Below are 235,554 nucleotides of genomic sequence, written 5' to 3'. Positions count from 1 at the left end.
GTATTAATTTGATAATTTCAATTATAGCCAAAGAAAATAATGTTAGATGTACAAAATTATATTATTATAATAAAAAAATTTAATTTTAGCCAACAGCTGAAATCCAAATAATTTTAAAAATTTTTATTTAGAATAATTTTTTCTTTTGACGTGACAACGTCTTAAATTAGGTTGTGGCTCGGAGTCATTCATGAAAAAGTGTAACGCCCGCTCACGTCTGTTACAGTGAGTCACCGAACGAGAGAGAGGCCCGCCGGACCGGCGAATGCTTTGCGTCTCTCTCCCACTCAAACATGATCGGTCCGCTGCGCGCGCAGCACTAGAGAATTAGGCTTGTTGAATCGGTGCGTGCTTCCGTGCTTGTGTCTCTGTCTTTCTCGAGCGTTCTTGGCGTTCAAGACACATTACAGCAGAAACACTTCCTTTCATTTCATATTTCTCCTATCATCGTCCTATCCTCAACAAAATCACTCAAATAGAAATTAGTTAAGTTTAAGTTTACATGTACAATGTTTTAGTAAACAAAATATATTTCTATAGTTAAAATTTGTGCAATTCTTATTTTCATTCAATTCCTTGTTCCTATTGTGCAATTTAATAATATTCATATCAATAAATATTCTACCGAGAAAAAGACGTTGTCACGTAAAATATTCGCCCGTAAAACCGACTTTACATGCAACCGATTTTTTTTTCAATAAAAAACAAGATGCTTTTCAGTTCTGAATTCAATTAAAAGGTCTCCACATTCGTTACGTTCACGTAGCACAAAGGGGTCCTACAGAACCTCTACTTTATCCTTGGCCAATTTTGGCATTGAAATAGCTTATTATTAATATTACTTCTTTGCTCCTAATCCTTTTCGCAATATTAGTGAAGTCATTATATTCCTTAATGTTGTTGGTTCTTATGGGAGTTGTGTTTATCTGAACTAGATGTGTCTTTTTAAAATTTCTTAACTAACAAATTCTAGTATTATCTACCTATGTAGATTTGTCTATACAGAAGACACGACCACTTAGTTACTTGTCATTTACCCTCTTTCTTTCTTATTCGATTTATGATAGCAATGGCCAAGTTAAAAATTAATGTATAGGGAAGCACAAACCATTTCAAATAGCTAATAACTTGCCACCTACTTATTTAAAAAAAATGTAAAATGGCGCCCTTGGATAAAACGATAAGCTTGTTATGTAATTTTTGTATAAGAATTTGTCATATTTACAAAGAGACCTGATAAGCTTAATGTTTTTTAGGCAGGATTTTTCTATTTTGCTAGAAGAATCGTTACCGTATACATTTTAAGAAAGATTCAAATCTACACTTACACGTGGTACAAAATGAGCAACATTCCGGCAAACCTATCTCGCCAGCCGACCAACCGAACATCAAGCCCGGTACTTAACGGTGCACTACCTCAATGTTCAGGAATCGTAGTTGCTCACTCTAAGGTACCTGCGGAAAAATTTATATTCTCCTTTGGTTAACCTTAATCTCAGAAAAAGTTGACTAAATTCAGTTAACTTTAAAGTGGTTAACCTAGGGGATGGGGCATGCATTTTCAGGTTTTTAATGCCTTCACATGCCTGATGCTTGTCTGATGCATTTGAGGGCACTAAAGGGCATGTTTTTGAATGTTTTTTCCTTTCCTAAACCTATCTATCCTATTTTATTTCCTAACCTACTCTAAGTACTTCACTTTTAAGGTCCACTGCCATGTCAACCCGTTGAGTCCCGTTTTGAACTATATGACTACCTTTTTATATTCCTTCCTCCACTCTTCGGGTTGATACCCTACTAATTGGTGTCTGGACCTTCTGTGTCTTGTTAGTCTGTTTTCATCGTAGTCTAAGTTCCTTAGACTTTTATTTGAACGGTTTATAAGTTCGTTGAAGATTCCATACGCTTTTTCATTTATTAAGTATATCTAGGATCCTTACTTCTTTAGTTTTTCTGTATACGAACCTTTCGGATACGTATTTGCGCATATTCACAGCGTCTCTTATAAAACGGTTTTGGGCCATTTGAATTTCTTCTTGTTGGTTTGACCTTAACCTTTTGATCCATATATTATGGCTGGTATGGTGATGCCTTTTGCCATTATTCACTTCGTCTTCAAGTTCAACTTGCCCTTTCTTCCAATTAGAAGTTTTAGCTTCTTGCATCTTGATCTTGCTCTTAATGATAGCGCTATTGATATATAGTGTGTATGCCACTATTTTGTCGATTAGCACTCCTCAGTATTTTGTCTAGGTGCACCATTCTATCTCTGTTTTTAACATCCTTGCTTGACTTTCGAATCTTTTTTGGAATGAATGCTTTTTTTGCATTGGCATATAATCTGAGCATTATTCGGGGGTATTTGGTTTGTCCGCAGTGTAGATGGTTAACAGAAAGTCTAACAGTAATAGTTCCTGCAGCCCTAATCTTTCCATCCTCAGACAGTACGTGTCCTATGTGAACACAAATAGGCTTATTTTGTGGATGAGGCCTTCTTGCCATACTTTGTCAAATGCCTTACTGACGTCTAAATGCAGTAGCAATATATTTTTTCTGGTTGGATCTCTATGTGTTATATTCGGTCAACTTTAGCACTTATAGCTCGCTAGAGTGTTTAGTACTTAAACAAAATTGTGCTTCTGCTATCGTAACTATTGTTTCAGACTCTTTTTTTAATTTAGCTAGTATTACCCCCTCTATATCCTTGCATATTCATAATAGTAGGCTGATTGGTCTGCAGTTGTAAAGGACCATTTTTTCTGCTTTTCAAAGCATTATCACTTGTACTTCTTTCCATTTATTAGGAAATTTTGTTAGTCTGAGGATCGCATTTATGATATGGGTAATGTATACGGTCAGTTTCCGGGGTAGATTTTTTTGTACCCTGTTTTGTGACCTCATCTGGTCCCGGTACCGACTTTTTACTTTTAGTTATTTGATTATTTTTTTGACTTCTTGTGGGTTTCTTGATAATCTGGCAACAAAAACAAAGATTTACTAAATACTGTCAAATGTATGAAAATACCTTATTTCGAGCATATATTGAGAGGACGGAAATATGAATTGCAGCAGCTGATTCTCCAGGGAAAAATAGAAATTCGAAGAAGTACCTATAGAAAGGGAGTAAGCCTCATGTTTGAGAAACATTTGAGATGAACCGAAATACGCAACGCAGGTTTACTTTTTTTTAGGGAAGCAAAAAACTTCGAAGCATTTTTCAAGCACAAAAAAGCAAAAAAAAAATCGGTTGCCTGTAAAGTCGGTTTTACGGGCGAAGATTTTACGTGACAACGTCTTTTTCTCGGTAGAATATTTATTGATATGAATATTATTAAATTGCACAATAGGAACAAGGAATTGAATGAAAATAAGAATTGCACAAATTTTAACTATAGAAATATATTTTGTTTACTAAAACATTGTACATGTAAACTTAAACTTAACTAATTTCTATTTGAGTGATTTTGTTGAGGATAGGACGATGATAGGAGAAATATGAAATGAAAGGAAGTGTTTCTGCTGTAATGTGTCTTGAACGCCAAGAACGCTCGAGAAAGACAGAGACACAAGCACGGAAGCACGCACCGATTCAACACGCCTAATTCTCTAGTGCTGCGCGCGCAGCGGACCGATCATGTTTGAGTGGGAGAGAGACGCAAAGCATTCGCCGGTCCAGCGGGCCTCTCTCTCGTTCGGTGACTCACTGTAACAGACGTGAGCGGGCGTTACACTTTTTCATGAATGACTCCGAGCCACAACCTAATTTAAGACGTTGTCACGTCAAAAATGTCGCATCCACCAAAACGTTTAATAACAAAGTTAAACACCTACAGATTGTACAAAATGTTTATGGATCTGAGATAATTCACTATATTGTCACAGGAACTGTCTTTGTTGGTCATATTTACTACAAATTGTTAAAAAGTGTTCGACTGTTAATCGGACATAAGACTGATCACATATAAGTGGATTTTTCTTTGTGAAAAGGTAGGAGTGCGTTAATCTGGTATGTCCTAGAAGTAAACGCGCAACCTCAATTTGTTCTCGTCTATTGCGCGACGATGGAAACCACTGAGACACATTATTTTTGATTTTATTTAGATTGGAATTAATTTGAGACCACTCATTTCGCCACAAACACAACACTTTATTTTTAAAATACGCTTTTAAGTCACTGGAAACACACTTGTCTATCGGCTCCGACAAATCACTTAAAATTGCCTCTCGTGCAGTCCTTTCAGCTTCCTTATTTTCTGTTATTCCGACGTGTGAGGGAACCCATAAAAATTGGACGCTTCTTCCATGTTGATGAGCTTGGGAAAGATGGTATTTTAGCAACTTTTCAAAAGGATGTTTTGGAAAAATGTGTTTTAATGTGTTTTAATTAATTAATGTGTTTTAATGAGAGCTAAGGGAATCTATTATGATCAGGGCTTCTGTGATTGTAAGCTCGTTAAGAAGTTTCACAGCATGGTATATGGCGTAGAGTTCAGCTGAATATGTGCTACAAGCTGGAGGTAAACGGAAAAGAAGATTGTTTTCTGAAGAACCGATTGATGACCCACTCTTCGTCTTCGGATTTAGATGCATTTGTGTAGATTTTATGGTAGTCGGGGTACTTATTTATGAGGGCCTCAAACTTGGACCGATTCAGAGAATGGTGTGTATTAGATTAATCTAAATACTCTATAGATGCATCACAAGTTGGTATATCGATCAGCCAAGGCTCGGGTTATGGCTCGGTGATGTAGCGATGGTTCTCCGAAGAGAGCATAACTGCTGGATACAGGTGTAGTTGGGAAAGCCCCTAAGATTAATCTAAGACTTTATAAATAATATTTAAGGATTTCAGTAGAGATTTATTAGCAGTGGAATAGGCAATTGCTCCATAATCTAGCTTAGAGCGTATTAAAGATTTATACAGGAGGAGTAGAGTGGATTGGTCTGAGCCCCAGTTTTTCTTACAGAGAGATCTTGAAGAGAAAAGAGCTTGAAGGGAGCTTGAAGAGAATACGACTCCTATTGATTTTTCTATTGAAAATTGAAAACCTGTAAAGTTGCACCAATTTTCGAAAGTATCTAAAAAGTTTTGAAGAACTGACGACATTGAGGAAATATTTTTACTTTAAATAGATACCACTAGGTAATCAGCGTATAAACGAGCCTGTAAGGGTGCTTGAATGTTTTTGATGATGTCATTTATTGCTACCAGAAATAGTGTTGAACTGAGTATGGATCCTTGGGGTGTACCATTTTCCAAACTATAAATATTTGAAAAGATATTATTTATTTTTACTTGAAAAGATCTGTTATTTAAAAAGTTTTGGATGAAAGCAAGGCAGTAACCTTGAATATTTCATTTATCAAGCTGTCTCAAAATGTTGTACTTCCAAGCTTTATTAAATGCATGGTCTAAGTAAAAAAATATAGCAACACATTTTTGGTTTGAAGCAAGAGCTTCATGTATTTTACTTTCCAAATCTAAAATGTTGTCTGTGGTTGACCGATCTTTTCTAAAGCCATTTTGCTCGGAGATTAAGAAATTAGAATTTTCTAAAACCCATGAGAGTCTGGAGTTAACAATATTTTAATAGTATACTTTGATCTTCCTTTTTGATCCTTTTTTAGTGAAGGTACACAAAACAGTTATAAATATAAACTTATTTATTTATTTATTAACGAATAAACCATTCTACAAAATACAAAGTTTATATAATGAAAAGTTAAAAAATAAAACATTTTAAAAACTTACACAATACGTAAAAAGAGCTACACAAGAAAGAAAATTATCATTGAAGAAATATAACATAAAAAAGATTGCTGAAGTAAGACTTAAGAATCTGTTGTTTTCTTATGTATTTTAAATAACTGAAGATATCTGTTCCTGATTGGAAAATTAGCTCAATCAAGCAGACGAATTATAGCCTCATTGTTTCCATATTATTTTTCCATATTAAATATATTTTAAAGATGCCAGAACTACTGATTCGGCTGTATATGATTATTAGGTCTTATCTATATTTCGGTTTTTGGGCGTACACGCTCTTTCGGTAGGGATCTATGGAGTGACTTACACCGAGCCACAAGCCCTATCTCTTGCCGTACTGCTTGTCAACACCACAATACGATACACCGGCGTATTCCAGTCTAAATAGCAGATCCATTTAGAAGTTTTACAACTACGTTACCCTTTTTATTTTTTGGCTAGGCCTGAATCAACGACTACTAGATTATTCACAGTGAAGTGATCTTGCCATCTGACCGACATCAAGGATGGCAAGATCAAAGTCGAATCTACTATTTTGGAGAATGTTAAGGTTCAGCGCTCTGAGATCATCAGAATAATCATGATAAACCCTGACCAAAACTACCAAAAACCTCTTAGGTATTTTGCATCTCAAAATGTTTTAACACGGTCTATATGATCAATGTCGCTAGTTTAATGTGGAGTTTATACAACAATTATACTATAAAACACTTCGTAATAAGGAACAAAATAAACGGTTGCACGATTGTACTCAAAAGTCTGTTGATGATCTTGTTGATGGTTGGTGATATGTCAAAGAATTTGAAAAGATCCAATTAAATATCATTACATTAAAAAACCTTAATAGCATTTATTTTTTGGTTTATTGAAATTTGAAGACTATTACAACCTAAATAAAATTATCTTAACCATTTTCATAGCTACGGATGTAAGGGGAGTCTGTGGGGGTGATTGACCCCCCTCTCAAACCAAGTAATTTCATTATTTTTAATTATATACAAATGTTATAAAAACATTTAGTTTTCAGTCATATTTCATTTGGAGGGAAGGTCGATGGCCCCTCTCCAAAAATAGAGATCCAGAATGGATAGAATCCAGATGGCCCAGAAATAGAAAAAGCTAGTTTAAGAAATCTCAACAAACAAATAAAACGAAGATGCACTTAAAAAACTCTAAGTGGTATACAGTTTAAAAGGTTATTTCAGATTTTACATGATAAAATACATACGAAAATGTGTTTTTCAAACACAAGTGTTATTAAAACTGAAAGTTAAAACCATTCTTCTTATCTAGGGGTTTTATATCCCTTATGAATTTAGTTATTAAAAGTACAATACACAATATACAAACGCGCATATCCAATACATGGTTAATCATCCTTCACATTATTGGTGATAGTTGACACACCTCATAGATTGTGACGAATCGTAAAATATAAAGGAAGTACTGAAAAGTCAATTAGTACAAAAAAAAGTTCGGCCTTCGTTAGTTTAACTAATTAGAATGAGTACAAGTCTAATGCGGCGGGATGACACCTGTAGTTCCGCCTCTCTAATAGATTTCTGTTGTTACTGGAAAGTTAGCAATGTATGTAAAACGGTAGTAAAACAAAGTAAAATAACATTGCTTAGTTTGTTATTAGTATCTACTATTATGGTTAATATAAATGGGGCCTTCTAATATCAAATTTTTTCGTTTAACGGAATAATACAAACCATGTGCGGTGAATAAACGAATTCAACAAAAAAATAAATTCTTCTTCGTGTAATTGTTTGTAGTTTATCCATTTTTTCTAGTGTTTTAGTGCCCTCATTTGTTCGATAATATGTTCTATTTTTTGTACAATTTTGTTTATTGTAGCTATCCACTGTTCCTTGGTCTATCTTTTTCTTTGTTTTCTGTGTATCTTTGATTCATTATCCTTTTAGGTAAATTATTTTGGTTTTTCTAGTAGGTTTTCTGCTGTCTAATTTCTTTATTTCTGTATCTTTTCATTTTGTCTTATCAACAAACAAATCTAGATAATTTATTTCTTCTTCCAGCCGCTTTAGCTATTTCTGGTTTAATTCTATCAGCATTTCATCATCATCATCAACATCCCATCAGCATGTATCAGTTTGTTTTAAACCATTGGCCAGAGTTGAGAGAAATTGTGCAATACTGTTCTAACGATACGTGCTAACTATTGACGCCGTAGGTATTATAGTCCAAGATCCCAGAGCGATCAGACATAACTTATTTTCACACAGATGAAACCTTAGAGTCTGAGTAGCGTCTCGTGTACTTTGAATACCTGCGTATTTAGGAAATTTGCTGAGTGACACCTGGGCAGGTACCAGGTGAGAAAGGTAACTAAAAATAAGAGCTATTTAACTTAAATTTACGTAACTGATTTTTATACATATTTTGTAGAATATTATTTTGAAAATACTGTAATAAGTGTCAGACACTTGTCATGGGCCAGAACTTTTGTCAGACGCTTTAAAGCTCCACCAAAATTAAATGAACTTTACTTACTTTTACATGTCTGATTTTTAAATATGTTATTAATGGAAATATAATAAACTTATATTTAATCAGTCAGACAAATTAAAATGACCAAACATCCCTCAAACACAAAAATTAGTTAACCAGAAGTATGAGCGCGAGAGTGCTGTGCGCATGAGCCTCAGAGTAAAAAATTCAAATCCATTAAGAATACTTACTGTTTTCGATTCGATTAAATATGTTTGCATCTCTATTTAAAAATTAGACATGTAAAAGTAAGTAAAGTTCATTTAATTTTAGTGGAGCTTTAAAGCGTCTGACAAAAGTTCTGGTCCATGACAAGTGTCTGACATTTATTACAGTATTTTCAAAATAATATTCTACAAAATATGTATAAAAATCAGTTATGTAAATTTAAGTTAAATAGCTCTTATTTTTAATTACCTTTCTCACCTGGTACCTGCCCAGGTGTCACTCAGCAAGTTTCATAAATACGCAGGTATTCAAAGCACACGAGACGCTACTCAGACTCTAAGGTTTCATCTGTGTGAAAATAAGTTATATCTGATCGCTCTGGGATCTTACTCTATTACTAGTTTTTGTCAGATCCAAATTATTTTATCACTATTCACATCTGATTTTCTGTTAAATTATGCTGATTTTTATTTTAAACATTTTAAGTAAAAAATGCTCATTAGAGTGATGAGTGCCACTGTGGCCTCCATTACACCAATGTGACCTCTATTACCCAGTCGATCTATTTTTAAATTTATTTCATATGCCCAGGACATAGAAAACGAAACCGATTAAGGTTCGTACACATCAGAAGACCTTCAAACGGGTGCTAGGTTGGTAGCTAATGAAATGAGTATAAGAAACGCAATGTAATATTCCCTACCAAACATTCCAGAGAAGATTAAAGAAGGGGAACTTGCAATGCTTGGTACAATAATTGTAAATTATTGGGCAGACGTCCTTGTTTTACAATCGAACAAGAAAAAGAAATGGCTGCGCATCTAATTAAGCTTTCCAACATGTTGTATGGTTTGTCGAGGTTCAAAAATTTTAAGATAAACTGTCGTTTTAACACTTGCAAACAGTTAGCTGGAAGAGAATTGCTGAAGGATTTCTCGAAACGAAGTACTACCATTAGTGTCTGTAACCCCAAGGCACGGCTATTAATCGTATCAAAGATATCAACAAATCAGAAGTTACACGGTTTTTTGAAATTCTTAAAGCTGTTATCTATATAGTATGGATGAGACCGGCATAACACCAATTCAAGAACCGGAAACTATTTTAGAAAAAAAAAGACAAAAAAGAATAGGTTTAGCAACTAGTTACGCAGATATAAACATCTCCATTCATAACACTCATATTACAATGACTGGTGGCTTCCATTATTCGCATAGTGGGGTAATGAGAGTCAAATCCTTTTTAATTTTTTTTTTATAATCATAGTCATAGTCATAGTCATCTTTATTGATCCTTTAAGACATTCAAAATAAATGTATAGGATACGTCAATACAGAATTTGGTATAAAAAACATTAATGTGTATAATACAATATTCACAGTGTAAAAAAAATTAACAAAACATAAAATATATAAAATAACATTTTTACAAGTGAATATGAAGCTATTGCAGTTTGTCCTCAAGATATTCATTTATAGAATAATATGCTTTTCTTAAGAGTAAATCTTTAACATTTTTTTTTTAATTTAGAGATAAGTGGTATTTCTTTCACAGTTTTTGGCAAATGATTGTATAAGGTCAGTCCCATATATCTGAAGCAATTTTAAAATTTGGATGTTCTGTGTTTAGGAACTCGTAAAGATTCAGCACTTCTTGTAGTGATTGTCTGAATTTACTGGAAATGTATTGATTTCCTCTTTGACATAAAGTAAACATTTATAGATATATAGGCAGTAGAAAGTTAAAATTTGCTGTTTAATAAAAACTGGTTTACAAGACTGTTGATAATCCAAATTAAAAATTTTACGGATAATTTTTTTTTGGTTAATGAACACCTTGTTACTATCTACTGAGTTCCCCCACAAAATTACATTGTAGCACATGTGGCTGTAAGCAAGGCTATAATAAACGTTCATTAATGCCGAGATGGGTAGTGTGTTTTTAATTCTAGATATAGCATAAAAAGCTTTATTCAATTTCATGTTCACTGAATTCACTTGCTCTGACCATTTGAGATTACAATCAATGAATACACCCAAAAACTTTGTAGAGTGAGTGGAAGATAACATATTGTTTCTATCGTGGATGGTTAAGATATAGTCATATTTAGATGAGTTGTATGAATGAAAATAAATAATTTGCGTCTTGTCAATGTTTAATATTAGTCTGTTGGTATTACACCAGCGTATAAAGCAGTCAACAACAGTCTTCATTGTCATTTTTAATTCCTCTAGTGTGCGTGCAGAGACTATTAACGAGGTATCATCAGCAAACATTGATATTATAAGTGCCCTTATGTGATCTGGTAGGTCATTAATAAAAATTAGGAATAATAATGGTCCCAGCACGGATCCCTGTGGTACTCCTTTATTTGTCGTGTATGGTTCTAAGCTTGATTCTTTCATCTTAACAACACTCTTCCTGTCACTTAAGAAATTGATTATCCATTCTAGAAATATCCCTCCAAAACCAACGTTATATAATTTATTGCGAATAAATGTTATGTTTAAGCAGTCAAAAGCCCGTGATAGATCAAAAAATAGTCCTGCCACGTGGTTTCTACTATCTAATTCATCATAAATACGCTCAAACAAGCTGCATGCAGCCGTGAGTGTTGACTTTTTTGATCTAAAGCCGTGTTGGCTTGGAGTTAATAAATTGTATTCTTCTATAAAATTTAACATTCTGTTGTATACAACCTTCTCTATTACTTTTGAAATTATGCTAAGGACAGATACTGGTCTATAATTTGAAATATCATGAGGGTCATTCTTTTTGAAGATTGGAATAACTTTTGCCATTTTAAATATGGATGGAAATTGGCTGGTTGTTATTGAGAGATTAACTAAATGGGTTAAAGGAATCGATATATGATCACTTATCAGTTTTATTATTTTTACAGATATGTTATCAATACCAGTACTAGGCTTATTTTTTAGTTGATCGATTGTATTTTTTATTTCAACTGGAGTTACGGGTAAAAAAAAATGTTATGTTACACATTTTTGAGGTAGTACAAGAAGAAGGTAACGATGTGCCAAAATGAGTTTGAAGATTGTATTCTGTAATTGTAGCAAAATATATATGGGTATATTTGTTTAAATAAAAAAAAAATATAAATATATATAAATTTTATTATAATAATTAGATTTGTTTAATAAATGCCACATACAACAAAATATGCCAAAAACCTTCCTAGATCAATATTTATATTTGTTTGTTGGCTAATAGTATTCTTCTTCTTCTTCTTTCTTGTATGTAGGCTTTAAAACCTGTTCTGATTTGTTTAATAAATGCCACATACAACAAAATATGCCAAAAACCTTCTTAGATCAATATTTATATTTGTTTGTTGGCTTATAGTATTCTTCTTCTTCTTCTTTCTTGTATGTAGGCTGTAAATCCTGTTTCTTCTTCAATATTAGCCTCCTAAATTGTTTAAATTATCGCACCATCTTTTTCTTGGTCTGCCAATACTTCTTCGTCCATTTGGTGACTTATCTCGTGCTATTCGTACTATCCTATCCTCTGCCATTCTATTAATGTGTTCATTCCACTCCTGTTTCCATTTTGACACCCATCCCATCCCATTTTGATATCACTGCAACGTTCATGACATTAATAAACTTTTTAATGTTTATAGGAGTTTTTACAATTATCTAGTTTCAATGGAATAACTGCAGAAGAAATTTATGCTACTTAGCAAAGGAGTTGGTGACAAGGCAATGGCCATGGAAAAATTGGTTGGTATCAAAACCGACGGAGAAACGGGAGTGATAAAAACGGAGTCCTTGTGGGTAGAATAAAAACTAAAAGAGATTGAAGTACATTGCTTTGTCATTGCATTGTCCAACAACAAGCATTCTGAAGCATTATCCAATACAGCTAAATTTAAAAAAATATGTTTACACGTCGTCAATTTCTAGAGTTTCTGTTACAAATATGGAAGTGGATCACCGAGATCTCCTGTATTATTCTAAAATGAGATAGTTAATTAGAGGAGCAATATTGAAGAGATTCCTTGTACTTTGTTAATCCCAATAATCTGCTGGTTTGCTTCAAAACTATTTTATAAGTTTTGTAAACTGAGTGTTAAATTTACAAATTATTCTATGTCGAATATAAGGTTAATATTATACAATAATTATCGGTTTAACCTTCATAGTTAACCGTTATATTTTGATAAATTACTTTTAAAACACTTCAAGAATTTAGTAATTAATAAATTTTTACTTTTTCTTATCTTTTTGTGTTTATTATGTAGTTTCAAAAACGTTTTAAAGAAAAATTTGAAGAAGTTCGTTATTTGCAAGTTAACATACTAATAGATAAAATAATACTCTTATGAAATCATATTATCATAAGACATATAACAACATCCATGTAACAAGTATAATAACCCCATTTTTTCTACTAATTTTGATCTAAATAAATATTTTTCTCATCTTTTAATATCCACCGTTTTATTTTTTGTGATCTCTTCGATATTTTGGTTTCATTACGCTTCATATACCAATATTCACCATAAGTAATTCTGTTGCCTCACGGGCTAATTATTATCTTATATACCTTACATCCAACATTATTTCTATTTCCAAAACCTGGTCCTCCTCTATATTGCTTGATATCCTTTTTGGTTTGACCCATATACTCAAAATCACATCCTATTATGACTCTTCGGATGGAATATCTCTCAGGATATCTCCTAATTGATCTTGGAAAGTTTTCTTTTCATTCTCACCTTTTTTTTGTCTTTATAGAGGGGGGTCTGGAATCTTCAAAAGACATCTCAGTCCAGGACGCCGCCTGACTAACTTTAGTGCAGGATTCGTTCTTCGTACTTCCGGTGATAGTTCCCGAGGTACTTTAAAATGCCCTCTCGTCGCCGAGTCTACGCCGAAAGCCTACCTGCTAAACCAGACCCTCCTCTGTCATCCAGCGATCCGGAAGCGGAATGGCCTCTGTAAGGCCGGCATCACTTCCGAATCACTACCTTTATTCATTCATTCTCCATTCATACACATCCACACTCTATTCATCAGCAAGGAGGCTCCCTGTCTCGTTTCAGGAAGCGCGTAGAAGACACTCATCGCTCCTAGTTCGGCATCATTCCCAGATGGGTATTTCCTCCTTCCCCACAGTCTGACTCACGCATTCTAACTCATACAGTGTGACCCACTTTTCTAGCTTCACCTTTCAGCATCATTCACTCTTACCTTTAGCGTTGGTCCAGCAGTCTTTCTTCCTCTTCCTTTTTCTTGATCACTGCACGGATAAAGGTGTGTATGTTAGTCCAAACTAATTTATTATCAATCATTCTCTCGATCATTTCTCTCACTGTAACAAAATTCACACCTGTATCTCTCGCCATTCTGTTCCTTTCCACTATCCATTTGCTGCAATCTAACATCGTATGTGTCACAGTGTCCGAGTATCCACAGTATAGGCATTTATCTGTATCAGCCTTTCCGATCCTATAGAGGTAGGTCCTAAAACACCCCTGTCCTGTGAGCACCTGCGTCAGGAAAAAATCCAGTCGCCTGTAGCCACAGTCCACCCCTTTCAACTGACCTTTCCCTTTCCTGTCTTCTCTCGGCGACAGTAAGGTTTGGACCTCTTCTCTCATAAAGCTCTTTTCTTTCCACCGCCAAAACATGCAACGGAACACATCCAGTGATGGTCCATAAGGCTGCCGCAGACACAGTCCTGTAGGCGCATGCCACTCGCAACAGACTTGTTCTGTCTACTCGTGTCATAAGACTCCTTTAGGCCGTTATATCTACCGCCTTGCTCCAGACTGGTACCGCGTAGAGAACGATCGACTGTACAACACCGTGTAAGACCCTCCTCCTTTCGGATTTGGGTCCTCCAATGTTCGGCATCACCCTCCCCAACGCAGCCGCACTATTCGTAGCCTTCTGGACCACCTCCCGCACGTGCTCCCCACATTTTCCATTTTGGTGCAATGTCACTTCTAGATACTTTACTTGTTTCTTGGGTGTTAGACATGCTCCTGCACATTTTAATTCAATATTTTGCCTGTTCCTTGTCCCCTTCAGAATGATGGCTTCGGTTTTCTCTATCGCAAGTTTCAGTCCGTGCTGCGTTATCCATTTCTTTACGACGTTTCTGTAGTATCCTTGTAATAATACGACAATTACGGTAAATAGTTTTATTTTACTAAAATACCCGCTAAAAGGGTGAACACAAATGTTTATAGTTTTACAGCAATTTTACAAGTCCTTTTTTTAGGTTGACAGCTGACGGTTGCCAGACAGCCGTCAGCTAACACCCTAAGGTCGGGTTCACACTGTCTAAGCTTACGACACTACAATACCTCCCCTCACAAATTCAAGCGCTGGAGTGGTTTAATATTACGCTTTGGTCGTTCACTTATATTAACCTGACCCTTTTCAGTTGTAACTTCAGATGCAGTCTGAGGATAAGGCTGATCAGCTAAACTTTCATTGATTTTAATTTCTTCCTGTCCCAGAGTCTCATTCGTTTGAGAATAGGGCTCGTTTATTGACTCGTTTAATAACAATTTTGGTTGGACATTCAAATGTATAGCACTAGGCCCCTGTTCGCCACTTGAACACTTATTTTCAAGACCTTCCCTATAAACTTTTTCAACCTGATCCTCCACTACATCCGATTGATTCCGCCGAATTTGATTCAAATGCCTCTTCCAAATCAAATTCTCATGAATCAGTTTACACAAATAAATCCTATCATTTAAAACTTCATCTATTACACTCTCTACCCATATTTTTCTATTTGGATTTCGATAGTCCCTGCACCAAACTCTATCCCCCTCTACAAAACTATCTTCTCTTTTTCCTTTATAATTTAAAATTTGATTTTCAGCTTTTTCTTTTGATGAAACCCCTTTTAGAGACAATAAATCTAAACGTGTACGTACCTTAGTTTTAAACATCATACTGCTAGGTGACATACCAGTAGTAGCATGTATCGAATTTCTATATGAAAATAAATATCTGTAAATCAAAGTTTCCAGTTGCACATTTTTATTTTTTTCATCTGAAAGAGCTTTTTTTAATCCTAATTTAACCGATTTAACACAGTTTTCTGCAAACCCGTTAGTTGAGGGATGAGAGGGTGGAGATGTTACAAACTTAACTCCGTTATTACTCAAAAAATCAATAAAGTTTTCGGATGTAAATTGGGTCCCATTATCCGTTTCTACTATACGCGGTATACCAAAACGTGAAAAACATTCCCTAAATCTACTAATAGTATTTTCTGAATCAGGTGTGTTCATCACGAATACCTCTGGCCATTTAGTGTATGTGTCCACAATAATTAAAATTGTCTTTGTCCTAATGGGCCCTAGAAAATCAGCATGTATTTTTTCATAAATGTAGTGAGACTCCAGTGACTTCATCAGCTTAGCCTTAGGCGGATCTGGCCGCAATTGGCAACAAACTTTACAGTTATTGACCTGCTGCTCAATCTCGTTATCTAGCGATGGCCACCAGAAATAGGAACGGGCGCTGGACTTTATCTTCGTCATACCTTCATGATTACTGTGTAATTCTTTAAGTAACTGCCCTCTCAGTGCAACAGGAATTACCGCGCGATACCCCCACATTATAATTCCTTGCTCAATAAAAAGCTCCTGCCTCCTAGCTATAAATGGTTTCAATAGTTCATTTTCTGTATGCTTCGGAAATCCATATCTAATAAAATTGAACACTTTGCCCAAAATTGGATCTTTTCTTGATTCTGATCTCAGTTTTATTGAATCTATAGGTATTAAACTCTCAACCATGTTTAAATAATCATATTCAGGCTCATCATTTTCATAATCATCCTGTAAAGGCAATCGTGACAACGCAACTGCTCTTGAGTTATCCACTCCTCTGATAAACCTAAAAGTGTAATCAAAACCAGCTAGAAATAAAGACCATCTTTGAATTCGACCCGCCGCCATTTTCGGTAGGCTTTTATATTCACCAAAGATCGATTTCAATGGTTTGTGATCACTTAATATTTCGAACTTCCGTCCCGCCAAATATTGGTACAATTTAGATACCGATCAGTAAACAGCCAGAGCCTCCTTCATAATTTGAGAATAATTTCGCTCTGCTTTGTTTAATACCCTCGAGATATAGCATATAGGCCTCTCACTCCCATCTGGTAAAACATGAGACAGAACTCCTCCGATTCCATAATCACTCGCATCACACGCTAAACGAATTGGTTTATCTGGGTCATAATGTACTAAAATCTTTTGTGAAGCTAACTCAGTCTTTGCATATTGAAAAGCATTTTCACATTGTTTTATCCATTTAAATTTTTTCATTTTCCCTACTAACTCATATAAGGGTTTTAATTTCCCTTGTAAATTTTCACAAAAACGAGAATAATAATTTATCATTCCCGCGAAAGCCCTAACCTCTGTAATATTTTTGGGTCTAGGAGCACTTATGATTGCCCTTACCTTTTCTTCGTCTTTTTCCAACCCATTTTGTGATATTTTGTGTCCCAAATAATAAATGTTTTCTTTGAAAAATTCGCATTTTTTTTCGTTTAATCTAAACCCTGCTCTTTCTAGTCGCTTTAACACCTCCTCCAAGTTTTTTAAATGCTCTCTATCGTCTTTCCCTGTTACTACTACATCGTCCAGAAAATTTACTGTACCCCGACACCCCTGCAAAACCTTTTCAATTACATTTTGAAAAATAGAACAGGCTGGCTTCGTGCCATAAGGTAACCGCTTTATTCTATATATACCTAGAGGTGTGCTCCAAGATAATAACTCACTAGTTGTATCATCTAGTACTAACTGGTTATAAGCATTGAGAAAATCGAGTTTTGAATATTTTTGTCCTCCTTGTAACGCGGCGAAAATGTCCTCAATACGGGGCAATGGATGGTTGAAATCTTTTAAATATTTATTTACTGTGATTTTATAGTTAGCGCAAACACGAATATCTTTGCCATTAGGTTTCATAACTGGTACTAATGGTGTTCCCCACAGAGAATTATCTGCCCGTTCAATAGCACCCTCTGACTCTAACCGCTTTAGTTCCACCTCCACCTTTTCCCGAAAAGCAAATGGTAAGGGATGAGGTTTGTGGAAAACTGGTTTTACATTTTCATCTATTTCTAAAATAACTTTTTCCCCATTGTACCTACCCAACTTCCTTTGAAACAGCTGTGAATATTTTGACAATATTTTATCCAATTCATTGTTTTTATTTTGAATAGCTAGGTCATTAATTGTTATTTTGGAATTTTTTAAAGACATGTTAAATTTACTAATTATATCGCGACCTAACACATTTTAGTAGCTTTCTTGACTATTGTAAAATTACAAATTTTTGAAACATTCTGTATAGAAATTTTTACAGTAATTTTCCCTTCTGGATTCACAATTTCTCCAGAGTAGGTTTTTAATTTAATACCTGTTTTATTCAAAGGAATGTAGCTTAAATTATCTAAATAAAACTTATGAGGCATGCAAGAAATACCTGCTCCAGTATCCAATTCCATCTGTGTGGACACCTTATCATCTACTACAACTGGAATATACAGTGGCTTTATAAAATTAACTTGTTGAATGTCTGTAAAGTTGTACAATGAAAGTATATTCTCATTTTCTTCCTCTTCCACCAAATGATTCTGCTCTAATTTGCATGCTGCCATAATATGACCCTTTTTGCCACATTTTTTACAAATAAATGTTCGGTACTTACATTTACTAAAATTATGCTTGGTTTTGTTACAGAAATTACACCTTAAGTCTTCTGGATCACTATGTCTCTCTTTATCACTATGTCTCTCCACTATTTTCTCACTATTTCTGGAAATATTACTACTAGAAGTACTACTTGCTTTTTGTCTAACTTCTTGTAGCTTATTCACTTCAGCATTATTTCTGGACTGTTCTCTCAAGGCTGCTTCTTTGTTCAAAGCTATCTCTAACAGTTCTTGAAAACTTTTGGACGGACTCTCCTCACACAAACGGTCCAATATATGACCTGGCCTCATGCCTGTTACAAATTTATCTTGGACTCTATACATCAGTTTGTCCATAAAATCACATTGTGTAGCTGCATTTTTAACCCTTAAATACCAATCATTAATAGACTCTTGGCCCTGTCTTAATGAATCGAAAACAATCCTTCTGCGATAGACAGACACTCTTGGTTTAAAATGTAGTCTTAATAACTGTATTAAAGTATCAAAGTCTTTACCATTCGGCTTCTCAGGGCTACATAGGTCTCTCAAAATCTTGTATACCTCTTTACTTAACAAGGTAAGTAAAACAGCAACCTTTCGTGTACCCTCTATTATATTTGCCATAAACAATTGGTCTAGCCGTTCTTCAAATACTTCAAAATCATCACCTTGCTTGAAAACTGCTAATGCCGAAATGTTCCCAGTATTAACCACTGTAACAGTCGGTTGGATTGGCAAAACCACGTTTTCTGAATTACCCTGGTTCAAGGACATGACTTGCAAATTCCAAATTCAACTTTCCGTAAAAAAAATACAATATTTTGTGCTTCACCCAAACTTCCACAACTTTTCTCGTCGCCAAATAATTGTAGTATCCTTGTAATAATACGACAATTACGGTAAATAGTTTTATTTTACTAAAATACCCGCTAAAAGGGTGAACACAAATGTTTATAGTTTTACAGCAATTTTACAAGTCCTTTTTTTAGGTTGACAGCTGACGGTTGCCAGACAGCCGTCAGCTAACACCCTAAGGTCGGGTTCACACTGTCTAAGCTTACGACACTACAGTTTCGAACTCGGGATTTGGGATCTGGCTCATCCCGGGCCACTCTTCGTATTCACATAACCTCGTCATATGCCAGATTCCATAGCGTCGTGCCCAAGACAGATCGCTGGGGTACCCCGGCCGTCATGTCCATGATCTTGCCCTTTTCTTTCATTCTCACCTGTACTGACTTAAGGAGCATACACATACAACATTTAGCACTTCGAGGCCTTATGCATTTTTCCAGCTTGATGTAAGGTTTTCACATATTGACGACCAGGAAGGACTTGCATTCTTGTAATTTTCCTCCTCTGCCGGATCTTGTTTTCAGAGCTTCATTATCAGTATAGTGTTTGATTATATTTTTATTATTTGTTAGTCATGACGATTAACTAGGGGTACTCTTTGAGCCTTTAATGCATTGGTTTCCCGCTACCTTATGCATCCCCATGCCGTTGACCATTTCTGGTTCGTCCGCTTTTGGAAATGATTATCATTTCTAGCAAAAAAAGTGCCCTTTCACTTTCCGACTCTTCCACCCAAGCTGCTGGTCAGTTCGTGGGGGATTGCACCGGCAATCACTCGGATATCATAGCCTCTTTGTTCTAGTAGAATATACCGGATGATCAGGATCAAGATCATCTCTTTGGCAGGTGAGGTTGATATTTGGATAGGAGAGGCTATACGTTGCTCATCACTGTTGCTTATATCCCATCAGCCTTTAAACAATAACAACTTAGACATTTAAAAAAAGCGATGGACTCCAAAACATGTTTTATAGAAACTGTTAACAAAATAAAGTAAACCCACGCTTTTCATCTCTCTCTCAAAAATACAAAATTGTATTTTCGAATACTGCAAATTACACTGTGGAATATATAGATACAGAATATATAGATATAGAACTAGTTATCAAATCTAGTGAATATTGTTATTTTTTAATAAAAATTATTGAAAAGAATAAAGTACCGTCAAAATTATTCAAAAGAAAAACAAAAAAGTATAAACACTAAAAAGTGATAGAAACATTAATATTCAGTACTTGCTCTTCAAGTCACACAGAATTGAATATTCTGATACTTATTATTACAGAATTGACGTAATTCCAATTTGAGTAGCTCAGAAGCAGAGTGGCTCAACTGATTTTTTTGGATAATTCAGATAGGTACAACAGTGCAATAATAATAATAATAGTACAATATTTTATCATATATTTTATTTCAAAGTGGCTTAACTAACATTTCACTGTATACCAAGAGATGGCGCGAGTTGTACAGTTAGGCTACGTTAACATTTCATATGATTTATTTATGGAAATGTGGCCCAAGTGACAGTTGGGCCAGTGTGCAGTATGATATTTTAGACATTCTCACTCTTGTCTTGTGTGTTTGTATCACTCTTATCTAGCGTTCATTCGTTTTAACAGTACTATCACCTTTTATATGGTTTATGTTTGTGCAATCTTTATGTAACGCTGAGATTATTATTATATTTTATATTAATAGTGACTGTAAATATCTCGGTTGAAAATTTAAATTAGAATTCTAATTTTTTTTTAAATTATAACCATAAAATGAAGAAAGCAGGCTCATTTTCTAAGTGATGTTGCAAAAAGTATAGGTTAATCTTTAACTTCAAGACAATTAATTACTTGAATTAATTCATAGAGACTATTTTTGTCATAGTTTGGAAATATCGTTGATCATCACCCTCTGATGATGAGTTTTTTACAACTAGAGAAAGCTTCGAAGAAGATGGACTTGTGGAACCTGGATTAAGTAGGGGTAAAAAAAGTAAGAAAAATAAGTCAGTTTGGAAAAGATCTAAGTCTAAGTTGGAAAGAAATTCAGGAAAATCATATTTCAATTTTCGTGGTAGAATTGCGTCTGAGAAACAACTTTTTCATGTTTGTAGCTGTCCACAAAAGTGTCATTTGTTGTTACCTTTTAAAAAAAGAAAAAATATTTGCCAAAGTTTCTAAAGCGTATCTGATTTTAATTTACAGACACTGCTTACAATAATAAACAAGTAAATGTTGTTAATAAAAGACGACATGTAGCAGCAAATCATAATAAACGTTCTAAGACACGAATTTATACATTATCGAAAGAATCAGGTGATATGGTAACTGTTTGCAAATCGTTTTTCAAAAAAGCTATACAAGATTCAGATGGAAGGCTCACCGGAGCTTTAATGAACAAATCAGGAGGTAACAAATGAATCACTCTCCCACTGGATAAAAAAGGCAATCACCCCATAAGAATAAGACAAGGGAAATGGATATTCAAAATATAAAAGATTTCATTAACAAATTTGCCAAATATACAACCCACTATAGCCGCAACAAAAATCTTAATCAAGAGTATTTGTCACCTGATTTAAATATCTCAAAGTTTTTTAATCTGTATGTCCAAAGTGAAGAACCAGAAGTGCAGATATTCAAATTCGTCTTTTCGAAAATATTTTAATGAAGATTTGAATCCTCATTTTCGTTATCCTCTTACTGACACTTGCCAACCATATGACGCATATAACATGAAAATAAAAAGCTGTGTAAGTGTAGAAAAAAACAGAATGAAAATAGGAAAAGAGTTACATCTACGGAAGGCAAAATAGCTCGAAGTGGAATGAAGATGCAGCCAAGGATAAAGGTACCACAACAGTAATTACGTTTGATTTGATGAAAACTTTAGCTACTATTAGTATTTCTACAGAAGTGGCTTATTATAAAAGACAGCTGTGAACGTATTGTTTTGGCAACCACATTTAACGACAAGTCACATACACACGTATGTATAGCATGAAGGCATAGCCACACGTGGCCCAGAAGAAATTGGTTCTTGCATTTTAGGTTCTTCTTCTTCTTCTTCCTATGCCGTCCCCATTAACGGAGGTTGGCGACCACATTTTTAAAAGCTTCTCTGTCTTTTGCAACGTGGAATAATTCGTCTACAGTCATGTTTGTCCAGTCTCGAATATTTCGCAGCCATGACTTCCTCTTTCTACCTATTCCCATTTTGCCATCGACTCTACCCTGCATGATGACCTGCAGAAGACTATATTTATTATTTCTCAGTATGTGTCCAAGGTATGCAGTCTTGCGTACTTTTAGCGCATTTTAGGTTAGAATCGAAATATTAAAAAGACATCTATTTTCACAATTTCAACATCACAAGTTTCTAGTTTCTGGTCACTCATATTTGCCATGTGACAGAGACTTTGGAGAGATCGAAAAACAAAAACGATATTTTAAAGACATTTTTCTACCAGACGATTGGGTGAAAGTTATTTTCAGTTCCAAGAAGAGTAATAAATTTCAGGTATTTCAAATGACCTCTGAAAATTTTAAGTGTACTAAAAAACTAGGGAAGTCACAAACCGGAAAAAAGGAGAGCAAGATATAAAAGAAGAATGGCTTAAAATACGGTGGCTAATGTTCAAAGCAGAAGAGCCCTTCAAAATTTATTTTAAATATTCTAATAACGAGCGTGTATTATTTAATTGTGTTGACGTCTTAAAAAAAAAGAGCAGACGTCTTTCAGATAAAAAGAGAAGTTCTTTAGAGACATCATCTATCCCGTTGGCAGATCCATAGAGCAACTAAAATATAAAGACCATCAGAGTCTTCTTCCTTACATTCCGCCGGTATATCATTAATTCTACACAAACCTGAAGACAAACGTGGAGGTAATAGATAATGATATTAAGTCGGAAATAGATGAATAGGTGACCCAATAGAATAATACTGGTTAATAACTGATTTCATTTTTAGATTAATTCTTTAGTTGCCGATATCTCAAAACATCAATTTTCACTTAGGCCATTGTGCTTCTGAGCGACTCATTAATTGTATTTCATTCTTCAGTTGCCGCTGCTCTAAGCTCTTCGTAAAGATGCTAATCTGTTCTTAATTTTCATTTTACATATCGCCCCATACAATTCTCCACTTCTCCTTGACCCACGTTAGCATTTAAATCATAGTGGCCATAGTATACCTAATTGCCAGTCAGCACGTGTTTCTATGAACTTTCAGAAAAATCGATAGGGGTAAGATCTAAGCCTTCAAAATGTAGGTCTATAGAATAATTCTACGCGTGTTCTGGATAGAATTCTCAATTCTGGAAGAGCTTCATATAAAAGACAGACTATTAAAAAAAGTAACCGGAGCATACCTAATTTACTTTGGCCACGTAGCTATAAGAACGGGGACCATGGAACTATTGGTAGTAGAAAGAAGAAGAGAGGTCAAGAGGAAGATCTCGAACACGATGGGCAGACCAAATGAAGTCTCTGGTGGGAAAATCCCTACATGAAGCCGTCCATATGACACAGAATCGCAGCCAATGGAGATAGCAAGCTACTAATATTTAGAGTGTCACCACGCCCTGATAAGGAATTAAGGAATGAGGAGGAGGCACCTATGCCAGATTTTATTTATTAACCTATGCATGTATTTTAATACTAAGTCACCGCCATTTTTAAAGAGTTCGGCAGGAAGATTGTCCGTTCCAGGGCTTTTAATGTTGAAATGGCGTCCCTTTTAAGAATTTGCGTTTCTGATTATATTGCAATATTAATTGTAAACGTCTCGTCAATTTACATAATTGTTGCAAAATATTCTCTACATTCATTTTCTATTATGAATATTTATGTTTAGAAATTCTATTAATTTTGATAAATAAATTCTATTCTGAAAATGTCTTCCATTTTCCTGATAATTACTTATTGCGTCAACTTTATTCTGTATAAATACACTTAAATACACATACACAAGTACTTTTCTTTAGTGAACATGGCCATGAATCGTTTTTATTTGGTGCTGCTGTTGACCCTCGTTGGCAGCGCTCTTCTAAGCGGCACATGTTTAAAAGATGGTAAGTATTCGACATTTATTCTTCAAAAAGTGATATTTTCCTGTCTTCCTACTGTCTGCACCAATATTTCTCTTCGTTTTAAACCTTAGTATTTCTGCGACACTCTGGAGATTATTTCACATTCTTCTATTCATTACTTTCTGTTTTCTGCTTAATATACAGCCATTTGGGCAGTGTTGTTTACAGTTTTTAGTGGAGCCTTTTAGAGTACCTTATTCTAATTTCTTCTGACCTACAATTTTGAATCTTCTATAGGTGTACGGCATAGCCGCGGTTGTCCGTCGAAGGACGCAAAATGATAAAGTAGAAAGCAAGAACAAACACGTGAAGCGAATTCTCTATGCATCACTAAAACATCACATGTCTTAACTAGGTTGCTATGGCCAAGGCAAGGCTCTGCTCTTTTGGGATGCCTTAATTGAAGCAAAATACCAGATCACGTCAAATTGTTCTTTATGAAATTTAATTATTTTTTTAGGAGATTGTTATAAAGGTATTAAAATAAGAATAGTCTAAATCCTACTTTTTGTGAATATCTCTTTCCTCGGCGTAAGACGAGAGCCAAGATTCTATAGTGGCTGACTATGAAAGACTCAGATTTTTCAACACTTTTATTTTTACAAAACCTTACAAACCAAAATTCTTCCTAAAATTAGTTTACGGATTTCAAAATTCTTCCGTTTGCCCGAAGCGGCAAAATTGGCAGTAGAGGTGTTAAATTACTATACAGGAACGAAACAATTGAAGTTGTTAACAAATTTATATACCTAGGAGTTACCTTAACTACAACATTACTTTTTAAAAGCAATAGCCGCTACAACAGTGGAAACACAAAACAGGCAATTAGCAATATAATAGGTTTAATGCTATCCTATCTATCTACAGTCCATCTAATTTACAAACCATTGCACGTCATCGGCGTCATAGCCCGTGACGTCACATGATACCAACACGAAATATTTAGGCAGTAGGTGTGCTCTTTTTTAGAATCACTTTGCCGAGTACACTGGCATTACAGCCACTAGATATATTTTATTATATACGCGTATAAATATTATTTAAAGATTTCTATTAATATTAACTTAAAGAAATACACAATAATATGTTTCATTTAATTTGTATAAATGCATTATAAAGCGTTTTTATGAAGAACATTTGTTCTTTCAAATCATCAGTGAAAATTCTCTCATTGGAATGAAAAATTCCTGACTTAAGGAAGCCAAATAAGATGTTGTTTGGAGTGAAAGCTTTTGTGTAATCAGTACCTAAAACTTCAGCTACACTGTAAATATCAAAAGTTTTTTCTTTGTTGCTCAAAAGTCACCCTTCAACAGCTTGATTGTAATATGTCTTCAACTTACCATAGACTAATGGGTCCAAAAGTTGTAGCCTGTGTAATATATAAGGAGGGAAAGCCACAATGACAATACCTCGATCAGATGCTTTATAAATAATGGTTGGTAGTGAGATGTGTCTTATAATTATCAAGTAATAATAGTAAAAACTCGTCCTTTAAACTTATGACGGCATTCATAACAGCTTATGACATCTTAAAGCAATTATTATTTTAATGGGAATAAGCCACAATTAAAGTTTTAAATAAGTTTATTAACGTTTCAATTTTCACTTCAGAATTTTTTATCAAAATACAAACATTAAATAAATTAAACAAATTTTGTTTTTTGATACTTGGTGAAAAATTTTTCTAATAATTTAATTTTATCTGACTCATTTATATTGACAATTCAGACATATATTATACATTTTAAAGTAGACGAATTTAAAACGATATTGCCAATATTGCTGAGTTGCATTCCTGGGATGAGATAGTTCATTTGATTACATGAAATCAACTTTAACTTAAGAATATCCTTCAGAAAAAATAAAAGCATGTGATTCGCCTTTGAAAAGACAACCACATGCCATGATAACAGTAAAATTCTCCTGTTAGTGATTCCATAGTAAATCATGAGGAAAAAAAACATAACATGGTCCAAAAACTTCAAGAAAGACTCTCCGTTGGACCAACCCGATTGAATGGCTGTGCAAATGCATCCTACCGGTCCACCAAACAGCATTCTTTCTTTAAAACGAAACCGTGGAAACGTCATTATGGAAGATAATAAATAACCAATTGCATTTAATGCATTTAACCGTGACTAAGCCTCCTCGTTCTGCTGATGTAGCACTTCCTATTTGTTTAACATCCTTAAACGCATTTATTCTGGATTTTCCTTGAAATGTGCTTAAGCCTGTTTCATCAAGATTCCAAATTATATCTGGTGGAATTGGACCATATTTTTTGTGTAACTCTTTTAAATTACTCAATATTCGTTCTTTTGAAACTGGTCATGCGAGCTCATAGCCCCTGGCTTGCGGATTAATAATTCTTGTGCGTGCCTTTTTATTGAGCATCTCATCCATTCTTCTCCTGCAGTTTCTTCCTCATTCCAAGTGTCGGGTATTTTCTTCTCATTAGCTTTTGCATATTTGAAAGATAACATTCTCACGCATTTTTTTAATCGATACTACATTTTTGCAGTATTTGTTATATAAGTAACAAGGTTTAAATCTTCTTCCTTGGTATATATTTGTTTTACAGCATAATTTGTCAAATACAGGTTGACAATATTGTTTTTAAAATTCTTTGAGTGTCTGCTTAACGCAGACCTACTAATATTAAATACCTTTGCTACTTCACAATAATTCATTCTTTTCTCAGGATCATCGACATTTACGCCCTTAAAGGCTTGTTTCAACGACAGTTCAACTGTCCACTGCCTTCCCTTTAACTCCTTCTTTACTTACTTATACAAATTATAATAAATAAAACATGAAATGTTGCAAAATCGTGTACCATGAGCCATCGGCTCAAGGTACACGATGACCGTTAGCGTCAAGGCACATCATAGTCTTGTTTCAGCCAAATTTGGCTGCCAAGATCAAAGCATTTAACTAATTAACGAATTCACAAAATCAATTACGCATTCGAATCATCAAATAGCGTGGTATTTAAGTATTAAGGTAGAGAAAATCCTATAATTCAAAATAATCAACTCTCCTCTTGAAAATTTACTTTAAGTGCCTAAAACACTTTTTAACCGTTAAAATGCTAATACACAGTGAATGTCGTTCGAATTCGTTATAACGACTGATTACAGTTGTGTAATGGACGAGATTTGCGGAAAGCCCGTTAGGTAGCAGCATTGTCTAGATATAAGACATGGTTCAAGGACTACTGTCGTACCTCAGCCACTCCTAAATCCGAACTAAAGGTTCGATTCCGACAACGACTGCAGGTGGCAGTTGCAGTTGCCGCCACAGAAATTTGCAGAATTATTTTGTATGAGACTGATTCCGACATCTGACTGCAACTGCTGTCATGGTAGACGGTACGAAGTATTGACAAACGAAGAAAGTGATTATTTTATTGATCAAATGTCTAAATATCCCTGTTTATTCGATTGCAAAAATGCGAATTCTAAAAATTCACATCTCAAAGAAAATGTTTGAAACCAATAGGACAGCAACTGTTGCCCGACGGCAACTTCAAATTGCCGTCTGCAGTTGCTGTCTGCCGTCAGTATTTTCGGAATAGTACCTTAAGTATTGTTAATGCTGTCTTTTAATATCCTGTTTATTCTACTACGTATTCAGGCTTGGACACCCCTGTCATGCAGCCTTCCGATTCGACTAAAATAATATAGCCAGACTAGCCTTTCTTTTTAAGGCGCCATCTTTTTTCGTAGCGATCATCCTGATTATTTGAACTATGTTTCTTTTTATTATAAAATAATGGTTAGAGGAGCAATTACATTATTCCCTGAGATTACGGAGTCATGACATTCACCTCCTTCCAATACTACACTCTCCTAAATTATTTCCCTTTATGATATTCTGCATAAAGTGGTATTTTATTCCATTCATCACGTGGCTAAGGGATTGCAATGTTTTGTATCTTTATTGTAATATTCAGTTCTGTTTCTTTTGAAAGTCTTCGCAAGCCTTCTCTTATGTTTTTTTTTTCTGTTGAAAAATTGTCATTTTATATTTTTGATATTTACTTATTATAATAATAAGATAATATAAGTATGTATCTATTTATTTAGATTTAACAGCACATATGTATTAACCATTTTATTTTTTTTTACAGTATCACAATGGGAAAACATTTTTAGAAATTCTAAATCCTCAGTTATTCCACTCAAGCATTGGGGAAATAAAAGCTATTGGATAGGCGACGCTTTTCAGGTACTTGAATGTTTTTTAAATATTGGACCATTGCTCTCCCTGACTCTAATAAAAACCTACCTGTAATCAAGAAATGTGACACATCAGCCAAAATTTTCAAAAAAAAAGTACCAGGGATATTAAATGGTTTTATTGATTACATCCTTATTTTGACCGACGAATCCAGATCGGCAAACGGAGTAGGAGCGGCTTTTACAATAGATAACTATAACAATTTCTAACAGCTCTCTCCTCAAACCTCTAAATTCTTCGCTGAACACTTTTCTATCCTCCAGACATTAACGTTTGTCAAAATACATGACATCAAATACTCTCTTATCATTAGCGATTATAGTCTAAGTGTAAGTAACAGCCCTAAAACAATTGTACCCCAAACATCCCGTCCTGTTTTTAATTAAGGAGGAACTCTTAACATGCCAACAAAATCAAAGATAAGTTCAATTCCTATAAGTACGTTCACATTGCAAGATAAAACTGACATATTAGCAAAAAATGCAAGTGAGAATATGTTAATAGTCATCATAACCACCTGTGTTCATACCAATTTAAAGCAATATTTTAAGAACAAAATCATGACAAAATGGCAAATAAATTTAAATAATTTAGACTCTACATTAAAAACTATCAAAGTGTGCTGCCGTGGAAACTCTGCTAAGAGAAATGACTAAGTAGTGGTCATACTCAGATGAACCTCCTCCGAAGTGATGTATGTGTGATAGTCAACAAACATTGCTACATAAATATATTAATAGACTGTCCTCTCTATGTACTAGAACGACAACAACAACAGTTACCTATTTCCGTTTTAAATATTTAAGTGAAAATAATACAACTAAAATTCTCAATTTTTTACGTGCCATAGGACTGAGTAACCAAATTTGATATTAACGTTTGTTTCTCTTTCATATTTTATGTAAATACAGTTCAATGCTAATAACCCTTTGTGGTTGAAGCAAATTGTAAATATAAAAAAAAAGTAATACAAACAATGAATACACAACTAGATTATTCTCAAAATTCTTTTTTGATTGGTTTTTAATGAAAATAACTTAAATACTTAGGAATAAAAAATGATACAAAAATCTATGGGTTACGTATACTCTCTGGGAAGCAAAATAGAACAGAATAGCTACAACAGAAAATTGAATATTTTTCTTTTTTCTTGCATTTTCGTGCAAAGTAAATTTAAGATTAATTTCATTAAAATGAAAACGTTTAATTTTTGTTTTAGCTTCCTTGGTATGAAGCTCTAAGTTTTTGCCACCAAATGCATATGCAATTGCTTACCATTACTTGTGATGAAGAAAATGACATTCTTTTTAACTACATAAAAGATGCTGGTAAGTGTATTTTAATTTGAGCCTTACAACTTCCATTAACATAATTAAATAGCCTAAAGCGGTGTTTTTTAACCTGTAGTCTGCACGAATGTATTAGGGGGTCCGTAGTTTTATCTATCGACATTTGAATTAATAAATAAATGTAAGTCTCTTAATCGTAACCGAGACTGTCCGAGAGATAACCGAGTAGTGATTAAAACAAGTGCCGCTACTAACCTTTCCCCCTGCCACATCGCCAGGGCCCATGCAAAATACTTTCACGGGACTTACACTTGTCTTGGGCTAATTCTTTATTCGTGTGTTAAAATTTAATTAGGCGTATTCGCATTTTTTTGCGTATTGCTTTATTACGTTTTTAATGTGATTTAGACAATGAAACGCTGGTTAAAGCCAAATGATTCCGCTTTAGATGAAGCAAATGAAAGACCGTCGACTTCAAAGTTTAATAATCATCGTAATTTTTGTGACGAATACTTAGCTTTTGGTTTTACATGTATTAGTTTTTTTTAGTTTGATGGCCTTGGCGGAGCCAATTAGCCAGACAAATTTAAAGACAAACAATTTTTGCAATTCAGAGGAATTTTTTTACAATCAGAGGAATAAACATACAATCATCCGTACATGTATGTATTAGTTTAAAAGGTGATAAATACTGCGTCATATGCTACGAAGTTTTGTCGAACTTCGACGTCATTTAGAAACAAAACATCAAGACTTTCGTGGGAAATTTTAATCATTTTTCAAAATAAAGGCCTCAGAATTAGAACGAAGCAAAAAAAAACAATAATTAAGACTGCTACTGGGGCCAATAACGAAAATACTGAATTGACGTCGTACCAAATCTCCTTATTAGTTGTCGTCCTTTATTATCATCCTTTCTGCTATGTTGAGAGAAAAGCTTCAAAAGAATTGGACGTTATATGGTTATCCAACAGTCCAATGAAGAATAGAATTGTTGATATGTCAGTAAATGTTAAAGAGTAATTGAGTTTGAATGATAAAGCGAGATTTTATGCTTTACGATTAGATAAGAGCACAGATATTAGCAATGACGCCAATTTGCTTGCATTTGTTCGTTATGAATACAACGACGGCATTATTGAGAATTTTCTGTTCTGTAGGTCTCTGCCTTCGCATACTACAAGTGAAGCAATATTTAAAATATCTAAAATAGTGCGGATGGTGCTCAGGCTATGACCGGTACATGAACAGGAATTCAGATGATCGGGAAGAAAATGAATTCATCTATGATCTGGCATAATTGTTGCATTTATAGAGGAGTATTAGCTACTGAAAATATGCGTGGCAAATTAAAAAAAGTGTTAGGCGAGATAATGAAGTTCGTGAATTTCATTGATGCCAGGCCTCAAATTCCCGAATTTTCGGTATAATTTCTGAAGACATATGCGTTCAGTGGAAATAAACATGCTAATAATTTCAATAACTTTGAATGACTTACAATGGTGGCATATTTGGCTGATATCTTCAGTGCCCTTAACGATCTGAACTTAAGTGTACAAGGAAGCAATAACAACATCTTCCAAGTTCAAGATAAAATAAAAACTATAATAAAAAACTTGACCTTTGGTCTAATCGTACAATTAAAAAAACTATAATCATTTTCCTACACTGCACTAGTAGCGTTTTTGGAATCTTCTGGTGGGGAAATCAAGCCGAATCTTCATATTGCAGGCACATGAAGAAGAAAAAGGTCCAGGTAAAATTTGTTGAAGAAGATATATTATACATAATATTAAAAAAATATCACTTTTTGTACAAAATTGTTCTGGTTAATTAGCTCAGTCAAAGGCAAGAAAAAATGCAAAGAAACGTTAATGATTAAGAAAAGCAGCAGATAAATCTGAAAAACATACAATATCAAAGGAGTAAATAAAACAATTTAAATATTTGAATAAATGATAAAAAAGATAGTAAGTAGTAACATTCCCGTCCGATCGTTGAAAACACATTTGTATTAAACTGTAAGTTGTCTAATTACATTATTCAGGAATTTACCATCGCTAGTAGTGCATGCATTCCTGACATTTGAAATTCTTTTGCTTATCAGTACATGTTTGATATTATTTTGTCGGAACACACTATTTCGTTCCCGAGGTCAAAAAACCCTTTTAATTATATAAGCCTTTCAATTATACAATGATAGTCAAAAGTCGGTTCCCCCCCTCGTACCTTTTGTACGGTTATTGTTATAATAGCGAAATTTGGAGGGAGGTTATAAACAGACTTAGGCTTCTCAACTAAACATAACAGGTGACGTAATAGTGACAGATGAAGGGTACAGCGCCACTGTGACAGATAATTTTAAATGGGACCACATGGCAAGTGATACTTCGTTTGAAAGGTATTGAAAATACCTATTCCGTCATAATAATTTTGTTTGAGTTTAAGCTCATTTTGTGTCGGGGGAAATTACCCTACATTTTTTAACAAATTTGTTATTTCAAAATGTCAATATTGTCGGATGCTGTAGCGTAAACTTTAGATTTCAAGTATCCTCACAGAAAAAAATCTAATGGTGTGAGGTCCGGTGACCGAGCTGGCCATTTTATCGTACCACGTCGTCCAATTTATCTACCACAATATTCCTCATTTAGGTAACGTCTTATTGCACGATAATGGTGTGCAGGAGCACCATCTTGTTGAAACGTTATTTCCAAGTTGCCAAATTCATCTGGATTGTCCTCCAGAATTTGAAGTATTAACGAATCAATTGCATTTTCATAATTCTGTTTTCAAAAATTACTAAAATAATTTGTGTCAAGTGTAAAAACATCCGGGATATTCTCTACCTTTACAAAATTAAACAAATATACTTAAATTAAAACAAGGCATTTATTTTGCTATAAATCTAAATGAAATACATTTGATAAAATCAAATCTACTAAGTTTATTTTGCTTTAATTACACTATTTTGTGATCAACAACTTTTTGACGCTGTTGAAATACTTTTCGGTACTTCGTGTTTTTATATAAGTATCAATTTGAATATCTTTTGGCGCGGATTGTAAAATAACGAAATAAATTTAAAAGAGAAACTTTCACAGGCGTTGGTTGTACACTCAAGTGATGAAATGTTTACCGTCCACATCTTAGGAGGAAATCTGCCTCTTCAGAAATATCGTTCACCCTCCACCAAGTAGTCAGCAAATTGTTGTGCGGCTTGGTGTTGTGCTGGTAATATCTCACTAAAGTCTAAAGCAAAACAGTCACCTACGTCGAATAGATCTAGGAAAGGTAGACCAAACATATATCTAAGGTATTGCCCGACGTCATTGGCCTTTAAATACTCAGTAGCCAGTCCAACTTTTCAAATTTTTCTCCACTATGATTGACCAATCACACATCCCTTTATTTTCGCAGATAGAAACACTTCGCTTACAGCTACATGGATCGCTTTTTCGATATCGGCATACACAATGTTGGGACTAAAATTTAGGTTAAATTTTTGATACTTCGTCTTTAAACAATTTAAGGCAGGCACATATCAATTTGCTAACTTATTTGAAATTAAAAAGAAGGCCAACAGCACATAGTGCCCATTTTCGAGTCCTTGAAGTGTAAATAGTTGAATAAAAAATTTTGTGCAGGATTTGAAAGTTCCGTCAACATAAATTACTTTCAATTTACTTAAAACTTTACTTCTTTCTGATTGGTTGTCACTTCCACGGAGTTCAATGAGTCATGTACTTTCTGGACGCACTTCGGAATTTTGGAAATAACTTGTTTTCTGTCAATATAAATATGATATTTTTTATATCAAATGTAGGTGAAATCGTGGTTTGTTGACTTATTTTTTCAATAATTAATTTTTGTTTTGAATAGAATTAATGTCAGCTAATTCTATACTCTTTCTGGTATTATACATACATTTTCAATTTATTCGAGTGCTCCGTAGAAAAAAGTTTTAAGCAAATTTTTACTGCCTTTAAAAATAAGTCAAGTAGCCCCGGATGCGGGTTTAGTTGACTAACGGCCTGGGGTTAGTTGACTCAATATTTTCTTAGTTATATCATAAGGGTAATAATACGAACACAATCCAAAAACAAATGCAGATTCAATTTTTCATGTTTATTTTGAACATTGGCATTAAGAAAATCTAACAATTAAAAACGAAACTCACTAATCATCATCTGAATGGATATTTCAATAGGGTGCTTCACATACTAAGCACTCAATTTCGCCCTCAGATTCCAAGGATGTAGGGTCATGATGAGCTGCAGACGTAGATGGAATCGGACTTTCTTCCCAGAAAAGAAATTTTTTAGCGTGTCCTTCTTCATTTGTTGATGTAGGCCTGTCTGTTACATATGATGGCAAGAAGTCACTCTCTGAGAAGAACTCTAATTCAGATGACTTATACCTGCTTTACTTAACTCATCCATTATACTGCTTGGAGTAGAAACTGGAGGCAGACTCAATTTTATAATGCCAGTAACATCATATACGGAAAATGCCTTACCTGGATTGCATCTGGACGACACAAAACACAAGCGACATAACAGCGATATTGTAAACTGGAGACGCAAGAATTTGCAGTTTAGATATTGTGTCTACAGGCGATATTTGTTATACATTAGAGGAACTCGAGGCAATTAGTCAACTAACCCTTTTAGTCAACTAACCCCTATCTCCCCTACATCTTCTACAGTAAGAGTTTCAGTGCCAATTGGTTAAATTTGCTGTGTATCAACTTCAATGGTTTTCCACACAAATAGTGCATTGCCTTCCACTTCCACACCATAATGGTTATCACTGCATTCAACTACACTGTTACAAATATTTAGAGTTTTAACAAATGCTTTTCAACTTTCTACATACGGCCATCGTTTAATATTATTAGTAAGCATATTATGGAAGTTGTTCTTGTAATAAAAAAAAACCTGCTTTATGATGACAACATTCTCTATTCACGCTGATCCTGGCTATTCATTATTATTTATTGTGTACCTACTAACAAATTATCTTTTCTAAGAAATATTAGGGCGGAGCGAATTTACCTGTTCTAACCTTCTGTAGAGTATTAAAATCTGACCACCGGACCGAACTATAGTTTATTTTTATGAACGAGAGAGTAATTAGCATAATTTTAACTGGTAGCTCCGACCACTCCATGGGCGTGCTCAAGATTAATTGAAAAATTACTTTGAATAATTGTAAAAAATAAATGAATTATTTCAGTGTTATAAAGTGTTATGTGTATGTAAACAAAAGTGACCTCTTTTATCACACACTATATTAGAACTGACTGGCCTACATTAAAAAGGGTTTTAAAAAATTCACATTTTTTTTTAATTTTTAAAAATTACAAAAGAGAAAAAGAGTTTTTAAAACCGTCTAAGGTATGTTAAATAGATGAATAAAAATATTAATATAAAACTTACAGCTACTTGTTACAAATCCAAATCAGATTCAGAAGATGAACTTTCAGAACCAAGATTTATATTAACTGGCTCGATCATTTTATCAGTAATATTGTCCAGCTTCCACATTTTTTCCTCTTCTTTAATAGTGTGATTTACTGCCTTTTCCCAGTTTTTAGGTTTTACATTATTTACGGCCTCCAAAAACAACTGTTTAACATCATGAATTTTAAAAGTGGTATTTTTTCTTGAAACTTCACTCTTTATCTGTGCCCATACCAGTTCAATCGGGTTTAATTCACAATGATATGGTGGGGATCTAAGTACTGTCATTCCACGATTTTTGGCAATTTCATCAATTTCGTATTTTTTTAATTTTTCTTTATGAAGGGCACACAACGAATAAAGTTCCTTTCTTATAGATCCGGGATGGAACGTAATATTTTTTGAACTCAGCCAATTCTGCAAGTCTTTTTTTAACCACTTGGTTGTGGGCAGTCCTTCTATAAGTCTGGAGTGATAACTTGCATTATCCATTACTATTACACAGTTCTTAGGAAGAAGATCTATCATTTGTTCGAACCATTCTTGAAAGACATCAGCGTTCATGTCTTCATGGTAGTCACCGGTACGAGTTGATTCAAAAGTTAATAAACCACCTTCAACAAAACCGTCTGAACAGCCAATGTGTACTATTATCAGCCTGCGTCCCTTTCCTGATGGTGGGTTTAAACCAGTAGATAAGTTATTTACAAAAGCGTGCCTTTGACTTGTAACAGTTTCATCCTGCCAAAATTTATTTGGTGTATGACCCTCGTTGATCCATGTTTCATCAAGATAAAATATTTTTCTTTTTTGGTTTCTCATTTCCTTTATGGTTCTTAGAAAATGTCTTCTCCATATGACAATATCGCTTCTTTCTAATAAAATAGACTTTCTGGGATTCTTTTTCCAGCGGAAGCCTATTTCTTTTAAAAGTTTCCATAACGTACTTCGACTCATTTCTGGGTAATCCTTATCATCTTGAACTGAGACAAGAACTTTATCCAATGTTGGAAATTCTTGTCTAAAGAAGAATTCATGCACTTTCCGTCGAAGTCCTTCTTTAAAATGATATTCTATTTGAAATTTTGGTTTCCCTGGAGCATTACGTGGCATTTGAAAACTACCACATTTCTCTTCTTTAATAACTCTGTAAATCGTAGATTTCCCAACACCAAGTGTACTGCTAACTAACTCAACGGTCTCATCAACACTTGCACATAAACGTTTGTCTGTAAATGATTTAAAACAATTAAATATTAATGTTTTTTCATTAACTGTTAGAGGACCAATTTTTCGGCGTTTACACGGCACTTCCAAATTTTCCATAACACTAGTATACACAATAAACTGCACCTTGCAACTGAAGTACCTACTTTTAGTGAACTGTTAAGAATTTTGAATACGCCACTTGGACCTTCCTATATACAAAATGGAAAAACCCACTATCACATTTTCTGTGGAATAAGTTTAGAAGGTAATTATCTAGTCAATTACTGTCCTAGATTCCTGGAATTAAAGAATTAAATGTTTGATTGTTGAAACCCTTACTTCGTGGAATGCACTCATTTCAGATAAAATAAAACGTTTTATTTTATCTAAAGAATTAAACTTTATTTTGCAAATAGGCAAAGAATTAAACTTTATTTTGCAAATAGATAAAATAAAACGTTTTATTTTATCTAAAGAATTAAACTTTATTTTGCAAATAGGTAGGTACTTATTAAACTTTTATTGGTTATATATTATATAACCAATAAAATAAACATCTTAGATTTCTTGCAAATTCATTAGTACCTGTTAACCTCCATCACTCCGACACTGGCAACCTTATTTAGGGATTAGTAACCCCCACAACTATTGTATTCTATTCTGCTCCAACCTTTATACCTGGTGGTCATACTCAATTTAAAATTGTTTTCCTATATACTTCTGTAAACTTGTTGACAAATATCTGTTTTTCATTGAGTCACCCGTATCAACAGTTTAGGGATTTGCATACATAATTTATTGTTTTATTACTCTCTCATACATAAAAATACACTAGTAAATGCCCTATTTTGTAGATAATAGAATCAAAACTTTTAATTTGTCATTGAGTGGTTGTTAAACGCTTATTTTGTTATTTCAGGTAAAGGTTTTGAATATTGGACATCAGGTACGAGAGCAATTGACCAAAGTAAATGGATATGGCTTCCTTACGGTAAAACTGTGGAGTACACAAAATGGTCCGCAGGTCAACCTAGTGATCCAGCTGGAGAAAAATGTTTACAGGTTTGGAATATTGGAGGAAAATTAGAATGGAACGATAGACCTTGCTGGGTTCCCTTTTATTTTATTTGTGAAAGGTATAATTATCAAAATGTAGACTCAGATAAACCATGTAAATCATGAAATGAAAGAGACTCGAGATTGTAATGATTTAGAAAATATTAAACACAATTATTAACTAAGACATTGTATTATTTTTAATCGTAATTAGTTAACTCCAAATCCTTTAATATCAAATTTTTGTTTTGGGCAGTACAATTTCCTGGTTAGTTATAAATTTTTTAACATCACGTTCTCTATTTATAACTGTAAAAATAGAATCAACGATGTTGGGTGCTTTTCGACCAGCCATTCCCTTATGCCAAACTATGCAGTAGATATTTAACCCAGATACCTTATAGATATGAGCAAATGTTTTGTTGTAACCTACTAATATTCTGGCAAAAAAAAATGTCTATTTAATGCCTAGTTTGTAATGGTGTAGGCGTTCCGACCATCAGACCATAATCTTTTACGAGGACGTTTCAAACTCCACATGAAAAAAGTCCATAAAAGAAAAGCACAAAAACGTCCGGACATCCAGAAGTTGAAAGATAAAACCACAAGAGAAGAAGTCAAAGAGGAGATCAACAACAAAACAGACAGCATGGTAATCTCAGATATTAATCAAGAAAACATAAGTGTGGATGATATGTGGAATAAAATCAAAAATATCTGTAATTCAGTGGTAGATAATAAACTTAAACCAAAAAACAATATAAAGAAACAGCCATGGATGAGACAAGAAATATTAGAGCTAATGGAAGAACAAAGAAAACACAGAAATAAGAATAAGGAAAGGTACAAAGAAATGAACAAAATCATTAAGAAAAAGAAAAAGAAGCAAACGAATCATGGCTACAAGATCAATGAATAGAAATAGAAGCATGACACTTTTAACCTACATAAAAAGATCAAAAACTTAACGGGAGGAAACGGATCACGAAGTCATAACTTAATACTAGACGAGCACAACAATCTCCTGTACGAAAATGAGTGAATAGAGACAAGAGACAGAAGTCAGTGTTTCTGGATGTTCAGGGCCAGAAATAACGCTCAGTAAAGTAACATATGTAATAAAAAGACTAAAAACCAACAAAGCACCTGAACCTGATAACATACAAGCTGAAATATTGAAACTATTTGAAAACAACCAACTCAAACTCCTAACGAGTCTACTGAACAAAATCTATGAAACTGCAGAATTTCCTACAGATTGTCTAGTTTCCACATTCATCCCTCTCCCAAAAAGGCAAATGCCACCAGATGCACTGATTACAGAATTATAAGCATAATGAGCCATGTACTCAAAATCCTTCTTTCTGTTATTCACTCTCGCATATATAGAAAACTTGAAGAAAATATTAGCAGTGTTCAGTTTGGGTTCATCGGTGCACCGACGTTGTTCAATGATTACTCGGAAATGCTGTTTATGGAAGCTATTGATGGTTTAAGAGAAGGTATAAAAATCAATGGTGAAATCATAAACAATTTAAGATATGCGGACGACACGGGTTTGATTGCTGATAATGCGGAGGATCTGCAAACATTAATAGACCGTGATGTAGAAGCCTGTGACAGATACGGCATAAAATTAAACTGTAAGACCAAAATTCTTGTAGTAAGTAAAAACGACGTAATACAGCACCAATTTACAGCTAATAATGAATCCTTGAAAATAATCGACAAAATTACATACCTTGGATGCAGCCTAAATAAGGAATGGGACCACTCTCAGGAAATAAGATGTCATATAGAAAAGACGAGAGAGCTGTCTTCAATCGCCTCAGGAAGATTTTATGTAATATGCACCTGAACATTGATATAAGAGCACGAGTCTTGAGATGCTATGTATTTTCTACCCTTTTATATGAAGTCGAAGCCTGGACCTTGACGGAGGCAACATCCGAACGATTAGAAGCCTTTGAAATGTGGTGCTACCGCCGCATGCTCAGAATTTCCTATATTCATCATGTTACAAACAACACCGTGATCCAACGTATGAATAAAGATCTGGAAATTATGCGTATCGTGAAAATCAAAAAGATGACATACTTAGGGCATGTGATGCGCAATGAGAAGTATCAACTAATTCAACTAATTTTACAAGGCAAGACAGAAGGCAAAAGATCTCAAGGGCGCAGATGGACATCGTGGTTGAAGAACATCAGACAGTGGGCAGGAATGACTACCATACATCTATTTAGAGCAGCTGTCAACACAGTTGTATGGACCAACGTGATTGCGAACATCCACAGAGGATAGGCACCAAAAGAAGAAGAAGACTTTCCGGGGCTATATTTTTTTTCGATCTTCATCGGAAAGGTCTTTATATTGAATATCTTTACATTTCTGTGAACAAGGAGATAACATTGGATGTTTCTTTGTATCTCGCATAAATTTATCTTCGTCTGTTAAACTAGGTCTCTTTATTTTTTCATAAATTCATAAATTAAAAATATGAAAATATTATTGGTAGACTAATTATAGCAAGCGACGAATATGGCTCTAACAGACGCACAGTCACCTCTACAGAAAATATACAACAAATAATTAACACGCTAGTATTATTTGCCAAAAGTCGATAAAAACAGTGTAAAAGATTATAGTAATTTTTTATTACATACTTTGGATATACAAATGATTCAATTATTACCGTATTGTGCAATGTAATGGAACGAGCTGCTTTGGGTGCAGCAGTAAAATAAAATAGAGGCAAGTACCAAAAAAAGATATTAGACCGAGATCTAATTAAAGCATACACTGAAAGCTTCCATCCAATTGTAGGTCATTAAAGACGACATAATGCACCGAACATAAGGTATTTACGCAGAGAATTATCAATTATTGTAATGTTTTCAAACGTTTCAGAAAAACTTTCTGGCTATTATGCGATTGAAGAATATTACCATTAAGAATATGCGCATTTTTGTTAATGTCAAAATAGGACAAATGTCTAGAGTATGAAGTTTTCAAAAACTTAGAAAATGAAGCAGACAAGAAAAATAAAGAAATAGCCCCGGAAAGTCTTCTTCTTCTTTTGGTGCCTATCCTCTGTGGATGTTCGCAATCACGTTGGTCCATACAAATGTGTTGACAGCTGCTCTAAATAGATGTATGGTAGTCATTCCTGCCCACTGTCTGATGTTCTTCAACCACGATGTCCATCTGCGCCCTTGAGATCTTTTGCCTTCTGTCTTGCCTTGTAAAATTAGTTGAATTAGTTGATACTTCTCATTGCGCATCACATGCCCTAAGTATGTCACCTGTTTGATTTTCACGATACGCATAATTTCCAGATCTTCATTCATACGTTGGATCACGGTGTTGTTTGTAACATGATGAATATAGGAAATTCTGAGCATGCGGCGGTAGCACCACATTTCAAAGGCTTCTAATCGTTCGGATGTTGCCTCCGTCAAGGTCCAGGCCTCGACTCAATATAAAAGAGTAGAAAATACATAGCATCTCAAGACTCGTGTTCTTATATCAATGTTCAGGTGCATATTACATAAAATCTTCCTGAGGCGATTAAAGACAGCTCTCTCGTCTTTTCTATATGACATCTTATTTCCTGAGAGTGGTCCCATTCCTTATTTAGGCTGCATCCAAGGTATGTAATTTTGTCGATTATTTTCAAGGATTCATTATTAGCTGTAAATTGGTGCTGTATTACGTCGTTTTTACTTACTACAAGAATTTTGGTCTTACAGTTTAATTTTATGCCGTATCTGTCACAGGCTTCTACATCACGGTCTATTAATGTTTGCAGATCCTCCGCATTATCAGCAATCAAACCCGTGTCGTCCGCATATCTTAAATTGTTTTTGATTTCACCATTGATTTTTATACCTTCTCTTAAACCATCATTAGCTTCCATAAACAGCATTTCCGAGTAATCATTGAACAACGTCGGTGCACCGATGAACCCAAACTGAACACTGCTAATATTTTCTTCAAGTTTTCTATATATGCGAGAGTGAATAACAGAAAAAAGGATTTTGAGTACATGGCTCATTATGCTTATAATTCTGTAATCAGTGCATCTGGTGGCATTTGCCTTTTTGGGGAGAGGGATGAATGTGAAAACTAGACAATCTGTAGGAAATTCTGCAGTTTCATAGATTTTGTTCAGTAGACTCGTTAGGAGTTTCAGTTGGTTGTTTTCAAATAGTTTCAATATTTCAGCTTGTATGTTATCAGGTTCAGGTGCTTTGTTGGTTTTTAGTCTTTTTATTGCATATGTTACTTCACTGAGCGTTATTTTTGGCCCTGAACATCCAGAAATACTGACTTCTGTCTCTTGCTCTTCCTTGAGTAATTCTTCCATGTATTGCCTCCATCTCTCAAGTATTCTCTCATTTTCGTAGAGCAGATTGTTGTGCTCGTCTAGTATTAAGTTATGACTTCCGTGATCCGTTTCCTCACGTTAAGTTTTTGATCTTTTTATGTAGGTTAAAAGTGTCATGCTTCTATTTCTATGCATTGATATTGTAGCCATGATTCTTTTGCTTCTTTAATCTTTTTTTAAATGATTTTGTTTATTTCTTTGTACCTTTCCTCATTCTTAGTTCTGTGTTTTCTTCGTTCTTTCATGAGCTCTAATATTTCTTGTCTTATCCATGGCTGTTTCTTTATATTATTTTCTGGTTTAAGTTTATTATCTACCACTGAATTACAGATATTTTTGATTTTATTCCACATATCATCCACACATGTTTTCTTGATAGTGATCTGTGATTACTACGCGGTTTATTTTGTTGTTGATCTCATCTTTGACTTCTTCTCTTGTGGTTTTATCTTTCAACTTCTGGATTTCCGGACGTTTTTGTGCTTTTCTTTTATGGACTTTTTTCATGTGGAGTTTGAAACGTCGTAGTAAAAGACTATGGTCTGATGGTTGGAAAGTTTAGACCATTACAAAAGTCACGTTGATAAACCAAAAAAGACTAACGAATTCTATAAATTCGATGTTGTTATTGCAAAAGCCTCACCAGCACATGTAAATTTTTTCTCAATGGACTTACAAAGCATATTTTGCTTTCCATAATGCTAGGCATTAAATAGACATTTTTTTTTCCAGAATATTAGTATGTTACAACAACACATTTGCTCCTATCTATAAGGAATCTGGGTTAAATATCTACTGCGTAGTTTGGCATGAGGGAATGGCTGGTCGAAAAGCACCCAACATCGTTGATTCTATTTTTACAGTTATAAATAGAGAACGTGATGTTAAAAAATTTATAACTGACCAGGAAATTGTACTGCCCAAAACAAAAATTTGATATTAAAGAATTTGAAGTTAACTAATTACGATTAAAAATAATACAATGTCTTAGTTAATAATTGTGTTTATTATTTTCTAAATCATTACGATCTCGTGTCTCTTTCATTTGATGATTTACATGGTTTATCTGAGTCTACATTTTGATAATTATACCTTTCACAAATAAAATAAAAGGGAACCCAGCAAGGTCTATCGTTCCATTCTAATTTTCCTCCAATATTCCAAACCTGTAAACATTTTTCTCCAGCTGGATCACTAGGTTGACCTGCGGACCATTTTGTGTACTCCACAGTTTTACCGTAAGGAAGCCATATCCATTTACTTTGGTCAATTGCTCTCGTACCTGATGTCCAATATTCAAAACCTTTACCTGAAATATCAAAATAAGCGTTTAACAATCACGCAATGACAAATTAAAAGTTTTGATTCTATTATCTACAAAATAGGGCATTTACTAATTCGGTCTTGCGGTCAGATTTTAATACTCTACAGAAGGTTAGAACAGGTAAATTCGCTCCGGCCATATATTTCTTAGAAAAGATAATTTCTTAGTAGGTACACAATAAATAATAATGAATAGCCAGGATCAGCGTGAATAGAGAATGTTGTCTTCATAAAGCAGGTATTTTGATACATTTTATTAATAAAATTTTTAATAAATATTTCTCTAACTTTTTAGTTACCTAAATATACAACTACTTCTTAGCTAAAATTTTATAACGATATTATCACTAAAGAATTATAATGTTAGAGCTCATATGCCCTTGTTCAATATTTGATTGGGTTTTTCCGTGTCCGAGATTCAAAATGATATATTTTTTAAAAAAGATTGGTAATTATTATTCTACCTGAAATTTTATGATAAGAAATAGGGGTGGTGCGTATCTCAATTATTACTTTAGTTACGGGTTTAAATCTCTTTAGTCCATCATGGAGAAAATTTAAATAAGTGAAATGTTAAGCGAAAAGGGTAACTAATTGACTAATTGCTTCGAGTTCCTCTAATGTGTAACAAATGTTGCTTGTAGGCACAATATCTGAACTGCAAACTCTTTCTCCTCCATTTTACAATATCGCTGTTATGTCGCTCGTGTTTTGTGTCGGTGAGAACAAGAAATCTAAAATCATCATTGGTAAGTAATTACTTTGGTTCTCAACATTTTCGTATTATTATCTATAAAATCGTTTTTCACAAATTTCACTGAATATATTTGAGAAGTAACATACATTGACTATGATTTGACGTGATTTATTCGTATCCATGTTAACGCATGTGTATCATACGGCTCTCGGAATGACAGGTTGACGCTTGGGGCTTGTCGACTAAGCCATACCGGGGTCTATTGACTTAGTCGACAAACCCCATCACGTACTTAAATTTCAAAATTTGTGAACTAAGTTAATAGGTTAATAGTGATATCGTATATTTCTCTAAACGTAAATCTATCTCAAGCGTTAATCGTCTTTATTTTGCAATCGTGTGAATTTGCAAGCATCGAATATTTGAAACGTTGACGAGACGGATATCATAACTGTTTAGAAGCTGGATAGAATAGTGGCACGACGTGGCTTCAAGCAAATAGACATACTTACGTCCGCAGGAAGAGAAACCCTTGTAACACTCACGGTTGCAGTTTCAGCAAGTGGTACTACTTTCCTCCGTTATTTATTTCCCGAAAGTAAACCAGAGGGACCACTTTAATACAGATGCACCTGTCAGACACAGTTGAAAATCCATCAGGATGGATGAAAGAACAACATTTTATGAAATTTGTCAAGCATTTTTTGTTTCACACAAGATGTTCTAACGTTTGCCCTATCCTTTGGCTGCTCGAAAACCTTGAATCTCATCTTTCTGTCGAGGCGTTAGATATTTGTAAGAAAAACGAAGTAACGGTTTTATCTTTTCCTCCGCACTGCTTGCATAAATTGCAGCCTTTAGATAGGAGTGTGTACGAACTCCTAAAAAAATACTACAATTATCAGAAAGAAAATTTTTTATAAAAACATAGTCCGGTACAAAAATTTGTTACATTTTCTTGTGTATCCAACTTAACATTTTAGAGTAAATTGAAAGCAATTTATGTTGACGGAACTTTCAAATACTGCACAAAATTTTTTATTCAACTATTTACACTTCAAGGACTCGAAAATGGGCACTATGTGCCGTTGGCCTTCTTTTTAATTTCAAATAAGTTAGCAAATTGATATGTTAACCTAAATTTTAGTCCCAACATTGTGTATGCCGATATCGAAAAAGCGATCCATGTAGCTGTAAGCGAAGTGTTTCTATCTGCGAAAATAAAGAGATGTGTGATTGGTCAATCATAGTGGAGAAAAATTTAAAAAGTTGGACTGGCTACTGAGTATTGAAAGGACAATGACGTAGGGCAATACCTTAGATATATGTTTGGTCTACCTTTCCTAGATCTATTCGACGTAGGTGACTGTTTTGCTTTAGACTTTAGTGAGATATTATCAGCACAACACCAAGCCACACAACAATTTGCTGACTACTTGGTGGAGGGTGAACGATATTTCTGAAGAGACAGATTTCCTCCTAAGATGTGGACGGTAAACATTTCATCACTTGAGTGTACAACCAACGCCTGTGAAAGTTTCTCTTTTAAATTTATTTCGTTATTTTACAATCCGCGCCAAAAGATATTCAAATTGATACTTATATAAAAACACGAAGTACCGAAAAGTATTTCAACAGCGTCAAAAAGTTGTTGATCACAAAATAGTGTAATTAAAGCAAAATAAACTTAGTAGATTTGATTTTGTCAAATGTATTTCATTTAGATTTATAGCAAAATAAATGCCTTGTTTTAATTTAAGTATATTTGTTTAATTTTGTAAAGGTAGAGAATATCCCGGATGTTTTTACACTTGACACAAATTATTTTAGTAATTGTTGAAAACAGAATTATGAAAATGCAATTGAACCGTTAATACTTCAAATTCTGGAGGACAATCCAGATGAATTCGGCAACTTGGAAATAACGTTTCAACAAGATGGTGCTGTTGCACACCATTATCGTGCAATAAGACGTTACCTAAATGAGGAATATTGTGGTAGATAGATTGGACGACGTGGTACGATAAAATGGCCAGCGCGGTTACCGGACCTTACACCATTAGATTTTTTTCTGTGAGGATACTTGAAATCTAAAGTTTACGCTACAGCATCCGACAATATTGACATTTTGAAATAACAAATTGTTAAAGAATGTAGGGTAATTTCCCCCGACACGTTTAAACAAGTACGGCAAGAGTTTAGAAATAGGATGCATTACTGTCAGGAACTAGATAGAGCACATTTTGAACATTAATTTAATGAGAAGCTACAATTTTAGTATTTATTTAATTTATTCATCAAAATGAGCTTAAACTCAAACAAAATTATTATGACGGAATAGGTATTTTCAATACCTTTCAAACGAGGTATCACTTGCCATGATGTCCCATTTAAAATTATCTGTCACAGTGGCGCTGTAACGTCATCTGTCACTATTACGTCACCTGTTCTATTTAGTTGAGAAGCCTAAGTCTGTTTATCACCTCCCTCCAAATTTCGCTATTATAACAATAACCGTTCAAAAGGTACGAGGGGGGGAACCGACTTTTGACTATCATTATATAATTAAAAGGGTTTTTTGACCTCGGGAACGAAATAGTGTGTTCCGACAAAATAATATCAAACATGTACCTACCGATAAGCAAAAGAATTTCAAATGTCAGGAATGCATGCACTACTAGCGATGGTAAATTCCTGAATAATGTAATTAGACAACCTACAGTTTAATATAAATGTGTTTTCAACGATCAGACGGGAATGTTATTACTTACTATCTTTTTTATCATTTATTCAAATATTTAAATTGTTTTATTTACTCCTTTTATATTGTATGTGTTTCAGATTTATGTTTATCTATCAGAAGATTTCAAAAACGCTACTAGTACAGTGTAGGAAAATGATTATAGTTTTTTTTAGTTGTACGATTAGTCCAAAGGTCAAGTTTTTTATTATAGTTTTTATTTTATCTTGAACTTGGAAGATGTTGTTATTGCTTCCTTGTACACTTAAGTTCAGCTCGTTAAGGGCACTGAAGATATCAGCCTAATATGCCACCATTGTAAGTCATTCAAAGTTATTGAAATTATCAGCATGTTTATTTCCACTGAACGCATATGTCTTCACATATTATACCGAAAATTGGGGAATTTATAGGCCTGGCTTCAATGAAATTCACGAACTTCATTATCTCGCCTAACACTTTTTTTAATTTGTCACGCATATTTTCAGTAGCTAATGCTTCTCTATAAATGCAACAATGATGCCAGATCATAAATGAATTCATTTTCTTCACGCGCATCTGAAGTCCTGTTCGTGTACAATACTGTACTGTACTGGTTCGTGTACTGGTTAATACCAGTCATAGCCTGAGCACCATCCGCAATAACTGCCACGCATTTATCCCACGGTATTTTATGAGTGGACATAAAGTGGTTTAATATTTCAAATATTGCTTCAGTAGTATGCGAAGGCAGAGACCTACCTACAGAACAGAAAATTCTCAATAATGCCGTCGTTGTACTCATAACGAACAAATGCAAGCAAATTTTCGTCGTTGCTAATATTTGTGCTCTCATCTAATTGTAAAGTACTTAAGAGCAATTACTCTTTAACATTTCCTGACATATCAACAATTCTAGTCTTCACTGTACTGTTGGATAACCATATAACGTTAAATTCTTTTGAAGCTTTTCTCTCAACATAGCGGAAAGGATGATAATAAAGGACGACAACTAATAAAGAGATTTGGTACGACGCCAATTCAGTATTTTCGTTATTGGCCCCAGTAGCAGTCTTAATTATTGTTTTTTTGCTTCGTTCTAATTCTGAGGCCTTTATTTTGAAAAATGATTAAGATTTCCCACGAAAGTCTTGATGTTTTGTTTCTAAATGACGTCGAAGTTCGACAAAACTTCGTAGTATATGACGCACTATTTATCACCGTTTAAACTAATAGATGTAGAACTAAAAGCTAAGTATTCGTCACAAAATTTACGATGTTTATTAAACTTTGAAGTCGACGGTCCTTCATTTGTCTAAAGCGGAACCATTTGGTTTTAACCAGCGTTTCATTGTTACAATCACATTAAAAACGTAATATCTATAAAGTTACCTACACTGTAAAGCAATACAGAACAAAAAAATGCGAATACGCGTAATTAAATTTTAACACACGAATAAACAATCAGCCCTAGTGTAAGTCAGGGGCAAATGTGCATGGACACAGGCGGTGTGGCAGGGGAAAGGTTAATAGCTAATAGCGGCACTTGTTTTAATCACTTTACTCGGTCATCTCGGTCGTCATCTCTCGGTCAGTCTCGGTTACGATTACGAGACTTACATTTATTTATTAATTCAAATGTCGATAGATAAAACTACGGACCCCCTAATACATTCGTGCAGACTACAGGTTAAAAAACACCGCTTTAGGCTATTTAATTATGTTAATGGAAGTTGTAAGGGTTAAGGGTCAAATTAAAATACACTTACCAGCATCTCTTATGTAGTTGAAAATTATTTCATTTTCTTCATCACAAGTAATGGTAAGCAATTGCATATGCATTTGGTGGCAAAAACTTAGAGCTTCATACCAAGGGAGCTAAAACAAAAATTAAACGTTTTCATTTTAATGAAATTAATCTTAAATTTACTTTGCACAAAAATAAAGAAAAAAGAAAGATATTCAATTTTCTGTTGTAGCTATTCTGTTCTATTTTGCTCTTCAGAGAGTACCTATACGCAACACAGAAATTTTTATATTGTTTTTTAGTCCTAAGTATTTAAGTTATTTTCATTAAAAACCAATGAAAAAAGAATTTTGAGAATAATCTAGTTGTGTATTCATTGTTTGTATTACTTTTTTTATATTTATAACTTGCTTCAACCACAAAGGGTTATTAGCATTGAACTATATTTACATAAAATATGAAAGAGAAACAAAAGTTAATATCAAATTTGGTTACTCAGTCCTATGGCACGTAAAAAATTGAGAATTTTAGTAGTATTATTTTCACTTAAATATTTAAAATGGAAATAGGTAACTGTTGTTGTTGTCGTTCTAGTACATAGAGAGGACAGTCTATTAATATATTTATGTAGCAATCTTAGTTGACTATCACACATACGTCACTTCGAAGTTCGTCTTCGTCTTTTCTCTTAGCAGAGTTTCCACGGCAGCACACTTTGATAGTTTTTAATCTAGAGTCTAAATTATTTAAATTTATTTGCCATTTTGTCATGATTTTGTTCTTAAAATATTGCTTTAAATTAGTATGAACACAGGTGGTTATGATGACTATTAACAGATTCTCACTTGCATTTTTTGCTAATATGTCAGCTTTACCACTTCCACTTATCTCGCAATGTGAACGTACCCATAGGAACTGAACTTATCTTTGATTTTGTTGGCATGTTAAGAGTTCCTCCTTAATTAAAAACAGGACGGGATGTTTGGGGTACAATTGTTTTAGGGCTGTTACTTACTTACACTTAGACTATAATCGCTAATGATAAGGGAGTATTTGATGTCATGTATTTTCAAAAACGTTAATGCCTGGAGGATAGAAAAGTGTTCAGCGAAGAATTTAGAGGTTTGTGGAGAGAGGTGTTAGGAATTGTTATAGTTCTCTATTGTGAAAGCCGCTCCTACTCCGTTTGCCGATCTGGATTCGTCGGTCAAAATAAGGATGTAATCAATAAAACCATTTAATATCCCTAGTACTTTTGTTTGAAAATTTTGGATGTGTCACATTTCTTGATTACAGGAGCAATGGTCCATTATTTAAAGAACATTCAAGTACCTGAAAAGCGTCGCCTATCCAATAGCTTTTATTTCCCCAATGCCTGAGTGGAATAACTAAGGATCTAGAATTTCTAAAAATGTTTTCCCATTGTGATACTGTAAAAAAAATAAAATGGTTAATAGATATGTGCTGTTAAATCTAAATAAATAGATACATACTTATATTATTTCATTATTATAATAATTAAATCAAAAATATAAAATGACAATTTTTCAACAGAAAAAAAAAATAAGAGAAGGCTTGCGAAGACTTTCAAAAGAAACAGAACTGAATATTACAATAAAGATACAAAACATTGCAATCCCTTAGCCACGTGATGAATGGAATAAAATACCACTTTATGCAGAATATCATAAAGGGAAATAATTTAGGAGAGTGTAGTATTGGAAGGAGGTGAATGTCATGACTCCGTAATCTCAGGGAATAATGTAATTGCTCCTTTAACCAGTTTTTTATAATAAAAAGAAACATAGTTCAAATAATCAGGATGATGGCTACGAAAATAGATGGCGCCTTAAAAAGAAAGGCTAGTCTGGCTATATTATTTTAGTCGAATCGGAAGGCTGCATGACAGGGGTGTCCAAGCCTGAATACGTAGTAGAATAAACAGGATATTAAAAGACAGCATTAACAATACTTAAGGTACTATTCCGAAAATACTGACGGCAGACAGCAACTGCAGACGGCAATTTGAAGTTGCCGTCGGGCAAAGTTGCTGTCCTATTGGTTCCAAACATTTTCTTTGAGATGTGAATTTTTAGAATTCGCATTTTTGCAATCGAATAAACAGGGATATTTAGACATTTGATCAATAAAATAATCACTTTCTTCTTTTGTCAATACTTCGTGCCGTCTACCATGACAGCAGTTGCAGTCAGATGTCGGAATCAGTCTCATACAAATTAATTCTGCAAATTTCTGCGGCGGCAACTGCAACTGCCGCATGCAGTCGTTGTCAGAATCGAACCTTTAGATCGGATTTAGGAGTGGCTGAGGTACGACAGTAGTCCTGCTAAGTATCCATATAGGGGAGACTGTTGTACCTAGACCATGGTGTACCTTAAACCATGTCTTATATCTAGACAATGCTGCTACCTAACGGGCTTTCCGCAAATCTCGTCCATTACACAACTGTAATCAGTCGTTATAACGAATTCGAACGATATTCAGTGTGTATTAGCATGTTAACGGTTAAAAAGTGTTTTATACGCCTAAAGTAAATTTTCAAGAGGAGAGTTGATTTTGAATTATAGGATTTTCTCTACCTTAATACTTAAATGCCACGCTATTTGACGATTAGAATGCGTAATTGATTTTGAGAATTCGTTAATTCGTTAAATGCTTTGATCTTGGCAGCCAAATTTGGCTGAAACAAGACTATGATGTGCCTTGAAGCTAACGCTCATCGTGTACCTTGAGCCGATGGCTCATGATACACGATTTTGCAACATTTTATGTTTTATTTATTATAATTTGTATAAGTAAGTAAAGAAGGAGTAAAAGGGAAGGCAGTGGACAAACTGTCGTTGAAACAAGCCCTTAAGGGCGTAAATGTCGATGATCCTGAGAAAAGAATGAATTATCGTGAAGTAGCAAAGGTATGTAATATTAGTAGGTCTGCGTTAAGCAGACACTCAAAGAATTTTAAAAACAATATTGTCAACCTCTATTTGACAAATTATGCTATAAAACAAGTATATACCAAGGAAGAAGATTTAAACCTTGTTACTTATATAACAAATACTGCAAAAATGTAGTATCGATTAAAAAAATGCGTGAGAATGTTATATTTCAAATATGCAAAAGCTAATGAGAAGAAAATACCCGACACTTGGAATGAGGAAGAGACTGCAGGAGAAGAATGGATGAGATGCTCAATAAAAAGGCACGCACAAGAACTATTAATCCGCAAGCCAGGGGCTATGAGCTTAACTCGCGTGACCAGTTTCAACAGAACGAATATTGAGTAATTTAAAAGAGTTACACAAAAAATATGGTCCAATTCCACCAGATATAATTTGGAATCTTGATGAAACAGGCTTAAGCACATTTCAAGGAAAATCCAGAATAAATGCGTTTAAGGATGTTAAACAAATAGGAAGTGCTACATCAGCAGAACGAGGAGGCTTAGTCACGGTTAAATGCATTAAATGCAATTGGTTATTTATTATCTTCCATAATGACGTTTCCACGGTTTCGTTTTAAAGAAAGAATGCTGTTTGGTGGACCGGTAGGATGCATTTGCACAGCCATTCAATCGGGTTGGTCCAACGGAGAGTCTTTCTTGAAGTTTTTGGATCATGTTATGCTTTTTTTATTTATCAGATCATTATGATGGATCTTGAGAAACATGGGGAGACGATAGTTATAATAGGAGTATATGCTCCTAGTGACGATTCTGATACAAAAGTTAAGGATGAATTCTATGACAAATTGCTTGACGTGTTGACCCATGTAAACCGATCCAAAGAAATATGCCTATTAGGAGATTTCAATGCTCGGGTAGGCAAAAAATTACAAGACAATGTGGTAGGAAGATATGGTGAAGACAAAATAAACAACAACGGAGAGCGACTCATTGATCTTTGTGAAACATTACAGCTTAAAATAATGAATGGATTTTATCAGCACAAAGATATACATAAATTTACCTGGGAACAACCAAAGAAAAAGTTAAAATCTATAATCGACTATCTCATCCAACCAGAAAACAAAAGGCTCCAAACAAATGACGTAAGGGTGTATCGTGGTGTCGAATGCGGATCTGACCACTATATGGTGGTCGCAAAAATAACCATACACTACAGGAAAGTAAACAAGAACAAAATTGAACAGGAGAAGGTAGCAGCTTCCACAAAGATAAGATATAATATTGATAGCCTCAAAGAAGAATCAGTACAATTCCTCTACAAACTTAGACTAGCCTCAAAACTAACTCACTTAACTCGAAGAGAAACAGCCGAAAAAGAATATCAAGATATAAAAAATTGCATTCATCAGGCGGCCAAAGAGGCATTGGGGTACAAAGAAGCTGACAAAAGAAAAAATCCTGAGTGGTGGAACGAAGAAGTAGGAAAATTAATTAAAGACAAAAAAAAAGCTTATCAAACATGGCTATCCACGAAAGACTCAGAAGACCGCAGAATTTACAGCAGACTCAACAGGGAAGCAAAGAAGGAAGTCACTAAAAGAAAAAACGAAATGTGGGAAGAGAAATGCGAAGAGATGGACCGATGCTTAGGAGGAACCAAAGTGACACAAGCTTGGAAATTCATAAAAAGTATTAGAAAAGAAAGAAAAGATGAGGGAAATATAAACCTGATTCAAAATAAAAAGTGGGAAAAATATTACGAAACGCTATTAACAGAAAGTAGGCACGAATTTATGGAAAGACCTGACCATATCTCAATGACAGAAAACTCAGAGGTGCATAAGATAAACAAAGAAGAACTGAAAAAAGAATTGAAACAAATGAAAAATGGAAAAGCACCCGGGCCTGGAGACATTCCCATCGAGTTGGTGAAACATGGACCGGATGCTCTTTTGGAAAGCATAGTGAATATTTTTAATAAATGCTTAATTGAAGGCCAAACGATTCCAGACGATTGGAATTTGGCCCACATTAGCCCCATTTATAAAAAGGGAGACAGAAAAGAATGCGGAAATTATAGAGGCATTAGCGTAACTAGCTCGCTGGGAAGGTTATATGGTCGTATATTGAAAAGAAGAATAGAAGAGGAGTATAAAGAAATTGAAGAACAAAGCAGCTTCAGAGCAGGAAGATCGTGCGTGGACAACACATTTACCCTTCAACAAGTAATTGAAAAACGAACAGCTCGAAACCTCCCTACGCATCTGGTATTTATAGATCTGGAGAAGGCGTATGATACAGTTCCTTTAAAACTCTTATTTAGTGTCTTGACGAAAACGGACCTTAGTAAAACATATCTAAAAGCAATACTGAACATCTATAAATGTCCTCAAAGCACTGTAAAAACAGGAAATACTTTCTCAAGGGTATTTACAGTAACGAAAGGCTTGAGACAAGGATGTTGTCTTTCCCCCACCCTATTCAAAATATATATCCAAGAAGCACTGCACCAGTGGAGACAAAAATGTGCGGGAATGGGGTTGAAGCTTAACAACCATTATCTGACAACGCTGTTCTTTGCAGATGATCAAGTACTAATTGCAAGCTGTGAAGAAGATGCAGATTATATGCTTAGAAAGCTCAAAGATGAATACGAAAAATGGGGGATGAGTATGAATATGTCTAAAACAGAATATATGCGAATAGGCAATGAAGACGAAGACCCGGATTTGGAAATTAGACAAATGAAAAGGTGCTACGAATACAAATATTTGGGAAGTATTATCTGCAGTAAAGGAACAACGGAACGAGATATAGACTATAGAGTGCAACAAGGCAGGAAGAGTGTTCAAATTCTGAATTCGATACTTTGGTCCAACAAAGCTACTATGAGAACTAAAATGACTATCTACAAAGTAATTGTAGAGGCCATTCTTACATATGGAGCAGAATGTTGGCAAATGACAGTAAAAGGAAAGAAAAAAGTTGACACGGTTGAAATGGACTACCTAAGAAGAGCTTGCCGTATATCAAGAGTAGAACGTATACCTAATTCTGAAATTAGAAGAAAAACAGATAGAGTACATACAACTTCTGAAAGAATAGAAACTAGACAGTTAATATGGTATGGACACGTACAGAGGATGGACGACAACAGATGGCCAAAAAGAGCTATGGAATACAATCCAAGTAATAGAAGGAAACGAGGAAGACCAGCCAAGTCTTGGATACAAGGTGTTATGGAAACCATGAAAGATAGAGCCATTGATGAAGACACCTGGAGAAAAAGAAAAAGATGGCGATCGAAATGCGGGAAGCGGCAGAAGCTGTAGGATCCCCGCTTATATATATATATATATATATATATATATATATATATATATATATATATATATATATATGTTTTTTTTCCTCATGATTTACTATGGAATCACTAACAGGAGAATTTTCCTGTCATCATGGCATGTGGTTGTCTTTTCAAAGGCGAATCACATGCTTTTATTTATTCTGAAGGATATTCTTAAGTTAAAGTTGATTTCATGTAATCAAATAAACTATCTCATCCCAGGAATGCAACTCAGAAATATTGGCAATATCGTTTTAAATTTGTCTACTTTAAAATGTATAATATATGTCTGAATTGTCAATATAAATGAGTCAGATAAAATTAAATTAGAAGAATTTTTCACCAAGTAACAAAAAACAAAATTTTATTTAAATTGCGTTAGGCTTTCACGGCCATCGTCTAACTTATTAAACTGTTTATTCGGGCTGTTGGGCCGTTGTCTTCTGTTGAGATTTGTTCTCGACGTTTCGCCAACACTAGGGGTTGGCATCTTCTGGAGATGTTGATGCTTCGCTTGTAAGCAGAAACTGACGACGCGTTGTACTACGGAGGCAATATTTATAATTCCCACTCGCCTCCCCTCCACTGGTTTCGGCTTGAGGGGGCGTGTCGTTGTTTATAGTAGCTTTTCTATCTCCGTGTTTGGCGGGAAGGGCGTTTGTGGATTTTAATACTGGTATCCATGTTTTGTTGATTTTTAGTCCTTCTTCTATCCTATTGAAATTGTTTGGGTGCTTGTATATTTCCACCGCTTCCCGATATAACCGTGGGTAGTACTGTGAAGTTTTGTCCAGCATCTGTGTTTCTTCAAATAGTATTCGATGTTCTCCGCTTCCCAAAGCGTGTTCGGCAACGGCAGATTTGTCGATATGTCCTAAACGACAATGGCTTTTATGTTCATTTATCCTGGTGTTGGTGTGTCTTTTTGTGGTTCCCACATATACCATTCCACATGTGCATGGTATTCGGTATACTCCGGCCGTTGCTAATGGGTCGCGTTTGTCTTTTACCGATCTTAAACAATCCTTGATCTTCTTTGTAGGTCTGAAGATGGTCTTTATGTTGGCTTTCTTGAGTATTCGCCCAATTCTGTCCGTTACCCCCGATATATAGGGCAAGAACGCTTTCCCTTTACATTCTGTTTCTTCGTCCCTTCTTCTAGATACGTTGTTCATCGCCTTGTGTATTTCTCTTCTGGTGTACCCATTAGAGGTGAGCGCTTTTTCAATATAAAGAAGTTCACTTTGGAGATGTTGTGGTTCACAAATTCTCTTCGCCCTCTCTGCCAAAGTTTTGATGACACCTTGTTTTTGGCTAGGATGATGATTTGAGTTCCTGTTTAGGTATCTGTCTGTGTGTGTAGGTTTTCGATACACTTTATGTCCTAAGTGACCTTCCTTTCGATTTACTAATACATCCAGGAACGCTAGTTGTTGAGCTTTTTCTGTTTCCATCGTAAATTGAATATTTGGATGTAGTGTATTTATATAAGCCAGGAAATCGTTTAGTTTTTCTGCTCCGTGACCCCAAATCACAAAGGTGTCATCAACGTATCTGAACCATACCCTAGGCTTGTATGCTGAGTCCATTATCTTCTTCTCTAAATGCTCCATGAAAAGGTTGGCTACGACCGGGCTTAGTGGGCTTCCCATTGCTACTCCATCCATCTGTTCATAAATTTGGTCTTCCCATGAAAAGTATGTGGTAGTTAGGCAAATACGGTATAATTCCACCATATCCTTGGAAACTAGTCCCTCAATTAAATTCAGAACGTCTTCTAGGGGGACTCTTGTAAATAGGGAAACCACATCAAAACTAACAAGAATGTCAGATTCCTGCAAAGTTATTCCTTTGATCTTCTCAATAAAATGGGCGGAGTCTTTTACAAAGGCATCGTTTTTTCCTATATGTGGTTGTAAAATATCGGCCAGATGTTTTGCAAGGCTGTAAGACGGAGATCCTATGGAGCTCACAATAGGGCGGAGAGGTACATCGTCTTTGTGTATTTTCGGCAAGCCATACAAGCGTGGTGGGACTGCTTCGCTGTTGCATATTCTTGGCTTTATCTCCTCTGGTATGGACGAAGATTTAATAAGTCTGTTGATTTTCCGTAGGGTGACTGCTGTGGGATCTTTTTTAAGTTTCTTATAAACCGCAGGATCTAGAAGATTTTGTATTTTCGTTTTGTAGTCGGCTGTCTTCATTACGATCGTGGCGTTTCCCTTGTCTGCTGGTAAAATTACAACATCTTTGTCTGCGTTTAACGATTTTATGGCACGTATTTCTTGGTGGCTCAAATTATTTTTCGGTGTCTTAGCTTTATGCAAAATTCTTGCTGATTCTGTCCTTATTTCTTCAGCTGCTTCGATTGGTAAGTTGCGGATCGCAGACTCTATATTAGCGATGATGTCTTCTTTGGGTATAACTTTAGGCACAATCGCAAAATTTCCCCCTTTGGCTAACAATGATGTCGAAACGTCGAGAACAAATCTCAACAGAAGACAACGGCCCAACAGCCCGAATAAACAGTTTAATAAGTTAGACGATGGCCGTGAAAGCCTAACGCAATTTATCAGTCGCCTCTACGGGGAGGAGGTAACTACATACTACAGAAGACTAGATTGTCTACGGAAGAAGAAAGCTCAACTTCTTGCGTCGTTAGCTTTTCTATCACGATGTCGAGACAACGGGGTACTACCGAACTTCTTACGAACGAATCGATCCATCAGAACAAGTCAAGCCAATAGAATATATACACGCATGGAAAAAGCACTATTACGAGAACGAATACATGACACCAGACGAAATTTGGCGAAGGTTGACAAGGAGCTTCTAGATTTGTTTTACGTTTTGAGCAGCAGGTTGAAATATGAAGATTGGAATAAAATTGAATCCATTTGTTACAGAAAAATGGAAAATGAACTAGAAAGGAACACTGAACGCCAGAAAAACAAATACGAACGCTTAACCAAACATAAGGAGGTAGAATCAAAACAAAACACAGAAAGAACAGTGGTCAATCTTTCAGATAAAGTTTTAACTTCAGCTGAAACATCATTGTTAGCCAAAGGGGGAAATTTTGCGATTGTGCCTAAAGTTATACCCAAAGAAGACATCATCGCTAATATAGAGTCTGCGATCCGCAACTTACCAATCGAAGCAGCTGAAGAAATAAGGACCGAATCAGCAAGAATTTTGCATAAAGCTAAGACACCGAAAAATAATTTGAGCCACCAAGAAATACGTGCCATAAAATCGTTAAACGCAGACAAAGATGTTGTAATTTTACCAGCAGACAAGGGAAACGCCACGATCGTAATGAAGACAGCCGACTACAAAACGAAAATACAAAATCTTCTAGATCCTGCGGTTTATAAGAAACTTAAAAAAGATCCCACAGCAGTCACCCTACGGAAAATCAACAGACTTATTAAATCTTCGTCCATACCAGAGGAGATAAAGCCAAGAATATGCAACAGCGAAGCAGTCCCACCACGCTTGTATGGCTTGCCGAAAATACACAAAGACGATGTACCTCTCCGCCCTATTGTGAGCTCCATAGGATCTCCGTCTTACAGCCTTGCAAAACATCTGGCCGATATTTTACAACCACATATAGGAAAAAACGATGCCTTTGTAAAAGACTCCGCCCATTTTATTGAGAAGATCAAAGGAATAACTTTGCAGGAATCTGACATTCTTGTTAGTTTTGATGTGGTTTCCCTATTTACAAGAGTCCCCCTAGAAGACGTTCTGAATTTAATTGAGGGACTAGTTTCCAAGGATATGGTGGAATTATACCGTATTTGCCTAACTACCACATACTTTTCATGGGAAGACCAAATTTATGAACAGATGGATGGAGTAGCAATGGGAAGCCCACTAAGCCCGGTCGTAGCCAACCTTTTCATGGAGCATTTAGAGAAGAAGATAATGGACTCAGCATACAAGCCTAGGGTATGGTTCAGATACGTTGATGACACCTTTGTGATTTGGGGTCACGGAGCAGAAAAACTAAACGATTTCCTGGCTTATATAAATACACTACATCCAAATATTCAATTTACGATGGAAACAGAAAAAGCTCAACAACTAGCGTTCCTGGATGTATTAGTAAATCGAAAGGAAGGTCACTTAGGACATAAAGTGTATCGAAAACCTACACACACAGACAGATACCTAAACAGGAACTCAAATCATCATCCTAGCCAAAAACAAGGTGTCATCAAAACTTTGGCAGAGAGGGCGAAGAGAATTTGTGAACCACAACATCTCCAAAGTGAACTTCTTTATATTGAAAAAAGCGCTCACCTCTAATGGGTACACCAGAAGAGAAATACACAAGGCGATGAACAACGTATCTAGAAGAAGGGACGAAGAAACAGAATGTAAAGGGAAAGCGTTCTTGCCCTATATATCGGGGGTAACGGACAGAATTGGGCGAATACTCAAGAAAGCCAACATAAAGACCATCTTCAGACCTACAAAGAAGATCAAGGATTGTTTAAGATCGGTAAAAGACAAACGCGACCCATTAGCAACGGCCGGAGTATACCGAATACCATGCACATGTGGAATGGTATATGTGGGAACCACAAAAAGACACACCAACACCAGGATAAATGAACATAAAAGCCATTGTCGTTTAGGACATATCGACAAATCTGCCGTTGCCGAACACGCTTTGGGAAGCGGAGAACATCGAATACTATTTGAAGAAACACAGATGCTGGACAAAACTTCACAGTACTACCCACGGTTATATCGGGAAGCGGTGGAAATATACAAGCACCCAAACAATTTCAATAGGATAGAAGAAGGACTAAAAATCAACAAAACATGGATACCAGTATTAAAATCCACAAACGCCCTTCCCGCCAAACACGGAGATAGAAAAGCTACTATAAACAACGACACGCCCCCTCAAGCCGAAACCAGTGGAGGGGAGGCGAGTGGGAATTATAAATATTGCCTCCGTAGTACAACGCGTCGTCAGTTTCTGCTTACAAGCGAAGCATCAACATCTCCAGAAGATGCCAACCCCTAGTGTTGGCGAAACGTCGAGAACAAATCTCAACAGAAGACAACGGCCCAACAGCCCGAATAAACAGTTTAATAAGTTAAAATTTTATTTAATTTATTAATGTTTGTATTTTGATAAAGATTTCTGAAGTGAAAATTGAAACGTTAATAAACTTATTTGAAAATTTAATTGTGGCTTAGTCCCATTAAAATAATAATTGCTTTAAGATGTCATAAGATGTTATGAATGCCGTCATAAGTTTAAAAGACGAGTTTTTACTATTATTACTTGATAATCATAAGACACATCTCACTCCAACCATTCTTGATAAAGCATCTGATCGAGGTATTGTCATTGTGGCTTTCCCTACTTATATATCACACAGGCTACAACCTTTGGACCTATTAGTCTATGGTCAGTTGAAGACATATTACAATCAAGCTGTTGAAGGGTGACTTTTGAGCAACAAAGGAAAAACTTTTGATATTTACAGTGTAGCTGAAGTTTTCGGTACTGCTTACACAAAAGCTTTCACTTCAAACAACATCTTATCTGGCTTCCTTAAGTCAGGAATTTTTCGTTTCAATATGAGAATTTTCACTGATGATAATTATTTATGTTCTTACGTGAGTGATAGGCCCTCAGACGCTTTTAGCCCTGTCATTTCTATTTCGTTAGATCCTGATCCTTCAACTTCCTCAGAAGATATGACTTCATTACAACCTCTACCTTTAACTTCTTCAGAGCTTGCGTCATGTTCTTTAATTCCTGAGACATCAACAGTTCTTGAACGTAATACGTCCTCAGCTTCAAAACCTTTTGCAATACCAATGGCTAACAAGAAAAAATGAAAACATTCCAAAGCCCCAAAGAAATATAACTATATAACTTTAGTACAAATAAGTATTCCTAACCTATAAAAAGTATAATTATCTAAAGACCGAGGAGCGTAAGAGAAAGAGGTAAGGTAGAAAACCGGGAAGAACCATAATTGCTACTAAAACACCAAAGAAGAATGCAATCAAAGAACAAAAATTAAAGAAAGAAAAGTCAAAGAAGGATATAAATCAATCAAGGAGTTACTCTACTGAGAAAAGAGAGCATAGCCAGAAAACAAAACGAAAAAGAAACAAAAAAAGTAAAATGGTTTATAGAAGCGTCCAGTGACTCATCTGATTCTGAAAAGTGATCCTTGGTATCAACAGATAATGATTACAGTATTGGCGAAGAAAAAAAATGCTTATATCGTTGTTCTTTAAAATTTAGTGAAAAGATCGGTAAATAGTGGTGCGCAAGTGCACTTGTTGTGGTCGTTGGGTACATTTTTTATGTGCGGGTGTAGCAGAAAAAGAATGGAAATGCTACATCTGTGATATTTGTATCAATCGGTAAAATGAAAAACCTTTATGTTAATAAAAGTTTGTAATAAAAACATGCTTTAAATAATTAAAATATTCTTGAAACTGCGTGCATTTTTTATAAGTCACCTTTGTTTTGTACTGGGCTCAAGATAGAAGATGCCTGTCCCAAGGTACATAAGCATCGTGTGACAAGGTATCACATAGCAAAATGGTAGAAATATTGAAATTGGCTGAATTGAACAATAAATTCTCAACTCCTTCTTCAACTTATATTCATAGAAAAGATTCAACATAAAAGTGTCTGTCAATCTTCATTTAATTCAACTTTGATCTGTAAGTTAAGTTAGAGTAACAACTCTTTTTTATTAAACTTTAACATTGCTTGTCGCTTCATAATTTTTCACCAAAACCATGAAAACGAATTTATATAAGTCTGAGTGCGCCAATGCTCATAAAGGTAGCTGGCAATTTAATTGCCTAAAGCTACCAACAGATAAAAAACAAGCAATATTCAAACTTTGTTATTGTCGTCAATAAAAAAGTAAAAATATAAAAATTGTTTGAGCATGTAAATTTTAAAAGATTCATAATATTCCGGTTTATTAGAAAATGCAATTACACATTTTAAAGATTAATCTATTAATCAAGATATAAAAATTTAGATGCAGTAGAATCTGCAGTCCAACAGCGTTAATAAAACATATATTTTGCTAAAATAGAATGAATCAGCAAACATGCTACAACAGTAAAAGAAATATCGTATTCGTAATAAAACTGGCTTTACATTAAGCAAAACAGAGAAACCGATGAATGGAAGAAAGTGCAGTAGTAGTAGACTGGACTTCAAAATTTTAGCAAGGTCAATAAGCAATTTTAGTCATAGATAAAATTATCTCCAAAGAATCACAGAAGTAGTAAGATTTAAAAAAGACAACAATAATGGTGCAGATATTCACAATCACGACATACAAGATACCACTTAATTTTCTCAAAAAAAAAAATGTAGAATACTTACCATCGTTCAAAAAAGTGGCGCTTAAAATAGCGCTGCCAACAATGGTCAATAGCAGCACCGAATAAAAACGAAACATGACCATGTTTACTAAAGAACTACACCGATCTATTAGCATTTAAGTGTATTTATACATAATAGCATTCACGCATTTAGTGATTGTCAGGAAAATAGAAAATATTTTCGGAGAAGAATTTATTTATCAGTATTAAAAGAATTTCTAAATATAAATCTTCATAACAGAAAATAAATATAGAAAGTATTTCGCAATGTTTATATATATTTACGGAAGCTTTTACAATTATAAGTGCAATATAGCCAGAATGATAAGAAATTCAAATTCTGAAAACCCAAAAGCATATTTATATTTAAAATATTTCTTTATATTGAATATCTTTAAATTTCTGTGAACAAGGAGATAACATTGGATGTTTCTTTGTATCTCGCATAAATTTATCTTCGTCTGTTAAACTAGGTCTCTTTATTTTTTCTTTTAACTACTGGTTCATGATCTGCTTCAGGATGTGCCAAGACTATTTCAGTGTCTGCGTTCACATGATGTATGGCTCCGTCGTCTGTTTCCATCCCCCACTCGTTAATATTTTCATTAGTCACGTCAGGTTCTTGAGTTTTTATTTCCCAGATGTCAATATCAGTATTTTCATTGGCTACGTCAAGTTCTTGAAAAGTAGGTAAGTAAAACTCTTCTCTGCAGCTGTCATCCACTTCCTACTCGTTAGTTTTAATATTTTCATTGGTCACGTTAGGTTCTGTAAAAGTTTCCCTTAAAAGTTTAGTTTCATCAGGCAGAAAATCGGGATCAGCAATGCTGTCATCCTCATCACTTTCAGATTCATAATTGAATTCTTGTATTAAATTCTTTTGGATTCTAAAACAAAAATACTTGTACGTAGTTTGTTTTATAAATGTGAAAGTTTTCGTGCAATTATAATGTACAAAAAGTAATTGCGGAAAAAGTACCAATATTTGCATTCAAATCGGTTCTAATTACGTAGGTACATGATTCTGTTTTTGACTCGAGTTCATGGCTTGAAGTTGGTGGAAAAATGTAATTTTTATATAATTTTTAACTATGAGTTACCAAAAGGTTTGAGGTTTTTTAATATATTCTAGTAAAAGTAGATAAAATTACAGCAGGGTATTCATTTTTAACTAACTTTTAGTCAGGTTACTGTTAACAGGAGTAATAACTGCAAAATATATGACAATAAAACTAAGGGTGAAAGTACATAATGTGAAATAAAAACTATTTGATCATGCACAAAAAACTAACCGTGCATAGCTTGGCTTCTTTTCACCGTCGTTAACACCAGTATTACTGCTTATCATTGACAGTATGAGACGGGTACGCCGACTTGGATAACTACGCGACATGTTTTAATACTTTTGAAGCAAATTTTTGTCACAACACGACTGTACACAAACAACTTTTTTGGAGGTTATTCGTTGGTTTCTTGAACTGAAAACCCCAGTATCTACCCAGTGTTTGTAAAAGCATTTTTAAGTGAAGATGTTATTTAAAAACACAGTATCTGGCATATACTTCTATACAAGAGATAATGTATTTTTTATTTTAAAATTAGAAAATTACTGTGTTTACTTTTAAAAAACTTCAAAATTAAGTGATTTAAGGGGATTTCAAACCTAAAACATAATAGAGAAAAATTAAGTTACACTCTATACTAAAAAGAAATTGTTGGATACCGCGTTTTTGATTGGGACAGCCGCAGGAAGGTGAAACTTTTTTCAAAATAAAAGAAAATATATTTTGTAATAATGGTGTTTTGTATTACAATGAAAAATGATTATTTTAAGGTCGTTAAGAAAATCAATCATGGCCAAAGTCAACAACAGTGCTCATCTTGGTATTGAGAAAAAAAAGGCAAGGGCACAGGCTCTATTATTGGCCAGATTTGAGTTCTGATGTTGAACATAAACATATTTTGTTGAAAAGTGTAAAATATGCCTAAAATCAGTCTAAGGAAACCTCAGAGAGAACCTCTTATTCAGCATGATTAATCAGATATCCCTTACTATAAAATAGGTGCAGATATTTTAAATTTTGAGGGGTCTAATTATCTAGTAGTGGTTGATTACTTTAGTTATTTTTGTCGGCATTGACTGTGATTTTCAACTGTCCAGATTCATTAGAAAACGAAATAACTATAAAATATTTAACAAAAGGACACACATATGTCAGCGGATGGGGTCCGTGGAAATATTGAAAGAAATGAAAATATATAAAGTTGAGAACGTGTACGATTTTAATTATTATTATTATTATTATTACATATTAATAAGGGCTGGGATCATGAAGACCCATAAGCCCATTTACAAGAAAAATGAAATAGTACATTACAAAATAATTAGTTACGCAAATAAACTATGAACTAGTAAATTGTATACAGTATTGTTCAGTTTACAAACATGTAACAGTCTAGTTGGTTTTTAAAAGAATTTATAACTGGGGAATTTATAATTTCCGTTGGGAGACTGTTCCATATACTAAAAATACACAGAAAATGTTGGCGCCTTGTGCATGAAAAGGATTCCTTCTTCAGTTTCAAACTGTGTCCACGTAATAAACAAATGCTACAGCTTTCCATATTCAAAGTTTAAAATTCGGAAGGTGATCCTTTATGGGTAATCTGGCCTTCGTCTGAGCCTAATTCTGGGCACCAAACTGTTCCAAAGTACTCTAGTAGGGGTCGGACATAAGTTTTATATAAACGAATAGAACCCGAAAAGGATATTTTTGTCAAAGTTTTATTAAGTAGGTATAATTTACTATTCTCTTTTTTAGTGATGTTTGAAATATGCTCCGACTAACTCAAATTTTCAGTAATTGTCAAATAACACCAAGGTTACAATATCCAGTACGTGCCCGTCTATCTAATAAGACAAACGCGGGTTATTTTTTCCCAAATGTAAAACTACACACTTATCTCTATCTAGACTTCCCAGTAGTAACGGCAAATTAACATCACGCAATTGGAGAGAGAGGATTTCAAAATGTGTTATTTCATGTATAACTGTATTTTCACCAAGATGATTATATTCAGTAATAAACTGTATGTTTGTTGTGATAACTACATGATCGGAATTGCCCACAGGAGTGCATATCACCGGTTCTGTAAACAATTGGTTATCATTTGTAAAAACCAAATCTAACGTTGATTGCAAATTGTTTATTCTGAAACGAGTTGGATTCATAATCAATTGGTGTAGTTATAACTTTGAACAAAGTTTATAAAAATGTTTCTCGCATTTGTTAGGTCATTGCTTACAACTGGCAAAGGTCAAGAGATATCAGTAAAATTGAAGACACCAAATAAGACAAGGTTTTTAAGGTTTGAAAGGAGTTCCATTTTTTCGATCAAGATTTGGTCATCTTCTAGGACAGTACTACCTGGACGATATAGGCACGCCAAATGAATAACAAGTGAATTAAGAGAAATTTTTAAACATAAAAATTCAATGTTAGGAACAACAATATCCAGATGAGAAACAGAAAAAGTTTCAGAAATTTCTAAAGACACAATGCACACTCCTCCCCCTCTTCGACTGCTGCGATCATATCTGTAAAGAGAGTATCCATCTATAGTATGTAAATTGTCAGAATCATTGTGTGTTAACCAAGTCTCGGTTATTAGTATTACTTTAGGTTTTAAATCCTGGATGTAACATAAAAGTTCATTAAATTTAGAATGTAGTGTAGCCAAATTGGTATAAAAGCAGAGCCAGTCGCAAAAGCCAGTTTTTTAAATATTACTGTCGAAAATGAGTAATTTTTAGTATACTACTTATGTATTTTATTGTTAAATTTTGTTCGCCGTTTTCTTTTCTAATCTCTAACTTAGATCACAAATCTTTTAAAAAGTTAACTTGCATTGGTGTCTTATCATCAACAATAGATCCATTTTTTGTTTTTGCTTTTCCTAAGAGTTTCTTTTTATTTCGCAGAATTTGTTTAGCTTCATACTCATTAATGATTTGAAAGATGTAATCAAATTCTCAAGAAAAGCTTTAAGAAGTTTTAAAGGTCGAAAAATCATAATGGGAGAAAAAAAAGAAGAGCCACTAGAAAAAACGATGATGCCTTGAAAAATTTTCAGATAAATTCAGTTGTAAAAGTGAAATTTAAAAAAGGATCAAAAACACTATGTTTCGAAACAAACTTTGACGCCGAACTTGACTTTTTGCAAAAAAAATTATGCGAATTCCAGAGAGGAATTCCAGAAGAAAAAAAAAGCTATTCTTAAGGCTTTAGTCCCTGTAATGCCGATAAGTAGAAGATACTTTTAGGAAAATATATTTGTAAATAATAATTCAGTGCTGCTTAATAGCTTCGTGCTGCTTTCAAGGATGTTGCAGACGGCTCTTCATTTAGGGGTGCGGCTAAAAAATATGATATACCGGAAAAAACGCTACGATTCCGACTCAAAGCAAAGAACAGCATTAAAAGTAAGCTAGAACAACCTCCTGCCCTTGGCCTGGACGCAGAACAAAAATTAGTGCTTCATGTCAAGAGATTGCAGGCTGCAGGGTACGCGCCAACAAGGGATGCCCTTTGCCGAATGGCTTTCAACCTGGCTGAACAAATGAGCCGAGTTTCCTACGGCCACTTCAATGTAGAGAAACGCAAAGCAGAAAGGGGTTGGCTTAAAGCATTTCTCAAACGGAAGCCATCATTAGCGATTCGAAAGGCCCTAGGAATGTCTATGGCCCGCGCGGATGGCATGGTAAAGGAAGAAGTGAATGATTATTTTAATTTGTTAAAAAAGACGTTAGAATCGTTAAACCTCTTGAACAAACCCGGAAATATTTACAATGTAGATGAGTCAGGTTTGCAATTGAACAACAGTCCGCAAGAAGTTATAGCGGCCAAAGGCAGTAAGGCAGCAAGTGCGGCAATCAAAAGAACAAGGAGAGACAGTGACAGTTGTTGCCTTTTGTAATGCAGAGGGAAGTTTTTACCTCCCTACGTAGTGTTCTAAGGTGTATACAAACAACAAGTGTGGCTCGATAATATGCCTAATGGTTCTGAAGTTCAATAGAATTTATGATACTGGTTATACTTTTTCCATTGTCAATTTGCCAAGCGTCGGCTTTTGAGGTTCTTTGATGTCGATGCCGACCATTGGCGTGGAAATTAAGAAAAGGGATCAGTTATCAAACGCATATTTCAAGAAAAATCATATAATTTTTATTAATTTTTACATAATTATATTCAGGAAAATTTCTCAATTTTTGGGCAGAAATTGTTTAAACAATTTTTTAAACAAATTCAAAATATCACCTTTTGTGCTCCAAAAAATATTTTTTAGGTTTTTGGGTGACTCTAAATAAGATCTATGTCATTTTTCTCAAAAGTTAATAGTTTTGGAGATATAAGCGATTTAAAATCCGAAAAATGCGATACCTAATATGCATTTTCGAGGCTTGAAAAATATGTAAATGAGTATTTTTGAGATTCAAGAGTATCTAAACTAAAGTATCAACATTGATTTTGGTGAGAAATCGGAGCAATATTTTCCGTAGCAGAAAAAGGTGATCTTTTGAATTTGAATTGTTTCCGGCAAAAATGTCCGGCACCCTTTAACCTTCGATTTGTTTAAACGGGGCATTTTTGAATAGGACTCTTCAAAGGACGGAATCAGTTTTTTTTTCAAATGGGAGCGGGCTCACAACACCGAATAAATAACAAATTAATTCTTTCAAATTAAAGCTTGTTAATTTTAGTGATTTATAAGAATATTGGACTTATTATTTAGTTTTTACATAAACCATAATATTTTTTACAATTATCTGTAAATAATGGCTCATTCTGTCAGAAAATTTTAAAACATTGTCTATCCAGCAATTAAGATTGTCAACTGAAATTTAATTTTTAAACACGGCCTACTGTTAATGCACAAACAGGGTGAATCTTCAATATTTTGCTTCGAGTTAGAGATATCTGAAAAAGTTATTTGGAAAAGATGTTCCAAATATTATTTTAACCCCACATAACAAAGTTTTATGTCAAAATTCGCACTTTTACTTTTTTCATTAATTGAAGAGCTTATTTCCAGTGTCTTAAATCCAAAATTTCGATTTTTTAAATTTTCTTTTTTTAAACTTTATAGATTTCTTCAAGTCTAGAATAAAGTTATATGTACCAAAACAACTTCTTATTTACCATTTAAAAGTGCATATGAAAATTGTAAAATTGTATAATTTGTATGTTAAATTTGTATGAAAATCTGTAATTTCATGGATTTCATTATATGGATGTAAGACACTTTGGAAATAAGCTCTTCAATTGTAGTCAGGATTCTAAAACGGACAGTTGGCTGTCCCGAGATGCATCTTTAGACAGCCAATTGTAGATTTAGGATCGAGATTACAAATAATACTGAAAAACTAAAATTGCGAATTTTGTCATGAAATTTGGTATGTGCGTTTACAATAAGTGGAACAACTTTTCCAAATAAGTTTTTCCGATTTCTCTAACGCGAAGCAAAATATCGAAAATTTACCCTGTTTGTGGATTCGCAGTAAGCCGCGTTTAAAATTTAAATTTCAGATGACTATCTTAAAAAAATGTGCACTAACAACATGTATGACTGTGCAAAATATCAAATCTGTATGTATTTTAGTAGCTGATATATAGAGTTGTCTTCATCTTAAATGCGACACACTGTATAATAATGAATACTAGTGTTCAAGATGCATCGCGATAGCTGTAAAGAAATTAATTAGAAGGACTGAAAAGAATCGTCAGTGTGCCTGTAAAATTGTAAACTGTTCCCTGAATAACGTCTTTTGCAGCAGTGTCAATCCTACCCAATTTTTTATTTGGTCGCTTTCGTTTTAAGGAATGATCTGTAACTGTGCCTAATTTAATAATTGTATATATCGTCTTATACCCGATTTTTTTAATACATGAATTCTCGAAACAATTGCATTATCAGCCATCCCAATATTTTCTTTTTTCAAACACTCATACATATTTAAAACTATTCTTTGGGATTGTACGTGCAAATCTTTATTTTTTAATTCAGAGCTGTCATTAACATAATTGTCATTATTTATTGATAACACAGAAGTTGATGCATCTTAAAAAATGTCATCCTAGAAAAATATAATATTACTTATAACTTATATTACCTATACCTTATAAGCCCCCGCCTCTGCAAAAGGAAATATTTTAGGGTGTCGCCTAGCCAGACAACAGGTGTTCATTAGAATTATCGGCTTTGCGCTTCGCGCTGTTGCCGCCATAATGCATGAGTTTAAAATTAGTGAATATAACCTTAATACCATTATTAATATATCTGCAATTTTTCATGTTTCCAGGTAAGGTATAAAATCAATGAAATTTGGAAAAAAATAATACAATTCTTGAAACCGTTTTTGAGAACTTGGATTCTTAAAAGTTGTCTGATTTCTTAAAAGTCGATCATTATATCTATAAAAGTATTACCGCTAAATTCACCAACAGGGCAACGTCGAACGTTCAAATTCTCTCCAGACTACAATGTTGCCAATATTCGAAAATTACTTAGAATATAAGTAATATATACAAAGTTCACGGTTGCTTTAATTCATTAGTGAAGAGTCCATGTAAATATTAGTACCTAGTTAATTAATTTATATATATATTTTTGAGAATAAGTTCATATTATTTTTTAAGAGTGTCGTTCGTTGACTAGCAATTGAATAATAACGAATAGAGAATAGAGAATATTTTTTAAATATAACCTTAGGAATTTTAGGAAATATGTCTGACAACCTTGATTTGAAAGGCGGTCTCTTTGATACCAGAATAAGACATGTTTATGTTGGAAAATTATTAGTGGATGTACTATACATTCCGCGAGAATGGCTGCAGTCATCCTTTGTGATGATCCCAAAAACAGCTAATGCCACAAAATGCAATGAACACCGCTTAATCAGTTTAATGAGTCACTTGCTGAAACTCTTTCTTAGGATATTACACTCAAGAATGTATAAGATACTAGAAGAACTTAGCGGGTCAACACAATTCGGTTTTAAGGGAGGACTAGGAACAAGAGAGGCAATTTTATGTTTGAACACTTTAATACAAAACTGTTTAGATCAACGAAAAGATGTCTACCTCACCTTCATCGACTACGAGAAGGCATTTGACAATGTTAAACATGATATCATGATGGAACTACTACATAGGGCCAACATTGACCAGAAGGAGATCAGAATTATTCAGAATCTATACTGGAACCAAATGGCAAAGGTGAGGATTGATCAAGACCAATATACGGATGAATTTGAAATCCGGAAAGGTGTCCGCCAAGGCTGCATACTCTCTCCGATGCTTTTTAATTTATATGTTGAAAATATATTTGCGGAAGCATTAGAAGACACGGAATTAGGCATTAAGGTGAACGGCATACCAATTAGTAACCTACGCTATGCGGACGACACAGTGATTATAACTGATAAATTGGAAGATCAGCAGTTATTACTTGATAGGGTGAATAGCATAGGTAAAAAATATGGCCTCAAAATCAACATTTTGAAAACGAAATATATGGTCATTAGCAGAAACCCTCCAGAAAACCCGATAATATGCATAGGTGACGATCGCATAAAACGAGTGAAAACTTTTAAATACCTTGGCACCACAATCAATGACCAATCGGATCCACAACAAGAGATAAAAACCCGAATACAAATGGCAAGACAAGCTTTTGTAAAATTCAGACCGCTTCTATGTAATCAAAACCTACATTTCGAAATACGCTACAGAATGGTCAAGTGCTACATATGGTCCATCTTGCTTTATGGCATGGAAACGTGGACTTTGAAAAAAACATCTATCTACAAACTTGAAACATTTGAAATGTGGTCATTAAGAAGAATGATGCGCATACCTTGGGTGGATAGAGTTCGAAACGATGACGTCCTTAAGAGAGCCGGCGTGGAAAGAGAACTCTTTAAATTAATTAAAAAACGCAAGATTGGTTACCTTGGGCACATATTGAGAGGAGCAAAATATGAAATACCTCAGTTAATCCTACAAGGAAAGATCGAAGGTAGGAGAGGAGCCGGCCGCAAACAATTATCCTGGTTAAGAAATATTAAAGAATGGACAGGAATACACAATACAGGCGAGCTGTGTCACGCCGCCAAGAACAGAATTCTAGTAATGAGATAGTCGCCTACGCACTTTGGTGTATGGCATGTGAAGAAGAAGGTTCTGAAGTGATGATGGGGGAAAATCAGCCTACATAAATGAAGATATCTTTAAAAATTGGCTGGAAAACCACTTTATTCCAAGGAAGGCAGCTGGTACATGCCTATTACTGCTCAACGGACACGGATCTCACACTAACTCGCCGAACATATTAGAGATAGCGCTGGAAAATTATGTCCACTTTCTTTGCCTACCCAGCCACACAACTCATTATTACGCCACACACGAAGGAAGATAGAACGCAGGCACTTCGGCCAACTTCTACAGAAAGCCTGGTGACAAGCTGCAACAATGTCTACGGGTTCAGCAGGCTTCCGGGCCTGCGGGGTGTTTCCATTCGCGCCCTCCTCTATGATTACGCTTACCTACAAGAAACCTTGGAGTCCAAATCTATGGACAAGGACGACGAAAGTGTTCAGCTCAGCCTTGGATCCTCAACCCAGCACATCTGGTTCACTCTCACTTAATACTCCAAAGAAGAAGCCTACTGACCCACATTCTCATAAAACTACAAAAGCAACTCCTACGAAACTTCTACAAATTGTGTCACCAGTACCAAAATGTGATGTTCCTTCCTAAGAAGGCCAAACGAGCAATCAAAATTGCAAAGCAGGAGAAGACATTTAAGCTTCGAAAGCCAGCAAAAAAGAAGATCTTACTAGAAGAAAAATTGCCATCATCATCTGGAGGCGAGTGGGACGAAAAATCCTCCGATGATGAAATTGTAGATGAGGAAGATTTCCTACAATGTGTAGAAAGTGTTAACGTCGACGACTACGTATTGGTTGAGTTTCCAGGAAAGAGCAAGCCATTCTATTATGTGGGCGTAGTCATTAGCATCAAAATGATGGCGTTGAAGTTAACTTTATGAAGAAAGGAAAGCTTCAGTTCATCCTTCCATTTGCTGAAGACATCGGCATTGTCAAAATGGAACAAATTAAGAAAATCCTGCCAAAACCTAATGTTCGTCGTGGACACTTCAATTTTGTTGTTAAATTCCCGAACACCATGTAAGTTGTGTAGACAGTTTTATTTCACCTCATTTCATTAAAAGTTGCAAAGTTAATTACTCTGAGTTTTTATTTTTGGTTTACACGTAATTTCCCATAAGTCATATCCCCAACACCTAGTGCGTCATATTACCTCTCCCCTGTCGGGAATATGACGCAAAAGTTGACTTTTTTTGTTTTTAAATTATAATAATTCTTATTGTAGAATTTAATTAGAATTTATGCTGTGAGTACCTGATAGTACTAGATGTCATAAACACTAATCAACATGTTGTTATCGGTATTACCGTTTGAGATCTGCCAAAAACCCGAATTGTGCGTCATATCCCCTACGTTTATCTTATCACGTAGGTATCATCTGCGATATCAGAATTTGTAAAAGCATTAAGATTGAGAGGTTGGCACGTTTATAAAGAATTAAAGAAGAAATAATACCAACGATATTAAAAAATGCAGACATGGGTGATAAAAGAAGAGTACCTAGACCAAGAAAAAGATGGTAATATGAAGCAGAAAAGAAGCACCAAAATAAAACACGCAGTATAATATAATAAAAATAAATTTATTAACATAATAAGATTAAACAAACTTTAGCAAAATAACATGATAAAATATTCGATATATATAAAATTAATCTCTTAATGGTCAATAATATATTATCGTTTGTCAGAATGTAACAAATTATATACAGATATGCTAACATTCTGAACGTATTAATTTAAAAATAACGTGTACAATAAAATATAATCTTTTGGGGATGAAACAAAAATACCTTTCAAATATTAGGAAATAAATATTTTATTAACATTTTACCTTTAGTGAGCTTTCATTGTATTAATCAGGAGATGATTTGTTAATAAATATCACCAAAATGCTGAAATATTACCACTTAAAACACTGGCATTGGTAATATTTCAGTTGAGTTTATACAAAGATCAATATATATATATATATATATATATATATATATATATATATATATATATATATATATATTGATCTTTGTATAAACTCAACTGAAATATAACTATACATAGCTTGAAAAAGCCCCATACAGGAAAAAAACAAGAAAGTGTAGTGCCCCTCAAGAACTGCTCAAAGTCCAAACTATACGACTCATTAGGAATATCATTTATTTTTGAAAATATTCGGAAATTATGCAATATATATGTATATATATATATATATATATATATATATATATTAATGGCGGATATTAGTAAGGGATAATAAAGGGACAAAGGAGCAATGTGTATTGCTAATTGTTATATTAAGCATACAGCTGGAGGAGTTGTAAATTCACAAAGCATGCTGATTATACTAAAAATCATATGAATTTAGAATTTAGGATTTTGGGAAAAACAGATATAAGAAATTAACATGATAGTGCGTAACGTGAGTATCAAAATAAAAAAATGTATATAAAAGAGACATATTTGAAATTAATTAATTAATTGCACCAAATATATAGTGCTTTTGAATTAGCTCTCCGAGGTCCTGATAGAACTGCAAATTATAGTAATCCAGATCTTTTCCGTGAATTTCTCAATTTTATAAGTAAATTAGATTTAAGTATGAAAGAATACTTGAAAAAATACTATTGTTTTTAGTGTCACTTCCAAAACCTTTCAAAAGGATTTACTGAACACCATGTTACGCTTTGTTCTGTAATAGTGAAATTAAAAATCAGATAAAAGTCATCATCTAATAAATGGTTATAACTTTAAGACTGTGGTAATATATCTTAAAAGGTTCTGGGGCTACACTAGATCTGAGGAGCATTTGCCTGAACAATTATCAAATGCCATAATAAATAATAATAATAATAATAAGTGAATACTAGGCAAACAACACTTGGCAATTGATGTGGCGATACCCAACACCAATAATTTACGTGTTAAATACAACGAAAAGATCGCCAAGTACAGAGATCTAGAAATACAAATCAGGAGACAATGGAGAATGGAAAGTACCCAGACGATACCTATTATTCTTTCTACCACTGGAGTCATCCCGAAGAGCCTTCTAGAAAACATAAAAAAGCTGGGTCTAAATGAACATATATATAAGATTATGCAGAAAGCTGTGTTACTTTCGACGTCCAGATGCGTACGAAAATTTTTGGGAGATACACCGACATACCAAGTCACCTAGGACTCGATAACATGGAAAGAGTCCCACCAGAGCTCAATCCTTTTGATACCGTAGGTATCTGGGATGAGTGAATTTTCCCCTTAGAGGGAGTGTGAGCCGTATGGCTAAATCTGGAATAAGTGAATATTTTTTGCTGACCGAAATAGATATTGAAACTTATTTTTCATTGTCTGCAAACCGAAAGGAGATACCTACTAGATAGCATCATTAAACGCCTCTTGCCAAGGCAGACACCTACCCTATGGAACTTTCAAGATGTTTCTACTAAATATGAAAATAAAATTACCTCATTGAATGCCCTGAAACAATCAATGATTTAGCTAACCTTACCAAAACTATCAATGGAGCAACTGCTTCTTAGATATTTTTATATTTGCACTGCTAGTGTCACTGGCATAAAAATATATCTGCATTTAAAACTAAAAAGGTAAAAGTAAGAATGTAACTGAATTATTATGTTACGAAAGAAATTGTAGAAACTAACTTAAAAAGTCTAAGATATGCCAAGGATATTGGTCGTACCCATATAGCTGCTACAGAAAAAGCATGCGACGTTATTTTAATTCAGGTAAAAGATAGATTTCTTTCAAGGTTATATTGAATGTGTTGGCATCAAGTAGTTTCAATTTCCACAAAGAATATCTTGTCACAGGAAAACTTCAAAGAACGATCAGATCCATGAAAATTGAAAGCAGTATGTTAAATTTTTTAAAGGAAAACTTGATGAACCATTATTAGACATTTATAAATTGAGTACTCTTATACCAACAATTCAACTAACAACTGTACAACGTGAAAGGAGTTGTTTAACTTTAAAAGGCGTAAAAACATTTTTAAAAAGTATAATGAATCAACAGGGACTCACACCAATTCCAATAGTAAAAAGAAATTGATAAAAAAAACCGTAATTTAAATAAAGTCATAAACATTTTTGTTAGTGCCAACGATACGAGAACCGATTTTATCTACAAATGATGATAAGACTATGTGTTATATATATATTTTTTTGTTTTTTATTATTTTTTTACACCAAATGTAATGTCACTGCTGTGTCCTTTCGTGTAAAAGACTATTTTACATGAATGGACACAACAATATGGGTGGCCACTGTTATGAACTTCTAAAAAGATCATGGTCGCATCAAGATCTATTTCAGAATCTATCACAATATTGAGTAGGCTCCAGAGATGTGGATAGAATAACCACCTAATGAGGATGTATGACGTCAGATTAAAACAAAAATTTTGAGAAAATGAAATGCAGGACAGAGCATCAAAAGTGAACTTATAAAAAGATCGTAGAATCAAATAGGCGGAAATTTTCTTTTAAAAATAATAGAATAAAGAAAATGAAGACTACAGGGAAAAAACCAGACATGTCAATTTTTTTCAAAATTTCAGATTTCTATTCTATGGTATAGAACACGCGGAGAAGCACATTTTAGAGCTATCGTACAGGGTAAAAAGTAGTCTTGTCATGAGTAATTACACTTTAAAGTTTCGGGGTACTGGGAAAAAACCAGCTTTGTCCATGCGTCCAGTGAAAGAACCAGATATGTCACAAGTTTCATGGTAGATAGCGTTGGATTGATTTAAAAATTATCTGTAATTATCTATTAATTTGTAAGAACAAACATTTGTGAATATCGAATATAATTATTTTTCTGAATGACTAAATGTTCAACAAGACATTTATGCATTGATATAACATAACGTAATAGAAAGACTCTTTTTGTTTCTTGTAAAAATATAAACAGGCAGGTATAAAAAGTGCGCATTATTCACACATTAATTTCACAATATTCCGATTCATACATTATATCGTAAACAACAAAATCCATGGGCTTCGTGAAATAAAAATTACATATCCCATCCGTGGACATTCATACTTAGAGTGTGACAAGAATGTTGGACTGTGGAATCTAAAAATGCCTTTTGAAGTACCAAAAGGTTTAGAGACATGATCAAGGGGTCCCGCGTAAAGCCGTCTCCATTCATCGTCGTGAAAGTAACACGAAAAATAGTTTTGGACTGGAAATCATTTTTGGACAAAAAGTATGTTCCAAAATGCACTTTCAAAACTCAAGTTTTGAAAGAGGTTGTTGCCACATCAGAGCACAGTCGACTTATAAATCATCGATCTTCTTACAATGGACCATTATTTTCAAGCATGTTGAAGAAACGAATGACCTTAACAACTACGGAGTTGAAGAATGGAGAATTTGAATTACCATTACCAGCCTACTCAGGTAGGGTATAAAGTATCACAAAAAATTATAATATTAGTCCCTTTATGTTGTTTCAGGACCCCTCGCAATTTCAAAAGCCAAGCACAGCGATTTAATGAGCCTTATGAGATTCTGTGGTCCTGCAGCTGTGGACTTTTTCTCCGTCTTACCTTATAATTAGTCGTAACAGGTAAATTATTATTATTATAATTACTCTTTTTTTATTTCTTTATTTAACGTCGGCGTCGATCTACTTCTGCGATTAAAACTAAACACCGACGCCCGGAGCACGCTTCCACCAACGGAAAATTTTGACGAATGCCCTGGTGTTCCAACCAGAGGTAGGGATCTTTAACGAGCCATGTTACAGTAAAACCTGTGTTAACGGCCACCTGTTAAAACCGGCCACTTGTACTAGCCGGCTAGTTTCAAAGTTCCCCAAACCAAAATTTGTGGACTACAAAACCTGGTATTAGCGGCCACCTTTTTATATCGGCCAATAGTTCTGTCATTTTTAGTGACCGTTATTGACAGGTTTTGCTGTATTTATTATTACCTATCATTCACAATAGAAATACTAATCAAAATGAAACCTATTTTCATTATTGAAAGATTGACAATTTTCTGTTTCAGACGACTAAGCTGGTTCTTTCAATGGACAAATTGCGGTTGACAAGAATTTCCTGGATTTTTAAAAAGTGTAACACATTTTTCTGAATAAAAACAGTGCAATGCCGTTCATGTGTTTTTATGGATCAATTTTGACTCCCGAGTTTTATTATACGTTTCAATGTAAGACACATTATGGTCTTCAAAGTTAAATATGCGTTTTTCTCGGTCTTATGAAATTTTGACATATCTGGATTTTTCCCTGTAGTCTTCAAATTTCTTCATACAAGCAAACAATCAAATGGTAGAGAAAAACATAAAAAATATTTTGACAAATAGAAATAAATAAAAAACGACCCAGAAACATACAAGAACATGCAAAAAAGGGAAAAATAATCTCATCTAAGATCAAACCTAAATGAAAATAATGAAGAAATATTGTCACTTCTACAATATTTGTAGAAAAAATAAAGAAAGAAAACTATATTTATAACATTTAGAACCATTGATTCGCATTAATATATTGTTGCTATGGATTCCTTCTGACGTAACTCTACTCTAAATCACAGGACCACCAACAAAACACAAAAATTAATAAGGCGTGATTTTTCTTTAATATATAAGTATGGTATTTAAATAAGAACACAGGGAAACAGAACAAAGAACAATTAATATAATCGATTGTGGTAATACTAATAATATTTACTTTTCTACACGTCTGAAAGAAAAAACAGTGTTGGATATTTTATACGTATTAAGATGTGTTAATTCATGTACGTGTTTAGATATTTAAACATATACCACTAGTTTTAACTATATGTACCTGCATATTAATAGGAAATACAGCTACCTACAAAAATGTACATTCTCCATAGTATAATTTAAACAAAATGCAGGATTAATTTAGTATGACAACTCACTTTATAATAATAAATATTTTAAATATATAATATATTCTGACTTCTTCTACTTTGTAATATTCTAACATACGTTTGCTTTTTTACTCATTTAAGTGAGATTTATTCCCGATACTCTAATTTGTTAGAATAATAAACTCATTTTATACTTGTCTAATTTTCAAAAAATATTTTTGATATCATCCAATATCACTAAATTTTAATATGTATTCTAGATTCTTCCAGATCAGCTGGGTAGCTCTAAACTTAGAAATAGGTCCTTTTTGCTGAAATACTCTTTAAAACGTATAGCTGCGTACCTGAAACAAAATAAAATGTTATAAATGTAGAGATTTTGCAGAGTTTTTGTTGACGCAACAGTTCCTAATGACTAAACATAATCGTCACATTTCCTTCAATTTTGCTTTTATGCTTTTACGCATTTTAATTTAAATTGTGAGTCGTTACAGCCGTTATTGACGCAAGGGGAAAAGCAGCGTCACAAAATTGACGACTCAGATGTTGTTAACCATATTAAAGTCATTTCCCTGCTCACAAAACCACTATTAAAGAAAAGACCATGAGAACATTGTATGATGACAAAAATGTATGATTTATAAAAAAGAAATGTGAAAGTGAGAATAGAAATCGTTTGAAAGAAAAATATTACTACCAAGTCTTCAGCCAAAAATTTAACTTGCACTTTGAACCGCCTTCAACGGACACTTGCAGCAACTGTGACCAGTTATTTAAAAAAATCCGACTTAAAGACAGAAAGAAAACTGTACTTAAGGCGAGGAGAACAAGCGCGCGCAGACCTGAAAACAGATACCGCGGAAGCCTCGCAGGATAAATATGTTTGTACATTTGACCTTCAAAAGGCATCGCCTTTTTCCAAACTCACAACTTCAATAGCCTACTATAAGAGAAATTTTTATATCTACAACTTTGGCATTTGAGAAGAGTTTTTGAGCACAAAATTCCTAGAAGATCCAATCACAAACAGGAAAAAGAACACTGAAGGTAGGTAAATCAATTGTCTTAAGATACGGTGGTTGAGGCTTAAAAAATGTGCACCTTTCCAAATAAAAATAAATTAATCTTTTAGTGAAATTCCGAGTTTCCGAACCTTGGACATCCTTGGAAAAAGACAAGTAAAACACGGCCTGGAAGACCCGTGCAAGTTGACTGTACAGCAGGATCGGCTTTACCTAACCAACAGACAAATGAACAGGTTTTCCAATTTAAAATAACCGAAACCACAAAGGTTTACACGTGCAAGTTCAATTTAAAATGCCGATGGTCACTTACGCATGAAATGTTGGAAGATCTGGCACAATGCGTGCACTTTTCGGACTTCGGCTCGCCAGTACTCATCAGTAACTGTTTATACATGCCATTTTATTTTACAGGGCACCAACAACTACTGGTGTGAGCAAATCCATGCGTGTATAGTCTCGCGTTCAATGAGATAAATAAGTAGAATAATAGAATAACCTGTAACAAAATATTTTTATTAAAATACCTACCCCATGTAATCAAAGCTAATTGAGGAATGTTCAGCCTGCACCAATGACCAAACACCCCAAAAGATATGTGTTACTAACGAAGACTTGTTTATTTGAACGTACATTTTTTCAATTTCTTTACTAGATGGTTCTTGCCCATTATATTCCTTCAAATATACCTTTATCCATTTTGTTTGAAAGTCTTTGTTCGGATATAAGGAGTAATCAATTTCATCTATACCTAAAAATATTTAAATTATGACTTTATTATATATGTATGTATATTACCTTTTACTTTTCTTATCTAAATGTTACTCTATTTTAGTAGAATTTAGATTTCGCAATAGTATATGTTTACGTTATCGAATATAAAAAAGGATGCAATAAGGTTTAATATTATAAATTTTATATAGACTTTAATAAATAAAAAAGCATTGTTGCTTTTTTTCTTTAACATCTACTCATAATATGTTAACAGTAAAGTTTAAAAACCATAACCAAATGAAATTAAAAGTAACGAAATGCTGCAGAGACCGAATGACCTATAAATAAAAGCCCGTATAGAGTTCGTATTGTGAGAAGCTTTTGAAATGTGTTATAGTGTCAGAGATTTGACCTCTAAAAACGAAACGAATAAGCTGAGTTTTGTTGAGAATGTGAGTGTTTGTGACCCCAAAAAAGATGCAAAAGAGTTTGCCACTCCTACCCCCTTAAGAGTGTTGGCGCAAAATTTCGGGCCAATGCTTTTTAAATGCATTCATTTTTTTCGAATCCTGAGAAAACTAATAAATATTTTTGAAAAATTTAAACGCAGAATGAAAGATTATATTACTACCGAGGGTCGCAAGTTACTTAGAATAAACAAAAAGTTTTTTTGAATGAGATATTTGAAATTAAAAATCACACTAAATTCTCTCCTCTTTTTCGCCCCTGTAACTTATTAAAATAAACATTATAGAAGTTTTCAGGGACTTTCGGCCCTCATCTTTCAATCTTCGTTTAAATTTTTCATAAATACTTATTAGTTTTCTCAGGATTCGAAAAAAACGAATGCATTTAAAAAGCATTGGCCCGAAATTGCGCCTACGCTCTTAACACTTTAACTGCCAGGTAAATTCATAGTAAATTTTGTACCGGGTCTTCTGGGCCAAAATATTTTTTTTTCTTAATTACACTATTTGTGTTTGTCATTAGCAAACAATCATAAAGTCAGATTCGTTTTTTGGTTATTTTTGTAAAAATTGCTGTGTCCTCATATGGTGCACGCGGCCTGCGATTCTGAAATTGTTACTAATGTCTAGTTGCAGGCTATGTGTACCACAGATGGACACTGACGGTAAAATAGTCTATTATCTTTCCAGTAAGAGAGAATAATCTTTGCTGCCAATAATAAAAATAAGAAAAACTGCTTATCTGGCTCATATATTTCGAAATTTCAAGTACTAGTTCTTAAAGCTTATTATGGAAAAGAAGATAGAAGGAAAACGAGGCATCGGAAGAAAGAAATATTCATGGCTTAAAAACAGGGATTGGACAAACCTCGATGCCCACGCACTCTTTAAAGCCACACAAGACCCAGAGGAGTATGCCAGAATTGTCGCCAACATCCACTAATTGGATAGGGCACCATAAGAAGAAGAAAGAGAGTGACACGTGTAAGATGTTTCAGTTTGCAATTTCCTTCCGATGGAACCGTATCGTCGACTTCACGATTGAAAAAAGTTAATATAGCGCACAATAACAAACAACTCCGTTATTTAGAGTTAGAATTAGAAGCAGAAAAGGTTGCCGGTTAGTTAGGAGTTTAGAAAAATAAACATGAGTGATGATTTTTCTGATTATTCGGACTAGGATTTTAAAGATGCAGCGTTGACGAGTGAATCCGACAATGAACCTGTAGCGAAAAAAAAAAGAAAATTTTGAGGAAAGGTTTGTTCAATAAAATCTTAAATAAAATTTTAGTTTGTATAATCCGATTTTTTTACTATTAGATTGGCTTCATACAAATGAATTTACGTTTGTTTTACGTATTATAAATATATCATTTAAATTGACACAAAACCTTGATTTGCGCTTAGATACAGTAAGCAATATCTGAAAATGGATTAATATATTGATATTTTTTTGTAGGAGACATAAAACTCAATACTTCTGCAGGGCCATCCCGTGTTCAGTCATCTCGAGTAATGTAGGAAGGATGTTCTTCAATGAAGTAATCTACCCCTTCCTCTAGAAGTTCAAACTAAACATGAACTTACTTAAAATGCTTTGAATAAAAGAGGCAGATGCACGATTTGTTACAAAAAAACTCTGAACTACATGGTCGATTTTATGCTGTAAAAAACACAAAACGAGTAACATGCGTATGCAACGGATGTGAAGACAGCCCTTTTATGTGTTTAGAATGTTTCTTTGTCAACCATGTTTTCACAAAAAAATAACTAAAACATGTACAACAAAAGTGACTCTCAGTACTTAATTTTCTAGTTAAAAGATAATACATTCTGCGTTACTTTTGATTTTATAATATGCTGTACTATTATAAAAATAAAAAAAATAGTCGATGTATATTTAATTTTCATTTTCATATCCCTTATACCTTTAAAATTAAAAAAATCCCAGGATATTTTTAAATGTCATAGTTCTACGCCAGACTCAATGATATTCTTATTTAAATACACGGTAAATGTGTACCAGCCACGGACACATTGCTGAAACGCTGATAAAACCTGTGTCCGTTATATGTACACATGTCAGAGAACTATAATTGCCTGTGTCCATATTTGGTACACATGGCAGTTAAACTATTAAACCCCCTATCGATTTACCAACAATCTGTACGCCGTAGAAAAAAATATTTAAAGCAAAAAATGTAGCTAAGATAATTTTAAACAAAAATGTTTATTAGCACATACTTTTAATGGTAAAAGATATGGCTCTGCAGTGTTTTTTGATGTATCCCAGGCATTCGACAAGGTATGACACGAAGGGTTGCTAGTCAAACTAAAGAAACTATTGTCTTATCCACACTCTCAAACATTACATCATCTCATTACAAATCTACAAACTATTAGTCTTACTAAGGTCTAAAATCTAATTCTTCAAGGAAAAATAGAAGGAAAACGAGGACCAGAAAGGCGAAGAATTTCCTGGCTGAAAAATCTACGTACGTGGTTTAACACAACAACCACAAATCTTTTCAGAGCCGCAGTTTGCAAAATACAGATTGCCATGATGGTCGCCAACATCCGAAACGGATAGGCACTACAAGAATAATATTTCAAAAATGGCTAAAAAGGTGGGGTATTAACGCAAATGAATTTAAATCCACTCATGTGACGTTTAGCGACAAATACCTCAGCATGCATCTGGATCGACGTTTATTATGGAGAGAAAACATATTCGCGAAATGCAAGCAACTTGGAAGATGAATATAATGAATTGGCTTATATTGAATTGGCCGAAGATAAAAGCCGTCTTAAAACTTCTGTGGACCTACAGCACCCAGCTAGAAAAACGCTTATTGCCCCTGGCAAATTGCATATCTCTCTAGTAGGTACCTACATAAAAATCCACTATGCAATTTGTCTGACCGTGCCGGTGTAGTTTCCAAGAAGGAGGGGTTCTGAATTGAGTAGGGGCTCTTCAGTACTTCTTGGAAAACACACTCGGAGGGGGGTAGTTCTCAACCTCAACACGGCGCGTCCCAATGGCTGATAGTTAACGTCCTACAGATGTGTGGGGCAGGTGTGAATAAGGCTTTGCCAAATAAACACCTGCGGATCAACTGAGAGAATGGCATAGGGCAACTGCTATGTCATTACAGGATCGGAGCGGTTGAGAAAATCTCTTTACCGGTCTGATACTGAATAATCACAGGCGGTAATTATGATTTAATCGGTTGTGACACTGCGAAATCACCGAATGTTTGCCGGTATAAGCAAACCCCCACTTACTGACCAACGGCTTCGGGCGGATGAGTTGGTAAGTGATAGGGAACTCTTTTGTCCTGAGATTGAGAAATCGATCTCAAAGGCGGATGAACCAAGATCAACGGCATAAGGATGCAGAAGGCAAGGAGAAACCACTGCATTAGATCCCTAAGCGATTTAAAACGCATAGCAACGTGGAATATAAGAACACTTTATGAAGCAGGAAAATTAACAACAGTCATGCTAGAAATGGAGAGATTAGACATACAAGTATTGGGCCTTTCAGAAGTCCGATGGCCAAAGTCTGGAAACTACACCAAGGATAATAATACTATTTTCTACTCAGGCAAAAGCACTGGAGAACACAGCCATGGTGTTGGTATTATTATCAACAATAATTTAAAAGAGTTTGTGACAAATTTCATTCCCTTTAACGAACGTATGATGCTACTTTAGCTAAAAGCCAAACCTTTAAACATAAATCCAATCCAAGTGTATGCTCCAACATCTGATAGCAATGATGCTGAGGTCAAAAAATTCTACGCTGACTTAGAACTGTTAACAAAAAACATAAAGAAGCAGGAGAAAAAAATAATTATGGGCGACTTTAATGCTAAAGTCGGTCGAGGAAAAACTGGAAGTATAGTAGGAAATTTTGGGTTAGGTAAAAGAAACGAAAGAGGAGACAGACTAGTCCAGTACTGACAGGAGAAAGAATTAGTCATAACAAATACATACTACGACCTACCCTTACGAAGATTATACACGTGGACTTCTCCAAAAGATAACACCAATAATATAATCAGAAACCAAATAGATTTTATAACGATTAACAAAAGGTTTCGTAATGGAGTACAAAGTGCAAAAACCTATCCAAGCGCAGACGCAGATATAGACCATAATCTATTACTAGGAAATGTCAACATTAAACTCAGAAAACCGGAGAAAAAAGTTAAAACCACCAAAATAAACATCAAAAACCTAAAAGACGACAACTGCCAACAGCATCTAAACGCAGAGATAAATAAATTAACTGAAGGAAGCGTTGAATGGGCAGATATGAAAAAAGCCATACTAAAAGCGGGAAAGGAAGTCTTAGGCGAAAAAGAGAAAACCACTAAAAAAGACTGGATGACACCGGAAATAGTTGAGCTAATAACTGAAAAAGGAAAATACAAAAATAAAGATGAAAATAAATATAAAACCATCAAGAATAAAATCAAATATAAAATCAGAAAGGCTAAGGAGGAATGGATGAACAAAGAATGCCAGGAATTGGAAGAACTCAGCAACAAACATGACACCTCAAACTTACATAAAAAAGTGAAAGAACTTACAGGCAACACCAGACAAAGAAGAACACTCATAACAAGAGATAATAATGGAGGAATATTGACTTGACATCAACACAGATAAGACCAAATTTATGATAGTATCAAGGAGTCCAATAAATAATGAACAACTAACTCTTGGTGGACAGCAAATAGAGAGAGTGACAAAATTTAAATATCTGGGAGCTTACATCAACAATTAGATCCAGACCAAGAGATCAGGGTACAAATAGAAATGGCAAGGGCAGCGTTCTTAAAATTCAAGAAATTGTTCTGTGACAAAAATCTGAATACTGCGCTGAGACTGAAGTTTGTTGAATATTACGTCTGGTCGCAACTATTGTACGGGGTAGAAACATGGACATTAAAAGCGCAAATAATTAAGAAGTTTGAAGCCTTTGAACTTTGGATATACAGGAGAATGTTGAGAATTCCATGGACTGCCACCAGGGTCACCAATGAGGAAGTACTGAGAAGGATGGGTCGAGAAAAAAAATTCTTGAGAACAATAAAAGTACGCAAGACTGCATACCTTGGACACATACTAAGAAATGATAAATATAGTCTTCTGCAGGTCATCATGAAGGGTAGAGTCGATGGCAAAAAGGGAATAGGTAGAAAGAGGAAGTCATGGCTGCGAAATATTCGAGACTGGACAAACATGACTGTAGACGAATTATTCCACGTTGCAAAAGACAGAGAAACTTTTTAAAATGTGGTCGCCAACCTCCGTTAATAGGGACGGCATATGCAGAAGAAGAAGAATTTATCTGAAGCAAAAATATTAATTAAGGCTTCGAAGAAAAATTGTAAGATGCTATACTTCACAACTTTATGTGTAGTTTCAGAATTCAGGATAAATAAGAATGTCCTTAGAAAGAAAAAAAATTGAATTTTTGAATGAAAACTTTATAGACCAGCTGTAACTAAGATCAAAAATATTACACTATTGATCCTGAACCTTCGAGAATATAGTCTGTAGTGGAATATAGATTTTCCACGATGCAGGCAATTTTCTTCTTTCGTATGGTTTGAATTTTTTGCATTTCAAGATTATTGCCATTCATCGAATCATAATTTCAACTAAAACTTCTTTGTTGTGCATTTACTTCACTGTACGATAGTTCATATTTTTTATTCATTTTCTTACATTTAGTACTTTGCTCAAAATTATCTTTCCTTCGATTGGTATACATTATTTCTATATGTGTGGAAATTCCAAATTTTTCCTAAATAACAAGTGTAAGTACCCCGAATATCAATATAACTTGAGTCATTATTATTCAGGTTTATAGATAAAGTGTTCTTTCGTAATTTCTATCTAAAGCTATCTATCTATTGGACCAAGAATGAAATAAATATAAATAATAATATCCTTTCTTCTAACGCATAAAATATATACTAACTGTTTCGGTGTAACATTCACACCTTTGAACCGACAAATCCAAACATTGACTTTATGATACAGAAAACGTCAATACCTACACTTGATACATACACTGAATACGTTTTAATCTCTTGACTTGTTTAGATAACATTTGACCTCTAAGTGGACCCCTTTTGATTATATTTAATTTTATTTATCAAGAATCCTATAAATGTTTAGTAAGATGGAAATTTTTTAATATACACTGATGTGCAAATATATGCCTAATATTTTAGGAAGTACCTCGGTATTTTTGGAAAAATCTAAATCAATTTTGATAATATTAAATTTTTAATCGTAGACATTATAAAAAAGGTCTTAAGACTTGTTTACATGAGTACAGTTGTGAGGAGAGTAGAGTAGCGAGTAGAGTCGACTCTACTCGCTACTCTACCAAAAATGGCTTGATACCGTTCACACGAGGAGAGTTACAAGTATAGTACTTATGCTAGTATACTGTGGAGTAGGTGTTTGTTTAGTATAAAATAAATTTAAGAAAAAGAAAATTGATTCAAAATTGAATGACGGTATTAGATTTTTGTTTTGATACAGTGCAGCAACAACCGTTGATACGTATTTCGACCTCCTTAAGTCTCTTCAGAACGGTATAGTCACTGCTCTGAACCAAAACAAAAATCTTTCCCGTCCTAGACAATAGTTATTAAAATAACTATATACGGACGTAACTACGCCATCTAAAAACAAAAAGAGAAATCAAACGATTTCTACTTAGCGAAACCGAATTCAAATCTTAACCACTGTGTTTCCTAAAATTTGCGAAACAAACAGCTGGATGAATTACTCGGCAAGGGAATCTAAAATTGCATTCCACAAGCCGTTCATCCTAGTCAAAATTCGTAGTGAATTCAGTTTCTCGTACTTCCAACGAAGTAAATAACAAAACAGAATGACGGTATTGACTATGATTTTACTTCGTTGGAAGTACGAGAAACTGAATTCACTACGAATTTTGACTAGGATGAACGGCTTGTGGAATGCAATTTTAGATTCCCTTGCCGAGTAATTCATCCAGCTGTTTGTTTCGCAAATTTTAGGAAACACAGTAGTTAAGATTTGAATTCGGTTTCGCTAAGTAGAAATCGTTTGATTTCTCTTTTTGATTCAAAATTGTTTAGCTACTGTTGCAAATGCATTTGTAACTGAGGTCGCTTTGTAACAAAGAAAAGAGTAGACGAGAGAGGGTGGCTTAAAAGAAGGAATACACACGGGGCCTCAGCTCTTTTATCTTGATAAGAATACATTTTTTATTTCTTTTTGTATTTTTTATTAACAAGTAATAAAAACCTGTAACTTGCCCGTGAGCCTTCAGTTTTCTTGTTTCTTTTTGCACCTTTCATGATTGCTTCCATAGGAGTGAACCATTTCACGTTCGGAACGTATACATCGGCTGAACCTGAACCCCATTTTTTTGATTTTTGTATTTTTAAACACTCTTGATTATAAGTGCACCTTATATTCTTAATTTTTTGCTTGAGTTCGTTTACTCCAAAGTCCCCTTTTGCCATTCTTTCGACGATTTCATCCTCCGCAGCTTGCCTCATACTTTTATTTCTGTAGTGTACACTACCTAAATTCCATAAACACTGGTATTCGCCATACATCTCTACAAGTTTTAAAGTGAAAGTGAAATGAAGTTCATCTTCGGTGAACTTCATTTTCACTATTTACACAAAACACAACTCCAGACGGAATGACAGCGTCCCTATGCACTCTCCTACCTACTCTACTCTACCAGAATTGACCGCGTTCCATGGGTAGAGTGCGCAGGCGAGTGGATATTTTGGCGGTGGTGGTGGTAGTAGAGTAGAGTTACTTTGCCACATGTTGCTAGTCACTCTACTCTACCACGTACTATGCACCCTACTTGCTACTCTACTGCGCTGAGCATGTTTACGGGTAGAGTTACTCTACCAAGTACGTCTAGATATAATCCAAGACATATAATTTTTACGAATTACAATAAAGCGTTTGTCATAGTTGAGCTATGGTTATACAGAAGGATCCTGAAGATACCGTGGACAGACAAAGTCACCAATAAAGAAGGACTACAGAGGATGAACACAGTCGCGGATTTAGTCAACATCGTGAAGGGCCGTAAGCTGCAGTATTTGGGACATATAATGAGAAATCAAGGCAGATATGAGCTACTCCAATGCATTTTGCAAGGTAAAATTGAAGGAAAAAGGGCTCCAGGGCGAAGGAGAATATGTGGATTGTTAACCTGAGAGCATGGTATAGAAAGACCTCAACACAGCTATTCCGTATAGCAACCAACAAAGTCATCATAGCCAGAATGATCGCCAACGTTCGGAACGAACAGGCACCCTAAGAAGAAGACGAAGTTTGTCATAGTGGTGTAGCATTTTTCTTTTACCCTGTATACGATTTTGATACACGTCGTTCAAATATCCGAAAGAGAGTGAATATTTGAATTGCATTTAAGAATCTTCGAACGGGTATAATCAAAATTTAGAACAGAATCAAATCATCTATTTGCATTGGAAAATGTCGCCAGCACAATATCAAGTTTTGTTAAGATTTGTCAGATGCCTCTGACAGATGCTTCTAAGCGGAATCCAATTGCCTTCTAGGTAGAAATAGACGCTCTCATGATTAAGATCCAAGGTTATGAGAGTTCTTGCAATACCAGGTTTAATTACTATGCTAAAAATCAATTTATAATGAAAATGTCTGTTTGGAATATGGAAATTAATATAATATTAATATAATAGTATATGAACAGTTAAATTTATGGTTTAGCTAGTAATAAATACAGCTTGTATATAACAACTTTGTATTTTTGATTTCTCTGCAAAAAAACCGGGTGTGGCAGTCCAGTGGGACTGCCGGTGGAAGTTACACTTCTATACACGCATTCGCGGTTATAAATTTATTTGCGAGTCAATCTGCACAATCATTACATATGTAATTCTATAGGTAAGACATAGCAGAAAGAGAAACAGAATTAATAACAACTTACTAACAATGAAAGATTGAATCAATATTTTGATGAAAATGTATATTTTTATTTTCATATATGTATGAAATGAGTTGAATGCAAAATTTTTTTACACATACTCTGCAGTAAAATTCATTGTTTATTTTGTTATCAATATAATAATACAATACAAATTAAACTGCAATATTCATAAGTATTTAAAAATGACAATAATATACATAAAAAAATACACTACAATACAGTGCAACATAATTCCATATAGAATAATACAATACAAATTAAAATGCAATATCCATAAGTATTTAAAAATGACAATAATGTAATAATATTATTAAAAAAGTCCTCCCCCACTGGGAATCGAACTCCGGTCTCCCGCGTGACAGGCGGGGATACTGACTACTACACTACCGAGGACATAACACAAATATATTTCAAAATTGACAGTTCTGGATCGTACAGTGATTTATTGAGATTATTATTTTGAAATACAAAAGAATAATATAATTATGAACATTTAATAAATAAAACAAAACATATGTATAATATTAATAAATATTTTATTATATGTATAATATTATGTGTATATATATCTTTATATAATATATATATATATATATATATATATATATATATATATATATAATATTAAATTATATATACAGAAGGAACATTTTTATATTCGAGAGAGGAAGAGAGAGAGAAAGTATATCCTCTGTCTCTCTCTTACTCATTATCTTACATATGTAATGGTTTCACAGATTCACTCCCATACAAATTTCCAACGTGGAGCGCGCGTATAGAAGTATAACTTCAATAATCTTTTCTCTTGGACCACCTATAAATAAATTCTAACAGGTTTGCTGAACAAACAGATAAGGTAAGTGTGATTGTTTTTTGTCCTTTTTCTATAAATGTAAATTGGTTTTTAAGTCAGTTTAAGCATATTTGTCATAATTAAACTAATCTTCTAACATAGGTATAACCTTATGAATTTTACTTGTCACTCAGAAAAAAAGGTAAGTGACGCCCTTTTTTTGTTTTATTTAATTCAACTTTTCTTTCTATGAAGCAGATTTATACCTCTTTCCGCTAATCTCGGCACTTTTGCAGCAAGACTCACAGCGCAAACAAAGCATCTCTGGTTCCCAATCCTTCGATAACCCATTTGTAGTTCGCTTAACTTTAATACTTGTCCCCTTACGCTGATAAATCAAAACGCATCACATCTTCTTGCTTCCGTTTTTTTAGGAATAGAAAGCCAAACCTCAGGAGAATATCCGGAATATACTTTGCAATAAACTCGAAATGCCTTAACAACATAAAACATATACTGTGCAGTTGAAATTACAGATTGTTAAATATTATCTTTAATGGAGTAAACTGGTGAACTAAAATGAAGATACACGTAAGCATGTCGAAGGATCTTAAGAATATTCTGAAATGATACAATAATTTGATTAGGAGGTGTCTCAAAGGGAGCAAGAACTAGGGAATCTCAAAGGGAGGAAAATTACAATATCTATTGATATTTTACATGCAGAGAAAAAATTAATTATTACAGTTGATTATGAAAGGAATGGAGTTGAAGCCTGAGCATTAAAATTAAATACCATGAGACTCCTAGAAGCCTTTGAAATGTGATTTTATCGCAGAATCCTCAGAATATTATGAACACAACACATTGCAAATCGAACAGTATTAAACACCATAAATAGAGAGTTAGAACTTATACCAACGATTAAGGAAAGAAAGACCTCGTACCTAGGCCACATATTCAGAAATGACAAATATAACCTGCTACGATTCATAATTGAAGAAAAGATAGAGAGCTGAAGAAGAATAGGTAGAAGAGACAGTCATGACTTTGCAATATCAGAACTTGAACGGGCATAAACGTTTAACAATTACTAAGTTCCTCAAAGAAATAAAATTCCAGTAGTTAGCTGTATACCGTGAATCACAACAGTTTTATTTAAAAATCCTTTATAAAAGGTATATAATTAAAAAGACCCGTTTTCGGACTAAAAAGTCCATCACCAGTGTATTATTACCAGGTGTACATGAGTCAAGTCACTAAATATCTGGGTAAAAACCCTTAAAAAGTTACAAATTTTTTTTTGTTACGTTATTGTTTAAAATAATGTTGTGATGTGAAAGTATTTAACATATACCCTGCATGGCAACGTAAGACTCCCAATAGGGGTTGTTGCTGACCCTCAGACCTTGTCTGAATAGGTTCTAGATGGCAACTGATCTATGTCAAATGCCCTTTTTCAACAAATTTTCTCACGGGAAAATTGAAAAAGCCGATTATGAGGACGGTATGCCGCCCGATTACATAATTTTCATGTCACAAAAGTCGGCGTACATAACAAATGACATTTTCCTTCTATGGCTAAGGAACCTTTTTGCACTGAGAAAGCCTAATTGAATATTCGTGTTCATTTTGGATGGATATAGCTCCCATTGCAGCAATGTGGATATATTAGAGTTTGCAAAGGAAGACAACATAGTTTTGTTCTGTCTACCCAGCTACACGACCCATTATCTGCAGCCACTAGACAGAGTATTTTTTAAAACTTTAAAATCTTATTATTACAATGCTTGTAATTCCTACAATCCAAATAAAAAACTTCGAGACTATTGTTTGGAGGGCTGCTTACAAAGGCATGGGTACAAGCAGCCAGGGCTTGAAATAACGGGCCTGCAAGGGATGCACTGCAGGCGGGCGCTCCTATTTGGGAGCGCCAAAATAAGCTTTTTTTCTGCTAGTGGTATACAAAATAGTAAAATAGAAGAATTATTTTTTTAAATTTCAATTCCAGTCATAATACGCTAATCTGTGTTTGTTATATACAACGCATAGAATTCCTACCATGTAATACTAAAATTTTTTGTTAAATATATTATGTTTCAAAAAAACAAAAAATCCTGCACATATTTTGTTTATTTCCTTCAAATTTCTTTTTGAAGTTGTTTAAAGGTTTTGTGTCAGCAGTTAGGAGCGTAAATGAATGATTTGTAGTAAAATAAACATTTTACATCAAATTTAGTTTACTAGGAGCTTTGTCAATTTAGTATTCTATGTGTTAGTAATACAGAATAGTTGTCAGCTTACTGTGCAGTTTAAAAGAATATTATCTAGTGTTGCATTCAATTAACATAAAACGATTGCCAAAAGATTAATTATATATTATTAAATTAAAAAAAAAACCGAAGGGTGCCTATGCTAGTTTTGCAGGCGGGCACCTTATACTCTAACACCGGGACTACAAGCAGCTGCGACAAAAAGGCAATATACGGATTCAGAAGCACAGGAATCATCCCGTTTAATCCTAATGATATCCCCGAATATGCCTTTTTAACAGCTTATTCACATCAAGGAAAAACAACGAGCGACGTGAAAATAGACCTACTTCACCCCAACCAAGTCAATCGCGCTGGCAGGAAACCACGAATTCCTCAGAAAAACCAACAGCAGAAGTGGATAAAGATCGGAACATGAACGCAGGAAAACTACATTTCAACTGGGCTGTGCAGAAAATCTACAGGAAATCATGTATTCTTTCAATTCAATCCCTGTGAGACTGCTGGATCGTATTTCGCCGATACCTATCCTAGATAAAGTTAGATTTGCAAGGAAGAATTCTTAAGTTCTAGTTAAGATTTTGAATTCTCCAGAAAACATCGCCAACCTACGAAACAGGACTCGACAAAAAAAAACAATTAAGTCATTGAAGAGTGGATCAAATGCTGAAAGGAAGGCTAAAATAATTGTATATTCACTTGCAACACGATGATGACGACGTGGACGATAAAGATTGTTGATGTGGAGTAGATCAAATGTATTAGCTGCCAACCTTGGCTGCACGAAGACTGTTCAAAATATGAATCCATGTGTGATAATGTGGTAAAAAGCAGAAGTAAAATCACAATTTCACCCCAAGTGCGTTCGGTGCCTTCGCCATTTCACCCTTACGCGTAAATGAAATGGTGAATTTAATAAAAATAAATATTGTTTTTTTTTTTTCAAACATTTGTAATGTTTTAAAGAAACTATGACACTGTTAAGTTGTTGCCAATAGGTTTTATGAAAGAAGTGTATTTTTGAAGTTATACTTCTATACGCGCGCTCCACGTTGGAACTTTGTATGGGAGTGAATCTGTGAAACCATTACATATGTAAGATAATGAGTAAGAGAGAGACAGAAGAAAAATATTTATTAATATTATTATTTATGTGATATGTTTTGTATTATTTATTAAATGTTCATAATTATATTATTCTTTTGTATTTCAAAATAATAATCTCAATAAATCACTGTATGATCCAGAACTGTTAATTTTGAAATACATTTGTGTTATGTCCTCGGTAGTGTAGTAGTCAGTATCCCCGCCCGTCACGCGGGAGACCGGGGTTCGATTCCCAGTCGGGGAGGACTTTTTTATTAATATTATTACATTATTGTCATTTTTAAATACTTATGGATATTGCATTTTAATTTGTATTGTATTATTATATATGGAATTATGTTGCACTGTATTGTAGTGTATTTTTTTATGTATATTATTGTCATTTTTAAATACTTATGAATATTGCAGTTTAATTTGTATTGTATTATTATATTAATAACAAAATAAACAATGAATTTTACTGCAGAGTATGTGTAAAAAAATTTTGCATTCAACTCCTTTCATACATTATATGAAAATAAAAATATACATTTTCATCAAAATATTGATTCAATCCTTCATTGTTAGTAAGTTGTTATTAATTCTGTTTCTCTTTCTGCTATGTCTTACCTATAGAATTACATATGTAATGATTGTGCAGATTGACTCCCAAATAAATTTGTAACGGCGAATGCGTGTATAGAAGTGTAACTTCCACCGGCAGTCCCACTGGACTGCCACACCCGTTTTTTTTATTTCGTTTAAATACACAATTTCTTGTCTTCTACACGGCTTAATTTTTTTGTTCACTATATCACCCTGATTTACCATACATATTCGTCTTTTTTTATATGATGTGTTATATTCGTTATTAAGCGTTATCTATTGTGCCAAGTATATTATTGTATTTATTAACTTATTCTGTCATATTTATCTTATTTTGATCATGGCTTATATCATAGAATCCGTTTTACTGAGGTGTCTAGAAAGGTTTTTTAGGTTTTAGTTAAATATGTCTGTATTAGCTACCAGAGGCAGAACAATAATATAAGCCGGGCAGAATACAAATAAAAGTCATTTGTTAAACAGATGACACAATCCTGATCTCCTGATTACAAATATTATCTACAACGAATAGAAAAAATATTCATAAAAGCGGCTGAGAAATGTGGAAATATTTACATACGAAATCTACTGTTAGCAAGAGAACCCAAACGAAGCAAAATTGTAATTAACGAAGAAATAAGCGAACAAGTCTCGAATTTGTAGTATCTGGGAGTTGAAATATTCAACTATGGAAATTCTATAGTGTAAGAAAAAAAGCAAATAATGCAGCTTATATATCAGGATGTCTAACGATGTTATCTTGAAGAATAAAGAAATAAGATTAGATTAAAAAGTATCTACGTTAATATAAGTCATCTGGAAGACTAGTAATGCGATAGAAACGACAGTAGATACAGCAGAGAGAAAGGCAATGCTTAGAACGTCAGAAATGATAATCAAGATTAATTTCAGGAGCAACATTAAGAGACAGAATACCAAATACGGAAATTAGAGATCATTGTAAAATACAAGACATTGTACGATAAAAAAGACTGGAAAAATGGAAATTGAACCAGCGTGTTACTCGAATGTAAGATGATCGAATGTGCGAAAATGGATTGTGAGAGACTAGATCGAACAGCAAAAGATTTAAAAACAACAGGCACCAGAATGTATGCACGGACGTATGCAAGTAAAACATAGACGATGACAAAACAAAATGAGAACCGATTAAAAGTCGCAGAAAGAAGAATTCTTAGAGGAATATATGGACCAGTGAAGGATAACACCACACAGCAATACAGAGTGAGAAATTAAACGAGAATTGGGAGAATTATATAAACAATGAAATATAGAAAAATAATAAAGACAGAAAAATTAAAATGGGTTGGCCATGTCAAGAGATAAGCGTATCGTAAAGCTGGTCTGGGAAGAGAATCCGTAAGGAAAGCGACCGCTAAGGAGACCAAGGATGCGGTGGACACATAATATTGCAGCAGATGTGCGCGATGTAAACGTGATGGAAGCTGGTAACGTCGGTCTACATCTTGACCTCAGCTAAACCTTGTTGGCGGAGTGTCTTTTCAACAATTTCTGCGTTTATTATTACCTGAGTAAACATCTCTTCCAATTACGAAGAGCAGTTGGAACGCCTTTTAGTGTGTGAATAAACACGAAGCCTTGTTGGCTACGACATTATTCAAACCAACAAGGCGTATAGGAACAGGTGTTGTTAACTGTTGGTCCATCTTTCGTCGAGGTGAAGAAAAGTCAGGCAACGAACTTATAATCACCTCACGAAAGTCAGCTAACAGCTCGGAGAGAACGCTCCTTGTCCGGAGAGGCAATATAATTCGAAAAAGGGAAAGACAGGTTGTCTTATAGCTATTTCAGATCGTGTCGAAGTGACACAGCGTTTCATTAGACCACCGACGGTTAGGAGTAAATAAAAGTCCCAGGTGGCCTTAGAATTACTCCTCAATCGGTGACCGAGCTGAAGTAGCACTTCGACGCTAAAACATTTCGACGGAAATAATCAAAGTCCTTACGGGACTTAAGATTGTTTTCATGAGAGGCGGCGGTACGGAGTAAAGGGCCAGCGAACAGTCAACACTCCGCCGGTATTCGTATACACCTCGGGAACGAAGCGTGAAGGGCCGGCATCTCTGTGAGATCCAAGGCATCCACCGTGCTCAGAATACTAAATAAATTATACATGTAAGACAAATATATTATTCACGTACGAAAATTCGAACTGCCTAAAGTATTCTACATGAAACAAGTGCATATGAACTCCGCGAGGAAGAGGATGGAAGCGAAAAACCTTTGCTCCACCTCCAGAGCGGCGGTCGAGATGCATCCAGAATCTCTGAATACCTCGGAGGATGCTCCGACCGTACGACAGTTGTAGTCCTAGAGAGGAGAAGAAATAGCTGGCAGTCAACGCCACAAATAAGATTATAGATTTAAGATCAAGACAATAACAAACTTAAGGCCTAATATAAAAGGAGAAGCTAATTACTGTTACCGATACTTTATTGTTTATATAATTTATTACAGATTATCTGCCGATGTAGTTTCTTGAAAACATTCTCTAACTACTTATTAAATATTTTTGTATTAAATAATAAATTGGATATTTCGATATTATAATTGACTGAGCCCGATAATTACATACATATAACATCAGGCAGGCTTCACCAGATATGTAATTGCTTTCGTCAACTTTTAATACTTAATTGCGCTAAACATTGTCGGATGTTAGTTAGGATTCTCTAGATTTTGTTTACGCAGATTAATAAGATTATGTGTGTGTGTGTGTGTGTTTTGTTTTATGGCACTGGAACTAAGCCAATTAGCCAGAACAAATGTGTGAAAGTTATAAGGAAAATGCTTCAGTTAAGTATTAATTTTCACTTAATGCGTATCTAATATTATCTTATATTTAATGAACAACACATATTATTATACATAATACTCAATATTATATTATTGATTATCCTTATAATGTAACTATTTTTTTTTTAACTATATTGTTTGGTTTTTGATTTATTATTTGTTTTTTTTTTTTTGCCGCTAATTTGCCGATACAAAAGAGTGGGATTTATGTTAGTGTGCTTATAATTTAAATTTACATTTAACTGTATGTACATAAATAACCTCATATACTCGTATATCTTCAGTTGCAAGTAAGCTCGATAAGTTAAAAGGTGTGTCTATTTTTAATTTATATAGATTACTAAGTAGTGTAGAGATCTCTTGTTGAATAGAAGGGCATTCTAACATAATATGTTCTAAACTACCATGTTTTCCGCATTCGCAATAATCTTCGTTATGGATACCTAAACGGTGTTTATATTCCGGATACATTGCATGGTTACTTCTGATTCGTGAAATTGTTTTTATAAAATTTCTATTTTGTACATTAAAAAACCATGGTTTTATGTTTAGTTTTGGAAGCAACAATTTAAACTTTTTCCCAGAGTTGGATTTTTCGTATTTTTCTTGCCATTTAGTTTTCATGGTTATTTTCATTTGGCTTACATGATCGTTCAAAGGTAACTTCATGTTAATCATCTCCCCTTCTGTAGTAGCCCTTTTTGCTAATCTATCTGCTATCTCATTATATTCTATCCCACAATGACTTTTTACCCAAGATAATGTAATTATCTTTTCATTTTTTTTCAATTTTGTAAGTACTTCATATACATCTTTAATTAAATCGTCATACTGGTCGGTTATGTTAATATTTTTTATCTTTTCTAATGCACTTCTGCAGTCAGAGAATATTACTATATTAGTGCCGGATAGGGATTGAGCATAGATTAGTGCATTTTTAATTCCGACTATCTCTGCAGTGAATATTGACGATCCCTTAGGCAGTTTCTACAGTCGCTTTATTTTTTTATTAACATGATAAAGAGCCAAACCGGTATTTCCATTAATTACAGAACCGTCAGTAAAGATGTAATCATGATTTTCCCATTTATGATGAATTTTATTAAGAAAATATTTATTTAGTAATTTTTCTGGGAGTCTAGGGTAGTCATCGATTAAATGGAATACAGGGCGAATATCGTAGTGTTTAAAAGACGTTAAGTTGTTAATAGTTAATATATTGTCCTTAATTTCTGGGTAGTTATAATAACTTTCGATCAATAGAGGAGTTTTTTTATTTTTCCAATATCGATTTGTTAAAACCTCGATAGTTAACTGATGAATTGTGTGTGTAAGATTGTCATTTTTTGCGTATATCTTAAATAAGTTTTTATTACTTAAGAATTGTCTCCTTAACTGAAGTGGAGGTATGCAAATTAATAAGATTAATAAGGTAATAAAACTTATTTCTTTTCTAATTAAATATAATAATAGTGTTATTATTATTAACCTGCGTAAACAAGTTATATGCCCAGCTGCAGAAATTTAGAAAAGATTTTTTAAGTTTGTATTTTAAACAACGTAAAATTTGTTCTGCTTAAAGTGTAGTTTGCAGGAAAAATTGTATTCACAATTTTTGCACCTGTGTTATTAAGTTATGGCTTCGTCTAGCAATCAATTTTTTATGGCTAATGTAAAACAATTTAATGGAGCCGGTTTTGATTCGTGGAAATTTCGATTGGAAGGAACATTGGAACGACATGGTGTTCTTGATGTCATTTCTCAAGAGAAACCTGCTAGCACCGACGATAAGTACAAAGACTGTTAAAAGTGATTCAACTGCAAAGTCGATTATTGTTCAGTTAGTTGGTGATAATGTTTTGGACATAATTATAACCCAAGAAACTTCGATGGGAATGATGGAAGCTCTTAAAGCTGTTTGCGAAAAGACAGGACTTCGGTCTCGAGTACAAATCAAGAAAAAGTTGCGCAACTTAATACTTAAAACTTAAAGAAGACTACAAACTTGGGTGAGTTTTCTGTGGACATTGACAAAACCTTAAGAGAATTAAATGATGGCAGGAGGTAAAATAGATGATAGTAAAAAGATCACTACACTTTTATCAGCAATGTATGACATATTTAGCTCCATTGTAACAGTTGTAACATCCATTAATATTTTATTTTGTTTTGATCCATCCAAAGTAACTGTAGATTTTGTGAAAAATAGTTTATTGGCAGAAGATGATCGTTTAAAAACAAAGGAAGATAAATATAAAGGTAAGAGCAAACATACTTTTAAAGTTCGTTGTTATCATTGTCATGAAATGGAGCATATGTATGTCGCTCGAAATGTCCAAAAAGATTGTCTAAAAATCATGAAACTGCTAATATGACTAATGTTGAAAATCAAGAAATTGCATTTCTTGGTAGTCACACAAAACAGGAAGTTGCAGTCAGCTGTGATTCAAATGTAATAAATAGTGTACATCTGGTGTACCATTGTTCGTGATAAATCTGAGTTGTGGCACAAGCGGATGGGACACTCTTGTAGATTTCCTGTAAGTCAGTATCTGAGATATATGCTTGAAAGGTAAGCAGACACGTGCTCCATTTTTAACGAGCATCCCAAGTGATAGGAAGCTCGACGCTTACTTCAATATGTGTCCACAGATGTGTGTGGAAAAATTAGCCCTTCTACTCATGATGGTAAAAATTATTATGTTTCATTCATTGATAATTACAGTTGTTTTGGAGTGTTATACCTTATTAAAGAAAAGAATGAAGTGGAAACATGCTTTAGGAATTTTGTAGCCATAACTGAATCAAAATCCAACCTGAATATACAGTATTTGGGATGTACTGATTTTAAAGTCCCTTATAAGGAGGTACTTGGTAGCTTGATGTATTTGATGCTTGGCACTAGGCCAGATTTATGTTTTACAGTTTCATTTTTTGGAAGATTTCAAAGTAATTTTAATAGTAATCATTGGAAGCATCTTAAAAATGTAATTCGTTATTTGAGCTATACTAATGAGTTGGGATTAATATACAATAAATTTACTAAAAATGATCAAGTTTCTGTTCATGCATACGCTGACTCAGATTTTGCGAGCGATGCTAACGACAGAAAGAGTGTTTCTGGATATGTTATTCTTTGTAATAATAAAATTGTAAACGGGTGTTCTAAAAAGCAATCTGTAGTTGCTCTTAGTAGCAGTAAAGCGAATATTTGGCTCTGTCTGCGTGTATGACTGAGTGTTTGCTTTTAGGTTAAATTTTAAAAGAAATGTTTGATTTTCAATATCCTACTAAAGTTTTTGAGGACAAACAAGGTTGCATAAAAATGGCTCAAACTTATGAGACCAAACGCTCAAAACATATTGATGTAAATCATCATTTCGTAAAAGATATGGTAAATAAAGGAAATTTTTCTGTAAACAGTTAGCTGATATTATGAACAAGCATTGCCTGTTACTCAATTTAAATTATTGAGAAATTGTTTAAAGGTTTCTAAAACTAATGTTTAATTTTACAGTTTATTAGTTATTGTAATTTTGTTTGCAGTTTGTACTTAATTCATTTGTACTTTTGTAGAATTGAGAGGGAGTGCTGCTGTACAATTCAGTACAATTATTATATGTATGTTGGCAACACGTTTTATTTTTATTGATGTCTGACGATTTACTTGTCACTTGTCACTGGTCTCTGTACACTTTACAGTTGTACTTGTAAAACAAAAGAACTTATTTCTTTTCTAATTAAATATAATAATAGTGTGCTGCGTTAACCTGCGTAAATAGATTTGGCTTTCAATAGTAGGATATTGACTATGGTAATCGTACATCTGATACAGTTAACTTACCTACAAATTCTGCAAAATGGTTCGCTATATCGACTGACTGGTAGTTTAAAGCTGCATATTCGTAATCTATAAACGTAACCTTATTTTTTTCTTTGTTGTAAATGACATTACCCAATAAAAGGTCATTATGGGCAAACACTATAGGACTGTCTAAATTTTCTATAACTTCTTTCATTTTATACATTTCCTCTTCTATTTTCGATTTGGGAATTACATTTTTTACATACCTAAAAAATTTTAGAATTGAATGAGTCGTTTAAAAATATAAGTTCACTATAAAGAAAATGATTATTTAACAAAGTAAAAAGTAATCATGAACGTCATCGCCAGTGGTAGTGTATAACACTTATAAATATCTCTTAGGTGCTTTGCTTTTCCAAATAGTTTTCTTTATAATCTTCGGGTTTTGATCCACTTGTTTCATGTACCCAAGTTCTGATTTTTCCTTTGATTTTTTTCCTATTGCTAACTGCTTACTGCTTTTAGTGTTCCTTGAATTTTTATATAAAAGGTTTAAGTCGATAATCGAGAAATATAGCATACATGTTTTAATTTTTACATTAAATAAATCAGCATACTTTTAAAATTGTTTATCTGGTTATACTTTCTCGTTGTTAGTAATATAAATTTTATTGATTATTATAATACACACATTAGTATTAAGTGGTTTTTATTTGTTACATTATTTTTCAGACTTAGTTTTACTACTTTAAAGTGATAATTCAGGACCAAAAATAAAAAAAAAATTAGTTGTGATACACTTCTCCAAGAAATTAACGCACCACTTCAATACATCAATTTTATTTGTAAACAGGCCAAGAATAAAAAATAAAACTTCACCAGATTTATTATACATTTTATTAGTAATTATAACAATTTGTCTAATCATCAGAAAATGATGAAATACAAGAGAAAAAAAAAATAAAACGGAAAATTCTAAAAAAATAATGATAAGAAAAGTAAACTAAAATATGAAAAAAGTCTTAATAACGAGTGTTTTCACCTCTACTACGTACAACAGTCCCACATCGTTGGCCCATACTTCAAATTAATTGCCGTATTTCATTTTGGTCTAGTTCTCTCCAAATCTGGATCAACCTCTCTCCCACTTCCTGTAAGTTGTTTGGTTGGATCGGTGTCGTTCTTAATCGCCTACCCAGAATATCCCAGATATTTTCAATTGGATTTAAATCCGGACTATGTGCTGGCCATTCCATAGTGTTAATTTCTACCTCTTCTAGATAATTTCTGACGATCTGTGCAGCGTGAGGTTTGGCATTATCTTGCATTATTAAGAAATTTTCACCGATATAAGGAGCGAATGGTACATGTTGCTCCAAGATCTCCAATATGTACCTTTCAGCTGTAATAGTTCCATTTTGTATGACCACTAGGTCCGTACGTGCGGTCAAAGAAATACCACCCCACACTATAACGGATCCTCCACCAATAAATGTGGTGTGTGAGAAGTTACACTGAGCATATCGTTCGTTGAGTCATCGCAACACACGAACACGTCTGTCGTTATTGTACAAACAAAATCGGAATTCATCAGTAAATAGCACTCGTTCCCAGTCAGCCTCTAACCAATTAACGTGTTCTCTGGCAAAATGTATTCTCCCCCTTCGATGCTCTGCAGTTAATAGAGGACCTCGGGCGGCAATCCTAGATGTTAAGTTGTATTCCCTAAGTCGATGGCGAACAGTTTCAGTACTAATTTGTAATTTGTATAGCATGCACGTCTTGAAGCTGAATTTGTAGACTTCGATGTGTTACAAAACGTTGTCGAAGAGCAGAAATTCTTAAAAATCGATCTTGAATAGGGGTAGTTACCCGGTTTCGTCCTTGCCCTGGTCTGCGACTATGATCCCCTGTTTCGAGGAATCTTTGTAACACCCATGAGACGGATGTGTGGGACACATTAAACCGACGACCAATTCTTCGGTAACTCCAACCTTCTTCCGACAGTATCACTGCTTGGGCACATTCATTTCGGATTAAATTACGTGATTGACGCTCCATAATAAACACAATTAATAATAATCAACAATTAAACAGTAGCCGAATAAAATTCGTGAACACTTGGAAATTAGTGTATTTATAGAATTAGCACATTTTTTACTTCTTTTTGTTTTGTTTATACGTTTGTATATATACAAGGGGCTTGCAAAATATAACATTACAATGGAAATTTTTATTAACGCTAATAAAATATTTTAATATTTCAAAGTGGTGTGTTAATTTCTTGGATAAGTGTATTAACAAAAATTTATATGCTAAAAAATATGTGAAATATATTTAAAAAGGAGTCTTAAAAAAAGTATGGGAAATGCGTTTTTGTCTACATAAAGTGATGATAAATTTTACTAAAAACCTAAATGTTTGTGTGACGAATTGTACCGTTACAAATTGATGGCGTTATAAATTGTCCGTTAGGATTTTCAGTAGTTAAAAAGAGTACAGGAGTTACAAAGCGTTACGAGTTGTAATGGAACCTAATTTTAAGACCAACTGTTGTTATAAATCTATTATGGTGGCGACTTGCCGACACTAGAAGTCCAGCCGAACGTCATCCAAGATGTAAGCGCGCTACAACTGCAGCTCAATACCGCTTTTTAGTGTAAACCGTTAGAAGAAAACCAACAATTACAGCACTTAAATTGGTTAGCGACTTGCAAAGAGCACACCAGGTAACCATAGGCCGTAATACTGTAAGAAAGTGTCTCGATGAAGCCAATCTCCACAGTGGAAGGCCATTGAGATGTCCACCTATCTCCAGAGGCAATCGCGCTCAAGAATATCAAAACTGGAATGCAAATGATTGGGCTACAGTTTTATTCTACGATGAATCTAGATTTGGATTTCATCCAGATTCTCGTCGAGTAAGAGTTTCGAGACGATCGCGAAATTTAGAATGCTTAAGACGTTCCCAGGAAATTTACACATACAGAGGTGGTACAGTAATGGTATGGGGTTAAATAATAATAGCTGGCAGAACGGATCTCGTTTTTCCAGACCTTTTTCTTAAAGCTCAGCAGTACCTCGACACAATTCTTCAATCTATCGTTCGTCCGTTTCCTGGCGCTGTTGGTCAAAACTTCCACCTCATGCATGATAATGCTCGTCCGACTAGTATGCATGTCGCACGACTAGTAACAGATTGGCTTGCCAATGAAAGTGTTGATGTGTAACCATGGCCAGCACAATCCACTGACCTGAATCCCATCGAACATGTACGAAACATGCTTCAACGAAGACTTACTTCACATATGGGTAACATATACACGCTGTTTCGATTCCTAGAGCGTCTGATAGAAGAATGTGCAAACTTACCTCAACAGGATATCGAGAATCTCTTTTTGTCGTTTAACAACTTCACGTATATCTACTTTTTTGTTTCGCTTAAACCCGAGAAAATATGATGAAATTGTAATAAAACAAGTAAAAGCAGTTTTATTTTCCCATAAAAACAGTTAGATATACTGATATATACCACATACACCCAGATCAACTTTTATTAGTTGTATATGAAGTGTTTTTTTTTTGTATTAATCTTACCTTTTATGTTTTTCAGGATCCGAAAATGTGTCTGGTATTAAATCTAAAAATTGCCTAATCTTATCCCAAAGGAATGTTTTTGAAGGTCCATTGTTGGGATTTACTCTATGTAGAAGTGCCAGCTGTTTAGCTACTAAGGTGTATATTGTCGGTTCTCTAACAGATTCACTAGTTAACGTACAACCAGGTAGATATCTATAAGCCAGACCATTTTTGAATGTTGCGTAGAGATTTGGTGCCAATCCTGCCTTGTGAAGGAGAATAATGTTTCTGGAATTAAAAATAAAATAATGAAAAAAATGTTTGGTAATGTTGATTGGTTGATTAAAGTAGATTTTTTGCAACTGTAACCAATTTTATTATTGCTTTATGGATATTATTTTACGAAAGTGTGAACGGGACATTACTGGCAGGTGACAGTATCAGCCGTCGAGCATGAATACTTTTTATTTAGGAGACGACAGGCACTTGAAATCAAAGAGTTTAAGTGAGCAGTAAATACGAATTGACATCTATTGATAACACTGGGAAACAATTTGAAAAAAAATTCTGTTGACTTTGATTTTTGAACTGTTTTATAGGTATTAATAGGAAGCACTATTGCTCTCCTATTGGCTGACACTAACCTTCGCTGATAGATTTGGGATTTGTGTTGATTTGATCAGCAAGAGTAGAATAATTTAGTACGAGAACCAAAAAGGCTTCAGAGGTCTTAGCATCAAGACTGCGTGAGACAAACTTAATTGAAAAGTTGGCTAAGGTATCCTATTTTCGATCAAGATAAAGTATTTTCAAAATGATGGTAGATTTGTCTATTGCCATACCTTATTTGGTTTAGTTGCATTAGGCCATTCGGTCCATTTAAGTGAAAAATATAAAAACATAAAGAGAGTTATTGATCTGTTGCAATATTACATGTACCAATGGATCATTTGTGTCGATCTTAAACTGTTCCTGCTTTTTTGTATATGTTGGACAGCAGAATTCGTGAGGAACATCAGGTTAAGGCGATTGCAGTTATTTTTGGATTCAGATGCCAAAAGTTAGTTGAAAACAAGTCTTGGAGCGCGTGATATTGCAAGCTTCCCTTTCGCTTTATCATCTTTCTCTATCTGAATACATGTGCTTCCACCTCGAAACAGAGTGGTGTTTCAAGTCATCCACCCACCTCATTTGGAATCTTCCTTGTTTTCTTTTAGGCTCTCCAAGTCAGCCTTTAGTCCATCTTCCATCTTTTTGTCTAATAGTATAACCGGCAAATTTCCACTTTAGTTTTACTATTTGGCTGAAAGTATCTTTACCTTTTGTGACATTTCTTATCCAGGTATTTTTCCTTTTATCTGACAGTCATATGTTGATCACTTGTCTTTCATTTCTTTTTGTGTCTTCGCTATTTCATCCCTATTAGTATTTGTAGATGAGCAAGTTTGACATCCATATGTAAGGATGGTTAGATAGCACTGATTGAATAATTTATGTAACTTAATTTACCAAACGAAGCCCATGCCAATCTCGTTCGTGTCTTTATTTCTATAGTTTAGTTGTCTTTATTTAATTTTATTAGCTGTCCCAAATATATGTATCCATTAACTTTCAGTTAGTTATTCCATAGTAAATCATGAGGAAAAAATCAGAAAAAAACCTCATAATACGATCCCGACATGGTAAGTATTTGGTGTTACATTTAATTTACACTCAATAAACACCAAATTCTGATTTTATACGATTGTTATTTAAAAAACATAAATGATGTAGTATTCTCGATATGTTACTGACTTATTAATAGCGGTATTTTCTTTTTATTAACTTCTTTTTTTAATATGGGTAGCTAGATCCTGCTGCCGAGGAATTTGCGACATAATTGGTCTTATTTAGCATAATTAGAGCCGCTTCTTTGATTTTTCTCTTTTTACCATCTATTACATTTAGGACTATATTTGAATCATAATAGTAATTACTGAAAAATGCCACAATAAAATAGCTTCAGAACAATATTAAGATCATATGTACTGAAGCCTTTTCTGAACCCTGCTTGATCTTTGGTTTGGTAGCTGTCTTTAGAAGTTGGTCTGTTGGTTATTATTTTAGTTGTCAGTTTATACATAACAGGAAGTAGAATAGTCGGTCTATAATTTTTTAGCTCTTTTGTCTCCTTTTTTGAGTAATGACAAAGTGATTACTTACAGTTACTGGATATGTTTCCTATGCTTAAAATTTTGTTCATAAAGATATGCAAAACTTCTCTTGTAATTCTCCCATATTTTTAATCATTTCGACTCTCTCCAGCTCCCTCTTCGATAAAACCATCTCTCCTTTGTGATTTATTATTCTTCATTTCTCTACGTGCTTTTTTTCTTTCTGAGTTTCTAATCTCTGGTTATAACTCAGAGCTTATATTTGTTATTTAAATTTTTAATTTTTAAAGAATCTCTTGTGTTGGAGATTGTTTTTCTTAATAAAGATCTATGTAAAACTGTTTTTATATTGCTCTAATATCATTTATGTCATTTGTTTCTTCTTCATTGATGTTTGTAATGGAATTTATTTGTATTTTCCCAATTTTGGTCGGAGACACTTCATATTTTTGTTTTGTTGAATTATTCTTTCTAGTTGTTCTTCTTCTTTCTTTTTTTCCCTTTTATCTTCTTGTAGTTTTGTTTATCTCCGAATATTCTATTCTCAGTCTCTTATTTTGTTGAATAAGTGTTCTTTGTTCTTTCATTAATGACATAATTTGACATATATAGAGAAAATAGAGAATATCTAGAGTAAATATCGAAATATCTGCCATTTCTATCCTGGTAATCATTTAACATCACCATAAAGAACAATAATTAGCATATTGGAATGAACAAAAATATCAACAATAATAATAAAAGAACATAATAAGCAAGTTTAGTTTTCTACTGTTGATACCACTATTTACAGGCAAAGGTTGTATTTAACACTGTAAAATTTTCGGATAAAAATTATTAAAAATATTTATAACTGCCCGTTATCATATCGTGCCATTAGATAATAGATAAATAAACATATTCAAGCGAAAAAATGTTTACAATGAGCTGACGTCACTACCTGATGTAACAACAGTTCATCGAGTTAGAATCTAGATTCTAACTCGATTCAACAGTTCATGTTAAAAAATTGCATCAACTTTTGATACCTAATTAAGGACGAGGAACCAACAACAACCGCTTGCGAAATAGTTGAATATGTACTCCAATGTGGCATGCGTTTGTGAAAGAACTAGTTACAGTTTTTAAATGAGAAAACATGTAAACATTAGGCACATAGAAAAAAAAACAATGGAAGTTAATGACTTCGATACAAATATCCTTCGAAGAAAAATTCATTCGTTTTATTTAAGGAAACAGTTTGCTATATTCGACAAAGGATATTTGACAAAAAAAAAATATTAAAGAAGATGACAATTTTGTTCATTTTGACCACCATAAAATCTGGAAATTATTTAAAGAAATTAGATTTTGCTATAAAGTAAAAAACAGAAATATTGAATGATACAGAAACATTTATTTGTTGGGACGACAATATTTAAAACCATCAAAAAATTTAGAAAAGTTAGAAGAAAACTGGATAAATAAACATCAAACTGTTGTTAACATAAAATATGGTCGGATAGAAATATTAGAAGTTATCCATAATCACTTCTAGAAGAATGTATCACGTTAAATAATTCTACAATAAAATTAGTAACCATATATTGTGGCAGTAAAGAGTTTCTGGGACAATGTTTTATTAGAGTTTATTTCGACTTACATCCATTAAAAATTACTACGAAAAAATTAATTGAAAATATTTTTAAATTTTTGAAGATTATTTATCTTAGGTATTTAATTTCCTATTAAATGATGCGTTCGCTCTCTTGGATAAGCCGACTATCATTTAAAATTCTTACATTATTAAAGAGCCTCAACACAAGATAGTACCTTCCTTCAAGGATTATAATTGAAACTGGAGTGTTAAGTTGTCAAGCAACAAAGGAAAAATCTAAATTTAAAAAACAGATTATGTATGAAATTACAACTGTTATACTACTTGTCAACTATAACTTAAGACTTGGTCTTTTTAATATTAGACTCGAATATTAGGCAGCAACAAAATTCATCATTATTACTCGTACTTCTTGATCGCTGAAAGATATTTCTTTTGCGTGTGTTAAAAGGGCTATTATACTAAACTCAGAGTCATCATAAGATACTGCTCAATAAGATACCATCTCTTTAAAATGGACAAAGTAGACAGAGCAACAAGCACATTCTACAAAAATTCAAGGAAAAATGGTAGATAAGTGTCCTGTCACTGCAAGATAATTGTTCGCCAACGCCATAAGTACCTGAAACGAGTCTTTTTAGAACCTGACCAGATAACTAATATTTCTCCTAAACGAATCTTTCTTAAGCTACGGTTTGTTCGAATAGTGCGCAGCGCACGGCATACACTTAATCTGTTGTACGCGACTCACGGCAGTTTTGGGTGAGTCGGTTTGTTAGATCTCGCGCTCAAAACAAGTTTAGAAATGAATTTCACGTTTGTCCTCTAGGTTGTACGTTTAGAAAAATGAATTTTCGCAAACTTAACGCAATAATTTTATTACTCCAGGAAGAGGAGGAAGAAGAAGAGTTGATAATGTGAAATCTAAATAAAAGAAATAAAAATGTAAACGTAAAAATGTTTTAATGTCGTAATACAGAAGGTGCTTTTAAATTAACAGTCGAAAGAAGATTGTTTCAAAATGAGGAAAAATTTCGAGAATATTCTAGACTTTCCAGAGATTTATTTGAAACTGTCTTACAATTTATAAGCGATGATGTTACTAAAAAAAACCCTACAATAGAAGACATCACTTACCTATTACAATAATAATAACTATATAAAAATTATAAGGTCGGTATAGACGTGTACGATGTGAGCTCAGCTGAACGTTTGCGTCCAACTCAAATCGCAATTCATTCCAGCGCACACCGTCGACGTACACGTTATCATAGAGAAACATTCCTTTGATTTTGACGAACGTGCGCGGCGTTCGAACGACTGTGAGTTATGCGTCGCTCACTGTTCTAACAAACCATAGCTTTAGAAGCATCAGTACGTTAGATTAAGCATAGATGTAGATTATACACTAAGTATATCGAGTCTCATTCTAATCTTTCGACGTTGGTCTTGTACATTGTAACTACTCTATTCCAGAATCCTAGGTTTGTATTGCATGTTGGGTATCTAATAATAAAGGTATAATAGGTAATAATTGAGCAAACAGTTATAATTATTAATGACTATTTCGAGACAAATAATGCTTCACTCTTAGATCTGAACACCATAGATCCTTAAATATGTAAATGCAGAGACCTTAAACTGTTTTTCTTGAAAGAGGTGTGTTAAAAGCAGTTTTTAGTGTTTTATTTAATTAAAATCTATTATTTTGCTTACCTTGTCTCCGCTTTCCTATCTATGATCAGATCTGTCTTGTTTCCATATATCCTGACGAGGACTATTTCTTCATCATCCGCTTCTTCGGGTTTGCATCCTACCAGCTTATTGGTTATCCCATCTGTCAACAGCTACATATTCATCTTTTATTCTTAAACAATTAACCGTAAATATTTTCTATCTTCGTTCTATCTAATGCACTAACGATTTATGAGTGAATATTAAGAGTGAAATATGACAACTCCATAGCAGTAACAAATTATATTAGTAATTTTATTATTCTATTAGGGAATTCCATCAATTCAATTCTCAGTTACCAAAATATCAATCTAGCTGTTATAAAATTAATTTAAAGTACATTTTACAAACGTTTGACGCTATACACATTGACTTGACCAAAGCTCCGATGATGGCTAAAAACAAATATCTTTATTTTCCCGTTTTTTAAATTAATATTGATAAATAATTTACGGAGATATTTGCAAAAAAGCAATTTTTTTGCACTAGCTTAAAAGTTTTATTAATTTTTATATTAATAAAATAAAATGTTATTAATACATTTGAACATCGAGGAATTACCGCCTTTTAAATTTGTTCGAAATTTCCCCCGATCGGTCAAATATTTTAAAAGTTATTTAATTTGTTTATCCCTAAGGCTAAATATTTAAACTATTGAACTTGCTCTATTAATAATGCTAGACACATTTAGCAAATTTCATAGGATTCTTTAAGCCTTAAACTATCTCAGAAGTTAAACGTTTGAAAAAGGGGTATGTATGTTTTTTTACTTATAAACAATTGTAATAACTTCTATATTTTTCAAGCTACAGACTCGTACGTACAACCAGTGGATAGCTGGTAAAAAAACCCACATTAAAAAAACCTTCTATGACCAATAGGAACGAAGTTAGGGACTATTTTAACAAAAATCATATCTCAATTGTTTATAAACATTAAGAAGTAGAATTTGCACAAATTTTGAATGAAAATCGAAACTTTATATTGAAACTTATAGCTATAAAATTCATCCAATTTTTCGAAACTTTCACCGATTGTATTGCGCTTCGGTATGTGTGGTTTATTAAAATATAGTCAATTTGGTTTCTAACGATTTTATCGACCTTGTCAGCTGGCGATTTCCAAGTGTAAAGGCGTCGTTTAGGCAGTTTGAAGAAAGTATGCATTATCGCAAGATTATGTTCTAGGCAGAATTCTATAAGGTGTTCTCCTCTTTCATTTTAAACACCGATTCCATACGGTCCTACAGTAGACTCACATCCTCTATCTCCAACTTTGCCGTTAAAATCACCCATGACTACTGTTATATCTCTAGATGTTGTATTTTGTAGGGTTTTTTGAAGGTCATCAAATTCTTTCCGATATTGGTATAAAGCCTACAACTGATTTTGCAACTTTTTTACTGACATTAATTGCTACTCCATACCGGTGTTGGCTGTCGGTACTACTAGAGTAGAAAAGTCGACCATTGGTTGTTTTTAGTTCGCCGGAGTCGAGCCATCTTGTGTCACTTATTTCCAATATGTCGATCTTAAGTAGCATCATTTCTTGTTCTATGTTCCTTAGTTTACCAGGCTCATACATGCATCTAATATTCCATGTCGCTATTTTAAAAATTGAATTTTGTATTTTTAGTACGCAGGGAATACGTTGGTTAACGACCTGAGGAGCCCTGTCATCATTGTTATTTCTCCCCCTGCCGAATCTTGGGATCCGAGAACCATGATTAGTATGGTGATGCTTTAGTACGGTGATGCTTGTCACTTACTGCCATGACGATTTCTAGGGGTACTCTACGAGTCTTTAATGCAGTGGTTCCCCGTTGCCTTCTGCATCTTTATGCCGTTGACCATTCCTTGGTTCATCCGCCTTCGAGATAGATTTCTCTATATTAGGACAAAAGAGTGCCGTTACATTTACCAGCTCCTCCACCCGAAACCGTTGGCCAGTATTTGACTTGATTCTATATCAAACCTAAAATCGAGGGTTGCCACTTACGCCATCCGCACCGTACCAAAGTTTTGCTTCTCCGCCGTGGCTGCCGTTGAAATAAAAGGCAGAATTTATAAAAGAGTCATCAGACCAATAATGATATACGCAACAGAAACACGACCCGACACGGAAAGAACAAAAAGAATGCTAAAAGATGTAAAAAAGAGGGACATCGAAAACTAAGTAAGCAAGAGAGAGTAGAATGAAACGATCATATAAGCCCAATGGCAAAAAATAGATAGTAAATATGGATAGAGATGGTGCTCCAATAAGAAGCCGATCAGTTTGAAGAACACGAAAACGATGGAATGACAACTTACTGGAGGCACGTTGCCTACATAAGTCTTCACGAAAAGAAGAAGAAAGCAACATTAAAACGTTTAATTAAAATATGTTTGCATCAGTTACAGGAATCAAAAAAAAACTAACAATGTCTATCTACTAACATTTTTACGGCAGTGCTTTTTGCAAAATCCATTGGTAATTGCAATAATTTGAGATAATTTCAAAGAAGTCACAGAGATCAGGCGTTCCCAACGTCATTTATAGGAAAGACTTAAACTGTGACAGCTAAAATGTCCCCTGAAAACAATATACATTTTCCAATATTTTATTAAAATAAATTGTTTATTAAATTACCTATATTTAGAATATTGATTATTTTGGTCGTGATGGTTATTTATAATATAAAATGACGTGACTGGCACAAATTAGATTAAGGATCTAATAAATTGCAAGAAAACATCCAGTAATAAAATTTTATTAGAAAATATTGTGTATAGATTAAATTAAAATAGCATTTATTTTTAGTTTTAGATTTAAGTTGTCACAAAATGGCTACTAACAATAATAGGGTACAGACAATCCGAAAATACGGCCCATTTGCTATATTAACAAACTGGGAAGATAATATAATATAATATTAAGAGGATAAAAGAGATAGAGATGTTGAAGATGGTAATAGATATCAAGAAGAAAATGCAAAGACAATAACATACAAAGGACAAAACTAGAGGAGGCCTCAGCATTTGTATACCTAGGAAGTATATTTTCAAATGATGGAAAATTCGATTTAAAGATGGCTGATAAACAGAAGAAAACAAAAAAAAACCTTCTACTATATACGAAAAGAAGGAAATAAACAACAAAACTAAACTATTAGTAGATGAAACGATTAACATGCCTATAGTAACATATATATACTACAAATGAAAGCTAGGTAGGGTATAAGAAAGAGTATTGCAAAAAAAAGGAAAGTAAAATAAACGCTATTAAAATGAAAGTATTGAGGAAAATAACACAACAGAAGGAAAGATGGACTCAAAAATGATCGAAAAAGAAACCAACTATAGCAAGATTCTTCTTGCCGTCAGATATTTCATACATAAAAAATACTGTTATTTTATACGGTTTTCTACAATAAAACCGTTTTTTGTGTTTTTTCCTTTCATTGGGTTTTGCAACTAATAGGACATAATTATAACCTGGAGGGACATGTATGTCCCATGGTGATATTAATGAAAATATAGGTCAATAAATTTAAAAAATGGTACAAATCGTATAAAAATATTATTTAGAGCCTAAATAACCCAAAAAAATCCAAGTTGATAAAAACTAAAAAATCGAGGCGAAAGGGACAAAGTTATAAAAGCAGATAGAACACATCAAAAAAATCCTTGTGGGACACCCTAGCGGGTAAAAGGTGTTAACAGAAGGAGAAGAAAAACTAAGCTTAAAGAAGTTGGGCACATATTCACCGTTAGCTTATTGACTAAAGTGCTTCAAAGAAATACTACTACTACTAAGGATTTCCACAGTTTTCACTGTCTTCCTTCACTCAACCGTTTTCTCCAATTTTTCCTGTTTAGCCAGTCCCCTTCCTGTAGGTTTCTTCTACTCATTGCTTCGTCCACTTCATCTCTAAAAGATCTTCGGGGTCTACCTCTCTTTCTTCTTCCAATCGGGCTCCATTCTGTGATTTTGTTTATCCAGCGTCCTCTGTCCGCTCTTCTGACGTGGCCGTACCAGGATAGTCTCTTCTCCTCTATATAGTCGATTATGTCTGATTGCACTCCCATTCTCCGCTTAATCTCTGCGTTTTCAATTCTGTCTCTTTTTGTAAGTCTACAGCTTCTCCTCAGGAACTCCATTTCTACTGCTCTTATTCTACCTCTATTTCTCTTGTTTATTGTCCAGTTTTCGGACCCATATGTCAGGATACTTCTTGTCAGGGTGTTATATATTATCTTTTTTGTCTTTATCGTAATGTTCTTATCCCACAACACTGAGTTTAGTTGTCTTATACAGTTTCTTGTTTGTCTCAGTCTGTTGTTTATATCTTCTTCTGTTGTTCCCTGGTTCGATATTATGGTTCCTAAATACTTGAATTTATCTGTTCCATTTATTTGTCTTCCCTCGTCTATCTCTAGGTTTCTCATATCCTTGTTTTCTGTTGTTAGGTATTCGGTTTTCTCTAAGTTTATTTCCATTCCGTTGTTTTTATATTCTTCTTCTAGTTTTCTGAGCATAAAGCTGAGATCTTCTTCATCTTGTGCGATGACTACTTGATCGTCGGCAAAACTTAAGGTGTATAGGTATTCGTCTCTTACTGGTATGCCCATTCCTTCGCACTTTCTCCTCCATGGTTTGAGTGTCTTTTCCAAGAATATTTTAAATAGAGTAGGGGACGTAGCACAGCCTTGTAGAAGTCCTTTTGTCGTCTTAAATGGATTGTAGGCTTTATTTCCACATTTAATAGCTACTTTGTTTTCTTTGTATAGTGCTTTAACTGCTTTTATTAGTGTTTGTCGGACTCCGAGATCATTCATTGCTTCCCATAATTTGACTCTAGGTATTGAGTCATATGCTTTCTTTAGATCAACAAAGGCCAGATGGACCGGTCTACCTTTTGCCATTTTCTTCTCTATCAGTTGTTCTAATGTGTACGTATGATCTAGGCATGATTTTCCTACTGTGAACCCTGCTTGGTCTTCTCCAATTTTTCCTATTATTTCAGTTTCTAGTTTTTCTTTAATAATTTTCCCGTAAAGTCTACCTACCGACGATATTATACTAATTCCTCTATAGTTTTCACATTTTTTCCTGTTTCCTTTCTTATGTATGGATGTGATGTATGCTTGTGTCCATTCCGAAGTGAATGTGAAGTCCTATGCTTCAAAGAAATACTTGAATAATTCAACAACTTCTAACATTTCATATTTACATGATTATATATTGTTATATAAAGTATACTATGCGGTCCATATATATGGGATAAATTCATCTTTAACGTTATTATGTACTATGTGAAAAAAACCTGAAACAGGTCAATTTTTATTTTTAAATTGACAATTTACAGTATGAAAATATTATTCCCCTCCAGCAACCCCCTGTGAATTATTTCAAAAATTTTAAATAATAAAGGAAGTCGTGTGGCACCTTGTTAGAAAGAGATTTTAGTCCTCTGTTCAGCAATATAAAGTTTTCTGAGTTTGTGCAATCATAACTGAGAAAATTGATTTTTACAATTAAATTAAATGTTCAACTTGATCACCATTATTCACTTCTTAACAATAACCGAGGCGATTTTGGAATTCTCGTACCTACATCATTTTGTACGAGTATGACCTCGGGGGTAATTTTGTTAATTTCTTCCGTTATCCTTTTAAATCAGCAATATTGCCTGGTCTGTTAAAATATACTTTAGAAATAATCAGGTATTTTCGTATCTGTTCTGCTAAACATTAGGGAAAAACTTTGAAGATAATAAAATATTAGTCAAAAAGCCAAATAAACGATTAATATGAATCTAGTAGGCTGCTGTCATTTAGGTATTTAAAGTTAGTAGAAGAGGTCAGTATAATATTTGTGCGCGTTGTTAAATTTAATTATGGCTTATTTGTCTGAGACTCAAAGAATAGACATTTTATTTTGGTTGTGGTAATAAAACAAGAACTCAAAAGGAGGTTTGTGAAATGTTTTGTGAAATAAATACCCTGGTCAACAAGTTTCGCAGTCGACGGTTAGCAAAATTGACAAGAAGTTTCGTTATACTGGACATGTAAAAAATATTGAAAAACCGGGTAGAAATGTTAAATTTACTGATGAAAAAAAGTTAGATGTACTTCTAGAGATTGAGGAAAAGACGCATAGACAACTCGAGAACTTGCCGCCGTCAATGATGTAAGTAAATCAGCTATTTTGAGAGTTTTGCATAAAGAAGAATACCACCCTTACAAAATTCAGTTAGTTCAGAAATTAAATGAAGATGATCCTGATAGAAGGCAAGAATTCTGTAAAATGATGATAGACAGAATGAACGCAGATGTGCAGTTCATAAACAAAACAGTTTTTCTGATGAAGCGACGTTCCATTTAAACGGAACGGTTAACAAACAGAACTGTAGATATTGGAGCAGAGAAAATCGTCACTGGGTGTGTGAGACTCATACGCAATATCCTAAAAAAGTTAACGTCTGGGCTGGTATCATTAACAATAAAATTATTGGTCCTTATTTTTTTGAGGGCACAGTTGATGGTGAGGTTTTTGATTTGATGGGATTTTTTAATTAACTTCTTAGTGCCTAAATTACGAAGATTTTTTCCTGATGTTAATCGTTCAAATGAGATAGATTGATCTATTTACTGCCAACAAGACGGAGCTCCACTGCATTTTGCACGTGTAGTTAAAAATTATTTAAACGAGGTTTTTCCCAATAGGTGGATTGAAAGACGTGGAACGATCGAATGGCCGACTAGATCCCTCGATTTGACTCTTCTCAATGACTTCTTATGGGGTTATTTAAAATCTAAAGTATATTTTTTAATAGACCAAACAGTATTGCTGATTTAAAAGTTAGGATAACGGAAAAAAATTAACAAAACAACCCCCGAGGTCGTACAAAATGTTGAACGAGAATTCCAAAATCGCCTCGGTTATTGTCAAAAAGTGAATGGTGGTCATTTTGAACATTTAATTTAATTGTAAAGTACATTTAAAAATGCATTCTAAATATTATGTGACACAATCACTTGATTCCGTGTATCTCCTTGTGCAAATTTCTGACCATTTTTCAGTGATGTATGTCATAAATGTCATGACAGACCTTCTTAGAGATTTATATATGCGCGTTTTCTTTCCTAAGTTTACATGTGTGTTTCACCATATTGTATCGTTAAGGCCTTCTGTTGTTCGTTTGCTTTCGCTACTTGTCACTTAATGAATTAATTCCGAGTTATTAAACTTCATTACTTATTCTACCATTTTATTTTATACCTCCAATTTGCACATTACTGGTTCTTTTGATATTACCTTTTTGTTGCGATATTTTCATATTGAACTCCATAGATTTCATATTAAGATTATGTAGTATTATCTATAAGTTGTTTTCGTTATCCGCTATCACGACTGCGCCATTTATATAACATATTATTTTTATTTTTTATTCGATATACTCGGAATCTTCTGAAAAATAACACACGGAGACACTGAATGTAGTAATCTACATATTTATCTGTTTATGTAGTCCAGAATATCCAAAATTTTATATGTTGGCCTTACGTTTTCTAATTGTTTATAATTTAGTGTAATCAGGTTGTCTTTTTTGGACTAATCAATGTATGGTCTTGCTTGATCAAATTCACCTGCTTATAGGCTATTGATTATGTCAAAAAAAAAGGGCTAAAAGGAACTACATCGTTAAAGAAGTTTTATTCTTTCATGTAGTCAATGGACTTCCATTGTTACGTGAGCAGTGCCAAGAACTAGAAGAATTTAAGAACTTAAAATTTAGAACAAGCAAAACTGTAGTTGCCAGAATGATTTCCAATCTCTGAATATTATGTGACATTATTATCTTCACTCAACCTAAAGTTTTGTGATAGAAACATTATCAAAATTTTACATCTTAAACATCAATTTTCACAGTTAGTATTGCACGAAACTTTAAAAATTTTAAATTGCTGAACAGAGGACTAAAATCCCTGTATAACAAGGTGCCATACGACCCCCTTTGTTATTTAAAATTTTCGAGGGGGTGCTTATAATTCAAAGGGGGTGCTGGAGGGGTATAATATTTTCATACTGTAAATTGTCAATTTAAGAATAAAAATCAACCTATTTCAGGTTTTTTTCACATAGTACATAATAACGCTAAAAATGAATTTATTCCATACATCTGGACCGCATGGTATAATTATATAAAGTACGTAATTAATTTTACGTAGTCACATAATTTTTAATACACAACATTTTTAATCATGCTATTCTTTGGGTATTTCCATTTATTACTAGGTGTCGTGTAATCCATAAAAGTAGAAAACACATTTATCTATCTTAACCTATCTTTATATACCTGGAGATTGTCTATAGTTTATTTTTATGCTCTTTTACCTATTGATGATGCTTTTGTGCTAATGAACTTCCTGAACTTTAGCACAAGAGCATCAGTTTAAAAAGTCTAGGGGCAAAGAAAGGTTTCGTGGCCAATTGAGGTCCATGAGATTTTTCAACTGATTTTTAAGTGTTTTGACCCTCTGAATCCGAATTTTCAACATGCCAACCCGAATTTTTGGCCAAGAATGTTTTATTAGCAATTTAATTGCTTAAATGATTATAACTAATAAACTAATAAAGATATAAGCTTTTTCAAATCATGTTTTGTTCCTTAAAAAAAACAAACCAAACAAACTTTTTATAGCAGGCATACTGCCTGTTTTTTTTTCAAGATTACCTTATATTCTATTGAAATATTTTCATTACATGTTTTTATAGATCAATTTATGCTTCTTCTTTTAATTGACAACGTATCTCGGTTTATTCTAACTATTCTATTTTCGGCCATTTTGCTCTTTGACTATTTAATTCTTTCTGTCAAAATTGCAGCCATACAGTTATATTGTCTGTCCTGTACGTGTTTCTGATCGTTGTTGCCAACATAAATAATTGTAATTTTTGCATAGAAAAACAAGACATGATATTAACAAGATGATATTCAACTGAGGTTAAGGTAGAACATTGAAATCATTACCGTAAATTGCTGTATTGTAGGTGAAGGTAAATGCTCGGGGCCAAAACCTAATAATATTTTAATACATTACTTTTTAGTTTTTTTTTAGATAGATTACTTACATTAGAAACTATATCATGAACATTATTATTTATTTTTGTGATATCGCATTAGCAATATTAAAAATTACAATACAGTGGTTGTTTTCCAAAATATAAGGATCATATTGTGCACTGCTTAGTAAGTCATTTTAAATGCACAAACATTAACCTGCAAACATTTGTTAAACAAAGTATTCGATTCTACAAAAAATATTGTGATATGTTTGAATCTCCTGATTTTAATTTCAAGAACTTTGCAAATATGACCACTATTTATACTCAGTTTGAAAATTATTGACAGCAGCATTTTTGTGATACTCAAGCAGCAGCTCATTTACATTTTGTTTGATAAAATGCTGAAATGGCTATCACTGAGAAAAGAATAATTTTAAAAGCAGATTTACATAAAATACAAATATTTATGGCATCTGCAGATATTTTATCTTTTTATACAACCAGAAAACTTGATTACTCAATGATTGCACATTTTAACTTTGCAATAAATGATCTACTTCGGACACGTGTTGATTTCAAAAACAAAACATTACCAGTAATGAAATAAGAGTAGTATACAATGATAAATTGTAAATAAATATTATTCCAGAATGTAGAAAAATTACTGTTTGATGATGATTAAGAAACTCTGCATCCAAAACAAACTAAAGTATCTAATGAATCGGAATATATAGTTAATGAGTAAGTCAAAAATTATGAGAAAGAAGTAATTGCTTTATAACTTCACTGTTGCATTTTATCTAATTAATTGTAAATTAGATCAAGCGATAAATAGGGAAAAATCCGCTTATTGCTGCTCCCTAGTCCGTATGAGGAAGGAAGAGGGTAAACAGCTAGCGTATGGGACTTGATAATAGTATTCATGCCAAGTGGGTGCTGTCAATAAAAGTCAATTAAAGCCCAAATTTACACTAGCAAATTCTACCCACAAAAAGGTAGGTGAAGGCGAGTATCCAGCGCCTTAAATGTGGACAATCTTGGCTACGATATAGTAATCCCAATATAAGTGTTCCCAATATAAGTAGAATGGGTTGGGGCGGGAGGTCGCTGAAACAGCGGTTGCCATGTTGCCGGAAGTCGTTTGGCGTCATGGCGCGTGTTTAAGCTGTTGCGCCGTTTTTCAATTTCGAAATGTTCAACGAATTATGAATCTGGAGCGCAAATTATTAAGAATGATATTTGGTCCAATTCATTACAAGGACGAAGCATACAGACATAAAATGAAGCATAAACTAGACAACCTAATAAGTGACATAAATATCGTTAAATTTAAAGTAACAAAGACAAAACTGACTAGGTCATTTAGAAAGAACGTCAGATAATTACATTGTAAAAATAATGTGAACATGAAAGTCCCAAGGTATAAGAGACAAGGGAATGCCCTAAAACATATGGATGTATGAGATATAGACTGAAAAATGCATTGTTTCTGAAAAATACTAAATAGGATTCCAAATAAACAACTGACTATAAGAGTATCAAAAATATGTAAGATAAAGATAACCTAGGACGTTTTTACTTTAGTATTAATAAACTTGGATACTGCACATTGCACTTTTAGTAGATAAACATAGTCGTCCCGCAAATTCAAGGTATAACCACGATTTGAACTTTCACGTTTCACTGTGTGTCTTCACAGAGACAGAGAGAGAGTGCGCGAAAGAGGCAGAGCGCAAGAGAGAAAACGCTAAAGTCAAGTTCATCAAAGAACTTAAGTACAGTAATAGTTGATAACATAATTTGCTATTTTTATTGGGAGCTAACCATAATTTTAGTTTATTTTGACGTTTCGATTTCCACTTCGGAAATAATTCTCAAAATAAAAATTAAACAAAATAAAAATAGTAAATTAACTGAAATGTCACAAGAAAATACCTTCAGAACAATAGTTAATAATATAATTACGAGATTGTATATCAACAAAAAAAATGGTACAATCCGATATTGATCGGCATAACTATTAAATATAGAGGTGGGAACGAATTATTTGAAGAGTTCCAAAATACCAAAAAATTGAAATAGTGCAGAGTACCTCAACATAATAGGTACGTTACTAGTAACCTATCAGACCGAATATATAATTACTTCATAATATATTTGTAATATACATAATACGATGAAATGTGTTTTTTTAATGATACCTACAACTAAATATTAAGCTTTCAAAACTTACCTTAAATGTTATGCTACTTTCTTCCCAATTTGGTCTAATCACTTTCAAAATTTGCAAGGCCCCATTTTGGATATCATTTTCACTTACTTCCACATTTACATGTGGTACTTCTTGAGTTTTGAAATTCATGTGTACTGTAATATTCAGCTACCTGTAATGAAAAGGACTTGTTTATTAAAAAAATATGCCTAACAGAAAATAAAAATAATTTAAAAAGGTTTAAAACGTATTTTTAAGTTAAAACAATCAATTATTGTTGGCTACATAAAAATAAGATATGATACCACGTATGTTTTCAACGGGAAATGCTTCAACGAAGACGGCGTTTAGTGGAATTTGTAGCTGAAGTTGTGTAGTTTAGAAAAAAGTACTTGTGCAATCGAAAAGAAATAATCACAATATAAATCTGAAGACTTCTTACTTGGCGAAACTAAAATTCCGATAATCGCCTAATGAGCTTTCTTCAAAATAAATACAAAGGAGACAGATTGATGAATTAGTCGACAAGGGGAGTCTACAATTTGCATTCCACGACCTGTCGATCCACCACGGTAAAAATTATTTGCAAATTAGTTTCTAGTACTCACGAAGTTGAGTAAATAAATATAGCAGAAAGACATTTGAGATTTAACTTCAAAGCAGGGCTCCTGCCATTCGCTTATACGTATTTCGACCTTATTAGGTCTCTTAAAAGCGACTTATGGAGAAGCTCTTGATTGAAAAGAAATTTCTTTCGTCATAATAGAATATTCAGCTCGATTTTAATGCTGAATTGTATACGACTTTCATTTCTGCCAATACTTCTTTTCAAAAATTACAGAACAAAACCTTTAAATTTTTTTTTACAAAAAACTTACCGCCACTACATAATGTTTATTTGGAAACAATGGAAGTTATCAAAGAGATTATCAATTTCTGATTCTTTCGGACGATATATTATAACAAATCTTCTAATTGGTGTTTTAGATGGTAATTCGTCTGCAAATTAATCCTATTTGATTACCTGTAAGCAGCTGGATAAATCCAATACTGTTACAACTGTACGGTTCGTAACCGAAATTTGGATGAATTGTTTTTTCCTGAAATTGTACCTTCTTCTTCTTCTTCCTTCTTGTATGTAAGCTTTAAAGCCTGTTTGTTCTTCAATATTAGCCTCCTAAATTGTTTAAATTATAGCACTATCTTTTTTTTTTTGGTCTATCAATACTTCTTCGTAATAAAAATAACAATGAGCAAAACTGTAGTAACTGTAAAAACACAAGAAGGAGACACAGAAGAATTTGTTATAACTAAAGGTGTACGTCAAGAAGATTCATTATCTGCAACTCTGTTTAATCTTGCCCTGGAATATATAGTCAGAAAAATCAACAAAGGTACACTTAGAACGAGAGAGGGACAAATAATAGCATATGCCGACGATGTTGTGTTAATAACAAAGAACAGAAAAACAATGGAAAGTATGTTAAAAGAATTGGTAGCAGAAGGGAAAGTAATGGGCTTAGTAATAAATCAAGACTAGACTGGGAGAATATATATTTGAAGAAGTAGAAAAGTTTAAGTATTTGGGAATATTAATAACAAACAATGGAGAAAGGGAAACAGAAATTAAAGAAAGGATAATTACAGCAAATAAGACATACCATGCAAATAAAAAACTTCTAAAAAATAAATTACTGAGCAAGAAATCGAAAATGAAGATATATAAAACAATAATTCAACCGACTATGATGTATGCTGCCGAAACCCTTAGCATGACAAAAAAACAAGAGGAAGACCTTAGAATGCTAGAAAGGAAAATACTAAGAGCAATATTAGGACCAATAAAAATTAATGAAAACCAATATAGACAAAGAACGAATCATGAACTACTAAACGAAATTAAAGAGGATATAGTTTGTAAAATAAAACAGCAAAGGGCAAAATGGTTAGAACATATATGGCGATCAGGACCATCTACGACAATATTTTCAATATTGGAATGGACACCAGCTGGTAAAAGAAGACGTGGAAGACCAACATCTACATGGCTACAAGAAGTAACAAATAGGGTGGGCGTAAGGCAATGAAGAGAAAAAACCAGAGATAGGAAACAGTGGAGAAAAATAACAGGAAAAATTAAATAAAGAAAATGAGGACTGATCTACCTCGTGATCTAGAGAGCTTAAGCGCCGTAACCCCGTGTGGGGTGTTTAGCCACAATATATATAATACTTCTTCGTCCATTGGGTGACTTATCTCGTGCTATTCGTACTATCCTATCCTCTGCCACTCTACTAGTGTGTTCGTTCCACACCTGTTTCTGTTTTGTCACTCATTCATTTATGTCTTCTATATCGCATGCTCTTCTTATGTTTTGGATTCTCTCCCTGTCCAACAGACTTTTTCCCTGACATTCGTCAACGTATTTTCATCTCTGTTGTTTCTAGTAGTCGTCTCGTTTTAGATGTGTTAAATCTTGTCGCCGCCGTGTATGTTAATATAGGTCTAATTGCTGCTTTATAGATTATCGTTTTTGTGTCTAGTCGTAGATGTTTGTTCTTCCGAATTTTGTTATTAAGAGATTTTATTTAGCTTAAATAGGTTCATAGGTTAAACAGGGTTACAAAAGAAATAAGATTCCAATTTTCATATGTCATTTCGTTAATAAAAATTTTTCTTAAAGATTCTTTGAAAGTTCAAGTATATAAGGACAGGTTTCCAAATGTTCCTCTACTACTCGAGTAGCTAATTACACGATGTGTAACATAGCTCAACGCTGCAACTTTTATTTATAATAATTCACCTCAGTGAAAGAGTTAATAATGGATTTTGATGACGAATTTAACATTGCCATAAAAAAGTGACAAGAGATTAAAAGAAAAGCTTCATTAAAGTTCGAATTAGCATGTATTAAGTCTAACCACGGATTCGTAAGCCGAATTATTTTAAGTTTATAGGCGTAAGGAATGCCACTTACTAAAGCTGTAGAATCGGCTGAGAGATTTAAAAATGAAATACACAGAGTACAAGAAAATATTGGTGACATTAAAAAAAATGTAACGATGTATTTCAAAAACATTATGGTTATTTACTAGAATAGACGTGGAAAAATTTTAAATGGTAGTCTCAATGTCACTACTAATTTAGATATTGAGTATACTCTAATAAGTACCCTGAAGTATACACAGATAACATCGTTAGATACAGATAGGTCATTTTGAAAAAAAAAATACATATTATCTGACAGAAAACATAATTTTGTGGTAGACAATCTTGAAAAACATCTTGTTGTAAGCTACAACAGTACTCTTAATTCGTAAATGTATGTTTTTCATGTTATAGTCTTCATTTTACGAGTATAAAAATATTTGTCTATAAATGTTTATGTAAATAGAACTAACAGAATAAAGTGATATTTGAAAATGTTTTGTAATGCAACTACTGACTGACATCCATTTTTGGTTGGTTTATTATTTATATAATCAATGGGTATTTAAAAAATGTTTCATATTTCAATAAAAAGTATGCATATGTTTGCAAAGACGTGTGCGTATATATGAGCATATTTTGGAAAATTTTAATGCATTATGTCCGATCTCTTTAACGTCATACCTCTTTAACCGTATATCAAAAATGAAACTTTGTCAAACGTGTTTTATATCCAACAACAATGTGTTGTTAATAAATTGATTTATCCTGTTGCCATTTTGTTAGTCTTGAAATAACTATTTGTGAATTTTATTTCGTCTTATCGTTTCCTGTATTAAATGCCCTTTATAAAAATAAAATGTTTAAACTTTTATAACTTAATTTTATTTTTCTATATGTGGTACCATTTTCTCCTAAAGTAATAAAAACTTGTTCATTTTATGGTGAAAAAAATGTTAATCGAATCAGAATGAGCGTAAAGAAACTATTTATGACAGATTTATCTATTATACAGCTTATCAAGAAATGTGCTATTAAAATGACAAAAATTTATTAATGCCAAGTCAATTAACGCAAATAACTCTGACAATGTAGTTATAGATAACATTGTATTAGTTTATGTATTTCTATTATTACAGTAACAAAACATAGGATGTTCGGGTACAGTTAACCTACTATAACACAAAATATTATTTCTACAAAGTGAAAATGTAAAACACAAACTTACTTTAAAATAATTTAACGCGCTAATGATTGCGACACAAATTCCACACCATTAGCAATAAACTAACAAAATGCATTAATAAAATTATTGAAGTAAGGTATTAAACTAATTTAATTTATAGAAAACTACATTTGTAGAAAAATATAGATATAACAATCGTTAAATGAGATAATATTTGTTTCAGTTTCTTTCATCCAATCATTCCCTGTATTTGCCTATCTTGCCAATCTCTCCCTTTTTGTATCTCTCTCTTTTTGATAATCCCATCTATATCGTCTCCGAAAAAATAATTTGTTGCATCACAACAACTACGTTGTTTCATAAGTAACATTCAGAGGTTCTTCAAAATATTTAGCCCAATTTTTTATTACTTTATTTTCGGCGGTAAGCATTTCCCCATTTGTATCTCTCACGAAATTGGGTGTCCTTATATAGGAGCCTCTTTTATGTTGACTTATCTCTCTGCAAAATGTTTTATTTTGATTATGTCATGTTTTTCTTCTAACTTTTCAATTTCTTGTTGTAGATATTAGAGTATGTTTCAACTGTAGTGGCGGAAATTTCTAGGAACAGTAAAGACTCACCAAACAAAGCAGTGGCGTTCCAAAAAATACTTATGATTTAAATCAAATTGTTAAAGATGTGTACACACAATTTATGAAACAATGGTATTAGATTATTTTTTTGGCAATATTGTACTACGTTTTAATACATATTATTATAATATATCACATAGATATATTGTCTGTATGTGAAACCAGAAATACGTATTACATACTACAGTATTAATAAATATTAATTACAAAGATTGTTTTAACTTTAAAACCTTTATTATTTATATTATTACTCACTTAAACGTCACAAAGTTAAATAGAAGAATATACAAAATGATTGTAATAAAGTAAAAAAATAATACACACATACCATACATACAGTTTGTTGACACAGTAATGTTAAATTATATCAGATCAGTGACGACGACAGTGCATCTTTCATAATCAGATGCACTCTCGTCGTCATTAGAATCATTTAAATGAATTCTTAATTATTCAGTAATTATTTCTTACTTAAAATAAACGTTTTGTTTTGCATCTTAATTTTTTATTTGCGCCCAAACCATTTCTATAGGGTTCAAGTCTGAATGATATGGCGGCAGTTTTAAAGAAACATGTCCACATTTATATTGAATGTGATCTTGTTTGTGTTGTTTGATGATTTTATACAATTGCGGTTTTAACATTGACGTTACAAATGGTAAATTTTTTTCTATCAACTAAGTTATCATCTCCATTTTTTTTTAATTACTGGTGGGTGTTTCATTAATTTGTACTTTGTGATTTGACGCATTATCAGTAACAACAATAGATCCAACAGGCAAATTGGGGATTAACTGTTCTTTTATCCATTTTTCATAATTTTCTGAATTCATATCATCATGATAATCTCCTGTCTTAAAAATCAGAAGGGCATTCTGTATGAAACCCATCTCGCCACCACCATGTATTTTTACACCCAGATTACTCATCGTAAATGAATCACTTTAAAACTTGAAAATTGATACTACTTGGGCATTAGTATAGTTAAAATTGTTAGATGATTATATTTGGACGAAATATTCTTCTTCTTCATGTGCCTTGTCCGTTCCGAACGTTGGCAATCAACATGGCTATTCTGACTTTGTTTGCGGCAGATCTGAATAGTTCAGCAGATGACAATCCGAACCATTGCCTCAAGTTTTGGTGCCACGAGTGTCTTCTCCTCCCTGGACCCCTTCTGCTGTCTATTTTCCCTTGAACGATCAGTTGTAGTACTCTATATTTATTATGTCTCATAACGTGACCCAAGTATTCCAATTTTCTTTTCTTTATACTTATTCCTACCTCTCTCTCTTTACCTATCCGGCGTAGTACCTCTTCGTTAGTCACGTGCTCAGTCCAGGATATACGTAATATACGTCGGTAAGCCCACATTTCGAAGGCCTCTACTTTTTTCATCAATGTTGCGGTCATTGTCCACGCCTCCATTCCATATAACAAAACCGGGAATACATAACATTTCAGAAGTCGAATTTTGAGAGGTAGGGTGAGGCTTTTAGAGGTGAAAATTTGCTTCATGCTAGTGAACGATGCTCTTGCCTTTTCTACTCTTATACGTATTTCCTTCGCTTGATCCCAATTTGAGTTAACTGTTGTTCCCAAGTAGATGTACGAATCCACGTGTTCAATTCTTTCATTGTCTAATATCAGTTGCTGTGGTGGTTGTTGGGTTTTGCTTACTAACATCCATTTGGTTTTTGTGATATTTAGTCTGAGTCCGTATTGTGCACTTGTGTTTTGTATCTTACTCATTAGGCAACTCAATTCCTCCATGCTACTTGCTAGAATCACAGTGTCATCAGCATACCTTATGTTATTAATTATTTCTCCATTTATCTTTATGCCTTCTGTGCTTTCTTCCAGCGCTGTCTTAAATACTTCTTCTGAGTATATATTAAAGACAATAGGAGACAAGATACAGCCCTGTCGTACCCCTTTCTTGATCTCAATTTTATTGGTCAATGTAGATCCTACTTTCACTTTAGCTGTTTGGCCCCAATAGAGACTCGCTATTGTTCGAATGTCTCTGTAGTCGACTCCGATCTTATGGAGAACTTCAATTATCTTTTCGTGCTTTACGTTATCGAATGCTTTTGCGTAGTCTATAAAGCATATGTACACGTCTTTGTTCATATCTCTGCAGCGCTGGATGAGTACCTGTAGACTAAAAAGTGCTTCTCTTGTCCCAAGAGAATTCCGAAACCCAAACTGCGAATCTCCAATGTTATCCTCGCATTTTTTGCTTATTCTGTTGTAAATAACCTTGGTGTATGCCTTCGAAATGTGGTTAATTAGACTTATCATCCGATGTTGATCACAAGACTTTGCTTTTGGTTTTTTCGGTATGGCAACAAAAGTCGACTCTAGCCAGTCTTCAGGAAACTCCCCGCTGTTATAAATATTGTTAAAGAGTCTGACGAGTGAGTCTAGAAATTGACTGTTTGTTTCGCACAGCATTTTCAATACTTCCCCGTATACGTTATCGTTGCCTGGTCTTTTGTTATTTTTAAGACCCTTTATAGCATTCTCCACTTCTGATTTTATAATAGAAGGGCCAGTATCATCATTGCTCAGTGTATACCCACTAGGACGGTCATCATTAAACAGTTGTTCCACATAAGTTTCCCAGATTCTAACTATTTTGTCGGGGTCTAGTTGTAGATTTCCATTATCATCGCATAGCCCTTTCGATAAAATATTGTAGCTTTTCTTTGTTGTGAGTTCCTTTATCTTCTTATGCATATTGTGATAGTCGTATACCTTTTCGCACTGTTCGATTTCTTCGCATCTCTCCGAGAACCATTTCTCTTTAGTTTTTCTTATCTCAGCTCTAATTCGTCTATGGGTTTCGCGGTATTTGGCAGTATCTTTAGTTTTATATATCCGTCTCTCTTCCATCATGTCAAGGATTTCTGCAGTCATCCAGTCTTTCTTTTTTCTCTTATCAGGTAGTAATAACTTAGTGCTTGAAGTCCTAATCTCTTCTTTAATTTCACTCCACTTTTCCAGCGGTTCATTGTTATTTTTAAGGATTTTTGATATTTCGGTATTTAAATTCTCCTGCATCTGTTGTTTAATATTATTGTTGGAAAGCTTCCTAATATCTAGCGTTTCGGGCCTGTTCTTTACATTTGGCTTTTTTAACTTTACTTCAAACTTACATACCACCGGATTGTGGTCTGATGCTACGTCCGCACCCGGGTAAGTTTTTACGGCTTTGATGGAGTTTCCAAACCTGATTGGTGCAGCGATATAATCTATTTGATTTCTGATTATTTTACCAGGTGAGTCTGCCGGTGATTTCCAGGTATAGAGTCTACGGTGCGGGAGCTTAAAGAGAGTGTTAGTAAGTACTAGGTTGTGTTCTTGGCAAAATTGAACTAGACGATCTCCTCTTTCGTTTCTTTCACCAAGTCCGAAATTTCCCACTACCTTTCCTGTTTTGCCTCGTCCTACTTTCGCGTTGAAATCTCCCATTATAAGTGTTATTTCATTCTTTTTGGTTGCCTTAATTAAGATTTCTAGTTGTTCGTAGAAGTCTTCTATTAATTATACGAAATATTAATCAATATAATTAAAACTTTTTTCTACTTTTAAGGACAAAAAAGCAAGTTCATTAGCGGAACGTAATTCAAAATTATTGTGCACATTATATTTGAAGCATTATTTGGTTAAAACATCTCTTTTTGGTGGTAAAAAATATATTAAGTACATATATTAATTTGTCTGGACTAAAGGTGGTAAAAGATGGTCTGGAAGTTATATTTTTGTTTGAATTTGCCGACGGACGATAGATAAATGGTGTCAACTTTAAGAACTTGCTAGTTGTCCAATATCAAATCTTTAGAATTCATATCCGAAATTGGACAGTATAATTTTATCACCCAGTAGACCGAATGAATCTATTTGTTATTAAATACACACACGTAGTTAATTAGGTTACATACACATTTGGTCAATTATCAATAATATAATTTGGACATCAGTCAAAAGTGCTGACAAAGTTAAACTATTTCCATAAATTAAATACACATGTCACGCGAGGTCCGCGAAAATATTGACCCAATTAAAGTTTATATAAAACTAAGATCTCTTGCCTAGAGAGGCATTCAATCAATATTCACTCAACGAACTTGATAGTCTTCAACGATCAACTTCATCAGTCTCTACTCAAAATAATCCCGGGTCTACACCCATAGTGTACGTCTCTACAATAAACTCTGCTACTATTATTTGGTGTTTCCATTACAACTGAACGAACATCTTCACTGAGCCAACGAAGGGGATTTGTTCACTAGTACTTAAAGTATTTGAAAGATATGCACTGTCAAGTTAGTATTGATATTGTACTTGTCCTTTTTTATACTTAATTATTTTTAATTTAGGTAGAGAGAAATAAAATAAGGAACTTACAATCAATTTATTCTACCACGGACGACCAGGTACGCATAATACAATTTACTATGCATCCTCAGGTTTTCTTCGCGGCAAAATTAAATGATGCCGATACAAAAAGGCATTCTTTGTAAGCTCGAAGAACACAGTTATGTAGGATTGCATTCGTCATCAAATAAACTTATTAAAATTATTTCCGTTACCAATAACTTCTATTTATCACGAACCACGAGCCGAAAGCCAGAGTTAAGTACCATTGCTGAAAAAACATAAAACGCGGTATGATGGTAGCTCGACGGGGGGTCGAGTACACAGTGTAAGTAGAGCACTCAAGACGAAGAGTTGATATGCATATGACGGCATCTCATCTCTATACGACGTACGACGAAAGAAGTTCATATTTTTGCTATTAAGCCGCGGACCTATTTCAAGTTATAAGTAGTTACTGTTTACATTAGTTGTATATTCATTCTTCATTCCTGTAATTTACGAGTTTAACAATAAAGTGTTTGTTTCAATTCGAATCGACCCGTGGCCTATAATTATTAAACCCTAGACAACAAAGAAAAACCCTACATTTTGGGGGCCTGTCCGGGATGAACGATGAACGATAAACGATAAACGATAAACGATAAACGATAAACGATAAACGATAAACGATGAACGATGAACGATAGCAGATAGCGGATAGCAGATAAAGGATAGAGGAACAGGATATTATATGATTGACGACACAACAACGCCTTGTTTACCAATACCAACTCAAGTAGATGTGCCAAGAACGAGAAACAGGAGCAAAGAGGATAAAATCTCAACCGATGAAAGATGGTAACAAATTAAAAAACTATTAAAGATGATTTGCTAAGGTAAGAGTTATTTTTCAACATTCTACCAAGCAAATAAGATAAAGACAAAGAAGATAACGTTATTTATATTTATATGACATTTGTGATTTGAAAGTTTTGCATTTGTTTATATAACAGAATTAATAGTATAGTAGATGAACTCTCAGTAAAGACGCACGTGTTTCTTATTATATGAATGAACTATTTTTACTTGACCTAGATTTAATTTTGTGACTATAATAAAAACATTTTCATACATTATTTGAACATTTATGGTATCCGGTTTTTAAACGTTTATGAGTCTTAAGAGTGAATTCCGTAATAAATAGAAATCAATTATAATAAAAATTTTATTACTCCTATTTTTTGTCGACGATATATTTCTGTTTTAGATTAGGAAAACGATAATTTATGTAGGTTTGATAGCACAAATATGCGTTATGGTTATTAAAAGACAATAATCATTTTTGAAAAGGTTTAATTTTTTGCATGTTTATAGTTTATATGTAGTTACATATATTTTCGGTATTGTTGGATATTTTTTTAAAAAAATATTTTATTATTATGGCAACTTTGGGTTCTATCGGTAATATTGGCTATAATATTACTCATGCTAAATTGAGAGTTGCTAAAATTTTACATTATATTTGTTTTACCACTGATGGTGAACCTCGAAAAACTAGAAAAGCTTTGCGTGCTTTTCCTGGATTTCGGCTTGACGACACTTCCGAACAATTTTTGAGTAAATGTCAAGACGTAAGTGAAAATTTTGATCTTCCTGATTTAATTGCGGTATGCCAAATTCTTGGTTTAAATTATAAAAATGAAAAGCATGACGTGGTTGTCCGTATTTGTTCATTTTTGAATACCTTTATTAACGACGACGAAACTGAAGACGACGAAGAGGAGGATGACGTATCAGATATAGATGAAGACGACGAAAGACGAAAGGAAGAAAAAAGACAACTGAAAGACGAAAAAACGCAACTGGAAGACGAAAAAAGACGATTGGAAGAAGAAAGACGGAAAGATGATGAAAGACGTGAAAAAGAAAAACGACGATTGGAAGAAGAAAGACGGAAAGACGATGAAAGACGTGAAAAAGAAAAACGACGATTAGAAGAAGAAAGACGGGAAGACGATGAAAGACGTTCGGAAGACGAAAGACGTGAAGAAAAAGAAAGACGAAGACGTGAGAGAAGAAACGACGAGGATAGACGAAGACGCGAAGAGCGAAATTATGACGAAGGACGACAAATATGTGATGAAAGACGTAGATATGAACGAAATAATGACGAAGAGAGACGAAAATACGAAGAAAGGCGAGATGACGAAGATATTTACATACATGAAGAAATTGGACAAAGGAGTTATAGCGCAAGGAATGACGCTGAAGTTAGATCCGTGAATACTGGAGCGACTGGTATAAGACGACAAGAATCATTTGCATTAAGTTTTAGAGACGTGGAGGACAGCATAAGATCATTTGATGGAAAAGACGAATATCCTATTCGCACGTGGATTATCGAATTTGAAGAAGTAGCTGAGATAACAGGGTGGAACAACCTGCAAAAATTAATCTATGCAAAAAAATGTTTAAAAGGACTCGCCAAATTGTTTGTGCAGTCAGAAAAAGGCATCAGAAATTGGCCTGAATTGAAGAGACGTTTAATAGAAGAATTTGGAGAACAGGTAAATAGTGCGCAGATACATAAAATGTTGATGACGAGACGAAAAAAATTTGATGAGACTGTACAAGAATACATGATTAAAATGAGAGAAATAGCTAATAGAGCTTACTTAGAACAAGAAGTTGTTATGCAATACATAATTGATGGAATACAAGACGAATCATCCAATAAACTAGTGCTATATGGAGCAAAAAATTTTGCAGAGTTTAAGGAGAAAATTAAACTATATGAGAGGATACGCGGTAAGAAGGCTACTGGACAAGCTCAAGTCTTTAGAGCAAATAAAGAAGGATTTAAGAAAAACGAAGACATCGTTAGAAAGGACAAAAGAGAGAAGAACGACTTGAAAAGAGAAAACAACATTACTTGTTTTAATTGTGGAAGTAGAGGTCATAAATCTAAGGATTGCCCAGATAAGTTTAAGGGAACGAAGTGCTTTGGTTGCAACAAATATGGGCATGTTTCAAGTAAATGTCCCAATAAAAATTCGACGAAGGCTACTACAGAAAACACAGCTTTAAATGTAATTGAGGTTCAGCCAAAAACAGCGGTTAAGCTAACAATTAATCAGATCACACTAACAGCTTTATTTGACACAGGAAGTGATATATGTACGATAAGAGAAGATGTTTACGATACATTCTTTAACGATATTTGTTTAACACCCAACACCATAATTTTGAAAGGCTTAGGACAAAATGCGAAAGTTAACACATTAGGATCATTCTCTACACAAGCTGACGTTAACGAAGAGAAGTTTGATCTAACATTTCATATTATCCCAAAAGCCGCGACATCTTTTCAAGCAATAATTGGAAATAATATTTTACAACAAGCATATGTTAGTATAAGAGATGATGGGATAGTAATGCATAAGAGGACGAACGAAAACTTTATTATGCACATTATGCTTGACGAAAAAGATAAAGAAGATGAAGTAAAAGTAGCACACATTGAAGACGAAAAACACAGAGAAATTGTTAGACAGTTAATGGAAAGTTATGAACCAAAGAAAACGAAGACGACAGAAATTGAAATGAAAATTGTCCTTAAAAGCGAGGAACCGATTTATGAAAGACCCAGACGATTATCTGTTTCTGAAAAAGAAGAGGTAGACAGTCAGATAAATGAATGGTTAAACGAAGGTATAATTAAACCTAGTTGTTCAGATTTTGCCAGCCCAATAGTATTGGTAAAGAAGAAGGACGGTCGCACAAGAATTTGCTGCGATTATAGAAAAGTAAATAAAAACATAATAAGAGACAGATTCCCACTTACCCTCGTTGAAGACGTGCTTGACTGTTTACAAAGTGCAAAAATTTTTAGTACGATTGATTTAAAGAACGGATTTTTTCATGTTCCCGTAGAATTTAGTAGTACTAAGTACACATCGTTCGTGACGCCCAGCGGACAGTTTGATTTCCTCAAGTGTCCATTTGGACTGTGTAACAGCCCAGAAGTATTTCAGAGGTTTATTGCTCACATTTTTAGAGAATTGACGGCTCAAAAATATGTAATTTACTATTTAGACGATTTTACCAAATTTGTTTGGCTTTACCCGACGAAGTCGACAACGAAGAAAGAAGTTATAAGTTGTCTTGAAAAGCAACGAAGAATATTTGGAAACCGTTCTCAAATGATAACCGACCGAGGTACAGCATTTCGATCAGAGGAATTTAAAAGATATTGCCAACAAGAAAACATTCAACATGTTCTAGTCACAACTGGAGTACCACGAGGAAACGGTCAGGTTGAACGAGTGAATAGAACAATCATCCCTGTTCTTACCAAATTGAGTTTAGAAGAACCTACGAAATGGTATAAAAATGTTGACAGTAATGCATTGAACTCTACCTATCAACGAAGTATAGGTACTACACCTTTCGAAGTATTGGTTGGCGTAAAAATGAAAAATAAAGAAGACATTCGAATCAGAGAACTCATAGAGGAAGAGGTGATTAAAATATATGATGAAGAAAGAAAAGAACTTCGAGAAAGATGTAAAGAACAAATATGTAAGGTACAAGCTGAAAACAAAAAGGGGTATAATTCTAGAAGAAAACGAGCAAAAATTTATAAAGAAAAACATTTAGTTGCAATAAAAAGAACCCAGTTCGGCCCAGGACTTAAACTCAAGATAAAGTTCTTAGGTCCATACGAAATTGTCAAGGTTAAAGATAACGATCGTTACGATGTTGTTAAGATTGGTGAGCATGAGGAGCCAATGCGAACATCAACGTGTGCTGAGTATCTTAAACCGTGGGTCGACAATGAAAGCGACGAATCCGAGTCGGATTCTGAAGAGGATGGCCGAGTGTAGGATTGCATTCGTCATCAAATAAACTTATTAAAATTATTTCCGTTACCAATAACTTCTATTTATCACGAACCACGAGCCGAAAGCCAGAGTTAAGTACCATTGCTGAAAAAACATAAAACGCGGTATGATGGTAGCTCGACGGGGGGTCGAGTACACAGTGTAAGTAGAGCACTCAAGACGAAGAGTTGATATGCATATGACGGCATCTCATCTCTATACGACGTACGACGAAAGAAGTTCATATTTTTGCTATTAAGCCGCGGACCTATTTCAAGTTATAAGTAGTTACTGTTTACATTAGTTGTATATTCATTCTTCATTCCTGTAATTTACGAGTTTAACAATAAAGTGTTTGTTTCAATTCGAATCGACCCGTGGCCTATAATTATTAAACCCTAGACAACAAAGAAAAACCCTACAGTTATAAAAAAAATTAAATATTATTATATTTAAAAAAAAATCATTTATTTAAAAAAGTTTGGTAGCTTTGGCGTAAATTAAATGTACTAATGGTATTTTATTTAATTATAAAGAATTGTTTCACATTTATGTTGAAAATTAATGTTATTTAAAGACTTTCCAACAATATATCCAACTTTCTTCGAGCAGCTTACACAAATACATATTTAAATAAACGCAACGAATTACCCAACTATATAAATTAAAACTGGACAGACGGTAATAACATTATTTTAATTGTTGTTTTTTCTGTGTAATTGTAGAAGTATATTATTGACTACAAAACTATTTAACAAAAACATTGGCAACAACAATTAATTAAAATATGGTTAGTGCTGGTAGTGTCAGTTGCTTATTTTTATCGTAAACAATTTATTGCGCCATAACCTCATACTCGCATTAATTAAAAATCATTCTGTGAAAAAATAATTTCATGGAAATTATATCAAGGAAAAATTGTTACATTCAATACAGATTTATATATATATATATATATATATATATATATATATATATATATATATATATATATATATATATATATATATATATATATATATATATCGAGAAAAGGAGTACGACCGTCAATCATTGAAGACACAAAAGTGTGTTACCTTACAAAGACATGTAGCAGTCAATGATGTTAAAAATATGAAAAAACTTACGAAACTGAACATTCAGAGTTAACGTTGTATAAAATAATTAATTGAAACTAGGTATAGTTTGCAATTTAACAAAATTAGCACAGCAAAAGAACATGTGATAAAAATACATGTATAAAAAAGTTATTATAAAAACTTAAGTAAAAAACATTAAGGTTTATTTTAAAGTGTAAAGAACTAAAAAGATCATACGAATGCACTTCCAACAAATTTATTTAATAAATTAGATTTTAATTTTAACTCTAGGTAACATTATAAGTTATTTAGATTAATAGTAATAACATAAAATGAAGTTACCAGTCTTTAGCTTACTGAGTCTCGCCGATAAATGAATTTACAGGTTTAACACCCACGAAAACACGTGAAAATAGGTGGCCTTGAGGTCAAAGTGACATAAACAGCAAGGCCACCTACCAACCTCTATATATAAGGCGGTATATTCAAAAATTGTGATAAATTTGGTTGACAGCTTGTCGTTAAAAAACCAAACAATGAAAGGAAAAGGTGGTTAAAATTACCACTCACCCCAACAGTGATTGATCTGTCAACAAAGAACAAAGCATGCGAAGTCAATCCAAAATACCATATATTATAATATTATGACGTCACTAGTTAGCCAGCTAACAGGTGAAGATTAATACAACTTCCACAGTCCAAAGGTTCAAACATTTAGGACCGTAATGAGAAAGATTCTATGAATCAATTTCAGTTTAATTTAATCAAACAAGTTTATCAAAAAGAACAATTACTTAATTATGTAAAAGTGATATTGACAAATATTAATAAAATATAAGTTGATAAAACTAAGTTAAGGAAGGAATAATTTATTTTATTTTATTTTTATTTAAATTTATTATATGAAAATGTAATAACAAAACCCCAATGTGGGACAAAATTTAAGTAAACAACATATCAAGCCTAATTCTGTAAAATTAATGCATGATAAATTTGACTCAAATTACTAATGTCGGTTCTCTTATTAAGGGTATTAGGATGTTTTAATATTGAACACATTTCTAAAAACTGTCTTTTTACGAGATTGCGTTCAGTGCCAAGAATTTTAACTTCATTAAAGTTTACTTCGTGCTTAGTGTTGATAGCATGTTAAATTAATATCACTGCGGTGAGTCGTAAGACGCCCTCTCAGTGATCTCCCTGTCTGACCGATGTAACATGAATCACACTCAGCACAAGGTATATGATATATTACATTAACTTGTTCCAGAAGGGACAGAGGTGTTTTAGTTTTAGAAAACAAATTCCTGACAGTCTTAGCATTATTAATAGCAATTTTAACCGGTACGTTGTTATGTTTGTACAGTTTAACGAGTTTCTCAGTAACTTGAGGAAAATAAGGTAAAGATGAGTAATGGGTAGTTGGATTCCCAAGTACAGTATTAGGCAGAACAGTGTTATTAATTGAATTATTTGATATTGTTCTGAGTTGGTCACCATTGGGTATGTCATTTAAAGAAGAGCCATAACTTTGAGTATAAAGGTATTTATTAATAAGGGAGGATGGATAGGAATTCTCAATCAGAATATTTTTAAGTAATTGAAAGGATTCCCTTCGATTAATCGGATGTATCAGTCTATTTAGCCTGCAGCTTAAAGCTTTAATAAGGTTTAATTTATATTTAAAGGGATGACAAGAGTGGTAGTTGAGAAACCTATTAGAGGCCATTGGTTTCCTGTACCAACTTGTAGTAAGGATGTTATCTCCCATTCTAATGACACATAATAAATTTAAATAAAAATAAAATAAAATAAATTATTCCTTCCTTAACTTAGTTTTATCAACTTATATTTTATTAATATTTGTCAATATCACTTTTACATAATTAAGTAATTGTTCTTTTTGATAAACTTGTTTGATTAAATTAAACTGAAATTGATTCATAGAATCTTTCTCATTACGGTCCTAAATGTTTGAACCTTTGGACTGTGGAAGTTGTATTAATCTTCACCTGTTAGCTGGCTAACTAGTGACGTCATAATATTATAATATATGATATTTTGGATTGACTTCGCATGCTTTGTTCTTTGTTGACAGATCAATCACTGTTGGGGTGAGTGGTAATTTTAACCACCTTTTCCTTTCATTGTTTGGTTTTTTAACGACAAGCTGTCAACCAAATTTATCACAATTTTTGAATATACCGCCTTATATATAGAGGTTGGTAGGTGGCCTTGCTGTTTATGTCACTTTGACCTCAAGGCCACCTATTTTCACGTGTTTTCGTGGGTGTTAAACCTGTAAATTCATTTATCGGCGAGACTCAGTAAGCTAAAGACTGGTAACTTCATTTTATGTTATTACTATTAATCTAAATAACTTATAATGTTACCTAAAGTTAAAATTAAAATCTAATTTATTAAATAAATTTGTTGGAAGTGCATTCGTATGATCTTTTTAGTTCTTTACACTTTAAAATAAACCTTAATGTTTTTTACTTAAGTTTTTATAATAACTTTTTTATACATGTATTTTTATCACATGTTCTTTTGCTGTGCTAATTTTGTTAAATTGCAAACTATACCTAGTTTCAATTAATTATTTTATACAACGTTAACTCTGAATGTCCAGTTTCGTAAGTTTTTTCATATTTTTAACATCATTGACTGCTACATGTCTTTGTAAGGTAACACACTTTTGTTGTAACTTCTCTATGGATGTTTGGTTTCATATTGTTCTTTTTAGATGAACTGATGATGCTTTCTGAGCAGAAAGCGAAACGTCTTCAATAAATAGATGAAGTAGCCACCTTCTTTGTCTTTTATTTCTCCACTTTGACCGAAAAACCCACCACTCTTCGAGTGTACCTTAGTATATATATATATATATATATATATATATATATATATATATATATATATATATATATATATATATATATATATATGTATATATACTGTCTGCTACGAATTTTGACATGTCTTCACAGCCTACTTGATTTTTGGCAATATACTGAGTAGATTGCCACTTTATTTTATTGTATTGTTGATCTACAGACCATTACAAAGAGCATTATCATTTGAATGGAGTTCATCATCATCAGTGGCATTACAGCTTATTATGAGCCAAAGCTTTCTTCAGAACAATCTTCCATTCGCCCCTGTCTCTGGCAACTCTTCTCTATGCTTTAACTCCGATGGATTTTGGTTATCTTTAATAGATAAACAATCTACCTGTATCGTACAACAATAGGCCACTCCATTCTAGCATTTTGTTATAATTATGTTATTTGTTTGTCTTTAATATGACATGACTTTTTTAATAATTTTCTTTGTAAAATAAATTTTGAATTAAACTTAAACTAAAGAAATACGAGCACTGGTGTCCTGGATGTCTTCTGCTTAGATCTAACAAAAAAAAATCTCAAAGCTGCATGTCAAATAAATTGAAGAAAGGGCAAATATATGGAAAACAAAACTATGAGGGCATAAGAGTTGCCAAATGGATGGACAAACGTCCTGTATTAATGATTATTGCAATTCCCAGCCGTACAGTAAACCTCCAACCGACAGGAAAAAAAATAGACAAGGTGAAAACATTCTAAAACCACCTGAGGTTATTGCGTATAATAAGGCAAGGAAATTTGTGGACTTGTTTGATCAAATGTCTTCATATTATACCCCGTTAAGAAAAAGCATTAAGTGGTATAAGAAAGTGTCGAAATTTGTCTTGGAACATGCATAGTAAATACGTGGGTTCATTTTAATAATTTTCGTAATAATTATAAAACATGCATTATGTTATCTATTCGTGAAAAAATTATTGAAGGACTTTTACAAAGGAAAGTTACAGAAAGTCCTCGTGAACCAGATATTGTTCCAGTGAAAAAAACCAAAATTATCTCTGGTAAAGCATAAGTTACAAAAATATGAAAGTAGTACTCGACAAAAAAGAAGACGCTGCTTTTCATGTTATAAGAAAATTCAGGATACACAGGGATCAAAAGTAGCCCGAACAAAAACAAAAAGAGTGTGTACATACTGCGATACATGTGAGGATAGACCAACTATGTGCCTTCCTTGCTTTAATGAAATTCACAAACCCACTTGAATATTACTAGGAACACTCCAGAATCATGATTTACAATGTATAAACTTTGTAAATCATGATTTGGGATTTATACAATGAATACACATTGTAAATCATTATTTGGGAGTGCTCCTTATAAAATTTAACGTGTCTTGGTTTGTTTATTTCTAGTGCATCTTGATTGTAAGTTTAGTATAGTTTTGTATAATGTTTGAACAATCTTTTAAGTTTTGTACAATATCTATGTTATACTAGAATGTTTTAATTTTAATAGACTATTTTTACTGCAATTTTTTGCCCTTTATTTGTGACCAGGCCCAACACCGAAAGGTACAAATGGGTCTACTGTTTAAGTAAGTAAAGTATTTGTGACCATATAAATTATGATATGTCAGAACGGCGGCAAACCCATATATTTAAAACTATACTTTAAGTGTGTACGCAATATAAACAACATAATATCTATTAACTGCAAGGTTTTAGAGAGTTAAGAAATAGAAACGTACCGTGTACCACCGGTGGCCACAAGCGGCTGAATGAAAAGTTAGGTATGTACCACCGGCGGTACACGTCGTCGCGAACGTGTTAAATTAAAAGTTACTAAACAGAAAAAATTTATAAACTATAAATAAAATTTAGATTATCTTATAAATCTAATGTCAATTGCGATATGATTTATTTACAAAGCTTTTCGAAAAGTACATTTTCATTCAAATTCACAATAACTATTAGAAAACTATAATGCACAAACCTGTTAATAACAATCTTACTGGAAATGACACAATCACATAAAACACAACCGGCATTTTATACTATTTCGCGACGGTTTTTATCTTACAAACATGTAAAAGTTATTTTTAGGTGTTCCTACTATCAACAGATTGTAACGTTACATAATTTGGTTCAATGTTTTATATACACCTTAACACAGTATAACCTGTGGCACCGTACAGGAGTAAGAAGGTTTAGTATAAATATATTCCGACAAGTTCGGAGTGTATATTTTACACGTTTCGGTTTTACTTGATTGTTGTATGCGATTCTTACTCGGTATAGAACATAGAAAGTATATACTATTGTAACAATTATGGCTAAATAAGTAGTATAGTTTCTTTTACTATGTGCCTTTTTCTCAGCGTAAATTAGAAACCGCTACTTATGTTTATTTGCATAAAATTTACACAAATATTTACATCTTTTTTTACATTTCACAAATACATAAAATGTAAAATAAATATAAAAACAGACAAAAAAATTGGTAGAATCAGAGGAGGAGTAGGTAAACTGGGTGGCTGCTCAAAAAACAATAGAAGAGTTACAGAAGGAAGATATGGATACAATAGGGGAATTGAAAAATACATAAAAATTAGTAGTAGTAGGAAAGTGAATTTGGTAAGGAACAGAAGACGATACACTGTGTCATATTGGTGGAACCAAGAAATAGATACTCTAAAAAAAATATATACAAACAAGAAGTAGGGCACAAAGATGTGAAAGTCAAGAAGCAAAAATTAATACAAAGAAAATAGAAAGATTCTATGGATGAAAATAAACAAGACTAAAAAGGAATGTTTGTCAAGAAAAAAAGGAAAACTTTATGGAAAGCACTAGAAAAAGACACATGGAAGGATGCCTACAAAATAGTCGAAAAAACAATAAAGATGAAAATGGCTTATAGTTTAGAGAAAAATATAAGATGGGAGGTGGCAATAAACCTGTTGGCTTCTCAGAGCAAAGTAAAACTAAAACAATCCACATTTGAAGAGACAACGATAGATTTAATAATTGAGGAATTTAGAAAGACAGGAGAAGTTATAAAGTACAAAAACGCACCGGGTCCAGATAGTACACCATCGGTGTTAATAAATATTAATCAACGCTAACCAAAATGCCTGATAATAGAACAAATATTTTAACCTTTGAAACTGATAGCCCAAAATGTATCATCATTAAATAATAAAAACTACTTAAAACCAATTTCTTTAAAACGTAAAATATTTGACCAATGTGTGTTGCCTGTGATGACCTATAGTGCCGAAACTTTGACATTGACAGTTACAACTTCTAAAACGCTGCAAATAGCTCAGAGGAAAATGGAAAGGTCAATGCTGAGTATATCGCTTCGTGACCGAGTTAGAAATGAAGACTTAAGACGAAGAACAGGAGTTACCGATGTAATTTCCCGAATTGCCACACTGAAATGCAACTGGGCCGGAGACGTTGCGCGAATTAGTGATGAAAGGTAGACGAAGAGATTGCTTGAGTGGAGGCCGAGGTTAGACAAAAGAAGCAGAGGAAGACCCCCTACTCGTTGGACTGACGATCTCAAGAAAATGTCAAGAAATTGGATGAAAAGTGTTTAAGATAGAGCACAATGGAAAAAAATGAGGGATGCCTATATCCAGCAGTGGACTCAAAGGGCTGGGTGACGATGATGATGAAGTTTGTACGCTCTGACTCATTTCACATATACGAGAGGAAACATTTTGTTAGATTTAGCGGCTATAACAATTACTACTATTACTTTGCTTACTACTATTACTCCTGGGAGAAAGTTCTGGTTTAAGTCTGTATCAAACTATATCATTTTGATTTTTCCTTCTTTTACTCCAAATCATGTTTCTTACAGAAATGTATCCAAGTGTTGCTACGCCACTGGTAGCAAGCAATTTCTAATTTCATAAGATTTACCGAGGTAACTTTCTCCGAGCAAATTCCAAAGAAACCGCTGGTATAAAGCATTGAAAAGCTGTTTTTAACCATTGAAAACTGGTACCTAGAAAATCCCCGGTTATCGATCATTAAAAAGAGAGTTTTTGCTACCTTATAAAAATTTCGAAGAAATTTCCCCTGACCCCTAATAGGTGACGCAGTGATAATTTGAAAGTAGTTACGTAGTCAGTGTCACATTGTATCCCTGCTTAGCTGGTCGCGTCTTGGTTAGAGTTTTCAACTGTCGCATATCAGTCAGTGTCAAACTGTATCCCAGCTTAGCTGGTCGCGTCTTGGTCAAACCTAGTTATTGTTATATAAGTATATTAATACTGAAGGAAACATCCTTGGTTCATGTGACAATTTTATTAGTAACATATTTAAACTGTAACAAAATGGTATTGTGTGGTGTTTCGCGGACTTGTGTAAATTGGACAGTGATCGGCGGTTTAGAGATAAAAAATTTGCGCTGAAACTTTGGCTAAATCTTAACTTAGTTGTAGTAACAAAGTTAATCATTAAATTACGTATTGTTTAATGCTTGTGTTTTTATTTCCCACGTTAGTGGGTGGTCCTTCGAATTGGAATTAATTATATTAATTAGTACACTTTAAATGATAGTAAGATCGCCATCCTAATTTGTGGAAAAAATCTTCAATTTATTTCTACCAATATTAGTTTGCAAAAATTAATATTGTATTATTTTAGATTGATATTTAAAAAGTATCTTCTAAATTAATGATTTTACAAACAAATACTACCAGACAACAAGGTTTTAAAATAGGAATTTCATTCATTGATGTCCCGTTTTTAATCCAATATTATACTACAAAGAAGGGGGGAAGGTTTGGAGACCACTCTAAATATTTAGAAAAATCGGAAAAAACAAAGATTTTCGCTACTTTAGTTTTATTGGACATGGTATGCTAAAACATAATATAAATTTTCATGAAAAAAGTGTTAGACCGTTTTCTAGCAAAATTAAAAAATTCAGTTTTAATTTTAACACTCCGCAACTTTTTCTGAGTGAAATATTGCATATGGGTAGGCTTACCATACGTCCCGGTTTAAGCAGGATTGTCCCGGTTTTAGACATCGGTCCCGGAGTCCTGGCCGGCTTTTTATTTTATCCCGGTTTGTCAAAACTGTCGTAATTTAATTTTTTTTTTTGTTAAGTGATTTCACTCGAATGATTTTTTTTCCTCCTGGATTCATATTTACTGATAATAAATAAGATTATTTACGTTCGTATTATATAAACAATTCTAATAATGATGACTGCGCGTCTGATTGATAAGATATTTTAATAGGGTTCCCACAGAAGATGTGCTTTATTCTCGAAATCATCAAAATGACCAATTCAGCAATTCACCGTATCACATTTCTTAAACACATTATTTCAGTGAGTCGTTAACGAATATAAACATTAAAAAAATCAACAAATGATGAATTAAAAAAACCAGATCTCAGTTCACCCTAATCATTTGCAGTGTGATTACATTTCGTTTTTTTGTGAACGGTGGTAAAATAAGAAAACACTTTGTGTTTTATTTAAATGCTGTGTTTAATTTAAAATGTCGAAAAGAAATTGCAAATTCACAAGCGAACTTGAAAAAAAATGTTTTGAAATGTGAAATGTCAGAATTTTCAATTGCACACGGTGGGCGAGCAGATATTAAAGATCATTTAAAGTGTGCAAAACACAAGACTGGTGTAACGGCGATTGGAAGTACTTCTTCTATAATTTTTTTTTTTTTTAATGATGATCCCATTTAAAACGATTTAGTTATTGCAGCTAAAGAGGCCACATTCGCTTACCACACGGCAATGCATTATATAAGCTTCAAAACATCTGATTGTACGTCGAAATTGATTTCAAAATTTTTTGAATCAAAATTTGTGGTTGCAGAACCAAATGTGACTCGATCATTTTAAATGTGTTGTGATTATTGTTTGATACTTTTTACCATTAGAAGGTGTACATGTGAAACTATTGAATTTTGAGTCCGTTCAGGGTGAGACATCGGAAATATTAAATCAAAATATCATTACGTCGTCATGATACACTACAAAAAAAGTAGCTGCATTTTGTGGCGACAATTATTATTGTAATACAAATTTTGGAGGTGTGAATAGAAGAGGACAAAATAATGTTTACAGAAGACTTAAACAAGAACTCGGTGTAGATATTGTAGGAATTGGATGTGGCGCACATATTGTACACAATGCACTTCAAAATGCTGTGGATGGTTTACCAATCGAAATTGAAGCACTAGTTGTCAAAATATATAAACATTTTCATATCTATACAGTTCGAGTAACTCAGTTAAAGGAATTCTGTAAATGTGTAGGTATGGAATATAAAAACCTAATTCAACATGGAAGTACCAGATTTCTTTCTCTTTTGCCGGCAATTGAGAAAATTCTAAATATATTCGGACTAAAAGCATATTTCCTTTCCCAAGATAACTGTCCACGTACAATGCGAGATTTTTTTAAAACTGAAACGGGTAGGTTATATTTTTGGTTTGTGCATGGACAATTAAACAATTTTAACAAGACTGTACTACTCATGGAAAAAAGTGAAGCAAGTGCGACTGACATTATTTTGAAATTAAGAAGATTGAAATCTAATCTTCAAGAACGCATGGACAGCACTTTTGTACCACAAAGAGCGAAATAAAGAATCTTGGTAGTAGCCAGGATATTGATAAATTTCAAACAGAAGTAACTGATTTTTACCGACGATGCATTTCATACACTGAATTATGGAAAGACAGTTTCGGAGGAGCCGACATTTTCGAATGGATTGGACTGAATCACGTATTGAAATGGGACGAAATCGAAGATATGCTGAAATTATAAACAAAATACATGGTTCGGACGATCGACAAAATATTAATACTGACAACCTTTTTGACGAGCTGTCACTTACGAAAGTTTTTATAGCATCAAAGAATGATGAATGGAATTCCACGATGATACAAATTGATTATGTTGACAAATGGGTTCTACTATTTAAACATTTTCATGAACAACACATTGATACACCTAACCTGGTAAAAATGGTGCAATATATTTTGTGCTTACCAGGCACCTCCGCTCCTTTAGAGCGTGTCTTCTCGATGATGAAACACATTTGGTCGGACGATAGAAGCCGTATGTTGGAGTCTACCGTACAAGCATTACTATACTGTAAATTAAACTTTAATATGACATATAACGATTTTTACGAAAAAATAAAAAAAAATAACATTTTATTAAAAAAAGTACATACAAGCGAGAAGTATGAATGGTACAAAAAATAAGTATTTTATTAATAAAAATTTTTGGCGGCAGCTTAATCGTTTTTTTTTTGTACTTTACCCTATCCACAATTTACTGTCCCGGTTAAGAGTTTCATAATAATGGTAAGCCTACATATGGATAAGTTGAGCCAAAACGACTTATTTTAATTTTTAAAAATCGTAGTATAATTTTTGACCAATATTTTTGTGACACTCTATATAATTCTAAATAAAACAAAATTTTACAAATTGGTGCCACCAGTTTGAGAGATGGTGTCAATAAAACGTCATAAATGCAATGAATATATTCATTAAATTCAGTTACTCAATTTATTAATTTAGAATGCTTCATATAGCTCCTTTTTTCGTCGAAAGTGGAGAAATAACCGTTTTAAGCTAGGATTGACAAATAATCCAAAATATGTTATCGCTATTTCTACTTACTGAGATTTAACAAAAGCAAATAATTCACAGAAGTATTTGTCCATTTAAATATATAAATATTCTATAAGTTTTATTAAGCGGAATATAAGCAAATTTTATTTTTAATAATATTATTTTTATGATAATGGAATGCATATTAGCGGAATAACAAGTTAAAATTTATAGTGGACTTCCCCTTTTGTTTATTTATTCATTTAAATTTTGTAAAAAAAATTATGAATTTTATTCTAAGAATAAAATGTATTGTGTATTAGCGCTTTATAAGGAGAAAATACATACAACCAAACTTCTGATTCCAAAGATGGAATCATCTGATATTTCTTATTATTTTAAGCAAATTAAAAAAACAATCTACAAAGTCAAAGAATATTTATTTTAAAGCAATTTATTCGCCAATACATAAGAATTAAAGAAACCCACAAATTCTTAAATAATAAAATTGAAATTATTTGTATTAAAGTCAATAACATACAAAATTTCAATGTACAAGGAATTATGTTTAAACTGTTTTTTTAGTAGTCGATGTTACTATCTCTAGACTTTATGCAAGCTCCAGTTCGCGTGGGCATGCATCTAAACAAATTGTCAACATTTTATTGTGGTAGGTTGTTTCCTTTCTTCAAGATCAGCTTGTACTAGCTGTACCATTTTTGTGAACTACTCCGGCAAGGTCTAATTCTTTTTTTAAGCATATTCCACAAATACTCTATAGGGTTAAAGTCGGGTGAGCAAGCAGGCCACTACAGAATAGTGATATCTTCTATTCAAGGAAGTCTTTAGTGATTCTGCTGGTATGTGGAGGTGCATTACCGTGCATGAAAATTAAATTTTTTCCCACTGCACTTTTTCATAGTCTAACTACAGGTTCTAGAACCAAATCAATATACCTGCGAGCTATTAAAGTTGGTTAAATGGAAATTAAAAGGGTTTTTTCACCGACCATATTACTTCCCCAGAACATAACAATACTCGGAAACCCGTAACTTTCTACTGCTATATAGTCCTTGAGCACGAAGTCTTCTTCTTATTGTTTCAACTGGAACACTTACATCTGTACCATCAAAAAGGTGATTTTGGAGCTGCGGGTAAGAAATTGTTAGGTTTCTTGTAGCTACTTGGACAATAAAACGATCTAGGCCAGCTGTTGTTACTTTTTCGCGACTTTATCTTGGTCTATTCTTGGGCGTTTCTGACTCTTGATACATAGCATAGCTTTTTCCAGCAACGCCCTGTGTTAGGCCTACCACTACAGCTATGTCCCTCTGAGACATTCCTGACTCCACAAGACCAATAATATTTCTCCTTTGCACATCCGTTATCCCCACATAAGGCATATTTTAACTCATAGGGCACTTAAGCCCACATAACGAACTCATCTGTGTTAAACCTTCACTAGAGGCGAATGTAAAAAGCACATAGGTGTTACCATAGAAAAACGAGAATTATGCCAGTACAATCATTGACTGGGAGCTTTTACAAAAAAAGTGTATATTATAAACGCAGCAGAAGCCATACGGAAAAGTTAAAAAACACTTAAAACTTGAAAACTTGCCCATCAAAGCAGTGCTAGTGTTAGATAATGCTCCAACACATCCTCGTGACTGCGATGTAGGTAACATAAAATTTGTTTTTCTTCCTCCTAATGTGTCGAGCTTAATGTAACTAACGGACCAAGAAGTGATCAAAAGTTTAAAAACAGGCAATAAGACTATTCAGGCATAAACTTCTTTTAGAAGTCATCATTGTCAAATCTTGGAGAAAAGTTTGGACAAGAATTTATTTGTGATCTAGAATATTGTAAGGACTGAAGAAAAAACACAAATCAATTCTTCAGGATCTTTAGCATTACAGCCAGAAGATGTGAAAATTGGATGTTACGATATGAAGATGACCTTGAAAATAAATTTTTGATGATGATGGAATCATAGATTTAGCAACCAAAGGGGAGAGGAAGATGAGAAGTGGCGGCGATGACGATAAAATGGGTTCTTATGAAGAAGCCAAAAATAAAATGGAAGTTGCATTAAAATACATTGAGCAGCACCATGAGTCAACAGCATTAGACTCTTGGCGAAGAGAAAATTGAGAGATATCATATTATAAGCAACACCCAGATTACAAATATAAAGTAAGTTAAAAGAAATGATGGGCAAGCTCAGCTAACAAATAGAAACCATACATAACTTACTAACCACAGTCATTAATAAACTCGCGTAATGACAGAACAATATAAATATAAAATAGGAGTCTGGAATGAAAATAGACTTCAACAATACATAGAATAATTCAAATATTTCATAAAAAACGAAAAGCTTGATATCCTACTCATCTGTACTGAAAATAATTACATTAGAGTACCAAAATATAAAGTGGAACAGCTGATAACTTACGAGAAAATATTCTCTAACTAGCATAACTATTTTTTTATAAAACAAGTGATGCTAATCTCTTGGCCATTTTCAAAAAGTGGGTTTGGTCCACCCAAACATCACAAAAAAAGAGAATAATATGAAGAATACTTCAAAACCTTTTAAACAGTAAATTCCTAAGGGGAGAAGACTAAAATATCAAAAACACTACCAGGAGATCCGGCCTAACAACCACAAAAGGTCGAAAATTGATGAAGGCTATAAAAGCTAATAATTTCAGGTAGGTACCTTACTGTGAAGAACCGACTTACTGTCAGCAGTAATAAATTACCAGACCTAATAAACCTTGCAGTTATTAAAGGAGTAGATATCCAAAAATTTACGCATCTTATGATCTATCCTCAGATCACTAGCCAAAAACTTATTTTACCTTTAACTTCAAGAGAAGAAAAATATGAAGTTAGAAAAAATTTTATTTTTAGAAAAAAGTGTAGCTTTGGAAAAAGTCTAGTGTATAGTACGTGCAGAAAGGTATTTTCTCACTCGTTTGAATTACGGAACTGGCTGGCGCTAGTGCGCAATTTTTCTGCTCAATATACTATTCCCATATTATAAATACAGTAAATACAAAATAAATATTCTAAGCACACGTAGGATTAATCGGCCAAAACGTCAACCGGCTAGGTCTGCTGTCCTGGCGTGATCGGTTAAGAGGAATTATACTAATATATGAATAGAAATAATATTTTTCATTTGCAACATTGTGTTTTCATATAAAATATGCATAAAAAACTAATAGAATAATATTATTGTATTGAATAGATAAATAAAAATCAAAACATTAAATAGCTTCATAGAAAGCGAAATATATTTAACAAGTATAATATTAAAAACCAGCTCATAAATAATTAATGACACCACGATGAATGTAACAGAATGTAATCAAAAACCTTGAGATAAAATAAACAAAGGTTTACCTATATTTAATTGATTAAAAGACAGAAACCAGACTGTACCTATACTTAAATCAACAGAAATCTTAACGTACTAAAAGTGAAAAAGACACTTTGAAACTAAAAAAAGGAATCAAATAAAAAACAATAAAGAGTTTATTGTCGTATATATGCAAAAGAAATATGTATAATATTTAAATACAAACTCATAAAGCAATCATGAAAATATTCAATAGACAACATCTTTGAGCTAGGTTATAATACAACTGGACTCGAAATTACAGAGTAAATATAAGCTGCAATAAAAATACCTAAAGCATGAATACAAATGCTGCCGGTGATTCCCAAACCCTGATTGAACCACATGAATGATTATTATCTGCCGTGTTATATCTATTCAGCGTTATGATAAGGTATATCATATTTAAAAAAAATAGAAATTAATTTCTAACCAATGACAAGCTGTGACGACATGACACACCCACCGATTAGTCGTCTGAAACTGTGACCTTGAACTTATCTTGGGATTGAACGTAGTATAGACACAAATAAGCCATCCACAAATCTACAAAACGGCCCAACCAAATCCTTGGAGAATTAAATATTAGAACATTATCTAAATTTAAGAAGTACTTCTTATTAAAACAAAATTGATACTTAGGGTACACATCAAGGAAAAAATTCATGTTTTTCTAGAAAATTATAGTAAAGTTTTATTTGAGATTAAGAATAGTGAAAACTTATATTTTCTACTAGAATAAGATGATAAAGTGTATAAAGGGTGATAAAGTTAGGTTATATCTGTTATTATGGGAGATACGAACAAAATTTATTTACAAAAATAGGAGGTAGCTACAAGCTTTACATTTTAAAATTAATTACAAATATACAGGGCTTTCCTTAATACTGTACCGTATCAAAGATATATATATTTTTTTATGAAATGCCCAGTATTTTATTTTAAATTTAAAATCCGCTTCGCTTGTTCGTTACAAAGATATAAAGTTGTCACTTGTATACTGGTATTAATTAGGCAGGATTTTTAAAAGTCTGCCAATAATTATTGTGAGTTGACCATGATTGATTTATAAAAAGCTCACAATTTACCATCATTGTATGTTATTTTCGTAAGCAAATGAAGATACAGAAAAGAAATCAATTTACGTCAAATAAAACTTATAAAAAAAATTGACTAACGGAAAATTATTATAAATATAACTATTTATTTAAATAAGGTGTTCAAAATGGCCTTTCGTGCTTAAAGGCGGTTATAAAAGAGTTGCTTACATTATAGTCCAGTCGTCAGAGATTTGACCCCTAAAAATCATTGGAACAACCTGATTTTTGCCAAGAATATCAATTTTGGAACCCCAAAAAAGATGCAAAAAAGTTTACTACTTTGAACCCCGGGATTCTTCCTAAAACCCCTCTCGTAGAGGCGTAAAAACTCAAAAAAATCGATTTATTAGGAACCTGTACCCCGTAGAAAAAAATGTTTCAAACGAAAAATGTAGCTGAGATAATTTTAAACAAAAATGTTATTAGCAGTATTTCTGTAGAATGAACCGTTCTCTTAGAAACAACGTTTAAAGAGCCTGGCGATTTTGAATGTCAGTTACACGCGCGAAATCAATGTTAAAAAATGTGTATTAAGTTTACGTTAAAAATTCGATATCTTTTGATCAGAGTGTGCTATCGACAAAAATCAAAACGCGTTTTAAAGGTGAGTGCAGCTTTCTTGTGAATTTATTGTATTTTGCCGCAAATGAAATGAGTTTCTATAAATCTGCTCAATAGATAAACGTTGCGCAATTTTTGCCATTTTTTTACAATTTTCGTGAGATCAATAAAATGTATCCCTTCAATTAACCGTTCTAAAAACCAATCTTTAAAACCTATAACATAAAATTTAAATTTTGAGGTATTTGAACTATGACTAAAAAACGCAGAATTTAAACTTTTACATTACAAAGGATCGCACGTTACGGCAAATGCCTCCAAGAAGATGGTTTTAACCCTTTCCAGTCAGATGATCCCATTTGGGATCATAGCAATTTTTTCTGCTTTAACGGCAAAGGAAACTACTTATGTCGATTTGGCGAACGGTATTGCGTTGCCTCAACTTTCTACTAGATGAAGCTGTATTAATTTATTTGACAATTCTATCAGTAAGCGGTAGTCATATTTCAATGTAAACTTCCTGAGGAATTCTAAAGAAATAAATAAAAAATAAACCTTATAAATGGGGCATAAAATTTTTTGCAAGAGCAGGACGCAGCGGTATACTATACGATTTTGAGATATATGTGGGGAAAGGAACAGTCCAAGATGAATCAGGTCTTGGAATTGGTGGGGAAATAGTACTAAAGTTGGTCGGAAATCTGCCAAACCACATGAATTTCAATATTTTCACGGATAATTGGCTCACATCTTATAATCTACTTATTAGTCTGAAAGAACGGGGCTTTCTTGCTGCAGGGACTGTAAGAAGTGGGCGGCTGGCAGGTTGTCTTTTTTCAGAAAACAAAGTTCTAATGACAAAAGGTCGTAGATCCTGTGATGTAAAAATAGACAGCAAAAAAAATATTACTGCTCTCAAATGGTATGACAATAAGTCCGTCATATTAGCATCGAACTATATAGAAAAATATCCTCTTGATAAAGGGAAGAGATGGTGCAACAAGAGCAAAATCTATGTAGAAATCGAACGGCCAGCAATTGTCAAAGGATATAATATTTCGATGGGGGATGTGGATTTGCATGACATGCTTGTGAAACTATATAGAATCAAAATCAAACCAAAAAGATTCTATTTGAGAATAATATTTAATTTTATTGATACATGTATTGTCAACTCCTGGTTGCTGTACCGAAGACAGTGCAAACAAAAACAAGTGAAACACATCACCCTTCTCCAATTCAAATCTTAAGTTGGACATGCGTTACTGAAAGCTGGAAAGTCCGACACGAGAAAACGAGGACGTCCTTCTCAAGAGAATACACCAAATAAGAGACAAGTAATGCATCCTGCACCAGGGCAAGATGTTCGATTTGATGGCATAGGACACTCACCACTACATGATCAAAATCGCACAAGGTGCAAATTATGTATAAAGTTTTACTCTAGAATAAAATGTTCTAAGTGCAATGTTTTTTATGTTTAAACAATATTAAAAATTGTTTTTATAGTTTTCATGTACAAAATTAAATTTTTAATAGTATAAGTGCAATAATAAACGTATTTCCTATTATAGTCAATTTTATACCAGACCACTATATCGAGTGTTATAAATGGATAATTCGGGTACCACCAACGCCAGTAATGATTCCAAATGGGATAAATTTTTTTGAGTTTGAAGACTCTAGGATGCAAAATTTTTACAAAAGTTATCAACAAATATTTTTTCTTGTATCGTTTCCTATAACATACATTTTTTTCAACAAAATTTATTGAAAAAAAATTATTTGTGCTGGAAAGGGTTAAGTCTAGTTTGTAGCGGAAAATGGGTAGTTTAAAAAAAAAACGTACTAATGTAATTTAAAAAGAATAGTCTTAAATGTTTTTGATCGTTTGTAATGTGAAAGTTTAAATTCAGCGTTTTTTAAGCATCTTTCAAATGCCTTTACCGTTGAGCTGATACAAATTTTATCTTTATTTTTTTCTACAGAAAAAATGCTAATAACCATTTTTGTTCAAAATTATCTTAGCTACATTTTTTATTTGAAACATTTTTTTCTATGGCGTACTAATTTTTTCCCCCTCTACGAGAGGAGTTTTAGGAGAAACACTAAGGGTAAAAGTGGTAAACTTCCAAAAATGGTGGATTTTGCATGTTTCTCTCATATATAACCACAATCACTTGACTGGACAGACCTAAAAATAGGTTGGCCGCGAATGTGTTAAATTAAAAACAAAATACAGGGTGTTTTGTTTAAAATTATGGAATACCCTGTATATTTGTAATTAATTTTAAAACATGAAGCTTACAACTACCTCTTATTTTTGTAAATAACTTTTTTTGGTATCTCCTATAATAACAGATAGATTGTACTCTGCCACAAAAGTTTATCACTCTGTATATTTTCAATTAAAACGATCTAAGAATAATTGCTAATACTGACTTCTTCTACGTCGAACAAAATTTTATTGCACAATTTTTAAAAGATTCTAAAATATGTATTTAACAGATTACTCCTATTTTTTAATGTATGTGACACAACGGTTTTCTAATGCCATCTTTTTTGTTAAACAGAAAACATTATCGATTAAGAAATGATTCAAATTTAATCCTGACTACTACTACATATAGAATAAAACTTAAGAACTTTAATACCTTAATAACAAGTGAAATTATTCATTACTACAATAATACTGTAAGCAAAAATAGACCGAGAACAAATCTGTGCCTTAGATAACAATGTTTTTGATACAAAATATATGTGCCAATGGTTTTTCGAAAGAGAGACGAAGATTCAAAAGTTTTTGATAAAAATGAATATCACAAATAACCGTAATACAGTGCAAATATTGATAGCAGTAGAACTAAAAACTATTTTGTTTACATTGTTTTATTGCTGATTTAATTAATTATTTAACAAATAAATCTTAATATACAGATTCTTACCGGTGCCGAAATCAACAATCATTTGTCCAATAAACACATCCACCACATTAATATTTGTTTCGTTGAATAATAAAGTATTAAACAAATAGCACAAAAACTCAACGTACCTTACTTATTATTTAGTCAAAAAGTGTTAATATTTCTGGCCTCGAATGTTGACAACCAAGTTCATACGTTCATACACTACACAACACACTGGTTGAATGAATGGTAGGTAATGTTGAATTTTCTCGTTCGTATCACTTGTGGTTCTATATAACAGGGGAGATAAGCGTTGGATAGGAATTGGATTAATCAAAAATGTTGATAGTTCGTTTTAGGTGATGATAGGGGGACACGCAGGAACAGCTCAATTAATAACAGAGGATAAGAAAAAAATAAGTTGAGTGTAGGTTCATATTCATATTTTTGAACATACGTTACAATATTGTTTTAGATTTATCATTATATATGTAATACGTAATATATATTATAATATTGCGCGGCATAAGTTAGGGATGTTGCCAATATAATGGTAATGGGTAATGGTACTTCATTCTACATTAATTATTTGTAAGTAAACGATTAAAAATTATTATAGTTTTTAAAAAACATGAAAATAGGATCCCTTATAAAGATAATTAAACCAAAAAAAACATAAGCACCTGTACAGCCATTTGAAAATGACCTTTGTTCGCTCAAATATAATTGTTGAATGTTTGTAATATAATAAACTACTTGACCCATCTTTCGCAGAAATAGTAACTGTAAGAAAACTCACATTATGAAATGTGTTTTAAATATTTTTATTGTTTATTTTTATAATTGTTCTTCTTCTTCCAGTGCCGTCTCCACTAATGAAGGTTGGCTATAACCATTGCAAATTCGTCTCTATCTTCTGCTTTTCTTAAGAGCGTCTGTGTGTTTAACCCGGTCCAGTCGCGAATGTTTTTCAGCCAGGATATTTGTTGTCTACCAGGACCCCTTTTTCCTTCGAGTTTACCCTTCATAATCAGCTGCAATAACTCGTACTTAACTTTTCTAAGTATGTGCCCCAAATATACTGTCTTTCGCCTTTTAATGGTGGTCAAAAGATCTCTGTCTCTTCCCATTCTGTGCAACACTATTTCGTTCGTAATGTGATCAGTCCATGGTATCCTCAAAATTCTCCTAAAAAGCCACATCTCAAAAGATTCCAGTTTTCTCATTAAGTCAGGCTTCGACAACATAAAGAAGAATATAGTGGATATAACATTTTACCATCTGATATCGGATTTGCAGATTGAGTGTTTGGTTACTCAGAAATTTCCTCACCTTCAAAAAGGCTGCTCTTGATTGCTCTATTCTTGGACGAATTTCTGATTTCGGATTCAGATCTTCCGTAATCCAGACTCCTAAGTATTTCATTTTGTCCACTTGCTCAATATCTTCATTTTTTATCTGGATCCTTGTAATGACTTTGCTCCTCTTACTGATAACCATGGTTTTTGTTTTCTTTGTTTATTGTTAAACCAAACTGTTCCCCACTTTCACAAATTGTGTTTAGTAACGTCTGCAGGTCTGTCTCACTTTCAACGATAATGACGATATCGTCAGCATAACGGATGTTATTTATATTTTCACTATTTATCTTGATCCCTTCTGTACAGTTTTCAAGTGTTTGCGTAAATAACTCTTCGGAATATGTATTAAATAGTAATGGTGAAAGTACACAGCCCTGTCTCACTCCTCTACTTATCTGTTGCGCATCCATGCTACTTTCATCTAATGTTACCATAGCCTGTTGGTTCCAATAGAGATTTCCCACTATGTTAATGTAATTTTTGTCGAGTCCTTTTCTCTTTAGACATTCCATGAGAACGTTATGTTTAACTTTGTCGAAAGCTTTCTCATAGTCTATAAACTCAACAAAAAGATCTTTTTGTTGGTCTCGACATTTTTGGGTAAGAGTTGTGAAACTATACAGGGCTTCCACTATTCCGAAGCCGTCTAATACTAAAACTGTCTAATACTCATATCCGCTTGGCACTTTCTGAACATTCTTGCATGTATAGTCTTTAAAAATGTTTTTAATAAGTGCTAGTAGCAGCTAAAGTAATCCGAAAATTGAGACAAAATGGGAGTGTTCCATTAAAAAAAATGACGGTGGCGTCATTACTCGAAAGTAATTCACCCTGTATATTAGAATATTATTTTAAAATACGGTAAATTAAAATCAAAAATCGACGTGTTTCAGGATTATTTCTTAAAATACTCTGTTTAGCTAAAAAAGAATTTGTTCCATACTTTACGGACACAGTGTATATATATATATCATCATTCTCAGCGTATTGTACCAATTATGGTGCCGCGTCCCTTACACAGTCATTCTTCATTTCGGCGCACGATTGTCTAATAACATGTTGTGCCATGTTGTAACGGCTTGTTTCCTTATAATATTATTTATCTTAAATTTGGATGTCTTCTTGGTCTCTTGACGCTTGTTGGATACCACAGTGTAACCATCGATTGTCAGTTCTTTTCGCTAAATGCCCCGTTCACTGACGTTTTGAAGATTTAATTCTGTAGATTACAATAGTTCGCAGCCGGTTGTCATGATTGGTGGTATAAACTGATCAAATGCATTTTTCTTCAAGTATCCTGGATTTAAATATAAGCATTTTTACCAAAAGATGCCCAAGCCAGTTTCATTCTTCTGTTGATTTCTAGAAGTAAGGAGCCAAATTTATGTATTAATTGTCCCAGGTATATCTTAGACATCTATTAGCTCGTTGTACATGGTTTTTTAGTCAAGTTCATTTTTAGGCCAACTTGATTGCTAGCTGTATTTAGGTCGCTTATAAGTTCTTGTAGTTCTGCAGGATTATTAGCAATCAGAACGATGTCGTCTGCAAATCTTAAATAGCTGACAAATTGTACATCAATGGATAGACCTTTGTTCTGTCAGTTCATTTTGCTTAATATATTTTGTATAGTTGCAGTGAAGAGCTTTGAGCCTCTTTATCGGACACCTCTGGTAGTAAGAAATTCTGGAGTGTTTTTATAAATTTTTACCTTAGCTGTTGCTTCTCTGTATATATTTTCGAAAGTCCATTCGAAGCTATGTTAGAGTTGCTTCCTAAGACAGAATAGATTTATTTTCACGTTCAGAGCGACTGTGAAAGCCATTCTGAAGAGGCCTATTAGATGGAATACGTATAAGCGGATACACAGACGCACTATATGTGAAATCAAATCTTCACTGTTTTTTCCTTTTTATTTTCTAAAGTCTCTATGTATGGATTGTTAATGCCTTGGTTGGTCAAAGCTTATATTACTGCCTTGGGATATAATGAATCGAAAACCTGTCGAAATCTATGAAGGTTAATGCTAGCGGTATTTCATATTCTTTACCTCTAAGTACTGATTAGTTCGCTCATATGATCCAGGGTACTGAATCCACTTTTCAAGCCAGCTTGCTCTCTTGGCTGTGCAGCATCTAATGCATTTTTAAATCTGTTGTTGAGGATCTTTGTGAATATCTTCTATATGATTGGTAGTAAACTTATAGGTCTGTAGTTTTTGATATCCTCTTTGCCACATTTCTTATGAATAAGAATCATGTTTGCTGTATTCTAGTGGTCTGGTTTGCATCTTGACCTTTGTCAGTTCGTAAATATGCCTGCTAAAGATTTTTCAGGTTTTTTGCCAGATTATATAAGCAGTTCCACTGTTATGCCATCTACTCCAATTGCTTTACTGCTTTTCATTGTTGTAATTGTCGATTCTACTTCTTCCGGAAGGACTTCTGATACATCTTCTTGGTTACTGATTGCTTCTTAAAGTGATTCAAGGTATTTATATAGTTCTCTGAAGAATTTAGTCACGAGTTGTATTATTTTATTTCTGTCTGTAATTTTGGTGTTTTCGTTTGTTAGAGCAATGATTTTTTGGAGAACTAATTATTGCTATTTTTATATATGCTTGTAATTGCTCTTTTATAAAGACTTGTCGACCTTCCTTTCTTGTAAGGTTTGCCAAACTTTAGCTCTATTAATTTAATCAAACGTCATCTCTAGGTTGATTACTGCAGTGTGAAGTGTTTCAGTGTTCAAAACGGTCAGTGTTTACCAATGTTTACATGCTATTTAAAAAAAACTGCAGCAGTGAAATAGGGGCGAGCGCAACTTGTATAAAAGCTAGTAGTACTAATTAACACTTCGTACATACTTATTGTATGAATGCTGAACTTCCAAACTTTTCGCGGGTGAGGCCAAAAAGCGAAAATACATTCGCGCAACCCACTAAAACCTCATCCTAGTTGGCATTTGGTGTATTATTTTAAAATTTGGAATATCTGATGTTTAATTGATTATTTTACAGATATTAAATAAAATATTCCGCAATAGTTAAATATATTTTTTAATTATATTGAGAAATGTTTTAAAAAATATATTTTCGGTTGGTTTTTAAGTTTCGACAATTTTCAAACTCTTTTCTATAGATTAAAAACTTTAACCAGAAGAACATATCCGACAGATTTACTTTGGGACTTTCAGCTAAAACAATTTTCTTACGCCAACTTATATAGTTGCGTTGGAAAAAAAAATCTATTGGAGTTTCTTATATTAAACCATCAAAACGGTAATTTACAGGAAATGTAGATACGAGTTACTATTTAAATTTGTGGGTGGTTCCTATAGGCTCAACAAACTATCTTTAAAATACCATTCTAATTTTCATTATCTCAACTACGATTACGTCTTCAGTCAAAAAGATCTCTGCTAATAAGGTGGCTTTATCAGCAAATGAAATTTGCTTCAGAAAATGAGTATTTTGATTATTTGTGCTTGTGGTAATATATGCATATTCAAATCAAACATAGTACAAGTATAATATATCTCGGTTATAAATTTTGTACTGGTAAAAAGTGGTTTGCAATAACTGCTGATAAGGGTGAAGTACGTAGGTGAGAATTATCAGCAATTTGTATTAAAATGCTGTTCTCTCGATTACCAGAAATTTTTTGAATCATATCTTAACATTAAATTTGCACTTAAGTTTCCAAAATTCTTTTATCATACATCTTATCATACCTAAGTACCATACGTGATAGAAACAGTTATACATAAGCATCTAAGGATTTAATTTGTTTGCATGCCTGCCTAGGAATCACAGAGACTATGAGAGGCACACTGGACTCCCTTGATTATACAGGGTATTTCGTTGGGAAAGTAACAAACGTTAACTGTAAAAACGGAACACTTAAGCTATATCAAAAATCCTATACATAATGGGTCTTACTTCATCAATAAGAAAGATTTAGGGTGTTTTATCTATTTTGCCAACTTCTTATTTGATTCATAACTTTTTAACCACACTGTATACCTATGATCTTTATATTTGGCACGAAAATATTCTTTAAGATGTCCAATCGATTAATTTATTTATAATTATAAGAAATCCAGTCCGGATTAAATAATATTGGTAAAATATTCCGAATCAAAAACAACACCCTGTACATTAGATGGTTTTAAAATGGATAGCGGAAAACTAAGATAAGTGGTATACTTTGAATTTTCTTCAAAGTTTTTTTTCTGGGAAAATTATGAATTTGAATTCTGAAATTAGTGAAATGTTAAAGCTCGAAGTAGAAAAAACGACTTAATTTTAATTAATACCATTATTTAATCTCAATTGATAAGATATTAACATTTCAGGGTTTTTTATGTGCGACAAATAATTCATGAAAATTATTCATCTTTAATTAATGAATAAATGATAAAAAGTCCACAAAAAATATATATCTTATATAAACGAAGTAGCTTAAAAATTAAAAAAAAAACAGCGAAACTTTGCAGAAATATAACCATACAAAATTAAAATAATTGCCGTAAAATGGGGTGAAATCGATAATTGGGAATGATTCTGAATATTTTAATTTTGCCTGAAATCTACGAAGTTTAACAAACGGTTGACAACGTCGCTTTAGTTAGTAAATACTAGCGTGAACCTGTGATTTTTTAATTGAAGTAAGTATATTTTTTTATTAAAAAAAGCTTGTTTGAATTATGGCTATATTTTTGATAACTTTCTTTAGATTCCTAACTTTCCGCTGCCTGAGAAAAACAACAAAAAAATTTGCGATTTTAACTAATTATCTGAAACATGTGCTCTGTCAACACATGTAAACATGCTATTTTTCAGGGTATCATAATTAACGCGGGAAATTAAAAAAATCTCAATGGGGCTAATTTGATCAGATCTGTGGAGCGAAATTGATCTCTATCAGGGGCGAACATTTTTTCTGAAGAAACCTTAAATTAGTACTTTCGTTTCAGAAAAACTGGTTCTAAATTATATAAGAAAACTTGGTGCCCGACCATATAAAGACTATGGGTGGTAAGGGTGGAAAATGCCCTCCAGAAAGTTCTTGAGGAAGGATGGTCCTTACGTCGCGCTTCCGATGAATATAAAATTCCCTATGGAACCCTTAATAACCGCTTTAATGGCCGACATGGAAAAACGAATGTTGGGCAGACTGCATTTTCCGCGAACTAAGAAAATACCATTATACAGCGTGCTGCAATATGCAGCAAGTGGGGATTTCCCCTTAACTTACGAGATATAAAATATTTAGTCAAAAGTATTTTGGATGCCCAGGGTCGATAAGTGCCTCTTTTCAAAATCAATTTACTTGGAAATGACTGGGTATATTCATTACTGAGACGGCATAAAGGAGAAATTACTTAAAATTTAATCACGACGTGAATATAATCACGACGTGCATCAGATTTTTATAGACTTCAAACAGGCTTATGATTCAATTAATCGTGCAACATTATGGAAGGCAATGATCGAGCTTGGCGTACCCAAGAAACTAGCTGCGGTTACACAAATGTGTGTAAGTAACTCTTTTGCACAAGTTAGAATAGGGGGAGAAATATCAAATGCTTTTTAAGTAATTTTTGGACTAAGACAGGGAGACCCGTTATCCCCATTGTTGTTTAACCTGGCCTTAGAATATGTCATGCGAAAAATATATCCAAAAATCAAACCAGACATAACTGCTCGGGGAGCAAAAATCATACTCGCCTTTGCCGACGTAGACGCAGTAGCACAATCAACATTAGAAATTAAGGATATTTTCTCGAGCTTTGAAGAAGCTGCATTAAACATCGGTCTAAAAATAAATGAAGACAAAACAGAATACATGGTCGTCTCAAAACAAGAACGACGGCGAATAAGGCAAAACATTACTATAAATGATCACAACATTGAAGTTAAAGAATTTAAATATCTAGGAGCAACTATCACAAATGACAACAAATTAGAGCGAGAATTTGAAACGCGAATAATGGCAGGAAACAGATCTTTCTTTGCAATACAACATCTAATGAAGTCAAAACTTCTTTCACGAGGAACAAAAAGATATATAAGACGTATGGAAGCAAAACATGGACGCTAACAAAAAGAGAAATAAATAAATTGCTGGTGTGGGAACGTAAAATTCTTCGAATGATATATGGCCCTTGCAGAGACAGCTTGACAAACGAATGGAGGGGCAGATACAATAACGAGCTAGAGTCTCTATTCGGAAAAGAAAATCTAGTCAGATATATTATCAATAGACTCAGATGGGCAGGGCATGTGATACGCAGTAACGACAATCGCCTTATAAACAATGGGTTCTAGGAAAGGCCAGAGGGAAGAAGGTCTGTAGGGCGGCCTAAAAAAAGGTGGAAAGATGCAGTCAAAGAAGATCTAGAGAAAATGGGAGTGCGACAATGGGAATTACTGGCACAGGACCGACAAACATGGAAGGCAATAGTAAACGCGGCAAAGACTCACGAAGAGTTGTAGCGCCATTAATGATGATGATGATAATAACATATTCAATTACGACAAGATCAATGTATAAGATAACCCCAGAAATAAGTAATAAATAGATATTATTTATATATTTTACTCAAGCAGCAACGACTATAATGATGTGATCTACTTCGGCTTCAGGATTGCTGTTACCACCATATATAATTTATCACGCAGAAAACATGTGGTTACAATGGACTGAAAATGATCCAAAAGGATCACCTTGCTGTACTGACAGATGCTGCTCTGTAGGTTCTCGATACAATTGCACCCATCATGGATGGATAGATTCACAGACATTTATGGATTGGTTTACTTCGATATTAGACAAGATGGCGATTTTACACAAAAAACTATATGATATAGGATTACCTCAAAATATAGCGACTAATATTGTTCATCTTTATAATAATCGTGTTATATATATTAAAGATCATTTAAACCAACTACACGGTCCTAGAATTGCTCATACAGGTCTTCCACAAGGATCAGTTTTAAGTCCGTTATTGTTCAACATATTTTCAGCAAGTATTCATGGCATTTTTGACAACACAATCAATTGCATCCAATACGCTGATGACATATGCATCTATACAGAGCGTAACTCGTATACTGACTGCCTGGAGGCTCTGGAATTCATCATGCAAAACGTTAATAACTGGGTAAAAAATCATGGACTGACCATTTCCCCTGACAAATCAGCCACAATGATATTCACTAGACATAGGATTCGTACGCCTGACAAAATAAAGTTGTCTGGATATGATATACCTATTGTCAAAGAATACAAATATCTTGGCATTCTTCTTGATCCCAAACTCTTATGGTCAAAACATGTGGAATATATAAAAAGTAGGTGTGAAAAAGGTATTAATATTCTTAAATGTGTTACTAATCGAAGATGGGGTGCTGACCCCAAAGTTGCATTGATGTTTTACAGAGCCTACGTGCGATCTATTGTAGACTATGGTTGCATTCTGTATGGTGCCGCCAGTAACACACACTTATTAACTGTAGACCGCATTCAGTTTAAATGTCTAAGAATATGCTTGGGCACCATGAAGTCTACTCCTTGCCCTGTACTACTTGCTGAAAGTAATGAAATACCTCTTCAAAATCGTCGAGAAATTATGGCAATTAAACATATCCTGAAGCTAAGATTAAATAATAATAATCTACTTAGTCAACTGTATGAGTTATCTATTGAAAACCTCTCAAATAAATACTGGCGCATAAAAAATTCTCCTCCACTTGCTGATGCTTTCTTAGAAACTAATGAGTATCCTAATATCTATGGCAAAGAAAAAAGATTACCAATATATAAAGCTAATTTTCAGGTAACATTAAATAAACCAAAAGTCATTATACCAAAGTACACAGAATTCCCACAAATAAACTTTGTCTTACTTAGATCCATATTGAGTGACTATAATGATCACGTAATAATGTATACCGATGGTTCCAAAAAAGAGGATGGTGCCACAGGTTGCGCAGTTTACATTCCACATAAAAGCGAATCTTTGAAAATTAAACTTCCATCACATTGTTCAATATATACTGCTGAAGCGGTAGCTATCGAAAAAGCATTAGATTGGCTAGATTCACACAATTTAAATAAAGCAGTAATATTATCAGATTCATTATCGGTCATTAAAGGATTAAACTCAGATATGACTCAACATAAAAGAAATAATATTCTTTGTGCTATTAAAAATAAAATATATAGTAAAGATATTACAGTTATTTGGGTTAAAAGTCATATAGGTATCGAGGGAAATGAACTGGTTGATCAGCTTGCTAAAGATGCGACCCATGTTGGACTCTATATTCCCATATTTACATTGGAGGACTTACAACAACATTATTATAACAAAATTTTTATAAATTGGAAAGAAAAATGGAAAAACATAGCAACGAATTCAAATAATCAATATTATACTATCCACCCTACCCTACCACAAGATGTTGACTATATTTTCAAATATGCAATGCCAAAGAAGTTGACAGCCACAATTACTCGACTGAAAACTAATCACGGTGCATTCCCAGCTCACTTGGCTAAGTTAAATATTATCCCTTCTGGGGTATGCTCATGCGATAATATATCACAATGTGACATCAACCATATTCTTTTTAAGTGCGATAAACATAGGTATGAAACAGATCAGCTGTATTCAAAACTATCAGAACTTAAAATTCAGACTCCCATAAACATCACCCATTTACTCTCCTTAGATAGTAGAGAAGTATACGAACTAATATGTAACTTTTTATTTAAAGTTGGTTACATTATTTAAAAACTAATATCTTACATTACAATTCTGTGGCTAAAGGACTAGTTTCCAAGCCAACTCTCCAAACACACACACACACACACACAAGATGGCGAAATGGACGTCCAAATTAACAACCTTTTGGTACATTATTTAAAGGAGAAAAGATATTCAGCTGCACCATGTAGGCGAAATATTAAGCAAACCAAACTAAAGTCGAGAAAGGAAAAAGTGACAGTGAAGAAGAGCCACCAAGTGATAACGAAACAGAAAGTGAAACGTCTAACTTGGATGAGACTGACAATAATGATGGGGTTGAATATTTTGTCTATAACAAGGATGACATCAAAGAAGGAGTGTTTCTGTTAGTAAAGGTATTAGGAGGAAGAATGAAGAAGCAACACTATCGCTATCTTGCTTAAATTCAAAAAGCTAATGAAAAGGACCTAGACATTGTAGGATATAAATCTACGAATGAAGTAAAGAAAGCCTTCAAACTGGTCGAACATGATAAATTTTCGGTTGAAGTGAGTGTTATTATTGCCATTTTCCCTATCCTCTTCTTCTTCTTCTAATGGCGCTACAACCCTTTGTGAGTATTGGCCTGCTTAACAATGTTCTTCCATTCTGCCCTGTCGGATACTTTCCTTCGCCACTGCCTGATGTTCATGGTTTTAAGATCCCTCTCTACGTCGTCTATCCATCTTTTACGGGGCCTTCCTCTTGTTCTGTTTCCTTGGGGCTTCCATCTCTGGACTACTTGTACAGCTCGATTATCTGGCATTCTTTCTAGGTGACCAAGCCAGTTTAGTCCTTGTGACTTTACAAATCTGACAATATCTGCGCTCTGCATTAGTTCATCCAGCTCGTGATTCATTTTAATTCCCCATGAACCATCCCTGCATTGGGTTGGTCCAAATATCTTCCCCAGTATTTTGCGCTCAAATATTCTCAGTTGATTTTCATCAGTGGTTGAGAGGGTCCACGTTTCACATCCATATGTGACCACTGGTCTAATTACTGTTTTGTAGATTCTCAGCTATCCTGAATTCCTTAATTCAACAGAAACAGCTTTCATGTGTTTAAAGATGTTTAAAATTATGTGTTTTGGTGTTCTACATTGCACTACTAGCCCAACTTTGTCATTCTTTGGTTTAAAAAGCCATAAAAACCATATTACTTTTCATGTATTGTTTCATACGATTACAATTTTTAGAAACTATTAGTTTCTAATGAATATGGCTATTTGGTTCAGTTTTTTTTATATCATTGATAACTTTGTTTGTGAAACCTAATTTAGGGTGTATTAGCATATTTTTGTTTTTTGTATGAATAAAATAAATCTGTAGAAAAGCAAATTGTGGTTTAAATTCAGAGTCAGTCGAAATACAGAGTCAGAATGGACGAGCCTTGTCTAGAACCCAGATTAAATTGACTTTTTTGGCCACGATAGTAATCGTTAGAGCACTCTGCAGTCCCCATTAGCTTAAAGCCAACTTTAAGGTTTTTAACGCTGCCTGAATCTCAAAGCAGATAGTAAATATCCTGCCAAATAAAGCGCTAAATACTAATTAATAGAAATATTATATTATAAAGCAAATAGAGATTTGTCCAAAATGCATCAACATTTAACTTCAGCTTAATTAAAATGCACATCTTACGATGCTAGTATTCTATTTCAGCTCTAGGTAGTAAACAAACATGTTTGTAGTGGACAAGGGACATTTTCTTTAATCTATATTGTAAAAATATTTTTTCCGATATGTTGTTTGAAATTAAACGTTTTTATCACTGTCAATTATAAAGTGAAAGATTGTGTAAAAAAATATGAACAGGGAAACACATACTTGACTTAAGTAATCCCTATCTTTGATAAAGTTTAATTCCATGAATGAATCCTAAATATGTGAATAGTAAAATCATGGGTACATTTTGTTATAAATCTATTCATATAATCGCAATAATTCGTCTTGAATATGCTAAATTTATTGGTAAGCTTATGGAATTATTAAAATGATATGAAGATCCACTTATCTTTTTACGTACAATTTAATTTGGTAGACTCAACTTATGATAAGTATCAAAGTAGGTACTTGTTGTTACCTGTTCCATGGCAGTATGTCTTTTTATTATATTTTAAAAAACTTTACAAAAGTACGCTATAAATCATATTTATACAATATATTGTCACATTAAATCGTGTTTTTAGCTTAACCCAATACAATTTTTCCTTAACCCTCGTACACCAAAGTGTCACCTCGGGGGAACAAATAAGGGTCTAACCACCTTCTGTTATCTCCGGGTGCTCTGTAGAGGGCTTCGAATATCGCAGTCGAGAGCTCCTCTACCCAAGTCCATTTAATGGGTATGGACTTGTAAATATTTATCTTCTGATGGCTTGTCTTGAAAAAGACAAGATATTTCTTACATGACAAAAATATAGGTCCAAATAAAACATCAGATTGTAGTTGAATAATATCTCAGCCACAGAGTATAATTGGAACAGCAGGAAGCAGCGCCCCAAGAGCACTAAGCTCTCGGAGAGCCCGTGAGGGACTGACTTGGCTGACCTGAAAATCGCCAATATTGATATGTGCCGTTCGAGCGATAAATAGGGATTTCCAGGTCAAGAGCCAATGGGAAAATTCAAGGCGGGGCGATGCGCATCGAAATGAGCACTAGTCCACACACTATGGCATTCGATGACAAAAGTGATATCCAACATGTAACATACAACATCCAACATACGATAAATGTTGCATATTTCATAATAACGTACATCTGTACAAAGCAACATGAGATAATGTTTCATATTTCACAAATAGAATACATGAGCGCACCAATTTTGAAACTTGGGTAACTGAAATATCTTCAAGTGAAGAAGATGTAATTGTAGCTTGGCAATTTTTACAAAGACGTCAGAAAAAAAAAGAGAAAAAAAGTGGAACAGTAGGCGGCACTGTAGACTAGCGCGGAGCTTCATACTATGTTTTTTTGTATTTTTAAAATTTAAATAATATATTTAAAATTAAATAAAGTAATTGTATTCAGTATTTATTTTTTTTTATATATTTTAAACAAATTAAATAAATTATTATGTTTGCTCCTAACGCCATCTCTTAACGTATTAACAAAGAATACATAGTTTAGACCAAATGTTAATAATAAACTATAAATAAATATCATTTGATAGTAAATTTAATTATTTTATAAACTAAACAGTATGTTTAAAAATAGTAATTGTATTTATATAAAATTATTTTAAAACGAGAATTATTTTACAATTTGGATCGGTCCGAGATACATACAATCCCTTCGAGAATTAATTACGCTTTATGATAATAAATATTATTAACAAATTTTTTCTACGTTTTATTCAATTTTATTTTTGTTTCCGTGATAAATAAGTTTATCACACGCATCCACATCAACCACGGAAGGTATATATTAATATACTTTTCACAAAAGAATCTTTTAAATAAAAACTTTTTGTGACACATGGTGTACAGCCAACTACAGGAATTCAGTTACCTTGTGGTTATATAGATTTGTTCAAAATGCAACAAGATTTAACTTCAGCATAACTATGGCAAAGTGTAAACAAATAAAATATTTGCAATTTTATTACCTGAAAAATCTCGAAAGAATGGGTCAAACCAAAAAAATCAAAACTAAATTCCTTGCAAATAATACCTGATAAAGAGAAAAAATTGATGAAAAATCTTAAGTGAATTCGACTGAATCTGCATATTTTATCTACGTAAGTATACCTGTTGACCCTCGAAACGACATATCAGAAGATTGCAAATAAACGCAACTTGAATATGTATTAATTAAAACATCTTTATATAATAAATCCGTAATCTTTGTTCTCATTATATAGGTCAGGACCATGAACCTTGTAAAAATCTTAAAAGTAAAAAAGTACTCTTCAAAATTTTGGAAACTTGTATGAGGTTAGAATGTTAATATGACTATTATATGAATATTTTTATTGTGAAAGTATGTATCACATAAATGAGTAACAAAATATTTATTACCATTTTTTTTAGATAAGTTATAAACATATTAAAATGATTATTAAATATTTAATTTGTGCTATTTATCTACGAGTATTTATCATATCATTCGGATAGAAAAGAGTAACATAAGAAATTCAAATAAACAGCTTTCAAAAAATAATACTTTTGTTGCCTTTTCCTCTTATCGCATGGTACAGTGGTGCATTTATTTTGTCATTTTATCTAATGCATGCTTACGTTCATAATATAATAAATCAGTGCAAATTCTTACTTATGCTGATGATATCAATATTGTTGGGAGAACGGAAAACGCTGTACGAGAGGCGTATGTAGCATTAAAAGAATCAGCTACAAAAATCGGTTTAATAATAAACACCAACAAAAGAAATGAGCAGGCAACCACAAATCCTACATCCACTTGCTATACAAAACGACGTCATCGAAGTAGTGAATGAATTTGTATACCTGGGAGCGCCCCTTAACACTGAAAATAATACTATCGCAGAGATAAACCACAGAATTTGCACGGCCAACAGATAATATTTTGGGTTCAATCTCCTTAAATCCACAATTATATCGAGAAATACTAAAATAAAACTCTACAAAACAATAATACGCCCAGTCCTAACATTAGGTTCAGAGACCTGGACTCTAACAACAAATAATGAGAATATGTTAGGATATTTCGAAAGAAAAGTGCTAAAAAGAATATATGGAGCAGTGAATGATAATGCAGTGTGGAGAATACAAACTTTATAGAATATACCAGGAACCAGGTATCGTAAAACATATTAAGATAGGACGTCTGAGATGGATAGGGCATGTAATGTGGATGGAACAAAATGACCCAGCTAGAAAAACGCTCCTTGATAAACCTATTAGTCAGAGAAGAAGAGGAAGACCCAGAAAAAGGTTCCTTGATAACATCGATGAAGATATGAGAAATATGGGAATACATGCTTGACGGAGGAAGGCGATGGATAGGGACGACTGAAGAGAAATACTTGAGGAGGCTAGGACCTACGCAGAGTTGTAAAGCCAGAATGATGATGATGATGCTTACGTTCAACTTGTTACATTTCAATTTTCTTAAATTGAACACCTTTGACTAATATGTACCAATAACCCTATATCTAGACTATTTTTATGGTTCTGACTTCGTCTAAGTGTACTGTATTTCAGCCCCACCATGTAATAAATTAGTTCTATGTGTGAGAAATCCATTTTTAATAAAATCTCAGAATTTTAGAAACATTTTCTCATGGAAAAGGCCATAAAAGCAGTTGTACGACTTAATTCAGATTAGTTCCTAGTTTGTAGTCATGGCTGGCAATGTTAAAATACAGTTTTGTGATGAGACCTGTATTTCCTGCGGTAAGTTCAATTATTTTTTGTCAAACTATCTAAACTGGAAGCCTTGACAGAATTCCGAATTGACTATCGGTATATAAATATAATTAAACACATATACCAAAACGCAACAGCCAGTGTTAGAGTGGGTGATCGTCAAACCCAGAAATTCGCGATACAACGTGGAGTACGCCAGGGGGACAACATATCGCCGAAACTGTTCACTACGCTTTTGAAATATATATGTAAAAGGGCAAAACTGACCGATAAAAGCATAAACATAAACATAGAAAAGCTTAGCCATCTAAGGTTTGCAGATGATATTGTACTAATAGCTGATAGGATAGATGAGGCCAAAAAACTTTTAAATCAGCTCTACCTTTCCTCGCTAGAAGGGGAATTGAAAATAAATATATCTAAAACCCAGATGATGACAAATCTTGTAGTCAGCGAAGATATATGCGTAGGAACAAGATCCGTAGACCAGGTAATGGCCTATAAATACCTAGGTCGTGAGATCCGCATAGGAAAAGATAACCAAACCGTTGAGCTTCTCCGTCGTATAAGACTGACTTGGGCAGCCCTCGGCAAGCTGAACCATATTTTCAAATCGTCTGATATACCAATATGTCTTAAAAGAAAAACGTTTAATCAGTGTGTTTTGCCAGTGTTAACTTACGGTGCGGAAACGTTGACCATGACAAGGAGAACAGTTTAAAAGATCCGTGTGTGTCAAAGGGCGATGGAGCGTGCTATGTTGGGCGTTTCACTACGAGACAAGATCCCAAATCGCCAGCTACGACAAAGAACAGAAGTGGCTGATGCAGTAGACAGAGTAGCAACACTGAAATGGAACTGGGCAGGTCACGTGGCTCGAATGACAGATAATAGATGGACAAAGCGGATACTGGAATGGAGACCAAGAGATGATGCCTACCGAAGCAGAGGTCGTCCACCAACACGTTGGACTGACGATCTAAAACGTTGTCATAGGAATTGGATGCAAGAGGCACAAGATCGAAATAGATGGAAAATTATGAGGGAGATCTATGTCCAGCAGTGGATAAGCGAAGATTGAATGATGATGATTTAAACTCGGTATAAAGAAGTATTTTCCTTATGTTCTTCTTCGCATCCGATAACGGCCGTCAAAGTTCTTTTGCTATCTGTTCTACTAGCAAGAGCGATATACCCTTAAGGTACGATCAGACAGAACGTAGAGTGGTGATCTTCATTGGCGAAAAGAAATATAAAATATATAATAGAAAAAGACCAAATATAAAAACGTGAACCAACCCAACGAGGAATACCATTTTTACTCACAATATTTGTGGTTTATAATCTCTGTGATAGGGCAAAACTGTCTATTTATAGCCAGAGCTTCCACTCTCGTTGTTTGTCGGTAAATTAACACGGTTCAAAGAAATTTGCAAGCATGTACTTACCCTATGAAACCTTCCGACATGATTTCGGACAGGTACGGTCAGTGTCGTCGTAATTTTACTATGAAATGGTCTGACAAAGTTGTATATAAATTTTTATCATTGTATAAATTACCCAACTTACTAAAATTTTTAACGGCAACTCTGGTGGACAAAATTAACCTAAACATTGAACTCGACAAGAGACGCTTCATTGGGGGAGTTATCAAAAAATAAATATTTATCAATTTTACGCTAACGTTGGGTGCCAAACGTGGTCTCTCTTCTTTTCACTGTATATATTTTCTGTTCCTCTTTGGGGCTTAGTCTTTACGTATCTAGTTTGGTGTCTATGCCTAACCAGAAGATGGATAGTGCCGACCACCTGTTCCATTGACTCCTTCCTTCCTATCTTGACAATTTGTGCTTCTTTGTGGTTAATTTATTTTATTCTACGAAAGGTTTTCGGAGTATAATTTTTGTTTTAAATTATCTTTATTCGTTTAACAAATAATTACAAACTATTTTTTGTAGCTTAATTTTGAGGTTAATCAATTAAGGCCTTATCTCGGTTCCAGGTTTTGATTGGGAAACTTTAAGTACTTATTAATTAAATTAATTTACGTTTTACATAATTTGTTTAATCTAATTTATTAAAGGTGCAACCAGTTTTAGCTAAAATTTTATAAACGATATTTATCCGTTTTTTATTTTTATTCTTTGAGTATTTATTAAATACATATTTTAGATTTATTCATTTTTTTAATAATTTTATATTATTATAAATGCTTTTTTTACATTTCATAGATAAGCATGTTAATATAAATAATTCTTTGATTTGTTTTCTGACCTAGTTTTGATTTCTTTACGCAAATTGTCGATCTAATGTTTGATTAATTTAATTTGAGTCTTTTATAGGTAAGTCTCAGGTTAAGACTTATTAGCGATCTAATTATTGCAGGTCCTCATCATCATCATTCTGGCTTTACAACCTTGCGTGGGTCCTAGCCTCCTCAAGACTTTCTCTCCAGTCGTATCTATCCATCGCCTTTCTCTGCCAAGCATGTATTCCCATATTTCTCATCAAGGAACCTTGGTCTTCCTCTTCTTCTCTGACCAATGGGTCTATCAAGGAGCGTTTTTCTATCTGGGTCATTTTGTTTTATTCGCATTGCATGCCCTATCTACCTCACACGTCATATCTTTATATGTTTTACAGGTATCAGGTTCCTGGTATATTCTATAAAGTTCGAAGTTGTATCGTCTTCTTCACACTCCATTGTCATTCACTGCTCCATAGATTCGCCTTAGTACTTTTCTTTCGAAACATAGTAATATGTTTTCATTATTTTTTGTTAGAGTCCAGGTCTCTAAACCTAACGTTAGGACTGGGCGTATTATTGCTTTGTACAGTTTTATTTTTGTATTTCTCGATATAATTGTGGATTTAAGGAGGAGATTGGGCCCAAAATAGCTTCTTTTGGCCTTGTATTCTGCGGTATTATTATTTTCAGTGTTAAGAAGCGCTCCCAGGTGCAGGTCCTAGAATTCAGTATTTCCTGTAGCTTTTTGTCAGACTGTTATATTTGCTATTATATATTTGCTATCTACCGTTTATCTCTGTCACTTATCTATCTGTTACTTTTCGATCATGACTTTAGACCTTAAAAGAAATATTAAGTAAAGTGATTCTGGAAGGTAGGTTATCAGAGACTTTTACGATAAGGAACGGATTAAGACAAAGAGATCCACTGTCCACAACTTTTTTAACCTTGTCCTAGAAGCTATCCTACGAAAAAGTGGTGTAGAGACATATGGTATAATATTGTTACGATAAATATAACTCATAACCTAAACTGTAAACATATTATTTCTAACAAGGTTTTTTTCTAGTAGGTTCCCCTACGATAAAAACCTGTCTGGGTCGATGGCAATCGAGAACATTCAGGAAGGTCACCATCCGGCTCGAGGAAACTTCGGAATAACGGCTATTTTATATATATAGAGGAAATTTTTATTTGAAAAGAGTTAGTCTGAATAGTTGTATCGAGTTTGAATAGTGTAAATAAAATATTGTAAGACTTTATATAAATTAAATAAAGACTCTAATAAACTAAGTGTTAGAACATTATTTTAAAGTAAGTAAAGTTAATAAATTAGATTCATAAAAACAGTTCAATATACTAAAAGAGGCAACAACCTATCAAAATCAAAAAACTTATCAAGATTAAAATCAGAACTCATAAAAATATTCAAAAATATGGAAATATTGACAAAGTTTGTACTATGTATAAACGAAAATAAAACAAAATACTTTGAAATAAAAGCAAAGAAAATAAAGCCCGAAAATAATCTAGTAGGAATCTAGGAAGTAGGGAAGATACTGAAATAGAAAAAATAATTAGTAAAGGAAATAAATCTGTATGGTTACTAAACAAAAATGATAAAGTCTAAGTTAATATCGAAGAATACGAAAATCGGGATTGTGCAACCTTCATTTATGTATGGCAGCAAAACTTTGGTGTTAAGTCAGAAAAATACCCAGAAATTGGAACGGTGGGAAAGAAAGATATTACGCAAGATATATGGATGGAGAAAGGACAATGATCGAATATAGAGAAGAAAAACAAATAAGGAAGTAATGGAGCTCTACAAGCAACCAAGTATAATACAAAAAGTAAAAGCACAAAGAACACTTTGGATGAGACATATTTACAGGATGTCGACAAACGCAGAGCGGGTGAAAAGGGCAGACAAAAGAGACTAAAAAGGAGTGGTCAGAAGAGGTTAAAACCGATGTACGAAAACTAAGAATACTGAACTGAAAGGAAAAGACGAAAAATGGAGACGAGTAGAAAAAAAATAGTGAACAAATAGAAGCCATGGCCTACAGGCATGAAGAACTGTTGTATTTATATATACTTTTCTAGCTATATCCTTACTCACCCCCAATAAAGCTACCGATTCTGAGCAACGAGTCCTCGTACAGTTCTTGTGTACGATCAACTTTTGGCCACCTTATGTTCTTCTTTTTTACCACCTGGACTGATTTACTGGACTGGAAAAGACTGGACGCTAAATAAACTTTTATCAGTCTAGAGAACAAGATGGATTTAGATCGGAATACACCACCAACGACCACTTACTAGTGATAAAGAACCTGATAGAGAAGTCTGCAGAATACAACAAATGATTGGTACTGATAATGAAAGTTAATGGAAGGGATATTGTGCAGACTACATCGTATAAGTACTTAGGACAAGAAATTCGGTTGGACAGAGATAAGCAGACATGTGAGCTCCCACGTCGCATAAGATTAGCCTGGTCAGCGTTTGGTAAATTAACCTATGTATTTAAATCCGATCTACCCATATGCCTTAAAAGGAAAATCTTTGACCAATGTGTGTTACCTGTACTTACTTATGGAACGGACACATTAACACTCACAAAAAAGGTAGTGAATAAGATTCGCGTGACTCAGAGGGCTATGGAGCGCCAAATATTGGGTGTCTCCCTGAGAGACCGAATACCAAACGAAGAAATACGTCGTAGAACAGATGCCAACCAATTCCAGCAATGACCAGTTACCACTACCTTCCACAGAAAGAATTAAAAACCAGGTAAAGCCAAGACCCCAAGATGATATCAGATTAGATCATCTGGATCATTTTCCAGTATACGGTGCAATGGGCAGGTGTAGAAATTGCAAAAAGGAACAAACTGTCATATTTTGTAACAAGTGTAATATAAGACTATGTTTAGTGCATAACAGGAATTGTTTTATGAATGTTCACATTAATAAATAAATATTTTTGATTAAATTTTGATAGTTCTTATTCATATTACTTGTCCTTCATAATTTGGCAATGTATGATATGCTATACAAACCTATTTTTCGGTCTATTTGGCGATGTATACTCTGGTATACAATTCAAATTTTTGACATTTACATGTCTTTTTTTTTGTTGTTATAGAATATTTGTATGATGCCCAAACAGCAAACATACCAATTTTCAGATTTTTAGATTCAAAATTAACCTTTTGCCAAGTTAAGGGTTAACCTCTCACACCAGCACTTTTCATTAGTTTACCCCATAGGTGGGGGGAAGGAAATCTTGCCTGAATGCAATATTGTTGATACGGTACCTCAAGTGGATGTGGGAGCTGATGTGTTCGTGGATTACACTAACCTTCGAATCCCGCATGCCACACAGGAGCTTTACGTCACCAGTGTGCGGCAGGTCTGCTCCCAATCCAGAAGAATGCGTGACGCATAAGATTCATAGTTGATTCTGGAAATTCAATCCAACGGTAATACCGCATTGAAACGGTAAAAAGTAGTGAAGGAGAATGAACTTAAAATAAACATACATAAGACAAAATCACAGACAAAAGCAAAAAGAACCAAAAATCAAATTAAAGTAGAGGGCGATATTGAACCAATGAAGAACCAGAAGTGGCAGCGGACGCGCAAATTGCAAGAGATGTGATTCTAGTCACCACTTAAACATTTATTTTTAAAATATCGGAAGCCGTCATTAGTAGCGTCATTTTTTCAACAAACGTAGTTAGTATGAAGAAGATAAGAACTTACTAACACCTACGTTTAATAAAACAATCAGATATCATAATTGTTACGTTAAATTGTTCAAATTGACAAAACGTGTTTAGGAGAATGTAATACCCAATAAAAATTAGCGTGAATATTTCACGTGCTTCGAAGATGTATAATAATACTAAGCGAAAATATGTAGATGTGGGCGACAATTAAAATGTTTTAGGAAATGTATATAAATAGGTAACATACAATATCGAATTTATGATCTCTGGTATTTCAGTTATGCAATCTCTAATACAAATGAATATATTAACGATTTTAATTTAAAAGTTGCATAAGATTTTCAATAAATGTCTCTAATTTCATTTTGTTTTACTGAAAAAAGGTAACACACAGGACTTAACTTTAATAAAAGGTTTTTACTTCTCTATTTACAAAAATATTACGTTTTAACTTTATCTTGTTAAAAAAATACAACTTTTTGGAATTTCTGGTATTAATATACTAAATCCAAAATTAATATTCATATTTACATTTCTAGTAACTTAAATAATAACGATAAACCATAAAGCATTAGGTGGATTTTTAGTTTAAATAAAAAATCATCTTTCTCGTCGTAAACCCATTACTGACAATCATGGTTTCACCTAATACAATCAACTATATTATGCTTCCATTAGTTTTAGCTTCAGCTGCAATAAATGTTTATAGAATAGAATAGAATAGAATAGAATAGAATAGAATAGAATAGAATAGAAATATGCTTTATTCTAACTGAAAATTGTACAATTTTATGGACAAAGCTTACAAGAAGTCAAAAAAATAATAATAACAATTAAAATTTACTAAAATTAATAAATCGTCAATATCACAAAACAAAGTAGTAGAAAGTAAAATAGTAAATATAAGTTTAGTTATCTATAATAGTAAAATAGTAAAAAGTTGTAGATTTAAGTTGCAAAGTGAGATGGTTGTATATTTTTTTGGCAAATATACTATAGATTTCTTTACTAACTCAGTGGACGGGATCGGTAAATACACATCAAAGGTTGAATTTCTGGTGGGGTTGTCATGAGTAGGTCTTGCTGGAAAAACATGTAGGTGTTTACGAATTAAGCAAACAGTTTCTAAAATATATAAAGAGGGAAGAGTTAAAATCTTGTGATTTTTGAACTAGCTTCTGCAATGTGTTATTCTACTGAGGCCAAAAAGATACCGTATTGCTCTTTTTTGTAATTTAAAAATAACATCAGATTGGGCAGCTGTACTAGAATCCCAAAACGGAAGGCCATATCGAAGATGAGACTTGAATAAAGAAAAATATGTTATTTTGGAGGATGCTAAATTGATTTCCTTTGAAACAGATCTTATTGCATAGCAGGCTGAGGCTAGTTTCTTACTTAACAAATCGATATAAAGGGACCATTTAAGGTTGCTGTCTATAAAAATGCCAAGAAATTTTACAGAATCAACCATACTGATCTGGCTGTTATTAAGAAGCGAGGGTTAAGGGCTCCTTTATAGGATAATGCTACTGTTTTATCCACGTTAAAAGAGAGCAAATTACGAGTCGGACCAGGATTTTATTCTAAGTAGATCAGAATATATAATTGCGTGAAGAGTTCCAATATTAAAGTTCCTCCAGATAATACTGGTATTATTGGTAAAAGTAGAGGACCCAATACTGAACCTTGTGGTACTTTACATACAATGCTTTTGTGACTAGAGTCAGTATCATTTTCTTTTTCAAGTGCCATCTCCGCGGCGGATGTCGGTAATCACCATAGCTATTCGGACTTTTAAGACGGCTGCTCTGAAAAGTTCATTTGATGTACATCTGTACCACTCTCTCAGGTTGCGCAGCCATGACATTATACGCTTCTCTATGCTTCTCTTTCCTTGGATCTTTCCCTGCATAATCAGTTGGACAAAGGTGTATTTCTCTCCATGTGTAATATGTCCGAGATACTCCAATTTTCCTGTTTTCTTCTTCTTCTTTAAGTGCCATCTCCGCAACTAAGGTTGGCAATCATCATGGCTATTCTGACCTTCAAGGCAGCTACTCTGAACACTTGCCTTGAGCTGCAACCAAACCACTCTCTCACGTTCTTCAACCAGGAAACGCGTCTTCTTCCTACGCTTCTCCTACCCTCTAATTTTCCTTGAATAATGAGTCTCAATATGTTGTATCTTTCGCCTCTCATCCCATGTTCGATTTTCTGTTTTAATTGTATTTAAAATTTCTATTTTTTTTTCATCCTTCTCATAACCTCTTTGTTTGTGACTGGTTCTGTCCACGATATTTTCAGAATTCTTCTATACAAACATTGCTCTAACTAGTTGTGTCCTATTCCTCAAGTAAGAGTTCAACCAATTCAAAGAAATACCTCGAATCCCGTAGAGATTTAGTTTTTTTTATCAAAATGTCGTGATTTACACAATCAAAAGCTTTGGTATAGTCACAAAAAACAGTGGCAGTGTAAAGATTATTGTTTAGTGCTTGATAAACCTCGTGTAGTACAGAAAACATAGCATCGCTTGTACATTTATTAGATAAAAAGCCGAATTGACTTTGTAATAAAATGTTGTTTTCAACAAGAAAGGACATAAGTCGAGCTTTTATAAGTCTCTCAATAATTTTGGATAGGACCGGTAGTAAGGCAAGAGGTCTATACTTGCAGACATTAGATTTTTCACAACCCTTATAAAGAGGAATAATAATGGCTTCTTTAAGCACTCTGGAAATATACCTTTTTCAAAGGAATCGTTAATTAGTGAGACCAGGGCACATTTTTTGAAAGATTTAAGAAAATTTTTATGGATAGTCCATCAGTACTGCCAGAATATTTGCTTTTGATACTACTGATAGGATCAGTTCAGATTTATCAACTGGTCTTATAAAGAATGAATTCGAGACCTTTTTTGAATTGGGGATTCCTATCTCCCCATAGGATTTTGTTGTGGCAAAATAGTTGATGTTATATTTTTACTCACATTAACGAAGTATTCATTTAGATTTTCAGGGTTTGGAAGAGAAAATGTTTGAGCTGTGTTAGTTTTATTTCGAAGATCGTTTATTATGGACCAAGTTTCGCTTGCAACATTTTTAGAGCTTCCCTGACGATTCTGATAGTACATTTTTTAGCTGTTTTGATAAGTTTTAGATAGCTTCCTCTGTACTTAGAGATATATTCAGAGACAAAGACGTTGGTAGTAAATTTCTTGATGTAAAGTAGTGAACGCATATTCTTGGCTGATATGCGGATACCCTTAGTAGTTCAGGGTTTGTGACGTTTTGACTTAATTGTAATTAAAGAAAATGCCTTATTGAAAATACAAACATTACTAAAATCACTGAAATTATAGTTCATGTCCACAGAGGGAAAGTGCCACCCAGAAGTCAAGCACAAATTTTGGAATTTACGAAAGTTCTGAGCGGAAAAAAGAAATAAGATTTCGAGAAAATGAGGAAGTCACTACTCACTACCACAGATAAGCAACAACTTATGTTATCCCAGATATTAAGCATGATGCATATATGTGGAAGAATAGGGCATTTGCAAAATAATTGCTCCAGGCAAGGAAATAAGAACCAAAGAATGAGATCAGAAGGTCGCCTAGATCTACATCCAGAAGCCCGTCATATAGTCCTACTAGAAATACTAGTAGAGATAGGTCTCTAAGGAATCGACCTCCCACAACTCAGCACATGCATGCAAGCAATAGCCAGGGAATTAAATAAAGTCGACACTAAGAGGCGGGCATCGGCTGTATCTAATAAAAGCATTCAAATTCGCACTTATACTTTAAATAAAAATGAACAGAATTTACTACTTGACAATCGTTGACAATCAAAAATGTAGCTTTACTATTGATACGGGTGCAACCAGATCCTTGATTTGAAATCGATTTCTGAATGAAAAACTACAACCCACTAAAACAAACTTAGTTCTTGAAATAGCTTCAGGTCACACTTTTAAAATTCATGGAGAGGTACAGCAACAACAGCAACCATACAGATTGGTGACAGCTTGATAAAACACCTATTTGTTGTAGCCGATATTAAAGGTGAATGCGTTCTTGGGATGAATATTATGCAAAACAAATTTATCATAGATCTTAAAAATAAAATTTTGTTTATTGAAAATGATGAAGTTCTAAATTTGGAAGAATCTATACCTTAATTAAGAGTTATAGCGTTTCAATCAACGGTTATAATCAGCGAGAATACAGAAATTCCTCAAAATTTTAAGAGTATTGTCCTGACGAGACTGAGTCAAGGTACATTTCTTCGTTGTAGAAAGTAAGGAACTCTTTGGTGAAGGAATTTTGATAGGCAGGTGTTTTCTTAATATAGATGAGATGATTTAAGTAAGGGTTGCTAATTTGTCCAAAAAGCCGTAAATGTTGATCACCTAACAACCGAAGACAAAATTATTGAATTTATTAATGAAAACTAAGACATCTATGAATCTGAAAAATCTACAGAGCGTACTAGTTTAGTTCAACATAAAATTTATATTGGAGATGCAAGACCAGTTCGTCAAGCCCGATAAAGATTACCATTTGATGGACAAAAAGAAGTTGAAAACAATACAAGACATGATAAATGCCGAGATCATCAAAGAAGCTTCGGGCCCCTGGTGTTCACCAGTAGTCTTAGTAACTAAGAAAGATGGATCTACTGGCTTTTGTGTAGACTACAGAAGATTAAATCAGGTTACATAAAGAGATAGTTATCCAAAGCCTTCGCAATGGTTATCGCCAACGTCGGATAATTCTGATATGGCACGCGAAGAAGAAGATCCATAGCCACGAATAGATGCTACACTAAACACTTTATCAGGTGCTAAATGGTTTTCGACCATAGATTGAACAAGCGGCTGCTGACAAGTACACGTACATCCGGATGATTGAGAAAAGACAGCTGTTTTAAATGGTCGTGGTCTCTACAGGTTCCAGGTTCTACCATTTCAGATTTCAGTTATTAAATATTAAGAAACTTTGATTCCTTCATTCCTGTTAGCCTATAGAAGTTCCGAATATGAATCAACCGGTTATTCTTCATGAGTGATAATCACTGGAAGAGAAATAAAGCTTCCTTAAGATCTTATTCTCAGAAGATTGCCTCCCTGCGAAGAAGAACGTTCATCCCTGACATACATTGAAAATTTGAAAGAAAAATTGGAAAAAGTCTACGAACCAAAGCCAGACTTGACATGCATGCTACAGGTACAACATTCTAAAGAGGTGGGTTATACAATCCCACGCGTGAGAAAGGACTATGTCCAAAACTTTAACGAAACTGGGAAGGCCCGTACACTCTCCTGCACAAAATAAACAATCGAATCTACCGCATCCAGTTTTCAGCTAGAAGTAAACCCAACGTAGTTCAAATCGCGAGACTAGCTTCATACCATAGAAATGATCCACCCTGTTGGCTTCAATTAATCCCTAATAGTCCAGTTATTTGAGGCTAACAACTATAAAGGAGGGAGCAGTGTTACAAAAGTTCCGTAAGATTTACCCCACATAGAAAAAGTCCCTTAACAAAAAAACGTTAAAAATATCCTAGGGATACCTTTATTATTCCACTTTTTAATAAAACCTTAAAAAAATTTTTGTTAATACATACTATTGGATTTGAGGTATTCGATCAAGGTATGCCATGTAAATTAATCTGTCAATTGCACTGTTTTATTAAGACAAATATAACAGAATTCGTACGATTAATTGCTTCAAATTATAAAGAAATAGTGCTTCAAATTTTAAAGATAGTCTGTATTCACTTTAAAATTTTACTAAAACAAGATTATTAAACGCAAAGATAGTCATGGAGTGTAGACATTTAACCCATGTTCAAATGATGAGTGCTGTGAATATGATTAAGGCTGGTCTTTTATAAGTTGATGTTGACGCGTCTCGAAACGTGATTTCGCAATTGTGGCGTCGATACAATTTGGTAATGTCACTGAAAGACTTATGGGTCATCAACGTAAAACTAATCCTCGACAAAATCAGTACGTGGTAGGATTTGCTCGTCAAAATGTGCATATAACTGCACACTGCTGTTCACTGCACGTGAACTCTATGGGCCTTACCAACAAACTTACTGTATGTGACCAAATTTTGAGGAATAGATTACATGAAACTGACCTGCACGCCAGGCGTCCATTGAGGGTTCCCATGTTACGTCATGGAAATCGTGGACTCAGTTTAAGATGGGCACAAGAACTTGTGCAGTGGGGCTTTTTCTTCTTCTGGTTCCTATCCGTTTCGGATGTTGGAAATCATATTGGCAATCATGACCTTGCTCGCTGCGGCTCGAAACAGCTCCGTTGAGGTTTTCTTAAACCATGTTCTTAAATTCCGCAGCCATGATATTCTCCTTCTACCGGGTCCTCACTTACCTTTGACTTTACCTTGCAATATAGACTGCAGCAGAGAGTAACGGTGCTGATTTCTCATAACGTGTCCCAGATATTGCAATTTTATGCGTTTGATCGTAAACACAATCTCTGGTTCCTTCTTCATTTTTTCAAGAACATCCTTGTTCGTGATCCTTGCTGTCCATGATATTCTCAGCATTCTTCTATAAAGCCACATCTCAAATGATTCAAGTTTTTTAATAGTGGTGTCTCTAAGCGTCCATGCCTCCGCCCCGTACAACAACACAGAGAAAACATAGCATCTCAAATGTCTCATTTTTGTATCTAGGGATATGTTGTGACTTTTGAAGATGGCGCTCATTTTGTTAAAGACCGTTCTTGCCTTTCCTATGCGGCACTTTTTTTCCTGTACATTGCTCCACTGTTCGTTTATAATAGTTCCCAGGTAGCAATACTGTTTTACTCGCTCTATCTGCGTCCCATTAATGTATAGATGAGCCCCATTTATATTCTCCTTGCTGATAATCATTTGTTTCGTTTTATGGGTATTAATGTTTAGTCCGTACTGTTGACTGTACTCGTTTATTCTGTCCATTAGCCTCTGAAGTCCCTCTACACTATCTGCTATCACCATGGTGTCGTCGGCATATCTAACATTGTTTACTCTTTCACCATTTAGAAGGATGCCTTCGTCTATTCCGGAAAGAGCCTCGTTAAACATTTTCTCTGAGTACATATTAAATATCAACGGCGATAAGATACATCCTTGTCTAACTCCACGTAGTATTTTTATGTGATCTGTTTCTTCTCCGTTAATTTTCATGTATGCGGTCTGATTCCAGTATAGTCCTGAAATTATTCTGAGGTCTTTGTCATCCAGGTCTACTTCTTTTAAAATGTTTATCATCTTTTGATGTTGAACTCTATCAAATGCCTTTTTATAGTCGATCAAGCACGCGTATACGTCGCAGTTAACGTCCCTGCATCTTTGAATCAGTACCTGTACTCCGAAAAGTGCCTCTCTGGTACCCACTGCGTTAATGAAGCCGAACTGTCTGTCCGATATTTGTTCCTCGCACTTCTTATAAATTCTTCCATGGATGACTCTAAGAAACAGTTTCAACATGTGGCTCATTAGGCTGATTGTTCGATATTCTTCGCACTTTTTAGCCCCCTGTTTTTTAGGTATCGCTATGAATTCTTATTCTAGCCATTTATCAGGGATGATTCCTGTATTGTATATTTTATTGAAGACAGCCGTGATCCAATTTATTCCTTCTTCCTCCAAGAGTTTTAAAAATTCAGCTTCGATATTACCAGGCCCTACAGCTTTCCTGCTTTTCATCCGTTTTATTGCTTTTTCTACCTCGGATTTAAGTATGTCCGGGCCCGTCATCCTCTCTGAAAATGGATGCCTATAATCCGTTCTTTGATCTTGAAAAAGTGTCTCCAAATATATTCTCCATTTGTCTTTCATCTCTTGGGTGTCAATGATTAATTTTCCATTGGTGTCTATGAGTTTCATTTGTGTTCGCTTTTTAAAAGTACCCGTTATTTCTTTTACCTTTTTGTGTACATTAAAATTGTCATGCTTGGCTTGTAGTCTTTCTATTTCTTTACATTTCTCTACAGCTTCTTTTTCTTTAGCTTCTCTTATTTTTCTTCTGATGTAAGCCTGCATTTTTTTTTATATTCATCTTTATTTCCTTTAATTAACCTTCTGCGTTCTATTAAGTGAAGGATTTCTGGAGTCATCCAAGATTTCTTCTTTGTTTCTTTGTTTGGTTTTAGCAGATCTTGTTTAGTTTTCTTAATTATTTCTTCGAATTGATTGATTTCTCAATGTGGGGCTTACAAGAATGGAATTCTGTGTTATTCACAGATGAAGCTAGGTTTTGTCTATACCCTGATTAAAAAGAGTGAGGGTTTGGAGATGACCTGGTCGAAAAGAGAGACTCAAACATGTACAGGGTGTTCGTTCATATAGTGGTCTACAAGTTATGATGTGGGCTGGAATGATTTTTCATCATCGAACTGTTCCCGTTTTTGTAGAAGGCACTTTAAATCAATATCAATATATTGATGATATACTGCAGTAACAGTAAGAGATTGGTTTCATAATGAGGATATTACACTTTTACCGTGGCCAGGACAACCGTCAGATCTTAATTCCATCAAGCATGTATTTATTTATTTATTAACGGATATACCATTTACATTGGAAAAAAATATAATATATAAAATTTTTCAAAGTAAGCATAACATTGGAAAATAATTAGTTAAGTATAACAAAAACTAATAATTAAGTTGAATACAAACTAATATCACACAAATAGCAGTCTCTTTATCACATTTTCAAATTGTTCTAAGGACTGGAAAAATAAGTCCAGATCACCTTGGTACCTATTATATAGTCTCACCATATGAGTAAGAAGTTTGAAGTATTCAGAATTAAATTGATGAAATGGTATATGAAAGAACGAAGCATGCCTAGTTCCATGAAGAGTGTTAAGACCTAAACGATTTAAAAGTTCAGTGCAATTTATCAAATGATTAGCAATTTTTTAAAGGAATATTAGGCAAAAATAATCGTTTCGCCGATTCATAGAAACCATTTTCAAGTGATCAGCTATCATACTATAACTGTATGGGACAGAGAGGTCATGAAAAGCACTACAGTAATGACGGTGTTTACCAAATTTATGCTGAACACGATCAAGCTTGTCTATAGATGTTTAATAGTATGGTCCCCATACAACTATTGCATATTCTAGTCTGGAGCCAATGAGACTGTTTACTGTGACCTCTAGATGCTTACGAAATGTTAATTTACAATAAAAATAAACACCTAAATCCTAAACACAGTCCTGCCTAGACAGCTGAGTGTTATCAATGCTATAATCGTAATTTAAAATTGTTTGCTTCCTGTGAAAAGTAATAACACAACACTTATCAATGTTCAATTTTAATTCATTTAGTTTGCACCAATCGCTAAATCTGCTGAGATCCTCTTGTAGCTGAATTTGATCATACTGACAAGTAATGACTTTATAAATTTTTTTATCCTCAGCAAAGTTAAGAAATTTTGAATACTTAATGACTTTCTCAACATCGTTAACAAAGAGGACAAAAAGTAGAGGACCACAATGTGACTCCTGTGGTACTCCAGAGAGGACGTCAACACACCATTTATTTTAATGCTCTGGGTATTACCCACAAGAAAACTATCATACCAATCAAGCCATTTGCTAGCTATACCAATGGCTCCTAATTTACTGATTAAATAACGATGATTTACTTTATCGAATGCCTCTGAGAAGTCGGTATAGATGCTGTCCACCTGGTACTTCCTCTCAAAGGCACCCAATATATCATCTTGGTAGACCAACAAGTTTGACACTGTGCTCCTCCCCCTTTGAAAGCCATGCTGTTGGGGTATTATTATTATATTATTTTATTTGTATGGAATATGTTTCAGATACTGATTGCTCGTCATCTGCACAATGTTTATACTAGACAAGGTCTACGATCTTCTTAAACATAAACGGATCGTATTGATTCAAAACTAAATTGATAATTTAATTTTAAGCACGCCAAGGAGCTGTCAAACTGTAATTAATGCTGCTGAAGAAAACATAGATTAATAAACACATTTTTTCTTAGATTTTTATGTTTTATATTGACTTTTATGTCAAAAATTTACCTTAAATTAGTGCACTTCTTTCCTATTTTTTACTTCTCTTTATTTCATCATAAAGAAATCATATTACACTAAAATTAGGTTAATTTTAGTCTACTATGATTTCTAAATGATATAGGTGGTGGATCTAGGTGATATAGTATCTCACTTTTTAAAATCCAATTAAAATTGATACATACATGCGAAAAAAATTTTGGAGAGAAGAAATGGAGATTACGCTTTATCTTTAGTAAACCAAAATTTAATCAAGTATGTCCTTATTTCAATTATGATACTCTATTAGGGAAATGTGATAAAGAGCAGACATTTCAATTCTCAACGTTACGGATTATCTATCAATAAATTATTGAGAGAACATCCAACGAGACACTTGTTTTAAAGATAAGATAATGATTATAAAATATAAAATATCTGAAACGGTAACGTACCTACTATACTTTTATTAAAAACAGTTAGATGCAGACAAGAGATATGGAATAAGATATTTAAAATTATAGAGTAGTGTAAAAATACCTCAGGAGATTTTAAGATGGGAGCAACGTAATCACTGAAAATGCTCATAGAGGGTATAACTGCAAAACAAAATTTTAAACATATGTCATTTCGAACAATGCCATCATAAACTAGTATAAGTTAACACTAAACGAAATCACTGGAATCACAACATATCCTTACTTATTATACACAACATATCCTTACTTATTATATGACGGCACTTGATGATGAATATCACATAAAGGTGAACTCTTTTTCTTAACAAGGGATAAATAAAAGGATACTAACTATATTTCTGATGTTCTGCGTACAGCAGGCTATTGAGCTTGACTCCATTTATTGAGATGCCTTCATCAACATCTTTCAGAAACCCTTCAAAAATGTGCTCCGAGTACAGATTGAATATCAGTGGTGAAATTATGCACCTCTGTCTCACTCCCCTTGAGATTTTGAATTGATCTGTATTTTTTCCATCTATTCGGAGCACCACTGATTGATTCCAATACAGGTTAGCTATTATTTTTAGCTCTCTTCCTTCAATCTCTGTCCTCTTTAGCACTTCCATCATTTGTTCATATCTGACTCTACCGAAAGCCTTCTTGTAGTCAATCAGGCATGCAAAAACGTCACAGCTGACATCTCTACATTTCTGAAATAATACCTGCACGCTAAATAAAGCTTCCCTCATACCAACGGCGTTCACAAATCCAAACTGATTGGTCGCAATTTTTCCTCGCATTTCCGGTAAATTCTTTTGTGGAGGACTTTTAAAAACAGCTTCAGCAGATGGCGCATTAGGCTGATGGTTCTATTGTCTTCACAAACTTTTGCTCCTGGTTTTTGGGCAATGGTACAAACTCCGATTTGAGCCACTCTACTGGTATTTTTCCTGCCTTGTATATTTCATTAAATATTTCAGTTATTATTTTTAGTTGTTCTGCATCTAATAGCTTCAGCAGTTCTGCAGGAATTTCATCAAGTACCGGTGCCTTTCCATCCTTTATTTGCCTGACGGCTGCCGTCATTTCTTCTGGTAGGATTTCGGGACCTGATTTTTCTTCAATGGTGGGTTCTTGTATTGTTTTAAGATCGTGGAAAAGTTTCTCCAAGTATTCTTTCCATACTTAATTTTTATCTTCTTTTATTATGGCAAGATTGCCTTTATCATCTGTTATTTTTCCACTGTTGCGTTTTCGTAACTTTCCAGCTATTTTCTTCACCTTTTGATGGACATTGAACTTATCTGAAAGCTCAATAAACTTAATCAGAGCAAACAACAAGTAAACGTCGAAAATACATTTAGTTCGACAAGTTACTATTTCTTAAATCTTCTTTGTCTTAGCAACCCATTGAAACGATCATAGAAGATAACGCAAATACTCATTAATTCATGTAAAACGGTTAGCCCAGTCTGGTTATACAAAAATCATCGATTTCACGGCAAAATGTTTCGCAGATATCTGAAGCTTTTAAGACATAGGTGGGGGTTACTAGATGACGAATAGATAAAAAGATACTCCTATTTTTACCTTGCGTTTTTTTTAAACAATAATTTATGGTCAAAATTTGATTTTTTATCTATAAGTTTTTTCCCTTATAATTTAAATAAACAATATTTATACCATTTTTTTATATCAAGAATATCTTTATTTTCCCGTTTTTTCAATTAAAATTGAAAAAAATATATTACGGAGATATTTGCAAAAAAGCAGTTTTTTTGCACTAATTTATAAATTTAATTAATTTTTTTACCAACAAAATAAAATGTTATTAATATATTTCAACATTGAGAAATTACCGTCCTTTAAATTTGTGCGAAATTTCCCCCCGATCGGTCAAATAGTTTAAAAGTTATTCAATTTGTTTATCCCTGGGACTAATTATTTAAACCATTGAACTTGCCCTACGAATGATGCTAGACACATTTAACAAATTTCATAGGATTCTTTAAGACTTATACTATCTCAGAAGTTAAATGAATATTGAGTTTTTATCGAAATTATTTACAAAATAAACGTTTGAAAAAGGGGTATTTTTTTACTTATAAACAATTGTAATAACTTCTATATTTTTCAAGCTTCAGACTTGTACGTACAACCATTAGATAGCGGGTAAAAAAACTCACATTTAACAAAAAAATAAACCTTCTATGAACAATAGGAACGAAGTTAGCGTCAATTTTTTTGTTAATTATATCTCCATTGTTTATAAACATTAAGAAGTAAAATTTGCACAAATTTTGAATGAAAATCTAAACTTTATATTGAATTTTATAGCTATAAATTCATCCAATTTTTCGAAACTTAAAACCTTTCGAAACGAAGTTACTTTCGAAAGATCGACATAGGAAAGTGGAGGGGAAACTGTTTTAGCTCCTCGCTGCAAAATTTAATATTATGGTTATTTATATTTATATTTATCATTCAAAAGCTTCAACAGTTCTGTAAGAATTTCATCAGGTCCATTTGCTTTTCCATTTTTAGCGTTTCTTATTGCGTATTCTACTTCTTCTTTCAATATGTCTGGCCCAGTTGCATTGATTATCTGAGTTAAGTTGTTTCTATCGTCTTCAAATAATTCATTCAGGTATTCTGTTCATATTTTTATTTTATTGTCTAGATCTACAATAAGATTTCCATCTTGGTCTTTAAGTTTACCTATCTGGCATTTCTTTATGCTTCCAGTTATCTCTTTTACTTTTTTGTGCATATTGAACGCATCGTACTTTTTCTCATAGGTTTCCATTTCTTCACATTGTTCTTTAATCCACTCCTCTTTGTCTTCTTTTATTCTCTTTTTTATGTGTTTATTAATTTCTTTGTATTTGTCTGGGTAATTCTTCATCTTTCTTCTTTGTTCCATCAAGTCTAGTATATCTTGTGTCATCCACCCCTTATTCTTTGTTGTTGTTTTTGTAAGATGTTTCTTTCCTGCTGTTTGTATACCTGTATTTATGTACTTGAATTTTTGGTTAACGTTGTTTGTATTGTTAATTTGTTGCTGCACTGAACGGAGGTTTTCATTTATTTCTTCTCCTGTTTCTTGTCGTATATTTTTGTTTCTAAGTTTATTTAAATCTAGTACCTTTCTGTCTGGTCTTCTAATCTTTTTTGGTCTCGCCTCTATCACAGTAACTACCGGGTTATGATCTGAGCCTATATCAGCTCCTGGGTACGTCTTAGTATATTTAACAGCATTATGATACCTCCTTGCTATCATAATGTAGTCTATTTGATTTCTCACTATTTTTTCTTTGGTATGTTGTAGAGATGTCCATGTATATAACCGTCGAGGAGGTAATTTGAAAAAGGTATTTGTTATTACGAAGTCTTCACTTTGGCAAAATTGAATCAATCGATATCCTCTGTCATTTCTGTTTCCAAGCCCATATTTTCCTACTTGTTCTCCTACCTTACCTTGACCCACCTTGGCATTAAGATCGCCCATTAATATGTTAATGTATGGAAAGACTGACTTAATAAGTGAAGACAAACAACCTGCAACAAAGAGGTTCAGACCTAACAGTGAAGTCGAATAAATGAAACAAATTTTAACTTTTAAACCAATGTATGTAAAGAAAATAAAAAAAGTAAAGTTCAATAAACATTGCAAAATTTAATAAGGCAAGTGATGAAAAAAATCGACTTATTTTATCAAAGCAGTAAGGCAGATTAGATTAATATTGTATATCATATTTGTAAGAAAAATAGAATAAAAATCAATATTGTTAATTATAAAAATACAAACAATTATAATTTATATAAGGAATATAATAATATAATGTGTAAAAAATTACCTGAAATTTAATTTATAAAATATATAAGTATTATTACATCATTGATATAAAATGAAAAAACATATGTTGATTTTCCGGGATTTTCCCAGATTTATGGGGGGTGAAAATTATGTCATCATTATTAATACTGCGACAGACTATTCGAGCAAATTAAAAAAAGTAAGTATTTAGGGTGAATTTCAAATAGACTCACTTTTTTCGAGTTTTCCCATATTTTCCGGCCAGTGAAAACTATGTAGTTATTCATATTTCGACGAGCTACTCCAGAATAAAAAAAGAGGCTTGCAGCTGCAAAGGAAGCCGAGATAATGTAAATTTGAAGTTCCGATGCCGAAAAAAAAACGGAGCTGAAACAGATATCCTCTCCACTTTCCTATGTCGATCTTTCGAAAGTACCGTCGTTTCGAAAAATTAGATAAATTTTATAGCTATAAGTTTCAATATAAAGTTTAGATTTTCATTTAAAATTTGTGCAAATTTTACTTCTTAATGTTTATAAACAATGAAGATATGATTTTTTTTAAAAATAGTCACTAACTTCGTTCCTATTGGTCATAGAAGGTTTTTTATTTTTTACGTTGTACGTACAAGTCTGTAGCTTAAAAAATATAGAAGTTATTACAATTGTTTATAAGTAAAAAACATACCCCTTTTTCAAACGTTTATTTTGTAAATAATTTCGATGAAAACTCAATATGCATTTAACTTCTGAGGTAGTCTAAGTCTTAAAGAATCCTATGAAATGTGCTGAATATGTCTAGCATCATGCATAGGGCAAGCTCAATAGTTTAAATAATTACCCTCAGGGATAAACAAATTAAATAACTTATAAAATATTTGACTGATCGGGGGGAAATTTCGCACAAATCTGAAAGATGGTAATTCCTTGATGTTTAAATGTATTAATACCATTTTATTTTGTTAATAAAAAAATTAATAAAATTTATAAATTAGTGCAAAAAAACTGCTTTTTTGCAAATATCTCTGTAAATTATTTATCAATTTTAATTAAAAAATCGGGAAAATAAAGATATTCTTGACATAAAAAAATGACATAAATATTGTTTATTTAAAATATAAGGGAAAAAATTTATAGACAAAAAATCAAATTGTGACCATAAATTATTGCTTAAAAAAAACGCAAGGTAAAACTAGGAGTATCTTTTCATTTATTCATCATCTAGTATCCCCCACCTATGTCTTAAAAGCTTCACATATCTGCGAAACATTTTTCCTCCTTTTTTTTAAACCAGACTGGGCTAGGTACCAAATGAAACTAAAATACCTGAATTAGTTGTAACATTTTTAAATTCCGTTCTATCTGAAGTTTTAATTCAGGTATTTCAAATTCCATCCTGTATAAGGTTTTAATATACGTCTATATTAAAATATTCGAACGCAAGTTTGTTATAAACATTCGAATTTTATCTAAAACTTCTGCGAAGAACACTTTAGTATTGTTTATACAACTGAATACTGAATCACCTATTTCGGATAAATTTTTGGTATTTTTGCGTCAGCTAACTGATTTTGTAGACTTTTTAAATTACAAAAATAATATTTCCCCAAATCGTGTCAGGTTTCACGGGCTGCAAAGACAACAAAGGTTTTCATGTCTATCCGCTATATTTGTTCATTTCATGTTCATCTCTATCATCGCTATCACTTTCATTACTGTCACTGTCAACCGTCACATTTATTACCACAGGATCAATATCGTCCATCAACTCGTCAATAACCCAAAATATTTGCTCTTCCTGAATAGCAAGTTTACAATAGTTTTTCCAGTTTTCCACTGTTACTACACCAAACGCATTTCTTATTAATTGTTTCATAGCGGCGGTCTTAAATTCTGTGTTGTGTGGGGCAATATGTCTTTTGACTTGACTCCATACCATTTCAATTGGATTTAACTCACAATGGTATGAAGGTAGTCTCAGAATGGCAACATTTTTCTCTTTTGCACATTTCGTCGATTTTATATTTTATGTATTTTTCTTTGTGTGTGTTTACGACTTCCATGAGCTCTCATTTTAAAAAATCTTCTTCAAAAAAGATGTCTTTCTCCAGCAACCATGTGTCTTAATTTGATCTTTATTCAAGGCTTGTGTCGGAATCACTTCTTCTCTCCTCGAATGGTAAGAAGCGTTGTCCATCAACACCACAGTTTTCTCTGGAAGATTAGGAAGCAGCTTTTCCTTAGAACATTGTTCAAATATAGGACCATCCATCTCATCATGATAGTCCGTTGAGTTTTTTTTTAGCTAAAAACCAAAAAGCAGCACCTTCTACAAAGCCCAATTCGCTACCCGCATGTACTATAACAAATCGGGGGTCTCGTTGTGTCGGATATTTTAGGCCTGTTGACAACCCCTTAACAAACACATCCCTGGTTGAAGTCACTGAGAGATCCTTCCATTCTTTGGAAACACTATGTCCAACATTCACTCATGTTTCGTCCAAATAAACGACGATATATCCTTGGGAATGAAATTTTTTTATCTCACGCAAATACTGATGCTTCCATTTTAAAATATCGGGCCGTTTAATCATGCTTGACTTTACTCCTCGTTTTCAAAAAACAAAGCTCATTTCATGGAGTATTTTCCACATTGTTGTGCGTGACATGTTTGCTAAATCTTTGTCTTTTTTACCCAGTGCAAAAACTTTGTTCAATGTCAGCGGTAAATTTTTAAAGAAAAAACTATGCACGATGGCACGTAGCCACGTATGAACTACTGCATCGTAAGTGAACTTTGAACCTGAAAGACCTACAAAGAATTACTGACGATATATTTAAACATAATTTATATTGTTTTATGAATAATATTTATATGAATACAGTTATTTTTATGTGTATGTGATACACTTACGACCTTATTGTCTTTAAGTGATTACAAAATCGAAAAATCTCGACTGACAAATAAATAATAACTTTATTATTTACAAAATATTTATGTTCCACGCAATAATATACGAAAATTCAGGGGGCTTAAATTTTATAAAGAGTGGGTTGTTTAGTCAAACCTTTGCAAAAAATTATCATTGCATTAGTAAAATAATCACGAATAATAATAATAAACAGTATTTGTGAAATCATTTTATTCAAGAATACGTTAACTTTTAGTAAATTCCTTATCTAGATAAGTATACAGTGCCATTCGAACCCGTTGATGTAAGGGGTGCGGGGTACCCGGGCAGAATGTCCTGGGCCACTGGGGCGAAAACGCCAAAAAGCGGTCATAAATTTTTTTTTTTTCTATATTCAATTAATTGATGATTAGTAAATTTGTATAGGCCTACCTTTTAGGCAGGCTCTGAAATTTTAGAGCCCTTTGTCGACTACTAAGCTAATGGTAGCCTTTAGACGGCGAAGAACCATAACTGCGAGAATTTGAAAAAAAAATTAAAAAAGAGTTCATAATATTTTTAATACATAAAGGTATATTAATTTTTTTCGTGTTCAACGATAATTATAGGAGGAAGAAAATGAATAATTCAATATTCAAACCGAAAATCGGTTTGGATTACACCCGAAAACCTAGAAAAGTCAAGGTTTTTTTTTTCAAAACCCTACAAAAAAAATGGCCTCTTTGTACTCTTTGAAATCCATATTAACCAATCATAAAGGTTCTGAATGAAGACCCTGAAGAGAGAGTTTTAATATTGTGGCCCCAAAAAATATGCAAAAAAGGCTACCATTTCTACCCCCCGACTTCCCCCTAAAACCCCTCACGTAAGGGGAAATCGGAAAAAATCGATTTACCAAGAATGTGTACGTCGTAGAAAAAAATGGTCAAATAAAAATTGTCTATCTATCTAATTAGCCTTCTTCGGTCCATCTTAGGTCCATCCGGCTACAGGTCCGGACGAAATACCCGTTGAACTTATTAAGGTGATGAGTGAAGTGAGCACGAAGGAGTTAACTGAACTGTTCAACGCCATATACGATTCAGGTAATATCCCAGAGGAATGGCTATTGTCAACATTTGTAACGCTACCAAAAAAACGATCTGCGAAAACGTGCGAAGATTTCCGAACTATAAGTCTTATGAGTCATGCACTTAAAATTTTTCTTAAAATCATACATGCCAGAATTTACAAGAAATGCGAAGAAAATGTCGGTGAAATGCAATTCGGATTCCGCAATTCTATGGGTCCACGTGAAGCACTTTTCACCTTACAAGTCCTACTTCAGAGATGCCGCGATGTCAGTTGTGATGTCTATATTTGTTTTATTGACTACGCCAAGGCATTTGACCGTTGTCAGCACCAGAAGATGGTCACCGCACTACAAAGAGTAGGATTGGATGAGAAAGACATTCGGATCATCATGAATTTATACTGGAACCAGCGTGCTCAAGTCAAGGTCGAAGACCAGCTGACCGACCAAGTGAAGATCATGCGAGGAGTAAGGCAAGGATGTGTGCTATCGCCGACTCTTTTCAATATATACTCTGAGGAGATTTTTAATGAAGCCCTCACAAACCTAGACATGGGAATCCGAGTGAACGGTGAATACATCAATAATATCCGCTACGCCGATGACACTGTGTTACTAGCAACCAGCCTAAACGATCTGCAGGCCTTACTAGACCGAGTGCGAACTATGAGCGTAACATACGGACTGAACCTTAATATTAAGAAAACTAAATTCATGGTTGTCAGCCGTACAAATTTAGATCCCGGGGCACTAATGGCAGGTAGCGAAGAGATCCAGAGAGTCGACAGATTCACTTACCTCGGAACTACCCTCAACGTACAATGGGACTACGCTCAAGAGATTAGATCCAGAATTAAAATGGCACGGTCTACTTTTATTAAGTTGAGATCCTTGCTGTGCTGCAGTGATCTCAGTTTGGGAACCAAGATGCGGATAGTGAGGTGCTACGTTCTTCCAGTGTTACTATATGGAGTTGAAGCCTGGACACTGACGCAAGCCACTGAAAAACGAATCGAAGCCTTCGAGATGTGGATATACAGAAGGATACTAAAAATATCTTATGTGGACCATGTCACCAACGTTGAGGTCCTACAGCGCATGACAAAAGAAAAAGAAGTGCTTAATTTAATTAAACAACGTAAGCTTGAGTACCTCGGCCACGTGATGCGGAACGAAGAAAAATATCGAATTCTTCAACTTGTTATGCAGGGTAAAGTATTTGGCAGAAGAGGACCGGGACGCCGTCGTATCTCGTGGTTGAAAAATCTCCGACAATGGTTTGGGATGACCTCAGCGGAGCTGTTTCGCAGAGCAGTCAACAAAACCATGATAGCCTTGATGATCGCCAACATCCGGACCGGATAAGGCACTGAAGAAGAAGAAGGTCCATCTTTAGACATAGGCCTCCCCAATCCTTTTCCATTCTTCTCTGTCTGTCGCTGTAGTCATCCACCTAGAGCCCACGTGCTTCTTGATATCATCTGCCCATCTCATGTGGGGCCTTCCTCTGCTTCGTTTATATTCCCACGGTCTCAAACTTATAAGAATTTTGATCCATCGGTCTTTCCCACACCTCAAAGATCTGCATCGCGGTATCTGGGGGAGGCAATAATTTGCTTTTGATAGATAAAAACAAAAACCCACTAAGACAAACACAACATAAAAATTGTAGCTGAGATAATTTTAAACATACCTGTTAATCAACACTTTTTATGAACCGTTGTCTCAGAAACAACGCTTGAAGTGACCAGCGATTTTGAATGTCAGTTACACGAACCCATTCAGACATCGTCTGAGTGTCAGCAGCAACTCCTAGTGGGAGTATTACATTCCCGTGTAGGTTATCTGAGGGGATATTTAAGGATCATAACATAATTTTAAATAAAATGTAAGACATATTAAATTTTGAACCATCTAAAGGGTTTTTAAAATTAACTCAAAATGGATTTAAAATTATATACCTTTTATAAAGGATTTTAAATAAACTTTTGTGATTAATGGTATACAGCCAAATACAGGAATTTAATTTTCCTTGTGGATTTTAATTTTTAAATATTTAAATATTGTATAAAAAATAATATATTATATATTTTTAATTACTTAAATTAAAAAAAAAGTTTTTAAACGCCGTCTATGCAGGAATCAATTGTTCCTTGTTGTTGTTCCTGCCTTATTATATTTAGACAGCTTTATTTATATTTTATATTATAAAATTTATATGAACATACTGTTACGAACATGCATTCGACGTAGCCCATATAACGGTTGCATCTCGAAACGACAAGAATCTTCCAGAGATGTATCGAGCGCGGGAGAGATCGACCCGTCAAACAAACGAATTAGAGGTGGACTACTTCAGAATATTCTAGTACATAACTTTTATATATAAGTAGCTCCGATATTAGCAAAGTTTAGTTAAAGTTAAAGATACTACCGTACTGTAAACTTATAAATAAGTATATTTACATAAATTAGAACCGCTCGTTTTATTTAAAAACGGTACAAGACAATATCATATTAATTTAAAATAAATATTAATAGAGAATTCAACATGTCCGAGAAGAGAAAGAAATGTAGGCAGTATGGCATTGATTACTTGATGATTGGCTTTATTCCATCCACGTCGATCAAACATCTGCCCTTGTGCCGTTTGTGCAACAAAGTCTTAAGTAATGATGCTGAGACCATAAAAGCTAGATGATCATCTAAAAAGGTGTCACAGTCATAAAGTAAGTAAAGATTTGTTTTACTTAAAAAATCTGAAAGAAACACTTTAGAAAAAAGAACGGTAGACATACTATATTCTATATATATATATATATATATATATATATATATATATATATATATATATATATATATATATATATATATAAATATATATATGATTATATTGATAATCATGTTGCACCCTGCTGCAAACTCAATCAGCCTTGAACCATTGTCATTGGTAATGTCATGTAGACTCTGATTTCCAGCTACCGGCCTTATGTGTTCTTCTTTGCCTATTATAACCATCTAACAATGGTTTTTCTAAAAACCAAAAATATTTAACGCGGAGTCAAAGCCGGAAAACAACTGAAACCACATATAGCTCCCGCGAAAATTTCAAATTCAATATATATACATATATATATATATATATATATATATATATATATATATATATATATATATATATATATATATATATATATATATTAAAAAAGACCCTTTCGGGCTACAGCACACAACGTTTTTGGACTAACAAGTCCATCATCAGCGCTATTACCAGGTATACATGAGTGAAGGCACTAAATATGTGGGTAAAAATTCTTTAGTTGATATTATTTATTATATCTTTGTTGACAAATTCGTATGATGTTAAGTCTTAAAAATATTTACTGTAAGGCAACGCAAGACTCCCAATTAGGGTTGCTGACCGTGAGTTGTAGTCTCTATATGGGCCCTAGGTAGCAATTGCTATAGAGACTAGAGCCATATAGAGACAGGATCTCAGTTTCGACCTAGGATCAGCAATAAATAGGCTGTTAAACAACAGTATAACACTATTTCAGAACAGTTTAGAAAAATCTACAAAACAGTTCATAACAATTCAAAAGAGCTATAAAATTCACAAACCTTGTTACAACAGTTCAAAATAGTTCAGCACAACTCAAAACAGTTAATACCAACTTAAATTAAATCATAGTCGAGCAGGATATTTTATTACACTTTATAACTATTCACTATTCAAAAAAAAAAAAAAGAAAAAATTTTTTATACGAATTTAGTATACAGCATTAGTTGTACTCAGTGTGAGGCTGAATATGTTGGTGAGACCGGAAGAAATCTTTCAAATCGCATTATTTCTCACAAAAGTGATTGCAGAATTAAAAAACCATCTTGTGCTTTGGCAGAACATGTAATCGATAAAGACCATATTATGGATTTTGATAACATTAAAATTTTATGTAGTGAAAGTAATAAATTTAAAAGGACTTTTTTGGAAATGGTTTGTATTAGCAAAAATGATAAGAGTTTAAACAAAAGATCTGAAATTCAAAATTTAAGCAAAATTTATAATTATATTCTTTCTTTATGATTTATATATAAAACTTGTAAAATGTCATATTTAATTCTCCATATATCTATCACATTCTTTCAGACATCTGTCAAGGGTGAATAAATCTTCTTTTTGTTACTAAAAAAAGAATGTTTAAACGAAGTTTTACTTTTGGCAATATAATTGTCAAAAATAAAAATTTTATGTTGGCATTTATGACATTGAGGCTATTTGTAATTGGTTGCTATTTGAACTTATTTATAAATTCAATTATTCTTATATTAAAAAAAAAATGTTTTCAAAATTATAAAAAATTTTCAGAGAAACATTTATTAGATAAAAGCATTTTTGTATTAAATATTTTGAACATGTAAGCAGTGATTTTTACTTACCAAACTAATTTTTATTTGGTAAGTTAACAAAAATTGTTTTTTCTTTTTAGTTCAACCTTGTAAGTATTTTGTCTTTTTTAGCTCTTGATAATAATTGTAAACACAATTGAAAGCTCGAGAATAAAAAAATAGTTAACCAATAGCCCTATTATTGACTCCAACCCATCCAAAACAGTTATATATATATATATATATATATATATATATATATATATATATATATATATATATATATATATATATATATATATATATATATATATACAGGGTGAGTCATGAGGAACTTTACATACTTCTACCATATGTAGAGTCCCTCAGGGAGCATATCATGTGGCCACTAAAAAATGTCAACTCCTCTTCTTTATTAATTAACAGGGTGATTTGTGTAATTGACCATTTATTTCATTTTACTGTAGTGTTTATACGGCTCATTTTATTTTTTAAATTTTTGCATGATACAGTACACTACTATCAAGCATTCGACTGGTATTAGCTAAACTAAAAAATTCCAGGACTGGCTTTGGAAAAATTAATTTAGGGATTCGTATTAAATATTACACCCTGTATATATTTTTTTTAAATGCAATAAGTGATTTTCAAACTACATAAATAGCCAATGAAAACGACATACACGACAATGTTGTGGCACTTTTATTAAATTTTTAGTGAACGATCAAATCTTACCAAAAATAGAACAACCATAATGAAGTATCAAATTATAAGGTAATTAATTTAAACAAATGTTATAAATTTCAAACATTTTAATTGAAATAATAAACTGAGTCACTGCACAACAAAAAACAGTAACTACTAACAATAACGAAGAACAATTTAAAAAAAAAACTAAAAATATGTACATAGTTATGATAAACCCATAAATTAGAACTGGAAAAGATACAATAATGGTAACAAAATAAAAATAATTCAAAATAGATTTTCGAAATGGAACCCTGCAGCCTGTACACATTTTTGTTGCCGAATTGTTAATTGACGTATTGAATTACGGATACTCTGGGGATTGTTTCTAATAGTATTACAACAATGTATAATTCTATCAATTAATTGTTGTCGGTTATTAATATTCACTGCGTAAACTAGTTGCTTCAATCGTCCCCAAATATGGTAATCAACGGGATTGAAATCAGGGGATCTTGAAGGCCACGAACGAGGAGGACGTGCAGGTCCTATGCACGTCCTATCCACCTGTTGCCATAAACATTATTGAGATGTTGTCTCACTGCCAGTAAAAAGTGTGGGGGTGCCCCATCATGCTGAAAATACATCCCTCGGATAGCAACGTTCGCGTTGGCAAGCAAATTCGGCAAAATATTTTGTAGAAAGTTCAAATAGACCTGCCCTGTTAAAGGACCATCAAAAAAGTGAGGACCTACTAATTGGTTATTTATGACACCAATTAACACGTTAACCGAAAACCTTAACTGAGAACGACGTTCTCGAATAGCATGGTGATTTTCTTCTGCCCACACATGTGAATTTCGTGAATTATTTATCCCGTCTCTGGTAAATTGGACTTCATCTGTAAATAGTGTCCTGTATAGCGTTGGTCGATTATTGTTAATCCATCTACAAAATTCCAACCTATCGATCTCATCTCCAGCATGTAGTCGCTGAACCATTTGAATGTGATATGGGTATAGATTATTTTTTTGTAAGACTCTACTTACTTTTGATTGAGTAACATTGAGTTCTCGACTTACTTGTCTAGTGCTTATTGTAGGGTTTATAGTAACGGCGTCCATAATGTCATCTTCCTGCGCTTCATCTTCATGTCGCTCTGTTGTTCCACTAGGAAAAGTGCCATTTTCTCGCAAATAATTAAAAACTGACCCAAATGTTGGATGACTGGGAGTTCGACAATTAGGAAATCTCCTGCGATATTCTCTACTAGCAGCCCTACCATTCCCATTACAGAATCCATAAACAAATATTATGTCTGCATATTCTGTGGTCGAAAACTGATGTGGCATTTTGAACGAAAGTAACAAAAGCTTTACCAAAACTAACACAATGTACTTAACGTAGATATGACAGAAGAAATATGTATTCTTGTACACATAAATAACAATTGATAATGACAATAATGACAATGGGTATAAAATATCAAGAAACGTCAAACGGTCAACGCCAACCTTCATTTTAAACTTTTTTAGATTTATTTTTATTTAGTACAGTTGATGCAATGTATTATTATTTGACATAAAATTTTAATCATTTACAATCAACAAAAACTAACACATACAAGAGGTTTGACTTTTTAATCAATTTAATTTATTATTTATCGAACATAATGCCCCAATACGATCTATGAGTAAAAATTTAAAATTGAAAAACAATTGATTCTATCGTAGAGATAATACAAAGTGACAGTAAAGATGTTAATTTTCTACGTATTAGATTATGTTGTAGGAACTCATTTTAATTAAAATGTTTGAAATTTATAACATTTGTTTAAATTAATAACCTTATAATTTGATTCTTCAATATGGTTGTTCTATTTTTGGTAAGATTTGATCGTTCACTAAAAATTTAATATAAGTGCGACAACATTGTCGCATATGTCGTTTTCATTGGCTATTTATGTAGTTTGAAAATCACTTATTGCATTTTAAAAAAAATTTATACAGGATGTAATATTTAATACGAATCCCTAAATTAATTTTTCCAAAGCCAGTCCTGGAATTTTTTAGTTTAGCTAATACCAGTCGAATGCTTGATAGTAGTGTACTGTATCATGCAAAAATTTAAAAAATCAAATGAGCCGTATAAACACTACAGTAAAATGAAATAAATGGTCAATTACACAAATCACCCTGTTAATTAATAAAGAAGAGGAGTTGACATTTTTTAGTGGCCACATGATATGCTCCCTGAGGGACTCTACGTATGGTAGAAGTATGTAAAGTTCCTCATGACTCACCCTGTATATACTATATTAAAATTAAGATAAGTGCCAAATTGATCGATAAAAACCGAATAATATTTTCCCGTAAAGTTGTTTCTAGTACCCTGTATAAATTATATACATATTACAATACAATAATCACACAGTATTAAATTCTTAATAAGCACTTACATGTACATATCCTGTTTTTCTCGCTAGTAATTTAACGGGATTAATGTCCACATATTCTATGTAAGCCATTTACATACCATGGCTTAAATGACTTTTATTATAATTCATTGATAGGAAACGCTAACAAATTGCAAAAACACAGTCATTAGGTTATGACTTATGACGACGACTATAGGTTATATTGGAAATGAAAAGCTTGCGGTGAAAATCGTTGTTGTCGGCAAGAGCGAAAATCCTAATGCGCATAGTAGTTGCGTGGTTGTGTGTACAGGATGGCATGGCATTTTAACTGTTGAATGAAAGTTGAGCTTTTTATTAAAAGCTTAAACATAATTTAAACTGAGCGTCCATTTAGAAGACGTCCGAAATGACATTCAGACTATCTAAAAAATCAACAAAATAGTAGCTTTATGTAGTATATTACTATTTAAAAATAAATGAATATCTATAAATATAATCGAAAAGGCAGAATATTACCTTTTTGAAACAAAATTACAAGGGTGGCTGCGATAGAAAAATATTTTAATAAGTATAGGTACAGTGTAACTCGACTCAGTCAATATATCGTTCTTCTTACTTTAGTTACTTGCCGCAATAAGCTTTACGATTTTATATTCTCCACAAATCCATAATGCTTCTCCCCTCTTTACTCTATTCATAGAGTAAGTGGACACTTCTTCTTCAGGGTCCTTCTTATATAGGAGGTTAGAAATCATCATCGCTATTTTAATTTTATTGGCCACGCTTCTGAATAATTCTAATGAGCTGCAACCGAACCGCACTCTCAAATTTCTTAGCCAGGATATTTTGCGTCGTCCTGGGTTTCTCTTCCCTTGTATCTTCCCTTGCATAATTAACCTAAGTAATACGTACTTCTCGCCCCTCCTTATATGACCCAGATATTGAATCTTTCTAATTTTAACAGTTTTTATGACTTCACATTCTTTCTTCATTCTTTGTAACACCTCTAAATTTATTACTTTTTCAGTTCACGATATTCTGTGGATTCTCCTGTAGCACCACATCTAAAAGGAGTTTAATTTTTTGATTTCAGACTGTTTTATTGTCCACGCTTCCATGCCGTATAGTAAAGTAGAAAAAACGTAACAACGTAGCATTCTTGTGCGGATCTCTAGGTTAAGGTTACAGTTGCAAAGTAAGTTCTTCAATTTTATGAACGTGTTTCTTGCCATTTCTATTCTAGATCTGATTTCTTTTGTTTGATCTCCATCTTCGGTTAGCCATGTTCCTAAATATTTATATGTTGTTACTCTTTCGATCGTTGTATTATTCATGATCAGGTTATCTACATTTTGTAGTTTTTTTGAGGATATCATTGATTTCGTTTTCTTGAGATTCATTTGCAGTCCTTCCATGTCACTTGCAAATATGAACTTGAATGATTATTAATGCTATTTCCGTTGACCAAAATACCTTCCACAATATCCAATAAAGATTCTCGAAATAGCACTTTACTGTAGACGTTGAATAAGAGTGGTGAAAGTATGCACCCATGTCGAACTCCTCTAAGTATACTTACTTCCTCAGTCAGTTCTCCTTCGATTCTTATTCTTGCTTTCTGGTTTTGATACAGATTCGATATAATTTGTAGATCTCTACTATCTATGTTTTTGGTCTAAAGAATACTTAAAAGCTTTTCATGTTGAACTCTGTCAAAAGCTTTTTTTAAATCTATGAAGCAAGCATAGATGTCCTGATTCATATCCAGACATCGTTGTGTCAGAACATTGACTCCGAATAATGCTTCTCTAATTCCTAGACCCTTTCTAAAACCCATCTGTGAATCACTTATTTCTTGTTCTAATTTCATGTGGATTCTGTTATGTATGATTTTAAGGAAGGTTGTCAATGTGTGGCTCATTAATGCAATTGTCCGATAGTAATTGCAATCTTTAGCATTTGTGATTAAATGGACACATTGATATTTAAATATAGTCCATTTTATATAGTGTCCATTGATCGAACTAGTTTCTTATTCGCGTCCATTTCTTTGGTACGTTTGATATCTTCCATTTCTGAGCCACTTCCTGTGGAATGCGGTCTTTTTCTTTTTACCAAGTCTACGTTATTTATATTTACACTTATTTCACCTTCATTGTCGCTATGGACAATATCGGTGGATATATCACTATTACTATTTGTCGTTATTTATCACTTTACACTGTTATTTACTGTTATTTGTCCGTCACTTTTATACATAAATTTAATTAGTTGACTACACTAATTTGAACCCTTTATTTCGGCAGTTTATCCGATTAATAGTCTTTAAAAAGTCTTTATAATATTTGGCGTTAAGTCCACACCTTCACAGGTTCTTTTTCCCACAATTAACATATGAATAGGTAAATATGCTTCAAACGGAACATTGATAGGTAAGCAATAAGCAACAACTTTCAACTAAAAATCTGTTTTTAGTACTAAGAAAACTCTTATTTAAGTACTCTTAGTTAAAAATTTGTTGTTTTATTTTATTTCATGAGCTGTAGTTACTCATGTTTATTTAACCCACTTACATTTCCAATCAAGAAATATCGCACTGTTTGAACCTATGCTACACTCTTTTTTGGTTCAATGTTTTTCGGAAAATCCGCCCCGCCATTACCGGAGTTATTTTCGGGAAATCTTCAAGATCATACTTAAAGTTCACCCTTTTTTTACTTTTTTATTTTCTTGTTTAAAATGCCAGTATCCTTGACGAGCCCCATACGACTAGAAGGGTTCGGTTTTTGAATTGAATAAGTAAGAGGCCTGTGATATTAAGGGATACATAGGACTACAGCTCAAGAGGTCCAATCACTAATGAACCGATGAATATATCCGCTATAAAGTATTTAATTCTAATATTTGCTGTTATAAGAACGCTCCTACACTTTCGCCATCCCCATGTGCCTTTAGATTTAAAATTAAAAATTTCTGTTTCTGAATGAATAAATTGTTTATTTTTCTATTGTTCAAATTTAGTTTTATTGAATGTGTGCTTTTTACTGAATATTTTACACATGGGAATAAACCACAACGAATTGTAAGAAAAATAACATTTTTTACAATTTACATTTTACATTTAAGTACATTTTACATTTTGTTTTTTATCGTTTCGTTTTCTAATCCGGAGTTGCTTTCAAAATAATGCTGGAATAAAATTGTGATTGATACAATCTGTCAATGTTATTTTCAATTGAAGATGAAAGAAATCTTAACTGTAAAGGTCTTGGCATATTATCATGCACTTTGCGTTTCCAGCACGTAGTGTTTAGTTTCCGAAAAATATAATTTAAATGGTTTTAAATATGAACAATTCACACTGTCCGGAACATAGCGTTTCAGACACCTAACGTTTCCGTTCAGTATATTCGAAAACAATATTTTACTGATGCCGACGGCTACGTAACGAGTCGTAACCGGTTTGTAAGGATAATGTTAATTAGAATGTTCCTCTTGTTGTTTATGTAGGTCTTTGTTTGATTTTGATACAGAGTATTTGAAAAAATAATTTTCGATGCTATTTTCTCATTTATGAATTGTGTTTTCATTGCTTTGTGACAATTAAACACGAAAGTGATAAACAGTTAGGACTTTTGCACGGAAGTGATACCTCTTCTTTTTTTTAAAAATACTAAAAATAGTTTTTAACTAAAGGTGTGATTAAATTTAAAATATATTCAAACTGAATCCTATTCATTCTAAAATGTCCATAATATTTTTCATCGTCATCAATTAATTCTTTGTATAAAGTCCAGTATTCAACTTCCTTTTTCCTTTCTCTTAGCATTGGATGTACTTCAAACCTTTTTTTACTACAGTTTTTCTTTCTTTATCGTTAAGTAGAAGAGCAATTGCGCATAATTTTTGTCGAGAAAAGTGAGATCATATCTTCACCGAACCAAACTGAAACGTTCTATGTATGAAAATGTGAACGTGCAGTCCGATTGCTTGACTCGAAACGCTACGTGCCGGAAACTATACGTGCATGATAATATGCCGCGACCTTTAGAATTGCTTCTTATTCCAACAAGTTACACAGGTACAGGTTTCCTGGGTCCTCTAGTTTTTTCCAACAACATAGTACTTGTCATAGTAACAACACTGCTTAAGAAGCTTGCATTTTTTTTTCAAACCGAGACCAGATCGAACGTGATGGCGTTTGGAGAATAATTTTTAGACCTGTTTATCAAGGTTTTTGCCTCCAATTTTTTTGAAGAATTATCGATTTTCTTGCAATTGTAACAGTAGATAGGGAATACCTTAACAAGCAAATTCTATTATAACAAATAGATAGAGAAACACATTTTAAGCAAAAGTTTTTTTTTACAAAAAACCCGGTGATTAGCAGAATGGTAACAGTTAATTACACTTAGCTTAGTACATTAAAGTTTTTTAAAAACAAAAGTAGGTTATCTATAGTGTCTTTTGAATTTAAAATATCTTGAAGATTGTTTGGTAAATGGTATTTAATTATATGACGATTGAACTTTTCGCACTTTTCCACTAGCACATGTTTTACCGTAAGGGGTGAGCCGCACTCATCATAAATTAGGCGTTCTTCTTTCTTAAGCAAATGTTCATGAGAAAACTGGGTATGTCCAAGTCGTAAACGGGAAATAATTATTTGCTTTCGTCTGGATACCTCGGTTGGTTGCCATGGTTCAATCTTATTTTTTATCTTCCGAAGCTTTGATGGTGTGGATTTCCATTTATTGTTCCAGTTCTCGAACAGGTACTTTATGAAGTAGCTTTTTAGAGCCATACTTACAGATTGCGCTGATATGGGGATACTGTTGTCGTTTATAGCTTTTTTGGCATTTTTGTCTGATGCTTCGTTACCTGCTATTCCAACATGTGATAGGACCCAGAGAAACTTGACGCTTGTATCTTTAGTATGCAATTTATTTAGTTCTTCCTTTGTTAGTAAAGCTAATGGATGCTGCATGTATATTTTCCTGATTATTTGTAGTGATGACATAGAATCTGTCACGAGTAATATTGTGTTCATCTTATTTGCATTTGCGTATAGTATCACTTGGTAAATTGCATAGAGTTTTCCTGTTAATATAGTTGCACTATCTGGAATTCTATGTTTGAGAATCTCTGTGCTGTTAATTATTGCCACTCCGACTACATTTTCAGTTTTAGATGCGTCTAAATACTATACTATATAATCGGAATGAGAGTTAATTATTTTTTTTAGATCTCTAAAGAGTTGTATGATTAGATTAGGGTTGGTGCTATTTTTTTGGAATTGTAATAGACTGCAATTGACTGTTGTAATTTTTTATAATCCAAGGTAGAGATGAAGATATATTTTTGTAGTTATATAAGGGTGGAAATTGCTTCCATTTAAGTAGGTTCATTACATGATAAATTCTGCGGGAATATGGGAGAATGAACTTTGAAGATCCATTAGCCATGGATATATCTTAAATGTTATTTATTGGAATTTTTTTATTTACAGTTATGCTAGAAGTGTAATTATGGGTTAATAGCTGCCTACGAAGCTCTAGCGTGGGCAAAAAAATTTTTAAATGCATATTTTGTAGCTTTTTCTGGATTTAATTTCGTAAAGAAACACTTTCTAATTGGTTTTTTATGAATAACTCAAATATCTTTCATTTTATCAAAGAAACTGTAAGTAGTAAAAATGAAATTAAAAAAACTAAGAGATTTGTTGATTTAATTTTGTTGTGGATCCAATACAAACCGAGATATGTCCTATTAAAGATTGAAATTGTTATTCGAACAAAATATTTAAAAAATTCAGCAGTGAATTACGGTTAACATTAGTTAGGATATAGTTATAAATAAAGAAGTACTGGAGAGGGTTGATAAAGAAACAGAACTCTTCACCACTTTACAAACAAGAAAACTAAAATACCTAGGCCACGTGATGAGAGGACCAAAATATGAAATTTTGTGACTCATAATACAGGGAAAGATTTAAGAGCGTAGGCGCAAAATTTCGGGCCAATGCTTTTTAAATGCATTCATTTTTTTCGAATCCTGAGAAAACTAATAAGTATTTTTGAAAAATTTAAACGCAGAATGAAATAATACATTATTACTGAGGACCGAAAGTCTCAGAAAACTTATATAATGTTTATTTTAATAAGTTACAGGGGTGAAAAGAAGAGAAAATTTACTGTGATTTTTAATTTCAAACATCTCATTAAAAAAAACTTTTTGTCTATTCTAAGGGACTTTCGGTCCTCGGTTATAATGTAATCTTGCATTCTGCGTTTAAATTTTTCAAAAATATTAGTTGGTTGTCTCAGGATTCGAAAAAAATGAATGCATTTAAAAAGCATTGGTCCGAAATTTTGCGCCTAAGATGTTGGCCCAAGGCAGAATTCTTGGTTGAAGAATCTATAGTCCTTTTCCATCATATTGATAGCACATTATGTATGCAAATCCTCAACAGGTCAAAAAACCATAGGCGTCACCCTATACTTGTTTTGAAATAAATAAAAAAAAATTAATATTTTAAGATGCCGTCAACAATTCATTATCTTTTAAAAAATCTTCTGTAAAATAAGTGTCCACTAATCTCACTATACCTTTTTTGTGCGTAAAAAACGTCGGTATATATGCCACACCATTATTGTTAATTATACACGGGTGATTAACGAGAGAATTCAATGTTTCACAAAATAAATTAATGTAAACAGTAATTTAAAGGTGATTATTGTTTTCTATACAAGTTATCGCCTGACACAAAAAGAATACCTTCTTTGAACGACTACCTGGAATTACTGATACGGCTTCACTAATGATAGTTTAAGTAGTTTTTATGCCACATTACAGCTTATGCCAATACTATAAATTAGAAATTGTTTGCATCTTCCATTTAGTTTGTAGATGTACATTGTTCATGTCTTACCTACCTACGTTTTTGGTGTCGATATTTTGTTATTTGTATTTAAAAATGACGTCGACAACAGGTTTTATCCCGGTTAAATGTAGTTTTAAAGGTGCCTTCAGTCTAAGAGAGAAAAATATAATATTAAATGTACACGATGCACTTGTACATCAACGCCCTTTAAGTAATGTTCGTGAAATCGGTAACATGTGTTCAAATATGACAGGGGTTGGAGAAGCAACAATTTATAGATTCCTAAAAGAAAGAAAAGGAGGAACTGTTTCATCTCCCTAGAAGAGTGGAGGGAGTAAACCCTTGGAAATTGAAGAAATACATAAAAACATGATAAGACGCAGCGTCCACTCAATTTTTTTTAACAAAGAATTTCCAACATTGGACAAAATCCAAACATTAATTAGAGAAAACGAAGAGTTACCAATCATAAGCAACAAGAAATTATGGGGACTGTTGAGAGAGATGGGATTTCGTTGGCAAAAGAATAGAAGAAAATCCGTTTTAATTGAAAAAGATTACATTGTATGTTGGAGACGAGATTATCTAAGAACTATTAAAAAGTACCGAGAAGAAGGGAAAACAATTTTTTATTTGGACGAGACTTGGCTAAATGAAGGTCATACTGTACCATATCTATGGGTTGATACAAATGTGAAAAGTTCCCGTCAGGCATTCATCGAAGGTGTATCTACTGGAATAAACAATATTCCCGTTGGAAAAGGAAGCAGACTTATAATAACCCATATTGGAAACGAATACGGTTTTGTCAATGGTGGATTATTAAGTTTTGCCTCAAAATTAACCAAAGATTACCACGAGGAAATGACTGCTGACGTTTTTGAAGAATATTTTGAGCAAATGTTGAATTTAATTCCAAAAAATTCTGTCATAGTCATGGATAATGCTAGTTACCATTCAAGACTAGCAGAAAAATTGCCAACAACGGCATGGAAAAAAGGAGAGATAATCGAATGGTTGGATAAACACGCAATTGAGTACAAGGAGAATTCGACAAAAAAGGAATTATTACCTATTATAAGGCAACATAAAGCAGCTTATAAAAAATATATAATTGATGAAATGGCATTAAACCGTGATGTAATTATTTTACGTTTACCCCCATACCACTGTGATCTGAATCCGATAGAAAATATATGGTCTCAAGTAAAGGGTGAAGTCGGACGCAACAACAAAACTTTTAAATTAGAAGACTTACAACAATTATTAGAACATTCCTTATCAAAAGTAACTCCAGAAAATTGGAAAAATGCTGTTAGTCATGCTCACAAGGAAGAAAATAAAATGTGGAATTTGGATAATATGACTGATGCAATGCTGGAACCGGTAATAATTAACATTGGAGTTGAAGATTCCTTAGATTCTGAAGAAAGCAGTGAATCTGAAATGGAATTTGATTAAAATAATATTCATTTTTTTACAAATCGGCCCCTGTTACGGCCACAAATTATTTTATATATAACCAATAAAATAAACATCTTACATTTCTTGCAAATTCATTAGTACCTGTTAATCTCCATCACTCCGACACTGGCAACTTTATTTAGGGATTAGTAACCCTCAAAACTATTGTATTCTATTCTGCTTCAACCTTTATACCTAGTGGTCATACTCGAATTTAAAATTGTTTTCCTATATACTTCTGTAAACTTGTTGACAAATATCTATTTTTCATTGAGTCACCCGTATCAACAGTTTAGGGATTTGCATACATAATGTGCTATCAATATGATGGAAATGGACTATATGTGATTGGTATCAATGCAGACGGATTGATTTGAATAATTTGATGACGAAGAAGAAAGAACAGTAAAAAGGCTTTACAATGAGATGAGATCAAACCCACTATTCTGAGAACTAAGAGAGTTACGACGAAAATAAGATAGATTTTTTTTAAACCATAATGACACATTCGGTGTTACTACACTAATTGCAATTAAAGATAATGAATAGACGATTTAATTGATTTGTGTATTAGCAGATGTATCTAGCTATTAGGACGATTTAGAATTCTTCATTATGAAAAAAATTGTTATAGGGGAAAAAGTATTTTTGAAATTTTTAAAAATTTCGCCTTTTAAAAAACATTAAAAACTATCAAAGATACGTAAAAATTACTCAGAAACAAAAATTTAGCATTTTTTTAGTGAATATTTTGTTTTTATTATTATTTTTGTAGGTTACAAATTAACCGTGATACGACCTTTCAAAATTCGCATTAACATGTGAATGGTGCTGTTTAAGAACCCTTTAAACGACACCCTTTTAAAAATGAAAGGCTATAGAAATTTTTAACTCTTATATGCTTATAGGACGTAAAATTTCTTAAAAAATGAGCTATTGACTGACTTGTTTACTTAAAAATTAACCGAGATATAGCCCAAAAATGGAATACATTTTTTTTTTTTAATTTCGGATTTAAGTCGATTTTGGAGTATTGGTAAATGTACATATTATATTACATGTATTGTATTATTATTTTTATATTATATTACATATTGTATGTACTGTATGTATGTTTAATTGTGCACCTGGAGAAGCGGAGTATGTTTCCCTGAACGAAAAGAAAGAGCACGTGTTATCCTTCGTTTTCATTCTATCGTTGAAAAACATACTTTTGCTTATTGTACAGACGATACTGTACAGAAGATGTTGGCATACTAGTTATTTTTACGGCTAGAGCTAAAGCCGAGCAAAATTGTTTTCCTAAACCAGTTTTTTAGAACAAATTCTAGAAGTCCTTCATTAACGCAACCACCAAAACCACTGCGGTGAAATTATCAGCCCTTGTTCCTACAGTGGATGCTCTCAACGATCATATTATAAGATACTACTACCAACTTCAAGTTTGGCTTGGAAATAAAAAACATTAGTCCAAATGATTGGGGAATGGACTATCGTAGAGAGATCTTTGCAACGTATCAGACTCCAAAACAATCCTGTACACGAAGAAAGTTTAGTTACAACGTACAGAACAATGCCATTAACTATCTTAGAAATCACACATTATACCTACCTACATTTTTGAAGCCACCAGTTGCCCAGAACAAGGTTTTTTCTATGTTTTCCACAACCTGAAGTCTCTTTTGTGGTAATCACTAACCCACTATTATTCTTTTTTAATTTACTAACCTGCTAAATTCTCCATCAGAAGCATAAGAATGATCGGATTGTGTTTTAAATAAACATTGAATACAATCTAAACACTTCAGTTTATTGAACAATTGTCCTAATAATAAAGCCAGGCATATAAAAAAGGATATAATCCTTTAATTTAGATTTCTTATATCTTATCAACATAATCTTCAACTCTTCCGGAAGCAGATATAAGTCAGTTTCTATTTCATTATCTTCAAAAAATATTCTTTTCCTTCTTCGCCCTCTAACTTGTTAAGCCAGTGACATAGCCACTGTGATATGGCCGCCACTTTTAAGACGTACTCACCGAAATATTTGTTCGAGCTTAGAATTTCTTGTAGTACAACCCAATCTACTGCATGATGGAACCATTCTTATACAATAATTATTCTAAACCACAAACCCAAAGATTAACCAAGATATTAATACCTATTACAAAAACTATGTCTTATCTAATTATGATTTAAAAATACACTCGTATATGTAAAAACGATTATTTTTCGGCCAGGAGATCATTTTACTTCAAAAAAAATTTCATATAATTGGGAAACAACTGAAATTTCAAAGAATGTTTACATTTTGCCCGCTTATTTGAGTCTACCTAGCGGACAACACGCGCAATAAACTTTATCGACTTTTATTTATTATAAAAATCAGCTTCACTTATTGTTCCAGTTTATTATTACTACATCTATGGATTTTCCTATTCGCAAAAGAATAATTAAGTCTATTTCGTACGTTAAACACTAGATGGGGCCTGTTTAAAACAAATACATATATGTCTTAGAATACCAAATGCACTGGCAGATGTACAAGTATGCGAGCCACCAAAAAAGAAAGAAGAAGTACGACTTAGAATATGAATATAGTAAGTTGTTTCTGTTAGAATCACTATTAGCGATTACATCATTCCAGGCTTAGTGACTGACTACACCTACTCAAAAAGGTGTTTCATTTCAATATCATACCTATACTTATATTATTTTGCTACGATGTTTAAATAGAATTAGACAACATTAATCTATAATACATTAATGGTGCTAATAGTCCTGCTGGCCAATCATCTTCACCACTCTATTATATGTGAAATTTTATATTCGTACATATTTGGAATACCTTGTTTAATATGAAATACTGATACAATGAGTCAATACAACTTAAATGTAAATGCAAATAAACCACTTAATGCACTAGATAACATATCCTAACAATATGTTCGTCATTATATATCTAATACAATTAATTCAACAATGGATTCATTCAAATCAGTAATACTTATATTCTACTTAAAATAAGTAGTATGCAAAAAATATTTTAGTACAGTTTTGTAAACCAGCACATTTTATTAAAAACGAATATTTTGTAGATTGTATACTACAGATTTCAAAGAAGTCATTTGACCTCATAGACCTTTCCACACTACCACGTGATAAGGTTCAAAAAAGATAATATAGGTAATATAGGCCATTTCTTCTAATTTTACCGTTGATTGAAATATTATCCAATATTTCAATCAACGCTTTTACGCAGAATCTAAATTTTACTCTGTGTCCATTTGCAAAGATTTTATCACAAAACAACTATGATTACTATGAGTTAAGTTTTCTAGGGATCTAAAAGTACTTTTGCGTAGTGGACAGAAGGTTGTTACCTTCTGTCCACTAAGCAAAGGTTGTTACCTTCTGTCCGGTAACCTTTTTGCTTTCGTTTGGTCCGAAATATTTCCCAGTAGGCTGCACTCCTTTTCCCAGATTGGGACATTTTCCATGGTGTGGCTTCTCCGGATATTGTAGAATGGTATTGGTTTGATAAAAGAGTACTAGCTGCTTCTTTAGCAAGACGATCAGTAATCTCATTACCAGCAATTTCTTTACAACCTGTCATCCCTAACAAAGTTACTTTGTTGTGCTTTGCCAGTTGTTTAAGGAACTATTTGCAGTTCTAAGTTGTTATGGACAACTTTAGAGTATATAGAGTACAGTTTGTCTGTCAGAGGTAATAAATATGTAGGCCAAATTGTGAAGGAATGTTTAGCATTACCTGTGAGGCTACGGTGGGACATGATCTCAATTCCCCGTGATTCCTATGCAAGAGAGCATTTGCACATTTTTCAATTATTGGCTTGCTGCATTGCTTTATTTCTCAAACTGATCGCTGTCGCTAACTCATATCGCATGTGTTGCAGAAAGGTCCAACCCAATAATAAAAAACATACTTTACAGAAACTTCACCAGACTTGTACCTTCCCCCCAAAAATACGGTCAACCCTCTATATAATACGAACGGGACATCGAAATTGCGCAAACTCCCCTCACAAATGGAAGACAAGAGTTTCTGCCGAATGTAACTTTACCCAAATTGACAAGTTTGTCTTTTCCCGTCTTTTTCCTATCTTTTCCTGCTGCTGCAGCGTTAATAAGAGATGCAAGATCTTTAACAAGGCAATGCGTTTATGATGAATTTCTCTGGTCCATAGACAAATTGTTGCAAGTATTTACTTCTTATATATATATATATATATATATATATATATATATATATATATATATATATATATATATATATATATATGTATATATATATATATATATATATATATATATATATATATATGTATATATATATATATATATATATATATATATATGTATATATATATATATATATGTATATATATATATATATATATATGTATATATATATATATATATATATATATATATGTAATATATTTATATATATATATATATATATATATATATATAATATATATATATTATATATATATATATATATCTAATGTTTTTCCGTACATTTTGGAAGAAAGCAGGTTAGGTTTTATGTCTATATGACTGGTTTCTGTTGATAATGTTTGCTTCTCTAAGGAATAAAGCAGACTCATAACATATTTTTATTATTTTGAAATTTTGAAATATAGCTTAAGGTAAAACTCATTTTGAATTTCTTTTTTTTTTTTTGGATGCAGCAGACTACCAAATCCCTGTTGTAAGAGGGTTGGAAAGATAGCATCCTCTTTAGATGGCTTGTAAAGCTAAAGTCTATTGTTAGCCAGTGCGAATCTTTTGTTTTTACCATTGTTTAAATAGGACTAGTTAGCCAACGCAATGTATAAATTTGTTTGATTCTAATTGAGACAGTCACTAGATGTCACCACTCTTTCTGTCTCAATAGATTTTAATATACCATTGTTTGTTTGATATACGTTATACTAGATGATGCTATGTGAAAAAGTTAAAGACTAAACTAAACGTCCATTTTTGATCCCCTGCATTAAATTCACCAGCGTTGCAATATTTCACTGACATAGTAGCAACAGGTTTACTTACAAATAAAAATGTTACAAAAAACAGACCATGAATCATCTAAAGGTATTCATTTAAAATAGAGTTATTACTATCAATGTTTTTACTTTTAAAGAATTGAGAATTTTATATAAATTGATACTTACCCCCAATGTTGTAGCCCTATTTAAAATACTTGGTACAAAAAACTTTTTAAACTTGCATATATTGTATAATTAAAACTTAAAATTATTTTCACTAGTGCTAACCGTGGCAGTGGGGTCGGCAGTGCCGACCCACACCTTTATAGATATGATAGATTTTTTTTAATATTTAATTTAATCAGTATTTCAATAATTTATTGTGGCAGGTAATAAGTTGATGTCATTTGTTTCTGTGAAATAAAAAAAATATATGTGAGATAATAAGGACTAAATTTTATTTAGGTTTTTAAAAGAATTCGACCAGACTAAATTTTATTCACGGTTTTTAAAAGAATTCGTCCAATCTAAGACCCTTCGTAAGACAATTTTCAAATTAATGATCCGAAATCAGAGACATCCATCCGCTTGTGTGAATTCTTAAAAAGACACGTTTCGGGGTTTCTGCAACCAATCCCAAGCTTGACGATATACATGTAAAAATCAACGGAATATTAGTTGAAGAGCAACCAAACATACATTTCTCTCCTTAGGCATTTAATTGCCAAGTACGGCAAATTTAAATTTGCCGATGTCTCATTTGGATTGGCCGCAAACTGTACCTTGCGAGCGCGGGATGAAATGTTATTTCGGGCTGGATAAGTACTTATTTAAGAACTTAAGTAGTGAAGTGATATTGAGTGCGCGGACTGGCTTTTCTTTCTGGGATTTATTTTTATTTTCTAAAGTAATACTGTGATACGTTACCACTGCCGCAAATAGTTAAAGGGTTTTTTGATATATTAGAAGTTTTTTTTAATTAAAGTGTAAACAAGATATGGGAGAAACTGTAAGTATTGATAAATCTGATATTGTAAATTATATTTTGCAAAATGGGATTTTATCTACTCCATACGACGAACAAATTGTTATAAAAAATAAGGGGCGTCCTTTGCCTAAAATGTCCCGGCTTATAAATATTAGTGCGTGGGGTAAGGGAAGTAATAGATCATTTTCAGATCATTGGTACAGCAAGTACTCATGGCTTACCGGGAGTGAAATTAAAACAAACTTTTCTGTTGGCCTTGCATTTTATTTTCGACAAATAGTGGCAAACATCAAAATCCGTGGTGTGAATCTGGTTATGATAATTTAAAGGAATTATTTAGTGCTTTACAGAAACATATTTTGAAAGATCATACATACAGCCAGATTAAATTAGATTTATTTGGAAAACAAAATATCTATGTTTCATTAGATAATGCCCAACGTGAAAATGTTATGAAACATAACGAAACTGTAAAAAATAATCACGCAGTTTTACGTCGTTTAATTGATATTGTAATTTTTTTAAGTTATCAGGAATTATCATTTAGGGGACACGATGAATCGGAGCATTCGTTAAATCAAGGTAATTATAGAGAACTAATAAAAATGTTTAAGAAATACGATTTGGAATTTTCTAATTTACTTTCTAATTCGAAGACATTTAGCAGTGTATCTAAAACAATCCAGAATGAATTAATAGAATCAATTAGTTACATTTTGAGTAACGTTATTGAATCTGAGATTCGGGAAACAATTTGCTTTTCACTAGAAGTAGATGAAACTACCAATATATCATGTCATTCACAATTATCAATTGTTGTTCGATACGCGTTACGTGGTAATATTTATGAGGGGTTTTTAGGTTTTACAGACGTGAATAAAAGCCATAAGGCAGAATATATTTTTGGTGTTTTAAAGGACAGATTAAAATTTTTTGATATCAAAAATAAATTGATAGGACAAAGTTATGACGGCGCTGCCGTGATGTCTGGTGAATTGAATGGTCTCCAGGCGAAAGTTAAATCTATTGCACCGCAAGCTTTATTCACTCACCGCCATGTGCATAGAATGAATTTAGTTTTGCAGAATACATGTAAAAAAATTAAAAAATGTCATCTTTTTTTCTGTCATTTTAAGCGGATTTGCTTCATTTTTCTCAAGCTCGCCTAAACGGACTAATGTTTTAGAACATTTTGTTTCGAAAAAAATGCCAACAGTTTGTCAGACGCGATGGAATTTTAAATCTCGGTCAGGTTTCATCTTAGGTTTTCACTGTAGCAGATTTTCGTGAACAGCTTTTGGAAGTTTTTGATTTTATTATTGAATGCGACGATCTTGACAGTGATGATATATCGATGCATGAAGCAATCGGTTTGAAAGCATTATTAAATGATTACTCCTTTAACATACTTTTAAATATTTTTAAGAAAGTGTTTACCCAAACTGATTTGAAATTCAATATTGTTCAAAATCAGTTAACTGATATTATTCATTTCAAAAATAGAATAACAAAACTGGTGCAAAATCTGAGATTTTCATAACGATAGTAATTTCCAGTATATACGCAGTGACGTTTTGGATTGGCTTGATATTTCCGAACCCTCCAAAAAAAGACAAAGGCATGACACAGAAACAGATCTCGAGAAACGAATATATTTTGAAATTTTGGATACTATTATTATGCAAATAGATACTCATTTTTCGAATTTTGAAGATTTGCAAATTTTTGACGATTCAAAATTTAAAAGTTACGCCAAAGAATTTCAAAGATATTTATTAGACCAGTTAATTAAAAAATATCCATCATTCTTTAATAAAATAAAATTAGAAAATGAATTAAAAGTTTTATATGCTGATCCAAATATTTTCGGAAGGTGGGATAAGTTACAAGATATGTATAATTTTATATACTGCAATTCATTACAACAAACTGTTACCGAAATTAATAAATGATTGTCATTTCTCCCATTACCATCAACTTCTGCCTCAAATGAACCAGATTTCTCTTGTCTCAAAAGAATAAAAACGTATTGCCGAAACACCATGAAACAAGAGAAAATGTCAAGCTTGTCTCAAATGTCAATAGGAAAAAAACTTTTAAAATCTCTCCAAAACTCTAATAAATTTTACGATAACGTTCTTGCTACTTCCAAACAACGTAGACTAGAGTTAATTTATAAACATGTTTAGGTTCTAAATTTATAGAAAAAAACAAAAAAAACAAAAAAAAACAAAAAAAACAAAAAACAAAAAATCTATGATGATTGAAGTCTTTTTATTAGACGGTATCCCTATCTGAGGAGACAAAAAAACCTTGCCGACCTTGTCTCTAAAGCCAAGAGCCGCCACTGAGTGCTAAATCAATTATACACAGAGTTTCAGAGATATGGAAATCCTGGTGCTTGATATGAATGCTAATAAAACTTTAGGAAATATCTAGTAGGTAGGTGTAACGTACATATTGGAATTATTTAGCATAGGTGCGCGTAATAAAGTTATAACATAATGGCTGAAACGTAACGAGCTGAACGGAATCTTTTCTGATAGAAAAATATCAGGATTAAGCATTTATCACCGTTTTTAAGGTACACTGTAATAATTGTTCAATCGCATTCGCTCTCGCCCTCGTTCTTTTCAATTATACTACTTTATCTCTACTAAATGTATAGCCAATAATTTCGATATTGCTTTGGCAATCTTAGGTGACTAAACTATTACGATTTACAATCATTTAGCGATCAAACCTGAGCTCGTAGCGCCGCCTTCAAAAAAACATCCTAAATATTTTATCTTTGCTCTAGTTGCTGATAATTAATTTAACCTGAAATAAAACGTATAATCCATACTGACCAAATGAAGTCGACATCCAAAAATTGATAAGCGATTTTTATAACAGGGACAACAAAAATATAACTCCGCCTGCAGTTTTGTTGGCTGAATCGATAAGCTCGAGCCAACTATTGTCGGTTCTAGGGCCGCATAAAGAAGGATGGGACTACAACCGGGTTAGAGTTCTACTGATAGACTTTAAACCCTTATAGCTTATAGAAACATGCCTAGGAACAGGAATTATTTCAGTATGACCAACGCGGGAAAGAGGACGAATTTATGGAAAGCGAGAAATATACTTCCAATCGGTGGAACGTGAAGTCTCTAAACACAAGAAAGCAGGAAATTGCAAAAGAGCTTATAGAAAAATATATAGACATATGCATTACAAAAGACAAAGGAAAAAGAAAAGAGTCCAATTATGCTGGATGACTTTCTGACAATTTACATACAGTGGTAATGCGAAAGAAACTTGAGCCAAAGAAAAAGAAGGACTGTTAGTACACAGAAAATTTTAACACCAACTATAAGAATGTAAATATATCTCTAAAATAATAGTTAGTGTAAAAGTCAAACAGATGTCAAACCTCTGAATGTGATCGCAATATATGCAACTGAGATATCACCACAAGAGAAGAATTCTATGAACACCTTCAAACTGTAATAAACTAGACCTCAAATGACGAATTATCATTATAGGTAATTTTAACGCCCGCGTTGGCAATGATAATAGTTCACAAATATAATGATAAATGTAAACAGAGACATTCTGACTGACCTCTACAGCATAAACGAAGTATGTAGTAATAATACATTTTTCCTCACTAAGAACAATACAAATACCTACACTTTTGAAAACACTAGAGGACAAAGATCTATGATAGACTACATTCTGTCGAATAGAGAGTTATACGCCTCTCAAATCTTGAATGTAAGATCACCATCAGCAGAAATAGGAAGCAATCATAAATTCCTATGGTGCAAAATCCCAATGAAAACACATAAATATATGATAACAAAACACAAGAGTACACCACAAAGATAAAAGTCGAAAGCTTACAGGTCTCCTCCATAAGATATGTATTCCAAAAAAGAATAACAGAATGAAGCAGAAACATAATATATATCACAGAAAGTGATGGAGTCGAAGAAAGCTGGGAAAAATTAAGTCTAATATCATAGTCTCAGCTAAGGCAGATTTTGTTGAAAGAAATAGAAACAAACATAAATCATTCCCAAGAAGAAGAAATCCATGGTTTTTTTCGTACTGGAAGATCGTGCACAGATGCAATATTCGTCATAATGCAAATTAATGAGACATCACTAAAGTATAATAGACCATTATTTCTGTGTCTGATTGACTTGAAGAAAGCATTTGACAGAGTAAGACTTAAAGATGTAATACATCTTCTGTAACATTCTGAGAACATCTCCCAAAACAACAAAATGGAAGTCAGAATAGATGGACAACTTACAGAACCTACAGAAATAGGCGACGGAATAAGATATGGCGACTCTTTGAGCCCTATGCTAATTTAATCATGGATGAAATCATCAAAAGTGTCAACAAAGGAGGATACGGAATGGGAAACAAAGAAGTAAAAATACTGTTACGCAGGAGGAGACGCAATATTGATAGCCCAAGATGAAGATAGTATGCAAAGACTAGTCCACAGATTTAACATAAAAGCAAAAAACTTTAATGTGGCAATCTCAACTCATAAAACTAAAACAATAGTAGTCAGCAAACATCCAAACAGATATAAAATAGAAATCGAGAAGAATAACAGAAAATACGCTGAGAGATCGTAAGAGGAGTGAAGACACAAAATGGACACACACAAAGTGAATAGACACAAAACAGATAAAGGATTTGGAATAACCACATAAGCAGAATGGCGGAGACCCGTCTGGTTAAAGTAACAAGAAATAAATCACCAATCGGTGGAAACATCGGACGACAGCGTAAAATATGGAGTGACAACCTTCCATAGAGGTATTAATCCGCCAATGACCAAGCAAAATTGTTTATAAAGAAGAAGAAGAAAACACCAAATATGTGGTATCGATTATGGATTTTGACAAGAACTACGAAACATACCGACTCGATATATAAGTCTATGTTTGAAACAAGTTCTATCGTAATAACCTGATCCCTCGTTCAAGTTATTTCGTCTCCAAATGTGCTAATAGTGCAGTAAGTGTTGTTTCTTTTTACTTAGATTTATCGCAGTTTCTGGTTATAGTTTCTATGTAGTTTCACTTAATTATTAGTTTAGTTAATGAACACTTTTGTAGACAATAATTTGTAATAAAAATATTCTGTGTTTGCATTGGATTAATTTACTTGACAGTAAGGTAAGTATGGATTTATTTTATTAAACATTTTCAGTAAATTAAAGTTTGATTTGTGACACGTTGTAAACTTTAATAAAAAACGTATATTTGTTTTTTTTATTGAGAGACATTGAGAGATATAATTTATGCATTATGTAATAAAATACAATATGTATTTCGAACTAGAATTTATATTGAACTATGTACATATTTTTCTTAGGGTGAATCAACAATATATTTTTGAGATAAGAATAAGAATTTTTTAATTTGTTTAATAATCCTTATTTTACTTAAATAGGTCTTTTTGTTTAATACTTTTTCAAATCTAACTCAAAATTCAAATATAACTTTCAGATCGTAGCATTACAAGAAACGAATCAATTGGGGCAATATAGTCAAGAAATAGAAGATTACTTAAACTTTAATAGCGAAAGAAATAATAGAATAGAAAGAAACCTGAAAAAGAAAAACAGATAAAAAGCATAAGATATGCTGATGACAGTAATTTTTGCAATTAGTGCCCAAGAACTTAAAAATATTAAGGATAAAGTTACCAATACCAGTGAAAAAACGGACTATTGTTGAATACTTCTTCTTTTTCTTCTTCCTCTTTATAAGCAATTCTTCTTATAATTCTTGACTTCATCTCAGTGTTAATGTGTCTGTTTCGCCATATAGTGTTATTAAGGCATCCTGCCAGTCTATTTGCTTTTTGTACTTGATCTCTCACTTCTTTGTCCAGGTCTCTATAGCTAAACAATGTAATTCCAGGTATTTTATTTCCATTACTTGTTCAATACTGATGTCATCAATTTCTATTTTACATCTGGTTGGTTCTTTGCTGACTAGTATTGTTTTAATTTTCTGAGATAAGATTGTCATATTAAATTCTTTTGCTCTTGTGTTAAATCTGTGGACCAGTATTTGCAGACTATGTTCATCTTGGGCTATCAATATTGCGTTGTCTGCGTAACCGAGTATTTTTATTTCTTTGTTTCCCATTTTGTATCCTCTTCCTTTATTACTGCTTTTGATGATTTCATCCATGATCAAATTGAAGAGCATGGGGCTCAATGAATCCCCTTGTCTTATTCCGCTGCCTATTTATGTAGCTTCTGTAAGTTGTGTATCTATTCTGACTTCCATTTTGCTGTTTTGGTAGATGTTTTCGATAGATTTTATAATATTTAGAGAAACTTCTCTATTATACAGAAGATGGAATACATCTTTGAGTCTTACTCTGTCAAACGCTTTCTTTAGGTTAATCAGACACAGAAATGCTGGTCTATTATACTCTAGTGATTTCTCAGTAATTTGCTTTATAACGAATATTGCATCTGTACACGATCTTCCACTACGAAAACCCTGTTGTTCATCTGCTAAACTTATCCTCTGATTTATTAACACTTGTGAAATTTTAGTTGTAAGTTTTAGCGTAGTATTTAACAAGTTTATACCTCTGTAATTTTCTGGCAGTTTTTTATCTCTTTTTTTGAATAGTAGAATTAGTTCGCTCGTTCTCCATTCTTCCAGTATTTTATTGTGTTTTATAATTTTATTAATTAATGTTGTTAATTGTTCTGTCATTGCTGCTCCATAATATTTCAGTAATTCGTTTGGTATCCCGTCTTTACCTGCTGCTTTTCTGTTCTTCAGGTTTTCAAGTATTTTCCGTACACTTCCTGTACATTTATATTAAGTTCTTCATTTGTGGTCATCTGGTGTTTCCGGTTCTAGCGTCGTTTGTTTTTCCTCTGCATAGAGCTTTTTTAGGTAGTCAATTATTATTTCCTTTACCTCCGTCCTTTGACCTCTTATGAAGCGCCATATTTCCTTTTGCAGACCGTAAAAATCATGTTCCATTTCTTGCCAAAAGCGTTCCCAGTGATTATTTTTAATTTTTCTTTCAAGTGCATGTGTTTCGTTTCCAATTTTCTTGTAATTATGGTATGCATCTTGTGTTTTGATTGACATGTATTTCAGGTAAGCTTTTTTCTTTTCTTTGCATTTTTCCTTCACTTCTCTTCACAACCATGGAGTTCTTCGCCTTGGAAACGATTTATTTTTATTTATATTTCTCTCACCAAGAAGTTCCTTGCCCGAGGCTAAGATATTAGACTTAATTTTTTCCAGCTTTCTTCGACTCCATGTGTTTCTGCTTTTTTCGGTTATTCGTTTTTGGAATAGGTTGAAATGCATACTATCACAACAAAATATCAGAATTACCAAAAACTGAACTCAAATTGGAGAAATATATGTGAAGGATCACCATCTTATGCGGAATATAAAAAGCAATGGAATCGTGTTTATGTCAAAACTATTTAAGTAGCCGTCATCAAGACACAAATTGCTATGATGATCACCAATATTTGAAACGAATAGACACTGCGGGAAGAAATCTATAGAGCAGATAGGGTCTTAAGGGCCTTATTAAATCATATAAATGCGTAATAAAGATACCAACCACAAAACTAAAATAATTACAGGGTTGCAAACATTGTAACTTTCAAAATATAGAACCAAGAACTGTAAACTCATTCTTCTTCTTTAAGTGCCATTTCCGCGACGAAGGTTCGCAATCATCATGGCTATTCTGACCTTCGAGGCAGCTGTTCTGAACAGTTGCCTTGAGCTGCAACCAAACCACTCTCGCAGGTTCTTCAACCAGGAAACGCGTCTTCTTCCTACGTTTCTTCTACCCTCTACTTTTCCTTGAATTATGAGTCTCAAGATGTTGTATCTCCTCAACTCCTCCTTCTCCTTCAATTTCCTTTCTTTTATTGTATTTTCCATTTCCCTCTCTCTGCCTATTTTCCTTAACACTTCTGTATTCGTGACTCTATCCACCCATGGACTCCTTAACATCTTCTAAATGTCCACATTTCAAACGCGTTAAGTCGATTTATTGTATTCCGGTTTAATGTCCATGATTCAGCTCCATAGTAGAGTAAACTCATTACGCAACAATAAAATAATGCTTAGTTTGTTATTTATTAACATTTTAGACATAAATCTTGTTTATTAATATGAAAAAAATTAAACTGTTTACAAGTATTTTATTTTTCACTAATATTTACTTAAAAATTTGTAACTTTCTCTCTGGCCCCTAACCCAGTATTTTTGGGAATGTGGAAACGTAGCAATAAAGAAAAAACGCAAATGATAAATATTTTATTAGGATTCTTCAGAAAGAATGCAAGTATGACGACTAATAGATATGTCTGAACAGTTAGCTGCTACTATTGGTATATTTGTCATTTTATTACAAAATTTTTGAGTCAGTCACACTGAGCAAGTTAACGGCTAGGAAACAAAATTAGATTATATATAACAGACAAATATACTATAACTTGCTCAACATTTAGATATTAACATTAAAGTCTCCGAAGAAAGATCCTATGATGGAAGTCATTTTCAGAAATTGTTAAAATTGCGTGAAAATGTATCTACCTAATTTCTTTTTAATAAATCATAGAATACCAAATGTATATTTACTTAATATTAAACAATTTAATTTTGTCTTTAAATAAGATTCCACGTTAGAATTTGTTTAGGTATTATTTCCTCTATCATTCATAGCAACACCAATTTAGTTGTTTAGTTTAAATGACATCTATTGTATATTTTACCAGCATGAATACACATCCTCTCATTCCTACTCTCTTATGTCAAACTTTCTGCGGATCTTCTCCATGTCTACAGTCGTTAAGCTAATTTTCAGGTTTTTCTTTTAGTGGGGAGCGAGAAGTTAAATACATTCGTTACTATTCCTTCTGGGACACTATTCTCCTCTATTCTACATATTATTTTTATACATTTTCTGGTTCTATATCTGTTTTTTTAAGTTTATTTTTTATATCTTTAGAATATATTTTTTTATCTCTTTAGAATAGTTCACGTAATACCTTGGCTTGGTTGCTTTGTTTATCATAGACCTATTCTTGAAGATGTTGATCTTAATTGTGATGGTACACCGTTAGACAGAATAAATTCTTTCAATCTCCTGGTTGCGTGCAGCTCTATCGCTATCATCCCGATCTTACATCTCTTTGGCTCTGTTGATATTACTGATTTTTTTATATATCCAATATTTTCAATATGCGATAGGTGCAATCACAAGATTATCTTAAGCGGAATATGGGATGAGGTTCGAATTTAAAATAACACGTTTATCATAATGATCTGAAACTTTTCCTGTGACATTTCACGTTTTATCAAATACCTCTGTGGGAATAAACAAAAAAGTGTAAAAGAATCTCTTTATTTTTGCATTTCAGCTTACAGAAATTTTTTCCAATACTGCTATCTGGCAGCCGAAACTTCAAATAAAGAATTTATTTTTAATTGTTTATTTCCCAATAAATATTGACATTAATACGTTATATTAGGCAATGTTTTGTATGTCACTCTGTGTAATGTATATTATGTATTTACCCAATTTCTTTTTCACGATTTTTATTGTTTTATAAAATTTGAAACTTTCTTTAAATTTTTACTCTGAAAATCCGTAACATATCAGTTGAAAAGTATCCTTTCGCTACTGGTGTACAAGATCGTGTACATAAATTTCAAATTGAAAAAAAAAATTGGGGGACATACATTTATTAATCAAAATCCATTACTTAATAACGTACACTCCTTTCAACCTAATTTGAAACCACTAGCTTCATCTATGAACAATATATTCAAATAATCAGTATCATAACAGGCGAAGCGGATACCTTCAATTTTTTTATTTGTAAATTGTTATGTTTAAGTTTTGTTTATATTGTCTATCTTCCTGAATGTTTATGAAATGTTTTCTGATATAAGCTCATCGTTTTATGGTACTGTATATGGAATATGTATAGTTGTACTAAAAGGTGAGTTTGCAATTATTTTTGTATACACCATAGTACTAGGTATCTATATTCAGAGGAGTATTTTGGGTTTAAATCTGATATTTCAATTTGTCCGTTATCAAACAAATGATCAAAACATTTTTGAAGAAGCAGAAAATGTGGAAAGCAGCATTGAAGACCTAACCGTACACAGATGTCAATAATGAAGAAAATGAGTTTCTAAAAGATGAGATATTTGTAGACATAGTTGTATTAATAGTGAAAAAATTGATGAAAGTAACTTTTCGTATATAAGTAATAATGAAATTCAATGGATAAAGACAAATTGTTCGACCATCAATGCAAAATTGAATATCTCAAGATGAACTACAGAAATTACGTAGACTATCGAGATATTTTTCAAGATATATCGTGACCAATTTATTCAATGAGATTATCGAAAAAAAAAACATACATATGTTAAGCAATGTAATGATTTCAATTTTGTTCACAGAAATAATCCTCATAAGCTTACACATCATAATGGAAGATCGGAATAGGAGATTGAACCAGATGTCGTAAAATATATTAAGATGGGACGTCTGAGGTCGATAGGGCATGTAATGCGGATGGAACAAAATAACCCAGCTAGGAAAACGCTCATTGATAAACCCATTAGTCAGAGAAGAACAGGAAGAACCAAAACATTGTTCCGTGATCTTCTTCTTGTAGTGCCTATCCGTTTCGGATGTTGGCGACCATCATGGTAATCTGTATTTTGCAAACTGCGGCTCTGAAAAGATTTGTGATTGTTGTATTGAACCACGTACGTAGATTTTTCAGCCAGGAAATTCGCCTTCCTGGTCCTCATTTTCCTTCTACTTTGCCTTGAAGAATTAATTGCAGCAACCCATATCTGTCGGTGTTCCTCATGATGTCACCGAGGTATTCAATTTTGGCTGTTTTTTGGCGTTTAACAACTCTTTTCCTTTTTGCATTCTTAATAACATGTGCTGGTTAGTAACGTGATCGGTATAGGATATCTTCAGGATTATACGATAAGGCCACATGTCGAAAGCCTCAATTTTCTTACGGGTAGCGTCTTACTCCGTACAACAGTACAGGAAAGATATAACCTCGTAGTAACCTAATTTTTATGGATTTGAATAGCTTAGAGAGAAATTCTTGAGGAGGCTGATCCACGCAAGGTTGTAAAGCCAGAATGATGATGAATGGGAGGTCTGAGATTATCTAGAATGCATTTATATCGGGGTGGTTCTACACGTATGAGCAATTTTTGTAGCAGGTCTAAATACGTATTTCAGAAACTCGGCAACATATTTACATATTGTTAATAACCTGGTGGAGGATCTGACTATTCTTCTTCTTATAGTGCCGTACACTCATAGTACGTTGACGAATTATCTTAAGGTCAGACGTCTGCCTTTTGCGGCGAGCAAGAGATCGCCAGTGTTATTTATGCCTGTCCAGTTCTTTATGTTCCGTAGCCACATTTGTTTGCGACCTCCTCCTTTCTTGCCTTCAATCTTTCCCTGGATGATTAGTAGAGGGATTGCGTATTTTTTTCCTCTCAGAATATGGCCGAGGTATCCAATTTTTCGTACCTTGATCAAATTGAGTAGTACTCTCTCAGTATTTGCCTTTCTTAAGACTTCCTCGTTTCTCACCCTATCAGTCCATGGTATGCTGAACATTCTTCGCAACGTCCTGACAACCTAATAGTCGCTGACTATTACAGATATATTTTATATTATTTCGCTATAATTGTTGCCAATCTTCAATTAAGATGGTACCATAAGAACATATATATCGCCGCATGGAAAAAATTTTTACGGTGAAACAATATATTAAGACAAAGGCAAGTTCATAGGGTATAAAACGATTTGTGTCCAGTGTGCAAAGTAGAATGATTTTATCAAATATCAAGTAAAAAGATCTTAAGTTTAAACACCTTACACACAATTATACCTATTTTCATCATTGCATAATATAAAAAATTGTCAGAGTACAACGGCTTTCTTATTGAGAACACGGATTTTCCAAGAAACCCAGGCGTTACACGATGATCGTTAAAAACGATGACTTTATTCTGATCTAATGCTTTGACAATCACTGTCAACCACTGATGAAAATCAACTGAGAATATTTGAGCGCAAAATACTAAAGAAGATAGTTGGACCAACCCAATGCAGCGCTGGTTAGTGGAGAATTAAAATGAACCACGAGCTGGATGAACTAATGCAGAGCGCAGATATTGTTAGATTTGTAAAGTCACACAGACTAAGCTGGCTTGGTCACCTATAAAGAATGCCAGATAATCGAGCTGTAAAAGTAGTCCAGAGATGGAAGCCCCAAGGAAACAGAACAAGAGGAAGGCCCCGTAAAAGATGGATAGACGATGTAGAGAGAGATCTTAAAACCATGAACATCAGGCAGTGACGAAGGAAAGTATCCGACATGTCAGAATGGAAGAACATCGTTAAGCAGGCCAAGACTTACAAAGGGTTGTAGCGCCATTAGAAGAAGAAAATGCTTTGACAATAGAATGATCAATTTACACATGACATAAAAAGAAAAGTGGAAGAAAAAATTGACCGACAGCTGGGAGTTATTGAAATCACTACCTATATCCAAAATTTATAACACTTTAGTATTGATGCTCACAGTAGTGTACTAATTATCAAAATGATACACCGACAAGTCAAACAAAATCACTTATGCCGTTAATCAAGTTTGAAGTAGTTGAAGGTTTTAATAGTGCCGTACAAATGCTTATCTTTATCTTGGTTTCAAATTTGACTATTGAAAAACCATTATATATTTACACTGATTAAATATGTTTATACTTTCTATATAAATGATTACACGCTTATTTAGGTAGGTATTACATATTTTATACAACACTACTGTAATCCAAGATAAAGAAAACTGCATCATAGTCCAGTGCGTTAAACTAAAAATCAGACTTTGGTGAATATTTTTAAAGAAAGATATTTCTTTGGAGACTATTAAGAGATTAGCGAACTTCTAAACTTTTTTTAAATATGTAAAAAACAATGATGATACGTGTATTGTTTGTATTACACCAGTTTCCAGAATACCACAAAATGCGATTCCTCTTCAACGCAATTTAGGTTAACACAAATCTAATAGTGAAAGAATCAATATAATAGGAACTACGGTTAGTATTTCTTATACGAATTTATAAACGATCTTTTCATTTCATTTTGTAAAGTATCTGAAATTAAACTGTGAATGCGATACGAACAATACAAATTTACTATTAACATCGTTTGCCTAGTAACAGTTTCCATATTCCTTATTCGATTTTTCACCCAGACAGCTGCCCCTGATAACACAGTCAGCCCCAAACACTCTTCTTGTAATATAACTTAAAATCATATTGTACTCTGTTCCACTTGTCTTCAGCAGTTTTCCTAAAATTGGGCGTTATTTATGTACTTTACCAAGAACTTGAACAATAAGAGTTCTACGAAATAGTAAGCGACAGCTTGTTTTATCCATTTTAGTCATGTTAAATTAACCATAATTTTAAATCAGTAACAACATTTTGTGTATGTTCTAATCCTTTGAATGTTCAAACTGTGTATTTCTTGTTGGATAATAAATTATGGTGACAAAAAGGTTATCAATTGCTACAATAATAACGTTAATAATTTAGTTTTTTTTTTCAAGTATTCTTATTATAAAAAAACACAAAATCAAAATTGTAATGACACCAGATAGATGTTATAGGATATCACTTTAAGAGAACGTATATTTTCCCCACTCGAAAGAAGGATAATTTCGTTTAACGGTTAGAACCAGCTAACTATTCTTAGTATGTACCTTCCCCATATTCGAGTTGCTCTGATTTTCTTGTCAGAGCCCATATTTCGAAAGCATAGGTTACCTCAGGTATAATAAATGTTACGCATGTGTTTATTTTTCAATTGTGCAACACTAATTTAGATTTTATGGTGTTCTGAAAATAGTAGTATTTGTTTCCAAATGTAATTCGTTGCCTACCATTGTTTTGTAATATCTCTACACTTATCCAGGTCTACTGATTTTTCAATAGATCTAATGATTTCAACTTCATCTACTGAAACACTATATAGATCTACTAAAAAATCTGCAATGATAAAATCATGTTCAAAAAGTGATCATTATATCAGTGGTCAATTATAAATTTTGGAAAAAATCCATTTATTGATATATTTCCATTATCTACTGAAGAAATAAAATATGACCTGGCAATCCCTCTGGTGCCGGGTTAAGTATCAGTCAATTCCATACGATTACCCGCTCCCTCTCTTTCCTTGTCTAACCGTTAAATATTTCAAAAACTTAACCTCACAATGTTACGAAAGAACTTGTGATAATTTTGGCTCTTAATGTCTTCAGGAGCTAACGCTTCGTGAAGTAAATACCTCTTCTAGGTCTTATAATGTCCAGTTAATATATCTACAGTACATATGCTACAACTTAGCAAATCTTTGTGAGAATTATGTCTTCCCTATTTACAGTAACTTCTTATAACTTGTAATAAAGTAAGAGTGAAGAGTATCTTGGTGAGCGCAACTTCTTGCATTAGTCTTTTAATGTATTTACTTACAATTTTTGTAGTACTTGACAGTACAAATATTTGGTCGGTAAGGGGCCTCTCGTTTCTGAATCGAGACACATATTACATATCAAATAAATTTAAGTCAAATTTGGTTTTAACAGCTAATAGCATAGAAAATGAACAGAATCATTTTATTCTGATGCAAAATGTATCTAAAAATGCGAGTTTGATTAACTACGTTATGAACGTAGTGATTTTGCACTGGGATCTCGTACTCTTATGACTCTCCTTTTTGTCTAAAAATTTATGTCTGCTACTTTGCCCTACTTGAAGCTCATCAGACAGTTTTAGGTTGAAATCAAAAGAAATGTCTACGCTAGAGTGGGAAGTATAGGTCTAGGTATGAATCCCGCACTTTTGTTTTCGACCTATCACTATGTGATGAGCCCTAATATGATAAATGTGTCTGGAACACGAACTTTTGGATAGAAAGTATAATTTGTGCATTCTAGAAACCGTAAATTCACTCTCTATAAGAATTGAAGATTGTTTTGGTGAGCACAGCTCCATGCATTAGTCTTTTAATGTAATTGTGACTAATTGTGTATGATTGAGTACTATAGTTTTACCAGTCTAATTACGAAAGCATGCGCCAATCTTTCCTTGCTTTGTACAGTGTACATATTTCTGAATATAAAGTCATACACTTCTCTGAAATCTAAGAAGAAGAGATTTAAGTATGTACCTCGTTCATAGAATTTTTGTAGTACTTGTCATTACAAATACTTGTAGTGAACTTCAGGTTTCTGAATGCTGCCATAGTGGCCATCCCCTTATGCTACTGAGTTGAAGACACATATTCCATACAAATTCAAGTTTAAGTCAACCTTGGTTTTAATAGCATAATAAATATTCAGAATCATTTTATTTAACAAGTTATTATATAAGAAATTCGCTGCTACTAAGGAGTACAAAATGTGAATAGACTAACTAGAATGGATGTATGAGAAATAAAAAGTTAAAAGATATGTCAAGTTTTCGAAGACCACACACTGGTCTCACACATGTGAAAGGAGAACTTATAGTAAAGATCAGACATTTCAATATAAATTTTGGTAGAGCGACTATTTTAACACACCTATTGAAAGATCCTCATTTGCATCAGTCGATGCTACAAAACGGTTGTATACATTCATCAATGGGAAATTTTCATTTGCTATTTAGCTCTGCGCAACTTTCACGGATAGGATACCAATAACGTTGGTCATGAGTGATCACTATTGGTATCTAATTTTTTAACGTTAGAAAAGCATTGAAATGTGCCAAATACATGAGATTGATATCTCTCTCCTGATGTCAACCATAATGAAGCTTCGCCTATTTTAAATTGTTTGTCCTTGTGTAGTGTAGTGTAATGTACAATTTTATGTTTATGACATTCTAGGATTGTTGGATAGACCAAAATTGACGAAATGCCCCTGAAGATGCTCTAGAAAGCGAAAGTACTCGGGCAAGATTTGATTAATAAACTGTGCTCCATATCTGTCTTTCATTTGATCAAAATACATAAGAGATCGCATAGTTGCAAAAGTAATATGTATTTTAGTATTTTATAAACTTTCATTGTATGTTGATAATTACAAAGAATGATCCCACAATAAATTCGTATGTAACTTCTTCTGTTAATACTTAACTTTCATTCGTATATGCAGTTTGTCGTTTACAAAAATATACTGATTACGCCGGCATCCCATTTTCAGTTCTCTTGTAAACAAAGAATGATAATAGCTATGACGTCACACACAGTAAAGCGCACTGAATTTTCCCAGAGCGAAGGTCCCTCTACCTCTCCTACCACTATAATACCTATTCTTACTGACTAACAGCTAAGTGGTCCATCCAGAGATGGAGCCCTACAGCGCGGTAATCTGTGACTGTTGTCTTCACGGTCTAAATCTTCCAGTCTAAACCAGTCTTCAGCGGACTATCCGTTTGTTTATTATTTATGGCTCGTCTAGAGCATGATGCTCTGCAACTACCATCGAAGGTAAGAAAGGTTCCTGTTTCCCGTTACAAAATTTACAGCGTATTGAACTCACATGAACATTTACAGCTCAGTTGACTGAGTGTTCTTGTCCCGAACAGTCGCAGCGTATATTCAGATCCTTTGCGATATCCAGATAGTGGCAAAATTCCTAGTAGCTCCTCCCAGCTGTCCAATATGTATACATTTTAAAAAATGTTTTACTGACAACTGCCGAACTTATATTGAAAACTGCATGGATAGAAAATAAAAGCCCAATACATAAAAGCAACAGTAAAGACCGAAAAATATAATATCAAAAAGCGTTACATAATTTGATGACGTAGCTTTTATTACTTTAAATAATAAGAAACAGTTAATTTGTGAATCGGAGACATCAATGTTGGTTGGAATTACAAACTAAAAAAGGGTTGCAAATTGAGCTAAACTGAAACGAATTTACTAATATATCTAATACTGTTCATCTACCAGTACCACGGCAAAGATTGAGACATTTGATTAAAAATGTATTACGATATAACAAGACGAGACATTAAAACCATAACCCGATATTTTCATCAGATATTTGATTAATTCACAAATGGACAATTGGACAAAATCGAAAAATTTTAAAAATACAAATTTACTGATTTAAAAATGCTAAAAGCTTGCTAGAGTACATGTCACTGCCGGGGCGCACTGAAATATAAGGGGCACACATAAACGTTCATGGATTACTTGAACTGTATTTATCAATGATTTCAAATATTTAAATACATACGACCACGAGAATACTAGGAAGATCCATAATAGCTAATTGAAAAACGACAACAATGATAACAAAAGAGTGTAGAAGATTGCATAACCTCTAAACAAGCTAACTTAGATGACTAAACCACAGCACATATTATAGAATACAAGAAACATATTACAAGAAAATATTTTTTCACTCTCAGAACTTACGGAACGGGCATATGAATTTAAAAATGTATTGGAAAAAAGAGGTGTCGATGGCCAAATTACACTTCTGAAAATACAACGAAATTAACCAGAAAGGTGATAAACAAATATATAAACAAGTTTCTATAAGTAGACACACTTATAGAAATTATATTAAAAAACTTCAGTATTATTCCATAAGAGCAATAAACACTGTGATACACTCGTTTAGGTGCTATAATAACTTTACGTCAGATTTAAAGCTATATCCTACTGATGCAAAGCGTCACGCGTGATATCTTGCTTGCGACAATTACTAACGTTTAAAACTTGTACGCGATAACGCGATCAAGTACCGCGGTGGTGAGCGCAGCACGTTTTAACCTTTAGTAATTATCATCGTACGCGACGACTCTTTGCATCCGTGGGTTAGACCTTAGTTGATATTTTAGTTTATTGTTTTCCAATAGTTTTCTTTCTGTTATAGCTCTACAGCCCAAATTGGATCTTGGTTCTCATGTAATCTCTGTCTCAAACATTGATGGTTACGCGCCATTCACCTCCTAGTTCCGAAGCCCATCAGATTTTACGCCTCCGGCCACTTCACTCTTTCATCTTTTTCGATGCTTGCCGTTTGGTCTTTTACCGCACGTCTTATTGTCTAGACAATATATCATCATACATCCTCACTATATGATCAACCTATCGAGTACTCTGAAGCCTGGCAAGTTCTGATATAGATAAGGCAAACAGTTAGTAAACTTCATGATTGCATGAGATTTAAAAATATACTTATAAATTTATAGAACCCAGCCAGCAAATCAACGAGTTGTGATATCTCAAGCCAACCAGAAATACAATTAGACCAGTTTCGTGATACTCTTTGAATCAGGTATCTAAAAACTGCTTTTGATAAATTTGGTGACTGACAACAATATGTAATAAACAAAATATGCAAAAGATTAAACGTCATTTTTTAGCTACAAGCAATATACATTTATACAATGTAAGATCGCTATTTGATTTTAAATATAAAAGGTCAAGATCAGTCAATTATAATGGAAGTGGCAAAATTTTCTTGAACAAGCATAGGAAATCCTTTAAAACGGGAGTTTGCTTAAGAGCGTAGGCGCAAAATTTCGGGCCAATGCTTTTGAAATGCATTCATTTTTTTCGAATCCTGAGAACAGAATGAAACATTACATTATTACCGAGGGCCGAAAGTCCCTGAAAACTTCTATAATGCTTATTTTAGTAATTTGCAGGGATGAAAAAGAAAAGAAAATTAAGTGTGATTTTTAATTTCAAATATCTCATTCAAAAGAAACTTTTTATTTATTCTAAGGAACCTTCGGCCCTCGGTAATAATTTAATCTTTCATTCTGCGTTTAAATTTTTCAAAAATATTTATTAGTTTTCTCAGGATTCGAAAAAAATGAATGCATTCAAAAAGCATTGGCCCGAAATTTTGCGCCTACTCTTAATTATTGCAAAAATAGCTTTAAAAGTCAATTTTTTGAAAATTATTAATACCTTTTCTAAAAATGCACAAAAATTTTTAATTTTTCGTAAAAAAGGGGACAGTATCACAATTATTCAGTTATAAAATTTCAAAGAAGTTTCACGTAATAGTTATTGCAAAATTAAAATTGTTTTTCCAAGAAAGCTGTTATCTACACGTTATTATGCGTAAACCATTGGACCTACATTTGTTCTGAACACCAAATTGAAGAGAAAGGCTTATTATATTATCACATTAAATCATTTAACGATAAAAAAATGTTAAGTATTCAAAAATAGGTTTAAAAAAGTACTGTAATTTTAAGCTTCTAAAGATTTAAAATAACTCAAACGCATCAACATGTA

At 33.3% G+C, this 235,554-nt stretch overlaps 3 protein-coding genes across 5 annotated transcripts; 1 reads left to right on the top strand and 2 right to left on the bottom strand.

The window, feature by feature from the left end:
- Positions 1 to 23,940: 23,940 nt before the first annotated feature.
- Positions 23,941 to 37,546, top strand: LOC140442623 (perlucin-like). Its single transcript, XM_072533629.1, has 4 exons — positions 23,941 to 24,079; positions 28,233 to 28,330; positions 29,562 to 29,670; positions 37,225 to 37,546. The coding sequence occupies exons 1-4, from the start codon at positions 23,998 to 24,000 to the stop codon at positions 37,485 to 37,487; spliced, it is 552 nt and encodes a 183-aa protein (XP_072389730.1). The 5' UTR covers positions 23,941 to 23,997; the 3' UTR covers positions 37,488 to 37,546.
- A 5,195-nt stretch (positions 37,547 to 42,741) lies between these two features.
- Positions 42,742 to 62,063, bottom strand: LOC140442622 (perlucin-like). The gene is made up of 4 exons (XM_072533628.1): positions 61,912 to 62,063; positions 49,573 to 49,670; positions 48,263 to 48,371; positions 42,742 to 43,063 (listed from the first exon to the last, which is right to left on the bottom strand). Exons 1-4 carry the CDS (start codon positions 62,024 to 62,026, stop codon positions 42,777 to 42,779), a joined length of 609 nt encoding a protein of 202 aa, XP_072389729.1. The 5' UTR covers positions 62,027 to 62,063; the 3' UTR covers positions 42,742 to 42,776.
- A 10,639-nt stretch (positions 62,064 to 72,702) lies between these two features.
- eas (ethanolamine kinase 1) lies at positions 72,703 to 202,004 on the bottom strand. 3 transcript variants are annotated; one of them, XM_072534571.1, is made up of 7 exons: positions 201,838 to 202,004; positions 120,995 to 121,145; positions 109,690 to 109,820; positions 104,242 to 104,511; positions 100,684 to 100,910; positions 79,575 to 79,794; positions 72,703 to 78,365 (listed from the first exon to the last, which is right to left on the bottom strand). In XM_072534571.1, exons 2-7 carry the CDS (start codon positions 121,121 to 121,123, stop codon positions 78,293 to 78,295), a joined length of 1,050 nt encoding a protein of 349 aa, XP_072390672.1. In that variant the 5' UTR covers positions 121,124 to 121,145; positions 201,838 to 202,004; the 3' UTR covers positions 72,703 to 78,292. The 3 variants fall into 3 exon arrangements, with proteins under 3 accessions (XP_072390672.1, XP_072390671.1, XP_072390670.1); XM_072534570.1 differs by lacking the exon at positions 201,838 to 202,004 and adding an exon at positions 154,530 to 154,836; XM_072534569.1 differs by lacking the exon at positions 201,838 to 202,004 and adding an exon at positions 154,637 to 154,816.
- Positions 202,005 to 235,554: the final 33,550 nt, after the last annotated feature.

The sequence above is a fragment of the Diabrotica undecimpunctata genome, chromosome 6, assembly GCF_040954645.1.
Source record: "Diabrotica undecimpunctata isolate CICGRU chromosome 6, icDiaUnde3, whole genome shotgun sequence".
NCBI classification, from domain to species: domain Eukaryota; kingdom Metazoa; phylum Arthropoda; class Insecta; order Coleoptera; family Chrysomelidae; genus Diabrotica; species Diabrotica undecimpunctata.
The sequence above is the reverse complement of the archived record's forward strand: the minus strand, read 5'-3'. Positions and strand labels throughout refer to the sequence as shown.

Coding starts and splice junctions, on each gene's coding strand:
- LOC140442622 (XM_072533628.1), bottom strand. CDS start 62,026: ATGCTAATAGATCGGTGTAGTTCTTTAGTAAACATGGTCATGTTTCGT. Junction 48,372..49,572: donor GGATAGGCGACGCTTTTCAG/GTACTTGAATGT, acceptor TTTTTGTTTTAG/CTCCCTTGGTATGAAGCTCT. Junction 43,064..48,262: donor CAACTACATAAGAGATGCTG/GTAAGTGTATTT, acceptor TTGATATTTCAG/GTAAAGGTTTTGAATATTGG.
- LOC140442623 (XM_072533629.1), top strand. CDS start 23,998: ATGGCCATGAATCGTTTTTATTTGGTGCTGCTGTTGACCCTCGTTGGC. Junction 24,080..28,232: donor CGGCACATGTTTAAAAGATG/GTAAGTATTCGA, acceptor TTTTTTTTACAG/TATCACAATGGGAAAACATT. Junction 28,331..29,561: donor GGATAGGCGACGCTTTTCAG/GTACTTGAATGT, acceptor TTTTTGTTTTAG/CTTCCTTGGTATGAAGCTCT.
- eas (XM_072534571.1), bottom strand. CDS start 121,123: ATGAATTTCAAAACTCAAGAAGTACCACATGTAAATGTGGAAGTAAGT. Junction 104,512..109,689: donor GATAGGAAAGCGGAGACAAG/GTAAGCAAAATA, acceptor TTTTAATTCCAG/AAACATTATTCTCCTTCACA. Junction 79,795..100,683: donor CCATTTTGCAGAATTTGTAG/GTAAGTTAACTG, acceptor AAATATTTTTAG/GTATAGATGAAATTGATTAC.